We start from the raw sequence: 288,358 nt of genomic DNA, 5'->3' as shown, positions 1-288,358 counted from the left end.
AAATTAAAAAGGGATGCGAATAGCACGATAGAGGAGGATTTGTGGGTCAAAATACATGCCGATGTTAAACATAAGAACAGCACTAGATTCTGGGGTACCATAAACCAATTCATTTACCACAATCATGACGGCGTATCCACAAACATCTCAGAGGAAGCCTGGGCATAATATCTCAGGTCTCACTTTCAACAAGGCACCGAATATAGTAAGAAGCGCAAAGCCTACCAAAACGAACTCGATCTTCAATCGAATCTCAATGCCTGTATTGAAACTGATCCTGACGATTTTGGAAAAAGAGAACAAGATCGACCAAATAAAGAGCATCAAATGGCTCAAATTGATGCCATTAAAAGACAGATAAGAAAAGGGAGGAAAGAAGGTGCTCCCGGACCAAATGGAATCCCGCCAGCACTTTATAAGCAGGAGGCAACATTCTGGGCAGAAGCACTGGACCCACTCTTCAGAGAAATCAGATTGCTGAATATCATGCCCAGCTCATGGAAAGGCTCAATTATTTCCCCAATCCATAAATCAGACGACGAGATGAAACCTCAAAATTATCGTTTAGTGGCTCTTCTGGACATCGAAGTAAAATGTTTTGCAGGCTTGATATTGGAGGCCCTGCAGGCCTGGGTGAAAGAAAAATCAGAAATTCCTCTCCAACATACAGGTTTCACAAAATCAGTAGGGACAACAACCAATATATTAAGCATGGCAATGCTCATGGACAAGGCAGCAGCGACAAGATCATCATTATGCCTCTGCTTTATTGACTACAAGGCTGCATTTGGTTCATGTCAATCGCACAAGACTGTGGTCCAAATTACATCATTGGGGACTTCCTCCGCCCCTACTCAACTTGATCATAAACCTGCATGCGGACACTTGGTTACAGGTAAAGTTGGGAAACTGGACTTTCCTGTCAAAATGCATCCCCACGGAAAATGGTCTAAAACAGGGCTGTGTTTTGTCACCCACTCTCTTCAATCTGTATACAGCCGATCTAATTAAGCTACTAACCACTTGCAACTCACACGCCCCGAAATTAGGAGACACAGCCCTTCCCTGTCTTCTTTATGCTGAAGACATTGTCCTGATTAGCAAAACTAAAGTAGGGCTGCAACATCTTCTAAATACAACGCGGGATTTCTCACAAGCAAATGATCTCACGATCAATGTGGATAAAACGAGAACGATGGTAATCGGTAAGAAAAGGCGACAAACTGCAACCTGGTTTTGGGGGAAGACCAGAATAGAAGGAACAACAGAATACAAATACCTTGGTGTGAAGCTGGACTCCAGGGGACAATTCCTGGCACAGAGGATTAGTATAAGGCAAAAAGGCTTAATAATAGCAACGTCCCTAAAAATCCTAAACTCCAAATTATCTGGCCCTTCTATCCTGCCACTCGTAGAGGTGGTTCGTTCAAAACTTTTATCATAAATCACCTATGGCAGCGAGGCACAGAAAGGCAAGGACGCGGAAATACTTGATGCCACTGTAACTACTGCATACAGGGTTATCGTTGGGCTCCCGAAATACACCTCACCTGCTCAAATCAGACTCGAGTTTTGCGTCTCGAAGCAAACAATTGCCAAACAAGGGGCCTTTGTCATCGCATTGGATAAAGCACGAAACACTCTGCGGGGAACGTTAAAAGGTCAGCTGTGGAAAGAGCTACAAACGCACAGCACATCTCCAGCTGCGAAATATCTGCATAGCAGCCTATCTAAATTAGGGCTAAAACAAGTTTGGGAAACATCGACAACCACCGTAATTTTAAAAAAAACAGTGTGGAAGACGGAGAACCTACTGTCATGGTTGGAGGACAAGGCCGCACTTTCACAGAGAGCTCACTGAGGGATGACTCTGAATACATACTCGATGATAGGATTGCAAACCTACTTTGATCTGGGATGCGACAAAAATTAAAAGATTGCATTTATGAAATACAGATTTGGCCTGCTTCCTTGTATCCAGCACCTTCCACCATGGCTACGGAAAAAAGCAGGTTGAAGTAAGTAGGAATGACTCACTGACACATCATAGGTAGGCTTCTGAGTAGGTTTATTGCAGCACAGAAGAATACAGGTCCATCACTCATCTGGCCATAGCTCTAACTGCCACAGCCTAGAACACAGTGAGAGATCAGGGGTAGAACTCACAGGAAATCTAGAAGGTTAGCATAGGGAAAGACTAAGCACTGTACAACACAGGTCTTGTGCACCGACTATGCGGAACCGCTCAGGAAGATCTGTTGCATCTACTATGCACTTGTACAGAACTTCTCAAAGAAAGAAAGAACTTGTGGAAACAACTATTTAATCAACGAGGAATTCGAACAAAGAGGCAAGCCCTGATTGCATGCTTTGCACCTAGCGATCCGCAACTGAACTGCAGAGCAGTAAAATTTTTGAGACTGTGCGAAAGCAAAATGGCAGAAATAGAAACATCAGGAACCCTGTCAGAAAGTACAAGCTAACATTAAGACGGCCCTGTTTTGACATTTTTAATTTTTATTTCTGACGACAAAAGAAACCGAAAAAATGTTATGCTGCTGAAACCCAAAACCAGCAAATTTATTAAACATGGTTTTAATATTTTAAAGTATTGTGAAGGAAAAAGTTTCATGCATGTATGTGACAGTTTTATTTATATATGTTTGTATTGCAACGGTTTTAATTAACTATGCAAATAAAGATTTACTTACTTACTTACTGCTTTCATTGTGATTGTACACTTCATTGTGTCATGACTGTGTCTTATATTGCACTAAGAATCACAGGCATCACAATAACCGAGGCAGAATTCTTTTAGTTAAATATTCATGAGTTTTGATACCATCTTCTCGATATGTTAATTGAATATATTTATGAATGACTAACAAATAGCATTGCCTTTCTAGTAACATAAGCATGACCAATGTCTGGTTATGCAAGACTCAAGGTTGCATTTAAAGGTCTTTGAAGTAGGTATGAGGGTTTGCACAGTGATATTTACCAGCATGTTTGTGTAGTGTGTCATAGTAGATCATTTGAAATGGTTTACATGAAAGTGCAGTTTATATGTGTGAATTTTACAGGCCTTTAGTCATGCCCCGGATGTAACTATTTCTAAAAATCCAGCACTGGGGTGATATACCCATTAAAGTTTGATTGTTTCAGAAAACTCCCCAGACGAAGCGCAAGGAAACAATGAAAAATTGCAGGTAAATAAAAGAAAGGAGTTAAATATGGATATATATGTTTCGAGCTCAATATTGGATGAATAATTCGGAAGATCTTCACTAATGATTGGTTTGCCTTTGGGGTGCACCTTTCACGAATGGACACAAATTTTAGAATATAAGATTAAAACAGAAACTGAAATAACATTTTTGAATCAAGGGGTTGAATTATAGTGGCAAGGGAGGGTAACAACCTGTCTGCTATACATATCCTATAGCTGGACTGAGTCTACATACCTTCTCAAAGGGGACAATTAAATGCATTTAGAAAAAACACTCTTTGGGCTGGGGGAGAGAGTTTGAAGCTCCCAATCCCCAGGGCCAAACTAGGAACCCAAAGCAGCCCTGGCAATTTTTTTCAGATTAGTCCTGTACGTACATTAATCACCAGAGTTATCTGGACACTTATTGTTGCCTGGAAACTACTGGATTTACAAGGAATTCTGCAGTGGGTGCTTTCAAAACAGCTTCATGGCCGCTCACCATTCCAGCCTCCCGGGGAAACGCCCAATGTCCAGTACAGCCTGTCCGGCAATGCCAATCCCTGGCAGGTGAAAGGAATGGCAGTTGTGCAATTCAGCTGGGTGCTCTGTGATGGTAAGAGAGCCAATTGGGGAAGGGAAGACAGTGGAGGCAGGTTTTATTAGCCTGCAGGACACTCACACTTGTTAAACGGTGCCCGGCGGGAGAAATAACAGCAGAGGCTTAATGCAGCTAAGTGGCAGTTAAATAGAGGCAGAAAGCTGGGACTGAGGAGCATCAGGGACAATATGACGGAAGTCGAGCTGGGGGTGGAGACAGTGTCTTTGGTTGTGAGAAAGTGGACACTATTTTAAATAAATTCCGATCTGTACAATGCCCTGGGCCAGGGCTTTAAGTGGGATGAAAAACCTGGGGGATGTCTAAAAGGGCTGTGGCAGACATGTTAAAGAGGTGTTGCTTATACCATTAGGTGCGTGGCCTAACTCAGAATGTGCATCTGTACAAAAACTTTGTTTCTGTTTGCTTTAAAAGCCTATAATGTTGCTCCTTGTGTAATAAGTGATGCCAAAAATAGGGAACACTAGCATGTCTCTTAGTTCACTATTAGCATTGTTATCAGGGCCGGCAGGAATATTTGTCCAGTGCATCTTTAAAAACTTTCACTTTTAATAAATGTCTTTTAATGCAGTGTTATAATGTGATGCACTAAGGTAAAACACTACTCTGTATTAAAGAAATACACTTTTTTAAATTATGGAGACAGCCTACCAAATTCAAACATGATGTTTGTTGCACAATTTACATGTACATTCTCATCCTGACCAAGCAGGAACCGAGTATGCATCGTCCTTAGAGAATGCAAATACATGCATTAAGATGACAGGGGGCAGGGCAAGCTTAGCCAGCTCTAGCGCTTTAAATCCTGATATTTTCTTAACATCTTGTGTAATTGATTAAAAAGCACGCGTATGGAAATGTGCTAAAGACAAGACTCCATCTCATTATTGAGTGTGTAGTGGGGCACATGAAACACTCCGTGCTTTCCTGCCCACCTTTGAGCAACAGCAGTACCAGTCAATAAATGAATGAACAGACCACATTGACAATGAATGCCCGCAGACAAGTCTCACCTCTATGCCACATAAGTTTATATATGACATAAGTGACATTTGTCGAGCCCCTGCCCATGCCTTGCATAACTTGTTTTCTTTCACCTAAAATTAGCACCGTTTAAAATTCATGTAGTCACGGCTCTCGTTGAGCTCCGCATTATCCTGGAAGCTAAACTGGTACTTCATTTGTCTACTGAATTGTTTGACCCCGGAAGTAGGGCCGACCTGACATGGGCGAGCTGGGCCCAGGCCTGGGGTGCAAATATAGCGAGGGGCACAGCAGGGAGCTACCTGTCTTAAAGTCATGCAAACACTAGCTTGTCTGTCCCACTTGGTCTCAATCGATCCAGTTAAGAACTTTGTAAGTAACCCTTAATGTACCTCGTAGTTACAAAAAGGGGAAACCCAAACAAGCCACTGGGACTTTGGTAGAAGACGGTACAAAATAGAATAGGTCCCAGTCATACAATTTCAGACAAGACACATTTAATTGAATGCCAGCAGGCATAGGTTCAATTATACATCAAGATAATCGTTTCAATATTATTTAATCATATTGAGCAATAAAATTGATGTTCAACATCCAGCAATATGTCTGGGATAACGTATCAATCCAAGTGCCCCTAAAGATGGGGGGAAAGGGGATAAGGTAATGTGCACTTAGTGAGGATAGGAGAGAAAGATAATGACAATGGATGCATCAAAACATTATTTACAGTCACAGCCGGCTTCGCTCTGCTACATATTTATAAGATACAAGTATCCCCACATTTACATTTACATGTACATATTTATAAGATGACAAGTGGAAGCCCATTGTTTGAAACACACTGTCACAGTCAATAATACACTGTTGACCAAACTGGCAAAGGGCACTGATGTAGTAAACGTTTCGACCCCAAAGGAGAAGTAGGTGGTTTGTGTCCTTACAAAAGGACACAAACCACCTACTTCCCCTTTGGGGTCGAAACGTCACTGTGACAGCCAATTGCTGAAGAGCTGTCCAAAAGCCCTTTATGTATCTGTACGTATGGGTATCTTCTGTAGGGTATGTTTTGTGTTTTCAGTAGTGTGTGTTGGTGGCGGCAGTAAGCTCTTTCCACAGCTAAAGCTCTCTATAGTTGAGGCCTAAAAATCGATATCAACAACACTGGCAAGAGGGGAAGACTCTAAATATTCCCATATAATTAATTACGTAATAGACGCTGACACCTCTGACCTGAGAAACTGGAATGTCTGCTGGATGTTTGCTCTTGCAATTTGCATGAAGTCACGGGTCATTTTACGGCGAGGAGTGCAGTGAATTAAACTGCTTTAGTCCCCGTTAAATTACAATGTTTTGCAGGTCTGAGACAGTAATGGGGGCTGCGGCTTTTCAGCTCCTCGTCTATAACTGACCTGCTGGGGTTAATTGATTTAACCGGTCATGACCTCTCTGCTAGTCAGCGGAAGTAATTGGTGAGATAATGTTTCAACCTCCCACATTCATGCAGGTGTGAAGCCAGATGTTACTCCTCTCTTCGCCCGTGTCTCAACCCTGCGAAATGGGATTGTTGATAAAAAGCTCGAAGCTGGTGCCTGTGAGCATAAAGTGGCGCATTTCCAAATACTGTTGGGAAGACTCCCGCATTTTTTTCCTTTCATTTGTTGACATAGAGGCCCAGTCCCGGCATCTAAGTCTACGTCCCATTTTATAACGTAAATGGAAATAATGCCCGCTGGCAAAAAAAAGGGTTTCACATAAAACTGTTATGAGCTGCATTTTTTTTTTTTTTACAGAAACACTTACTATTGTTTGCAGACTGAAAGAGCTCGGCCGACGGTACCACTTGAAGTGTTCGAGGGTTTTGTCCGTAAATGACAGGGTTATGAAGAGGGTCGTGCTGTTCACATTTTTGAATCAGCATTCATTGTTTTTAATCTTCATGTTGCTTTAATAGGAGCACGCAGCTCACCCGGAGAGTCTGAATATCCTTCCATTAAACTATGGAAAAGCAGTATTATAGTTCAGCGGTGCGTTTGTGAACAGTACTCAATCATGGTGCCTCGCGCTCTAGCAAGTCGTGCAGGAGACGTGTTAAGCATAACTCAAGACGCAAAAAAGGAAGAGCGGGGAGAAAAGTTATTCTTGGGAGCTCGCCACCAAGTGCTATCCAATGCCAAGGTGGAAGAGCACCCAGGCTTCAAACCTCGATTCCACCTCATGCACGGGACTTGGAACGAAAATCAGTCCTGGCAATGAAGTCGATCTTGGAGGGGAGGGATTGCTGCTGCTGGTAAAGTTTATTTTGTTACAGGGGGACGATATTGCAGCAACGCTGCAAAACCGGCTCCCAGTAACAAACAATGCTACCCACTGCTCCAAAACAGCCCCTCCGCCTTCCAGCCCACCGGGAAAACACCCGGTGCCCACTATGGCCAGTCCGGTCCTGACCTCATTGCTCTCTTACAACCTTCTCTAATTGTTACGGAGTTCTTTTCACCCCTATTTCTCCCTCCGTTGTTGTGTCCTATCTGTCTCTTCTTCTTTAATGTATCCCCTTTCTGCTTTTCTCTATCTCTGGGTCAAAGCTCGAAAATGAAAAATAAGCCCGGGACAGCAGAATGAGTGGTGGTGCCTACTACTGGCAACCACTGGCACCCAGTGCCTGACATGGAAAGATAGAAGTGCAGGTACTCTGTACCAGAGTACCTGCTTGTTTCTGAGAAGTGTCAAAACTCTCCAATTAAAAGTATTACGTTTCCCTTAAAAAGTGCAGATACTCTCCCTCTCAAAATAAACAAGCATTTACAATGCAACGGTTTCGCCTTTGGAAAAGTTTGAGCTATTGGCATTGTGAATGACAAACTTTTTATTTATGTGTTGGTTTTGAAAACAGATAAATAAATGGCATTGTCATTTACAATGGCAATAGCTTAATCTCTCGCAAATTCGATTTGTATTGTATGTACGCAAGTTTGTGCTATTGACATTGCAAATAATTTGTTTTATTTATGTTTCAAAAACCAAAACATAAATAAAAGGTCTCACACTGCTGTCCCTCTCACACTGCTGACTCTGCCTTGAACACACCCACTGCTGTCTCTCTCACACACACTGCTGTCTTTCTTACAGACACTGCTGTCTCTCATACACACTGTCTCTCACACTGCAGGTGTGGGTTGTTTCCAGCTCATCCCGGCTCTCACAGGCACCTCCTCCGGGGATTGATAAACATGCAGGGACGCGCCTGCTTCGTGGGAGAGCAGACCAGCGAGATGTGCTAGCGCTGAGAAGCCATGTGACGAAGGATGCGCTTACCATGTAATCAAAGGTCAGTGCCAAAGAACGGAAGCATGGCAGCACTCTTGGGGTGTGGTTATGTGGTAACTGACTCCTGGACGGGTAGAACAGATTAGGCGCATGTCCGATGAGTGGGCAGGCCCCAAGTGAAAGTAGATCAAAGAATAGTATTACAAAGAAACAAGCAGGTAAGGGGAAAGGTCACAAAACAAAACTGGTTTTATTTAGAGTAGATGCTCAGGCTAAGTAACATGCAGCTCGATGAGTCCACCTCCTATTAAAAAAAAAAAAAAACATAGGCAAAATAAACTCGTTGTGCCATGGACAATTAAAAAAACACTGATCCAATGTATTCACAACTCATCATGCTCCTGTGTACACGACCTGGGTCTAAAACAACCTCCCACAATGTATCCATGTATTTCTTAGGCTAACTACTATGATCGTCAACTTAATTCCACTGATGTGGGGACAGGCGGGAGACCCCTAGAACAAGAACTACTTTGTCCATTGTCCATACCACATATTATGGAAGAAGCAGTATTCCTATTGGTTCTGTATCACTGTGTTTTAGTACACCGTCTGCACGTCATAAGTTAACATATGGACTGCTTGTGTCTGAAATCTCATCCAACAGTGGGTCTTCCGCGTTTCATGCTCAGAGATTGGAAAGATGGATTTTATATATTTTCGGGATCACTGAAATAATATCGAGGGACAGAATATCGACCATCAAAAATATCGTTGACAAAATATCGACAGTCAAAATATCGAGTTTCTATCTACAAACAGGTAAGTACAAAAATATCGAGTTAAAAATATCGTTTACAAAAATATAGTTGTAAAAAATATCGTATTTACTAAAAACAGTGTTAAATTAAATTAATATTAATAATTAATTACTAAAATATACTTAAAATTACTTACATTAACTTATAATAAATAAATAATTAATGAAAGTTAAATAAATATTTTTTTATTTCATATTTATTAAAACATATATATATAGTAACAAAATATAATAAAATAATAGCGTACTTTTACAATGCATACCTTTACAACGAAACTTTTACAACGCTAATACCATTACAACGCATGTATTTACAACAAATGTATTTACAACGCAAATACCTTTACAACGCATACCATTACAACATAAGTATTGGAAAGTATATAATATTTTTATTAATGTAAATTAATTGAAAATAATTTAATTTAAATTAATTTAATTTAAGTAATTTAATGTAAATTTAAATTTACGTTATTTTTACCCTGTACCCCTGTACCCCAAAACCCAAAACTGACCCTGAACCTTAAAAATACCCCTTTACCCAAAAACCCAAAACTGACCCTGAACCCTAAAAATACCCCTTTACCCAAAAACTGAAAACTGACCCAGAACCCTAAAAATACCCCTTTACCCAAAAACTGAAAACTGACCCTGAACCCTAAAAATACCCCTTTACCCAAAAACTGAAAACTGACCCTGAACCCTAAAAATACCCCTTTACCCAAAAACTGAAAACTGACCCAGAACCCTAAAAATACCCCTTTACCCAAAAACTGAAAACTGACCCTGAACCCTAAAAATACCGCTTTACCCAAAAACTGAAAACTGACCCTGAACCCAAAAAATACCCCTTTACCCAAAAACTGAAAACTGACCCTGAACCCTAAAAATACCCCTTTACCCAAAAACTGAAAACTGACCCTGAACCCTAAAAATACCCCTTTACCCAAAAACTGAAAACTGACCCTGAACCCTAAAAATACCCTTTTACCCAAAAACCAAAACCAATAACATTTTAAATATAATTATATACTTACCAATACTTACGTTGTAATGGTATGCGTTGTAAAAGTACCTGCGTTGTAAAAACATTTATTGTAAATACATGCGTTGTAATGGTATTTGCGTTGTAAAAATTTCGTCATAATGGTAGTGCATTGTTAAAGTTGCGTGGTAAACGTTGTATACCTAAAATAAATATTATTATTTCATTATTTATTATTAAATTACTTCCCACTCTATTCCCCTATAAACCCACAACCCGCTACAGTAAATATATAATTTTATTTAACATAATTAGCAATTAATCAATTAAATTAAATTAATTACCAATTAAATTTTAAATAATCAACAAATATTTTTCAATAACAATTAATTAAATTTTACTACCAATTAATAAATTTACATATTTAATTAATTATAATTAAATTACTTCCCACCCTATTCCCCTATAAACCCACAACCCGCTACATGACAAACATTATTTAAAGTAACATAATTAGCAATTAATCAATTAAATTAAATTAATTACCAATTAAATTTTATATAATTAACAAATATTATTTAATTAACAATTAATTAAATATTACTACCAATTAATAAATTTACATATTTAATTAATTATAATTAAATTACTTCCCACCCTATTCCCCTATAAACCCACAACCCGCTACAGAATTAAATTACACAATAATTTAAAAAAAAAATCATTAATTAAACTTAATTATAACATAAAATGACACTTTTCACACATATTATAACATGAAAAAACACTATAAATAATTAAATATTATTTAAAAAACGAATTTTTTTACTATCTATATTATATACTTACATATTTTCACTTTCTATATTATTTACAGTCGATATTACTTCACTTACCTTAAAAACGATATTTTGGCTGTCTATATTCTGTCCTGTCGATATTTTGTCCAAACGATATTTTTGACTCGATATTCTGTCCAAACGATATTTTGGAGTCGATATTATGTCTGTGCACCATATTTTCGATGGGAGGGGTAACCTTGCAGTATGAAGAAAACTGCAAATTTTAAAGGAAACACGCAGACCATTGGTTGAGGCTGCAAGCCAACTACCTACTGAAAATTCATGGCCACTCTGGTGCTGAGTGAGACATAAAAATACAGTGACAAAAAAAATGAAATTCGGCGCATCGTTTGATGACTGCGAGCTAAAATAAAATCAAGACATCCCATTTCAGCCTGCCCTTCCTGAGCCTTCCTACTCGATTGCCTCATAATTACCCCATCCGCAGTCCAGGCACATCCAAAGAGCAGGGATTACTCATTAGACAAGGAATTAGCAGGACTGCGGGCTTCACTGGTCAGAACAGAATCCTGGCCGAGTCTGGCAGCGGCCGAGCCTGGTTCCTCGCCCGCGGTGTCACAAACACAGCGCAGTCCAGACTTAGAGTGAGGCAGAGCACCTGCTTTCTAATCTTCTGGGAAAGAAAAGCGCTGATTCAGCAGACAGCACCAACAACCCATGCCAGGCACATCGGGCTGACGTCAGCTGGGCCCCGGAGTCAAAGGACACCGTCTGGGTTAATAAGCAGCACGGCCGAGTCCATGGCAACACTCACTTAGGCGCCGAACAATATCCGACATGTCTGCAAGGCTGAAGGCGGAACGGTTCGCCAGTGTGTCCGCCTGATGGGGTTACACCCCGAAATAATTTGAAGGCGCTTGTGTGGGAGGGGCGGTGGGTGGACTTGTCCAACAGCAAGGAACCCGCACACACTGGTCTATGAAATTTATGAACTACACATTTAAAATAAACAAATAAAAAAGGAAGTGACAAAGGAAATAAGTCTAATTATGCCTTTATACATTTTAACTTAAAGCAGACAAACTCAAGTGATTTACAAGTGGGGCCGGAGACACGGACAGCGGGAGGGGGGGCAGGAACAGGCACACAGACAGCGGGAGGGGGGGCGGGAACGGGCACAATCAAAAGGCAGAAGGCAAGAAAAAACAAGGTGGACTGACTGTAAACTGAAGCTGCTTAGGGACGGGGAAGAATACAGCAAGTCCAGCTGGTTTTCGTCGCTTGTTTCCCCTCCACCACCGGCACCGGCTGAAGGCAGAGAGCAGCTGTCCCGCGTCCCCTCTTCAACACAACAAAACCTCGGCTCCTTCGTCTCCGTTTAAAACCAACATAAATCGTGCAGGGCACTCCTTAAAACCAACATAAATCACGCAGCCCACTCCTGCAAAAGGCACGACGAAAATAACAACAAAAACATGGCGTAAAAAAAAAAAAACACCCGCCCACCGCCGCATGACGTACAAAAAGGGGTGGGGTGAGTAAAAATCGCGGGAACGCCCACGAATCTGCTCCGGTAATGACGGACAGATCTCTCTTCCAATGGCTAGCCTCCATTTATGGAGCTAGCCAATGGAAGAGCAGGCGGGACAAAGCCCCCGTACTGTTCTAACATAAGATTTCGCCTGCGCGAACGCTGCGGCGCAGCGGACGTCAGGCGAAACCTAAAAAGCGCAGGCACTCAATACTGGACAGTAACAGGCCATTTAAAGCACTGCGAACACCAAATAAGCACTGCGGTCATGATAGATGGCAGAAAGGAGGTGAAACATGGTCCGCAAGGAGCATGGTGGCTCTGTGCGAAGCAAAGCCCCTGTTCTTTCGCAACTGAGGAGCTGCATAAAGGGAAAGATGCAGAGTAGCTGTTTGCGCAGCTGCACAAATTTAACTAACTAACTCAATTAACTGGGTAAAATCAGGGACATGGACTGCGCTTTCACCACTACATTGTTTTTGTTTGGAATCGTTTTTTTTTTGGGGGGGGGGGGGGATGTCTAGTCTGGCTATGGCAGTTAATTTCTTCCCAGTATAAGTATGTCTCTTAATGTAGTGGTTCTCACAATTTTGATTTCCGGGGACCCCAATTTAATCATTACTGGAACCCATGGGAACCCAACAGAATCATTATTGGAATCTGGGGACCCCTTACTGAGTCATTACTGGAAGCCGGGGACCCAGATCTAAGCTTTGTCGATGATTTGAACCGCAAAACAATACACAAAAAATGCTGAAAAAAGTATGCATCAAACAAATACACAAATGATGACACATAGAGTACATAGAACTTTCTTGTTTGATTAATAGAAATCATTACAATGGTAAACATTTATCAATGATAATAAAAACATGTATCGATATTGCTAAAATATTTACACATAGTGCAAGAGACATGCATTTTATCTCGGTGCTGTGTCTTAGCTTAAAACATTTATTTAGTTTGTTTTTTTCTCTGAGAATCTTCTTGGGGGGTCCATTTAGTCCATTTGTATCATCACAGTGGGTTAAAAAGTAAGATTCGTCCATAAATAGTTTTAAAAGACCTAGTCGTCTATCTTTGTTAGTAAGATTTTAACTTCATCTGGACAATGCAGCTTCATAACGGGCAATTACCCACCAACCCGCCCAACATGGAAACCAACTTCCTCAGATGTATCCTGCTCAACACTCGCTCCGCCTTCAAACAAGCCGTCGAATTCTGGGACCAACTCAACACCAACGCCCCAGACGTCGCCTTCCTGACGGAGACCTGGCTGACCCCCTCCTCGGCACCTGACATCGCCATAGCCATCCCGGAAGGCTACAAGATCACCCGCTAGGACCGCACCAACGGAATAGGGGGAGGAATTGCCATTGTCCATAGAAACACTCTCAAAATCTCGACACACGCCGATGACAGCCTCTGCACCGCCGAACACCTGCACTTCCAGATCCACACTAACCCCAACACCACCCTCAGAGGCACCCTCATCTACAGACCCCACGGACCCCGACCGCAGTTCAGTGACTCCATCACCGACCTCATCAGCACACACGCCCTCGCCTCCATGGACTACATCCTCCTCGGAGACCTGAACTTCCACCTCGAGAACAACAACAACGCTAACTCCTCCACCCTGATCGACAACCTCGGCAAGTTCGGACTCAGACAACTCATCACAGCACCCACACACTCCGCTGGCCACACGCTTGACCCCATCTTCTCAGCGAGCACCCACGTCTTCTTCAACCGCACCACCGAACTCCACTAGACCGACCACTACTGCATCAACTTCACCTTCCGGAAACCCACCTCACACCACCATACCCAGCAGATGCCTCGCTGCAGCTGGGGCTAGATCACCGAGGACCAGCTAACTGCTGCCCTAGCCCAGGCACTGCGGATGGCTGGCTCCTAAGACAGCTCCGCCGGACTGGAGACTGCCGTGCCGGTTAACGCTGTGGAAATGACCCTAAATTGAACAGATTTTGCTGGGCAGGCTACAAGAACGTGTGCGGACCCCCGCGCGGGTGTATCTAAGGACTGACTGAGCCTGGTTGGGAGGACACACGGGGAAGAACGGAGCGACCATCGGCCGGACAACCAAAATGGCGGTGGCCGCACTTTGAAGTAGCGGACCTGAGGATCACCCCCCAAGACACAGTATGTGCCCTACGAACACTGTCGGGTACCGAGACATGTCCAAAAATGCCGTAGCACTGATGAATGACGGGCAGATCGTATAGGAGAGCGACCGTGAGTACAATGCGCTATGCGTTCCACGGAGCACAAGATGACGGCCCCCAGTGGAACGCACACGAACAATGCGCGTTATTGACATGTGAGGTACTGTATGTACTACACTCTGGTTCGACAGTAACGGTAATGAAGAGCGGCGCCCGCCTGAAGGCCAATCGAGCATGTCTGCACCCTGACTGGGACATTTGTGACTGAAGGCTGAGTCTCGTATGCGGAGAGCTGTGGTGAGGAGACAGTGGCCTGCTCGGACGAACGCATTGGGATAGGGGGGCCATTGGCAGTGAGCCCGTGTGATGTTGGCTACCACTGCTAAGGGTACCCAGAAGCAATCAGAGGAGTAAAAGGGAGCAGCTCTGTCCACTGGTGTGTGATAGCGACTATCAACTTTGAACACATTGCGCAATTAGCAAGCAGCGAACGCCGTGTGAAGAGAGAATACGCGGGTTGGCCACAGTCCGCTCAGAAGAGACGTTCAGCGGTAAAACACTGCCGAGTGTGGACGCCGGATTAGAGGTAAGACGGCAGATGCGGTGACTGTTAAGAAGCCTCCATACACAGACGCGGTCGTTGCTTCACATTGTTTCAGGGGTCAAACTATCCAGCTTATGAGTAACGCACACTGGCATTTGTGATCACGCGGCACCACCCTCAGTAATTGAGTGACCCACAGTCAGCGAATGACAGCGGTGACGAGGAAAGCACATGCAGCGCTAACCCATACGCGTGCTGCCCACGGGTCACCTGGCACACCTGGCGCAATGGGCAAACCAGAAAAACAACAAACGAAGCTGCAATTCGAGTCAAGAAAGCAAACCAAAGGAGCGACTGGTAGCTCAGAAACAGAGGCTGAACACGACGCCAATGAGACCGACGGAATGGAGGGAGTGCTGAGGGCAATACAACGGAGCCTGCAAGAAATGAATGGCAAATTGGACACACTCACGCAGAGAGTCGACCACATGGCTGCAAAAATGGACAAGCATGGTGAAAGGCTAGTGGAGGCGGAAACAAGGATTTCGACAGTGGAGGATGTCTCTAACACCAACGCCAAAACCTGTGCTGCCATGGAGAAAGCGATGGACACACTGCGCAACAAGACGGAGGATTTAGAAGCGAGGTCCCGACGCAACAATATTCGCATAGCGGGAATTCCGGAGACAACCAACACCGGCAAAATGGAACTGTACGTTGAAAAATTGCTTAAAGAACTTTTTGGACAGGAGGCCTTCTCAGCGGTGTTCTTGATAGAACGGGCGCATCGCTCCTTGGCGCCTCCACCGAAACCAGGGGCGACTCCACGCATTATCATAGCGCGTCTGTTGAACTACAGAGATAGAGACACTGTTCTGCGGAAGGCGCGAGAAAAGGGAGAAATTACCCACCAGGGGAATAAACTTGACTTTTATCCAGACCATACCATGGCGGTACAGTTAGCCCGTAAGGAGTTCCAATCGGCAAAAAAGAAGCTCAGAGATTTGGGATTGGAGTATTCCATGCTCTATCCTGTGAAACTCAAGGTCAATCAGGACGGAAGATCGACGATATTACCGACCCCCCAAGCAGCTCATGAATTCATCAAAAAACTGACCAAGCGTAGAAAGACGCCGGAACGGGAAGAACAGCAGGAAGATGAGAGCTGAGTGACTCTGCGAAGGTAGTGAAATCTCTGTGTTCATCTGAACAGTCACAGGCTCTGTACTCTACAAATTAGTGGGCCCAGCTGAGAAAGATGCGCTGAATCCATGGCTCCTTTGTGCCGCGAAGGTAAGCTGGGATACACTAGAGTGGGTGAGACTTTCCTGGCTCCCACTGACATTGCAGCGATTGGACGAACACTACAACGAAGGCATTCCGAACTGTATTGGATAGTTAATGCCACTGATTGTGAACATTGGTGACCAGCTTGGTCTGGGTGGCTCTATTTTTCACGTACATTACATTTACTACAAGGGCATGTGCTTGGACGCAGATAGAGGGCGGCATGTTACATGCAGGACACTGTTCTGAAATAGCCAAGCTGCAACATGGCGAACTGACACTGGTGTTTTGGAAGGGAAGGCAGGGGGACCTTAAGAGACGGGACATAGACCTTGGGGTCTGTGGCAAAACATGGCTCCTATACGTACTGAGATTAAGGGGTATTGTCACTATAATTTCGTTTGAATTGATGCGGCAGTCTACCGGTCCACATCCACAATGTGGATGGAGACGTGTGCACCCGGTGGACCCCCAACCCGGGTGTTCCCCGATGTATGTTGGTTTTGTAGTTTAATTGAATCGGGGTATTGGCTTTGGCAGGATTGGGTTGCTGAAGTGGGTGGGGGGAGAAGTGACACAGTTGGGGTTTTTCATTTTAATGCACTGTATCTGAGAAACATTGCGAACTCCGATATGCAAAATATGTATGAGATGGCGGATTTCTGGTTTAATGATATAGGGCCAAGCACCACGTTACATGTCCCACACAACGCCGAAAGAATGAGCAACACGCGTGATGCACATTGACACTGTTCGAGACACCAACTTGCAGCTTTTAACCTGGAATGTTAGAGGGATGAATCACCCCAAGAAAGTACGTCTAGTATTCGCTTACCTTACCAGACAAAAAATAGATATTGCTTTCCTCCAGGAAACCCACATCGCGGCACACACCCCGGACACAATGGGGAAGAGATGGGCAGAATCTATACATAGCTCCAATTACTCATCGTATGCCAGGGGCGTAAGCATTTTCATAAGAAAGGGGCTGAATTTTCGAATCGCTAAGGTGATCAAAGACCCAAAAGGCAGATTTGTCACAGTGATTGGTCTACTCAGACATCAATCTATAGCTTTAATAAACATCTATGGCCCAAACACGGATGACCCTGGTTTTTTCACCAAGCTATGGCACACTATTTCTGACCTGCATGTTCCGCATTTGGTATGGGGTGGCGATTTTAATATAGCCTTAAATGATGGGGTGGACAGATCACCGACCACTGTAGAAACACACAAGCAGGCACGAGCGGAGTTACTAGACGCTATAGAGGAGTTACACCTCCGTGACATTTGGCGAACTCGAAACCCTGGACACACAATAGCTACCCATGTATCGACAATACATAATAGTTGGTCAAGAATTGACTACTGGTTGGGTTCAGGAGATGTGTCATTATGAACAACGGATATCAAACACTTACCACGCACACTCTCGGACCACAACCCAGTATTAATGTCACTAGCGCTGCCAGAATACGCTCCACCGCCCTTCGCCTGGAGTATTAATGCGACAGCACTAACTGACACAGTATTCACGGAAACCATACATAATGCCATAACGGAATATTTCGACATTAACGCTCCAACGACTGACGACAAAGGAGTGTTATGGGAAGCATTTAAAGCCACGATAAGGGGGAAATGTATTAGTACAACAACGGGGATACTGAAGGACATTAGGGAACAAATAAGAGTTAGAGAGTCTAAACTGAGCGAACTGGAACTAAGGTACGAACGCACTCAAGACACTGCTATACTAGGGGAAATCAAACAGACCTTGACTCAGCACCAAGACTATGCAAACGCAGAGCTAAAATACATATTGAAACGAGGTATAGCCAGGGCATATGGAGAGGGAGGTAGGCCTGGAAGGGCACTGGCTCAAAGAATATGTACAGGACACGCACCCCAGCATGTACACACAATACGCGATGACATGGGGACCAATAAATATGACATAAAGGGGATATATGAAGAATTCCGAAAGACATATGGAAATCTATATAGATCGAATTTCTGTGTGCCACCGGACGCCATCTTAGACTACATGGCAGATGTCGAACTCGCGTGGCTATCAGATGGACACAGGTCATACCTGTCTAGCCCGATCACGGTGGAGAAGGTGACAGAGGTAATTAAAACCTTACCAAACGGCAAGGCACCGGGGCCTGACGGCTTCACGGGGGAATTCTACAAGGCATTTGTACACCAGTTGGCCCCGCATCTGGTGAGGATGTATGGAGAGGCACATGAGACGCAAATCCTCCCAGAGACATTACGTGAAGCAATGCTTATAGCATTACTCAAACCCGGAAAAGACCCTGACTACTGCGACTCGTATAGGCCGCTATCACTTATTAATGTAGACGCTAAAATACTCACATGTCTGTTGGCCAAGCGTCTAACACCTCTGATGCCATCATTGGTAAGACCTGATCAGGCTGGCTTCATACCTGACAGATCGACGACTCACAATACAAGAACATTGTTTGCTCTCTCTCACTACCTGACACCTGACACAAAAGCCGCAGCGATCCTCCTAGATGCCGCAAAAGCCTTCGACACTATAGAGTGGGAATATCTGCACGCTGTGTTGAGGCGCATGGGCTTTCCCATGATGTTTACACAATGGATATCAATGCTCTATGCAGGCCTGTCTGCAAGGATAAGAGTCAATGGCTATATATCAGACCCAATAGAGATAGGCAGAGGGACCAGGCAGGGGTGCCCCCTATCCCCTCTACTGTTCGCGCTAGTACTAGAGCCATTAGCATGCAAAATAAGACAACAGCACCACTACTCGGCCCTTCAGTTCCAAACGAGACCCCTGCACATATCGCTATATGCAGATGATATGGTACTATACGTGAAAGACCCCGCCCAAAATCTCAACCCCCTGATGAGAGAATACATTAAATTTGGTCAGCACTCTGGCCTACAAATTTACTGGGCCAAATCGCAAATACTGGCGTTATCAGACACCACAGTTCCATTCCCATTGGATTATCCATTAGAATGGCGAGATGAACCCACAAGATACTTAGGAATCTGGTATCACAGAGACCCTGAACTAGTCATTCGTACCAATTATGGGAGGGTCATATCGGAACTGGAGGAGAAAATAAACAGATGGAATAAACTGCCACTTTCCCTGGCTGACAGGACTGCCATAGTGAAAATGGTAATGCTCCCCAAATTTCTCTACTTATTTAATAACATCCCCATCAAACCACCGACTGCGGTTTTCCGAAATATCAATAGACTGGTGCTGAATCTTATTTGGGCGGGCAAACACGCTAGGTTGCAACTTCAAACGCTAACTCTACCATATGCTAGGGGTGGTTTCAAGGTGCCTGATTTCTATCTGTATTACCTCTGCGCGCAAGCGCAATTTGCGTTCTTCTGGTACCATGAAATACCGTTCATGTCACACATAGCCGTAGAAACGGGAGACGCACTCCCCATTCCATTAGCAGCAATACTGCCACATAAGGGTCCGCCATTGCATGCAAAGGACATAAACACGATTGACACCACCAACGCGGCATGGCTCCAAATGGGTAAAAAGGCAAACAAATTCCCATTATATGCACCGGACCTACCCCTAACACAACACCCGGAACTGTCAGTTACGCAAGAACAGGTGGGCATGACACTACTACTTCAAGCAGGTATAGCTAAAATGGGGGACCTCTATGAGGATGGGCAGTTCAAAAAACTAAAGACATTGACATATATTACTAATAAGACGGCCCTTTTCACCTTCACTTATTATAGACTACAGAGGGCAGTGAAGGAACTGTACACCATGTATCCTGCAGAACCTAATCAACTGATCTCCCTACAATATATGCTAACGAGGACTGGGCAAGGGCATGTATGCTTACTGATATGTTAACCCCAAATGGTAACTTGAGAATCATTCATTATAAATATTTGCATCAGGTATACTACACGCCAAGCAGATTACATCGCTATGGTTTACGGGAGGACTCTAGATGTAGGAGATGCAGAATGGAAGGTGCGGATTTTATCCATCTAGCGTGGAGCTGCCCTAAGGTAGCGGATTACTGGAAAGAAGTCACAGAGGCACTAGGTGCGATGTTGGGCACGCCCATAGATTGTACAATGAAAGTGTGCTTACTAGGCCTAGTTTCAAATGTACGTGCGACAAAGCGTAAATACTGTGTAATAGCATTACTAATGGCGAAGCGTAGAGTCTCACTTCATTGGGACAGCAAGAGGTACCCCAAGCTGAAAGAGTGGTTAACAGATCTCACGTATTGCAAAGACACGCTGAATACTTATGAGGAGGAACTACCTGCGGGTTCTAGACCCAAAGATTACTGGGGATATCTGATTGACTATTTACAAGGCAGATCGCAGTCACCTGCAGAGTCTAATGTGGAGAGCTAGGGCAACTGGCGGATGTGGGGAACTGCCATGTCAAAACCACATAACGAAAAATGGAACGCACAGGAGGAGTGAGAATGTTGTGATACAGTGATAGTTATAAAGTTCTAGGAAGTTAATTAAAGTTGTATGAGAGACACTAGAAAATGTTCTACTGTGCTGACACGTAAGGGTCAACGTGCTTACACTACAAGTAATGCTGCAAAGGACTATACTAAACGCCACCGGCCATCCGGGTTGTCGGTATGAAGGCTGTGTCAAATTGTTCAAAACCGAGAACTCGGGACGACTGATATGCTGCCGGCCTCAGGGTTGTAGGCGTGATAGCGGTGTAATGGAAAAACCTTGCAATAAAATCAGTTTGAACACAAAAAAAAAAAACTGCTGCCCTAGCCCAGGGCCCACCCACAGACCCAACCGACCCGATGCCACAGCCTCAAACAATGGACCAATGACTGTGCCAACACCCTTGCCCCACTCAAAAACACCCCCAACACTCACACCAGCAAGAGAGCAAGCTGGTTCACCAAAGACCTCCAGGGCTCCAAGCAAACCTGCAGAAAACAAAAAAAAACTGGACCCGCGAAAGAACACCAGAAAGCTACACAGCCCACAGGAACGCCACCCGCCGACACAACCAACTCATCCGATCTGCCAAAAGGACCACCTTCATAGACCGCCTAGACAACAATGCACATAACAGCAAAGAGCTCTTCAGCATCGTGAAGGAACTCTCCAACCCCAGCTCCAACACCAACAACATCCCACCATTACAAGACCTGTGCGACTCGCTGGCCACCTCTTCTATCGCAAGTTCGCAGACATCCACGACAACTTCGATGCCGTCACCACCCCAGCAACAGCCGACACCCCCGCTCCCACGACCACCGCCCGCACCAACCGCCTGCTCGCCTGGATCAACATCAATGACGACAACACCATCAAGATCATGAACACCGTCCAATCCGGATCCCCGGAAGACCCCTGCCCACACCACATTTTCAACAAAGCCAGCAGCACCATCGCACCCCACCTCTGGTACACCATCAACATCTCCTTTGAGACAGCGACCTTCCGGAGAGCTGGAAGCACGCAGAGATCAACGCTTTACTAAAGAAACCCAAGGCAGACCCCAAGGACCTCAAGAACTTCAGACCCAACTCCCTGCTCCCGTTCCCGGCAAAGGTCATAGAAAAGGCCGTCGACAAACAACTGACCAGCTTCCTCGAAGAGAACAACATCATGGATCCATCCCAGTCAGGGTTCTGCAGCAACCACAGCACCGAAACTGACCTCATTGCCGCCACCGACGACATCAGGATCATACTCGACAACGGAGAAACCGCGGCCCTCATCCTCCTGGACCTGTCAGCCGCTTTCGACACAGTCTGCCACCGCACATTAAGAGCACGCCTCCATGATGCCAGAATCCAAGAGAAGGCCCTGGACTGGACCACCTCCTTCCTCTCCGGGAGAACCCAAAGCGTCCCCCCCTTCTGCTCCGAAGCCACCGAGATCATCTGCGGCGTACCCCAAGGCTCATTTCTCAACCCAACGTTGTTCAACGTCTACATGGCACCACTCGCCCACGTCGCCCGACAACACGACCTAAACATCATGTCCTACGCCGACGACACCCAGCTGATCCTCTCGCTCCCCAAGGCCCCCCACACCGTCAAAACCAACCTCCACGAAGGAATGAAGGCCGTCGCCGACTGGATGAGGAACAGCCGACTGAAACTGAACTCGGACAAGATGGAGGTCCTCATCCTCAGCTCCACCCCCTCGGCCTGGGACGACTCTTGGTGGCCGATGGCACTAGGAGCACCCCCTACACCCGCCAACCACGCACAAAACCTAGGGGTCATCCTCGACTCCACACTCTCCATGACAAAGCAGGTCAACGTCGTCTCCTCCTCCTGCTTCAACACCCTCCGCATGCTTCGCAGGATCTTCAAGTCGATCCCCACCGAAACTAGAAGGACGGTCACCCAGGCCCCTGTCAGCAGCAGACTGGACTACGGCAACACACTCTACGCAGGAGCCCCGGCCAAACTCCTGAAACGACTCCAACGCATCCAGAACGCCTGCGCTCGCCTGATCCCGGGCATCTCCCACCGCAGCCACATCACACCCCACCTGAAAGACCTGCACTGGCTCCCCATTGAGGTTCCGTGAATTCTGAACCTGGATCATAAAGGTTGTGGTTCTGTTACGATTTTGGTAACAGCGAACCGTAACCAGTGAGCTCAGCAAGCATGAGTGTTTTCGTCATGTTACACCGATGGATTCACTGTGTATTTGAAGATTTCGTTCTGAGCCTTTGGGTTCCATTTTGTGCATTGCAGCCATTTTGTGGTTGCCTTCACATAGGCCGATGACTTTAGCTGACTCTTAGATGACCTGAGTGAACTGACCCTGTTGCCTGAAGCTGACCTTGCCAAACCAGTTTTTGCCCTTTAGCTGATCAAGATAGAGATCAAAGAGCAGGACATTGCTGAGTTTATGGTACATGCATACACCCTTCTATCTTGTTTCTCATCTGTTTCTGTTCCTTCCCTTTATGACCTGTTTACGATATGGGTTGTGGTCTTTTATTATGGGTTTGTTCAGCTTGTGTAAGAAGGAATGTTGGATTTTTTGCATGCTTGCAAAAGCTAGGACTGCCCCTTACTTTTGTGCTGAGTCATGTAACCCTAAAACATATAAAAGGCCTCTGTCCTCTGTATTCCTCAGACTGCCTCATTTAGTTGCTACGGCTTCTGTGTGAAGTGGCCTCACTTATTAAATTTAATAAAGATGTCTTTTCATATTTCAGCTTCTGTGCCACGTTCTTTGTTATATTAGTAAGTATTCCCTGAGAATGAAGATTTCAGTTTCTTCAAATGGCGCAGCAAACGCGGGGCTCATCAGAGAAGTGGCTTTCTGTGGGAGTGATCTTGTCAGGAGACTGAAATCTACTGAGAAGGACAGAACAGGATTCTACTAAGAAGGTACTCTGTGCACAGGGATTCTGGAGATTCTTTGATTCTGCAGCCCAGTATATTTCTGATCTTCCTGATTTTGATCCTCCACATGATGTCACTCCTGACTGAGAACTTTTTTTGGCGTGAGTATTCTAATAAGACCGTTAGGTCATGTAGAACTTGACAGTTAGAATTTGGATAACCTTTTGATTAGTAAAAGTAAGAGTTAAGTATAAGTGGGTCGCTCCCAGTCCTTTGTTCTTTGGTTCTTTGGTTCTTTGGTTTTGATTGGTTCTTAGTTTGTTTGGTCCTTAGTTTTATTTGAAGATTGCAATTTTCAAAAACCGAGGGTCTTGTATATTTACGAGTGTATCGATAGAGATAGCCCCTTGAAGTTTGAAGATAGATTAGTGAGCTATAAGATGCCTGATCTTAGCAAATTTGGAGCTTTGTGTTAGCCAACTTTGTATACGTTTGGATTAGCCGGCTTCCCCTAAAGGGAATATCTAAATAGGTTTAGATTTACAAACACATTTCTTCCTTGGTGATTTTGTATCCCCAGGGAATTAAAATATGACATAATACAAAACAAGGATCCTTTTTCTGCGCAGTTTTATGAATGAAGATATGCAGAACGATTTTGTTTGGTGTTCTGCTAACCAAAGCTAGTGAATTGAGTGTATTTTCGCTTCTTGGACATACATCAGTCTGTTGGGCTGTTTTTGCAGTCTTTTTGAAACACAATTGAGAAGCGTTTCTTGTAAATATCACTTACAACTAATATTTACAAATGGTTTGGTTTAAGTACAGTCTGTGGGCTGTCCTTTATTTCTGTTCTGAGTATTGGTTTGTGGGTTGAATGTGTGTTTAAATGTCTATGTGGGTTTCCCATTAGTGCAATTTCTGTAAGTGAATAGCGTTGGCGCTATTCATGAAATGCATGGCTAAAAGCGCGCCGTATTGTGTGTCCTGAGTGTTTCACCCCTTTCTGTTTATGTCTGAAATGAGCTCAATGTCTGTTCGTGGTTTTTCTTAATGTTTTCAGTCTATTAAGCAACATTTTGTAAGCATATTCTTGGGTCTGTTGCTAAATAAAATTGTCCTTTTTAGAAAGAAACAAATGGCGCAAACATTTTGTCATGTTTCAAGTTAGGTGTCTGTGCTTGGGCTTATAAATGAATGCGTCTAAAAATGATAGGCAAGGGATGCAGCTTGCTCTTATATGTAGAATTATCAAAAATAATTGGGTTTATAAAAAAATTATTAATTATGAAAAATAATTATTACAAATAAGTGCTACAAAATTTGTTTTTTACTATTCATAAAGCTTAATGCTCATACTATGACATCCTAGCATTAAAATTTAATTTAAGTTGTGCTATACCGCATGATGAGAACATTAGCATATAGAATTTCACTTAGCGCAGGCGTAAAAAACTCATTTTTCTAAAGATTTACATGGGATATGTCTGATTAAAAATCTCTGTCATTTGTAAAGAACATTCTGAGGATGATTAATATGTATCACAAGTATAGGATATTTCTTTTTAAGTGCCCCAAACATCAAAGTCGAATTTGGGTATTTTTGCCATTTAAAATAGCTTTAAAGTGCTTTAGGCTTCAGTAAATGCATACATTTAGGTATAATACAAATTTGCATGTTGTCCCCATTTGGGTTTACTTTTAAATGTCCCAGTGAGATCCAATTAAAGTTGCTGAAATGAGTACCAGTGCAACAAGCATTTGTTCTAAAAACTGGTATGTGTGTTATTAGGTTTTGTGAATCATTCACAGTAAATGTAGTAGGCCTTTTGCCTTTGTCAGCCTCAGAATGAGCAGAGAGTGGGGGCTAAAAGAAGCTGCAGCTGGCTCAAGTCGCGCTGAAATGCTATCTTTGGTTTCCCTGTAAACAATGGAAGGAGGCTGTCATGTTGACATTTGCGACCTTTTAAATTAGGGCTTGGTCTCTTTGAAATGCAGAATGACCTTGCTAAACAGGCCTCTAAAAGGAAGGGTTTCTGGTTTCTCCACAAAATTAAAGAACTTAATTACAAAGGGAAAAATATGAAAAAGGTTTCTTTGAAAGTCCCAACACATGCTAAATGCTCTGCAGAAATGATACATTTGTATTTCTGCTCTAAAAAATGATGTCCGCTAGTTGCTTTTATTTAACAGAAAATAAGAGGAAGCTCTTTATTCAAATGTTGAAGGCTACATGCCCAAGTGAGAACGAATTGTGGGGCAAGGCTAACATGGAGTGTCAGTGAAAGAATTGTACTTTTGGAAAGTTAAAAGGGCTTCATGTTGCAAGGTGACCGACAAGATGGTAACAGGTAAGTAATGGAAATTTATTTTTGTGTCTGTTCATATGTATTGTGTTTTGTCTTCTGATTAAAAGTTATAATTGATGTCTGTTTGTTAAGAGAAATGTCTCTCTTTTGTGTGTTGTGTATTTTTTTTTGCTTGCTTCTGCTCACAGATCATCCATGGATTGCTCTGGGGGATTTTAAGGCTGACAAGACACGTGAGTTTGGTTGGTTGAAATGAGATGTGTTTTTTGCGTAACTCCTTTGGAAAGAAATGTCCATGCGTTTTTCATATTTGTGTATTTGGTTCTATCATGAATTGTTCTTGCTGGTTCTGTGTGTCTGAAAGTTGTATTTGACAGCAGATATCCACTAATTGGTGATCTACTGTCAAAAAGGAGGATGAGGATTTTAAACCTGACACGGTATTATGCGTCACCGTTCATTTATATATGCTATTGGTTTACAGCGAGTATATCTGACGGCTTGACATGTCCGTTTTGTGCATTTTTTGGATGTTTTATGTTTTATGTTGCTGCTTATGATACCATTACAAGTTTACCTGTGTTGTGAAGGGATATACATGACGATGTGTAGCCTGCAAACAGTTGGGTAAGATTTGCTTTGACACTAAATTTCACAGAAAGACAGACAACACTTCATCAGTGTATGTCAAATTTGGATTTAATGGTATTTGAAGGAAAATAAAAAAGATATACAGGAAACAAGGTTTCACCTACAGTCACATTACTGCCCCCTTTCCTGTAAGGAACAGGCAGCCCTAAAATTATGTATCCTGATTAGACGTAAGGATAAATTATAGATTTGTGACTCTTGTACATGGTGACCTAATTTCTATATTACATTAGTCAGTTTTATTCTGCTTCCCAAGTAGTATATGGCTTTGTACCATAAAGGAAACCAGGTTTCATTTTTCCCTGAAGAAGGAACTGGAACATTAGCTGAGATTACTGTATATGGTGTAGCGGCCAGCGGTAGAGTTAAATTTGTAAACTATTGTGATTTTTTTTGTGTATCACCCATACTCTTGGTATTGTGTCACATGCCTGACTATCACCCAAGCGCATCGTGCCTAGTTATTGGGGATTTTAGCTGTGTCCTAGTCCCATTTCTCTTTTCCGTATTCCTTTCACCAGTCAGCTTTTATTATTATTAGTGTATTGTTCAGGTTCACACTTTCAGATTGCAGTAATGTACCATGGACCCCCATCTTATGTATAATTCCCTTTTGCATAACCAGACTGTTTTCCCTGATAATCTGCATTATGCGATTTTTCTTTTGAGATGTTCTAGATGAGGAATTTAGGAATCAATCAATCAATCAATCAAGGACATTTATAGAGCGCACTACTCACCCGGAGGGTCTCAAGGCGCTTGGGGGGGGGGGTGCTGCTACTGCTCGAACAGCCAGGTCTTGAGCATATATGTAATCATTGAGATAAAATGTGTTTGCCCCATTAGACGATGCCACTATGTGTGAGGACATCCATTCAGATAGAATTCCCATGTCGCTATCTACCCTTAGAAGGTGAAGGATATGCTCTCACACGGAAACCCAATTGAAGAGCCTAGAGGCACTGTTTTACCTACTGCCTTTGTTTTTGTATTGCCTTTGAGAATGACAGTGTATTTCAACGCAGAATTGTCCCATGGCGTGTGGGAACTCCTTTGAAGATCGCAGGCCATCTGTTTGCAGTCCCCTTATTATACAATGAACTGTTTAAAGCATCGCACTTGCTTCATCAGAAGGCGTTCAACATCAGAAAAGAAGGAGGAGCTGGTTTTGCCACAGAACCAGAATTTCAGTGCAAAAGAGCGCCTGTCATGTGCTGATTAACCTCTGACAGTGTGCAGTCCCTTGAGCCCCTTGGCCTGAATTTTGGCCACGCACCCCCCTTTTTCCTTTGCTTCAACGGAAGTGCAGTGCACCGGAGGATCCAAGATTGGCAAAAGGCACTCCATTCTGGTGCCCATGAAAGAGCAGCCTGAGCGTCCTCTGACACTGAATGATGAGTGTTGGAGTCTGAGAATGGTCCCGGGTCTGCACGAGATGATTTGTGCCCATGATCAATGAAGATCATGCTATCTGTAGTGTCTGCCGCAGAGGAGAGACACTGGTGCACTGCATTGAGACATTGAGACTTTTAAGTGAGCATTGAGTGTTTGCCAGGAGGGCACTCCAACGGATACTGAGAAGCACCATTTACATGAAAGGCTTGAATGAAGAGGCCCATGCGGAAGAAAGCAACAAAAGAAGATTTGATGAACAATAGAAGCCTGCCAGAGAGGCTTTTTGAACGAACTCTGGGCATAGTTGGTTTCACAAGTGGTTTCCGTGCGATTGCATATAATAGGTGTTAGGAGACTAATTTTTGCTGTTTTGCTGGCATTGTTTTAAAGTAGTATTCTGTTTAGTAAAAGCAGAATAAAGTCCATTCTCTGTGTAAGAGTATCCCTTTTCATCTGAGAGCATTAATAAGGATCACCACTGTTTTACCTGAACATACCATAAATTACTGAAATGCATAGGAGCCCTAAAAATGTTACTAGATGATTTTAGGATTTACTTTTTGCTTAGGGTTGTGAAAAATTATGATTTCGTTTGTAATAGTGGTCACTACTTTCTCCTGTTGTCTATATGTTCTTAACAACGTGTTTTCTAGTGTTTTTAAACATGACATTGTCTTTTATGGGTGGGATTGTTTTTGCTACCCAATTGACATCTGTACCCACCTCCCAACCTATGTCTCTTCCTACTACTACTTCTTTGCATTCTTTCCATACTTTACCTGAACATGAACTGGTTAGGAGGTCAGAGTGTATTAATAATTCCTTTGTACCGCTTCTGCATCAACACCAGTTAGTAGTGAACATCACCAATTGTTGGGTGTGTGGTCTTATGCCACATACTACAGATAGAGGTATTCCCTATTTTGTCCTGCCATATGCGGCCTTTGTGCTACTACGTGTGTAAGGAGACCTGTCCCGAAGAGAGTTGCTAAGTAATAGGATTATGCTCCAGCAACATCTTGATGATCTGATGAATATAGACCTGGATTCAGATTGACGTGAGTTTAGGTTATTGCCTATGTAAGGGCATAAGGAGGGTCTGAGGTTCCGTGAATTCTGAACCTGGATCATAAAGGTCGTGGTTCTGTTACGATTTTGGTAACAGCGAACCGTAAACAGTGAGCTCAGCAAGCATGAGTGTTTTCGTCATGTTACACCAATGGATTCACTGTGTATTTGAAGATTTCGTTCTGAACCTTTGGGTTCCATTTTGTGCATGGCAGCCATTTTGTGGTTGCCCTCACATAGGCAGATGACTTTAGCTGACTCTTAGATGACCTGAGTGAACTGACCCTGTTGCCTGAAGCTGACCTTGCCAAACCAGTTTTTGCCCTTTAGCTGATCAAGATAGAGATCAAAGAGCAGGACATTGCTGAGTTTATGGTACATGCATACACCCTTCTATCTTGTTTCTCATATGTTTCTGTTCCTTTCCTTTATGACCTGTTTACGATATGGGTTGTGGTCTTTTATTATGGGTTTGTTCAGCTTGTGTAAGAAGGAATGTTGAATTTTTTCATGCTTGCAAAAGCTAGGACTGCCCCTTACTTTTGTGCTGAGTCATGTAACCCTAAAACATATAAAAGGCCTATAGGCCTAAAGGGACAGCTTAGAGCCGCGCTGCTACTGTTTACCTGGCACTTGTTCACTCGTCATTCTACAGCCTCTTCCTGCTTCTAAGAATCCCTCAGCGCCTCGCCGGACCCGCTTCGCGGGTCCTGCAGCGCTTTCTGCTTGTTGAAGCTGCTGGACACTCTTCTAAGGACTGTGGGTTGGTGATAGTGTCGGTGGGGCTGCGAGCAGACAAGCAGGGACTCCAGTGTCCAGGAGTCCCTGCGCGCCCGATTTACAACACCTGGGCTGCTCTCCCCGCTGGCCACGCCCCCCCATCAACGGACTGAAAAACAGGCTCCTTCCTCAGCGCATTGGGACAGCTTAGAGCCGCGTTGCTACTATTTACCTGGCACTTGTTCACTCGTCATTCTACAGCCTCTTCCTGCTTCTAAGAATCCCTCAGCGCCTCGCCGGACCCGCTTCGCGGGTCCCGCAGCGCTTTCTGCTTGTTGAAGCTGCTGGACACTCTTCTAAGGACTGCGGGTTGGTGATAGTGTCGGTGGGGCTGCGAGCAGACAAGCAGGGACTCCAGTGTCCAGGAGTCCCTGCGCGCCCGATTTACAACACCTGGGCTGCTCTCCCCGCTGGCCACGCCCACCCGCCTATCAGCCTATGAGCGTGCAATAACTCTTTGTTTAAAGACGATTAGTGCTACCGCCTCGCGGGAGCGAGCGGGAGTGCGCCGGGAGAAGCCCGGGACAAGGGCGGGACCGTCTGTGGCCGTCCGGGGCCAGAGGAGGCCGGGCTGGGCCAGCCCTCTGACGTTTATATTTTCGGTATTTAGCTTTTAACAGAGTGTCTCGTAACTTGTATTGTAGTGTAAATTGCACCCTGGTTCTTGTTGGTGGTAAAAGCCCAGGTGATTTTACATCATGTCCTTATCACTTAATAGCACCACTTTGGTGCCTGAAGCAGGGCCTGCTATCATGGGTTCATTGGACAAATATTTTAATCGATGTACCATCGACATTGACAAGGATATTGTCATGGCGGAAAAACGCGCAGAACGTAGGTTATCCATTGAACTTTTGAAAATTCCAGTAGAAAAACGTACCTCACAAAGCTTTCCGGCATTGGTTACTCCTCTCTCTTCTACAACACTCCCAGTTGTATTGGAAACATCCTACCCATTCCCTCCAATTATAGAGCCACTGGTCGTATTGGCTTTGGAACCTGATACTTCTACTCTGCCCGAAATCCCTTTTAATATTTCTACTGATTCATCTATGGGCCAGCCAAATATGGCTCAACCCAGTGTACCATCTTATGCTGTCCAAACCAAACCCTGTCCCAAGAGGAAGAGGAGTATGGCTCCCAAGAAAAGTTATGTCCCAAAACCCCCGAGAAAAACTAGAAAGGTGGGGAATTCAGTTGGAAGTAGCCCTGCTAGGGCATTGACGGGAGTAGGGGAAGTCGCTCCAGTAAGTCTAGCCCCCATAGCGATAGTGCCATCTGAGGCAATATCGTCTATTCCGCTTTTGGTTTCTGAACTAGAGAGACTGTTAAAGTCTCTTCTCGCTCCTTTAGAGGATCGAGTAAAAAAACTAGCGGATCGTTTAGATCATTTTGAGCAGGCTAGTTTGGATAACTTCTTCTCCACAAAATTATTAATTAAGTCTCATCTAAGGACGGGAGAGAGTAGTTATACCCAGCATTCTGCAGGACAGGATGAAAGTACTCCCATGGTGGAATTGCACCCTCCTGTGGTTAGTACTGTAACAGGGCCTAAGGGAAATGGAAAAAGTAGTAAGATTAATATCGAACTGCCATTGCCTCTATGTAGTACCACTGGGGGGAAAGCAAAGCTTCCAAATGTTGTGGTAAAGGGTAGTAGGGAATGTCCCAAAAAAGCCACTCCCCTAAATAATGGTGCTCAAAACTTAGTTAGCATCCAGACACTTGCTTCTGGCTCGGTGGTTGATAGTAATAACGACCACGGAAGAAACAATGGTGCACTGAATAATTCCCGGGCTGTACAAAATGTAACAAAACCCCGTCCTGTGGTTCCAGACATTAACCGCCCTACATTCCCAGTGATGAAACCTTCCTCTAAGATACCCCCTATGAACCTTACCCCGGACTCGTACCCCTATGTGGCTGTCCTAACCAATGTTCCACCTTTATTGTCAGGACAAAGAGAAATCTACCAGATGTTGAAAAATAAGGTCATGCACTGGTTGAGGGTTAATAGGCCATTGCCTGGGGAAGTTGCTGGTTTGATCATCGGGGTAAGACGGATTAGTTGGATTGGTTGCACCCCTAAAAACCTGGGGGGGGAATGTATTGTAATAAATTTCCAAGATCCAAGGGTGGCAAGTTGGATCACAAAGCCAGGTTGGGGCACCATTAGCGGAGGGATCGGCATTGTGGATCTTACCTTCTTTTACCCAAGACCAACGGAGGTACAACATGTTGTGAATAGCGACCTGGGTAATTTTAGCTATTTTCCTCTGTTAGGGAGTGCTCCAAACCCTGTCCCAATGTTACGCCCAAATTTTTACAATGGTCCAACCTATAATTCCCATGATGAGATAAGAAATTTGGGCTGGGGCTGGTGACCGAAACCGGATTATTCCCTGAGAACTGGGGGATATATGATACAAAAGGGGGATTTGTGTGGGAACCTAATTGTGCCTAGTTTGGACATAAGAATGTCCGTAAATGAGGAGAACATCTGTGGGAAGATTGTGAATCTGAGGGCAAATTGTGGGGCCCGTATGCATAGTAGGGGGCGAGAGGAAGTACTTCCGGTAAATACTAGCAATTCCCAAGAATCTGTAAATAACTTTGTGGACCTCGGGTTAGTCCATGAAGGGAATACTGAAAGCCCAATTAATCTATCTCCTACATTAGTCCCCGAGGCCAGAGCCAGAATTGGCCCAATCCTGGGGAAGCTTTTATCATGGAACATCGCGGGATTGTCTAGCCGGTTATTATCCCAAAACTGGATAGATTTTATTAAGGAGTTCGAAGTATGCCTATTCCAGGAAACATGGGCGTGTGAGCCTATTTTTTTACCAGGGTATCTAAACTTTTCAATTCCAGCAAGTAGAGGTGCAAGGGGCCGACCTATGGGAGGTTTAACAGTTTGGGTAAAACAGGGAATACAGGCTAAAATAAAAGTCCTGGACTTGGGTTCCAAGGACATCCAATTGCTAAGAATGACATCGGACAAGAGGGGTGCGGTAGACATTTATAATATTTATGCCAGGGGTACCAACAATGGGAGCTCACCGACCCTAGAGGCCTTGTATATTTTCCTTGAATCGCAGTCTCTGGGAAATCAAGTGGTGGTGGCTGGTGACCTAAATAGGACATTTGAACCGTTGGACAATACTGAGAACCCATTGGGACAGGAGGAGGATAATTTATGGGGTGTTCCACCCGTAAACTTGGTTCCAGTGAAACGGTGGACGAAGGACATATTGTTATTAAATGCTATGTGTCTGGAATATGGGCTGAGGGCCTTAAATGGAAGAACTAGGGGCGACCAGGAAGGTGCCTGTACATTTGACAATGGCCATAGCAAAAGTAGAATAGACTACGTTATTTGTAGTCTTAATCTATGGCAGGGTGTACGTGATATGGAAGTTGAGGGTAGATTGGAAAGCGATCACAATCCCCTCTGTGTCACCCACAATTGGTGGACACCCATGACAGGTAGTTCCCAACCTTGTGGTGGAGTGCTGCCCGACATAGCCAACGATACACGCAGACTTAAATGGTCAAGTGTTTTGGCGAACGTGGAGTCTATGGACTTTATAATCTCAGAGGTGGATTCTGCAATTGGCGCCATTGAGGTAGTAAGTCCTATAACTCCAGGGTCTAGGCTAATTGCAGATATACACAATAAGTTCTTCTCTCTTTTAAAACCTCACTTTGTTAGACCTCTTAAAACAAATAGGAAAGTACCAAACTAGCTAGGTGGTTTAATAAGCAGTGTAGGGTGGCCAGACTAGCATTGGGTAGAGCAATTAGAACTAGGGACAAGGTCGCGATTTCTGCCGCCAGGAAGCAATATAATGGTAGTGTTCGCCTGGCTAAGAAAAAGTGGGCTGAAGATCATTGGGAAGAACTGCTTGAGGCCTCGGGGGCGAAAGACTCCAGGTTCTTTTGGAATATTGTAAAATGGGGTAGAGGCGGCACCCCTAACAAACCAGACAATAATGTCGATGAGTCTGCCTGGGTGGAGTATTTTAAACCCCACTATGCGGAGGTCAAGGAAGTTATGGTCGTGGAAGCAATTTCACCTGTATTTTGCATTGAAAGTCTGTTTACCCAGAAAGAAGCAGAACTTGTAATTAGTAGCTTGCAAGGGGGCAGGGCACCGGGTATAGATGGGATACCCTCCGATGTTTTTAAAAACGACAGAGTACGATGGGCCAGGTATGTGACCCTACTGGGAAATGCTATCTCAATGGGGGCTGCAATCCCAGAAACATGGAAGGGAGCAATTATTATACCCATCTTTAAGAAAGGAAATCGGTCACTCCCGGCGAATTACAGGCCAATAAGTTTGATTGCCACTGTCCAAAAAGTGATCGGGAAGATGGTGGTAAACAAACTGATGGACTGGGTCGAGGAGAATAATGCTTTGTCTCCCTACCAGGCTGGTTTCCGGCGGGCGACCAGCACGGTAGACCAGGTATTCTGTTTCACCATGTTGCGGTGGGGGACGGTCTTGCTTGGCGAGGGCAGCCTATATGTCGCGTTTGTCGACTTGCGGGCTGCCTTCGACCTGGTCCCAAGAAGTAAACTTTGGTCAGTCTTGAGCAGAATGGGGGTACCACCCGAGTTGCTCACCTTGATCATGAGGTTGCACGAGTGTAACTTCGCCAGGGTTCAGTGGGGTGTGAATGGGGAGTCCACTGCCAACTTCCCTGTCGAGCGGGGAGTACGACAGGGGTGTGCAATTGCACCCTTACTCTTCTCCCTATTTATTAATGGAATCCTGGGCAGGATGTTGGATGCAAGTGTGGATGCTCCATCGTTAGCGGGCCTCAGGGTTCCGATCCTGATGTTCGCTGACGATACTTTAATTTTGTCCAAAACTCCGGCTGGTTTGCAGCGGGCTCTCAACATATTTGATGTTTTCTGTCAGGAGCACGGCCTTGAAGTTAATGTTAGCAAGACCAAGCTGATGGCTTTTACCCCAAGGTGTAGACCTCGCCCAAGGATTTTCCTAAATAACAGTGAGCTTGAGGTAGTTAGTGTTTTTACCTATCTTGAGGTCGAGATATCAAGTAAGCCAGGTTGGTCTCAGCATATAGGCAAGGCGGTTTTGAGACACCAGCAGATTTCGGGGGCACTACGGGTGGAGCACTCAAAATCCAAAACTAAGCCTATAAAACCAGTTCTCCTGGTATATGATGCTAAAGCCATAGGGTCAGCCCTGTATGGGGCAGAAGTGTGGGGATTTGAACAGCTTCTCCCCATGCAAATATCTGAGAACAGGTTTTTAAAGGGAATTACGGGGCTCCCACAGAGTGGGCCATTAATCCCGCTTGGTCTTGACCTAGGGAGGAGATCGGTCAGCGACCGTGCTCGATTACGGCCTATTCTTTACTGGAGACGCCTTTGGACCACCCCTGAGATTCGGCATTATGCTGACGGGTTTCTAGCTCTAATAAAAGCAGATACCTTCCATAAAATACCTTGGTTAAAGAAACTCAGGGTTGCTCTGGGTGAACTTGGCCTCCCTAAACTCTGGGGTAATCCATCTGAGGAATTATTTCCAAGTAAAAACAATATTAAGTCCCTGTACTGGGACTACATAGATGGTAGACTCTGGAGAAATACAAAACCTGACACAATGGGGGTAGATTTCTGGAATTTAAAATGACTCCTGTGTTAGAACAATATTGGGACAGTATTACCATCCCCATGGACAGGAAGTTATTTTTTCAGTTAAGGTCCGGATCCCTTCCCCTGAGATCCCTGATGGGCAGATGGCGGAGTTCTAATATTTCATCCTGCCCAATGTGCGGTGCAAGCAATGAAAGTATAGTCCACTTTTTATTCTTGTGCACGGCATATGTGAATCCAAGGAGAGTATGGTTGGCCCCAGTCTGTCGAAATCTCGGGGTATCCAGTGGTGTTGAAGGGTTAAGAATTATCTGTACATCTACCCACATGCCGATTGTCCTGGGAACAGCAAAATATCTAGGGTGGGCGTGGTCCATTAGGCGGAGGGTTATATCTTCTCATGCAACTTGACATTGTTTTAAAAATTTTATTAATTTGCCTATCTGATGAAGCTGCACAACAGTTTAAAAAAAAAAAAAAAACATTTATATTTATATGTATGAAATAATGTTTTTAATGTTTTAAATATTTGTTTGTGCTTTTATGAGTATATATATCTCGAATAAAGCTTTATTAATCAATCAATCTATAAAAGGCCTCTGTCCTCTGTATTCCTCAGACTGCCTCCTTCAGTTGCTACGGCTTCTGTGTGACGTGGCCTCACTTATTAAATTTAATAAAGATGTCTTTTCATATTTCAGCTTCTGTGCCAAGTTCTTTGTTATATTAGTAAGTATTCCTTGAGAATGAAGATTTCAGTTTCTTCACCATCAACAGGAGGATAACCTTCAAGCTCCTCACCCACACACACAAGGCACTCCACGACACCAGACCAGCGTACCTCAACAGGCGACTCAGCCACTACACCCCCACCCGCTAGCTCCGCTCCGGAGACCACGCCCTCGCCACCATCCCCCGCATCCGAAGAGTGACCACCTAAGGCAGACCGAAGACCTTCTAACCTCCAGGAGACTCCTCAAGACCTGGCTCTAGCAGCATCCCCCCCCCCCCTTAGCGCCTTGAGACCCTCACAGGTATGTAGTGTGCTTTACAAATGCTATGATTGAATTAGAAAACAGTTGGGGGCCATGATTGGCCCTTCTGATTTAACATCTGCTAAGGCCACAGAGCGAGACCCTAGTAGCTGAGAATGAGTAAATAATACCACTGGTTGCGCGGGTCCATTAATATGGTGACGTTCCTGCGTATGATGGTTTACATGTTCCTGAGGGGCATGAAATGGTCCGTGTGAAAAAAGGCCATGGTCAACTGCTATTTAGCGGAGCAGGGGGCTTAATCCTCCCTGTTATGGTTGACTATTGTTTGCTTGCTGGCTCTCTCTGATTATAAGTATTCTTGCTGCTCTTGTCATAAACTTGGTGAACCGGATATTGAGCAGTGAATTGAAGCAACGATGGCTTGTCGGCACATGCGAATACCCAGTTTATTCCATTTGCTCTTTAACAAGACTTTTCGGTCACCAAGTAACGTAGGACAAAGACATGCCACATGCTCAATTGTTTCCTTGCTACTCCCGCACCCCCTGCACATTACGTTGGTGTTTAGGCGTTGCCAGCTTGGCAAGTGGTACAAGAATGGCCATTCACCCATTCTGAGGGCCATGAATCTTTTTTTCCACAGCGCAGAGTAAGTACATGACAAATATAGGGCCATAATCCCTAGCTTAAACCGTGATACACTTGTCCTGGCGTGCTTACGTTGGGCCAATTGGGCTCCGTCTGAATGAAAGGACCAAAGGCTTACGTTACTTTTGATGTCGATTTTGAGTGCCTGCTGCGGTGGGTTCGAGCTCCAGATTTCTTCTGAGTCCAGGAGTTTGATGACACATATTATTTAATTTGCAAACACATATAAATAAAAACAATTTTTTTTACTTTTATTAGAAATTTTGAAGCTTTTCTAAATTCAATTGAGGCCACTCATCATCCATATTATATTTTGTTCAATCTGAGGATTCCAATTTTTAGCCTCCAATTTCAAATTCCTTCAAATTTACAGTATGTTTTACATTTCTCAATTGTACATATAGCTTCTTTATTAATATACACTTTATTAATCCGTTAATATTATTTAATGTTCTAATGAGTCACCGACCATCTGAGGATGCTTTGAGGACCCCAAGGGGTCCCAGGACCACAGGTTGGGAACCACTGCCTTAGTGCATCCCAATCTATCCAACATTGAAATACTAGGATGTCTGTAGTCCAAATAGTAATAAGGACCCTACAGTTCTGTGGCTGCTTCAGAGTTTAGTGCTGCTGTGCTTTTGCTCAGCAGTCACAGGCGGATGTCCATTTAGCTTCTTTTTCAAGAATATGTTTAGAGCTTGAGGTGAGAGGAGACATAAAGAATGCAATTTATGTTTTCATCCTCTGGAATCCCTAGCAGAGGTGCTCCATTAACAAGTATGCAACTTGGTATTGCGCACAGTGTAATCCAGGCCATTTGTCAGACTCCTCACTATATTTTCCCAATTAGCCCTATGAATGGTATGAAACTCCATACTACCTCTTTAACAGTGATGTGTACACTGTTGCTGCCTTCATGGTCCTCAGGTACCACTTCCTGTAAGTCCTCTGTTCTTTCTCTTTCGGGCCTCCAACACCTTCTCGGCTGCCCTCTTCTTGGCCTGGAGCAGCTGCTGGATACCCAGGGTCTGACTGGCCATGGCTGGAGATGGGAGCCGCTACTATCCGTACAAGCAGAAGATCACTTAGCCTTACAGCAAACTGCCGCTTCCTGTCACCAAACAGCACTCCTTGCGCGTCAGCTGACCACACTTCCGCCTTCTCGCCCAGTCCTTAGTGTTATCCTCTACAGTAAGGTGGCCAGTCTTTGATCTGCTAGCAAGAATCGGGAAGAGCACCCTCACCGCAAGACACTCCTCCAATTTTATCTGACAACCTACAGTATATCTCAATACAAATCCTCATACCTGCACTCTCCACACTTCACATCTGCGCTCTCCATGCAGCCTGAATCCAACCACTGTGCTGCCTCCAATTGCCTTGATTTACCCCCATGTCCTCAAACTTAGACACCAGGCCCCTCCGTCACTGTGATATTTAAAGTACGTAAAATCCCAATCATGTGCCAGTTCATGAATTGAATGACCCATGGTACATGATCGTATATCACACAGAGTGTAGACGTGCCACCCACTCAACACCCCAGTCATGCACTGGCCATTTAAACGTATAAACAGAAAGTAACTGCGGTCCATATAGAGTTGATAAGGTGCTAGGTGACAACCATTTTATATGGTGTACAATAATAAAGGGTCTTCTTTATGGATGAATTGATCAAAGGGGGGCGTGGCTAGCTACCGATGCAGATGGTCGCAGCCTAGCGAGGCTCCCGACCCTCCGCCCAAAGATCCGTTTCTTCATTCTGTCCTTGCCCCGGGATCCCCGTGGACATCGGGTAGATCCCGAGTATTTCACCCATGCCTGCTCCGATTTGAAAGGCAAGCCGCTGTGACCCCTATGACGGGCAAACCAAGCTGAGCAGTTCCTGTGACGCCGGAGCTTGGGATGACGGCTCTCAGGCAGGCGACCACCGAGGCATAGCGGCGGCTTCATCCCCCGCGCCCAGCTGGGCTGACGCCGCGGTACAGCGTGGGTCGGCGGTGACGGCGGGAGCCCCCGGGTGCGCTGACGGCCCCTGGCTCCGTGGCGACTGGTAAGGAGCGCTGACCGCGAGTGTCCCCAGCGGAGCTCCGCCCCGCCCGGGAGTCGAGCACTCTGCTCCCCGGCTCTGGGGCCTGCTGGCCCTGCGGGCGCGACTACGGCCCTGACACCTGGCCGGGGGCGTGCGGAGGGCCCGGGGTGACCCGGCTGCCGGCCCACCGGCTCTGGCTGCGGTACGCTGTGGGCGGAGGGCAGTGGAGTGGCCCTGCATCGCCCGGGAGGCTGTAATCTATGCCCCGGCTCCGGGGCCCACATCCTCGGCGAGTTCAGCCCTACCGCCGACCTGGACTTTGGAGGCAGCGCCGCGGGGTACCGGGAAGAGGGCTGGGATCGTCCGATGAGCCGCCTGCCCCCCCCGACATCGGAGTGCTCTGCGCAGCGCCCTATGCATGGCTGAGCCCTTGAAGCCCCACCCTGCCTGAGGACTGCAAATTGTCGCCCCGGCTTTGGGGCCCAGGGTGCCTACGCGCCTCGAGTGGCGGCCTCACCTACCAGTCTGGGTGGTATGACCCTGCTGAGATTAGCCGCTGGGAGGAGGAAGTTCTCACAAGCGATCCCGGTGCCTAAGCAGCCCACTCCTGCTGCGAGGTGACCCTTGACTGCAGCTGGATCTGCGCCGTGGCTGGACTAGTGACCATCTGGAGGGGCCCAGCGATTCCCGCAGGAAAGACCGGTGACCAACATGGTTCGATCAGCAGTGCGAGCATTCCGAGGCTAGTGGCCCAAGCAGAGATCCATTTCAGGGGTGCGCTTCGCCCATCCACCCAAGAACTACTCCTGGCAGGGGACCACGATTGGACTCTTCGCTGCTGTCTCGGATGGAAGTTGGGGCCCGTGAAACAAGTTCGTGACTCCTGACCGGCTGCACGCAGTGGCCCAGGCGCCGCGCGCAGACAGCCCTTGTTTGACGAACACCGCCGGAAGAGAGGGTGGACCGGACAGTGCAGCGTGCAGCTGACCACTCCAACGGCGGACCCCCGAGCAGGCGTACCTGACGACGTGGCCCCCCCGATTGGGCTGGAAGAGGCCCCATAACCGGTGCACCCCTCGGACCCCATTGTCGCACTATCGGAGAACCGCAGCACCATCGTGACGCCAGTGAGCCTTTGGCAGGCCAGTAAGCGAAAGCAACGCCAATTGACCGCCCTGTGTGAGGCGTAGCACCACAGCGGCGGGGAGAGCTGAGTGACCCCGGGGTGGTGAGGGCCAAGCCGGAGAACCCGAATTGTCCCCCTCCTAGCTGGAGCTCAACGATCTACCCACACCGAGGGACGTCGACGCCCCCTGACCATCCTTGGGAGCCCAGATCTGCGAAAGGGAAGCAAGATGGGGAAGCCCAGAGGCCCCAAGGGGGACAGGAGCCAGGCCACAGAGACGCCCGACGACACTATACAATCCACAACTGAACTGCAACAAATGCAGGACCGGATCCTGGAAGCTATCGCTGCCACGAGGGATGCATTACACCGCGACATTGAGCAGGTATCGACTGGTCTGGGGCTCCTGCGGGCTGACCACGCAAAATTAACGGATAGAGTCAAAGAAACAGAAGATACCTTGAAGGACATAGTGCCAGCGCAGAAATCGATGGATGGGAAGCGTGCAGAGGCACTGGACCGCATCCAAGCCCTGGAGCGACGGGCAGAGGACGCTGAAAACCGCGGCCGGCGGAACAACGTGCGCCTCGTGGGCCTTCCCGAAAAAAAGAGGGAACGGACATGGTGGGCTACTTGCAAGAATGGCTAAAGACTGTGGTGGCCCCGGAGGGCCTTTCTCCCTTCTTCACACTGGAAAGGGCGCACCGAGTCCCGTCAAGACCCCCGAAACCGGGTCTCCCGCCTCGCCCAGTAATCATCAAACTGCTCCACTACAAGGGCAGAGACTGGCTATTACAACGAGCCAGGGATGCTGGTCCCTTCGAGGTGGATAACAGCAGGGTCACGTTGTTCCCGGACTATACGTTCGAGACCCAAAAAATGCGCGCCTCGTTTCTCTCAATCAAAAAAGAGCTGCGCACAGAAGGCATACAGTACTCGCTGCTATTCCCGGCCAGACTCCGCGTGGTGGTAGACGAGAAGGCCCTGTTCTTCCCAACGGCAGCGGAGGCGTGGACCTGGTGGGACACCTATAAGGCAGGCACGGATGGAGCTTTATACCGAGCTGAGGAGGCGCGCCGGGACCAATCAGTCAGGCGATCAAGGAGACACCGAGGGCGCGGCCAGGGATCCGGAAGGCTGACGACCTCCCAAACAGCGGACGAACGAAAAGCAGCACTGCAGGCAGTCAAGGAGGTCTAAGGATCGACGCTGACCCAATCAGAGAAAGGGTCGGGCTCAGAGGGCCAAGGAACGGGCTCGGACACTGAGTTATCGGTACTGGGAGGAGCAAGGAGCCCTAAGGTCACTCCACAGATGTTAGGAGAAATCATCGGGAGCTGAATCCTGAACATGGTGCCCAGCTGAAGTGACTGTGGCTAGTGCGGCTCCTACGAACTCTTGAGCAGGCCGCCGTAAGACTGGAATTTTGTGAGTTGAACTGCGTATTGCGGGGCGGGGGGATGGGGAATGCACTTGAAAGTTCCGGCGGTTAGCTCACACACCCCAGGGCCCATAAGGCCTTCGTAGTATCAACTACGGATTAGGAGGCTCGAGAGCACGTTTGCTCGTAAGTTTGGATGGGAGCGACTCTTCTGCAGTTAGGTCCTGTTCTGGGGGAGGGGAGGCCTAGAGTAGTTGGGGTAACTCAAGGCGCGGTTTGGGGAGGAGGGGAGGGGGGGGGTGTTGGAAATGGGCGGGGACGGTGTCTGGTGTAGGATCTGGTGGCAACTAGTTGATGATCTACCCCGAACACAGTGGGATAATGGCTAATGCGGGATCGATTAAATGTGTGTCCTGGAACGTGCGGGGTTTGACCACGATGATGAGGAGGCACAAAATTCACTCTCACCTAGTCCGTAGAGGAGTGCATATAGCATTCCTGCAAGAGACCCACTTGACAAAGAAGGAGGGAATAGCGCTACAGCGCAGATGGAGGGGCCAACTGTTTCATACCACGTACTCTGCGTTTGCTAGAGGGGGTGCTCGTTTGGGTGAGGGCGGGTGTCCCTTTCCAGGTAACTAGGCATACGGCAGACCCTGATGGGAGATACGTAGTGATTGAGGGGCTACTTAGAGGTCGACACATTGTGCTCTGTAGCATCTACGCGCCGAATGTGGATCAGGCAACATATTTCGCAAGGCTTTCCAGGACATTAGCCAGCTACTTCACAGGTCCAGTACTGATGGGGGGGGACTTCAACTCAGTAGAAGATACTACACTAGATAGATCCCACCCGCCGCTACACACATCCCCAATACACCGATTGGCAAGGTGCAGAGCGGAATGGCAGGGAAAATGGGACATGACGGACAGCTGGCGCACACAACATCCTACAGAGCGAGATTACTCCTTCTACTCTAGCCTACATGACCTCCATGTCCACCTTGACACCTTCCTTTGCTCTCAAACAGTACTCCCAGTGGTGGCCCAGACAGAATACTTAGCGCGTACGATCTCTGATCATAACCCTATACTCTTGACATTAGCTTGGATGAATGAACCCCCTAAGGTTCCAACGTGGCGGCTGCGGCCGGACACGCTGGATGACCCTCCCTTCCGCGCGGAGCTGGAGGAGCGGATTACTCAATACTTTGCGGAGAACGAGGGTTCCGCCTCCTCCAGGGCAGTGGAGTGGGACACGTTTAAAGTAGTAGTAAGAGGGCACTGCATAGGGAAATTTGCAGGGGCGCGCAGGTCGTTGGTGGAAGACTTAGATAAGGCTGAAAGTAACTTAAGGGAGGCGGAACTGGCACGCCCTAACCACCCAGAGTTACAGAGGGGAGTGAGTGAGGCGCGGGAGGCAGTGGCCACAGAGGTTGAGCGCCTTCGGAGCTTCGATTACAAAACATACTTAACGAAGACTCTGGCTGAAGGGGACAAAACTGGTGCGCTCTTGGCTTGGCTAGCGAACCCCAGTAGGAGTAGTCAGCCGATTATGAGTCTACGGGGAAGTGGCGGCGATACCCATGTAACACAATCAGAAATACTGGACTGTTTTAGGTCATATTACGAGAGGTTATATAGCACTGAGTTATGGGATCAGTCTGAGGCTATAGATACCTTCCTGGTTGATTTGCAACTACCGGGCCTGGAACGGGAACAGGCTGACGCCCTGGGGGGCCCGATAGACCCGGCGGAAATAAGAGGAGCTATTAAGCGTATGGCGCATAACAAGACTCCGGGCATAGATGGGTTGCCTATTGAATTCTACGGGAGATACCTAGACCAACTAGCCCGAGACTGCGGGTGGTCTATAATGAGGCCAGGGAAGGGGGCGAACTTCCCCGATCAATGCGTGAAGCCATTATGATCCCTCTATTGAAACCACGGAGAGAAAGCATGGACCCTGCATCTTATAGGCCGTTATCTATGTTAACTACAGATTACAAAATTTTGAGCACTATACTGGCCGCCAGACTGCTATCCCATATGCAAGACCTGGTCCACAAAGACCAATCGGGCTTTATACCCACAAGGAACACGACACACAACATCCGTAGGCTGCTCAGACTGGTGGATGATCCGCCGCAGGACGCGAGGGCCCCCATGGTATTGGCGGTAGACATAGAGAAGGCCTTTGACAGCCTGGAGTGGGACTACCTCTATGGGGTAATGCAGACCTTCGGCCTGGGTGATGGATATATAGGTTGGACGAAGGTGCTATACTCATCGGCGAAAGCTAGAGTGAAGGTTGGGCCCTTGGTATCAGACCAATATGGGGTGCATAGAGGAACCAGACAGGGATGCGCACTTTCTCCCCTGCTATTTGCGCTTGCGGTGGAACCCCTCGCAGCAATGGCAAGGCGGGGTGAATACTACAACGGGCTGGTCTTTAGAGGGGCCCACCACTACATTTCTTTGTATGCAGACGACCTCCTCCTCTTCTTAGACAATGCGCAGGAAGCTGTGGTAGGCGCTGAGAGACTACTAGCGCGTTTTGGTAATATGTCAGGACTGCGAGTGAATTGGACTAAAACCTGCCTCTTCCCTTTGAGGAAAGGGGAGACGTGCCCCCCACTCCACCCGAGGATTAGATGGGAGCCCAGCTGCCTGAGCTACCTAGGGGTGCACGTCTACCACGCACCTGCGGACCTCTTAGACGGTAATGTGGGTCGCTGCCTCCGCGTGTTGCAGGGTTGTATGTCCTTCTGGGCTACGCTGCCCCTTTCAGTGGCGGGCAGGGTTGCACTTCTAAAGATGATAGCCCTACCGCGCTTACTATATTTCTTTCGGACCCTCCCCGTGTGGATACCTGGAGCAACCTTCAGTCGATTACGATCGATGATAGTATCCTTTTTATGGGGTACGGGCAGACGTAGAATTGCACTGGCGACGCTGACCCGCCCGAGAGATGAGGGTGGCCTAGCGGTCCCAGATTTCGAGCTCTACTATTTGGCGGCTCAATTACAATTCTTCACGCAAGAAATTGCGAAGGTGTATCGCGGCCCGGAACAGGAGAGGGAGTCTGGCACCCCCCGCCACGTCTTAGCATACATAACCTTGCAACAAAAGCTAATATTAAGAGGACTGACCCAGGAGGAACGGACGCTCCGATTGTGTTGGAACCGTTCGCAAAAGAGAGTTGGGACCGGTCACCCGTATGCGCCCGAAATTCCACTGGGCATGGTGACAGCGCTTCCACATGGCGGAGACTGGTCGAGGCTGCGACTGTGGGAAGAAGCAGGGTTGCAGATGGTAGGGGATCTGTATGACGACGGAGCTTTAACCCCATACCAGACTTTACAGGAGCGGTACGACCTCCCGAGGGGAGACTACCTGCTGCATGCAGCGATAGTGAGAGCCATACAAGCGCATTGGGGGGAAGGGATGGCGGAGCCCACGACATCACTGGCGTGCCAATACACGATGATGGCGGCAGGAACCTTTAGGGCAGTCACGTGTCTCTATTCCAGAATGCAGACAGACACCCTACAACCACTTACACTATTGAAGAATAAATGGGAGGCAGACTTACAGTTAGAACTCCCAGACACAACATGGACCCAGCTGGTGCGCAGAGCTAGAAAAAGCACCAGATACGCGCGTTTCCAACTGATACACCTCTACATCCTTCATAGGGCTTACCTCACCCCGGGCAAGATTGCGGCATACTTTGGCGCAGAAGACGCGGCGTGCCCCAGATGTGGCCAACTGAGTGCGGACTTAGTGCACATGCTGAGGAGCTGCCCAGGCTTACACGAATTTTTGTGGGACGTAGGGGACACATTGAATGCAGTGGCGGATAGAGAACTGCAGTACGACTGCACGGTCACCATCTTACATTGGTTCCCACACACACGCAAGAACAAACTGTCAAGCAAATTCATAGACATGGGCCTACTTATAGCGAAGAGAGAACTGACCAAGGGGTGGAAATCGAAACTAGGGCCCACACACCGGAGGTGGAAGAATGAATTCCTGAAGTGGGCGACAGCGGAGAGTATGCTTCGCTTCCAACTGGCCCGCCGTAGCTCAGACGAGAAAGCCCAGGACGCAGCTGTGGCATGGGAAATATTAGTGCAGGCCCTAAAAGATAGCGCAGTAGAGGAGGAAGAGGAGGATGAGTCGGTGAACCTGATACCCCATGCAGTACGGACCACGACCCCGGCACCTACGCCGGACACACACTTATGAGAAAAATACAAAAGATCCGAAATCCCACAATATAGGCACACATCCTTACACCAGGACTAGTCACAGACACCGGGGGGGAGGGGGGTGGGCACACAGCACACCAGGTTGCTACAGTGTAACATGTATGTACCTTCTAGAGTAGCAATGGGGAACGGGGCAGAAAGTAAAAGCAGAGAGCAGGGAGCTCTATACGACGACTACAGCTAGCAGCCCAGCCACATGAGCGAAATTTGGAAGTATAACGCCGCCCGACCTCCGGGATGTGGGCTGAATGGCTGTGTATATAGAGTCTAAATTGTATCAGAAGACCAACGACTCTGCACTGTTAGATGCTGAAAACTGCACTGCATACTGTACTTACCTCTGCAATAAAAATTGTTTAACAAAAAAAAAATGGATGAATTGATCAAATAAAAATAGTAAAAAGAGCAGACTATAATTTAAGTTCATCATGGAGGTATTGCGCTCCTTCAAAGGGCATTATAATGGTGGTGGTCAGACGAGCGTCTGACCCCCATCTCAGTGGGATTGGGACAACCCAACAAGTAGTCGGCAGGCTCACCCACTAGATTACGATGCGACCGCCGTGTAGGCAGTTGAAAACATACATTTTTCTATTGTGGCTTGTGCTGTGGCCCAGAAAAGGACTGCAGCACAAGCTGCAATAGTGCAATGTGGTGCCTGGCACACCGTGCACGAATGTTTGGGTGGGAGCCACATGTGACCCCAGGGCCACATAGCAGAGGTCCATGAGGGACAGAGGTCACACTAGGGCCCCCCAAAGTCCCTTTCCAACAGCCTTACCATGGCATGGGATCACGGTGGAAAGGTTGTGGGAAATAGAAATCGTAATCCCTGCAGCGGTGCCTGCGCAGGCACCGCCCCCATTGTATGGATTATGATCCGACCACCGCCCGACGAGCTTCTTGAGTCTGCCAGAGGCGGCTGTCTTTCACGCTGCCCTCTGTGCTCCGACCGCTGGCTTCGTAATCCGGCAGTCGGACTGCTGCCCTAGACCACCCACCGACGGTTTGTCGGTGGAGGTCCGCTTGACATCACAATGAGGGACAAAGTGTGGTTCTCACCTTATCAAGGAAGAAGCTATGCATCGGAACATGGAAGCTGGGAGTCCTGAGCTGGCCTTGGTTTTGGCAACATGGTACATGTATTCAACCTGTGCTGATACCCTAGATCTAGGTTCTATTTATCCTTCTTCTACTTCCTTCATCATTCTTCTCCACGATAGCTGGTCTCCTATGATTTTCATACTGCTCCCGCTCTATATCCTAAAGGATTGTCTGTCAAGTCAATCATCACTAATACAAATATCGTATGCAAATAGCTGCCTAATGCAAAACTCTCCACAAAACACAAACAGAAACAAGGTTCTTATTGTGGATGCTGAATTGTGAAGAAACTAACAGAGAATAAGTAAGGATTGGTATTCTTCCTGACCTTTTCCCTTCTCAACTGCTAAGAACCAAACTATGCCCAAGTTACCTGTGGAGTAAACAAATTGGTGGAAAACATAAGGAATCAAGGAGTTCAACCTGATGTTTTTCATTGTGCAAAGTATAAGGGCAATGTAGCTGTCCAGACAAGATGGCTCCAGACCCTTATTCTCAGTAGACAAACTCAGCAGCAGAAACAGCAAGATCAACTTTCGTGCAGGCATAATACTCTAGTTGTGAAAAACCCATGGATATGCCTGTTGTCAAGTTTCCCTCAAGTAGCCACAAGCAGAGCCATGATCTCTACCACACATGCATTTCACAACAGTGTATTAGGTGCTTTCAAATTCCATTTATAATTAGTCATGTGTGTCTCAGAAGGACTGCTGTGACCTTTTGTGCAATGTTTCACTACTGTCTGTGTGCGGTAACAAGATACAACATAAATTAACATGTGTATTTGTAATGCGCACGTTCACCCCCAAAGGGGCATCTTGGCACTGAATTGTTACCCTACTCAATGATACTCATTTTATCGACCTAGGAACGGATGAGAGGCTGAGTGGACCCACTGAGATTTGAACCTGTGACCACGAGGTCGAACACAGGACCCTGCAGTGGATGCATTAGTCCACTAAGGCCTCCAGTTCCGGCCAAATAGGCCTCCAAAGCCTCTTTATTTATTTATTTACTTATTTATTTTTTTGTCCTCATTTACTACCCTGGTCATACCGCAAAAGTCTATCGGGGAGCGTCACACTACCTCAGAGATCTGGGTGACAACGCCTTAAATCAAAATGGGCTGTGCCAATAGCAGTGTCAAAACCCAACAAGACCTTCGTACAGAGACCAAGAGTAAGCTGCAAAGCAAAATTTCAAGCCCACAATCAGGGCACCACCTGATAAGTCATGGGTGAAGGCGAGGGCAGCTTAATCATTGGACCAGGGGGGGGGGGGGGGGGGGGGGGGGGTTTGGGGACTCGATGTTACCCCCGATTCAAAAGATGCCAAAAGACTCTCTTATTCCGATTACCCGGCCTTGTTAGATCTAGCTTGGAAACTTGCAGTATTGATGACTGCCAGTCCTGTAAGGAAGGTGGTAAAGAGTCTTTCCACTTTTTGCATATTTCTCTTCTGGCCAAAATAATGGAATAAAACAAAAGATTCTTGGCTGGACCCGAGACTCCGTTTACCAATCCGAAAAATTGCATCTGTCGGATTTATGATGATTTGCCGATCGAGAGAAGTTGATAAAAAGCTGTTTACAGAATCCCAAAAAGAAGACAAGATTGGGCAATCAAAAATCATATGCAAGTCCGAGGCCGCAATTTCTCCACACCTCAAACAGGATACAGACGAACCTTGTGAAAATTTGGAGAGCCTCTGTGGTGAATAATAGGCGCTATGCAATGTAAAGAGATGATTACGTCGTAGCCAAGCCGGTTTAACGATATCCCACAGTGTTTTAAAAGAATCCAGCCAAAGGCTAGTCACATCCTGAGCTAAGAAGGAGCTTCCCCAGAGTTTATCGGCCAGTTGAAATTCGCCGTCAATCTCCTCTAAAATTGTGTGGTACCAAAAGGAGACCTCCTTTTTAGCAGGGGTTTTATCTAACCGTTGGAGCTCAAGCTGGTTACCTCCACCGACTAGGAATCTACTCTTGGATACGGACTGTGCCTGACCCAAACTAGCTAAGTCGATTATAAAATCTTTGCCTCCATCTTGGCCAATAGACTGGGGTCGGTTGCAGGTGACATCTTGCACCAGGTCCAGAGGGGGCTTGTCAAGGGTCGACAACTGTTTGAATTAACATAAGACCTGATAGGGGCTATTGATGTGGCATCCACCTGCTCCATACCATTGGCTGTTCTCACGCTCGAGGCTACTAAGGCCTTCGACAGGGTGAATTGGTCATACCTGTCGGGGGTCTTAGGTAAATTCAACATCGGAGACAGATTTTGTCGTGCTGTGAGACTGCTTTATCAAAATCCTTCAGCGTGCCTTTTGGTGAACGGAGTAATGTCTGACCCGTTTAATATCACAAGGGGAGCCCGTCAGGGATGCCTACTTTCCCCTCTCCTTTTTGATTTATATATTTAACCTTTCGCCCAAAAATTAAGGGATGATATTAACATCAAGTCTTTCAAGTATGGAGAGTGGGAAAAGAAAGTAGCCCTGTACACGGATGATATTTTGATTTTCTCTTCAGAGCTGGCTACAGCCCTTCCATCGGTGATTAAACTTGCTCACGATTTCGGAGAAATTTCGGGGTATGAGATCAATGCTTCCAAAACGGAGATCATGGCCTGAAATTGTGAGGAGCTGGTGGGGGGAATGCAGGTCAGCTCCAAAATGCGATACCTAGGTATTACTATTGTTCAGGATATTAGCAAAATTGCAGAATCAAATTTTTGGGCAGTAGCAAAAGACTGCAGGAAACTCATGAGAACATGGTCTACATTACCTTTGTCCATTCTGGGTAAAGTTAACCTCAGCAAAATGTCCATCTTACCTGAAGTCACCTTTTTGTTTAACACTATTCCTTTATATTTTGAACCCTCACTCTTATTAAAGCTGCAGAGCTGAGGTTCTGTAATTCTCGAGTCTGACTCCATTTTGTTCTGTGCCACCATTTTGTGTTGCCCTCACGTAGGCCTATAAAGGTAACCTGGCGAACAAAGTGGTCTGGCCTTCTTAGTTCATGTATACATTAACCAGGTTTCTTTTTGACTCTGAAATTAACTGTAAGAAACTGACCTCTTCACCTGTAACTGACCTCGCAAAGCCAATTTCCCTGATCGATCTTTATCTGAGATTGCCAATCAATGTTCAGGACATCGTTAACTTTTTAGTTTCCTTGCACGTGCTTATCTTGTTCAGTATCTGTTACTGTTTCTTTTTTTATGTTTCTTCATTACATGGGTTATGCTTTCAATTATAGGTTTGTCCGGTTTGTGGAGATTGAATTTGGGACATTCCTAATAATTAACTTTTGGGTTGGGAAACTGTAATTTGAGTTTTTGCTATGTGATACTTTGTTTGAAAATGTATCTTATTGGCTAGAATTTTGTGCAGTGGGTATACATTTATAATGTGAATATTGGGTATAAAAGGAGACGTCTCGCCTTAGTAAAATGAGCAGTCTCCTGAGAATTTACACCGTGATGTATTTCTAGGATCACTGTTACTAGCTGCAGCTAATAAACTTGGTTTCTGACGCCATCCAGAAGTATTCCGTGTCTTTGAATACCAAGACAGGTGAACTCGAAGATCTTAGGCGTGTTCCTGACGCCGCTGGGTTAAACCCCGGTTCTTCAACTGGCGCCCAAAGTAGGCGACTTCAGCGGTACTGGTCCAAGCCCGAAGATTGTGAGGAGCCCCGTGAGAAAAATCTGGAGGACCGCCGCCACTTCATTGAACCCTGCATGTCGACGTGGACCGAAGGTTTTTTTCTGCGAGGCTTCCCCTTTCCGACGGCTGCGAAGGACTGCTGCCCTGACTGTCGCCCTGCCCTGTCTTGGACCCTCTTGTGATGATTTGTAAGGCGAGACGTTAGACGTCTTCTGGTGGCGTGACAGACATTTTGGTTAAGTATAAGTGGGTCGCTCCCACGACTTTGTTTTGTTTCTTGGTTTTGATTCGGCCATTGCAATAGTCGAAGCCGTATATTTATGAGTGTATCATTTTTGATAACCCCTTGAAGTTTGAAGCAAGACTAGCGAGCTCAAGATGCCTGGTTTTGGCAAAATTAGGAAATGGTTTTGTTGTAGTTGTAATAAGGATTCCCGATTGGAGGACTCGTGTCCGATACCTCCGGTTGGAACTCCAACCTATGAGCTCTATTCAAAGCATGGTGTGGGTCCCATTACCTTTAATGAAGTATGGGTCCGTTATACAAGGAAAGATGGTGTTTTACGATGGCCCCAACATGGTAGTTTTGAATCAGATGTTTTAGATAACCTATAAGTTGCGCTATTTAAGAAGAAAGCCCGGCCGGCGATGTTTGACTCTTTCCGCCTTTGGCATAAGGAAGCCAAACAGCGAGAAATTAAGCAAGCTCAGAGAGATAGGAAGAAAAGGAATATGTCGGTAATGCAAGCTGCTAGGCAGTTTAAGGAAGATGAAGAAGATCGTGCGATTGAAGTGTCAGATAGACAACATTGCATGGCCATTGACAAATGTTACCCGGCTTTGCCACCTCCCCTTTCAAATATGACTGAAGACCCTGAAAAGGATCCTTTGATGTCACATTTACTGAGATTACCACCCCCTTATGTGCAGGGTGCTACTGCACCTCCGTTACCTCCAGTTGTTGCACCCCTTGTTGTCGTTCAACCCCCTGTTGTTGTTCCGCCACCTGTTGCTCTACAGGTGGTTCTTCTTTCCGCGGCGCAGCTCCCTCCAGGGCCGCCAGCTTTGTCACCAGCCTTGCCTCAAACTCTTTTGCCTTACACTCCTTTATCTTCGACTTCTCTTATTTCTGTTCCTACGTCTCTCTTGCCTCAAAACACTTTGTCTCCTGTCCTCATGTCAACTTCTTCTCCTTCTGCTAGGCAACGAATGACTGAGCTTTTGTCTCCTTTCTTTGGGTCACTAAATATGACCCCTGTTTCTGAACGTAAGCAGAGACGTAGTCAGCTTCCTGGTCCCGAAGAGTGGGCAGTGTTAGATCTCCCTGCTCGTAGATGGGTTTTGAATGCCTCCAAGTACGGTCCACAAGTGGTTATGGATATCTTCCTACAGTGGGAGGCACCAAAACAAAGGTATGTTTTTGATGTCATGTGTACCTTCCTTCGTCAGGAGTGGGAAGATAATGAGTTGGGTTCAATTCCATTGGAATTGATTGATGTTCACTCTGAATTTGCTAAAAGAACGATAGTGGGCTCCGATGTTGAGGAAGCGTTAGAGACACTACTCACTTTTAGGTCTAGACTTCCACCTCAGTCATTGTTCGAACCTGACCCTTCTGTTAGGAGAAACGTGAAGCAGTATCCTATGAGAGAGGTTTCCCCTGTATGGAGAGAAGAGTTTTGGCTGATGCCGCTCATGGTATTGCTGCTGCACCGGCTCATTTTCAGCGAGTGTGGGTGCATGTCCCTTGGAAGAGAGCTGAGGTCCTGGCTCTTAAGCAGACCTTGCCTGACCCCCGTAAAAATTCTGCTGGCTATTACAAGGAGTTGTCTCAGACAGTTGATGCATGTGTTATGAATTTAGCTGACATAGATATGTTGATGGGTAATGTAGTTCCTCAACCCTTGTGGGCGAAGATCCGTCATGAGGATCACGCGCCAGAGTTAGGAGATACATGGGTTAATATTACTGCTGCAGATGGTCGGCAGGTAGGAGGTGCCAAACCTGAACCCTTAGTTGCTGAACTACCTGGTAGGATTATTAATTTAATGAAAACTATGATGCCTCCTTTGCGGGTGAATTGGGAAAAGTTAGCAGCATGCAAACAAAAGAAAGATGAGAGTGTGTCTGATTTCTTTACTAGGTTTGAGGAAACATTCATTGATCATAGTGGTCAGGACATGAGTACAGAAGGTGGTCAGAGGTTGTTTGTAGATAAGTTTGTTTTTAATTTACTTCCTGAACTTTCTATTAAGTTAAAGGACTCTGAGAGTTCATGGGCTGTTTCTTTTTCAGCCCAGATATTGGCTACTGCACAATACTATGAGAATAGAGATAAAGATGAGAAGGATAAAGTAGAGAAGAAGACTAGAGAATTAAAAATGAAAGTTCTTCTGCAGCAGGCTTATCCGCCTCGCCCTAATCAGCGTCAGTTTCAGCAACCCCCACAGTTTCAGAAACTGTTGCAGAAGCCTGAGTCTTTTGCTTCGCGACTCCCGCTAGGGCCTAATCAGTGTGCTTATTGTAAAGAGGAAGGTCACTTCAGGAATAGTTGCCCGATCTTGCTACACGTGCGCATGGTATGTCTGGTTTGAGAGGTCGTGGTGGTTTCCAACAAGTACCTTGGGGTAGGGGACGTGGTACGTTTCCCCAGAATGAACGTTCCTTTTCCCCTCAGAATTCTAAAAAAAAATTTTGACCAACAGAATGTTCCGATCGTTCAGTCCACTCAGTACTACACTGATGATTATTATGTTGGAAGTGGGAGTGCTGATTTTAATGATAGTTAGGACAGCCATGGACAAAGGGAGGGAGTAGTGTCAGTTCCAGTAGACCAGAGTGGACCTTATGTTGAAGTGATTATATCAGGTATGGCAGAACCTTTTCTTTTGGATACTGGTGCAGCAAAGAGTTCTATCATACACTCTAAACTCCCTGGCGCACCCTTGTCTGGCTTGACTAATGTTTCAGTAGGATTTTCTGGCGCCCCAGTTCGTAACCCGGTTTCTTGTCCTTTGCCCCTTTCTATTGGTCCTTGTGAATTGGAGGCTCCCCTTATTCTAACGGCTGGCTGTGGCGAGAATTTGTTGGGTTTGGACTTGTTGAAAAGATTGCATGCGACATTATATTGTTCTCCTTTGGTAGTACATCTTACGGTGGGTAAGAAATTGATTTCCCCGATGTATCTGTCTAAGGATCGCCTTCCACTGGAACTGTGTTCTCTCCCTGATACACTTTGGGCTACAGGTCCTAATGATGTTGGTCTTTTGCAGATTCCACCCTACGTTGTTACCCTTAAGTCGAATGCTAAATTATTTCACATTCCTCAATACAAAATTTCCAGAGATGGCGAAAGAGCTCTTTTAGCGATTATCTATGATTTGGTTGAGAAAGTTGTGGTTGAAGAAACGAGAGGCAATGTGTGTAATAGTCCTGTTCTGCCTGTCCTTAAGCATACTGACTCTTCTCATCCACCTGTGTATCAGTTTGTGATCGACCTTCGAGAGGTCAATAAGATTGATGTGTCACAGTTTCCTGTTGTCCCAGACATTACTGCTTTATTGACTATGATCCCTGCCTCAGCTGCTTGGTTTTCTGTTATTGATCTGAAGAACGCTTTCTTCAGTATTCCTATTGCTGAGGAAAGTAGGGATATTTTTGGCTTCTCTTTAGGAGGTCGCAGTTTCCGGTTTAAACGCGCTCCTCAAGGTTATTGTGAGAGTCCCTCCATTTATAGTCAGGCTTTGAAAACTCAGCTTGATACTTTTGCATTGCCTTCTGGTGCTATTCTTATCCAGTATGTTGATGATCTGTTGGTTGCTTCTGATGATGAAGAGATTTGTAAAGAGGTTGCTCTTTCTTTGTTGCAACACCTGTCTGACCTTCATCATAAAGTGTCACCTTCGAAGTTGCAGTATTGCCGACAAGAAGTGACTTACTTAGGTCATCTCTTGTCGAAGGAGGGAAGACGATTGACCCCAGAACGTATTCAAGCGATTGTCCAAATGACTGTGCCATGCACACAGAGAGAGGTGCGTGCCTTCTTAGGTATCACCTCGTATTGTAGACAGTGGATTCCGAATTTTTCTTTGCTAGCGAAACCTTTGTTGGCACTTACACTTAAGGACACACCACACCCTCTTCCTTGGTCTGACGAATGTCAGAAGAGTTTTTCTGAATTGCGTGATGCATTGTGTTCTGCTCCGGTGTTGGGTACCCCCAACTATAGTAAACCTTTTACACTTTATGTACACGAGAGAGAAGGTTGTGCATTGTCAGTATTGACCCAACAATTTGGAGACAAGCAGCGCCCATGTGCGTATTTTTCAGCCACTTTAGATCCGGTAGCTAGGGCATTGCCTAGTTGTCTAAGAGCAACAGCGGCAGCGGCTGTTTCTATCCGACAGTCTGCTGGTTTGGTATTGGATAATACATTGATTGTGATGGTTCCACACGCAGTGGATACCCTATTGAACAGAACAAAGACTCAACATCTTACCAGTGCACGTTTGTCAGGTTATGAGTTGACGCTTTTGACTAGTCATGTGCACATCAAGCGGTGCAACAAATTGAATCGAGCAACATTGTTGCCAATTTTTGAAGAGACAGATGCTCAGGAACAGCATGACTGTTGTCTCCGGACAGAGGAGGAAACAAAGGGTAGAGTTGATCTGAAAGATACTCCTCTTTTGAATCCTGATGGTACCCTATGGGTGGATGGTTCGTGCTTTAAGCTTCCGAATGGAGAGACGACTGCAGCATATGCTGTCACAACTTTGCACACGATTGTTGAAACAGCACGTATTGCACAGAATTCAGCACAGGCAGCGGAGTTGATAGCATTGACTAGAGCGTGTGTGTTGTCAAAAGGAAAGAGAGTGAATGTTTTTACTGATAGCCAATATGCATTTGGCGTGGCTCACAGTTTTGGTCGTTTGTGGAAAGAGAGAGGGTTTCTTACTTCCCGTGGTACAAAAATTCAGCATTGACAATTAGTGAGTGAACTTCTTGAATCACTTACTTTGCCGACCCAAATTGCGATAGTAAAGTGTAGTGCGCATAAGAAGGTGACGGATGATGTGGGTCAAGGGAATGCGTTTGCAGATGAAGTAGCGAGAGAAACAGCGAAAGATGTGACGAGCCGGATGTATGTTGCAGGTTCTGCCAGATGGGTTGTGGAAGGAGGAATGTGTGAAGATACAACAGAAAGTGTGAAGATGATTCAGGCAGAAGCTACTGAGAAAGAATTGAGTATGTGGAGAGAGAGTACGGGAATGTTGGATTCAACAGGCTGTTGGGTTGAGTTGTCAGAGCACCGGCGATGGTTGTTGCTGGATGCATATGTGCTCCCGGTGGTTACTATGGCTCATGGGCTGGCTCACATTAGTTCAAAAGGGATATGTAAGTTGTTGGCTCCGGTGTGGCAGAATGGTGGAATTCCTAAGTGTGCCGAGAATTTGGTTAAACACTGCATGATTTGCTTGATGCATAATCCTGGAAAGGGAACCCCAACTCCAGCGGGTCATTTTGCTCCTCCAACGTACCTGTTCGAGGTGCTGCAGATAGACTACATCCATATGGAAAGATGCAATAACTTGAAGTATGTCCTTGTGGTTGTTTGTGCCTTTTCCAGATGGATAGAGGCCTATCCCCTAAAGGATAACACTGCCTTGTCTACAGCCAAGGTTTTGCTCAAATAATTTTTTCCCAGATATGGCTTGCCGAGGATGGTATGGAGTGATAATGGAAGTGAATTTGTGGGTCAGATTATGAAGAAAGTATGTGCCGGTCTGGGTATTAAACAGAAATTTCACGCTGCAAATCACCCCCAGTCAGCAGGCCTGGTTGAGTGCTATAATGGCACTCTGAAGCTGAAGTTGGCCAAGGTGCAAGCGAGCTCTGGTCTTACATGGCCCGATGCCTTACCATTGGCACTTTTGTCCACGAGAACGACAGTACATTCTCGCGTGGGACTTAGCCCATATGAGATTGTTTTTGGACGCCTGGCGAATGTCTGGGGTGTGCCGAGGCCTAAGAAGTAGAGTGATATCGAGTACCCTATGTTGGTTGACTACTTACATGATTTGACTGCTAAATTGTGTGTTCTTCACCAACAGGTCCATGACACTTTGCCTTCAGTTTCTGTATACGCAGGCCACACGATTCAACCTGGCGACTGGATTCTTACCAGGAATTTCCAGAGGTCAAAAAACTTAGAACCAAGATGGACCTGTCCATACCAAGTCCTGTTATCAACTCGGACTGCTATTAAGGTGTTCGGCAAGAAAAACTGGGTACATGGTACCCATTGCAAGAAGATACCTTTGCCCTTACCGTACGATAAGTGGGTCCGGGAAGGTGTTGCCGATTCCGAGAGTGAAAGGGTTCCAAGATTTGTACCTTTTAGCGATGCACATCTGGAATGGATTCAGTCAGAACGTGCGGATAATGAAGTCTTGCAAGAAGCTGTGCCACCGTGTTTGAGATTTGATACTACGTATCCAGAGACACTCTTTCAGGATCAAACTGTGCCTGGTAAAGAACAATACAACTTAAGGTCTAAAAAGGACAAATAAAATTTGAATTTGTTTGTGAATTACACTCTTTCAGACAAGAGACTATTTTTCTTTTTCTTTTTTGAGCCACCATCCGGGTTCAGCTGCAGGGTCGTGGTATAAGACTTAAGGGGTGGCCCGCGTATTGACAAAAGGTCTACGGTTCTAGGGACGTCTAGGACGCCTGGACGCACACTTGAGTGAAGAAGGGAAATTGCCGCGAGCAGCACGTTAGAGGATGGAGTCTGTTGTAACTGAAAGAGATGTTGAGAGAATAGATCTTAAGACAAGATGTTGTACATGGGGAACAACCATTACAACGCGGGTTTTACCACGCGTTGCTTTTATATCGCATGTATTACAACGCATGTGATGTTACAACGCGTGGTAAAACCACGCATACCATTACATCGCATATACCATTACATCGCATGCGCTTTTACAACGCATGCGATGTAATGTGTAATGGCGGCGGGGGCAGCTATTCACAACGACGTGAACTCAGCAAGAAGGAGGAAGCAGGATCCGTAGGCGACGTTGTAGAGGTGACAGGTAAGGGGTTTTGCGCATGGGGTGGGGGTTACTTATGTAGGGTTTAGGGCAGTTTTAAAGTAGTGTGGTAATGTTTGTTTGTGTTTTTTTAAAACGTTTTAGTGTGTGTTGTGGTGTTGTGTTTATTTAGTGTAGTGTATTAGGGAGGGTAGTGTAGTGTTTATGTAGTGTAGTGATTTAGGTTTTAGGGTAGTGTAGTGTTGTAGTGTATGTTTATTGTAGTGTACTAGGGTTTAGGGTAGTGTAGGGGTGGGAGTAGTGTGGGTAGCGTAGTAGTGTTTTAGGGTTTAGGCTAGTGTAGGGGTGGGAGTAGTGTGGGTAGCGTAGTAGTGTTTTAGGGTTTAGAGTAGTGTAGGGGTGGGAGTAGTGTGGGTAGCGTAGTAGTGTTTTAGGGTTTAGGGTAATGTAAGGGTGGGAGTAGTGTGGGTAGCGTAGTAGTGTTTTAGGGTTTAGGGTAGTGTAAGGGTGAGAGTAGTGTGGGTAGCGTAGTAGTGTTTTAGGGTTTAGGGTAGTGTAGGGGTGGGAGTAGTGTGGGTAGCGTAGTAGTGTTTTAGGGTTTAGGGTAGTGTAGGGGTGGGAGTAGTGTGGGTAGCGTAGTAGTGTTTTAGGGTTTAGGGTAGTGTAGGGGTGGGAGTAGTGTGGGTAGCGTAGTAGTGTTTTAGGGTTTAGGGTAGTGTAAGGGTGGGAGTAGTGTGGGTAGCGTAGTAGTGTTTTAGGGTTTAGGGTAGTGTAAGGATGGGAGTAGTGTGGGCAGCGTAGTAGTGTTTTAGGGTTTAGGGTAGTGTAAGGGTGGGAGTAGTGTGGGTAGCGTAGTAGTGTTTTAGGGTTTAGGGTAGTGTAGGGGTGGGAGTAGTGTGGGTAGCGTAGTAGTGTTTTAGGGTTTAGGGTAGTGTAAGGGTGGGAGTAGTGTGGGTAGCGTAGTAGTGTTTTAGGGTTTAGGGTAGTGTAGGGGTGGGATTAGTGTGGGTAGCGTAGTAGTGTTTTAGGGTTTAGGGTAGTGTAAGGGTGGGAGTAGTGTGGGTAGCGTAGTAGGGGTTTAGGGTAGTGTAGGGTTGGGAGTAGTGTGGGTAGCGTAGTAGTGTTTTAGGGTTTAGGGTAGTGTAAGGGTGGGAGTAGTGTGGGTAGTGTGGTTAGTGTAGTAGTGTGGTAGTGTTTTGGGGTTGGGTAGTGTAAGGGTGGGAGTAGTTTGTTGTGTAGGTGTAGGGATAACTTACCATGCATACTTTTACCATAAGTATAGCTTTACCACGCATGCCTTTGCGTTGTAATGGCATGCGTGGTAAAAGCATACTCGTGGTAAAAGTATGCGATGTAATGGCATGCGATGTCATTGTCATCACGTTGTAATACCCGCGTTGTAATGGTATGCGTGGTATTAGAATGCGATGTAATGACATACATCCGTTGTACATTGATAAGTAGCAAATGTTTTATAATATTGTGCTTTTTGATGTTTTTAAGTATCACATTAGCTTGTGTGGGTTGGATTGTCTATGTTACACAACAGACCTCTGCACCCACCTCCCAACCTATGCCTTCTTTCACTACTGTTTCTTTGCATCAGTTTTATACGTTGCCTGAACATGAGCAAACAAGGAGAACAGAATTGTTCAACAACTCGTTCATACAGTTGTTGCATCAGCATCAGTTAGTAGTAAATACCACTAATTGTTGGGTTTGTGGTCTTATGCCTCATACGACAGATAAAGGTATGCCATATTTGGTTTTGCCTTTTTCTTTTAATGGGTCTGTGTGGGCTTTACAGACCATGTTTATCTATGCAAATGAGATACGCCCCTTACGTTCCCGTAAAGATAACTTCAGCAATAATGCCTTGATAAGGGGAATAGTAGCTATGATCCGAGATATTGATGCATATAATGCTATCCCTAAGGATGAGGTGCAGGCTTATGTTGGTTGGAACGTGACTGGATATAGTACCAGCTTGACAGAGAAGGAGAGACGAAAAAGGTCTCCCCCTATTTGGATTGTACCCCACCGAGGCCATTTTTGTTTGCAAGGTACTGGTCGGAATCCGAAAGCTCAGCTAGGTAAGAGTGTGTGTGCTCAAACCTATGTCTATTCATCCCGGACTTCTCCACCGTTTGTGCCAGCTAAAGGCACATATTTTGTTTGTCATGACAGAGCCTACACATGGTTGCCACCTGATTTTTCAGGAACATGTTATGTGGCGTTTTTGCTTCCCCCTACATACACTACTGCTTCAGACTATCATAGAACGAGATATGGTAGAGGTGTCTTCAATCAGGAAGATACTGCAGCACATGAAGTAGGAGATTTCTTCAAGGGCTTCCTGTCCTTTTGGGGTCCTATGATCAATAGTAGGCATATTCGACAGCGTGTCCACGTTGTTGAAGCTACTATTAATGAGACAGCAGGTGCTCTTAGTAATGTTACAGCTGAGCTTCAAGCGGACCGCCTTATGACTTTGTAGAATCGTATGGTGTTGGACAGGCCCCACGAAGGGCTCGCTCCCTCCCCGCATGACAGGGCCCAGACATCGGCTCTCCGGGGGCTACCCGCAGAAGCAACCCGCAACCCGTCCCCCTCCGGGACGCCTGCCCCCGGACATCTCTGTGCCACGGGCCCAGGCCCCCGTCAACCCCATTGCCCGGCCCAGCCGCCATCTTGGACACTGCACCACGCGGCCGCGTGGCCTCGGCTCGACCCCAACCCTGGGCCTGGCCGGGCCCCGACATCCCGGCACCACCATCCACCCAGGAGGTGAACGGACCACTTGGCAGGTTAATGGGAGAAAGAAGTGTCGATGGCTCTCCCCCCACCAGGGGCCGATCGCCCCCAGCCTCCCCGGGTGCTGGCTCCACCCCCCTGCTGGGTGTCTGGACTCCCTCATCCCGGACCTCCCGACCTCCCAGTGCGAGGGTCCGAACATCAAAGGGCGCCAGACCTATAACTGAGGCAGCTCCAGAGCAGGAAGGCAGTTGTATCCTGGAGTCGAGAGACACCGAGAAGAACTCATCCTTGACGGACTGCTGGCGCTGCCGCAGCCCTGCCTTGTGAACTATTGTCCGGCCTGCTGGCGCTGCCGCGGCCTTCTGCAACCTTCATCCTCGTGGGACCTGCTGGCGCTGCCGCGGCCCGTTGTAACCGTCATCCTCGTTGGGACCTGCTGCCGCTGCCGCGGCCCGTTGCCACCTACGACCTCTTCGGGACCTGCTGGCGCTGCCGCGGTCTGACCCGTCCGAACGCCGAGCTCGAGGATTGTGAGCTACCACCGTTTCACCTCAGTACCTGTAGGTACCAAGACTGTCCCGCTACCCCCTTTCCCTAATAGAGACTAGAATTGAGAGGATCATCGTGTCCTAATCTCCTTGTATCGTACCACCTTACTCAAAGAATTGCCTATAAAAGGTGTTAAGCTGATCTTCGTGTGGCGTCCATCTGTGGGGGGGAAGTTACTCGTCTGTACGATCGCTGGAGACGGCCCTCACCGGAGGCCTCTCCCCTTGTGCTCGGCCGACCCTCCAGGTCCCCGTCTAACATTGGTGGCAGCGGCGGGATCCGAACCAACGCGTAACCGTACAGAGAGTAACTCACCCTACGACTAATCCACAATGACGACCAGAGAGAGCGGATCTGCAGAGAAATTCCAGATGGAAAAACTGGAAGAGTACAACCACCGAGAGCTAAAACAATTTTGCATAGAACTAGGCATTGCTACCACCGGTCTGAGCACGAAAGAGGACTTCAAACACGCCCTAGAATCCTGGGCAGAGACGAATACCGCCGAAGCCCCGGAACCAAACACCACTCTGACAGAAGAAAGGAGAACGGATCTCTCCCGGGAAGAGATCCGAGAACGAGAGAAAAATAGACTTCACGAGTTAGAGCTGGCACGGCTCAAATTAGACGGAGAATTGAAACTGGCAGAACAAAAAATGAACTTAGAACACTTACGGCTCCAAGAAGAGCGAGAGGAGAAGCAGAGACAGAGAGAACTCGAAGAAAAAAGACTGGCATACGAACACGAGTGCAAGCTAGCGGAGATAGAGATGCGCAAACAGAACAAAGACCTAGGGGTGCCCGAACAACCGCGCCCCCCAGGTACTACCGAACAGAAGGTCCACATCCCCAAAGATGTGGTCCGGGAATATTTTCGGAACGACGACATACAGCAGTGGTTCAAGGCCTACGAGATCGCCATGACTGCCCACCGGATCGCTCGAAGTGACTGGGGAGCCGGTCTATGGGGGAGATTCGTCAATGAAGGCCGTGATGCCCTGCTACAGCTTCCGGACCATCAAATGACGTCCTATGACCACATGAAGGCCGCCCTCCTCAGTCGATATGGGCTGACGTCCGAGATGTACCGCCAGAGGTTCCGCAACTGCACCCGCATCCCGGGTACAACCTGGATAGAATATGTGAACTATTTCAGCCGAGCCTTCGAGGGATGGATCAAGGGTAGCAACGTAACAACCTACGAACAGCTCTTCAACCTCATTGTGTGGGAGCACCTCTCCAACAACTGCTTCGTCGAGCTCAGGCAGCACCTCCTCGACAGTAAATTGACTGACCCCCGGCAGCTCGCCGCCGAGGCTGACCGATGGGAGAGCACCCGAGTGGCCCGAAGTGGGCCCAACGAGCAGAACAGAACCAACCAAGGTCATCATCGTCCCCGAGGAGGAGGAGGAGGCCCGGGCCGGGGGAGAGACGCCGTCCCAGCCGCTCCCGCAAACTACACCCCGCCCCCGGCCGGCCGGGGCAACCCCCCGATGCGCCCGGGGTTCCGAGCCAACGTTACGTGTCATCGATGCCAGCGAGTCGGCCACTATGCCAGTGACCCGACCTGCCCAAAGAACCAGACCCCCGGGCCCCGCCAGGTGGCTGCCGCCGCCCTAGGAGAAGATCAAGTCTCCGAAGGACCTGCAGAGTACGAGCAGGAGCAGCCCGAGTGGGAACCTGCCGCCATGACCCTGGCCTGCCTAGGGGGGAGAGACCTGATCCCGCGGGCTCCCCTACCAGCCAACACCAGGAAGTACAGCCAGTGGGTGAACATAAATGGGCGTAAGGCCGAAGCCCTGCGTGACACAGGGGCCAGTGTGACGGCCGTCCGTTGTCACCTGGTGACCCCAGAACAAATCCTGCCAAATGTTCTTTGCCCCGTCCGATCGGCCGACAATTCGGAGAGCCTGTGTCGGATGGCCTGCGTCCCCTTCGAATGGGGAGGAGTGTCCGGGATGCTAAAAGTGACTGTCCGCGACGATGCCCCCGTGGACTGCCTCCTGGGGAACGATCTCGAGAGTTCCCCGTGGGCAGCCGTTGAAAGAGGAGAGCACCTGGGGATGTTAGGCCTCCCGGGCTGGGCGTGCGTAACAACCCGGTCCATGGCCGCCGACACCATCCCTAGATCTGAAGAACCCGCAGGGCCAGCACCTCCTCCCCCGATCGCTCCGGAGGGAGACTCCATCCCTACCGACAACCCGGAACAATCCCAAGAAGAGCCCGCTCAGCCCCAAGACCTTCCGGACCTGGCTCAGTGGCGTCAGGAAGGGGGGCCCACCCAAGAACAATTCCGGCAAGAGCAAAAGACATGTCCCTCCCTCGAGGGACTGCGACAGCAAGCGCTCGCCCAGAGCGCAGGAGACACCGCAGCGGCCCACTGGATCTATTGGGACAATGACCTACTGTACAGCGAACAAAGAGTAGCGGACCTGGGGACCAGTCGAGTGCTGGTGGTGCCCCTCCGCTTCAGAGACTTCCTTTTGAACCTGGCCCATGATGTCCCCCTGGCTGGACACTTGGGGCAAGACAAAACATACAACCGCCTGGTGACTCACTTTTACTGGCCGAGAATGAGAAATGACGTCTCCAACCACTGCCGGTCCTGCCCGACCTGCCAGGCCAGCGGGAAGAGCGGCCGCAAACTCAAGGCACCCCTGCAACCATTCCCCGTTGTGACCACCCCGTTCGAAAGGGTGGGAATAGACATTGTGGGGCCCCTAGACCCCCGAACAGCACAAGGGCATCGCTTCATCCTGGTCCTGGTGGACCACGCCACCCGCTATCCTGAGGCGGTTCCCCTTCGAACTGTAACAGCCCCCGTGGTAGGGCGAGCCTTAATGGGGATCTTCTCTCGAGTGGGCTTCCCCAGGGAGGTCGTCAGTGACAGGGGCACGAACTTTATTTCAAAATATATGAAATCCCTATGGCAACAGTGCGGAGTCACCTACCGATTCACAACCCCCTATCACCCGCAAGGAAACGGACTGGTCGAGCGATTCAACCGCACTCTCAAGGGGATGATCATGGGGCTGGAAGAACCCCTACGCCGCCAGTGGGACGTGCTACTACCGTGCCTCCTCTTCGCCTACCGAGAAGTCCCCCAGAAGTCCCTCGGCTTCAGCCCCTTCGAACTCCTGTACGGACACCCTGTTCGCGGGCCTCTCAGCCTAGTTAAGGAGGAGTGGGAAATGGCCCCCCTGAACACCCCTCCAGACGTCTACAAGTACCTCCTGACCCTCCGCAATCAGACCCGGCGATTCAGAGAGCTCGCCAAAGCCAATCTTGAGGCCAGTCAGGAGGACATGAAGAAGTGGTACGATCAACATGCCTCCTCCATCGAATTCGAGCCTGGCCAGCAGGTGTGGGTGATGTCCCCCATCGAACCCTGTGCCTTACAGGACAGGTGGACGGGGCCCTTCAAGGTGATCGAGCGTAAGAGCCCCGTCACCTACCTCATCGACATGGAATCTCCCCGGAACCCCCTCCGGGTCCTCCACACCAACAGACTCAAACCCCACTTCGTGCGCTCGGAGCTCAGCCTGCTGATGGCCACAGACAGTGGAGCTGAAGAGGACTCCGAGCCCCTCCCTGACCTGCTGAGGACCGGGGAAAAAGATGGTTCAGTGGACGGGGTCCAACTCTCCGAGGCCCTGACCCCGGAGCAGCGCCAAGACTGTCGGGCCCTCCTGCTGCAATTTGCACGCCTATTCTCCCTCACACCCGGGGTCACCCCCTGGTGCCTGCACGACGTGGACACTGGCGACAGTCCTCCTATCCGACACCGGCCGTACCGAGTACCAGATCGGGTACGCACCTGCATCCAAGAAGAAGTCTCCAAGATGCTCGCCCTCGGAGTCATCGAACCCTCGGACAGCCCCTGGGCCACCCCGGTTGTACTGGTCCCCAAAGCTGCGGCCCCGGGCACCACACCCGAGCTCCGGTTCTGCGTCGACTATCGGGGTCTGAATGCTGTCACCCGAACCGACGCTCACCCCATCCCCCGAGCCGACGAACTAGTTGACCGCATGGGGGCGGCCCGCTACCTCAGCATCTTCGACCTGACGGCGGGCTACTGGCAGATCGGCCTCACCCCCAGGGCACAAGAACGATCCGCTTTCTCCACCCCGGATGGACACTACCAATTCAGAGTGATGCCCTTCGGCATGAAAAACGCTCCAGCCACGTTTCAACGACTTGTGAACCAGGTATTGGCGGGCCTCGAAGAGTTCAGCGCCGCATACCTGGACGACATCGCGGTGTATAGCCGCCACTGGTCTGACCACCTCCGCCACCTCCGAGGGGTCCTGCAGGCCCTCCAACAGGCCGGCCTCACAATCAAGGCCAGCAAGTGCCAAATAGGCCAGGGGTCCGTGACCTACCTCGGACACCAAGTGGGGAGCGGTCTGGTGGCCCCCCTCCAGCTCAAGATCGCTGCCATCCAGTCCTGGCGGCCCCCCGTAACTCAAACCGAGGTCCGAGCCTTCCTGGGGCTCACCGGATACTATTGGCGGTTCATGAAGGACTATGGCAGCATTGTTCGGCCCCTCACGGATCTCACATCCAAGACCAACCCAAAAACCGTCAACTGGACCCCCGACTGTCAAGCGGCCTTCGAGAGGCTGAAAGCCGCCATGTGCACCGCCCCTGTGCTCCAGGCCCCCGACTACCGCCGTGAGTTCATTGTCCAGACTGATGCCTCAGACCATGGCATCGGGGCCGTCCTCTCCCAACTGAACCCCGAGGGAGTCGACCAACCAGTGGCCTTCCTCAGCAGACGCCTCCTGCCCCGAGAACAGCGCTGGAGTACCATTGAGCGAGAGGCCTTCGCAGTAGTATGGGCCCTCAAGAAGCTACGGCCTTACCTCTTCGGAACCCACTTCCGGGTACAAACAGATCATCGGCCCCTGCAATGGCTAATGCAAATGCGGGGAGAGAACCCCAAACTATTGCGATGGTCCATCTCCCTGCAGGGGATGGACTTCACTGTGGAGCATCGCCCTGGCCAAGACCACGCCAACGCGGATGGCCTGTCCCGCTTTTTCCGCCTTGACGAGGAGAGTCCCCAAGATGATGGGTGACTCTCCCCGCCTTCAGGTGGGGGGGACGCATGTTGGACAGGCCCCACGAAGGGTTCGCTCCCTCCCCGCATGACAGGGCCCAGACATCGGCTCTCCGGGGGCTACCCGCAGAAGCAACCCGCAACCCGTCCCCCTCCGGGACGCCTGCCCCCGGACATCTCTGTGCCACGGGCCCAGGCCCCCGTCAACCCCATTGCCCGGCCCAGCCGCCATCTTGGACACTGCACCACGCGGCCGCGTGGCCTCGGCTCGACCCCAACCCTGGGCCTGGCCGGGCCCCGACATCCCGGCACCACCATCCACCCAGGAGGTGAACGGACCTTTTGGCAGGTTAATGGGAGAAAGAAGTGTCGATGGCCCCCCCCCCACCAGGGGCCGATCGCCCCCAGCCTCCCCGGGTGCTGGCTCCACCCCCCTGCTGGGTGTCTGGACTCCCTCATCCCGGACTTCCCGACCTCCCAGTGCGAGGGTCCGGACATCAAAGGGCGCCAGACCTATAACTGAGGCAGCTCCAGAGCAGGAAGGCAGTTGTATCCTGGAGTCGAGAGACACCGAGAAGAACTCATCCTTGACGGACTGCTGGCGCTGCCGCAGCCCTGCCTTGTGAACTATTGTCCTGCCTGCTGGCGCTGCCGCGGCCTTCTGCAACCTTCATCCTCGTGGGACCTGTTCGCGCTGCCGCGGCCCGTTGTAACCGTCATCCTCGTTGGGACCTGCTGGCGCTGCCGCGGCCCGTTGCCACCTACGACCTCTTCGGGACCTGCTGGCGCTGCCGCGGTCTGACCCGTCCGAACGCCGAGCTCGAGGATTGTGAGCTACCACCGTTTCACCTCAGTACCTGTAGGTACCAAGACTGTCCCGCTACCCCCTTTCCCTAATAGAGACTAGAATTGAGAGGATCATCGTGTCCTAATCTCCTTGTATCGTACCACCTTACTCAAAGAATTGCCTATAAAAGATGTTAAGCTGATCTTCGTGTGGCGTCCATCTGTGGGGGGGAAGTTACTCGTCTGTACGATCGCTGGAGACGGCCCTCACCGGAGGCCTCTCCCCTTGTGCTCGGCCGACCCTCCAGGTCCCCGTCTAACATATGGTATTAGACATCATACTTGCAGATCGAGGAGGAGTATGTAAATTGATTGGATCCAGTTGTTGTGTTTACATACCAGATAATGCCCCTACAGTATACCAAGCCATCTCTAGGTTGTATAAGATCTCTGAGTCTATCCATGTAGACGAAGGAGACTGGTCATTGACGGGATGGTTTTGGGGACTGCTGTCTAAGTGGGGATGGAAGATTCTGACATTCCTTGGTATGGTTTTAGCCATCCTTTTCTCTTGTTGTCTTTGCATCCAGTGTGGTCCCGCCATTTGTAGTCTTTGTGCTACTATGTGTGTTCGGAGATCTGTCCTGAGAGAAGTAGAGAATAATAAAATGATGCTACAGCAACACTTTGAGGAGCTAATGAATATTGATATAGACCTAGATTCAGATTAACATGAGTCTTAGGTTATTGCCTACATAATGGCAAAAGGAGGGCCTGAGGTTCTGTAATTTTCGAGTTTGACTCCATTTTGTTCTGTGCCACCATTTTGTGTTGCCCTCACGTAGGCCTGTAAAGGTAACCTGGCAAACAAAGTGGTCTGGCCTTCTTAGTTCATGTATACATTAACTAGGTTTCTTTTTGACTCTGAAATGAACTGTAAGAAACTGACCTCTTCACCTGAAACTGACCTCGAAAGCCAATTTCCCTGATCGATCTTTATCTGAGATTGCCAATCAATTTTCAGGACATCGTTAACTTTTTAGTTTCCTTGCACATGCTTATCTTGTTCAGTATCTGTTACTGTTTCTTTTTTTATGTTTCTTCATTGCATGGGTTATGCTTTCAATTATAGGTTTGTCCGGTTTGTGGAGATTTAATTTGGGACATTCCTAATAATTAACTTTTGGGTTGGGAAACTGTAAATTGAGTTTTTGCTATGTGATACTTTGTTTGAAAATGTTTCTTATTGGCTAGAATTTTGTGCAGTGGGTGTACATTTATAATGTAAATATTGGGTATAAAAGGAGACGTCTCGCCTTAGTAAAATGAGCAGTCTCCTGAGAATTTACACCGTGATGTATTTCTAGGATCACTGTTTCTAGCAGCAGCTAATAAACTTGGTCTCTGACGCCATCCAGAAGTATTCCGTGTCTTTGAATACCAAGACAGGTGAACTCGAAGATCTTAGGCGTGTCCCTGATGCCGCTGGGTTAAGCCCCGGTTCTTCAGAGCGACATCAACTCATTTATGTGGGCACAACACATACCCAGGATTGCCTGGAAAAAACTGAGGCTTCGTAAGGAAAAGGGAGGCTTAGCAGCTCCTGATCTTCAATTGTATGCATGGGCATTTCAATTTACCCACTCTCACATGCTATTGAAGATGCCCACTAACATCGGGATTGGCTGCATGTTTAGAGCTATGCTTAGTGGGGCGAGCCTCTCACTGGAGGGTTTTCTGTTTAAATTCGGGGACTCTACATTTTTCAATAAAATAAAACTAAAAGTCCTACAAGGTATGGCTAAAACTTGGTTTAAACTCCGCAGTTCTGTTTCGTTGGGTTACTTCTCTAGTAAAGCACCTCTTTGGGACTCACCGGGGGGCCCGTGTTGGCTTAAGGATAGTCTTGCTTTACCCTTGAGGGAGGAAGGAGTAAAAGTATGGGGCGAACTGTTTGTAGAAGGGGTTCTTTTACCATGGGAGTCTCTCAAAGACAGGACTGGATCAGATCTTTCAAGGTTCAAATACCTGCAAATACCTCCAAAGCCTCTGTTGTATGCCCCACAGAAACCCAGCAACCTCAATCATGGAATGCAAGCAGCCCCAGGAGAAGGAGGTTACTTCAGCTTGATGGAGTCAATGATGAGTACCAGTCAAGATGTCTGATTCATTCCTTGGAGGTCTTGGCTGTTCTCATCTACTCAGAGAGTCAAGAAGGCTTAGGTGAAAGCCATTTTCTTTTGTAGTCTTTGGGCCATATTTAGAGACTGAAGAGTGGCCCTCCAGCCTTCCGGATCCTCATTGCCTCTGTTTGGAGATTTCTGCATGCCGGTGCCATTTTGCTGAATGAGTGAAGTAGAGGCACTACCTGCAAAGCTCTGTGCCAAGCAGCCAGTCATATTTTGCTGCTTGCCATTGTTTTTCAGAAATAAACCCATAAAGCAATGACTTCTTATTGAAACAGAGGCATGCAAGGACGTCCTACTTGGTGGGCCATTTTTCTATCTTCCCGCCCTGTGTTGGTATAATCCTTTTACTATTAGCAGTCATGGGCAGGAGTAAATCATTGGGTCATACTTTGCCCTAAATTGGTTGATGTGTCTGGCACTGTGTCCCCGGCTGACCTGTAGATGTGGGCCACCATGTCAAGTCTTCCCAGTGGATCACCTTGCTGAGGCGCTACCACAGGATCGCGGGCGTTACCCTAAATGCGGTGTGGGAGCTGCGGGTTAGATGGAGGGTGGTCCTCGCTAATTTGTGGAGGACCTTGTACTCTAACAGACCCTAAATGATCCTCACCATCACTTGAGAGCTACTTACAAGGGACCTCCAGTTACCTCCATCTCAGAGAGTTCTGTGGCCCCTGTGACTGCATGCTCTTGAGAATCCAGTCTGACAGGTTTCATTTGGCTATTGAGTGTGAACATCGCTTTGTCGCTGGAGACTGAGGAGATTCAGAATAAGAAGCAGCATTCAATGGTTGTATGTCAGAATATTGTGTAGGAAATATTATTGCAGCAAAATAGCCATAGCCTAAATATCGAGTTCCAACATATTGTGAAGTTAGATATGCATAAATAAATCTATATGTACATATACATATAAGTACATAAGGTACATATAAGTGAAGCTAAATATAGTAAATCTAAACTTTTCTATATTCAAGGGTATGCTATGATTGTGCATCTGCTGAGGGACATCTTGAAAAAAAGAGTTATGTTTGAGTGGCCCCCAGTTCAAGTGGAAGCATTTGAAAATTCCTAAGGTTTAAATAACATCCTCCTGCTTTAAAACCGAATATGACTCGTTAGTTCGCATGCATTTAGTTCGCACCCCATTACTACGCGTTTTTTTCTTAGTAAAAACCGTTACTGCGCAAGTTTTTAGTTCGCATACCATTACATTGAAACTGTTAATGTATGCGAACTAAAAACTTGCCTAGTAATAATAAAACCCAACACTACATACAAATACACTACACTACACATCCCAAAGTTAAAAACACTACCAAAACCTTCAAAAGTGCCCTACCCTACACTACTAAAACACCACTACACTACTCTAAACACTAAATCACTACCCCCTGCATGACACTGCCCCTAGCCCCAGTCCTGTCCCTACTCCCTAACACTACCCTGCACGACCTCCCTGACACTACCCTAAACCCTACAACAGTACCCTACACTACACAAAGACTACAACACTACCCTAAACCCTAAAACACCACCCCAGCACAACCCTACTCCCAGTCCGTCCCCTTCACTTAAACACTACCCTGCATGACCCCATGACACTACCCTAAACCCTAACACACTACCCTACAGTACACAAACACTACTACACTACCCTAAACCCTAAAACACTAACCCAGCAAGACCCTACCCCTACTCCCAATGCGTCTCCTTCACTTAAACACTACCCTGCACAACCCCCTGACACTATCCTAAACCTTAAAACACTACCCTACACTACACAAACACTACTACACTACCCTAAACCCTAAAACACTACTCCCAGCACGACCCTACCCCTACTCCCAGCCCGCCCCTTCACTTAAACACTACCCTGCAGGACCCCCTGACACTACCCTAAAACAGGACCCTACACTACCCAAACATTACTACACTACCCTTAATCCTAAAATACAACCCTAGCACGGCCATGCCCCTACCCCCAGTCCATCGCTTACACAGAAGCACTACCCTGTATAACCCGACACTACCCTAAAACACTACCCTACACTACACAAACACTACATTAACTACTCTAAACCCAAAAACACTACCCTAAGCACAACCCTGCCCCTACTCCCAGTCCTGCCCCTACACGCAAACACTTCCCCACACGATCCCCTAACACTACCCTACAACACACAAACACTACTACAGTATCCCAAACCCTAAAACAAAATCCCAAAGCACGACCCTGCCCCTACCCCAATCCGCTCCCTACACTTAAACACAACCCTGCATGACCCCCCTGACAGTACCCTACACTACACAAACTCCACAACACTACACTAATCCCTAAAACACTACCCCCTGCACGACCCTACCCCATCCCCCACTCATGTACCTGCACACAAACACTACCCTACACCACCCACAACACTACCCTTAAACTAAAAACACTACTCCTCAGACACAAACCCTACAAAATTAAACAATCCCTCTTACCTGTATATCCTCGGTAGGTGCCCAGAGCCGTCATCCCTGCCTGCTCGGAGCCGTCATCGCTGCCTCCTCGACTCCCATATTACTAGACATGCGTTGTAACAGCGTAAGCGAAGTAATAACATGCGTACTAAAGGCTACACGTTATTACAGCGCATGTAATGGTATGCGGTGTATTGCCCGCATACAAAAGGATGTTTCCCTTTAAAACCTATTGTGTCTCGTGAGAAATTCATTGTTATGATTGACACTAGCTCAGTGGGGTTGGGATCCATTTTAAGTTAATGTGTTGGCAAAAAGGAGCATAGCGTGCATTTATTTCTCACTCTCTCTGGCCATCTGAGGCTCATTAGAGTGCTACTGAACTGAAAGTGTGGCATGCTCATGGGCTGTGGAGAAACTTAAGACCTTTCTGTGGGATTTACACCTTGAACTATTTTCTGACCATAAGCTATTTGTTTATCTTATAAATGATGATGGCACAGGGAATGCTTTGTCTAGGCCTTTCAATTTGATCTCAACATTACAGGGAAATCACTTTGAGTTTAAGCATGTTTGTGGTGGGAGAAACTTTAGAGCAGACTGCATAGCAAGGCTATCTTTGTCCGCTACAGCGATGTCTGGAGAAGCGGACGGAGACCGTGGGTGTATGGGTGCTGTTGTGGAGGCAGTGCTGAATAGTGTGGGTGTTTTGTCAGAAGATGATTGGAGAAAACTTGATAGAGTGATACTGTGCTGTGCCAGGTGAAGTTGCATATTGCTACTAGCTGGCCGCATGTTAGCCAAGATCTATTTGGGTTTGCGTAGGTAGTCTCAGCACTCGCCGTTTGCTTAGGGTTAGGGTGACCAGAATTTTGAAGCCAAAAACCAGGACATTTCACAAAAATAGAAGAAGGACTACAATTTTACTTCAAGCGATGAGAGCGCTCCTCAGCAGAGAATTACGGAACAGGCAGTAAGAACATACATAAAATGCAATTTTTAAACCCGTAGCTTGCCTGTTAATTACATTGTTTTCTTGAAACAACTGCTAACTATTCCTGCTTTGTAAAATATTAAAAACACCTCCCACCGTTTTTAGTCGACCCTCTTTAAAAACCGGGACATGAGCCACATTTCTTGAAATTTGCTGGGACAGCTGGTTAAAAACTGGGACCGTCCTGGCAAAACGGGGACGCCTGTTCACCCTATATAGGGTGGAAAACCTAGCCGTAATGCAATAAAAAATTGTGAAAACAGCACAGTTGTCACACAGTATGTTTCAACACGTGTTACTGGGTTACATAAGTGTCCACTTAGTTTTGAAAGTTTGAGGGCCTTCTCGTCGGCCCCCAAACTTTCAAAACTAAGTGGAAAGCTTCCTGCCCCTTTTTGTGCAGTGTCAGGTAGTCTTTCCACTAGTTCGATAATTGTTCGCTTTTGGACGTAGGAGTTTGTTTTTGCTACCTAGATTTATTTGGTAAGCAGGGACTTTTTCTTTACTTTTATGTTTGTAACTCGACTTTAAATGGATCAAGCAATTTTACTTGAAATGTTAAAGTTAATCAGTAGAACATACTGTTTCCATTCTAGTTTGAATATTGATACAAACCTCAATATCTATCTACCTTTAATGAATATTTTTTTTAAAACAATAAGATATTACGGGAAAGATGCTAAACACAAAAATTTGAAAAACATATAGGTGCAGATTTATACCCCCTTTTCTGAATCGATTTATGATGACTGGCGCATCCCCAGGGATGCGCCAGTCATCCTGCGCCGCTGCTCCGCCACCCATGGTGCGCCGCATTTATAATGCGGCGCACCATGGGGCAAAAACGGCACAGATGCGTGACGCATCTGTGCCGTAAAAGTGGCGCATTGCTGGAGCTGCGTCGCAAGCGCGACGCAGCTCCAGCAAGGCTCGAGGGTGCCCCATCTCCACAATGCTGTGTCAAGACCTACGCCTGCTTCAAGCAGGCGCAGGGTTTTGACGCAGCATTGTCCTGAAAGTGACTGAGTGAAATGTCAAAGATTTCACTCAGCCACTTTTAGGAGGCGTTTCTGCGCAGGAACGCCCCCCCCTGCGCAGGAACGCCCCCCCCCCTGCGCAGGAACGCCTCCTTATGGCGCAGGGCTTTACAACGTTACGCATCTCCTAGATGCGTCACGTTGTAAATAGGGTGCATTGTTTGCACCGCCGTTGCGTCAAATAAAGTGACGCACCGTCGGCGCAAGGCCTTCATAAATCTGCCCCTTAATTTCCCCACTTGCAACACTGTCTTTTCATACTGAAAGTGTCTCTCTCTCTCTCTCTCTCTCTCTCTCTCCCCCCCCCCCCCCCCTAAAAGCACGCTAGGTCAGGACTCATCTCATAAACAGTAACGGGAAGAAATCGGGCCAATATAGGAGGCGAACAAATATGATGCTACTTTTTGAGGTATTTTGAAATGACCATCAAGTTTAGTGGCTCAGTTGGCTTAATTGTCACACAACTAAGATACTAAGGGGCGGCATTGCCATCTAGTGGCCAACTTTCTAAATTACCACTAAAGCATTAAAGAGCGAGAGGAAGAGAAGAAAGAATCTTCTTCATTTCACTATACAGATCGTGGTGACCTACATAATAATTCAATTGCAGGAAAACAACTGTGGGTGAAATTGCGATTCATCAATAGAGTTGGGCGAGCCACCGGAAGCTCGAGCCTGAGGCTATGGATCTAGCTCAGCTGGAGGTTACAAGTACGAGCTGAGCTTTCAAGTGGCTTCTGCTTGCCACCCTCGCTCTGCCCTCATGCACAGAGGTCTAAACAAATCGTTAACATTTGGGGTAAAAAGGACAGACACATAGCCAATTAGTGGATGATTTGTACAAGGTAAAACCAGAAAGCCATGATTAATCGTAGCCTCCCGACTTAACCAAATTGTGTGATCTTAGGCACATTCAAATATGTAAGTTCAGAATACCAGCTGTACAAAAACCTATTGTGTTTAATTTAATAGACTGTAATGTTGCTCTGTATATAAGAATCTTGGACATATACAAGGTTCACATGATAACTGTTGTGCCTCTTTGTTCACTAATGGCACTGTCACCGGGATTAAGGTGGGGGCAGAACTATTCTAAGTTCATGTTTAAAATGTGTCACTTTTAATAGGTACCTCTCATTGCAGTGCTATTATGTGACACATTAACGTCAAAGCTTCTACATGTTAAAGAAATGCACTTTTTAAAATTTTGAAGTTGCTTTATTATATGTTACGTGATATTTGTGTATGATTTACTTAGCAAACATTTTCAGGCCTCGGCTCATGCACAGGCTGGCTCTGGTTCGACTCGCCATTTATATTTATTGAGTCGCTCACCTTTATTTATGAAAAGATCTTCTTTGTTATTTTATTTTATTTTATAGTGGCAAAAATGAGCTCCCTTTTCAGTCCAGGGTATTTACTCCTAAACACAGGCTGGAAAAAACTGGACACAGGAGAAAGAAATTTTGGGGCAAAACAGAACTAATATTGCACATAACAGGAGTAAATATCCGAACGGTTTATTGGTAGTAAATTACAGGCAATTTATTTAGTAATAGCCACAAACATGCACATTTGCAGGTAGACCATCCATGGCACAGCCTTAAACCATCACAGTGAGCAGGGTATTCTTAGCTTTTTGAGTGCTGCACTCTAGGCAGCACTTTGGCCTATCCAAAATTACCACGTTTTAACCCTTTCTTAAAATACTTGGGTAATTTATAACATTCACCGAAATATTCGAAAATTAAATAAGACTACTTAGTGTGTGGACTACTGTGTGGAAAGTAAAAAAACAAAAACAGATATTCCAGGACTGGAGTTAGAATAGTAAATGTGACTTCTCTGTGTCTGCCATGCCTACAGATTTCTTGGGGGTGCCGCTTAAAAGAAAGCAGATATGCACACATGCAAATTCCACCATACTCGCAGAATTTTTTTCCATGAAAATACCATTTATAAATGCAGATTCGCACCATTAGTGATCAACAAATCTGCATTTGACATTATTTCCTCTCCTAAAATTTGGTTGGATGCATAAATACATGAATGATGCCTTTGTGTCGGCTTCTGTTTACTTTTTGTTTTGTTTACATCCTGGTATCAGGTTCAGTGCTCCTTAAGTGCCATTTAAATCATATTTTGTCTATATAGTTTTCCCTCATGCCTGCTTTTTTTGGCAACAGTTGCATGAAAAATAAATATTACAGGGTGTTCAAATTCTCAAAACCATGATCTCACCTTTGATGTAGCAGCCAAGTTATGTTATACGCGGTGTCAGTAATTGACATGTTGAAAATTAGCATTACATATTGATTCAGGTGGCCTCTGCCTCCTTTGTGGAGAGGTCTTTTTCTTCACCAATATCTTCTCACCTGTAGTCCTAGTTTACTTGCAACTTCATCAATCCAACCTTCTGGGTCAGCAAAATCTGCTGTTGAGTGACCCAAGGCTAGATGCTGCTTCTCAGTGACATTATACGAGGTAAGGGAACTACTCCTTTCAGATTTTCAAGCACAATAACTCATCAACTACTGTGTTAAAGCATATAGGTACAGAATGTAAGAGCTCACTGCTACCAAATACATGGAATTGAGCAATTACGTATCTAACTGAGACATTTGGGCGAGTCCGCTGGTTTCTCAGAGTGATCAATTTGATAAGTTTGACTCTACTGGTCTAAGTGAAGTGGGAGGTAGAATCCCTTCCTTCAGCAGGAATGGCCACATAACTTATTACAGTCCAATTCACTAACTGCAGCTTGTAATACACACAGTGGTACTACTCACATACAACAAAATGCAATTCGCAAACATACAACTGGAGGACTCCACCTCTCCTGTCTTCTCTGTGCAGAGATCTCCACAATGGTGGCAAAGTTCTCAGCACGCGTAGGTATACAAATCAGAAATTTGGGAGGGACCGGGATGGGGTGGAGTGGGGAAACAGACAATAGTTACTACTAAATAGGAAATTTAAAGGGGGGTCTGGGAGGGGCAAGCTAATAGAAAAAAACGCATACCCACAACAAGTAAGACAATTGCAACTTACAAAAGATACTTCTAAAGTTTCTACAATCCTAAAGGTGTAAAATCAGGCTCAAATGTACTCCAGCCCAGCCCTGGAGTATTCAAGCACTACACACAGGCAAACATTGGTATCCAATAGACTCCCATAGAAAACAGCGGAGTCAGGGAATTAAAATAAGACCCCCCCTCAATCCCCCCAGGGAATAACTTAAATTGTTTAAAATTAGTTTGGCACACTCAAAAATAGCTACATTTATGGTTGCCAGTTATTTATGAAAAGATACAGAGCAGGTGTTAAGTGCTTTATTTATGTGTGATGGTACACCACAACTAGAGACAACTCAGAAGTAGTCATTGTTTTTCACAGAGAGAAAAAAATGTGCATTTGCACAGTTGAGTTCCCTTTTCCCGAGTGCAGAGTAGAAATGTACATGCAATCCACAATGGGGGAAAGCAACTCTGGAAATGCCGGATGACAGTCCCTCTAAAACGCTTGGAACCCTGAAACAGGCATAGGTTTACTGGTGTACTACTGGCAATGTTTGTAAAATCACAAAAATAATAAATGAACACGTTTAGTAGCACTTTCCCGCCTTCATTACCTGTCCACTTCCCCAGCTCCTTCCCCCTCCCCTGAATCTTTCCCCTTGCCTGCTTTACCCCTTACATATTTGTGCTTATTGTTTATCCTGACCTTACAAGTCACTATGTTGCCATGCTCTAATAACTGTGTAACCTTTGTAACGATGTAACCTGTAACTATGATCTGATGCTCATGTAAAGCGCTCTGATACCTCCGGGTCTAGCCAGCGCTATATAAAACCTTTAAAATAAATAAATAAATATGTATATGTGCTAGTTATCTTTGTCACTCGGTTGCTAAATATATATCGAGAAAGCATGTGCTCTCTAAATTGTGCTCTTGTTATGTTATGCTATGTTATGATATCAACATGTGATATACCACAAACAGCTAATTCCAACAGGAGTTTCTGGCCCGTTAACCTAATACAGAGAAAGGCAAGTAGCAGGCAATCAGAAAAGAGGATGTTGCTCAAATCAAATTTCTTTAAAAACAGAAGACAAGAGGCTTTTGGCAAAACAGCAACAGTTTGTTTAATTAAACATTTCAGCAGAGGGAACATTTACAGGTACTAGGTCTGAGGAGTGTCTCACTTTACATCGAGTTTGACGTTTCTTTATATATAATATTACAACAACAATAAAAGTTTTCCGCCGTACCATATATGGTGAGGAATGTTGGTTTCTGACTTTAGGGTCATAAATTAATAGCCAATGGTTACTAAAGGTGGGTCTTGACCGGCGTGGACCCTGTGAGGTCAGTGGTAAATGTGTTCAGATTTCTGGCATGGGGAGCACATGATCACTAGCTGCGCTAGGCCCTCATAGGCTATGTGTTCCCAACTCATGTGGCATCTGCCTTTATGGTGTTTTAGGAGCGCATATACCCACCTGCCATGTGTGCTTTACTGGGGCAATCTCCCCTGACCATTGTAATGGCGCTGAGCATATCTGTGGAATTGATCAAGAATTTCCTGCCTGAGTGTTAGCCTGCCAGCTATGCACTCTCCCGCCTGTGACCCTTCAATCAGAATTCCTGGGTCTCGGTAGCAGGGCCTACCTGACTACATACTTGTGTGTCATGTTAGATGTGGAGTTCAGAACGGGTGATTCTATTAAAGGACGATAGTTAATTATTGTCAACAAACACATCACTATTCATATTAACAGGGATAAATGGCTAAAATAGCCATGTTTTTGACAACTTTTTGAAAACCGTAAACCTGTGACAAGAAAGGGCAAATTATTCCAGTGGAAAGCGCAAGGTAAGAAAAACAGCATTCCCCATTTTGAGTAGTCCGTATGTGATGGGGGGTGGCGAGTACAGTGCCAGATAATCTAAGTTTCCTGATTGGGTAGTAAAACCTGCTTCTTGTCTGAAAATAGACTGGACCCTCACCATACAAGGCTTTATGGGTGTGGTAAAGAAGCTTAAAAATACAATGATTCCTGACAAGAAGCCAGTGAAGGGATTTAAGGATCAGACCTATTGATGTTCCAGCTGTGGGATAGCAGACCAAATGGGTAGCTGTTTGCTGGACCACTTGCAGGCGCAACATAAGGGACTCATTTCTCGCAACCAAAAGAGCGTTACCATAGTCAAGGTGGCTGGTTATAAGAGTCTGAATAATGGTCTTTCTACAGTTCAGAGAGAGCCAGGAGAAAACCTTTGTAAGCAAGCAAAAGATTCCGAAAAAAGTACTAAAAGTGGCAGTAACATGAATTGCCATGTTAAGCTTGTCATCCAGCAGAATTCTAAGATTCTTTGCAACTTTAAATCAACAAATAAGATATCGTTTTTCCTCTCATTAAGTTGAAAACAGTTCTGCTTCATCCAAAATGCCACAGCACGCAGGTAGTCACAGAACCTGGCTCTTGTTGCTTCCAGGTTTTGTCCAATCTGTATCACCAACTGGGTGTCATCAGTGTATGACAATTTCACCAGTCTGCAAGACCTGATAACCTTTGCCTGAGGGTCTACATGGATATTAAAGAGGGTGGGAGACAGAGCGGATCCCTGTGGCACTCCACGTGTTGCTGACAAACCTAGATTTAAAAGGGGGGATGAAAACCACTTGAGATCAGTCCCCTAGGAAGTCTGTCAAATGGGTCGGGCCTGTGCGTGAACCCCGATGTTGAAAAGCTTTTCAGTCAGAACCATGTGTGAGACTGTACCAAAAGCTGCAGAAAGATCTAATAATATAAGTGCAGCAACATTTCCTTCATCCAGGCTGGTGCTGATAACAGCAGTGACTGCCAAAAGAGTGTTTTCTGTGCCTTGGACTGCACTAAACTCTGACTGCAAAGAGTTCAATATGTGGTTGGTCTTTAGGTGTTTATACAATTGCTTGTGATAATTTTCTCCAATATTTAGATGGAGAATTGCAGCAGTGAGATCAGGCGATAGTTGGAGAGGTTGGCAGAGTCAGCTGTGGGGGGGGGTTTTAATAGGGAAAAAATAGGCGTGTTTCAAGGCTCTTGGCACCATTGGCCCCATTTTTAGTGAAAGGTTATCTGTTTGAAAATCCTCTCATACAATCGTCTCCTCAAAAAGAAAATATTTCTTAACCGAAATGGCTAGTGTGGGTGTAGCACCACACGCAGATCCACTGATTGATGATGGGGCCGATAAATTGAGTCCTCTTGATCATTTTGAGCCCCTCTTGGAGGAGGAATTTGGTAGGCTCGTTATGGGTGTCTCCTCTGGCTCCCCATTGGACCCCCTTCCACATAAAATCTGGAAGGAATTTGCTTCAGAACTCTTCCCTAAGCTCCGAAAGATCTGTAATCAATCACTTTCTAGTGGAGTAGTACCACCTGGTTGGAAACGGGTGATAGTTACACCACTCTTGAAGAAGGCTACTCTTGACCCCACCTGCCCGGGTTATTATCGGCCCATCTCTCTCCTCCCATATCCAGTGAAGATTCTGGAACGTATGGTCAGCAAGTCTCTGTCGGCCTTTCTAGAATGTTCTGGCTGCCTGGCAGATGTACAATTTGGCTTTTGTCCAGCACATGGAACTGAATCTGCCTTGGTGACCGTGATGGACGATCTGCGTCAGATGGCAGACAGGAGACAATCAGCAATACTTGTGCTGCTTGACCTGTCTGCCAAGTTCGACACAGTCAGCCATGACATTCTGCTGATACGTCTAGAGGAGGCGGGAGTGGTGGGCACTGCCCTGGTCTGGTTTCAATCCTATCTATCTGGCAGATGTCAAGCAGTGACTGTTTCTCCATTTCAGTCAGCCTTCACAAACATTTGTCATGGGGTTCCACAAGGGTCGGCTATTAGCCCAATTTTATTCAACATTTACTTGAGCCCCCTGATTAATATCATTCGAGCCCACAACGTGAAGGTGGTTAACTATGCCGATGATACTCAAATTATTCTCTCTCTGGATGGAATCCAACCTAACGCTCTTGATGATTTTCATGCATGTATGCATAATACTGCGCAGTGGCTACGTGACAACTCGTTACAATTTAATTCGGGTAAGACCGAAATTCTGCACTGCGCAGTTGAGAAGCTTCCCCGACCTCTTCCTGATAACTTCTGGCCCCTTGATACTCCAACTCCTCTGGTGCCATTTACGATGGTGCGCAACTTGGGTGTCCTGTTCAATACTAACTTGTCACTGGAGACTCAGGTGAATAAGACGGTGGGGTGTTGTTTCGGCCTTATAAGAGCTCTAAGGAAGATTCTTCCATTGCTTCCAGCTATGGCTAGAGCCTTGATTATTCAAGGCGTTATATTGAGTAGACTTGACTACTGTAACGCCTTACTGCTGGAATCTCCCAAATATCTAATCCAGAGACTGCAGCGTGTTCAGAACTCAGCAGCAAAACTAGCCCTGTCTAGACCAAGGGACTCCTCTGCCTCACTGTGTCTAGCCAATTTACATTGGCTCCCTGTGCAGCAGAGAATACTTTTTAAATCTCTCTGTATTGGGTTCAGGGCGCTGCATGAACTTGGTCCTAGGACACTGCAGAGGAAACTGGCTTGGTATGCACCTACCCGGAGTCTTCGCTCCTCTTCTGCTTACTTGGCCAGGATACCCAGGTTTCACGGGGCCAGATTGGGAGGAAGATCCTATAGTTTCGCTGTTGCGAAACTCTGGAATGAGCTTCCGCTCGAAATCAGACAATGTAGTACTCTGTCCCTGTTTAGGAAAAAGATTAAAACTTGGTTGTTCCCTAGAAACTAATCCCGTTGGGCTTCAGTAATGCTCATCTTTAGTCATCTTTCTTGCTCCTGCTGGTCTGTGCTTCACGTATCTTCTTTAGCGCCAGGGTACCCGTGTGGTGCTTGTTGCGCTCTATAAATATCATATACAATACAATACAATACAACACTTGGATAATGCTATAATTTTAATGCGGATGTGCAAACCCTTCAGTCATATATATTTTTTAAACTGGTCCAATTTAACTACTTCTCTAAATGTATTTGACTCTTGTTAAATTGTGCAACATTTGCCCAGAGCGCCTATCAAGTTGTTCAACTGATCAGAAAGCAGTGCTGAATTTTCACTTGGCATGGTCTTGCCCATTTATACAAAGGTTTTTGGACAACGATGCTGTCCAAATTGTACCTTATAATGAATAGGATCCTATTCATTATAAGGTACAATTTGTGTTTTTGGGTGATTAGTTCTATGCCGAGGTGGGATAAACTGGGGCACAAGTTTCCAATGCTGTAAACAACGTTACCAAAAGACCTACAGTAATACAATGGGTTAGAGCTAAGGAACCTCTATTGTGCAGTTGGGTGAGGGACATGATTTAATAGGCGGTGGCAAGTCACCAGAAGGGATGGCAGACTAACCACAACCTAGCTAAGTGAGCCATGGGACACAGAGGTGCAGCAGAAGCCAGATATCCTAGGCATCAGCTAGCTGGGAAGGAGTAGAAGTTGGGGTAGCAAAAGAAAATGGAGGCAAATGAAGAGGGCAGGTTCCAAAATACTACAAAAAAAGATCTCGAGTGGAATTGATTGTAGATAACTAGAGCATGGCAGAGGCAGGAGAAAAATGGGAACGGGGAGAGGGAGCATTGTTAGAGCTTTTGAGCATTTAAATCAAAATGTGCATTAACGATAGGGTGCAGAGCAATTCATTTACACTTGAATTCACATGTGTGTATTGACATAGAGCTATAATAATTAAACAAATTTATTACAACATGTTAAAGTATGTTTTTCTGGCTTAGGCTAACTAGGCCTCAGTTAGGCCTCGACACCATGTTGCCCAAAATGTATGCTGTATTATGTTTATTCTCTTTTTACATTTCTGCCCGACAGTACGTGCAGCAAGATGTGGATTTGTTTATTTCAGAATAACTCTGTTCTCGAATACAGCCTGCTAGAGGAATCTTTCTATAACTTTGTCAAGGACCTTCCTTTTGCACACTGTATTGCATTAGTTCACGATGATTAACTGTTGTTTTTGTAACAAGTTTGTTCTGACACCTTCGGGTGACTTTAAGTCACAAGTACTTTATGAATATTCATGTAGTGGGTTAGTGCTAACGTGATAGGGTTATATGATGATTCATGACACTGAAATAAGATGTGCTGAAATGTAATTATGTGCTTACATCTTGCTGACTTAGCAGTGTCAATACTTTCCTATAGAGAAAATGCCTATATAAATCCTTGGATTTTGTGGGGGTATGAGAGGCACTTTGCCTTCTAGTAGGGATGCTGCCCAATTTTCTTACTGATTTTGCCGCACATTTGAAAATTAGTTTCTGATTTTGCCTATTATTCTGCATTGTTCCTATTACTGAGAGCATTTATGGCAATGACTCCATGCATTTAAATAAAAGTATAGTTGCATCTGCACTTCACTGATTCTGCATTGTACTCTTGAATTTTTTGTAATAAACATCATAGTCTTTCTAAAATTCTGCTCCAGAACCCATTTTTTGACTCAGTCCTTTATTGGCTGTATTTTGAAATTCTGTTTTAAATCTTGGTTCTAGGACATATTGCCTCACGATTTGAGTTTAACACCGTCCCTGTTTCACCCAATGATACCCTGAAACCAGTCCCAGGATGCTTGTTTTTGGTCCAAGGAGGACCTGGCCTGGAGGTTCGGGCTGGACTGTACCCATGGGGAGCATGGTCAAGACTGATTTGCATATGGCTGGGTCTGAACTAGGGTGGCATGGTGAGCAAAAAAACGATGGATTTAACCCAGATCTGTGACTGGGGGTGAATGTTTGATTTGTTCAGCATTCTGTCCAACATTTGTTCTTTTTGCTTTTGCCACCCAATAGTTGGGCAGGCTTTTAAGATGTAGAATTTTAAGGATACAGCGCACCTACAACATGTTGCGTAATGGAGAAACTACAACTCACAATCATGAAGACGCAGCTGTATTTGAGGGTGCAAGAAGAGTTCATTCAGTAGACTAAAATGATGAACTTATGACAGGGAGCGGGGACCAGATGGTAAGCGAATATTCTATGCTTGTCAAATATTTTTTTTTATCTCTTTTTCAGTCTAAGGCATGTGCCTTCCTATCCAGTTGTTCATAGTACTGTGCAGTGCAAAGAGGAAAAAATAATATAGCTGTCTAAAAAAGATTAATTCTGTAGAAGATCGCATCAATATTTCAGGCAGCGCTAAATCTAAAACACAATTTGTAACTTTTTTCAAGAGGATAAAATGATTCTGTGACTTACCGTCTATAAAATGTATACTCTGTTTCACTGTGGAAGTAGGGGGTGGTTGCAGCTTTTATGAAATGTAGAAACAATTGTTGCCAGCTGAATATGAAGCAAAATATACACACACCTCAAGAAGAAGAGAATATTTCCCACCTCTTGAAGTTTTTTTAATTGAGTAAACGTAGAGAAACCAATGTAAGAAACAAAACTTTCAACTAAAAGAAAAGCAACATTGCCATCTATTGATAAAATGTATGTACTACAATGAAAGCAGGCAAAAATAAACAGGAGCTGCAAAATAGGTAGAAAAGGCTTGGAGCAATATTACATAAAATGCCCTGAAGGTGCAATGCACATGTTACCCTGCTTTCTGCACCCCTTGGTATTACAGAAAAGATTATAGAAACTTGTGATGACCCCTTCCATAATACAAATAGCACTGGTCCTATCCTAAGGGAGAAGTATTCCCATGTAAAAGAGGGAAGCACTTAGCCTCTGCACCATACAATGGACACAGGTGCAGAACGGATGAACGCCTCATCAGCCCCCGACATCGCCATAGCCATCCCGGACACCTACAAGATCATCCGAAAGGACCGCATCAACCAAACAGGAGGAGGCATCGCCATCGTCCATAAGAACACCATCCGCATCACGACCAGCTCCGACGATAACCTCGCTACCGCCGAACACCTTCACTTCCAGATTCACACCGACCCCAAAACCACACTCAGAGGTACCCTTATCTACAGACCCCCAGGACCCCGCTCTCAATTCAGTGAAGACATCGCTGACTTCATCAGCCCACATGCCATCCCATCCGAGAACTACATTCTACTGGGAGACCTCAACTTCCACCTGGACAAGAAAAACGACAACAACACCACCACCCTTCTGGACAACATGGCCAATCTCGGACTCAAACAACTCGTTGACACCCCCACCCACTCCGCCGGACACACGCTCGACCCTATCTTCACCTCCAGCAAGCACATCTCCTTCGATCACACCACAGCTCTCCACTGGACGGACCACAGCTGCGTTCACTTCCACTACAAAAAATCCACGTCCCATAACCCCCCACAATCTATTCCCCGAAGAAACTGGAACAAAATCACCACCGACCAGCTCTTCTCGTCGCTTCAACAAAACACTCCTGCCAATTCATCGGACCCAAACCAAGCAGCCACCAACCTCACACAATGGATCACCCACAGAGCAGACGAACTAGCACCCTTGAAAAACCATCTAATCAAGCAAGGGAACAAAAAAGCCTCCTGGTTCAACGATGACCTTAAGAAATCCAAGAAGCTCTGTCGGACTCTCGAGAAAACTTGGAGAAAAAACCCTACCACTGACAACCTGGCCTCCTTCAAAAGCGCCACCCGCAAACACCACCAACTCATCCGATCCACCAAGAAATCAGCATTTAAGGATCGACTTGACAACAATGCCCAAAACAGCAAGGAACTATTCAACATCGTCAAAGAATTCACTAACCCCTCCGCAGGCACTAACGACTTCACCCCCTCCCAAGACCTCTGCGACTCTCTATCATCATTCTTCCACAACAAAATCGCCGAAATACACAACAGCTTTCAAAACCAATCCGAAGACCGGCCCACTATCCCCACCTCCGAACCAAAACCCCCCTCTAACAACCTTTGCGCCTGGAACCCAATCACCACTGAAGACACCATCCGCCTGATGAATTCCATCCACTCAGGATCGCCAACCGACCGTTGTCCCCACCACATCTTCAACAAAGCAGACTCCATCATCGCACCCCATCTCCGAGACGTAATCAACTGCTCCCTCAACTCTGCCACCTTCCCAGAAAGCTGGAAACATGCCGAACTCAGCGCCCTTCTGAAGAAACCCACGGCTGACCCACCCGAACTTAAGAACTACCGCCCCATCTCGCTCCTCCCATTCCCCGCCAAAGTCATCGCGAAAGCCGTCAACAGTCAGCTCTCAGCCTTCCTAGAATCCAACAAATCCCTCGACTCCTCTCAATCAGGCTTCCGAGCCAAACACAGCACCGAAACCGCCCTCATCGCAGCAACAGATGACATCCGAACACTACTGGACAACGGAGAAACGGTTGCTCTCATCTTACTCGACCTCTCCGCAGCCTTCGACACAGTCTGTCATAGCACCCCCATACAACGCCTCAGCAACATCGGAGTACAAGGAAAGGCATTGGACTGGATAATATCGTTCCTCACCGGAAGAACCCAGAGAGTCCGCCTCCCCCCTTTCAAATCAGAGGCCACCGAAGTCATCTGCGGCGTACCACAAGGATCGTCACTCAGCCCCACCCTCTTCAATGTATACATGAGTCCCCTCGCATCCATCACGCGCCAACACAACCTCAACATCATCTCCTACGCAGACGACACCCAGCTGATCCTCTCCCTCACAAAAGACCCAAACACCGCCAAAACCAACCTACACGAAGGAATGAAAGAAGTAGCCGAATGGATGAAGAACAGCCGTTTAAAACTAAACTCGGACAAAACAGAAGTCCTCATCTTAGGACCATCCCCCTCTGCCTGGGACAACTCATTGTGGCCACCGGCCCTCGGAACCGCACCCATACCTACGGACCACGCACGTAACCTGGGCTTCATCCTAGACTCCTCCCTCTCGATGACCAGACAAGTCAACGCCGTCTCATCATCTTGCTTCAACATCCTACGAATGCTCAAAAAAATCTTCCGTTGGATCCCCACCGAAACAAGAAAGACAGTCACCCACACACTGGTCACAAGCCGATTGGATTACGGCAACACCCTTTACGCCGGATCCACAGCCAAACTACAGAAAAAACTCCAAAACGCCTCAGCCAGGCTCATTTTGGACATCCCTCGGCAAGCTCACATTTCTGACCACCTGAAATACCTCCATTGGCTCCCTGTCAACAAGAGAATAACGTTCCGTCTCCTCACCCACGCACACAAAGCCCTCTACCACCTAGGACCCGAATGCCTCAACACGCGTCTATCCTTCTACACCCCCTCCCGCCAACTACGATCGTCCAATCAAGCCCTCGCCGCAATCCCGCGCATCCACAGATCCACCATGGGGGGAAGATCCTTCTCCTACTTAGCGGCTATAACCTGGAATTCTCTCCCCACCCACCTCCGCCTCACTCAGAACCACCTCTCTTTCAGAAAGCAACTAAAAACCTGGATATTCGATAAGTAAATTCACCTCCCTTCCTCAAGCGCCTTGAGACCCTCCGGGTGAGTAGTGCGCTATACAAATTTCTGAACTTGAACTTGAACTTGAACTAGAAGCCATCAGATGGTGCACTGCGTGTCACTCACCATTGAGGAGATTGAGGCTCCCACTGCCAGGCTTTAAACAAGGCAGTAAACAACAACGGGCATGCCAGTGTAGGAGGCCTCAAATTTGCCCCGAATACAAATTAACTGTGTTCATTTATGGGGCAGTGGTGAGGGCGGAAGGAACTGCGCCTGAACCATTATGTGTCCTGTTCCCAGACTTCTAGATCACAATTCTAATTGGCTTATCTTTAAGACAGTAAGCCAGTGAGAGAAGGTGGCAGGAACTTGTCAAGAAAATGTGCAAAGCATGCTCTCTCCATTACGTGTTTCGTTATTTTCTTTCTTTCTTTATTTAAACAACGTATACAGCGCGCAAATACCCTTAGCAGTCTTGCCACTATGTGCTGCAGAAGGTAGGCTTAAGGCAGGAAAGAAACCTAGTACTTGAAAAGCCAAGTTTGTATTTGTTTCCTGAATGATAGCAGAGTAGGACTAACCCTAATCTGTGGGGGAAGAGAGTTCCACAATTTAGCAGTGGCAACTACGAAACTTCTGTCACCACAGTTGGTTCTCTTGGTTCTAGGAACGACAAGCAGATTAGCACCTGCAGAACGAAGAGATCTGATGGGAGTGTATGCCTGAAATGACTTCTTCAGGAATTCCTGTCCTGTATTGTTAATGTCCTCATATAGTGAGCTTTGAATTTAGTTCTGCTCTTATGGGCAGCCAATGGAACTGTCTCACCACATTAGAAATGGACTTAAATTTGGGAGTGCCAACAGTATCCCAGCGTACGCATTCTGTACCAACTGCAACTTACTAACTTACTTTCCTGTGCATTAATTAGAAGGCTATTACAATAGTCAACTTTGGACATCACCAGGGGGGAAATAAGCTTTCTCCTGGCACCAGCCGGGATGAACAGCAGCAATTTCTTTATCATTCTTAGGACATAAAAGGATGTGAAGACCATTGCGTTAGTATGATGATTAAAAGATAGCTTACCATCAATCATAACACCTAAGTTCCTGGCTTTAGTGACCGGGATTGGGTGTGTTCCCAATATATTTGGCCACCAGCCTGCAGACCACTCCGAGAATACATTTCCAAAGACCATACCGTCTGTCTTGGATGAGTTCAATTTAAGGCAATGCCTTGACATCCAGGTACTAATGGCCAGCATGTTATCGTGAAAGCTAGCCGAAACTGCGTCCTCGTTTTTAGGTCTCGCTAAGATAACGCGCATGCGTTCTCAGCGAGACTTAAGTAAGGGCTCTAAAAAATGCACCCAAAGGCGGATTGCCTACAGTGCATGTGTGCGGGTGCAGGCACATCATTTGGCAGCCTGTGAGCATCGGCATCAGACTTTAAAGGAATCCGCTGCCCCGCCCCCGCCATGCAATGCCGAGAGCTTGTTAAAGGAGCCGCTCCTCCTGCAAACTCTTAAACGCAAGGAATCCACTCCCCCGCCCCCCGCCATGCAATGCAGAGAGCTTATCTTCTACTGGTGTCTGGCTCACCCTCTCGCGACTTTGTTCCTCTGTCTCTTCTTTTTTTGTCCTCTCTCCCCTTTTCACACCGTCTCCCTCCCGCCTTTCTTCTCCCTCCCCTTTCTTCCCCTTCTCCTACCTCCCCCCTTGCATGCTCTGTCCCCATTTTTATTTTTATGTCTTTTCATTCCCTTTTATGATTTCTCTCCAGCCCCTTCGTGCTCCATTTTTATTCCTCTTTCCTTCTTTCTGCCTTGCTGTCCCCTCCCTTCTTCTCCCACTAACACCTCATATTTCTCTATTTTCTCTCCTCCTCTCAACATTCTGCCTTCCACTCACTTCTGTTGTTCTCTGTCTCTCTTACTAACGTCCCTTTAGACCCGTTTACATGCTCCCCTCTCTCCTCCGTTCTCCGTGTCATTGCATTTTCTTCTTTATCCCGTCGTCTCATTCTGTCACTTCTCTGCTCTTCTGTTCCTCCCCCTCTTCTCGCCCTAGATCTTTGTTCTGTGCCCCTGTTTCTCATGTCCCTTCTCTCCCACACTTTTGGTTCAGTTTAATAATGCTTTATTGTCACCACTGAAAGGGTTTCAAGTGTAACCAAAACTTTACTGCTCACGGACTAACTTACACTCTGCAATGCCCACTTTTGCTGTGCTTTCTATGCTTCTCTGTCTGCCCCTTACAATCTCCAGTAAGTACTTTCTGACCTACCACTTAGTCATTAATCTGTGTTAAGATTTTTTCTCACTGTTGACAGCTATTCTTTTAGGGTGTTGATCTTGATAACAGCCTGTTCTGGCCATTGTGTTATTCAGACTACTGACCTGCACGTCATACACAGATGTTATACTCAGGGCCATGTTTACACCGTCTCCCTCCTCCCTTTCTTCTCCCTCCCCTTTCTTCCCCTCCTCCTATCTCTCGCCTCTTTCATGCTCTGTCCCCATTTCTATTTTTATGTCTTTTCATTCCCTTTTATGATTTCTCTCCAGCCCCCTTGTGCTCCATTTTTGTTCCTCTTTCCTTCTTTCTGCCTTGCTGTCCCCTCCCTTCTTCTCCCACTAACACCTCATATTTCTCTATTTTCTCTCCTCCTCTAAAAAACCTGCCTTCCACTCACTTCTGTTGTTCTCAGTCTCTCTTACTAACGTCCCTTTAGACCCGTTTACATGCTCCCCTCTCTCCTTCGTTCGCTGTGTCATTGCATTTTCTTCATTATCCCTCCGTCTCATTCTGTCACTTCTCTGCTCTTCTGTTTCTCCTCCTCTTCTCGCCCTAGATCTTTGTTCTGTGCCCTTGCTTCTCACATCCCTTCTCTCCCACACTTTCGGTTCAGTTTAATAATGCTTTATTGTCGGCGCTGATGGGGTTTCAAGTGTAACCAAAACTTTACTGCTCATGGTCTAATTTACACTGTGCAAGGCCCACTTTTGCTGTGCTTTCTATGCTACCCCACACACACAACCTGACACACACACAACCCCACACACACACACACAACCCCACACACACACACATAACCCCCCACACACACACAACCCCACACACACAACCCCACACACACACAACCCCACACACACACACAACCCCACACACACCCACCCCCACACACAATCATACACCCCCATACACAACCCCACACCACACATCCCCCCACACACACAACCACAACCCCACACACACGCACAACCACAACCCCACATACACAACCCCACACACACACCCCACACACACAACCCCACACACACAACCACACAACCACACAACCCCACACACAACCCCCCCCACACACACACAACCCCCCCCACACACACACAGCCACACACCAGGATAGCAAAACATAGCATAGCAAAACAAAACATAGTATAGCATACCAAAATACAGTATAGCATAACACAACACAACAAAACATAGCATAACAAGACACAACACAGCATAGCTTAACAAAACACACATGCCCACACACGCACAACCCCACACACAACCCCCCCACACACACAACCCTACACACACAACTCCACACACACACACAACCCCCCACACACACAACCCCCCCACACACACCCCCCCACACACAACCCCATACACACAACCACCCACACACCGACCCCCTACATACCCACACACCCCTGCACCCCCCACACCCACCCCCACACACACCCCCACAGCCTCACTCCACACACACAACCCCACACACAGAGCCCCCCACACACACAAAACCCCACACACAACCCCACACATACACAACCCCCCACACACACACAACCACCTACACACACAAAACCCCACACACAACCCCACACAAACACACACACAACCTCACACACAACCCCACATAACCACACACACAACCCCACACACAACCCACACACAACCCCACACACATTCCCACACACACAACCCCACACACAACCCCACAAAAAAACCACACACATAACCCCCCCACACACACACACACCCACACACCCCACACCCCCACACACAACCCCACACACAACCCCACCCCCACACACAACCCCCCCACACCTCCACACACACCACACACAACCCCACACACACAACCCCACACACAAAACCCCACACATAACCTCACACACAACCCCACACACACACACAACCCCACACACACATAACCCCATACACACACAACCCCACACACACAACTCCACACACACAACCCCACTCACACAACCCCCAAACACACAATCCCCACACCCACACACACACACACCCCACACACAACCCCACACACAACCCCACACACACAACTCCACACACACAACCCCACACACACACAACCCCCCACACAAACCCCCCACACACACAACCCCATACACACAACTCCACACACACAACTCCACACACACACACACAACCCCCCACACACAACCCCCACACACAACCCCCACACACACACCCCACACACAGAAACCCCCCACACACACCCACACCCACACACACCCCCACACAAACAACCCCCCACACACAACCCCACACACAACCCCCCACACACACAACCCCCCACAACCACACACACAACCCCACACACAACCCCACACACAACCCCAAACACAACCCCACACACACAACTCCACACGCACACACAACCCCACACACACAACCTCACAGACAAACAACCCACACAACCCTCCCCCACACACACCACACACACACAACCCCTCACACCCTCCACACACACAAGCCCACACACAACTCCACACACAACCCCACACAACCACACACACAACCCCACATAACCACACACACAACCCCACACACCCCCACAAACCCCCACACACACAACCCTACACACACACACCCCCACACACACAACCCCACACACAACCCCACACACACACAACTCCACATGCAGACACAACCCCACAAACACACAACCCCCCACACACACAACCCCCCACACACCCCCACACACACACTCCACACACACAACCCCCCCACACACACACACATCCCACACACACAAACCCACACACAAACCCACACACAACCACACACACAACCCCACACACAACCCCACACAACCACACTCACAACCCCACAAACACCCAGACCACCACACACACAACCCTACACACACACACACACACAACCCCACACACACACCCAGACCCCCCCACACAACCCCACACACACAACTCCATGCACACACACACAACCCCCCCACACACAACCCCCCACACACAACCCAACACACACACAACCCCCCACACACAATCCCCCCACACACACACCACACACACACAACCCCACACACAACCCCACACACAACCCCACAAACAACCCCACATACACAACCCCTCCACACACAACCCCCCACACAAACCCCCCACACACACACAACTCCACACACACCTCCACACACACACAACCCCAAACACACACAACCCACACACACCCCACACACAGAACCCCCCCCACACAAACACCCCACACACACCCAAACACACACCCACACACACAACCCCCACACACACAACCCCCACACACACACAACCCCCCACACAACCCCACACAACCACACACACAACCCCACACACAACCCCAAACACACACAACCCCACACACACAACCCCCCCACAAACACACCACACACACACAACCCCCCACACCCCACCACACACACACCACACACACAACTCCACACACAACCCCACACAACCACACACACACAACCCCACATAACCACACACAAACCCACACAACCCCCCCTACACACACCCAGACCCCAACACACACAACCCTACACACACACACCCCCACACACACCCAGACCCCCCACACACACACACACAACCTCCTACACACACAACCCCCCACACAAACACACAACCCCACACACAAAACTCCACACACACAATCCCACACACACAACTACACACATACACAACCTCCCACACACCCCACCACACACAACCCCCTCACACACACAACCACACACACACACAACCCCCCACACACACAACCCCCCCACACACAACCCCACACACACTACTCCACACGCACACACAACCTCACAAAACACACAACCCCACACACACACAACCCCCCACACACACACAACCCCCCAGACACACAACCCCAAACACACACCCAGACCCCCCGCACACAACCCCCACACACAACCCCTACACACACAACTCCACACACACACACAACCCCCCACACACACAACCCCCCACACACACAACCCCCCCCCCCACACACACACTCCACACACCCCTCACACACAACCCCACACACACAACCCCCACACAACCCCACACACAACCCCACACACACACACCCCATACACATAACGCCCACACAACCCCACACAACCACACACACAACCCCACACACACAACCACACACACAACACCACATAACCACACAGACAACCCCACACAACCCCACACACACAGACCCCCACATACAACCCTACACACACACCCCCACACACACAACCCCACACACACCCAGACCCTCCCCACACACAACCTCCCATACACACAACCCCACACACACAACTCCCCACACACACACAATCCCACACACACAAAAAACCCCACACACACAACTACACACACACACAACCCCACACACACAACCCCACACACACACCCCACACACACACCACACACACACCACACACACAACCCCCCACACACCCCACCGCACACAACCCCCCACACACACAACCACACACACACAACCCCACACACACAACCCCCACGCACACAACCCCACACACACAACCCCACACACAACTCCACACACACAACCCCACAAACACACAAACCCACACACACATCCCCCCACACACACACACACCCCACACACACAACCCCCCACACACACAACCCCCCACACACACCCCACACACAAACCCCCACACAACCCCACACACAACCCCACACAACCACACACACAACCACACACACAACCCCACACAACCCCACATACACCCATACCCCCACACACACAACCCTACACACACACACACACACATAACCCTACACACACACCCATACACACACAACCCCCACACACACACAACACCCACACACACAACTCCACACACACACAACCTCCCCCACACACAACCCCCCACACACACAACCCCCCACATACACACACCACACACCACACACCCCCCCACACACACACCCCACACACAACCCCCCACAAACACAACCCCCACACACACACACAACCCCACACACACAACCCCCACACACACAACCCCACACACACACAACCCCACACACAACCCCACACACAACCCTCTATCTATCTATCGCCCTCACTCTATCTATCTATCGCCCTCACTCTATCTACCTATCGCCCCCTCACTCTATCAATCTATCTATTTCCCTCACTCTATCTATCGCCCTCACTCTATCACCCTCACTCTATCTATCGCCCCTCACTCTATAAATCTATCTATCTATCGCCCTCACTCTATGTATCGCCCTCACTCTATCTATCTATCTATCGCCATGACTCTATCTATCGCCCTCTCTCTATCTATCGCCCTCACTCTGTCTATTGCCCTCACTCTATCCATTGCCCTCACTCTATCTATCTATCTATCTATCTATCTATCTATCGACCTCACTCTATCTATCTATTGCCCTCTATCTATCTATCTATCTATTGCCCTCACTCTTTCTATCTATCTATCGCCCTCACTCTATCGATCTATCGCCCTCACGCTATCTATATGTCTATCTATCGCCCTCACGCTGTCTATCTATTGCAATCACTCTATTGCCATCACTCTATCTATCTATCTATATATCTATCTATCTATCTATCTATCTATCTACTGATCGCCCTCACTCTACCTATCTGTCTATCGCCCTCACTCTATCTATTTATCTATCGCCCTCACTCTATCTATCTATCGCCCTCCCTCTATCTATCTATCACCCTCCCTCTATCTATCTATCGCCCTCACTCTATCTATCTAACGCACTCACTTGATCTATCTATCACATCACCACAGCATCACTCAGCATCACTCAGGGGCACCACAACATCAGTATGCGCTACCATAGCATCACTAAACGCCATAGCATCACTCGTTGCCACCACAACATCACTCAGCGTCACCACAGCATCAATCTGTGCAACCATTCAACAACAACTGGTTCAAATATGTTCTCTCAATGTTTCATGCTTATTACAAATGTCACAAAAAGATGTTAATATTTCACTTCTGTTCTTGGATTTTCATCACAAAAAAAGACAATGAACATAATCTTCACAAAAGTTATTTGCAAAAGTTTAAGCTATTACCATTATAAAATACAATAACTTTTATTTAAGTATTAATTATTTAAAAAAATTAAATACCATTGTTATTTGTAATATCAATACATCTAAGTCACGTAAATACAACACATATTGCATTACAAATGCTATAGGTGTTACATTTGCAAAAGTTATAACTATTGGCATTGTAAATGACAAAGCTATTAATTTCACTATTTTCAAAACCAACACATAAATAAAATATTTGTCATTTACAATACCAATAGCTCAAACTTTCCTAATGCGAGACCTATTACATTGCAAATGCTTGTTATGAATGGTGAGCACCAAATGGGTGTCATCTGCATAAGACATGAGACCCAATCCAAATGATTTGATTACTCGTGCTAGGTCAGTGACATAAATATTGAACAGAGTCGGACTTAGCGAGGTTCCTTGCAGAACTCCACATGGAAGTGAAAAGACTGGGGAATTAAAGTCACCCAGAATAACAAGCTGGATACACTTGGATAGAAATGAAGACAGAAGGGCTTTTGCCTTGTTCCCAATGCCTAGTGTGAAGACACGATTGATCAGCATAGCATGATCAACCATGTCAAACGCCGCAAATAGATCTAACAGCACAAGTACCGCTGCACCTTCTTTATCTAACACATACCTCATTTTGTCAGTTGCTAGTGAGAGCAGGTGGCAGGAACTTGTCAAGAAAATGTGCGAAGCATGCTCTCTGCATGACTTGTTTGTTTAAGTCCATCTGCAGGACTGGTCCCCTGTCCAGTCAGCCCTCTGCCTCTTTTTCTTTCACGGACCACTCCTTGGCAGGAGCCTAGCTAGCAGTGGTGAAGACAGCACAGAGGCACCAGTGCTCAGAGGTGTGGAGGACTCATTAGCTGTAGTTTTTATTTTAATTTTATTGTCTGCTCAATTGCTTTTGCTTGCTGGTTTTTTTTGCTGGTCGGTGTCTCTGGTTCTGTGTTTACACTTTACTGTAGGAATGGTGAAGGTCGTGGAAAGTAAGACAGGTTCCAGGCATTAGCTAGTGCACCTACCCATATCAGAGCAAGTGCAGTGTAGGAGCTGGCACCGAGAAGCCCCTGCGCTTTATGAGCTGCTGTGTAATTGGAGGAATCCAGTACCACTCATCCAATTGCAAAGCAGCTCAGTTCAACTAAAGATGCAGAGTACTGTCTGTTCACATACCACTCTTGCTCAGAATTGGTTTTACTGACTAGGCCCACCATGAAGAGCAGCGAGTTGTGCAGTACTGGAAGGGGGATGGAGTGGGTCAGGAACAGTGGTGGCTCCTCCGTTGAGGCGAAGGAGCGTCAACTCACTTTGCTTTGAGACAGTGAAAGAAAGGAAAAATAAAAAGATAATAACTTGATGGTATTATCATTGTATTTGTTCCTTCTGCGCCAGCTTTGCAAGACTTGGCTGCTCTGCTCGCAAGGCAGGAAAGGAGTGGTGCATACACTGAAGTGCGCATGATGGTTTGGCCGGCCCCAGCGTCATGCACACTTAACATGTTCTCCACACCGGCTGCATTACAGCCTGGGTGAAGTACATGCCCAGCCTCCCATTCCCTGGGTGAGCACCGAACCACGGCACTCAGACCAATCACAACACTGCATTGCAGCATTGTGATTGGCTCAGGAAAGCCTGGGTGCTTAGCAATCACAACGCTGCATTTCAGCGTTGTGGTTGGCTCAGGGGAGCCTGGCTGCTTCCTGTTGAGCCTGAACCGATGAGAAACACAGCTGGAAGTAAGTGATTTTTTCTTTTTCAGACCCCTCTTACCCATCACCCCAGGTCCGTGCTGGCCGCCACTGGTCAGGGATGGACTACGAAGCATTAACAGCCCTGTGTACTCATAACCGAAATGCACCTGTCCTGATCCTCTCCAATGCTTCGCAATCCTTGACAGTTACATACCTACTTCTGTGCCCCAGTGAGTGAGGCCACCTAAGGCAAGGAATATTCCTCACCCCGAAGTGTCATTCTCCAAGCATCCGTAAAAACATGGCACTCCTATTTGCCGGAGTTTCAAATGCTCCGGCCACATTCACCACTCTGCTGTACTTAACTCAGCCAACACCACGCCGTTGTAAAGTAACACAGAGATTCCTGGAGATTGTTAAAATTATCATTAGTTTCGCCTCTGCGATCATATATATTATGATTGGCATATCATAGTTGTCACCGACTATTGAAATCGAATCAATGCATATTCTCTATAATGTGAATAACTAATGTTCAAATGTTCTATATTTCTGAGCGCGGACGTAAGATCATGGTGAATGCTACAAGAGCATTGTTTATGATTGCATGTAGCAGTGCTTAATTTGTAAAAAAACAAAAAAGAAGTGCCAGGGCTCTAGTCAGTCTACACCACCTATTGCCCCCCTACCTGCGAAGGCAATAACAACTACTCTCCTTGACACTTCTGCAAGGGGAACATTTTGGCCCATTCCAGGCTGCCCAACGTTTTAAAAATGGCTTGAGCAACCGGTATTAGTCAAATATCAAAAGGTACTTTATTCAGCAACTAAAAGCCATACAAGCAAACATGTTAAAAAGAGATACATTTCATCAATATAGATTCGATTTTAGTCATTATTAATGTATAAATAATTATTAATCAATTGTTGTGCTCATTTAGAAATTAGACAGACAGCGCCACCATGTGGTGGACTGTCATAAATAACGGAGCCGACTATTAAGTACCGGTGCCGACAATTAAGTGCAGAGCACCAAAAATCACCGGCTCAAATTAAGCGACTGAGACTCTGTTCTGCTTTCATGGAGAAGGTTGCATTCCTCCAGATGAATAGGTCTCAGGAAGGCATCATTAGTAGGCCCTAGATTTCTATCGTTGCTGTGTGTTTTTCTGTCTAAAGAATATTATGACTTTTGATTTGTGCCACAAAACACTGATAAAAAAAAATCTAGTTATCAGGACACTTTAATTTTGAAACTCATCTTCCTGGAACAGTTTTGCACTAACGAAAGTAAACACAGAAAAAATGCATACAAAAATCTGAACTACACATAGAAAATAAAACGTCTCTTTGTATTTTACCAGCAATAAAAATGATTGTTTTAAATGTCAATCTCTGTTCATTGATGTGCTGTCATATGTGATGAAAAGTATTTATACACACAGCAAAACGACCAAAACAGGACCAGCAATGCAGCAAGACCATTGCATTGGAGAAGTATGGCTCAATGGTTAGAGCGGCAGACCCTGATGCAGAGGTCTCGCCCGGGACCAGGGTTCAATTCCCCGCCTCGGTGGGTCTTGGGCCCAAAATTCCACGGCCCTGATGATTCTCGCTTAGGTGCCTATTCCAATCATGGAGTCCCACTCTGCAACCCTGGGCAATAGCTTGCTTAATCTCCACAACGGCCCCCACAACGCTAAGGATGCCTGGCCTCCACCTTGGGGGTGCCCAGGAGTGGACACCTCACAGGGAAAGCCAGGATGGGTTCCACAACGGTATTCGTACAAGCGCCTTGACACCCTTGCGGGTGAGTAGTGCGCTATACAAGTATCAATTTACATTACATTTACATTACGTTTACATTTAGTCCTTGTAGACTCCTACTGGATCTCACACTTACTCTAGTGCATTGGTCTTCAAACTGTGGGGCGCGCCCCCCTGAGGGGGCGCACATCCCACCACTTCACCTTCGATTGTGCTTCCAGGCACACAAGGCCCATCAGGCTGAAAGGGCTTCAGCCCCCACTGTCGTGTGTCTCAGCCCGGGCTGCGGTGCAGCTCGATCTGCTGTGGACTCTGCTGGGCAGTGTCTGGAGACTTATCTCCAGCACGCCCGAGTTTTTCACAGGTCATTAAAGACCATGTGCATTTTCACATACCTTTGTAAACTGGTTACAGAGGCCGTTTGTTTTCCTGGTTCCAGTACCCCCTGGGCCCCGACCCTGCCTATTCATTTCACTTGGATTTAACTTTTTACTGGGTTAGTGTGAGAATGCATTTCATGAAACAGATTATGAAGTAGTGGTTACCAAAAGAAAAGTGACAGCCATGTGTTGTTTAAAGAGCCTGCAAAGGCCTTGTCTTTACACTAAATAGGGTTATAAATAAAATAGTCTGTATTCATTTGTAATGTGTCTTTTCAATTTTACTTTTAATTATCAGTCATGGATTGTTCAGGCAGCCCTAGAACACAATTAAAAAATGTTTCTATTTATTTTTGCTGTTTTAAGTATGCACAGATAAGTGCTGAAAATAGGCTTTAGGGGTCTTCTTATTTTTGTATCGTTGGGGACATCAATATAATTAGCTGGCGAACCAAATCACAAGACTGGAAGTTTGTTGCAGGGTGAGCACAATATTTATTTCTTCCACCTGTAATACCTGGACCCTGAATAATAATGCCATAAAAGCAATAGTTTAACTTATATCTGAAACCCTACTTTACGTGGTTCCGAGGCAAGATGGCGGCCGTGGCGTGGGCTGTGTAAGCAGCTCTGTCCTCTCGCTCCGAACTCCTTGGGGGGATGACCCGCTGTTTGCTAGTTTGGTGGACTCGTTGGATTTGAAGCTGTGAAGCTGTGAAAACCAATGGCTTGTACTGCCTATTCTTCAACCTATTTTCCTATTTCAAGCGCGAGACCGGAGAATACTTCTGGATAAACGGACCGCCTGATGCGGGCGACAGAGCGTGCTGGTCTGTTTCAGCTAGCCGGTTAACTTCAGTGTTCCCAGCCAAACAACAACAAACAACAAGCGGTAATGGTGCGGCCCGAGTGAAAGGGTTATAAGGACTGCTAGAAGGACTGCGGTGGAGTTTGCTTACCCGTGTTGCTTTCAGGAGCTGCGGTCCCGCTTTGTTCTACGAATGCTGGTGAACTTGTTTCGTATACAGCGGCGTGCCCCGCTCTGGCGTTTTTCAGCATTTCATTTTCCTTTTCGGAGCTCAGGGGTTCGGGGCCTCGGCGGATCTCGTAAAAAGAAGATGCCGCCGAAAAACCCGACACAGACTACAGTAGCTGTTACTCGAAGTAATAAATCTAAAGGCGATCAGGATACAGAAGGTGAGAGTCTCCTTAAAAGCGCTGTCTCCACTAAAGCTGCTAAAACCGCTAGCGTTGCTCAGAAGGAGAGCTCTCTCTTGGCGCCAGCACCCGCATCAGCACTCACTGTACTAGCATCAGGCGGCAGCAGTAAACAACCCCTGGATTCTTTAACGGTCCCGGTAATGTTTAAAAAACAACTCCAGAAAAAAGGAGATGAAATGCAGCATTCCAGTGTGTCTAAAAATACAATATCGGCCCCAGCAGGTAGCGAACAGTGCATTGTGGGAAATGGAGTTTCTGAGGTCCCTGAGGTGTTACAGGGAAGCTTGTCTATCAATGCTGATTTGGATCGTTCTACCCAAGAGTTAAGTGTGTTGGGAGCATCGGGTATCACCACTGAAGCAGCACCGTCAGGGCCACAGGAAGTGGTGGAAAACTTCTTTTCCTTGTCCGACCCTTCTTCTGATGAAAGTACGAATGTCAGTAAAGACTGGGACGAATTTACTGACGAAAGCAGCCCTGCTGAAGTTATACAAGAGCGAAGCCCCAACCTAGTCTCCTCAAATGTAAGTGTTTCTACCATTAGAAGGCGTAAGAAAAGGGGCTCTAAGCGCTCTACTGCTAGGGACTCTGTTCCCAGCGCAGATAGTCTTCAGCCAGAGGGATACATCATGCCGAGATCTCAGGGAAGGGATATACTGACAGATGGTGCCGAGTCTACAACCCACATGCACGATATATCCAATACGAACGAGATCACATTAACTACTATTTATAACACCATGATGGCGCACCGTGCTGAAATAAAAGCGGAGAATTTACGCACCCAGGCTACCTGCTCGAAGGTTAAGAACGCTGTTCGGCGAGCTATCAAACTTTGTGCTGAAACAGCCGATAGAGTGACTGAAACCGAGGCAAGGATCTCGGCCTTAGAAGATGATAATATTATTCAGAAGCAAGAACTTGACAATATTAAATCTCATAAAGACGACCTCACGTATAAACTGACGGGCCTGGAGAATCAGGCCCGCAGGAGTAATTTACGTTTTCTTGGTATACCAGAGAAAAAGGAAGGGGGGGATGCTAGGAGATTTATTATTGAGCTACTTAAAGAAGCCTTCCCTGATTTAACTGCCTGGGATTGGTCTAAAGAAGTGCAAAGGGCTCATCAATTTCCATTTACAATAAGGAAACCACGCCAGGGAGCCGAAGAATATCCCAGGGCAATACTAGTATCTTTTAATAATTTTCTTGCAAGGGAAGAAATCTTTATGTTAGCCAGGCCTGATAAGAAAGCAGTGGCTAGGGACGGCGAGTTTTTTGTAAGGCCAGATTTTTGCCAGGCGACAGTTACCCAGCGCTGGCATCTTCGTCAGCTTATACCCGATTTTCAAAGGAAGGGTGCCATTGTATTTTTGCAAAACCCAGCTAAGCTGATAATAGTCATGAATAGACAAACTAAATATTTTCTGTCAGAAATCAGACCAAAAGAATATTTAGAGTCCCTATGAACTTGTCTGTAAATATCTAAATGAAGATATAGAATATTTCTGTGTAAATATCCTTCTTTTCACACTTAGAAGTTGGTTATCCCTCCAGGATGTTTTGGGGCAGGAGGACACGGCACTCCATATTTATCAGGAACTGAGTGTTCCTGGGCCTCATATGTTGGGGAGGGGGGTGGGGTTTCTTCTCTGGGGGTGGGGGTTGGGGTGGTGGTGGGGGTGTAAGGCAGTGGTAATTGCTAGAGCACACACAATAAACTTGGCTAATGTACTATTATTTGTACTATGTTTTTGGATATGTTCATTGAGAAGGCTGACCCTGACATTTCCAGATTTAAAACTATATAACAATGGATAGAAAGCTCAAAATATGTTCTTTGAATATTAATGGCCTTAATGACTTCAAAAAGATAGGGGTTCTACGTAAATTAATTCAGTCTTTAAGTATTGATATTCTTTGTCTACAGGAGACTCATATTTCCTGGGATAAACGCAATATGCTGAGGAATCTGGGTCTCGAACTCTTAATTAGTTCAAAACAAACCGGGGTCAAGAGGGGAGTTGCAATCTGTATGAAAAAAGATGTTGGAAAATGCCTCAGAACTGCATCAGACAAATGGGGCCGTTGGGTGTTGGTCGAACTTAGTGTTAATGGGAATAGATTTACGGTCTGCTGTCTATATGGTCCCAACCTAGATGATAGTGAGTTGTTTAATACAGTCAATACAGAATTAGCGGCCTGGTGTCAGCCTTTAATCGTATGTGGAGATATGAATGTTCACGTTGAAGCTAGCTGCAATATTCGAATCCTAGGGAATTACAATGGTCGTAAGATAAGGACCTATAAAGCTTTAAGGGAATTAGTTGTTGGCAATGGGCTGTACGACGTCTGGAATAAATATAAACCTACTGACCCTGGTTTCACCTTTTTTTCAATTCCGCATAAAAAGTTTGTTCGTTTAGACTATTTCTTTACTTCTTCTTTTTTTTTGGATAATATAGAAATAGAAATCCTACCACAACTTGTCTCAGATCACAATCCTATAATACTAGAAATATCATTACCTTTCAAAAACCACAATTTCAACCGCCATTGGTCATTTCAAAGGAGTTTTCTCCTTGATGATAATTATCTCAGACACATGGCTGAAACTATTAAGGATTTCTTTGTTCGTAATAGTGATACCGCCTCAGTTCAAGTTGTCTGGGATACTTTTAAATCGATTGTCAGAGGGGAAACAATTTGTTACTCTAATTACCATCGCAGGAAGGTGAAGATAAAGTTTAGGAACAAACTTGATAAAGTTAGGGAGGCAGAATTAAAATTAGTGGCCCATATCAAGAATGGTAATGATTTTGATATTGACGAAGCTCAACGACTTTTAACTATTGAACAAGCCGTTTTATATTCCTTCTTAGCTGACCAAGTTGCAGTACAATATAAGCAACACAAAGCAGAGTGCTACGAGTTGAATGAACAAACAGGGAGAATTTTAGCTCAGAGGATCAGACAAAAAGTTATGCTAAATGATATAACTAAAGTCACTGATTTAGATGGAGTATCCCAAGAGTCCAAGGTTGGAATCCTGAAGGCTTTCAGTGGCTTCTACAAATTATTATATAATAAATTTGGGGATGAGACCGATGAAGATAAGGATCCATCCGAGTATCTGAGAGAAATCGGTAATGTACCTATTACTGGGGGGATTCGGTGCTCCTTGCTGCCCCTATTACTTGGGAGGAGATTGAAACAGCTATCCTTAGCTTAGCTCCTGGGAAAGCTATGGGGCCAGATCAAATCCCCCTCGAATTCTACCAGACTTTTAGAAACATATTAAAACCTGAGCTACTTAAGATTTTCCAGCAAGCATTCCAAGGGCACCCACCTGCCTCGTGGTCTCTTGCCACAATTGTAGTATTTAAAAAGAAAGGCAAGGATGGTAGTGAACTAGGGTGGTATAGGCCTATATCCCTTATCACATCTGACAGCAAAATCTTTTCCAAAATACTTGCCAACAGACTTTATGATATGATGCCCATGCTGGTTTCCAAGATTCAACACGGATTTATTAAAAAGAGGGACACTACCGATCATGTAAGACGCATTATTACCCTATTAGATTGGGCGCAGGCCACGGGATCCCCAGTCGGTGTTATCCTGTTGGACGCGGAAAAAGCCTTAGACAGGGTCGACTGGGGGTTCCTGTGGTCTGTCTTAGCATGGAAGGGATTTCCTAATGAGTATATTTTGGCTATTCAGGTGTTATATCATGATTCGAAGGCAGTAATCCGTATAGGTACTGAAATGTCCTGTCCGTTTACGATCACCAGGGGGACAAGGCAGGGTTGTCCCTGCTCCCCCCTGCTGTTCGCTCTATATATCGAACCTTACCTGAACAAGATCGCAATGGAAGTGGGAATTCCTCCGGTGATACTACATCAAGTGGAACATAACATTTTTGCATACGCTGATGACGTTGCAGTTGTAACTCCCGACGTATGCTTATCCCTCCCTAAGATCATAGAACTTGCTCAGGAATTTGGCGAGCTATCGGGATATAAGCTCAACATATCTAAAACCCAGTTAATTCATTCATCTACAGGCAGACCAGAGGGTGTTGTATTTACACCTACCGCCTCATATCTTGGTGTTACAATCTCTTCAACTGTCGATGATATCGTAGGGCTCAATACAGATTCTTTATTATTATCTACTAACAGGAACCTAGAGAGACTAAATAATCTGCACTTATCCCTTTGTGGCCGTACTAACGTAGTCAAAATGCTTATATTACCGAAATTTCTTTATTTATTTCGTACTATTCCTCTTTTGTTTTCTACATTCTTTTTCAATAAACTAGATCGAAGTATTTCTAGGTTCCTATGGGGTTATCGGAGAGCCAGAAGATCCCTCAAATGGTGTATCCTTCCAAAACTAAGGGGCGGCCTGGGGATTCCAAGCTTCCGATTATATTATTGGGCAGTTACATTAAGACTAATGGGTACTTTAATGTTCCAAGACTTTAGCCTAGAAGACGCTATAATACCATCAATTTACGAAATGTTACTTGGAGCAGAAGCTCGACAATGCTTGTTCAGGATAATAGAACCTAGCTATTATAAAAAAACTAAATTTAAAATTATGATGGCTGCATTTCAGACCTGGAAACAATTTAATAAAAAATTCAATTTTTTGTCTAAATTGAATTATTATACACCTTTCCCGAAGAATCCCCTACTGCCCGAGATTTTTAATGACCTGTTATGCATAGATGGATTGACTCAAAAATAAGTTCACTTGGTATATTTTACCGTGATGGGCAACTTATTTCATATTATGATCTGCAGAGGGAATTCGGCCTTAATTGAGGTGATTTCTTCAAATATTTACAGATCCGCAGCTTATTAGAGTCAAAGAATCTAATTGATACCGAAGCTATGAATAAAATAGATTTATTGGAAAGCTGCCGGAAAAAAAATGGAATTGGTGTAATTTATCAAATGCTGTTAGAAAGAATCCAAGATAATTTAGATATATATGCAGACAAATGGCAAAGATGTTTTGGTATTGAAAAAGTCGACCTACTTAGATCTCTAGAAGTTTGCAGCAATGTTATTTTCAATGGATCATTCAAAAGTCAGCATTTCATGTCCACATTTGACTTGTATTACACCCCATCTAAATTAATGAAATGGAATGCACAGAAGGGTACCAATTGTAGTCGTTGTGGACATCCTGCTGCTGATTCAAGTCATATGTTTTTCTGTTGTCCGAAATTAATTCAATTTGTAACACAAGTGCAAGGTTTTCTAAATAATATTTTGGATTCAACCGTTGTTTTAACGTCCGAACTTGTGATACTTGGAATCCAATCTGACCAAATCGGTAATAAGACGGCTGCAGAAGAAGGATTTTTATTTATTGCCATGTCATCTTACCGATACTGCATAACTTCTCGCTGGCTTGATGCTGATCCATCGGTATTCCATCAGTGGCTATCTAAATTGTTAAATATATATCAGTTGGAAAATGCTGTGTACAAACTTAAGGGTCAGAAAAAAAAGGCATTGGGCCAAAAATTATGGCTACCAATCACTAATTGGATATAATAGTCTTTCATTTTTTTTTCTTTTATTATTATATCTGTCTTCTGCTTTTTCGATGTATCATGGCAATGTATTATCTGCAGCTATTTTTGATATTTTATGTGTTACTGTGCAATTTTCCACTGCCAATAAATCAATAAAAACATTTAAAAAAAAAAAATATATATATATATATATCTGAAACCCTATGTCGGCCCTCAATACCAAGTGTGTATGGGAATGCACCCTGCATTCAGACAACTCACTCCTCATTCTCGCCCCTCACTTTCACACTCACAGGGATTACAATGCACTCACACCGATCACCATGCACTTACAGCATCCGCACTCACAGCATCCGCTCACCCTGCACTCACAGTGACCACACTGCACTTATGCCACTCGCCATGAACTCACATCATTCTCCCTCCACTTACCCTGCGGTCACATGAGCACACCGCTCACTCTGGGATGTATGACATTACAACGCATGCTTTTACATTGCATGCCTTTACAACGTGGTATTTACAACGAATACCTTTACAACGCATAATGCTTTTGGGCGCTGGATAGTGAATAGTTTAATTTACTATTCCAACTCCAGTTCCCGTGGATAGTAGGGAAGGTGTTGGATAGTACATTAAACCTATTCCCTATCCTAGAGCGCCCCCCAGAGCAATGCGTTGTAATGGTTTGCGTTGTAAAAGTTGCGTCATAAAGGCACTGCGTGGTAAAAGTTGCGTTGTAAAGGTTGTTCACCCTCACTCTGCACTCACAGTGTTCACTCTGCACTCACAATGCTCTTGCGCTGTTCACCCAGTACCTCACCCTGCAGTCACACAAGCACACTACTCACCCTGCTCATGTGACACTTCAATCACCTGACCTCCTCACTGCTCACTCTGCAAACTCACTCAAACAAGCCATCACTAACCATACATTAATTCGTCCCACTCTGCACTGACATCCGCACCAAAATTTATATGATCACGTCACTCACCCTGCACTCACTCCTCTCACCCTACTCTCACACTGTTGCATTGCTCACCGTGCACTCACATGGGCACTCCTGTCACCACACAGCGCAGAGGTCTAAATGTTTGCCCTCTATAAAACCTCAAATAAATGTACCTGCTACAAAGAACGTGTACCATCCAGATCACAGAACTGAGTGTGAGTAAACTACAGGTAGCCCTATAAAAAAAATGTATGTTTGTCAGAAAAGATCTATAGAGAGATGAAGTGCATTGTTGGCGAGTGGTAGTGAGGGAATTCATGGAGAAGGAGGAAATGGGGAGGGGGCGCACAAAAAGACTGTTACACTGTGCGCGACCAGTGTTAGGGCCAGCCCTAGCTGGGAGTCTTAGCCCCCCCGAAGTTCGGGTCTATTTGCGCCCCAGGTTGCGTCCTACATTGTTAGTATGTTTCCTGCCTGTTTTTCATATCCCCATCTCAAGTTAGGGCTCTCTGATTGGAGTAGTCATTCAGAACCGCCAATCAGCATCTAGTTCCTTCAGCAGAGCACTGCTTTGACGTCAGCTCTGACTTTCCTCCAATGAACGGGACAGCACGAAAGATGCCAGGGAGTGCCACAAATTTTGTATACATAAAGCTGCAAAATACTTCAGCTTTGCTGATGAAACAGCACTTCTTCACTGTTGCCTTTTGCCTCGTGGTTGCTGAATTTAACATCTGGTTGCTGCCATTCGCCTCGCTCTTGAACCCTTCCCCCTCAAAGTTATCCTGGAGCTGATGACTGTGTGGAGATGGGGAACCAGGTTCAATTCTTGGTGCCTGCTCAACATCCTGTGATTCTGGACAAATCACTTAATCTCCCTGTGCTTACAAATGAATGGGTGCTTGTGTAATGTAAAAGCTGCTCATGTAAAACGCTTCAATACCTTTGGGTCAGGTTTGTGCTATATAAAACTGCAAGAAATATATTACATAATTTTGTGAGCACTCACGTTTCCAGGTACTGCTCAAGACTGGAAGGGGAGCACAACCTAAGGATGGCTGAATCAAGAATCCATCCACCCTTGGCTGTCCCTGTGGAGAAAAACGGGCACAACCCTCACCTGTGTTTTGGGAGTGTTTTTACTAATCTACCCTAAATTTTGTGTTTTATGTGAAAAATAAAGCACTAATGTAATTTTTGTGCTAATTGTTTCTTGGAGGTTGGCTTGGCCACCGGCGAAAATGGACGTGTGAGCTCCGTGCTCCGTACCTGCCTTCCCCGATTATCCTGCTTTACTTTCTCCTGCTGGCCCTAATGGACTGGGATTGACCACATCCCTAGCCGCGGACATTGAAGTTCGGCCCGGAGCGGTGAGACCGGCCCAGCGGCAGTGCAAAGACGCGCCGCGTCCGAGATCTTGCGGGCGGCGCCGGCCATCTTCTGCGGCCTGTACGCCCTGCTTCATCCCCGGCCTCAATTAATCAGGTGGCCGCCTTGCGGTGAGGGCCGGCCGCTCGCCGGCTGTGACGAGAGTCGGGACCCCGGCTTCACGACCGATCGACAGCGGCGGCGGATGGGCCGACCTAGTGTGGAGCTGATGCGGTGCCCAGTCGAGTGTGCCCACAGGTGAGGGGACTGAGTGCCTCCTGTGGCTGCGGAGGCCTGGCGGACGCGGCACCAGAGGGACTCCCTGCTCGAGCTCTGAGGACTGTGGGCGGCCCTGGTCCTGCCTGGCGCTGCGGTGACTCAGCGGAGGTGCTCTGCTCGCACTAGGCGATTGAACTGTGGCGCTGGTGTGCCCTGCCGACTGCGGAGGGCCTGTGGGGATGGCGCTGCTGGCCCCTGAAGCGGCCGCGACCTGCGGAGACTTGCCGGTTGCTGCTGGTGCGGGGCGCTGGGGCCCTGACGGAGTGCCCGAGAACCTGGCGGGGCCTGATCCCGAGAGCAGTTATTTACCGGCGTGCAGGGGCACTGACCCCCCTGGCTGGGACCAGAGCCGTCTACCACTGGCGTTGCCGCGCTGCGGCGGACTCACCTGCCACCACGCGCCTGATCGCCTGCTCATCGGTCCAAGGGGGCGGCTCGACATCGGGGCCTACTAGCGACGTCTGCCCTGGGCTGAGCGGCACGCCCGACCAGTGCTGGGAGGGGGGTGCTGGACCCGGGGACCCACAGCGGTGCTGCCACGTGCACGACCAGGGGAGCGGACCTTGGTTTGCTGGATTGTGTTCTGACCCGCCAGCTCAACGTAGACTCCTGGTGGATCTGACTGAAGGAGCGCCCAGCACCTGCTGACCGAGGGCTGGGACCGGCTGCCACCATGGGGAAGCGCCTGAAACCTCCTCCTGACCCTGCGGAGGACTCGGTGAGTGGTCAGGACTCTGCCCTGTCCGGTGGGTCGACGGCGGGCCTGCCGCAGAGCCAACTGGATCAGATCTTGAAAGCCATCACTGACACCAGAGAGGCCTTGCATCACGACATCGCTCAGGTATCCACGAATTTGGGGCTCCTGCGGGCAGACCACAGAAAACTGGCAGACCGGGTCAAACAAGCTGAAGTTCGGCTAGACACACTGGAACCCACTGTCACGCCGTCTGAGGCTTCTCTGGGTGAACTGCAGCAACGGGTGCACTTGCTTGAGCAGAGGGCAGAGGATGCGGAGGGACGCAATCGCCGCAATAATATAAGCGTGGTGGCCTACCTGAAAAAATTGAAGGTTCTGACATGTTGGGCTATCTTGAAACCTGGCTGCGTGACGTGGTTGTCCCGGAGGGTCTGACACCGTTTTACACCCTGGAGCGCGCTCATCGGGTGCCGGCCCGGCCTCTTGCTGCTGGTCGGCCGCCGGTGGCGCGCCTGTTACACTACAGGGACCGGGATATTATCCTACAGAAGGCGCGAGCACTGGGGCCCTACCAAGTGGACAATGCCCGTGTTTCCATCTACCCGGATTATACCCTTGAGGTTCAGAGGCTGCGCTCCACCTTCCTGGCGGTTAAGAAGGCTCTCCGTGAAGAGGGTATCCGTTACTCTCTCTTGTTCCCGGCCCGCCTGCGGATCATGATGGAGGGCAAATCCTCCTTCTACAATTCTCCTGATGAAGTGTGGGACTGGCTGGAACTGTACAGGGCCGGTGCGGATGCTCATCTGACATCTGTGGAGCCGCGGAGCGCCGCACCGAGACCTAGACGGAACAGGAGAACCAGGAGACGACCACCGACTGCTCGGACCCCCTCCGTATCACAGACTGAGCTGGAACACAAAGAGGCCCTCCGGGCGGTCTCTACCATTTCCAAGACAGTGGAGTCGACGTTGGCGATGGAGTCGGGCTCCCGTAGGGGCTCTGAGGATGGGACGTCGGAAGGTTCGGGCGGTGGCGGCCCCGCGCCACCTCATGTCACTCCTGGGACTGCAGATGGCTTGCTAGACGAATGACCCTTGTGCCCCCCCCCCGAAGTGGTATTGTATATGCTGATGTGTTCCTGTTATGTGCTAGGGGAGGAGGCATATACCCCGGGCTGGCAGGGAGTTGTTGGGCGGCTGCCTCGTACACTTCATGGCTTCTGCCACTGACGCGGTGGGGATGTGGGACGCCTAGGAAATACTGGGGGAGGCCGGACTAGCGGCATGTGTAGCTCAGGGTCTGTTGGAAGTGGTGCCGAACGCCCCGCCCCCGATCTCACACCTATTGTGGGACTCTGGTAGTTGCCAGAGACTGTTCTTATTGGTACTTTTGCATTTGGATGGGTTTCTACGGTTTGGGGCCTATTCTGGGGATGGGTGGGACACGGGTTTGTTGGGTGGTCTTGGGACTCAGGTTTTTGGGGTGTTGTCAGTGTGCCTGGAGTTTTTTCTTTACTCAGAACTGTACTTGCTATTGTGAATGGGGACCTTACCTGAGCTGAAGTGTGTAACCTGGAATGTGCGGGGACTGAATTCCATGCTGAAACGTCACAAGGTGCATGCCTATCTTGTTCGCAGGGGGATCCAAGTAGCTTTCCTGCAGGAAAAAAATATGTTGACCAGACTGAGGGGCGGGCTCTGCAGCGCAGGTGGCGGGGGCAGTTGTTTTACACCGTGTACTCGGCCTTTGCAAGGGGAGTTTTGATCTGGGTGAGAGCAGGGGTTCCCTTCCAGCCCTTGGTGACAGTGGTAGATCCTGAGGGGAGATTTGTGGCTGTGCAGGGCCGACTGGATGGGAGGGACGTAACGCTCTGCAGTGTTTACGCCCCGAATGTGGAGCAGCCTGCCTTTTTCACACGATTATCCGGGAAACTGGCGACAGTCCTGGCTAATACGGTCCTGCTAGGGGGGGATTTTAACTCTGTGTTAGATGTGGAATTAGACAGGTCTCACCCACCACTGGCACAATCAGCAGCTCACAGGCTGGCGAAGAGTAGGCGAGAGTGGCAAAGTAGCTGGGGCCTGGTCGATGCATGGCGTACTCAACACCCTGCTGAGAGGGATTTTTCCTTTTACTCCCCCCCGCATGCTCTGCATGTTCGCCTTGACAGCATTCTTTGCTCACCGGACGCTCAGTGTTTGGTCCACCACAGCGAATACCTGGCTAAAACGATATCCGACCATAACCCTTGCTTGGTAGTGGTCCAGTGGACACGGCAACGCCAAGCTATCCCAACGTGGCGGTTGAACCCGTTGGCGCTGGAGGACGCGGCGTTTAAGGCTGATATACGAACCGGGGTGGAAGGCTATTTCGCTGCTAATGAGGGCACGGCATCGAGTGGGGCGCTGGAGTGGGACGCCTTTAAGGCGGTAATTCGGGGAGTCTGTATTTCGGCTACCGCGGGAGTCCGTAAGACCCTCCTGCAGGACGTCGCACTGAGCGAGGATCGCTTGCGCGCGGAGGAGCGACGTAGTCACACGACTCCTGAGGCTCACGGAGCTGTTTCGGCTGCGCGAGAAGAAGTTGCGTCAAAGATGGAGAAGCTCAGCTGCTTTGACTATAAGGAGTTTCTTGTTAGGGCTCATGCTGAACGCGACAAGGTGGGCTCCCTGCTGGCCTGGCTGGCTAATCCTGGGACTCGCAGTACTCTGATTGTGGCTTTGGCTACCCCGGAGGGGCACCTGGTTTACACTCAATCGGAGATCAACGCCCAATTCTTGGCATACTATGCACACCTTTATAGGAGCGCGATGTCAAGTGCGCCTGCGGAGCTTGACGACTTCTTGCTTGCGGCGCGGCTTCCCCGGCTCGATGCAGATCAAGTGGACCGCTCAGGCGGGGAAATCACCGAAGGGGAGATACGCGTAGCTATTAAGCACATGGCTCGCCGCAAGACCCCTGGTGCGGATGGTCTACCGATTGAATTTTATGCAGCCTACGCGGATGTGCTGACCCCGCGGTTGCAGACGGTTTACCGGGAAGCCTGGGACGCCGGGGCTTTACCTGCGACCACTCGCGAGGCCTTAGCGATACCCTTACTGAAGCGTGGCGGCGATGCCAGCTCTCGCTCGGCCTACCCCCCGCTCTCCATGCTCACGACGGACTACAAGATCCTGAGCAAAGTTCTCGCGACGCGGCTTCTTGCTCAGATGCGCACTTTGGTGCACCCCGATCAGGCGGGCTTTATTCCCCAGCGCACCACCGCCACCTGTGTGCGTCGGCTGCTTCGGGTCATGGGGAGCAATGTTGACGGCCTCCCAGATGCCGCTGTCCTTTCGATTGACATCGAGAAGGCCTTTGACAGCGTAGAGTGGTCGTACCTGCTCCGGGTACTGGGGGCCTTTGGACTGGGTGAGCGGTTTGTGAAGTGAACTGCTTTGCTTTATGCCGCAGCCACCGCTCGAGTCAAGACGGGTGCTACCATCTCCGCCGCGTACAGGGTTGGTCGGGGGACGCGACAGGGATGCTCCTTGTCCCCTCTACTATTTGCGCTCGCTATCGAGCCGCTTGCGGCTCACGCCCGTATGGGCCGAGCTTATGAAGGTCTCTCACTGAGAGGTGATACCCATTACATCTCCCTCTATGCGGACGACTATTTGATGTTTTTGGCGGACACCAGCGACTCCCTACGTGGTGCCGAGCACTTGCTCTTAGATTTTGGCCACCTTTCGGTACTACGAGTCAACTGGGGAAAATCTTGTCTTTTCCCGATGGCGCTGAGGACGGATGCCTCCCAACCGGAGGGCGAACTGCGCTGGGAGTACCATTGCCTCCCTTACCTGGGTACACATGTCTATCACTCTTCGCTGGCCCTCCTAGAGGGTAACATTGACAGAGCGATCAGGAATCTGCAAGGCCCCATGAGATTCTGGCAGACACTGCCTCTGTCGGTCGCGTGGCGAGTGGCGTTACTGAAAATGGTAGCACTTCCTCGCTTATTATATCTGTTCCGCACTCTACCAATATGGATCCCGGCGTCGGTTTTTAGCAGACTCCGCTCCCTAACTTCCGGGTTCATCTGGGGATCAGGTAGGCGGCGCGGTGCGCTGGCCACTTTGATGCGCCCCAGGGCAGATGGGGGGCTTGCGGTCCCGGATTTTGAATGGTATTACCTGGCGGCGCAGCTGCAGTGACTTACCCAGGCGGTGGCTTTGGAGTACCAGGGCCCAGAGGGGATGCAGGGCAGACTGTTTCCCAGACATGTCATCTCTTTTATAATCCTGGGCCAGAAGCTGGACCTTACCCAGCTCACTCTGGAGGAACGTACTCTTCGTAGCTGTTGGCTTCGTTGCCATAGGCGCTCGGGTACCGCTCGCCCGTATAACCCAGAGGTTCCTCTGGGGATGTGCACGGCCTTCCCGCATGGGGGTGACTGGTCTGCGCTAGCAACCTGGGAGGAACTCGGTTTGCAAGTGCTCGGTGATCTTTACAAAGATGGTGCGCTGCTCACATTCCAAGAGCTGCGAGACTCTTACGACCTCCCGAGAGGTGACTACCTGCTGCACGCCGCGCTGGTGGCCAGTATTCGGAGACACTGGAGGGGGGGGCTCACCGAGCCACCGACATCCATGAGATGCCAATATGTGATCATGGCGGCTGGTACTTACAAGGCTGTCACCTGCCTCTATCGGAGGCTCTCGACTGAAGCCCTACTGCCCATGGATGGGCTGAGAGCCAAATGGGAATGTGATGTTGGGCGACCGATCCCTGTGTCGACATGGCCGCAGCTGGTGCGCCGCGCGTGGAAGGGCACTGGGAATGCCAGGTTCCAATTGGTCCAGTTCTTTACGCTGCACCGTGCGTACCTGACACCAGTTAAGATTTCGCACTATTTTGAGGGCGCATCGTCGCTCTGTCCTCGTTGTAGGACGGCAGGAGCGGATTTCGCACACATGTTTTGGTCCTGTGGTGAGCTGACTGGTTACTGGGAAGCGGTGCTGTCCTGCCTGAATGCTGTCACGGACCGGCAGATAGAAGCGGATATGGGCGCTTGCTTATTGTTATGGTTCCCTCACACCCCCCGTACTCGCGTCACTATTAAGTTTTATGATTTGGGCCTGATTTTAGCCAAAGGAGAGATCACCATGAACTGGAAATCCAACCAGGGTCCTAGCTACTTGCGTTGGAGGGCCACTCTGATGCGATGGGCGAGGGCTGAGAGCGCATTGCGATTGCAACAGGCCAGGCGCCTAGACAACGACAAGGCCTTGGAGGTAGCTAGAGCGTGGGAGGCCTTGGTGATAGCACTCCAGCTGCCTGAGAGCGAACTGAGTGAGGATGAGGAAGGGGCGGCACCATAGGAGTGATACTTTAGTGGGTACCCTACTTCCAACGAAACACACAATTATTACATGCACGACAGGGGTTCTGAGAGGTCGGTTCCCCCATTGAAACAGACTACTTATTTGACTGGAGGGAGAATTTCTGTTGGTTATAAGCTCACTGAGGAAGGACGTAAGGCACAATGACAGGGGTGGGTGGGACACAGGGCGGAAACTGTTTCGGGGATTGTTATATAAATGGCTTCATGTATGAGAAGTGATATCATCCTGGAATGTCATTCATCACGGCACTATCTTGCTGATTGTACTAATCTCTTGTTAAACCTGATTGCCAATAAAAATTGTTTTTACAAAAAAAAATGTGACACCATCCAAATATAATCCCTTTAATGTCAGACATATTACAATAAAGGGGATCAATGAATGGTCTCAATTTGTTTGTGTACATGACCATCCAAACACTATAGTTATGACTGAGTCCATCTGTTTTGCTGCTGCCTCTACTTAGAACACTAAATATAAAACTGTTCCTGTTAAGACAATCAATGAAGGCATATTGATACATTTCACGACGATTAAACATCAATCTATCTACATTTTTTAATTAAAGAACTATTCAAAATCTTTAAAAAAAATGAAAAAAAAATAATAATTGTTTCTTGGAGATTTTTCATTGGGATTCTATAATAAGCACAAGCACAAAAAAAACATCAGTTTACTAAACACTCTTACTTTATTTAATATTATTTGCCCCATACGACCTGGCCTCAGCAGGAGGAAATGGCCATCAATGATGCAGAGTACCAGCTTCCAGAACTTTTTCGTCAGGTGGTGGGAGGTGGGGGGGGGGGGGGGTCAACGTGTAAAAAGGTTTAGATGGGGGGGCTCAGCCGACAAAAGTTTGAAGACCTCTGCTCTAGTGGCTCATGGTTTCCTAACAGGCAGTTAATTCTCTGTGAATCTTCACTTAATGTCCACATTGTAAAATTAATCATGCATAAACTCTCCCAATAATGTATTTCATTGGAAAAGCAGGGATTCACAGGCAGGTCTCTGGATGCTGAAGCTTTAAACCAAGTCATCTAGTTTTTAGAGCAATGACAGCTGCACAGGATAATGGAGTTGGAGAGAGGGCAGCGTGGGTTTTTGGCATGGGAGAGCTGGGCCCAGGGCACCGATCTTCGGAGGGGTGCGCAGAGTGGTGTGAATTAGGGGTGTGCAAACATCCTGCTCGAGATTTGTCTGTGCCCCCGCGTGCTCGATTCTCTCTCAGGTTTGCCAGTTTTAAAGTGGTTTTAATTCTTCGTTCTCATACCATAAGTGATGCTTTTAACACCTCATTAGCCCCCTTCATTCACCCTCTCCTCCTGAGGCAGTTAAGCTGGGGGTCATTTAAGTGAGCTGGAGGAGGCCTGGAGATATTTGGGCCCAGAGGCCATTCACAGATCAGCCAGGGACTGATCAGTGAACACAAAAGCCCGCCCCCCTGCTGCCTCATTTTATTTTAATTCACAGGCATCAGCGAGGGTGCCACATGTCTTTTCGCCATTGCGCTATCTTGGCAAAGGCTGGTTCTGCCTGCAGGACCCCGGTTGAGTGCAGTAGTGCACTGATAAATCTAACAATGGATAAGGGGAGGAGGAGCTTCGCGCGCAACCAAGATGGTCGCGTGAGCACAGGGCTCCCGGACCTTCGCCACCTCCGTCGTTTATCCTGTACCCTATCCTGACTTAGAGGACGGGTCATTTGTGGCACAGCCCTGCTGATCATTTATCTGTTTCCAGATTTCGATTTGGACTCCGGGAACCGAAGTTACGGACTTCTGAATCTTGTTGGCCTGCTCCCTGGTGCCACCCCGGGCTCTGCTTCTCTGCCAGCCGGACGGTAATCGAACAACAACGGATCGCCTGAGTCACCTCGGCTCGGTCGTCTACTCTCGGTTTCGTTTCTCACCCTGCGACCTCCCTGACTCTGTCCGGATCGGCCTCCCTCGGTTGCCCTCCACCCTACCATATCTCGACATTTGCGGACCTGCTTAGGGTGGCTCACTAAATGGTGTGGAGTGCCCACTTTCTGCTTTTAAACTGTTGCGGGCGCACCGAGTGTAGCCATTTTCACCAGGTCTCAGGCAATCCTCCGGGGCACGATATCCAAGATGGCCACCAGACCTGAGGGCGAAAAACGCAAGACCAAGACGGCCCTCCGGGGGGGTGCCGTGCAGTCTAACGTCATGGACAGATACACCCTCGCCAAAGGCTCCCCGGGAGGACCGACCAAATCCCCGATTAATGTCGGAGAGGATTCCTCGACGGGTGAGGACTTGTCGCTAAAAGACGTCATGGGCGCCATTGCTGGCATGAAGGCCACATTGGGTCAACAGTATGAGGCCTTGTCTCACAAGCTGGACACGGTTGCCATCGATGTTACCCTGATCAGGGCTGATCTTGCGAAAACCAACGAGAAGGTCAAATCTCTCGACCTGAAGACTTCCAGCCTCGTTACTGACGTCTCCGATATACAGACAGAAGTCGGCAACTTGCGAGCCTCCAACGACTATTTCTCTCGGCGCTTGGAGGACTTTGAAGGCCGTGCATGGCGGAACAATATCCGTCTGGTTGGTGTCCCGGAGAAATCGGAAGCCTCTTCGGTGGACCTGCTTGTGGAGGACCTTGTTTTGAACCCCCTGGCGCCTAAAGGCCTCAGTGAGTTCGTTGACGTGGAACGTGCACATAGGATACCGGGAGGCCCGCCTAAGCAGGGAGCCACTCCACGTCCCATCATTGCTCGAATCTTCCATTTTCGAGACAGGGATGCGATCCTCCAAGCATCGCGTCAATCTGGTCCTGTGGCTTTTGAAAACTCTACGGTCAGTTTCTACCCAGACTTCACCCAGCAGGTGCAGAAACAAAGACTCGGATTCCAAGGGGTGAAGAGGAGGCTGAGAGACAGAGACAAGAAGTACGCTATGCTCTTCCCGGCCCGACTACGTGTGGTGTACAGAGATCGAACATTCTTCTTCGACCATCCTGGGGCCGCAAGTGACTGGCTTGACACGCTGCCCCCTGGGCAGGAACATTCTGAACAATTTGGACATTCCGGAGGGGCAGAGGGCGGTCCGGTGGAGTAGGAATAGGGAGCGACGCTGGCTCCCGGGCCACCGCATTGACTTTCAGCTGTGGTTTGATGCTATGCAACTACTGCCTGCTAATGTTTGATCTTTTCGGGGTGTGGGCGGGGGATGGGTGAGTCTTCCTCCTCAGGGGTTCTTTTCGTAGACTAGTTGTATGATGGGGCGACAGGCACACTGCAAGTTGGGGTGGCTTTTGAGTCTTACGCAGGGGTGCAGGGTGGGGGGCGAGGTGTTCAGGGTTTTTTTGGGGGCTGGGGGTTACAGTTTGTGTTTCTTTGTTTTCTTCAAGGCATAGTGTTGATGTGCTCCTGCTACATAGTGTTGCGTCTGGTGTGGGGTGGGATCGGGGTTGGTTTCTGGGATGGGGCTAGGGGACTTAAATTGTTGTGTTGGAACGTCAACGGGTTGGGGGACAGGATAAAACGGGGAGTGGTATTGCAACTGTTGCGGCGTTTATCCCCTGATGTGGTGTTGCTTCAGGAGACGCACTTTATTGGTAATATATGCCACGCAATGAATAGGCGTGGGTACCGTCTCCTGGCCCACTCCGGTTTCACCTCTGGCTCTAGGGGGGCGGGCATTCTGGTACGGAGCTCCCTCCCTCTCGCTATTGACGACATTATCCTTGATGATAGGGGTCGCTACGCCGCCATTGTGGGACGCTGGGAGGGGAAAGTCATCACCCTGCTCTCTGTTTACGTCCCGCCTGGTCTGCAGGCCACTACCTTTGCCGATCTGGGAAGAGTACTCCTGGGGGTCCCTGAGGGTCAGCTTATAGTGGGAGGGGATTTCAATTCTGTAGTGTCGGGGATGTGTGACCGTTACCCTCCCCGGGAAAATGCACGGTCTCAATCTTGGCTGGGGGACTTCTTGGACACTCTGGGGCTCACTGATTGTTGGCGCCTGCTCCACCCAGGGCAGTCGCAGTACACTTTCCACTCTGGGGCTCACGGCAGTCTTTCGAGACTAGACTATGTGTTGATGCCCTCCTCACAGGCCTCCTCTATCAGGGAGATAAAACACCTTGCTAGGGGTATATCGGACCACTCCCCATTATGGTTAGTCCTAGATACACAGCTAGGGACTGAGGGCAGAGTGGCTCAGATTAACCCCTGGTATCTCCGTGATCCAAAGGTGACAGCTGAACTGATTGAAGCGCTTGACCATTATTTTGCTGATAATGTGGGCACCGTCTCCTCCTCTGTTACACTGTGGGAAGCGTACAAAACTGTGATTCGGGGCCACGCCCTTTCCTTGATTAGCAATGTTAGGAAGGTTAAACAGGAGGGGGTTGTCCGGATCGAGAACGAAATCACTGTCCTCGAGGGGGAGTTGGAATCCGAGGTCACCCCGGATACACTGCACCTACTGAGTCTTAAACAACTTGACTACAGAGCACTAGTTACGGATGCTGCAAAAGAAATGGGCAGGGAACAGCAGGGGCGTCTGTATGATGTGGGAGACAAGGCTGGGAAGTTGCTTGCTTGGCTGGATAGGAGGGAGCGCGCGAGTCGGGTGGTCCCTGTGGTTGTGAATGTGCAAGGAGTGAGTCTCACTGACCCCGCCGACATTGTGGACTGTTTTGCGGACTATTTCCGGGGTGTGTATTCCCCCGTGTCCGATCGACCCGAGTATGACTCCCAGCTACTTCTGCGAGACCTCTCGCTGCCTTGTTTGTCAGACCCTGAGAGGGGGCTCCTCGAGGCACCGCCCACAGTGGAGGAAGTAGTTACTGCCATCTGCTCGGTCCGCTCGGGGAAGGCCTCTGGCCCCAATGGGCTCCCCATTGAGCTCTACAAGCTCCGTCCGGATACGATAGCTCCGTATCTACGGTCGATGTTCCTGGAATCGTTGGAGTCGGGTTCCCTTCCCCCTGACCAAAGATTGGCCACCATAGTTGTGATTCACAAGGATGGTAAGCCACGCGACCGCTGCACCTCCTTTAGGCCCATATCTCTGATCAATGCCGAACTGAAGATCCTGGCTAAATTGCTGGCTAACCGCTTAGTGACTGTCATTAGCGATCTGGTTCACCCGGATCAATCCGGGTTTATACCGCACCGCAACACGGCATTGAACCTCCGGCGCCTGCATGGTGTCCTCGCGCGGGCGGGGACGTTGCGCTAACCGGCCATTTTGGCGTCTCTGGACACCACTATGGCGTTTGATACGCTGGAGTAACCATATCTTTGGGCGGTCCTCTCTAAATTTGGCTTCGGCCCAAACTTTATTATTTGGGTGAAACTGCTTTATACCGATCCCTTAGCACAAGTGGTCGGCAACGGCCATGTCTCTGCCCCATTTGCCCTCGGCAGAGGGACGCGCCAGGGCTGCCCTTTGTCTCCTCTTTTATTTGCCCTCGCTCTGGAACCACTGGCGGCCTGGTTGCGATGGGAGCCATCTTTGAAGGGCATTAGATGGAACTCGGACTTTGAGGACCGGGTGTCCTTATATGCAGACGATATCCTGCTGTATCTCACGTCACCTCGGAAATCGTTGATCGTTCTTTTCGACGTCTTGACCTCCTTCCGTAAAAACTCTGGTCTCGTCATCAACTGGTCTAAGTCGTGCGTCTATGTTCTTTCGGGCGAGGCTCCTCTCTTGCCCCGCGGCTGCCCTATTTCAGTGGTGCGGGAAGGCTTTAAGGAATCTGGGGATCTTTATTTCCTTGGACCCGGTACTTCGTTATGCCCCCGCTCCAGCGCCTTCGCGCTGATGTTATTGCGTGGGGTAAGCTCCCCCTCTCCCCCCTGGGACGAGCTGCACTGTTCAAGATGATGTCGCTGCCCCGGTTCCTTTATGCGCTTCAAAACACGCTCGACGCGGTGCCTGCTAGCTACTTTCGGGAGGTCGAGAGTCTACAAAGGCGATTAATATGGGGGGGTGGATCCCATATTGCCCTGGCGAAGATGACGCTGCCGTGGTACGACGGGGGCATCGCGCTTCCCGATATTCGCCGATACTATTGGGCCTCTCAGCTGGGGGCGATTAACCATGGTACTTATGGTCCTTCGCCGAACCCAGCGTTTGAAATGGACAAGTGGCTGTTGCCCGGCGGAGATTATAACAGGGTGCTGTACGCGAGGTCTGTTTGCAAGACCCTCACGGGCCCCACCATGACAGCCGTGCAGGTGTGGTATCGTGCGACGGCGGCTCTGGGCTGGACAGATAAACTGACTCGTGCGACTCCGCTTTACGCGTCTGATAGGTTTGGGTCCCTCTGGAAATCGAAGGGCTTTGACAGGTGGGATGTGATTGGTATCAGCAGGGTGAATGATGTGTGGACCAAGGGTAGGGTCAAGACGTTTGAGGAGTTGAAAGCTAAGTACGATTTGAATGATAGGGAGTTTTTTCGTTATGCGCAAATTCGACATGCCATATTATCTGTTTTCCCCTCTGGCACGGATATCCCGGAGGCGTCCCCGCTGGAGGATCGGATTCTGGACGGGCACGTCCCGGACAGTACGATTTCGCTCATATACAAAAAATTGATCAACAACAGGATTGACCTCCTCTGTCATCTTCGAGAGGTCTGGACCAGTGACGGTCTGGAACTTGATGATGAGGACTGGCAGGCGGCGATCTCTTCCCCGAAGGAAGTGGCGATCCCGGCGCGCCTTCGGTTTGTGCAGCTCAAAATTCTTCATAGGGTGTATGTGACTGGTCCCCGTTTGGTGTGTATGGGATTCTCTGTGGATGGTCTGTGCAGGCGTGGCTGTGGTCTCGTGGGTACATTTCTCCATATTATTTGGGAATGTCCTGCCGTGATGCGCTACTGGACTCGGGTGCATGAGGTTATGAGTGAGGTCACGGGTGTGTGGTCAATGCCTGAGGCGAGGAGATGCCTGTTGAATGTCTGGGAGCCGAATGATTACAGGGGTGCTTCGCTGGGTGACCCTGGGTAATATGATTGCTAAAAGGGACATTGCCCAATTGTGGGGTGCTCAGAGGCCGCCGTCGGTTCTGCTGTGGCAACAAAACATGGATTGGTGCATGTTTCGAGAGACGACAGTTTATGTTGCCCGTGGCACGCCCCGTAAATGGGGTACGATCTGGAGTCAGTGGAACACATACCGTGGTGATATATGTACCCCCCCTCCCACAGACTTTGAAACTGACCTATCTTCCTCCCAACCCATTGTTTCCTCCACTATTGATTAGGTGTTCTTGCTTGCTCCTGGTCTCCCTCCCCCCCTTTCACAATGTATGGCCCTGCCGATTAAACTGCTAGTGTACTCCCTCCCCCGACGCCGCAGCGACACATCTATAATGTACTGCCTTGTGTTTTGTTTTCTTTATTCGTTTATGTATGTCTTGAATTTAATAAAAAAAATTCAACAAAATAAAAAAAAAAAAACAATGGATAAGGGAAGAGGGATTAAAACTAGATGGCGTTTACCCTTTGACGGACCAGAAGCTGTATAAATGGGAACGTGGTAGGGGTGGAGGGGGGACACCACACTGACCTGTATTTGTGATGTATGGCTATGCATTGATATAGCTAAAAAAATTAAAAGATTTTAAAAAAAATACCTAGATGGTGCTGGAGTCCCTCTGCATCTGCTTATAAGTCTTTCAAATAAAAATGCCTCGACCTCTTGTAAAGTACCGTTGCAATTCCGGGGAAAGCCCACCCGTTGGAGAGTAGCTCATTAAATAAACATTGGAGGCCATATCACGTTGCGGTTTTCTGTACTACACCGTCGCACAAGTGGTAGGTGCGCCTTGCATATATGACCTCACAGGACCTCTGAGTTAATGCATATTTTGCTGAGTCTGGAAACACAAATTGTTTATTACACAAAAACACACTGCCGAAATGCCACTTTCTGAATGCACATCTATCAAATTCGTCTGTCGGAAAATCGTTTTCTCCAAAAACCAGTATGCTGTAGTGCTCTCCAAGCAACAAGCCTCCCTCCGCCTTTGGGAGACTAAATGAACTCTCCTGGGAGAAACAAGTCCCACTAGAGGTTTATAGATAGACTGCACAATTGCCGCGGCACATAAAAAGTAGTTCAAACCAGTAAACTAGGCTTTAGCCACCATAATGTAAGAGAGGAAGTCTATAAGTCGATCTTTGATTTTCTCCGTGTATCCTTTATTGCATATCAAAAAGAGTTTTCATAACATCCGAAACAGGCAGCCGACACGTGTTTCGTCCGAAAGTACTTTCTCATGGTTAGACAAATCGTAAGAAAAATTTGTACTCCAAGAATCGTTTTTGAACAAGAACCCAATTGTCATTACAATCCAACACCTGTAGCATGGGGAATAGGTAATCCTCACTCCTGCTATCTTCGTTTAGTCCGCCCGGCCTTGATAAGCCTGTTGCGATGAAACGGACGGATCATATGTGCAATCCTGATTGCACATGAAGAGCTCCCATAACCAATCAAAATGCTGCTCTCATGCTGTTAACCAGCATGAAAGAAGCACCAGGATTGGATGGAATGGGTTGGCTGAATGCTTCTTCAGGCACTGGAGGCCTGTGCTTGCTCTCCACCCAGACAGCTGGGCGGAGAGCTTGAAATTGCACAGGTCACTTTGGGTGGCGCAAATGAGCCAGCGTACAGTCCAGCCACTGCTGACAATCAACCGTATTTCTCCCAGCTCGGGGGAAGGTAGACTGCTGCAGCGCGCCTTGGTGTAAAATTAATGGCAATCAAATAATTTCATTGCCATTTTATTTTTACCACTCAGTGCAGCCCGCAGCAGGCGGGGGCAGCGCTCCCTGCCTTCATGAAGAAACAACTGCTGCTTATGAGGGTAATAATTTGAGATCTGCGAAGTCAATTACTTGTTGCCTCTATTTGTCTGTATGATATAGTTTATTGGAGTTGTGTTTTTAACTGTTATGCAACTGCGGAGTATCTATTATTTATGAAGCAGGTACAATTGCACAAAGGCTCAGGGGTAAAACGGACACACTGTAACCCATTAATGGCTGACTTTTCTTACCCAACCCAAGAGCAGAGAAGTCCATTGTCTTTATTTGCACTGGGGATCAGAGCACACTAGCTACGCCACTGCTCATTGTGGGGTCTGCTATCCCTCCTGAGGCCAGGGAGGCCTTCCTCCACATTGCCGCTTGGTGCGCAGGTTTTTCCCTCTCACTGTCTACGTCAGTCTAGAGAGTAAATAAAAAGATGGTGGAGCCACTGATCTTTGTAGAGGTCAGGGAGTTGCTGGCCAGGGTGGATTATGCCGTAGCCATAGTGAGGGCTGAGGGACTCAGAGATTGGATTCTGAAATCTGTGTATGCAAGATGCGTTATTTTGTTTGTATCTATGTGCTGCTGGTTCTAGTGTGGTGTTTGCCAGGGGGTGGGCCATTGCAGGCGACCCGGACAGGAGACTGCAGCTTCAGGTGGCAGCAGCCATGTCAAAGCCCTGTTCTCCTCGAGCAGAAAAGTGAAATTATTACACAGAGTGTGAAGAAGCACGGCCATGGCGGTCCGGATGGTGGCATCCAAAGGATGTCCACCCTCAAGGTTCTTCGGGCAGGTGGCGCGTTCCAGGCCTCCTAGGTGCCCCATTGGTTAGATTAGGCCTGGGTGGAGTTTAGTGACAGTTAGGGTCCCTTGTCATCTTGGGAGCGCCCCCAGTTAGTCCATGAGTTCCCTGAGGTAGGCTGTTTCGATTTTGTCAATATAGTTAGGCAAGTGCCAGTTGGTAGGATAGCATTTGTAATAGAGAGAGGATATGGCTGATAAGGCAAAGGCAGTCAAGGAGGCTTTGAAAGTTTTGTGTGATGCAGGGCTTAAGGATCATATTCATCATGGGGTTCTCTCTAAGTCTTGGGTGGAACTCGTGCAGCCTAAAAGGTCAGTTGCAAGCGGTGTCGCTGAAGCTGTATTGACTGGCTCCCACCTAAAGCCAAAATTTATGTGCGGGATGAGATGGTGAATTTGTCAGGTAATGAAGGGGGTGAGAGTATTGTAAAGAGCATTCAATCAAGTGAGCTTACTGTTAAGCGCAGCATGGCGGTTTCCAGGGTCGGGAGAGGCGCATGAGGGGCCTGCAAGGTTCTCGAGCCGCCAGTGCCAGGAGGTTGTCGGAAGAACCTTGTCCTGTGAAGGGGAGGGTGCGTGCAGCATCAGTACCTCCGGTGCACAGTTTGGTGGCAGCGGGTGCACAGCAGGGGGCAGCAGAGTGTACTCGCATTTTGAGCAGCGTAAGCACTCGTATAACAACTGATATGGAAACTGTAGAAAGACTTCTACAGTTGGAGAAGCGGGCGCAGCCATCAGCTGAAACGCTGAAATAGGGTGCATCAGAAATTAGCACAGAGACGGGCAATTTTCAGGCAATTTTAAGAATTTACAGCGGGAGGAAAAGGCAGACCAGCTGCAGAGAAAGTGGACACCAGTTTGACTGTATTTATACATGTGAAGAGGGTCGCTGGTACACAAGAACATGGACTGATCAGTAAGCAGGAGGATTTACAAGCGAGACAGTTTACTCCTGTTAAAACAGATAGTGAACAGTGGGAGAACATCGGAGAGAAGCAGCAGCTGTGGGGAATGTGATACAGCCAGATTACAGATGACCTGGGTCGACCGGCCGAAGGGAGGGAGAGGTTACAGGCAACCATCCCAACAGCAAGGGATGGAATGAACCACAGCGTCCGAAGATATCAGGGTGTCTGACATTGATTGGAAAGGTTTTGATGGGGACGGTGAGAGGCCTGATGTCACTGGCTATGAAGAGGCGATAAAGTGTGAGCGGGATTATGATCACAAGGGTGAGGAATTAGAGGAGGGGAGATTCCTCATTGCAGGACAGGAAAAAAGGGGCATATTGTTGAGAATAAACTGGGAGTGACCTTCAGTGAGACCTTAACCTGGGAGTGACCTTCAGTGAGACCTTATCCTGGGAGTGACCTTCAGTGAGACCTTAAACTGGTCTCATCAGGTTGATATTATGGCCCTTAAGCATAGGCAGCTAGGTGGAGCACTGATCAAAGAGCACAAAGGCTCACACACCCGGCCAATTTCCCCGTTAGTGAAAATATATGGATCTAAGATACTTCCCTCTGTTCTTTATGGGGCTGAACTTTGGGGATTTAGCAAACTGGACCCATTGAGAACTGCCCAAAATAAATTTCTCAGGGTAGTAACGGGATTACCGCAATCAACATCAATGATCCCCCTCCTGTATGACCTTGGGCTTCAGCCTGTGGAGGACCAGGCAAGGTTTCGTCCTTTAGCATTCTGGCGTCGACTATGGACAACGCCTGAACTCCATCTTTATGCTAGCGCTTGTTTAGATGTTATAGAGCGTCCGGATGCACATGATATAGGCTGGTTTAGGGATCTAAGAACCACTTTGAACTCCATGGGGTATGGCGAATTATGGTCAGACCCTGTAAATGTAACATTCCCACCTAAGAGGGTTTTTAAACATCGCTATTGGGAATAGGTGGTTCAAACAAGACATTCAAGATTGAGCTCCGGCTCTCTTGCTAGTCAGTTTGTGGTCATTAAGGATGTCTCTATTTTGGAGAAATACTGGGACTCCATAACTAAGCCATTGGACCGTAAACTATTCCATCAATTAAGATGCGGTTCCTTGCCTTTGAAGGTATTCACTAAGAAGTGGGGCTCAGGTGGGACCGGGTACTGTCCCAGGTGTCCGGGTCATAGTGAAAGTGTAAGCCACTTTTTGTTTGTTTGCCCTTTGTATGATGCCCCCAGAGCAAGATGGTTGAAACCGGTTTGTAGAACCCTGGGAACGACGTCGGCGGGTACGGCTAGCAGAATACTAAAATCAAATGTGTCACCATTAATTGTAACCGGCGTAGCAAAATTCCTTGGTTGGGCCTGGATTCTTAGAACCAGGTTCATTAAGGCTCCCTAGGTGGTTATTATACACATTAATAAATTGCTGCTTGATTTTCCTTGGGTAGCTGTATTATGTATGATATGTGTTTATACTTATTTTATATTTTTGTATGAAGTCTGTATAATGCAATTTAATATGGTTTTAGAGGTTTTATTCTATTATCTGTTTTTTTTTCGTTTTATCTAATTGTATGTTATGCAATATACGTCTTTTATGATGAACTAATCGAATAAAGACTTCATGAATTGAATTGTTGAGAATAAAGGTGCAGGGTGTTTACTAAAATTTCTCGCACCAGTGCTGTGTTACAGGGGGGATTGGGGACTGCGCCAGACGCAGTAAGGGAAAGAACGTGAAAGCAATCTAAGGGGAGAGGCGAACGCAGAAGGTCGGCGCTGGAGCAATCCAGATTAAGACCAGGTGAGAAACGGTGGATGAGTAGCTGGAATTGGGGGAAGAGAAGGTTACGGCATCCATAGATAAAGGAGTGGGGACATTAACTGAGGACAAAGAGGTTGGTATAGATATCAGTGGAGTAATGGTAGGACCATGGTTCTAAGTGATACTAAAAAGACAGAGGTGAGCAAAGAGAAGAGAAAGCCAAACAATGATAAGGGGGAAGCTATGAAAGACGGGGAATAAAGTTTTGGGGAAAATAGGGAGAAAAGCAAAGTCTAAGGATTTTAAAGACTACGTTCTATAGGGGTTTCCATGCCTCTGGGGGCATATTTATCTAGTGTGATAAAGGAGAAAAATTTGAGAAAGTGAGTTTGTGGATGTTTATAAGCTGCTCCACAGAGGACTGCAGTCAAAAGAGGGTTCCAGGGAAGAAGCGTGGGAGCTAGCAATGAGACCCAGGGTGCTATGACAATGGCACACGGACATCAGCCTTTTTCATTTGTGCGAGAGTCTATTATAAGAAATTTCCTGAAAGATCAATTTTCATTTTTAAGTACATAGACACCATTCGGAAAGCCCATATGCAATTTGGGGTTTTTGCTTTGTTGCATTACAATGAGGAATTCAGGGCATGGATAGTCTTAAAGCCAGAAAAACCCTGGGGAGAGATTGATAATGTATTAAGGGTTCAGTAGATGTATCCCCAAAGGCCCCCACCGGCCATGCATACTGCCAGTGGTTGGCAGTGCAGGATCGCCCCTTTCAGGGGTGTGGGAAAGCTGGGGCAGAGGTCAAAGCGCAAACCCGGGGGCATGTTGGAGTTTCATTAGATAATTTTGTCCCAGGAGCCCTTGTAAGTATAAACATGAGAGTGCAAAAATGTGGGGAGAGGCATACCATATTACAATGTTTTGGGAAGCAGGCCATGTTCAGCGGAAGTGGTCAATGTAGAGGAAGGGGTGCATACATGCCTGGAAACCAGCGCTTTTACTTCAATCAAGGTGGCTGTTTTGACAAAAGCATCCTATCCCAATACAGAAGGAGCATTGATTTTAAAATGGGGTTTTGGGGGGGCGTGGCCAAGATGGCGGCATGAGCAGACGTGTTGCTCCCGAGCTCCCGCCGACGGCCTAATATAGCACCGGCTTAGAGCCTGTTTCAGCTTTCTGTCAGCTTGTATTCGGGGTCGGAGAGGTCCCGGTAACGTCTGGGCTTGATCCGGATGGTGATCGTGCTCACTGGAGCCAGAACTCAGTGACGGCAGTGAGGCCGACGAAGCCGAGCAGTGACGCCCGGGAGCTGCGGAGGTTGTGGGGCGGACCCTGGACGAGACCCCGAGCTCCCGGAGGGCACAGTGAGTCTCCAACAGGCCCCGACACGCTGGCCTGGGCGAGAAGGAAAAGAAAAGTAGAGGCCGCTGCGGCTGGGGACCGGGGGGGTCACCCCCATCACGTTGCTTACGCGGAGCCTCTGACATTGGGCCTGCGCGGCAGCGGCTTGTGGGCCCGCTGGCTGGAGTTGCCGCTCTCCCGCTGGGCAGCCGAGGGAGGAGCGCGGCAGCCCTGTGGTCCCTCCAAGAGGCGAGCGAGGGAGAGGAACCCCGCCATAAGGCGTCGAGGAGCAGCGGCGGCGTGACATCAGAGGAGAGCGGTGTGCGAGTCCTGGCCCGTTGGAGCTTGTGGGTCTGGCCCCACGTGGAGGCAGTTACGGCGGTTCTCTGACTTTCTTTCACTGAACGGCTGTCGGGGGAGCATGCGACGGGCCCAGTAGCAGAAGCGGACGAGGCCTGGTGAGGCCTAATCTGGGCACGATGCCCCCCTCCCTCCTCGACCAAGCTCTGCACGACCGCGAGGGCCCGGAGCGGACCGGGCCCGACACTACGCCGGAGAGTCGGGAGTGTCGGGGGCCCCCACGGAGACAGCTCGCTGAGGTGCTGCCACCTGAAAAGACTGAAGCCAGGATCCTACGAGGCGACAGGCGGTCAGGTAGGCCGGCTTTCTGGCTGGTACGGGGAACACTGGTGGACTTGTCTGGAGCCACAGGGGAGACGGCCGGCTGGTGTGGGCACCAGGCGCCTCACATTGCAGGGAGCCATCGCGCCCGCAGGGCCCTGAGGACCGCCAAGGAGGGGAGGGGCTCGACCGCCATTTTGGGACAGAGGACCAGCAGCTTTGGGGCTTGGAGGCTCGTGGTGGTCGTAGTGACCCCCTATGGTTGAACGCAGACAGAAGTTTGGCCCGGAGGGTCGAGAGTGAGAACGGATTGTGTCAAAGCAGCTGGGGGTGTGACGGTGCGGTGGTGGTTGCTACAGCTTGCTTGGGGCCACAGACGGAACGAAAGAGCTTAGTGAACAGGTGCTAGGGAACGGCCTCCCTGGTGAAACAGCCTACTGGGCAAAAGGAGTAAACCTCAGTTAGGACCTATATTTCTTTTTTATAGAATAAATCCAAACTATTTAAGACAAAGATGCCAAAAAAGAAACAAAATTTAGATTATTTTTCAAACATGTAAGTTTATTTAAATATTTTTATCGTTTTTTCTAAGAGTTTTTTAAGATACATTTGTACAATTATACATAGCATTGTCCATGTTTCAAGGAGTGCCCTCTATTGGCAGTGGGTAACAGTTAGTCTTGCTAGTCAAGCATACTACCTTTCATACTTCCTTTCATACTCATCTTACTAATTTTTTAAAAAAGGGGAAGAAAACATACTAAACAATGTAAACACAACAACAAAATTTTTCACAAAAAACAATCTAGTGCAAGTGGCAACTCAGAGGTGTACTTATTGGGATACTTATAATAGTGTAGATGGTAACATTCAGCTAGTTAAGGTGGAGATAACCAGTTCGTATCCAAGACTGTGGATGTTAGGCCGACGTACGTTTCGGTGAGTGTCACCTTCCTCAGTATGCAGTATGGCATTGTTTTACTTTGTTTCCTTGTTCTTTTTAGTTGTCAACTGGAACCCCTGACGAAGGGACAAGAATGTCCCGAAATGCATTGGGTGGTGGTTCATGAAATAATTCAAAAAAAGCAACATTGAAAGTTCAACATGAATTGATGTATTGAATATTTAATTTCATTGATGGCCTAAGCATATGAACATGTATTAAATACATAGTTGATCAAATTGAAAAGTTTTGTTTGAATGCTTATAATTCAGAGTTAGTAGTGCGCACTGTAGCCCTAGCAGCCCTTGTGGGGTTAGGCCTTATTTCAAAATTTATAGTTAAATGCTTGGCAGGCATTAATACAGAGCAGCACACATATCGTAGTATTAATAAGTAATCTGTATAAAACGTGTGCGACATTCACCCACATTCATACATATTGTTTCTGCTAAAACATTGAGTGTCAGCACCAAGTTAAAATGTCGTTTGAGAGTATCGCTTCGATAACAGAGAACAGGGCACCAACTAAATCATATACTTCAGAAGAGGCAGATAAAATATATAACCTGATCAAGGAAGCAAAAAAATTCGATGCCCAAAGTGGAACAGTGACGCAACAGTTACGTCAACTTGAATATCTCACTCGTCGTGAGTTAAACCAAAGACTTCATGCTTCTACTCTAATTCAATATCATCGGGTAAAAAGGATTCCACGAGGCTTGAGACTGGCCATCAGGCCAATGTTGTTCAGACTCAATAGCAATGTCAATTTCATGGAAAAATGGTACAGTATTTTAAATAAGTGCTCTTTAGACCTCATTTTATTACTGATTGAAGAACTATCTACTACCATTAAAGATCTTGAGGAGGAAATTTACAATATTAAGGAAGAATTGTCAACAAGAATGGAAGCAGAACCGTGGGAAACATTTTTGGCTGAAATGGAAAGTAGGTTGGACAAATACGAGAAAGAGCTCCAAGAAACTAAACTCAGGAAGTTTAAAAGAGATACTATCGATTACAAGCTCAATGGAGCCTACACATGGGCAGAGGTTTACGCCCAAAGAAGATACACACAGAGGAAACCCTATTCACAAACTCAATCATCTGAGGAAAGTGGTGTGTCTGACCAGGATACTGACACATCAAGACCATCTGCAAGTTCCTTGCTTAAACAAAAATTGAGTAAAACTAAACAAGGGGCATCAGCAAATATTGAAGATACACTCACTGACTTCCTTGATGTTAGAGTCATCAAGACCATAGATGGATTTGAAACACAACTATACACAAAACCTACAGACCGAAACAGTGCCCTCAGTTACTCAAGTTTCCACCCGAGGAGTCTAATCAAAAACTTACCATTATCTCAATTCATCCGCATAAAACGAATATGTTCCAACACTCAAACATGCGAGGAAACCTTGAATAGACAAATGAAGAAATATGAGGACAGAGGATATCCCAACACCATACTTCAAGAACAGATTGAAAAGGTAACCGCTATGGACAGATCGAAACTATTACAAACACGACCCAAATCACAAAAGGACAGAATGGTATTCGTAACAAAATACACTACTCAATCAAACAAAATTAAGAGTATCATCAACAAAAGGTGGGAGTTATTAACTCAGGAACCAGATTTTCACGGATTATTCAAAGAATTACCATTACATGCCTACACCAGAGGGCTAAATTTGAAAGAAAAATTGAAACTTAAACATCAACCAGAGACAGGTCACACTGATAAAGGAATGATCCGGTGTCATAATTGTATCAATTGTAACAACGCAATTACAGGAGATATCTGCACCCATCCTACGACTGGCAAACAGATACGATTAAGACACACAAGTGACTGCAACACGCAAAACGTGGTGTACGGAATCAAGTGCCCCTGTGGTAGAATGTACATCGGCAAGACCGAGCGTAAGATAAAAGTGCGAATATCAGAACACAAAAGTCGAATTCGTAATAACTCTCTAACTTCGCCACTGGTACTACATTGGATTCAAGAGAAACACAGCATTTCGCAACTAAGATTTCAAATTCTGGAACAAGTCCCATTGAAACAAGGTGTAAATAATCACCAGAAATTACTGCAACGTGAACTTTTTTGGATTAAATATCTACAGACCATGACGCCAACTGGGCTTAACGACAAATATGATTTAGCGTGTTTTTTATAGAGATAATTGTGAATGATAACAACAAAAACACAGTAGGTTGTATTTCTTTATTGTAATGTCATTAAGCGCAAAAGCAAAAAATGTGTACAGATGTTGAAGATGTAGTCCAAAAATTAAGTACCCAGAATCATGAGTAATGATCCGAATGACTACGTAATATGAGACCCGAAATAATTCGTTGAAAGTCCAGCACACAAATTGTATAATTATTGAAGAGGTGTCCGAGTACATACAAAATCTGATACTAGGTCCCCAATACATGTAACTTAAACATTGGATCACGACACAGTATTTCAGTACACAACCAACAAACCACGAAAACACTATCGAATTAGTTCTAGGAATCTCTAATATTAGACAACATTTCCTTAGTTGAATATAGGAAGAAGTCATAGCATTTGTCAACACGAGGGGCAGATAGTCTCGTGCAATACACGAAAGTTTCATCGTAGCAAATAGGGTTTCAAAATACATACAAGATACACACTCATAGTGGGGCACTCAAATTATAGGTAATGTGTAGATAAAGCAGCGACACGTAGCACTAGATAATGTTTATGACACAGTTGGGCAGGGTAGTAAGGCTGATCAACATAGTGTTAAGATGGCGCCCACGAGGACTTTTGAAGACGAGGACTGTCGTGTCAGTCCGTCGTCGATTGCTAACACCGTGCAGTTGTTTTGGGCATAAGCGGCGTCTTCAACAAAGCGGGACAGACAAGCAAGGTAGCGGTCAGTCGGAACTTGTAGATCACGATACAAGCAGTTGGCACAGGTATGTAGGCAGCGTGGCTAATCAGGGGAGTACAAGGTAGTAAACGGGCACTGCGGGCCATTTATAACGTTGCCTTTCGGTCTTTTAGATAAAGAAGATAAAGAGCAAGACAAGGTAAAAATACGGAGAGCTACTGCGACCCGTTTTTCCTTTTTCAGTGTCATTCAAAGTGGTGACTAAGGCAGAGTTGTGATTTGTGTATTACAGAGAACCAAGGCATTTTCATTTGAGGTATGTTTTCAATATATAAGCTATGAATATGGAAGCAGTGTATTGAATATAGCAGTTAAGACAAAGGTTGTTCTTTTATATTTTTTCAACAGCAACACGTGAGAGTACTGGAGGTATGTTGGATATTCAGTGGAATTTAATTATCAATCATATCAGTTCAAGTGGTTTAGTTACAGATGGGTCTGTATTTTTATTTGTGTTTCTCAACAGAAGTGTAAAGGTTATCACGAAACACAGCATAATAAAAGGGACACAGCCAGTACAACCAGGTAGGCGAATATTCAGGTCACATATTAAGGAAACCCCCCTCTCAAACAAAAGACACTTACACCATGTTTCTCATCTTTTTTCATAGAGATTGCCCCTGACGAAGGCACACACAAGTGCCGAAATGCATTGGGCTCATTCAAGAAAAGTTGATTAAATGCAATGTAATATATGTGCCAAACAAAAACGAATAATTATAATGTAAATATGTACTGTGAATCTTTGTTTGCAACTAAACAGTCATATGAATGTTGAAAAATGAATTGACAATTTATCAACAAAAGAGTATACTAAAGAAATAAAAGGTAAATTCATGAAAATAAACATAAGAGTGGTTTAAACTGGATTAAAAAGGAATAAATTACAGAAAGCGCAGTAGCGCCAAGTGAACAGTGCGTGATTGGGTGGAAACTCAATTTTCACCATAACTACTGACCAGGATACTGACACATCAAGACCATCTGCAAGTTCCTTGCTTAAACAAAAATTGAGTAAAACTAAACAAGGGGCCTCAGCAAATATTGAAGATACACTCACTGAAAGTATCCCAACCGTGGCTTTTTTAGAGGAAGGCTTGGATCTGACCAAACCACCAGATCCCACCACGTCAAAACATTCAGACAAAAAACAAGACGCGGGAAAAGAGAAAGAAATAGAAAAAAAGACCGGATTGAGGAGCCAAGGGAAACTCTCCTAATTAACATTTCAATGAAAACGCTCACTGCATTTGAAGAGAAAGTCTTAAATAAAGGTACTTCGTTTGTGAGCACATACCATACAACGGAATTAGAGACTGAAGTTTCTTTTTTCAAATTTATGAGAACCTTGCGTTTGAGACATTTTTTTACAAATGTTTGTCAAAATGTTGCAACACAAGAACCCGTCACAATCTTCAAACCCAAAAGTAAATTTCAAGCACCTGTGTCCCACAAAACTCTGGACAATTTCGAGACATTGGTGAAAACAGATCTGGGTAAATTGAAATACAAAAGACAATTGAGAAACTTGACACGTGCTGAATATAGCACTTTACAGAAACTATCACAGGACAAATCAATCACCTTCCAGAAGGCTGAAAAAGGAGGGGGCCTTGTCATGATGGATATAGACTTTTATCTAAAGAAAGGTGCAGAACATGTCACGGATGAAAACACCTATCTAAAATTAGATCAAGACCCAACTACAGAAATTTCAAAAACTCTTGATAAAATACTTGAACAAGCTGAAAAGCTCAGCTGGATCGATGACAAGACAAGAAAATATTTATACCAAGCATATCCCAGACGCCCCAGGATTTACTTCCTGCCTAAGATACATAAGGATTTGAACAACCCTCCGTTTCGACCGATTGTATCAGGTTGTGGATCAATTTTTGAAGCTCCAGGCAGATTCATTGACCATTTCTTACAATCCTTTGTTTGTAAGTGGCCAACCTACATTGAAGACACTTCTGATTTCCTGAGGAGTCTATCCGCCATCCCACTAAACAACAAAGAGGATTGGATACTATGTACAATAGACGTTGTGGCGTTATATACGTCAATCCCACACCAATCTGGATTGGAAGCAGTTGAATGGGCGCTACTTCAGGATGAAGGGTTAGAAAGTCAGAAATGTATGGTGTTACAATTATTGGAGTTCTGCCTAATGAACAGTTACTTCGAGTGGCAAGATGTATTTTACAACCAAATGAATGGTACATCCATGGGTTTTCCAGGAGCACCCATGTATGCAAATACATTCATGGCGAAATTTGAACATGATAATATACTGACTGACCCAATTTGGAAAGAAGGCCTCGTGTTTTTTCGACGCTACATAGACGACATCTTTGTCATTTGGCGACAATCCGAAGGTTCTTTGTTGAATAATATCAAGCGTCTGAATCAAAAGAATCCAAGGATACAGTTCACATTTTCGATCAGTCATGATGAAATTTCCTTTTTGGATGTCATGGTACAATTGAAAAACCAGGTCATTGAAACTAGGCTATTCAAAAAAGCAACAGATAGAAACAATGCACTACTATACAGTAGTTTTCATCCCAAAAATCTCATTGATAATTTGCCAACATCCCAATTCATGAGAATCAAACGCATCTCTTCCAATGCAATTGACTGCACAGAAGCATTGTCTGAACAAAAGTCTAGATATATGCAAAGGGGATATCCTGAATCTATACTTAATAGACAAATCACCAAGGTCAATAATATGGAAAGAAGTATTTTGCTGACAAAAAAAGAAAAAACCAACACCAACAGAATGATATGTGTATCCAAATACTCTTCCGCATCTAGAGATATCAAAAAAATTATCTTACGCAGATGGGAATTATTGGAAGTGGAACCTGATTTTGGGAACTTGTTCATAGACAAACCACTATGTGCGTATACAAGAGCTCAAAATCTAAAAGAATTTCTATCAAAGCCCTCAAGGGTAAAACTAAAAGGAGGATCTTTTCGTGGCACTACTAAATGTTGGAATTGCAATAATTGCAATAACATGATATTGGGGAATACATTATCACATCCTAGGACAGGAGAAAAAATACCACTATATCATACGTCAGATTGCAATACTGAGTTTATTGTTTACTCAATCAAATGTCCGTGTGGACTTTTGTATGTAGGTAAAACTACAAGAAAATTCAAAACAAGACTATCTGAACATAAAAGTCGCATACGAAATCAAAATTGTACATCACCATTGGCAGTACATTGGAGTGACAAAAAACATACGGTGGCGCAAATGAAATGTCAGATCATTGAAGTAGTACCCCGGTATGAAGGCAGAGATAACGATCAGACCCTTCTCCGTAGAGAGGCTTTCTGGATCAAAAAACTACAGACTTTGACCCCATCAGGGTTACATGATAAATTTGAAATTAGTCGTTTCTTATAAACACATTTCAGCTGGCTCTGATGACAGTGTCAATAAACCTCTATGAATCCTTTTTAATACACTAGTACATACTAGTTGTTCATACCACAATAAATAGGGTTTTTAGTAATACCTGTGAAAGTTTATTTCTGTACATACAGAAGGTGTAAACAGCAGGCAGGCAATTCACAATTATTTTGATGTTTTCACAATGAATGATAAGGTGTAAATAGCAGGCAGGCAGTTTAGAATTATGATTTATTGAGTTTAAACACAGTCTAATAGTATGTTCACGGTTCCTGTATTTACTAATACCTCTGGTTATATAACTGTGAGAATCACAGTGTCCCTTTAGGATGTTGTTCGTTGCATAAAGTTATTTTTTGTTGATTCACGACGCTCGGTTTCTTGTGTAGTACCGGCTTTTCCCTATCAAGAAAATAGTTATACATGTGGGAGTTGAAACATCATCCGCGTAATAGTGAGACGTGATTATATTTGCGTGTAAATACACTGATATTTAGAGGCGATATTTTTTGATTCAGATGTAGTCTGTTGTCGATTGCGAGGAATCACCCGGAAACATTGTATATAGCCTTAGTACGATGACACGGAAGTGCATCGTTGAAACAGCAAGGCGGGTCAATTCAGAGCTGCTTGGATTGAGAATAGGTAAACGTGTGTGGGAGTTGGTTCGCGTTTATTCGCTAGGTATATCGCTTTTAAAGGTACTGATGTTACCGTTATTCCCGCAGGCACAGATGAATATTTAATCTCATACAGACGGGTTACATATGTTCGTCTAGAGAGAGGTGAGCTTTTAAAGTATTGGCCACATGCTATGTCTCTATTGTAATCGCATTGGTATTTACGATAGGTACTTGTTTCTCTAACAGAGTCGTCTACATACTATATTTTCATGGTTGCTGAACCACGACGCTCGTTCTTTTTCTTGATTAAGGTGAGCACGTGTTGAGCTAATGTGTAGTAGTAGGTTTGTTTTCTCTACATCTATTAATGATTGAGATTGTTTATTTTTGGTACGTCCTTCTTTCAGATAGCGTTCCTCACATCTTGACGAGGTATGTTCTGTTGTTATCAGTCTAATAGTGATTCCAGCCATATGATTATGTATTTGTTACATACTATTGTTTTTTCTAATGATTGTGATGACGCCTGTATTTATTGTGAATCATCACGAAGTTCTGAAGTTTGAATGGCAATAACACACTGCCTACTATTTAAAAACGTTGTATAACTGTTGATTCTTTGTAAATATGCAGTATGGCATTGTTTTACTTTGTTTCCTTGTTCTTTTTAGTTGTCAACTGGAACCCCTGACGAAGGGACAAGAATGTCCCGAAATGCATTGGGTGGTGGTTCATGAAATAATTCAAAAAAAGCAACATTGAAAGTTCAACATGAATTGATGTATTGAATATTTAATTTCATTGATGGCCTAAGCATATGAACATGTATTAAATACATAGTTGATCAAATTGAAAAGTTTTGTTTGAATGCTTATAATTCAGAGTTAGTAGTGCGCACTGTAGCCCTAGCAGCCCTTGTGGGGTTAGGCCTTATTTAAAAAAAAATGCACTATATATAAAGCAAACCCAGTGGTACCTTGAGTGATAAGATACATATTTAATTCTTCTCCATTCACACAAAATGGATTTGGTAACCTTAATTTAACAGTAGGTCAAGGACAGCTAGCTCTGAGGTGTTTGAATTCAAATAGGGTTAAGGCTTCAAGCCTCAGGAGCTGCATTGATAAAGACTCGAGTAATGCTTGGTTTGAAAATGTAATTATTAGTCATTTCGATATTTTTCCAAAACATGCGTGTACATCTGCATTTAAAGCAGATGTTTTCTGCATCCCGGTTTGCTTTATAAGAGTTCAAAAAGAACAGTTGATGGACAGAATGCAGAACAATGTCATGCATTCACACCCACTACAGAGATATGGGCCTAAATCCATCCTATTCTTTGCTCCCCATGCAATTCCAGTTTGAACCCAGGCACATGCAAATCAGTCTTGACCCTGCACCCAATGGCAACAGTACAGCCCAAACTGCCAGGCCAGATCCTCCCTGGACTGGAAACAAGCATCCTAGGACCGGTTTTGGAGTTTCACCCCTCATCAGCCAGGATAGCTTTACTCCAGTGGCATGGAGAGTACGGGACCCATGTCTGGGCATACCCATCCTACTCAGGGTGGAGCAATTATCCTTAATAAGCAATCAGATTTAAAAGAAATGTACTCTGAGTCCAAAACGCGTTCTGCTTAAGCCGATATTTACACTGGTATAGGAAAAGGCAAACCTTAGCAATGGTTGTTGATTTCCATATATTTATCCAGGAGTCCTGTGAAAAGGTCTTGTAGTTTAGTTTTGCCTCAATATCGTTCCATTTTATTTCCCATTTTGTAATGATTTTGGATTTAGTATTTGTGATTAGTTTGTACAATTTGGCTGACGTATTGCTCTTTACACACAGTTTGTGCAAAAAAGGAAAAAATGCCCAGTGAGCTTAATACATTCACTTTGCTAAGTGTTGATCTAAGTAACTTATAAAAATCGAAATTTGGTAAGCCAAATTTCTGTTGCAGCACTGTGAAAGACATTGGTGTTTTGGTGGTCCCTAAGTGGTTTATGTACACAATACATCTTTCCGCTCAGTCTTCCCTAAGAAGCATCTAACCATCTTTTTTAAAGTTTTGATTGTGACATTTTGACATCAACTTGGAGTTACGGATTTATTTTTTTGTCAAGATATTTTAACGCATATTGCTTGTCATATTATAGAAGTGGGGTACTTTGGCGCTTTGCATCATGAGGACAGCCATAGTTTATTTATTTATTTGTAGCATTTGTAAAGTGCACTGTGACCAGACTGGTATCCTGGTGCTGAAGCGTAAAGTTGTTTAGAGAGGCGGACGGAGAATAACATTCTGCTGTGGTCCTCTACTGCTTTGGGAATAACCAAGTCTTCAAAGCTTTGCTGGATCTCAACAGGTGTGTGCTCCTAAATTGGGCAGAAGCTTGTTCCTCATCGAAGCTGCTTTTATTGAAATGGCTCGTCCACCTTGCAGGACCTTTCGGAAGCTGTGTACCTGAATAAGATTTGCGGTGGCAGAGCGTAAGGACCACTTAGGGGCATATCTTTTCTGCAACAACACAGACCCCTTGTTCTGATGGGTTCTGAAAATAATGCACATAGATTTGAAGAAGATGCTCTGTTCCACGGGAAGCCAGTGGAGTGCTCTAGGGGCAGCCGATGCAGAGGATCTTAGGTGTCCATATAATGTTCATTTAGCAGCAGCTGTCAGAACTCTTTGCCATCTCCTAACCAGATACACAGGGCATCCAAGGAGAACAACATTACAACAGTCAAGTCTACTCAGTATAACGCGCAGTGCAATTAGAGATTTAGCCGGCACAGTTAGCAACAGGAACAGCTTTCTGAGGGCACAGGGCAGTGCAAAACAGACCCCAGTCACTTTAGTAGCGTGTCTCTCAAGGGAGAGATGCTCGTCAAAAGTGACTCCCAAATTACAAACAGCCTTAGAGGAGCGCCACCCTGTCTCTGAGGGCACTGGACAAAAGTTAGAGGGTAGTGGCAATGGAACCTTATTTGTTGAACAGCAGGGGAATTCTGTTACATTTCCATTGAATTTAAGGCAATTAACATTCATCCACTTTACGATGTCTGCTAGACAGGTCTGAAATTAATTTGCCACATCCTGCTGACTATTAAGAGACAGGATCAACTGTGTATCATGAGGATAGCTAATCAGGGTAACGTTATGATTTTTTTAAAGGAAATTAGAGGCGTCATATAAATGTTTAAAAATACCGGACGGAGTGCCGATCCTTGTGGCACTCCGTGTTGAACACCTCTAAAGTCTGATCGGTAAGGTGGTAATGCAACTGCTTGACAGCAGTCCTGCAAGGAGGATTTTTATCCACTCTAACACGATACTACCAACATCCAAAGATGTTAGCCTTGCTAGCAGGGTGTGGTGGTTCTCTGTGTCAAAGGCTGCTGACAAATAAAGCAGAATTAACATTGTGATTGCTCACTACCTACCCTCAGATATATCTTATCCACGGCACACAGCAAAGCGGTTTCTGTGCCGTGGCCAGACCTGAAGCCAAATTGTCCTTCTTCCAACAATGAATATGTTTCTAGGTATAGAGAGAGTGCTACTCACATGGCATTTCATTATCTTGACTGGGAATGGAAGAAGGGAGATAGGCTTAGTAATTACCCAAAACTGCTGGATCTACTGATGGCTTTTTCAATAAATGCACGATTATAGTTTTTTCCAACTACGAGGTACCACCCCAGAATCTAGGGATTGGGTACAGAGTAATCTCATTGAAGGCATAAGCTCATCTGCCATGTTTTTTACCGTCTAGGAGGTGGAGGGTCTAAAGGGGGACCGGACATAGTGGTCATAGCTAAATTGAGTAAGTTTTCCTCAGAAATAGGATCAAAACATTACATCTGACAATTGATGCTCAAAGACAGATCTTGTCTTACACCATTCTTGAGACCTAGTGTCTGTGTCATCATTATTAAGTTCAGAAACAACAACCACACTGATCCTTTCAGAGGGGAGAAATTGGTCCCCATCGGAAGAATCATCAATGTCCTCTAGGATCAACCTAATCTTCTCAAAGATCGCTAAATCATCAACAATTTCTGTGATCGAGTTATTTCTTATTTTAGACAATTGGAAGTGTGACAGGTCATGAAAAATATCAAAAACCTTTCTTGAAATATTAGAGGCAGGGAAAATAGAATTTGTATAAAAGTCAGCTTTTACTTTTCGAACCTCTTTTTTATAGTTATTCAAGGCAGTCTTCAAGAATTGTTTATCTTCTTCTGAATATTGCAGACGCCATTTCTGTTCCAAGTGCCTACATATCAACTTTGTTGCTTTTAGTGACTCGCTATACCATGGGGTGGATGGTCGGTGATGGGGTTTATGAATATTGAGGAATCGTTTTATTAAACCTTGCAATATTTTTTTCGTCAAAGGTAACACAGTTTATAACCAGCATAACTACGATGTAAGTGTACTGTACCAATGATACAATGTCATTTAGAAAACTAATAAAACTATAATTTTTTTTAAAAAAGGTAGCAGTTTTTTTCTATGGGATTCATAGCGTTAAAGGATTTGGAAAGATCAAAAACAGATCCATAAGCAGGCGTAGCGAGTTTATGCCATGCATCCAGGGGTCATAACCTTCTTCAAGGGGAGCAATTCCTGGATATGCAAGTAAAAAGAAATCAATGCATAGTTCATCCAACAAAAGGGGGTAATCTCATGTACAGATATTAGACCCGCTGGGGAGAAAATAAGGTCTAATGTATGTCCTCCTTGATGAGTGGGGCCAAGCACCAACTGTTGTAATCCGACAATGTCGCAAGAACTCAGGTCTTTACATGAAGAAGGCAGGTCACTTTCTGACCATTGATTAAAGTCTCCAAGAATGAAAAAGGGTGGAGTGGGCAAGAGTCATATTAAATAGAGTATCTATAAAGGAATGCTAGTGTGAGCCCCAGAAGAGAGGGATTTTAAAATGTCATGTTCTACTTGTATCCAAGATGAAACAATTTTGTTTTCTGCAAGCCACTGTATAACCTGTTTCGCTAGAAATTAGATTAGGTATATGTGGTAGTAGGTTATACTGACCACACCTAGTGATGTGTGTGGTTTGAGTTTTTCAAGAGAGATCCCAGTTTTTTGCTTTTCCAAAGGAAGTAGAAATAAGTATCAATCGATTTAAAACAAAACCATTGACAGCTAATTAACTTTATTACACACATAAAACATGCTTGTAAAAAAGGTGATTGGTGGGCGACTATCATTTTCATGGTCTCCAGAACCATGTCATAAATTTAGGAGTGCATACTTCAGTCAGTGATTTTAGGTTTGTGTAGTGTTTTTTCAATATGGGTCCCAAAAAAAGCCAGTTTCTAATAAATCCTACCAAATCGCTGTCCTCCTTCGATGGGAGGCATTCCTGTTCTACCAATTGTTGGTGTAAGCCTTTAATCACCTTTGTATGTTTCAAGCTCTCTATCCGCAAATGGCTAACTTTATCTTCAAGCATATGTCCTGATTCATTTATTTTACACAAATTTACTTCACTTTCTTTCAAATCCTTGCAATATGGCATCATTTCACATCAGGTTGGAGAGAGAGCCTTAGGAGAGCCTTCAAATGAAGGGTCTGAATTTGCCATGTACTGCCTTTGGATAAAATTTTTATTTTTGTTTTCTGTGGAATTGTTCGGCTAGGGAAGCATGTCTTTCACCAGTCAGTGTCATCACTGATCCTGCTGCCTATTCTGCAGTGTCACCTCCATTTCCCCTTTCACAGGGAAACCATCCAAAAGCCAGGCCTCCTTTTTGTTGCCAAGGCATGATAACAGCTTACCAGTGCTCTCCTGTCAGGGCCCTCTTTGCTTAGTTGACTGACTTTTCCCCTAGCAGTGCCTGCTTACAAATACTCTATCAGAGGTTTAGAAAGCCCATGGCCCATTCGCACTACAAGAATGCCTCTGGATCATTGCACTGCTTACTGTAAAGATGCACAGATGCAGCGAAAGTTCCAAATGGTAAGAGCCAACCTACTACAGACGAAGCAGTCTGAGTGGGAAGTAGACTCCGGTGGACCTTAACACCCTAGTCTACAGTACAGCAAGTCTGTCAGACATTATGCTGATATGTTGATATAGTGTGTCGTAAAAAATAACTTGTTAGATATTCATAGATAGAGGTGTTTATCAGGTTACAAATGTTAACCATAAGCCAGATAGAAAGCTAGTAAAAATGGCCATGTACCTTCATGAACAGCCATTTGTGTCAGTTAGATCTTATAGTTTTGGTGCACATGCATGTCCGCCCCTTTGAACTGGAACTTCTGTATACTCATATGGGCACGCCCTCTCTTAAGGCTTACAGTAGTCTCATAACAGTACCCATGGTATTGGGTCATTGATGCCCACGGTGTCAGCTTGTCTTCTCTACATTACCAGTACACTTTTCAAACTACAATCTAGAAGCTGATGACGTCATTTTGTAGTTTGTCGCAGAAATCGAGACAAACACCCTGTACACAACCAAGTTTTATAGAGGGATTAGGCACCATCGGTACCTTAGGCAAATACAACTGAGCCCAGATAAGCCAAGACTTTAGTGACTTGTTTTGTTCATATCATCACGGACACCATTTAAACTACAATTGTGACGCGGATGACGTCATTTCGTAGTTTCATGTAGAGTCACACTAGACAGACGTACCTAATTGCGGTTTCCGGGTGCCTCGGGACCTCCCATGATCTCAGGGAAAGCCCGAGGCACCGACGAAGAGGTAAGGCGTTTCGTCGTCCATGCGAGGAACTTCGATTATAGACACCTGGCTAACTGTTTTTAGTCGCTAGATACAATCGACTAGCAAACTATATGACCGTTGTTAGTTGTACCTTTTCGTTTTGAGCATTTTGAGCGAAGTTAGTCTCCTGAGAGCACTGAGGGAAACCCTCCATTAATAACGAGTAGAAGCCTGACGATAAATTATTTTAAGCAACAACATACAGTGGTGCGTTTTACTGTTCGGCTAACAAACTACCTCCGAGCATATGCTAGGGACCGACAATAATAAATAAGAATTTGCAATTGTGGGTAGTTCAGGCAAATCGCATCATACATTACACCCTAACAGGTGGAAGCTAAGCGCAAAATACACTATACCCTGAAGGGGGCTACCTCTCCTGAGATTTAAGATTGACCTTTTACTTTCCATTGTGATTTTGGAGGCAACATACATGCTGACTAAGGTTTAACGATATTGGTCATATTATTGTCTATATGCTAAACAATACTGAATATATTAATATCAGTGTGAGGAGTTACTTGTCAGGTCTCGTCGGGGCGCCTGCAGTGTAGCGCACCGCGAGACGGATGCCTCTTCAGACCCAATACGAGGTAAGAACTACATTACCCAGAAGCCCTAGCTGAGGCTACATCAGTCAGGGCGACACGCATCCTGTTGCGTGTTATTCCGTTTCCTGGTATCCGGTTTTGGAGGAAGGAGGTCGCGTCTTGCTGCTGGCGGAGGGGCTCGTCCTGGACGATTGCTGTGGTTTCAGCTTGTCAGGTAGGAGCGGCCCCTCGCCGGTGTCTTCTCCGTCATTAAGCGGAGCGCTGTGGGGATCCACGCGTTGCCGTTTGTTTCTAGGAGCGCGCAGTGAAGGAACTGCTGCGTTTGTTGCATATTGTTATGGGACTAATCTGAGGAGCGGAGCGGAGTGGTAGGAAGCCACACGTTGCCGTGTCTTCTTTCTTGTGTTTACTTTCGACCTGGGTGATACTCCTGAAGGAGGCGGTGCGCTGAGGCGGTCGCAGCTTCAGGCAACCAGTGCAAGCGCTTGTGTGTTTACTTATGGTTTATGGAACAATCAGTATGCTCAGTACTCAAGGAGCGCTGTAGTGGTCGCAACTGCGCGTTGCCATAGGAGCAGTCCTCCTGGGATTGTGTGTGGTGTCATACTGGAACATTTCCGCTTTCTTCTCAAGCCCCTTGCTTATTTACTTTGCTCTCTTTTCCTTGGTATCTGGGAACTGCCTGGTGTTCAGAGGGTGCTTTTCTCGAGGGAGCGGAGTGCAGTGGTTTTTGCTTCCCACGCATTACCGTGTCCTGGATTGAGACGTGTACACAGCTGCCTAGTGCACTATCATTTCTTTGGTTTTCTTTTATGGTGGCGAACCTTCCACGGAATCCCTTATTCTACAGGCATAGGCTGTGTTCAAGGTATAGAGGAGGGTTCTGTTTGGGTGACAAGCGTGTTAGTGTATGGGAAATGCAATGTGTCTAATCTATGTGTGTTCCTTATAGGTTTCACGTTCATATATATCTAGAAAGAGAACAGCCAAAACAACCAGTAGGAAAGACCTGCCTTTTCCTCACAGGTATTCAGACTACATATCAATACCTTAGATGTTACGGTGTTGCACGACAGGTGGCCTTACCCTTGTATGTTCTGTCGTTACAGGTACCTCCCTTCCCAGCTGTCCCCTTCCTTCCCTTCCCTGTTTGTTATTTTACTTTTCCCCTCACCTAATGGCTCAAATCCTCTGTTAACACAAAGTCAGAGTGTTTGTGACGTTTGGAGGTGGGCTTTATATTCATCACTCGGATCCTGTGGAGCGGACCTGACATTACTGGTCAAGTCATGCGTCTTTTTGAAGGAGATATAACAAGTAGATTTATATTTGCTATATATTATTATTTTATAAAAATACTTACCATTGTTAGCTAATAGATCGCCCTGTGATCAGTGACTTTGTTTCTTACAGGGCTGGGTCTCCTGTTCCTGAGTAGTAACCAGGTGAGGTGAGGCCTAGACCTCATACATAGCAGGTGAGTGCAACTGTTATGTCATACTAGAACCCAACTTTAGATTAAGTTGGTGTCTAATAAGAGAGCGAAGAGACGATTATTTATGATTATCTGTGTTTGTTGTTATTCTCTCCTACAGGTGTGAAGATCACCCTAATGGTAATGAGGTATTTCTGTACTTGAATGAGTGTATGCTCACTCACCCTACATTAAGATTATGCAGTAGCTATGTATTTTTAGGTCCTGAAGAAAGCCTGGGTGAAAGGCTCTAGAGGCTGAAACTAGTTGACCACCATTTGTTAAGTGGCCTATTTGTTAAAAGCCACTTTCACATGTTTTTAATGGGATTGTAAGAGATGTTATAATAAAAGGAGTTTTCTCTTACAAATTCCTTTTTAATGCTCACTCACTTTGCACTGCACATATATTTTCCATCAATGAACCATACTCTCATGCTACCTGTTGCATCTAGTGACCATATGGGTCATTTTTTGTAACTTCTCTTTCTACACCTCTTTCTTGTTTGCGATCAACAAGGGAGTCGGTGTTAGGATACCCAAATGATGACACTGGTCTCACTTGGCAGTTGAAGGAAATCCGACTGCTTCTGATTGGGGTCGCCTGTTGATCTTCTATATAAGACTAATTTTGTAAATATTGCTGTCCTTTCTCGCTCTCATTCTTTTATTTTTGACCACCAGATTCTTTAATGATTAGATAATCTTTGAACTACACAAAAGGCTAAATTCTGGAACTTCTTACAACTTCACAGACAGAAGATACATTTTCTGCATGCCTACTTACAAACAGTGGTGACATTCCAAAGAGAATTCAGGCGGCGCTTACGATATAGAAGTTAGGAGGCTTGGAAATTTTCAGAAAAGGGAAGAAAAGCTATACACTCATTTGAACACTGGTACGGATTGAAAAAAATGTCTTGGAGTCTTTACATGGCATGGTTCAGCCTTTAAACCTATGAAGCAGATTATTACTATAGCAACACAGAATTACAGTTCCTGGATTCCATGTACCTAGGAAGCTTCCTAGCCATGAAAATGCCCACACCTTTTAAGAGAGACTAAGTAACAATTTCTATTCTTCACAATTTACTTTTCTTAACACAACACGCAGCATGCAACAGGGGGACAAACATGACACGCATCAGCAGTGTTTATCAAAATAATATGTGGGTTTCGATCCCACTATCCTACCAGTTGTAGTAAGCTCTGCACAACATATCATGGATACAGAGCATGTTGTTTAGCGATTAGAATAAACACTTTCGCTAATCATACACGAATATACATGTTTTCAGAAAAAAACAATATTACAAAGTACCATTACTGAGAAAGTATTTCACCTAAACTATTTAACAGACATTTTCCAGATGAATTGCATTAGTCTTGAAACTGTGCTGTGCTCGCTCTGTTGGAGTTTCTGCAGGTTTTGCCCAAATCCTTTATCTCCTATATGTGTTTTTGTTTTCTTTTCTGGGGGACTATCCCGCATACACGTTTTTCAATTGAGCCGTGCTGTTAACCCTAATCTAACACCCTCGACGATACTCTTAAACTGTTTTGACATAATGGCGTTCTAGCACGGACAGGCTGTGCCAGCCATCAGGTGTCTTCTCGAAAGGCCGGAAGGGTGGATGTTGGTTTGTTCCTGGTCGCCAGTATTGCTCCTGAGGCTAGTTCATTGCTAAGCTTGGGGGGGGGGGCTGTGTTTTGCAAATTGCTATGGATTTAAAAGCACACTTAAAAGTTACTTTAATATTCAGCAGTTTTCAGGCAACAATAAAAACTCCAAGATAACTCTGGTGATTAATGTTCCTGCTGTAGAGGTGTCTAATGGCAGCTTTGACTCAACAAAAGTAAAGCACAGGGTTAACATGACTGCTGTGAAAAAAAAAAGTGTGCCATGCCTATTAAACTGTATTTTATGTGGATAGGTCAGCGGGTTACTGCTTTTGTCACAGACCTCCTTTTGTTACTTGCAGTACATAAGTTACAATAATATTATGGCACTGGGAGTATTGAACTGCCATCAATGAGCTGCATGCAAACTGCATGATACAGGTTAGAAAGTTTTGGTTTTCCCAAGTCTTTCTTTGTCCTAATGTTGTGAAAAAGGGATTGTTTGGGTAGAAATAAATTATTATTATTAGAAAACCCAACCCTAAACACTGTGTTACGTTTTGATTCCTGAGTTTGTGCTTCTCCAGACCAAGCCCTCTTAAAAATGCCTACCAGTATCAATGACTTTATCTTATGTAACGTTTGCTATACAATGATTTACACATTGTATGATTCGCGGTCTCTGTATATGTGTCTGATGTAAAGTGCTCAGACACCCTACAGTGTTAGGAGAGGCATTATTAAACAAATTAAATACATGTGAGACGGGCTATGGAGAAATGAGCGACACTGGTACAGTAAGATAGGAAAGGAATCTGTGGAGGAGAATGTCATAGGGGTTAGGGGGGCAAATATATTGTTGCACCGGGTGCTATCAGTGCTAAAGCCTGCCCTGCCATGCTGCTTATTAGGGTTTAGGAGTTAACATCCCTTGAAATGGTATTTCGTTGTGTTTTCAGCTTCTTGGCTGCGCTTAACAGTGAATGAGTGCAATTATGTTATATTTAAATTCATCTTTCATGCGTGACATTTTATTTATTGTGTTCTCTGTAAGAATGTCTGTAGGTATGAATGAGTATCCTGGTGAACTGTATGGTTATCATTAATAATGTTTTAAAAGAATACACAGAGGGGCGTGGCCAATATGGCAGGGTAAACGGACGCACCTTCCCGGAGCTCCCGCCGACGGTGATCTTTAGCACAGGCCGGCGGCCGTCACAGCAGCGGTCGGTCCCCGGTGTCGTTGGGCTGTGCTCCTGAAAGGCGGGGGAGCTGAATTCTGCCGGTGAATACTGGCGTGGCGGAGTTTGGTGCCCAGTGACGGTGGCTGAGCTGGAGCGGAGGCCGGGGAGAGCCGAGTGACGGGCGGGAGGCGCGCAGACTGGCGCCCGAACGAGCACCGGCCAGGAGAGCAGCGGGCGCAGGAGGAGACCGCGGGCGCCCCGCCGGAGTAGCGGAGTGAGGTACCCCTTGTTGGCCCCACTGCAAAGGGGAAGCGTCCGGCGGTGACGGCGATCCAACCGGTCCGCCATCTTGTGGAGTTCAGCGGCCGCGGTGGCAGGGGCCGGAGGCCTGCGGCTCCTGGGGGCATAAACCTGCGGCTGCAGCGGAGCGACACCGGGCGAGGCGGCCTGGAGAAGAGCCGGCGGCGGCAGTTGACTGAGTGGCTTGCGGGCATCGGCAGCCGTCCCAGATCACCCATGGGGCACGAGAGGTGAGCCGCCATCTTAGGACAGGGCCTGGGCCTCGGGATTGCGGCTGTATAGACTGTGGTGTGCGACGGCCTGTGGGGCTGAAGAAGCGGGCGAGGTTGGCAGATCGGCCCGGATCCACCCTGGTGCGAGGCCCCCTCCTGGCATTTCTTGGAGCACCTCGGGAGGACATGCCGTCTGGTGGAAGCAGGGGACAGTAGAAGGTCCCGAAGGTTTGCGGGGGTGCGGCCCCGGAGTTGGTACCGGCGTCTGACGCACCCCACAGTCGGACCTTGCCTCGAGGACCCGGCGAAGGAGAGCCCTTGGGAGGAGCGAGGGGAGACTGCCTTACCCCCACAGACACTAGGTTGGTGGCGCGAGGGCTGGGAGCTGAGGCGAAGGAGCAGTGCGGTCACTCCGGAGTGGAGGCTGCGAGAGGCGCCGGAGGCCCGGGTGTGGGATGCGGGGTCCGGAGAGCGCCAAAGGCTGGTGAGGGGGTGCTGGGTGCCCAGAGAGGGTTGACCCAGGAGAGTGGAGTACGGCCACTTCCCATTTAACGGCAGGGCAGTGCGGACTAGGGCTTGGGGACTCTGTGCCATACAGCGACTGGTGAGAGGGCAGTTTTGAGGAGCAGACTGGCGGTGAGGCGGAACGCTTTTGAGACTCCTAGCGCAACCCTGGAATCTGCCCGGTGACTTTCTGGTGGGGTCCTTACGGTGGAGTAGCGGTTGGCCGAGTGGAGGGTGCGGCCGGAGTGGTGAGTGGGCCTGAGCTGGGACAGTTCTGCCCGACGCGCCTTGTCCTGCTAGAGATGTCCACCACGAGGGTTCGGAAGGACAAGACTGTTAAGGACCTCTTTGCTAAGGCTCAGGCAAATCAGCAATCTAAGGACATGGCGGCCAGTATATCACACACGGCGACGGAGCAGGCAGAAGGCACAGAGCCGATCACTAAAGCATTTCTGGAATCGCTTTTTACCTCCCTGCGGGAAGACATTCACTCCTTGCAGAAGGAGTTTGCTGAGGAGATCAAAGAGGTACGCAGGGATGTTGATGGTATAGGGGAGCGGGTGGCAGATTTGGAGACCAAGGGTGACAGTCGAGACTCCGAAATGGAAGTGTTGCACCAGGAGATAGTTCGGATTCATGACCAGCAGGTGGACTTACAGACACATGTGGAAGATCTGGAAAACCGCTCCCGTCGTCATAACGTCCGCATCCGGGGAGTGACAATGTCCGAGGACACCAGCGACTTATTTGGTTTCACCGTAGCTTTGTTCAATCACATCTTAGGGCGACCGGCGGAGGCGGAGATTCGGATAGACCGCGTTCACAGAGTAGGTCCCCCGCGTTCTCCCTCGGCTCCCCCTCTGGACATCCTGGCATGTGTGCAGGACTTCCGCACTAAGGAGGAGATTTTGCAGAAGGCGCAACAGAGGTATCCTTTGTCCTTCAGAGGGCAAGCTCCAGTTCTGTTTCAGGATCTGTCCGCTCTCACCCTGCAGAAGAGTAGGTTCTCCAGGCCTGTCACAATCTTTCTCCAGCAGAACATCTCCCACAGTTGGGGTCACCCCTCCAGTTTGATCTTTAAAAAGGATAATAAACTCCACCAACTCCGATCCTTAAAACAGGCGTGTCAATTGTTGGGGCTGGAGCCGCCAGCTGAGGTGGATGAGACAGAGGGGCCCACTGCGGAGTATGATGATGGCAGACCTCGGTGGCGTCAACAGAGCAGAAGGCGCTGTGCCCGGAGGCCCCCAGTGGCTGAAATCAGAGATGGGCAGCGGTGGAGGCAGTCTCCTCCGGCCTGGAGGTGTCTCACCCCAGCTGAACTTCGAGCTGATTCAACTCAAGGCCGTACTGCAACCTTTGCTGTGGCGTTCACTGTCGGCGGGAGGGAGGGCTTCCCTGCATTGACTAGTGTACCCCATTAGTGTATTTTACCAATCACCTCAGGATGATGGTCTACGTCTGTAGGAACTGGGGTCACCAGTTCCCCTGGGAGTAGCTTGGCTCGAGCAGGTAGGCACCCGAAGCTTAGGTGTAAAGTGACTACACAGCACACACATCCACTGAGACAATGAAACGCACACAATGACTGACACCACACCAGTTAGGTTGATTAAAACAATGTGCTTTTATCTAGAATAAAATTCAGGTTTGGCAAGTCAAATCAGGGTAATCAATAAATCCAGGTACCATTAACTCATTGGTACGTTTCACCAGAGGAGCAAAGGGAGCAATTCAATAATCAATGCAGCATGTCTCCATAAACATTTCATTACAGGAGCAATCTAAGAGTTAACTGGGGCATTTCAATCAACATCTCATAAAGCCAGAAAGACCATCTCATTGTCTTCTTTAGCAAGAACAACCCTTTAATTAATCACAGGTAACATCTCCTGAGGTAACTGGTAGGCAATTCCCCTCCCTTAGTGTTTCCTGCAGCACTCCCTCAGGCATAAGTAAGTCTTGGGTAGGCAGGCTCAAACAACCTTACACTAAAACAGAATAACATTTTATAGACCCCAAGTCTCAAGGGTATTTATTAGTCTCCTTTTCCAAATCAGAGGGGGTAACTCCACTAACCCACAGTTGCGGGGGCCTTCTGCATGCTCTGGCCCCAGTTCTGATTCCTTCGTGGACTAATTGGGGGCCAACGGGGCCCAGTCATAAGTCTTCCCCAGGGGAGGGGCGAACTCGGAGCCTCCTTCGGCCTTCCGCCCTCCTCCCCGGAGGTTTACCTGGTCTCTTCGGCCACTCGGGCCCTTGCGGCGGACTCAGCAGGCCTCGGGGAGGAGTAGGCACTCTGGAAGGCCTCACGTGGCCTCCCAATCAATTTCAGGCCCTCCGGGGGCCTGCGCTGGCAGGTGGGGGCTTTTGGGCTTCTCCTGGTCCCGGGCCTCCAGAGGCTTCCCTGGGCCCAGGACCAATCAGACGGCGGAAGGGAGGAGGTGCGCCCGTAGCCGCCAGTAGCAGTGTGGCCTGCGGGGCGTGTCACCCACGGGCCAATGAGTGCGCGGCGGGGCGGAATCCAAGGCGCGCCCCCGTCACATGAGGGAGGATTCAGGCTTCGTCCTTCGTCGGGCCTACTGGGGCCGAGTGCAGCCTACTTAAAGTTTGCGATGCGGCGGCCCTCTCCTGGCTCCGAGGGGGGTGAGGATGACAGGGCAGTTTCCGCCGAAGGGGTGGCGCGTCGCAAAGGTGACGTGGCGGCCCCACGGACTCCCGGGCCACAGAGGTGCGATTCTCGGCAGCGCCTCAGCAGGGGGCCCATCGGGGACAGCAGCGCTTCCAGGCCCAGCGTGGAAGGGCTTCACAGCGCTACTGGGATAATGTCAGCGCTCCTTAGGGGGAACCCAGCAGGTCCGCAGAGTATAGAGCTTGAGGGGCAACACAGCGCTTGGGTGAAACACGATATGGGGGCACACCCAGCAGTTCGGGCAGGACAGGCAGTCTAAGTAATAGCGCTTCTCAGGCACAGCGCTTCAGGCAAAATAGTCTCCAGAACCTCAGCGCTTCTCATGAGGGCACAGTAGGGGTGCGCTCGGTAGGCAGGGAAGGCAGTTTAGCCATCCAGGCAGTCATAACAAAGGAGATGAGCAAGACAGCGCAGGAGCCACAGGTGCAGACAGAATGGGCAGGGATGGCACAGCCCAGTACCTGGTTGATTCCCAGTAGTCCCGTGGCAGTTAGGTTTCTTCTTGGCGCTTGATGGTTCCTACGCCCTTAGTAGACAGTTACTTGCAGAGGGGGGGGGGGTTGAGTTGAAGGCTGCTGACAAGTTTCCTCAGCAGGTCACTGCAGGTGGTCCCTGGATTACCCTCCGCCGGCCAGATCAGTGGGCTAGTTCAGTGTTCCTCACACAGCTTGGTGGGCAGCGCCTAAACCCGGTCACCCCCAGTGGTATAGGTTTCTGACTAGACCCTACCGCCTAAGTCTCCTGCGTGGGTCCCCCAGGTCAGTGAGGCAGGCTGGAATGGCAACAATGTTTAGGGGTTCCAGCCAGCTCCTGGCAACTAGAGTGCACCTAAAAAGACCACGCTGCAGTAGGAGGGGCCAGTGGCAGCCATGTTGGGGGAAGAGAGCACCTGCACCTTAGCATTGATTAGCAATGGGAAGGTGCTCGGAGACCTAAGGCCAACAAACAAGAAGGTGAGAAAAATGAGGCAAGGGCAAAAAAAATAGGGAAAGAGCACCCTAGGGCTGACAGGTCTAACAACGTGTATTGCTTAAATGTTGGGGGGGGTTGTTCCTTTTTCTTTGTTGGGATTTGGCAGGGGTGGAACTGTTCAGGTGGGGGGGGGGGGTTCGAGGTCCATGAGTGCCCATGAGTGAGTGGTGGAACGGGGTTCCTATTGATTTGCAGGAGACGCAGCTTGGTTTGCTTCTGGCAGAGTGGTCAGAGTCTTAGGGTTGGGTATGTCACGGGTGAGGCGTGGATCTGGGATGCTGAGCGTGTAGAGCTGGACGTATGTCATGCCTGCTGCTCAATTGCGTATCCTCACCTTGAATGTACGGGGACTTAACAAGCCCGTGAAGCAGAGGGGAGTCCTCTCGTTCTTGGAACATTCAAAGGCTATTTGTCTTCTCCAGGAGACGCATTTATTGTCAAAGAACTATCATAGGTTGGAGTCACGCTGCTTTCCATTCCAATTTTTCTCCTCGGCTTCCACTAAAACGGCAGGGGTTGCGATATTAGTGGCCCAGCATTTTAGGGGGAGGGTTCTGCAGAAGGGAGCGGAGATGCGGGGGAGGTTGCTTTCCTATAGATTTTCCCTGGGGAAAGCCACCGTTACAGTATGTTCCGTTTATGCGCCTAAAGAGGGTCAGGAAAAGTTCTTCCATCAAGTGCTTAGCGAGGCGGCAGCAGCGCCCGACAGACATGTCTTAGTGGGTGGGGACCTCAACTTAGTATTTGATAATCTCCTGGATAGATCGGGGCAGCGCTCCTCACAGGCTGGAACTCTATCGGAGGGGGGGGTTGGCCAGGCTGGATGAGCTGGGAATGGTTGATCTCTGGCGCAGCTTTCACCCGGGAGTCAGGGGCTATTCATATTATTCTAATGCCCATAAAACCTATGCATGGCTGGACTACAGTAATCTCGGCGATCTTGCGCCTTAAGTTAGCCAAAGCTCCAGGGCCGGACGGCTTTACGGCAATTTTTTATAAAACATTCTGCCCTCAAGTTGCGCCATTACTGACCACCCTCTTTAACTCGTTTGCAGATCCAGGCGCGATCCCGAGGGATCTATTGGAAGCTACCATATCAGTTATCCCTTAACCAGGGAAGGATCGCGCAGTGTGAGGCATATCGCCCCATATCTCTTCTTAATGTCGATCTAAAAATCTATACTAGCATTTTAGTGGCGCGGCTGGCACTGCTCATGCAAGGGCTGATAGAGCCGGATCAGGCAGGGTTCATTCCGGAGCGACAAACCGCTAACAAAACCAAGAGGGCATTGCACCTGATCGAAAAGGCCATGCGGACGTCTGGTGAATACATGATGCTTGCGATCGACGCGGAAAAAGCGTTTGATCGGGTCCACTGGCTATACTTGGAACAGGTGTTGGTGAAGGCGGGGAGGGAGGCAAAATTTCGAACCTGGGTCTTGAATTGTTACACCTTTCCTACGGCTACAGTGCGAGTTAACGGGTGCTCCTCGCTCCGTTTTCACATTGAACAGGGGACGCGGCAGGGGTGCCCACTGTCGCCCCTGCTCTATGCGCTCTATATGGAGCCGTTGGCGCAGGCAATGAGATTAAACCAGAGAGTGAAAGGGATTAAGTTTGGCGCATATGTGCACACAATCAGCTTGTACGCAGACGATGTCCTTCTCTCCCTAGCCTCCACTAGTGATTCTTTACCGGCCTGTGTTGACATCCTAGACACGTTTGCTGGCGCGGCGGGCTTTAAAGTTAACATGACGAAGTCAGTGGCGCTAAATCTCTCGCTAAAGGGGAGTACCTGGGCTCATTTGCAGGAGCACTTCCCCTTCCGCTGGACGTCCAAGGCCTTCCCATACCTAGGGATTCAGTTAGCGGCCCCTCTGCAGGACACGGTGCGTATCAATTACGCTAAGCTCCGTCAGACAATCCGTCAGGAACTGGGTAGATGGCGACAACTTCCGCTCGCTTGGCTGGGCAGAGTGGCTGCCATAAAAATGACCATTCTTCTGCAAATCTTGTATATATTTCGCGCCATACCGCTCCGTCCCCCCGATGGCTGGATCCGCCAGACCCAGTCTGAGCTCGCTCAGTTCACCTGGAACGGTAGGCGGCCTAGAATGAAGCTTCGGCTGGCAATGTTACCCCCAGAGAAGGGAGGTCTGGGCCTTCCAGACTTGAAGATGGACTATAAGGCGGCCCAGTTATGGACCCTTGTGGAGTGGAGTAAGTGGGAGTCAGAAAAACACTGGCTCTTTCAGGATCAGGTGGTGGCGGGCCGCCCGTTGCAAGAGGTCCCTTTCTTCCGTAGGCAGCACCGACCGCCCAACTTGTACACCTCGTACATCACAAGGGTTCCGTTGGAAGTGTGGGATCAGACCAGTACGAAGCATGACTTGACGACTTTCCCTTCTCCTCTTACGCCGCTGCTTGATAACCCTGACTTCGGGCCTGGGCGGGACACTCAGGCCTTTGCTAGATGGCGCCCAGCGGGATGTAGATGTCTGTTCCACATATTTGCAGGGGAGGGTGTAGTTCTTTTTGAGGTTTTTAGACTGGAGTATGGCCTGCCGGAATCGGAACGGCTTAGATACGTTCAGGTTCGTCATTGGGCGCTCAATGGTCAGGTCAGGGAGGGGGCAGATCGGAGACTCAGACCTTATGAGTACTGGCTGATCACGTGGAAGGCCGACAAACCGCTCATATCTGATCTGTATCGCATGCTCGTAGATCGGTACTCACGCGTGGGAGGGCCCGCTGGGAGAGGGAGTTGAGGCGGGTATTGAGCAATAAGGAATGGGAGGGCATCTACTATCGAGCACGACACTCCGCCTACCACATGGGGCTGACGGACACTTTCACCAAGCTTGTGTCGTACTGGTATTACACTTCGGAGAGGTTGCACGAGATGGATCATTCAACAGAGGTATCCTGCTGGCGTGGGTGTGGGGAGAGGGGCACGTTGGTCCATATACTGTGGGACTGTGTGCAGCTTCAGGGGTATTGGAAGACGGTCCTTGATGAGATAGACGCTCACTTTGAGACGGAAATCCCGAGATTACCCGTCTTGCTGGGCTTGCCTAATCCTATCACATATCCATTGAGAGCACGCAGGCACAGATTAATTGCCATTGCGCTGGGTTCGACAATACAGAATGTGTTGGCTTTTTGGCGCACCCCACATGTCCCTACGTTCCAAGGTTGGTTACACCGCCTTTGGTCAGTTTTGGGTATGGAAAAGTTGTCCTTAATTAAGGCGGGAGATGGTGCCAAGTATGTAGAATTGTGGCAGCCATTGTTGTCCATGTTGGCTACAGAATTTAGGGAAGTAACATGCCCCCGGTATCTAAGTTTGCTGCGCTTGTCACAGGACGAATGTTGAGGCACTATGAAGCGGATGATTGCGTTGACGTGGAGGGGTATTGGACCTGGAATGTGGGAGGCGGGAGGGTAGGCGGCGGTGGGGGGGATGGGGGAATGGTTCTTGTTTTTGCTTTTTCTTTTGGACATTGGTTCGCTTATACAGAACTGCCAGCTTGAAAGAGGGCCTCCCATGTCAACGGGGCTCTACGCCTGTTTGTGTCAAGGTTTTCCCATGCCAATTCCTCATGCATTGAATGTCTTTCGACTTATGGGAAGTTGTACTGTCTGTGTATGCGCTTCTTTGTCAATAAAAAGATTTAATACTAAAAGATTACACAATTGAATGATAAAATTGTTTCAGAAAACACCATATTTCCCATTTGTACCCAAATTTTCCTTTGGGGAAAATTCCCCCAAACCGCCCTTGTCAGGCTTGCTTGCTGTATTTGCTACACATCGTATGGGACTGGTCTGACAAAATCTGGCAGGAGTGCTTTGGATTCCCAGTTCGGCCTTGATGGTGGTTTTAATAATTCCCTTAAAATTTCCATTTAAATCTATTTTCTACCAATATTTTCTCCTCCAATTGGGTTTTCCAATTGGGTTCCTTAAATGTTGTTTTCTCGTGATTGTATTTCCTTATTACATCAATTACTACAGTTTCACATAAATGCAGGTGGTTAGATAAAGCAAAAAGAGTTTCCAGCTCACTCACGAAAGATAGGCTACTTACAGAACAGCTGAACATTGAATCTGCGATCACATGGCGTTCAAAAGGTGGTGGGGTTCTTACAATGGTCGATCAAAGCTTCTTGACAGATGGCTAAAAATCAAGCAGTTTCTATGCACAGTTCTACCAATAAAATCTGCATTATCCTATTGTATGCCTAAGTGTATCTGAAAATAGGTTTTGTATACTGTGAACATTTGAATCTTATCTGCATCAAGTATACCTGTTTTACTACTTACTGTTATTTATGTTCTAAAGCACCACTATACTCTGAGAACGAGTCTCAAAATGGATACTAACAATTTATATCTGCAACATATGTATTGTTTCAATCTAGAACACTACGACTGTCTCCATTGAAAGAGATGAATTTTGAAGACAACAGTATTTTTTTTCTTCAAGCAAGTGCTGCAAGAATGTTCATTTTTTGCCCAGGAGTTTAATGCATGTTAACGTTTCGGTCCAACTGAGAAACCTTCAAGGTAAAAATTAGATAAAAGGTAATGCTAGGATATATATACTCATGGGTCTGCAAACACAGCCACAGCCAGCACATATCTAGAATCTGAAACTTTTTAACACACTGCCAGACAGAAAGACTGCTGATGTATCCGACAGCAAGGGAAAGTTCCTAGTCGTATGGCAGCCATTGGTTACCAGCTTGGCTAGAATAGATGGAAAGGTCACAAATCTTCCTAGACTGATAGCGTTTAGGCTATCTGACGGAAAAACACCAGAAAGCCTTTAGGGAATAATGGAAGAGGATGGGATATCCCCTTCTGAGAAGCCTTATTGAGCTTAAGGGGGTAGAGTTTAAACATTGGGGTATGATAGTCTATTTTTAGGGAATAGCTGAGATAATGTGGAAAATTACAAAAGGAGGTTTACACATTTCAGGAAAAAAAGATCAGTGCAGAAGCTGTATAATGTGCTTCATATCAAGTAAGCTTATTTTTGCTTGCAGAAACATTGATAAAAAACAATGTGTGCACATTACTTTGGTCACCTTGACTTCACCTTCTGTTGTATTACATGTTCTTCAACAGAACCACAAAAACAGCGTAAATCCGCCAGACTATAAAAACCAGCAGAAATACCTCAGTTTTTACATTTCGCAGAGTATACAGTTGGAAAAAGTGTAGTGGATTTCATTCCAGCACCAATAAATTAGGCAGGACTGCTAAGGAAAAAGACACCTCACTGCAAAATGTACTTTATTGTCCAAGAAGATCATCGTATTCACAAACTAGAGCTTTTGTACATGAATAAGGAAATAAAAAAGTAACTTTTATAAAATTAAAAATAAACATATTACAATATTTACAGAGTGTTACATGAAAGGACAGTGAGTCCACCCAGTTACCCGTGGGAAACATTCGATTTATCACATGCAATAAAGTAAATATCACAACAATACAGTTCAAACTAACAAAAGTACACAAAATGAATACTGTTTTTAGTCACAAAGCAAAGTGCTATCTCAAACATGCTAGTTATAAGAGTGTTTCTACAAGTCATCTGTATTAGCATTTGATTTAACATTGGTAAATTGTGTGCAGAGTCGCACTTCACACACAAAACCCAAACCATGACCTAAATATTTTTCTAGCATTGAAATCATCAGAGTGCAAACATTTCTTCTACCCGGAAAGTTAAAACAAGAAAATTAGAGAACTAGAAATTCTTGTTTTCAAAGGTGAAACCAATGTAAAAAAGGTTGCACCTACACAATTCCCCACTTCCAATACGAGGCCAAAAATGACAAACTTTATTCGCTCATTAGGACATATTTTCATATTTTGCAACCTGCTTGGTTGCCACTACATACACAGATGATTCAAACTGTGTTTTTGCATGTACATATATCAGTTTTCACATTGGAAGCTATGTGAATGAAAAATTTGCCAAATGCCTTAGGTTTACATGTACAGTCAACATTTATTTTATTAAAACAATGTCTTCAATCTTTATCCATTTCTATATCCAGAAACATTAAGAAAGATTTGTAATTCTCTCTCGAAACCATATTTCCGCTTCTTGTAATTGTAAATGGAAATAAAAAGAAAAAATAAATAAGCTATATATGTAACACTTCCATGCTATGCTATTGTGGTCAGACTACTGCTTTTGTTCTCCATGCTTTAAATTTGATGATCTTTTTATTCCATGCTTTGAGATACCTTATGTTGATATTTCAAAGTGAACATTTGTGCATTAAGGTTGACCTCTTAAAGCCCAAATTCAGAAGAAAACATGAAAGTGTGACAAGCAAGGTAAAAAGTCTTCCTTATCTGCCATTTTAAATTACCCACTGTGATTTACTAATGCATTCCCGTGCTTTTGAAATATTTACTCATTTTGAAATGGAAAATTGATGCTTCTCCCTGTCCGTGTGCTTTACGGAATTCTAATTGTCTCTTGAATACTGTCCAACTTATGTTTTCTACCTTCTGTAACAATTGGGTAAAAGGTTTTATTATTGCTTCTTAGTCTGAATATGTACATGGAACAGAAAAATAACAAACAAATAATGTATATTCACTCAAGTTATGGATAGCAAAAAACCCCAATTAAAGCTAGATTTAGGGTTTGGGGATAAAATGTATTTGTTGGCAAGTGCACCAGGTATTTACCACGGTCATGCATCTTAAAATGAATTGTCATGGTGGGGCATAAAGAAGAGGATCACAGTAGAAAATTGGAAATCATGTGGTCTGAAAGAACTAGAACTAGTAAGTTAGTTCTAAATATATTTCTAAATTCTATGTTGAATTACAAATATCTGATAATTTACCAATTTTTTTTCACGAATGTGCCACCCTTCCTGAGCCAATGGTAACTCGTCTGACTGAAATAGCTTAACTGATAAATGTAGAGCCCTCTTCTCAGAGAGGGGCTCTTAAATATATAACTATGAACCGTCACAAAATAACATGGCAAAAACATGAATAAGACCACTTATAACTGCTGCCTAATCTGAAGTATTAATCCAATGTGAATTGGAGTTGCATTGTCTTGCAATCCAAAGTAGCAGATAGCACTAAATTACAACAAACCTAAAGATGTGCCTAGCACGCAAAGTGCTTAAAGTTCTGCTTCACAGAAGAAGCATTAAAATCTATTTGCAGTCATCAATCTCTTAATACCCGACTGACAGAACGTTTCTCAGGAACCTAATAATTCTTGTTTAAGCCTTTTACTAAATATGTGTAACAAAACACATCTTTATACTTTGCGCACCAAATCGTACTCACCTAAGAACGACCCTCATGTTGTCTACAAATGTTCACAAAGCTATCAAAGGAAACAAGAGCTGTTCAATAAAAATAAAAACACACAACAGGGGAATTCACCTCCGGCCAAATTGAAAAATATGTCTGAAAACAAAAAAGAGAGATGAATGAAACATTGTGAATAAGTACTTACTGAAATATTTATAGTTAATTTACACATAAGCAAATCATGGACGATCTAGGGCATAGTCTGTGAATATGGCAAAAGATGTTCAGGTATAAGTCTCCAGCAAACTCCTAATTTGCTCCATAACTAATATTTGTGAATTGGTTTCTCTGAGTCGAAACTAGATATTTCACTCATAAATCTTCAACCACATTCACATAACTCAATAATTTCAATAACTAAATTACAGATTCAAACTTGAGAATCTCAGTATTTAGGGCAGCAAGCATGTGAATCTAAGAGTTCAACACCAGAGTGCAACACCAAGACACCAGAAGACATACTTTGTGAACCAGGTCATTGCTCTAATGTTGCTTCCTTGGCAGTCTTTACTTCTGTATGGACAAAATTGCTGAATTATCAGGCTATTGATTTTAACCCCAAGGGGTTTGATACAAAACCTCTAAGAGGGTCTAAAACCTCTAAAATAGTGCAAATCATCAGAGGAAGACCTAGAAGAGGACCCTTTCAGTCTGCTAATGCAAGTCATAACGACAAACAACACTTTTACTCAGAGTTTGAATGCACCTCCGGATGTGGTAAAAACATTTTTAGTGTTGTGACATATAAACATTTAACAAGACTACAATGCTATCAACCCTTCTTTGTGACCCATCATTGATTATATGACATACAGTACTTTGAAAACAATCCATGACGTAATTCAGTGCACTAGTTTAATAAACTATGTCTTATTGGGGTATTGCTCCACTGCAGGGATCAGTCTTTGTTTGCCTAAATATCACGGGCTTGAATGACAGAGGTCCACTCAGATTTTTCTCATTCCAAGGTAGGTACAATTAACACTACTGGGTCGGTAACAAGTAACATCTGTATATCAGTGCCAGGAAATCCCTGCTATGTATGCACGTAAACGGCACTCAAGACAAATAAAACAAGGCATATTCCTCTTACATAGACATATTTCTAAATTCCTACAATGAAGGTAACATGTTAATCTTTAGCTAACAAGATTTGATCCAAGGCTCATGCTACAGTGAGTCACAGTTAAAAAACAATAATTAAAAATTTGCTCACGTCGATTGCCATCAAAGCAAATACCAATCAATAGCATTACAAAACTGAAGCATAATAAAAGAATCATGTGTTGAAACACTGGAGTGGGTAGTGTATATGTTTGACTGACACAATTGGAAATGAATGGGCTTTCTGGCCTTCCTTGAATTAAACAATTGTATATGTCCAGATTAAAATGGACACCATTGTGAAAAATGTTCTGGTTAAGAAGCAGTCACTTGGGTCCAATTGCAAATTATTAGTACAAAATTCTACATCTAGAATCTTTACTTCACTCAGACAATCTTGACACAGTAATTAATCGGAGGATTTTTTGCAAAGTAAAGTAGAAGGAGTGATATGGTACTACTATAAAACGTTTTTTGCATTATGTTCAGAACGTCTGTGTTAATATAAAGGTTCAGAAAACACTCACTAAACTTCAAAATGAAACATAACTTATGAACGTAACCAGTTTTGCACACATAGGGAAAGGTGCAATTTTGAGCCGGCAAGTAGATCTAGTCAACCTTGCATGAAAAAACCTCACAGATTTATGACATCTCAAGTATTATCTTCCTATTATCACAGTTTAATAGTTCGTGCTTTTTAAAGTTTTTGTTCCCATTCCCTGTAAACCGTTTGTGGCAAATATTAGCAATCTGTTTGCCATTGTAGTGGATATTGCAAATTGAGCCTGTATCCCTTTACAGTTTGCTCCTGGAGGTTTTAATAAGCATTGTTCAGTAATAGACAAAAAATAGAAAATTGAGTCTCAGGACTAATTCCAGATGCTCTAATCTCAGATCACTGGTACCTCCAACACCCCCATACCCTCCCACCCAGTGTAGCTAGATAAACATGAAATAATGCACGGAATGAGAGAAATTCCCCCTCTCCGACTAGCTGCTCCAAAACTCTTATTTTTCATACGCTATCAATCACAGTCTCAGCCAACACATGTTTTGAGGCACCGTCGATTGTTAAGGGCCCAAAATTTCCAGATCAATTTAACAGCAACTATTCATTATTTCTTTAAAGCATATCTTCTTCTGAAGCTAGTTTCTGAACAATAGATCCGCTTCTAAGAAATGACCATCACCCATGACAAGGAAACTCAAAATCGAGAACAAAGTTACAGCTATCTTCACTGGCTATGGCTTTGTTCTCAATTTCGGGTTCCCTTCTCATGGGCGATGGTCATTTCATAGGAGCGGATATATTGTTCAGAAACTAGCATGAGAAGGAGATCTGCCTTTTGAAAACTTCAAAGAAATAATTAAGTAATAATGGACAGTTACTGGTAAGATGATGTGAAAATTGCGGCCCTGCAAAAGCGACGGTGTCGCAAAATATGTGTTGGCTGAGACTGTGATTGATATCATGTGAAAAATAAATGATTTTTTGGAGCAGCTATTCGAAGAAGTGGAATTTCTCACATTGCAGACATTGATTCATATTGTTAAATAATTGTATTACTATATTCTATAGAAGTCTTCTTGTAGTATTAGTAGTATTAGTACTAGAACTTGAATTAGAGGTGCTGCTTATACATACTTTTCATTTATTTTAATAAAGATATAAAACTCCAGCCTATGCTGCCCATACTTGGGAGAAAGTGTCTCATAGTGCAGCAACAAATTTCTTTAGCGAGATATTCAAGAAAGATTGAGAATGTGGTTGAGCCTATTCTTGGAAAATATGTCTTTGCAGGCTATCTTACCACATGCTACCTTTATATAAATGGATGTATCATACAACCTGAAATTCATTTCACTGTAAGTAGCACTGCTCGTTTAAAGATACTACAGCAATGTTTTACTAACCCCTGAGCCCAAATACAATGTCTGAATTTAATACACACTTTAAACTAACATATCAAATATACTTGGCAAAAGAGAAGAAACACTGAGGATCAATTTAAAAATGTAATTGCATAGTATTGATGTCTAAAATGTTGTGTTGTGTATTGTGTTAACCAATTATATTTTCCAGCTGCAAACTCACAGGGCCAAATAATAGCCCCACTTTTCCAGGAGGATGCTTCATTCAAATTGACCAGCTCATTAACTAACGCTTTTCAGAAAGGGAAAAAAAAACTATGCATACTAGATTGCTCCTATGGTTGTAGATTTCTGGTTCTTCAGGGGATCACAAACATTCCTTAAATATATTTTAAAAAAACTCTGCAAGTTGTAGATTTCCATGCACAATCCTCATTCTAAATGCATACTGCCGGATTTTGCTCACAAAGCAGGCAGTATGTTGCAGTATACCTGACCGGTAGGGACAGATGCATTGTTTTGCTAACTTTTCATCCCAAGAAAAATATTTTCTACTAACCCCCATTCACCGTGGGGGTCCATCCTTCGCAATTCCACCCTGGCAAGTCACTTACTTCTTCCAATTAAGGAATTAGCTTTACGTGTTTCCGTGGTTAAAACAATACGCATATTTTATTTAGCATAGTACCAATTCCTCAAAAACACTCTTTCCCTACCTGTAAACCGAACACTGAGATGTATAGTACTTACTATCATCTGCCAAACAGGATTTGAGAATTTACACTGCCAATTCAGGTGAGAAAAACATTTGTGAATGAAGCCATATCTTGTGCACTATCATTGTATATAAGTGAGTGATGCTGTGGTTCAATTGATGGATATGCCAGTATTATAGCACCAGCAAAATAAATTAAGATACATATTATTTTAAGAAGTATGTTAAACACAACTGCTTAACATCACAAAGCAAAGTCTAATCCTAATAATTACCATAAAGAACACTTCTACCAGAATTTGTGCTGCCATACCTTGGTTTCTGCTCACCCAACTAACAATTATTTTTTGATTGAAGCTAGCACATCTAATGGACGGCTGACCTCAGATTTTTCAGCTTTTATTTCAGGCTTCACCCACTAAAGCTTTATAATTGAACTCTGTCGACCAATCAACTCAAGCTGAACCTTTTCAGAATTCTAACTAATAATGATTATTATAAAAAAATTCACAATTAAAAGTAGCCAAGTGAGCAATTAAAGACTTAAATACACATGCCCTAGGCATAAAATGCCTTATTTGAGAGTAAGCAATGGTATGTTAACCGAGACAAACCAGTGCAGAAATGGTAGAGGTGTCTAGCTGCTTGGGCTGAATTATAAATTTCTTCTTGAATTATATATTATGTAATTCTATACTGAGCAAGCCCAGCAGTGTGCATCTCTCTTACAAAAAACAAAACAACAATCAAGTGAAACACTCTGAAGGGATGTTTTGGCCACTCTATGTAGATGACCCTTCCGAAGAGCCCCACCTAAATCAGAATGGAATAGCCATAGTAACACTACCAAGTGTAATCCAAATACTACATTTATAAAATATGGCCCTTGTACAAAACACAAAACCCTTTTTAACGGTTAAAAAGACATATGGCCAATGTGCGAAGGGTGCATCAAATGTGCCTCTGCACATGCACACAGTGGGTTTATAGCATCTTCATGTTAAAATCATTCAATCAGGCTTCTTATAGAGCCCGGCTACCGATCCATAAGGGTCTCAAGGTGGGGTGTGGCGGGGTGGGGGTTCTGCAGTTCAGTCGAAGAGCCAGGGCTTGAGGCCCTTCCTGAATTGAGGCAGTTAAGGCGATTGCCTGAGATGTAGAGGTAGAGAGATCCAGGGAGGAGAAGGCTTATATATTTTCTATAATTACCTAAGTCAAAGAAGAACATGATCTACCTGAAACTTGCAAGTTTACAATTTTCTGAGCCTCTCACAGAAGCCCCTGGGTGCCATACATCTCTATCTATGGCCTATTATCATTACATAAGCTTTTCCGTATTGGAGAACAAAAGAAAACACTTATTTTTTTTCTCTAAACTAAGAAAGAAAGATTAAGACTGTTATTAAATTCTACAATATATAGTGCTGCTGATTTTAAAGAATGTGTTTTTGCACAATATTGGCTTTAGCTTTTCCAAAATCTATGCATCTCACATGTCCCAGCTATATGTTGGATGGCATTGCACTGTTATGGCATTGGTTTAGAATGATGTCCCTCTAGTCTGTTACGTTTCAACAATTTAAAACGTTCTGCAAACGTGACCTCAGGACTCATGTACAACAATAGGATGGAAAACGTGTACACACAGATACTAAAGCTTAGACTACCACATTTGATGTTCAGGAAACCCAACACTAAGATACAGGACACCTTCTGTACACACTAGATTCCATTTTACATACATAGACAGAACATACAACTTGGAAGCAGGCATAGTTACCACAAGGCTGTACATTACAGAAAGCTAGACAATGACCCTAATTCTCTTCTAATAACTGGATCCCGACAAGTACGAAACACTAGTATGCCAGGCGTGCCTCAATTGCCTGTGAACCAAACTCATGCAAGTGAGGTACGCTAGTTGATCTCAAATAATATTATAGGGCCAAACAATGAAGTACACACCCAGCATAAATGTTTACCAGCAGATCGCTGGTCTACTTTTGGGTGTTGCATGGGTGCAATGTCTGCCCCACCCGAGCAATCGGCATTGAAGAGCAGGTCTACTTTTGGGTGTTGCATGGGTGCAATGTCTGCCCCACTCAAGCCATCGTCATTAAAGAGCAGTATGCCCAAGAAAAGCAAGAATGTGAACACAAACTAACAACCAATAGCAAAGCAAAGTAATTGGCTATATGTTTGTAATTTATCTACACTCTGGCTCTTTCACTCAGCTAAAAAATGGACCACCCACTTCGACGGGATGTAACTTAGTGAACTAGAGGCCAGGTCTTAATCGATATTCTGAGTTTAAGGAGTCCTCTCTATCTTATGTGAAAGAGGAATGCCATAGTCCGAGATCGGTTTCCAAGAACAATTCAACAAATGTAAGTCTCCTGGAAAGATACATTACATGCATAACAATAGCAGCTGTAAACCTTGCTTTCCGATATCGCCATGTCATGATGGCTGACAACATGCAAACTAACCTAGGAAGTAAAATCTTCCTTCATTGATGGCTGTTTATTTACATGCAGATCTGTCAGTCTTGACAAGCAGTGATGCTTGAGGCATGAGGAAAACATGACAACTACCAGTGACAAAATCTACAGTGACGGCTCCAATAATGACAAAGTGAGCAATGGATAGATCTAGAAGGAGAGAAGGATCTGGAGGATCCATAGTATACATTATGAATCTTTCGAATCAGTTCTTACTCTTTCCTATTTTACCCGCTGTTTTCATCACACCCCACTTTTAAAAACATACGAAAAGGGACACCTAGAAGATTTACTAGAGGAAAGTCACTGTTCACCAGAAATCAAAACCCCCGAGACAGTGATAATTCAGGATAGGTTTTTAGTTCCTAACTTGAAAGAAATGTTCTACCCAGTGACAAATAAATGTTGCCCTTCATTCCACTCTCTGAGACATGACCTTGGAATTAACTGACAAACAACCTGTTCTGGATTAAAATCTATTAGGAGTTTGGCATGCATACTATTCATAGGATACATCATAATGGCTTGCACACCAATAACCATGCACCAAAGTTTAAATTCTGTGGATTGGTAGGGAAGCCACCTTATTTTACGCTATCAACATTTGTGTAGTATTTACCACCATTGGTATGGCACCAAAGTGCCTTCTTAATTCGGATGGCCTTTTTGCACTGTAATGGGATTTCCATTTGCCAGTTGTGAATTGTTGCTTGGTTGTGTAGAGAGGTTTGTGGTAGAGGTATGCATGAGAGTTTACACAGGCAAAGATATACTACATCAAATGGAGTGTGGGCTGAGGTATGCGTTTCAGTCAGCAGAATGTAGACAAATCGATCTTAAAAACGAGTCCAGTGGAAATGACTAAGCGGCCACATGAAATGGAGTGCAAAATAAATCATAAATAAAAGGTAGATAAACTCAAGTGCCCTTTTTAAGACATTCAACCCATTTAAATAAAGAGTATGGCATTTGTTGCATTGAGGGATAATATGTATTTCTGCATCCATCAACAGTGACATCACCATACTGTGCCACTAATAAAACTTTGCGTCAACATGGTTAAATCCATGACTGCCATTACCTTGACTTTGCCGAAGTTAATTTACTATTTTAGCAATAGTCATAGAAATTTGGGTGCTACAACCATACCAGTGTAAAAGGTTTAAGGATGTAAATATGTGTCAACATCATGGGGGTGCATCTTAGGACAGCATAAAAATGTGTCATGACAAAATGGCTTGATTCAGTGATGAAATTCATGTATGTCAACACATTTTAAAACAAATCTTCGTATTCCAGTGGCAGTGAAGATAATAATAATGATCCAAAGTCTGAAAGCTACCAGTGGTAGTTGCTGGAAACTTTGAAATTCTTGGTGGAAAGTGGCACAGATCTTGCGTTATTATTCTGCAATTTTGCGAATACCATTTGGGAAACAAATGACAAGGCTTGTGGGATGCCGATCGTCAACATTTTGCTTGCCTGGAATACCAGAATGCGAAACAAATGAACACCTTTATAAAATGGATATATTTATACCTTAATACAGAATAAGATCCCTTTAAAAACTGTTTTGTAATGTAGATACTCTTACATGGGAAGTCCCACAAAAATGAAACTCCTCCAGACCTCAACCTAAGTGCCTTTGATCCCTTTTGCACTTTGAGACCCCAGACTTCATGACGTCATGTTTCTCACAGACTATTCTCCTACACCTTCAGTGCCGTCCTCTTGGCTGGAGAAAGACCCTGATTATGGCAGAAGCAGCTGTGGGGAAAGACAGGTTCACAGGCCATACTCTGTAAAAGAGCATTCTCTTTGCTGCACTGTCTGATCGTTACTGAGAGGGAAGTCATGGGTGAGGATAGCTTGATTCTTTTAGCGAGCATTTCTCTTGCACAGAAACACAGAAAAAAAGGCATTCAAAGTATTTTTCAATAAAGGTTTTCTTTTTTCTATAGTGTAATGGTGCCTCAGAAAATCTGACTTGTACAACATTTAAAAAGCCTCAAAACTGGTTTACCTTTTGGAATACAAAAAGGGAATGAAAAATATAATTAAAAAAGAACTAACTTTGCAGGCTCCAATGGATTTCATGAAGAGAACGATTATTACTACAGCTGCGAGTAAATAAATGACTACCCTTTTTAGTGTAAAACCCTTCTACACCAGATAATACTCAATTACCACTGGGGGGATTCAAAGGAGTTGGGTCATTAGTACAGATTTTTAATACACACACAGCTAAACCTGGGAACTTGCAATAATTGAGATAATTTTTGAGGTAATGTTGCCTCTTACCAATAATATGAATTAAGATCATGAGTTAGGTGGACTTGACAGCTGATGTCCAGAGTATTGGAAAAGACAATCCAACAGAAGAGAAGATATCTTATTTTCAAGCAAGATTCAGATTACACAATATATCAAAAATTGTAATTTCAGTTGTTCGTTCTTGATGAGCTAGCTGCAAAAATCACAGATCGCTCAGAACAATAGTTTGAAAGTTTCTTTTCCATCTCTCCTGTCACTAAATGGAACGATTCTGTCAAAAAGGAGTGCAGTGTTCCAATAGCACCTTTGTTTTATGTCGCCTAGAGGATGAGCAGAGGGCATATAATACTCCTATGGTGTTGTCTGTAAAGCTACTGCATATCCCAAGAGGTGTGAATAGGACAACACATCATCGCTTAACTGCAAAGGTTTCTAAGAAGTTGGGTCTCTTGGCACCAAAAGAATCATAAACGGTTTTGGCAAATACTCATGCATTCTATGATCATGAATATTTAAAGCATGCTCGTTATATGTCATGGAAGGATGTGATCTTCTAAACGGACCATGAATTGTGCGTAACAATTTTTATGGTTGGGTTGTTTGTGCTTTGCTTAAGACACTTCCCAAAATCTACAGGAAACATTTGCAATTGCAGGGAATTGCTAAGGTTTATGCACAGTACAGTGATATTAATTTAGCAAGTATTATAGCTGTGGGAAGCAAATTATCAACTAAATATTCATGGGCAAGGAATAATTCTGATGTTGCATCAAATAAGGAGGGGTGCCTATAAACTTAGAGGCAAACACATATGTAACAATTTCCATACATGTTTAATCTCTGTATAGTAAGACTGCTAAAATGTCTCTAATATTGTGGCCAATAAGTATACGGCACCTCATTTTCATCACTACATGTTAAAATAATGTGTACAAACTAATTTAGGAACTATCGATCTGGAAAGGCTTTTCAACTCAGATTTTCTCAGAAACTTGTTTAGAAAGTTAGGGTTTTGTGAAAAAAGATGCATGCAAAAAGCAAGGTCCTATAAACTGTTACAAAAAATAAAGTCGTGTTTAATGCACCATCTTACTTGACTATAACAAAGTAACTGTGCTCATCTATGTTTTACAGTAAGAATAGAGTAAGAGTATGTCTCATTTTTGCAAGCTGTTGAATTAACTAATGTAATTCAAGTTCAATCACTGCTTTTCAAAATATAGAGATAGAATCACATACGGTTCAATGTTCCTAGTAGACTTCTTCAGCGTTGAGGACTACCAAAATAAATAAAAAATACACCTATTTCATCATATATGCAACGCAGGGCAGACAGCTGGGAAACCTCCATATATTTTCTCTTGGCGTAAAAATCCCTGCTTTGGTTAGCTTGAAACCTTACAAATAATTTATCTAACTAAATCCAGAACCTACAGGTCTGGTTTCCCTGCATTTAATTTCCATTGATAGAATTCTGGTGGCGTACCTTCTGTGAAATGCCGTTCACTCTCCTCTCCTGCCTCCATAGTAAGTTTATTCAACACTACTACAGAATAATACAAGTAAATTCAACTCACTAATTCACCTTAGGTACCTGCATGTGGTGTCATGGCGCTTACATAATACAGCAGTAGGTTAAATTAAAAAAAGTAAAAAGAAAAGAATACCCATCAAGTTTGGCACACATAATACTGACTCGATAATGTCCTTATAAATTCACACAGACGATTGAGAACTAGGGCTTAATACACTTGTAACCAAGGAGGACATGATATTGGTCACGTATGTGATCGAGTACCATACGCCATCCTCTAAATCAGGCCCTTTGTATCGTAACAGTAGATATTAATTGAATCAGCAGCTCTTTCAGGGTACTCCATCTTGCATCTCCAGCGGGAAGGATTACACCATGAATGCTTCTTTGGACAGATGAGGTGCAGACCAGTATCAGGAGGGAATTCTTTCTCTGCAAGGCGTAGTGTGTAAACATTGCACGCGGGTGCAACCCGCAGCTGGGCTCTTCTCGTTTGCAGAAGTCCATGTCCACAGGCCATTAAAAATCTGCTTCACAGTGGATCAGAGCAGACCCACCAAGTGAGTAAAAAGCTGTCCACGAAGAATACCTAGAGCGTGGCAAGGATCCTAGAGTATGAGATGATGATTGTCAACACTGTCTGTCCAACTCCAAACACCAGCGCCTCTAAGGGAGCCATGTTTTTTCCTGCCACTCTGTATATTCCTGCAACTGCTGCACCTACAATCACAAACATTGGAAAGTTAAAAAGAGAAAAGTATTCTAATTAAATAATTCAGATGAATAACTCACTCAAGGTATTACATCCTCAATTATAGTTTGCAAGAACGGTAGTAATTAAATTCTTAAGACATCTGTACTATCGACCTGAATTGGGCATTATCTGAGGGCAACTGCTATGTTGAAATTTGCCATTAACAAGTAGTACACTAAATGAAGGAAACCTCAGGCACCACACATATTTGACAGATTTCCTGGAAAAATCTTAGCATTGTGTAAATATTGGCGGTTCGAGAATATCTATTTTCTTCAATCAAATATTGATTTTCAAATGGATTTAAGATATGAAACATTGCAGAGATCAGGTCTAAACATATTATGAAGTCTGGGTATCACTAGGAGGAATAATCACTAATTACAGAAGTATTGCAAATGTGTAGGAATGTATTCCTGGAGGTTGTGCACCTTTTAATGTCTATGTTACCTTTACCAAGTGGTACCCTAACATGCAGCCTTTTCAACACAGCCAAGTACCATGCGGGCCCTTTTCGGGTACATTACAACGCAAAGTTTTACACCAAGGAAAAGTTATATATATATATTTTTTTATGACATACACACACACATATATATATATATACACACACACACACCTATATTCATATAGATATGTGAGTATACAGTGACACATCTATGATTATATATATATATATATATATTTATTTATTTTCCCACAAGACGTACAACGTCGGGGTTATCAAAGAAGAAGGACGGCGAGGAAAGAGAGCGGTCATCGCGAGGAAGAGGCAGCCACGGCAGGTAAGTGCCTTTTTTTTACATTACGATTAGTTTGGGAGGGAGCGGAGTTCCACAGAGTTTTTTTTCTAACTCCGTGGAACTCCGCGTAGAGGCACTACGCCTGCTCCACCCACCCTTACTAGAGACCGGGCTTGCCAAGTGTTAACATTAAAGTCACAGTACCATGTCTAGTGTTACGCGCCGTGCAAGCAAACCTTACCGAGTTGGCTCAGTTTACATTGATGAGAGACTGGAAAGCACAAAAAGGTTCACGGAGATGTATGCGTAGATGCATGTAGTACTTCGGAGCTCAGGTGCATCATTATGTCCCAGTTCACAAGAGTAAAATAGCACGTTAAATAGATTATACACATACCCTAATGAAAGCATTCAAATTAAGCCCATGTTTTCAAATGGAGGACTTGCAATAAATTGTGAAGAAGTTAAATCTGCCAAAATGTGCAGAATGTGTTTGTTTGAGAGTATGATTCATGCTACACTACCCACCTGTTTTTCTATTTTGAACCACACAGACACACCGTGCAGCAAAATGAGCAATGCTCCATATGGCACCGTTGGGCAACGGGTCTCACCCACAAGGGTTGCTCTTTTATTCAGGTACTTAGGAACACTTGCATATTTTTTCAAATTTGCTTCCTAGGCTTGGCAGAAATGTTAAGTCTTAACAAAAATGCCTTTGTAAAAACAGAAATTCATATATATTTTTTAGCTGTAACGTGACTGACTTGATGTCGAATTAATCAATGAAAAACAGCCTTGCAGCTCTGCTAACTGAATTAATCATTGCACCTTTTAGCTTGAAGTTATGGGTACATAGTTATTACAGAGAAGGTGGAATTTGAAGCTTTTTTCTTAAAAATAGATTAAGCTCTGTGAGGCATTTTACAGGCAGCACGTTTCCCGGAAAATCGTGGCCTTTTGAGCTGCAGAAATGCAAACTTTAAACTGAGTGTTTCTCCAAGGCCCTTAACCTTGCATGCTGCTATCTAGTCCCAACCACTTTGCAGGCGCCAGGTGAGCAGGGGCATTTTACACCATATATACGCAAAGCTGAGAGATGGGTCAAACGTGTTCAAATAGGTTTTGTCGTAATCTATTTCTGGCATAGAAAGTACACGTCACTGTGAAGCAAATGTCACATGTTGATGATGAATTAGGGTAAGTATTTGCTATGCCACAGGTGATCTCCACAGTAAACAATCGTGATAATGTAGAAATATGGCACAGGCAGCCACGGTATTTACAGTTCCTTTAATAGCCTACATCTGACGATAGAGGTTTTAGAAATAGAAAAAAAAATTGAAACTTTACCAAAGCTGTGATCACTTTAGTGTGCTGCTGAAAAGTTTTTGTCCGGCATTATAGCGCTGTTTGCTAAATCCGGAATCTCAATAACAATGTTTAAACAAGCATTTACAATGCAGTGGTCTCGCCTTTACAAAAGTTAGAGCTATTGGCATTGTAAAGGACAACATTTTTATTTATGTGTTGGTTTTGAAAACAGATAATTAAATGGCATTGCCATTTACAATGCCAATAGCTTAATCTGTCGCAAATGCGAGACCTATTGCATTTGCACCCTACACACACACAGAGCCACATACACACACACACACGCAGAGCCACACACACAGATCCACAAACTATTTTAACTTGTTTTTCTTATAAAAAGTCGCTTTTAAAAATATAATATAACATCTTTTTTATGTAATGGTATTAGTTGACCTCAGTTGGGGGTCTGAATCAAATAAAATTATTATTGATTGATGCCACTATATCCATGGAGGGATCAAGGAGATAATGGAGTGGTGGGGTGGGGGGGTTGAGGACCAAGGGCAGAAGTGTAAGGAGCACTGGGTGGGAGGGGCTGAGCATGGGCGGAGGATGGCTGTGAGAGGCAGAGGGTGGTCTGCTGTGAGAGGCAGAGGGTGGTCTGCTGTGAGAGGCAGAGGGTGGTCTGCTGTGAGAGGCAGAGAGTGGCCTGCTGTGAGAGGCAGAGAAAGGATGGCTGTGAGAGGCAGAGAAGGGACGACTGTGAGAGGCAGAGGGTGGCCTGCAGTGAGAGGCAGAGGGTGGCCTGCAGTGAGAGGCAGAGGGTGGCCTGCAGTGAGAGGCAGAGGGTGGCCTGCAGTGAGAGGCAGAGGGTGGCCTGCAGTGAGAGGCAGAGGGTGGCCTGCAGTGAGAGGCAGAGGATGGCTTGCTGTGATAGGCAGAGAACGGCCTGCTCTGAGAGGCAGAGAAGAGATGGCTGCGAGAGGCAGAGAAGGGACGGCTGCGGGAGGCAGAGGAGGGCCAGTTGTGAGAGTTAGTGCACGACCGTCTGTGAGAGGATAAGAGTGACGGCCGTGCGATGTAGGTCAAGGCAGGCTGTGAGAGGGAGAGCAGGGGCGTAGCCTCCATTGGTGCAGAAGCTGCAGTGACACCAGGGCCCAGAGGCTTCGGGGCCACTGAATCCAGATTATGCTGTTTTTATATTTCAAACAACGTACGTGGGAACCGGTACCAAGGCAATTAAGGAGTTGCTAAAGAACCTGTCTGTTGACTGTGTTCATATCCGGGTGTCAGTACCTTGACCTCTCTAAAGCTGATGCAGGACCTGTCTGCTGCCTGTATGTTCACTTCCGGGAGTCAATACTTTGACCTCTCTGGCGCTGATGCAGGACCTGTCTTCAGCCTCTAGTTGACTTCCGGGTGTCAGTACCTTTACCTCTCTGGAGCTGGTGCAGGCCTTGCCAGATGCCTGTACGTTCACTCCCGGGAGTCAGTACCCTCATCTCCCTGGAGCTGGTACAATACCTCACTGCTCCTGCCAGTACGTTCACTTCCGGGAAACCTCTCTGGAGCGGATACATGACCTCTCTCTGGTATGCACAGCCTGTGTGAGCTGCCTGTAGAGTTTGACTAGCACATATCCCGTGCCTATAAAGTGCCCAAAGGTTGGCACCCTTGGGCCCACTCTGGAACTGCTCCATGTCCGTTTTTGCTTTCTACAAATACACCAGACAATATTGTGGGTCTTGACATGCTCAAATATTTCACGGCTACGATACGATGTTCTCCGGAAGGAGTACGGGTTATTTTAAATGACAACTACCCCATGATTGAGAGATCCTGTATTATTAAAGAGGACATTGCACTAGCTTCACTCCCTAGTACTTTGTGGGCTACTTCAGACACCGATGTAGGACAAATGGTTATTCCACCAGTATATATATCAGTGTCAAGGAGGGTGCTATACTGCCGAGATTGCCTCAGTATACAATTTCTCGAGAAGGAGAAGAATCACTTACACGTATTGTACAGGATTTGATTAAGGTGGGGGTTGTGGAAGAAGTTCCTTATAATGTTTGCAATAGTCCGATTCTTCCCATTTTGAAAAAAGATACTGACACTAAGATTTATAGATTTATCATCGATTTGAGAGAAGTCAACAAAATTGTAGTACCACAGTACTCTGTAGTATCTGACATAACGACATTGCTTACCCTGGTCCCTCCAACAGCAACTACATTTTCAGTAGTGGATTTGAAGAACGCTTTCTTCTCCATTCCTATTCATCCTGATAGCCGATATTTGCTCAGTTTCACTTTGAATAACAGATCATACAGATTTTGTAGAATTCCTCAAGGGTACACTGAGAGTCCGAGTATTTATAGTCAAGCCTTAAAAAGACAACTCGATTCCTTTATTTTGCATGAAGGAGTGGCTCTCATACAATATGTCAATGACATCTTGTTGGCAGCTGATACACCCTGAGCAGTGTGAAAAATGTACTTTGCCCTTCCTTTCTTTTCTTGTGACACACAACCCTAAAGTATCACGGAAGAAATTGCAATATTGTAGACCGAAGGTAACCTATTTAAGGTCATCTGTCTAAGGAGGGACGTGCACTGACACCAGATCGCATTCAAGCAATTTTAGACACTCCAGTAACTTCCACCCAGAAAGATGTCCGTGCATTCATTGGTTTGACTTCTTTTTGTAAGCAATGAATATTGGGTTTTTCACACATTGTTAAACCTTTGCTAGCACTCTTGACTAAGAACACTCTGATTCCTCTTCCTTGGACAGATGAATGTCAAAATGCTTTTCGTCAGGTAAGACAAGCTCTTTGCTCTGCACCAGTGTTAGGCACACCAGATTACACGAAGGCCTTTACACTCTATGTACACGAGAAAGATGGATGTTCATTGTCAATTTTAGTACATCACACGGTGACAAGCAGCGTCCCTGTGCATATTTTTCTGCAGTTCTTGATCCTGTTGCTCGTGCGTTGCCTGGATGTTTTCGTTCAGTTGCAGCGACAGCTGTGTCCATACATCAGAGCGAAGGGATAGTTTTGTCACACAAACTGTTGGTGCTAGTACCCCATGCAGTAGATGCCCTTTTGAATCAGACTAAGACAGCATTTAACTAGTGCTCGCCTGACAGGATACAAATTGACAATGTTAGCACCTCATATTAAGTTGAAGAGGTGTGCAACACTAAACTCAGCCACTTTGTTGCCATATCCTGCGACTCAGTCTCAATCAAAGGAGCCTCACGATTGTATATTCCTTACTGAGGAACAGACAAAGGGTCGCATCGAGCTGGGGAGCTGTGGGTGGATGGGTCCTGTTTGAAGTTTACCAGATGGCACAACTTCAGCTGCATATGCAATCACCACACTTTGAGACAGTAGTGGAAACAGCTCACATACCACAGAAGTCGGCTCAAGCAGCTGAACTAATAGCTTTGACACGAGCGGTGGAGCTTAGTACTGACTTATGTGTGAACATTTACACGGATAGCCGATATGCTTTTGGAGTGGTTCATGATTTTGGCCTACTCTGGAAGGAAAGAGGCTTTCTTACATTCCCCGGGATGCAGATAATGCACGGAGAATTAGTACATAATCTCTTGACTGTACTTACATATCCAAAGAAAGTTGCCATTATGAAGTGTAGCGCACCCAAGAAGATCACTGACAAAATCGGACAAGGCAATGCCTTCGCAGATCGTGTAGCCCGCGAAACTGCAATACAGCGAAGTACTACATCTATGTACGTAGTAAAATCACAAGCTGAACGTTGGCCTTATGCTAGAGAGGAAGTATGGGATATACAGAGATCTGCCTCTGTGAACAATGGTCTAAAGAAGGAATGTTAGATGAGGGTTGTTCGCGTAACAAAGAAATGGGTAAATGGAAATTGCCTGCAGCCTATTTACAACCTATGGTTCAAATGGCACATGAGCTGGCACATGTTGGAGCTCTAGCAATAACTAAATTGCTTACACAAGTCTGGGAGCATCCTGAAATTGCCGGCACAGCTAAAAGAATAGCACAGTCCTGTTTGATCTGTTGGCAGTACAATCCTGGAAAAGGGACACAAACTCCTACAGGAGGGTTTGCTACACCAACCGCACCTTTTGACGTTTTGCAGATGGATTACATCCAACTTGAACGCTGCAATAATCTAAAATACGTCCTAGTGGTGGTATGTGCCTTCAGTAAATGGATAGAGGCATATCCTACAAAGGATAATACTGCTCTTACTACAGCAAAGGTGCTTCTGAAGGAATATTTTCCTAAGTATGGTGTTTGTAAAATTTTGTGGAGCAACAACGGACCTCATTTTATTGGGCAAGTTGTTGAGTATGTCCTGAAAGGGTTAGGGATCAAACAGAAATTCCATACAGTCTTCCACCCACAATCAGCAGGATTGGTGGAAAGGTATAATGCTACCTTAAAATTGAAGCTGGCAAAAATACTGGCTTCCACGTCCCTAAAGTGGCCAGATGCTCTGCCTTTGGCACTATTATCCATAAAATCAGTATCACACTCACAATCAGGTCTTACACCGTACAAGGTGGTATTTGGAAGACCGATGAACATTTGGGGAGTTCGTAAGCCACGCCTCATACATGATGTACCTTGTGTTCTGTTGAATGATTATTTGGCACAGTTAACTGACAGTTTGACCTCTATTCATCAACAGGTTTGTGAAGCTCTTCCTGATAGATCTACAGGTGAGGCCCATGATCTCCGTCCCGGTGACCATGTGATGGTCAAGGTCTTCGACAGATCGAACAGCTTGGAGCCGAGGTCCGGAGCAGGTGCTGTTGGCTACAAGGACAGCAATTCGAGTGACGAACAAAAAGAACTTGCTCCATACCACGCACTGCAAGCGTGTATCGCCCGCTTTGGTGGAACTTGCTGCGCTGACCGACCATCGAGAAATTCTGGAGACGGAGAAAGGTCAAGCTATCTCATCTGACGAGTCTACGGAAGTCTTCCCGGACCACACGATTTCTGGAGCATCGCGATACAATTTGAGACAGAGAAAAGAATCTGCAGTTTTGAACGAGACTGGTTGAGCTACCGCCCTGGGTTTGTGAAACGGAGAGCCAATGAGGCAAGGGGGGGGGGGAGGGGGTCAGCCTTGCATTAGTGTAGTGACACCCGTATTGGCCCGTGGTGAAGAAATCAACGGCTACCCAAGGGAGAAGAGCTCCAACGATTGTTTTCAATAGGTTCTTAGAAAGATTGATAATCGCTTTCATTGAAATGAATAATAAGAGAATCATTTGTGCTGTAGGGTTTGTTGTTGGCCTGGTGGTTTTGGCAATAACCACTTGGTTCATTGAGAAAGCAGTTCCTGCTCGACAGCTTTTTGTTGCTATTGCTCCAGCTCCACTGGAGCATCACTACTACACTCTTCCTTATCATGAGCAGAAACATCGACAATCCTATTTGAATAACACATTTATTCAGATGTTGCATCATACCCACAATGCTACGAATACTATCAATTGTTGGGTGTGTGGGATGATACCTGCACACCAAAAGAAAGGAGGAACGCCGAACGCCTTTTATTCCTCTACCGTTTTCCCATAATGGTTCATGTCAAGCTTGGTATGCTCTTTTGTTTGCTTATGGAAAGCCTTCAGTAGGTGGAATCATTTTTCAATTAAATAAAGAATGTTACCAAGATGAAAATGGTTATCCTCAAGCTAAAGGGATAAAATGGGAATGGGATGAATACCAACCGGACAATATTTCAACACCATATGTCTTTACAAATGTGAGGAATATGAAGAACATTGGACCCTTTGTGATTTTTGTAACCAGAGCAAAAGCAGATTTATGTATTGCAGTGTTGGGAGAATTCCCGTAGGACGAAGTGAATGTATTTCTGTACTGAACATTGAGGGCATGAATAACAGTAGTTTTACATCGTCGCACAACACCTACTTTATGTGTGGTAATAAAGGATATTATCAATTACCTGTTGGATGGTCAGGGGAATGCTACATATCATTTTTGTTACCCCCCTATGTTTTTAGCACCTGCATCATATCATCTTGACCTGAAGTTGTACAATGATATTTCTAAGAATAGATACAAACGAACAACAAGTACAGATGAGATTGACCATACAGATACCGCTTTGCAGCAATATGTCGATTTCAATTTGGGTTTGTTCTTCTTTGTGGGTGCTGCATTGAATAGCAGAAAGATCAGACCATTGACTTGTGTTGTGGAAGCTGTCACCAATCAGACAGCCATGGCACTTGGGAACATTACGGAAGAACTGCAAATTGCAAGAATTGTAGCACTCCAAAATAGGATGGTGTATGACGTGATTTTGGCTGATCGAGGTGGCGCATGCCGCATCATTGGTAGCAGTTGCTGCGTCTTCATATCTGACCACTCACCTTCAGTTCAGGACGCAATCTCTAAGCTGCATAAGATTGCTGCAGACATTCACTCAGACTGGTAAATGGACATTTTCAAACTGGATATGGACACTCTTTGTTACTTGGGGCTGGAAGCTACTGACTATTCTATGTATACTACTGGTGATACTATTTACATGTTGTACTTGTATACAATGTGGCCCTATGATTTGCTCTATGTGCATCACTGCTTGTACACCTGCCAAAAGAAATATTACAAAAGAACAACAAATGCTAAATTGTGAGATTACTAAGATGATGAACATCAATGTACAGGATGCAGATCTAGATTACCCTAGATAGACGAATGTCTTCAGCAAATGCTGAAAGGGTCGTCTGTGATAATTTAGCAATGATTAGGTTAAGCATTAGCAGAAGACATCTTGTATTTAGAGACTATCTTGTCCGTTTTACGGAATCCATTTTGTATTTCTGTCAGCCACTCTGTTTGCCATGTGCTCTGTCCTACCTTCCTGTTAACTGCTCTTCAAATCTGCCTAGAGACAAGATATATTTATCCTCTTCTGCTTTGCACATGCTCAGTTGAGCATGCAGCTGTCTCCAACTTGTAACTGTCAAGATGTGTTCACCAGAATTAGCTAACTGTCAGCCCTTCCCACTTGTTGCTTGCACACTCTCTGTATGATCTTGTATGTATTTGAAACCAACACTCTGTGCCTTGTACCGCCTTTATTTCAGCCCCTGTGTGGGTATAAAAGGACCAAGCTCCTTCCAGTCAGTGTGCTACCTCATACTCTACCGAAGGGTGTTGTGTGAATGTAGTTCCACCTCATGAGGTTTAATAAACTCTGTCTTTTTCTATTCCAGTTTCTGTGCCAACTTCTTCTTATTGGTCTAAGGACTCTAAGCAGAGAAGGGCGAATCCCTTGCACTAGTAGGCCTGGCTGAGGCTTGCTACCACACTCGGTTGCCAGTGACTGCCTACCTGGGCCCACACTACTTGCCATATACTGAGGCTGGCTGGTTTTACTTGGCTCTTTGGAACCTCCTGATGAGAGCGCTGGCCCGCAACATGCTGTCCAAGAGGATCTTCACAGCGGCCGCCAGGCCTTAAGGTGAGGGGACGGGGGTGGAAACACGTCACTCACGACGACTGGGACCCACTTCCTGCTCTCCTCCTTCGTTATTGCATGTGGGCTTGATTGATACCCTTTTCCATTCCTCACGAGACTGTTGTGCCCTGCCTAGGTTGGCGAGGGGCCCTGCGGCGACTCCTTCCCGTCGGGACCCCATTGCAGTGATCAATGGAGTGGCTGGGGTCCTACTACATTGCTACATCGAGGTATAGCGGCGGAGGATTACTACCACGGGAGTGGAGTGGTGGCCATAGTTATTGGGACACCAGCTGCTGGGGTATACCACTAGCAGTTACACCGTGGAGGAGAAGACGCAGCAGTGATACGCTGGAGCCATAAGTGAACTTGGAGTGGGTCGAAACAGTTGCATGCGAGCCCTGGGTAACAGTTAAAACCCTGTATGCGGTCCCTTCCAGGGGAGAGCGAACTGAATAGGCAGGAGCAGAAGCTTTGAGGCCGGACTCGAAGTGTTGGAAGAAGCCCGTGGATGAAACTGGTAGGGGGAGCTGCAAACGGCTAGGAGCAGGAGAGAGGTAACCCTGGTTGCCAGAGGGATAGGAGGAGTGACAAGAGCGGCAGAGGCCCGAGGAGAGCCCTCACTGGTAGTGGCCCTGGCCTGGCGCCTAAGATAAGTACGTGTAGAGGAAGAGATCGTAGGAGAGGCTACACTGGGGCTGGGACCTCCAACGCAATCAGTAATGGGGAAGCTGCTGGGGAAGCAAGGGGGAACACACCTGGAATTGGAGACAGAGTCAAGTGCGCAAGAAAGACAAGAAGTGGTAGCGTCACAGCAGGAGGGGCTGATGCAGCAAGAAGTAGACCAAATCCTTAAAGCTATCACTGATACTAGAGACGCTCTCTACCAGGACATTAAGCATGTGGCGCAGGGGCTGGGTCTTCTCCGTGCAGATCCTGCTAAGCTTGCTGACCAGGTGAAGCAGACAGAAGCAACCTTAGGGACCCTAGAACCCACCCACAAGGCGTTAGAAGCTCAGATGGCAGATTTCACGCACCGATTGCAAACCCTAGAGCGGAGGGCCGAAGACGCAGAAGGACGGAACCTATGAAATAACGTCTGCGTGGTGGGGCTGCCGGAAGGAGTGGAAGGGTCCAATATGGTGGAGAACTGGCTAAGAACTGAGGTTGCCCCTGAGGGCCTTACCTCCTTTTACACTCTGGAAAGAGTGCATAGAGTGCCAGCTAGACCGCCGGTGCCTGGCAGACCGCCCAGACCGGTGGTGGCGAGACTACTACATTATAGAGATGGGGACCTCCTGCTGCACAAGGCTCGCTCTTCGGGCCCCTACAAAGTGGACAAATGCAACGTGACACTATTCCCGGAGTACACCTTTGATGTACAGCACCGCCGTGCCTCGTTCTTAGAGGTCAAGAAAGCGCTCCGGGACCAAGGTCTCCAGTATCCCTTGATGTTTCTAGCACGTCCAAGGGTGGCAGTGGACAGAAAAAACATTTTCGCGACAGCCCTGATGATGCCTGGAACTGGCTGGAATCTTACAAAGCGGGCACTGGCGAAGCGGGGCGCAGCATGAGTACACTAGCAGAGGGGCCGCGCCCGCGCCGGTCGCAAAGCATCCGAAGACTCCGTACTATTGCTCAAAACCCTCAGAGACCCAAACAGAGAAGGAACAATCGGCTGCATTATTGGCTGTCACGACAATCTCTCAGGAGAAAAGAGCGGCGTCGCCGGTGGCGACAGAATCGGGAAAGGGCACCATGGAGTCTGACTCTGAGGAGTCAGAAACAGGAAGTGTCCGATTGCCTCAAGTGACACCTGGGACTGCAGACGAGATTGTAGATGCCTAATATAGTAGACTAAGGTTACGAGAACACTCGAGGGCGGGGGATTGTTTAATCATCGGCCGATTTCCCACCTTTTTGTGAGTGCGTTTGGAGGGGTCATCAGGGTTGGATGGGTGTTTGAAATATGTGGTTCCCTATCCCATACGGTCCCCAGAGCTGTTGGGGCTTAGGCATTATTGGGGGTGTGGTGCAGGATAGAGGAGATAAAACAGGTCAGACCTCAACGGCTCCAGGCCGCCCCCCTATCTTTGTGTGTTTGTTAGAGTGTTAGTTTGGATTGGTACTAGATTTGTAGAGCCTGTTCTAGGGTGGGGTCGTTGGGGGTATTCACTGCTTTGTTTTGGGGTAGTTAGAACCACTGGTGTGTTCGGATGTTGCGAGCGGTTACCTGTGAGAGTTGGATCTCGACATGGGGACATTACTTGATCTGAAATGTATAACCTGGAATGTGCTGGGGCTACACACTATGGTTAGACGCCATAAGGTACATGCTTATCTGGTAAGTAGAGGGGTTCATATAGTCTTCCTCCAGGAAACCCTTCTTAATCAAACTGAGGGGCTGGCGCTGAAGCATAGATAGAGAGGGCAACTTTTTTACACAACATATTCAGCTTTTGCAAGGGGAGCATTAATATGTGTTAAAGCGGGAGTCCCATTCCAACCGACAAACCATGTGGTGGATCCAGAAGGGAGGTTTGTGGCGGTAGTGGGTCGCCTTAACGGCAAGGATGTAACACTGTGTAGCATATATGCCCCCAACGTGGATCAGATTCTTTTTCTTAGTCGCCTGTCTGGGAGATTAGCACCCTACCTGACTGGGACCGTTTTGATGGGAGGGGACTTCAACTCCATAGCGGCTACCACGATGGATAGATCCCACCCCCTCTGCCCGAAGCCCCTATACATAGACTCTCCAATGTTGGGTGTGCATGACAGGAAGAATGGGGGTTGGTAGATATGTGGTGCACGCATCATTTAGAAGAGAGGGATTATTCCTATTTTTCCGCTCTGCATGAACTGCATGTGCGGCTCGATGCAATACTGTGTACCCCTGACATCCATGCTAAAGTGAGTCACAGTGAATACCTCAAGAGAACACTTTCTGACCACAATCCATTACTGGTAATTATACACTGGACCCGGGATAGACCCATGGTACCGACCTGGAGGTTACGACCGGAAGCCCTGGCGGACCCCGTCTTCCGTGAGGAAATTAGGACAAGCATCACCCAGTATTTTAGAGAGAACGAGGGCACAGCGACAACATTGGCACTTGATTGGGATCCTTTTAAAGTAGTAATACGGTGCCTATGTATCGCTAAAGTGGTGGGGGTGCGGAAGACACTCGTGAATGATGTCGAGACAGCAGAGCAACATTTGCGAACAGCCGAGAGGAATCACCCAGAGAATCCGGGTGCACAAGGGGAAGTTTTAGAAGCTAAGGAGGCGGTCGCCGCGCAGGTGGAACGATTACGCTGCTTTGACCATAGGTCTTATCTGGCATGGGTACATGCGGAGGGGGATAAGGCGGGCACCCTACTGACATGGCTAGCTAACCCGAATCCCCGAGGATCGCCTATATTGTGACTGACAGCTCCGACAGGAGGGTCGATATACACCCAACAAGGAATTAATGGGTTGTTTCTGGATTATGATACTGAATTATACCGAAGCAAATTGAGCGATGCTGGGACCTTCAGAGGGGAGATCTTGTCAGACTCGGTATTGCCATTGCTCGATGAGGAACAGGCAGACCTATTAGGGCAGGAGGTTACAATAGGAGAAATACTGGGCGCAATCAAGCACATGGCACTCAACAAAACACCGGAAGTAGATGGGTTGCCCATAGTTTTATTCAATATATGTTGACTGTTTAGCACCACGGCTGCTGGCAGTGTTCCAGGAGGCGCGTAAAACAGGAATGTTGACGACTTTTACCAGGGAAGCTATTATTATCCCCTTACTAAACCCAGGAGGGACCCCTCGGATAGAGCGGCTTATCCCCCACTCTCAATGTTAACCACGGACTATAAAATCTTAAGTAGGATCCTTGCGACTCAACTCCTCCTCTACATGGTGCAGCTGGTCCATCATGATAAAGCGGGATTCATCCACACCCGGAATACCTTCGCTAACGTGCCCCTTGTACACTGCATCTTGGGGGAAGATCACAGAGCTGTACCTTCCGAGACTGTCCTTTCGGAAGATATTGAAAAGGCTTTCGACAGTCTGGAGTGGCCATATTTGTTTCAGGTTCTGCGGGTACTGGGTCTGGGGGAGGTTTTTGTGAGATGGACAGAGATCCTCTATAGATCTGCCACAGCACGAGTGCGGACGGGAGCAACGGTTTCATCTTCCTGCTTAATTGGGCGGGGCACGTGGCAGGGGTGTCCGCTCTCTCCCCTGCTATTTGCATTGGCCATCTAACCACTGGCTGCACAGGCCAGGTCGGGGAGACACTACATTGGTCTAGAATTACGCAGAGATATGCAGTATATATTGCTTTATGCAGACGATTTACTCATGTTCCTGGCCAATAAGGAGGAAGCTCTAGATGGGGTGACGTCTCTACTGCATATATTTTACTCTGCCTCTGGCCTGCGGGTGAACTGGGCGAAGACCTGCCTGTTCCCTGTGGATAAATCGATGCCGAGCCTCACACAGGTGGAGGACATTCAGTGGGAACCCCGCTGCCTGCCCCTACCTTGGAACTAACATCTATCACTCACAGGCGGATCTGCTGGAAGGTAATATAGGCAGAGCTTTGAGAGCCATTAAGAGTAGTCTAACATTCTGGAGTACTCTGCCTCTTTCGGTACCAGGCCGGGTAGCACTCTTGAAAATGGTGGCACTTTCCCGGTTGCTGTACTATTTTAGGACTCTGCCGATATGGATACCGAACTCGTTCTTCAAAATGCTCTGCTCTATGGTAGGAGGGTTCTTGTGGGGAAACGGTAGGCGGCGGGTGGCATTGGACACAATGATACGACCGCGAGGTGAGGGGGGGGATGGGCAGTCCCAGACTTTGAGCTATACTACTTGGCAGCACAACTGCAATGGCTCACCCAAGCAGTGGCTAGGGACTTCAGGGGCCCGGATAACCTGGAGGGTCGGTGGATTCAACGTCATATATTGTCCTTTATTATACTTCAACAGCGACTGCACCTTGGGAAGTTATCTCATGAGGAGCGGACGATGCGATTGAGTTGGAACCAGACCCAGCGTAGAGGCGAGATTGCCCGCCCATATACCCCTGGGTATGTGTACTGCACTTCCACATGGGGGCAGGGGGGACCGCTTTGGCTGCATGGGAGGAGTTGGGGGTAGACGGGGTACATGTATTGGGAGACCTGTATGAGGATGGCGTACTCTTACCCTTCCAGACCCTGCAGGATAGATCCAACCTTCCCAGGGGAGATTTCTTATTGCACTTCGCCCTAGTATCAGCAATTCAACGGCATTGGGGAGGGGGGCTGTTGGAACCGCAAACATCTATGGCGTGTCAACACGTTGTGATGGCAGCGGGGACCTTCAAAGCTATCATGTGCAGCTTAGTGAGTGACTATAAAGACCAAGTAGAAATCCTAACTACAAACTTGATAGCACGCAAATATCCTCCACAAGTAGTCGGAACTGCCTGCAAGACAGCAACGAACAACAATAGGTGGGACTGTTATAACAACATGAAGAACCAAGTAGCGAGGTACTAACCTGTGTAATATCATTCACGCCGCACTCTTACCAAATACAGAAGATCATCAGAAAGCATTGGTTAATTTTAAATAACGGGATTTGACACTGGCCCAACCACACTTTGCCTTTAAACGCACCGGTAATCTGAAAAATACTATTGTGCACACAAGGCCAAAAAAAAAAAACAGACAGGGAACACAACAAACACCCTGTGGTCTCCCCCAGGTAACAGGTCACTACCCTTCTGGATCATGTAGGGTCTGCATACCCTCATAACCCTCAAAAGAAATCCACTTCAAAACCATGAACTCATGGATTCAGAGATCGCACACTAACTGCAATACTAGAAATTGCATTAATAGGATTATTTGTCCATTCACAAAACACTACATAGGCATGACGACAATGGAAGTAAAAATAAGAATCACGGAACACCGGAGCAACGCGAGATGCAAGAGACTCCCAACTAAAATGAACACCCATTACACTGAAAATGGACATATCCCTGGAGACCTATGCTGGACAGACATTGAGGCACATACACAGATACGTAGTGACAATCTATCCTGCAGGGAACAGCAATGGATTATCCGCCTTTCTACACACATCACTGGACTCAATGACGAAATGCCATGGGTTTAAGTAACACTGTAGGGAACATAGTCGCATAACCATATACTCTGTGATTTAAAATGATTGCGGAGCGTCAGCCGTCGCCAGGGATCAGCCAGCGCTTGTCCCCTCATCAGTGGACCAGGAAAGGTCTCAGACACCGTGACGACATATAACCCGACCCACAAATCAACTACTACCCAACACAACTCCTCCCCTAGATTGTCTTGCACCCTACATGGGACTCACCCATATGAGCTAATAACTACGGTCTAGACCACTGGCCAACCATCTAGTCACAGACGCAACGTACCTCAACCTGCGAGCTAGGCTGGCTCACCCCTTTGCCGTCATCCATTGTTCTGTGCCAACCATCTAGTCGCAGTCGGGACCGTACGTCACCCTGTGACCTAGCCTGGTTCACCCCCTAGCCGTCATCCATCTGCCGCGTCTGTTCCATCCTCCACCCCATTTTAGACCCCCGTTACCGTGATACTCCTAGAAATGGCAGTAACACCACCCACCTGGGTGACCAATGCCCTCAGACATGTACCATGGATATTGTTACACTCAATGCCCCTGACATCGAGACATGGATGGATCCCTGGGTTAACTGAAACAAGACAGCTACATCCATCAAAAGATTCGAACACTTATAATTTTCACAAAAAAAATTAATTCCATTAAATCCACAACCGGGGGCCTCCAACATTAAGCCTGGCACGATTGCTATACTCCCTATGGCCCTATACTCTCTATGGCCCCTTCCATTCCACTATCTAACTAGGACTAGTATCATACCCAAGATGGCACCGAGTATGTGCTGCACATGCACGATACTGACACTCCAGCCTTTAGGCGAAGAACAGGAAATAGTATAGTAGCCACACTAACGGCAACTCCATTTCCAAACCGGCAGAGCTAGGAGTAGGTTGGTAACCAGAATCACGCACTGAATACTGTGAGTATTACCCACCCTTTCTCACGCCTGCCCACCCCCCTCCAATCCACCCCTTCGGCAGAGAAGGAAGCTATGGGCAACCCGCAGTAGCCCTGTTCCACAGATAGGCACGCCACAGGAACACGTGAAATCTCAAGGCAACACTATAAAGTGCTGCAGATTGACCGGTCTCTTGTTCCCTCTCTATTTACCTGACTTTCGGGACGCACAATAGAGTCCGCCCTGACCGGTCCGATTGGGGCCCCATGTTTTACAATCTTTGGGTGAGTTTCTCAACACTTAATACCACCGGACCTGTGGCTGTGTCCAGCATCCCTGTGGGGCAGACTGCGCCTGTTTGATTTGCGGTGAGAGCCAAAACGCTCCTTTTAACAGACACATTAATAACAGTATTGTGCTGGCTATGTTGAAGGTGAACACACCAGACAAACTACGTGATTTACGATACACGTAACTGCATGCATTCACCATCTGCCTGTTCTATTGCCTGTGATGAATAGCAGGAGCATGCACTTACAAAAACTAAGAGTATTGTCACCAGGGCGCAGGAGGTTCTCCTCAACTTTTTGCAAAACTGTCGTCATGAATATATGTTTATAATGTTTTCTTTGTACCCTCTCCCCAACCTCGGTCTGTCCCCAGGCGATATACTGCATATTTATGTAATGTATACAGGGTATGGTTTGCACATACTTTACCTGTACATCCCTGTTTGAGTAGAAAAAAAGTTTTGTGGTCCTGACGAAATGCCATAACCCTCCTGGACAGTATCAGGCATGAAACATGTTGACCCTTGACCTACACTTATTGTAGCTAAAATAGACCATTACCTCTATTATATGTTCAATCCATGTTTTTAACCATTACAAAGGGACCAAATAATTAAATAGCTTTTGGATCCCCTTATTTATTTTTAAAACACAACTTTTTTTCCCCTTCTACTCACATCTAATCACTGAACCTCACACCCCACATTGTCAAAAAAGTAAAAGAACTTCGGCAAAGAGCCCTCTCGAGGGTCCCACTAAGCATTGCAGCGCTGGCCCAACGAGGAGCTGCCCGATGATGAAGCATGACACCCCTCGGAGTGTGTGAGGGCCCTTGCTCTTAAAAGGAGCACTCCAGTTGGATTACCATATCAGAAGACCTATATCCCCATATAGGAACTGCACACTCCTTGTTCTCAATCCTGTACAATGCACCACTGCCTTTTAGCTAGCTTTGGGATATACAAATAGCACATACATTCGTCCATACATACACACATACTATCTAACATGCGTATAGTGTTGATAAACACCTTGCCTATTTTGAAATTCAGACCTGTGTTTGTTGAAAAGGAGTTACACTCCTTCATTTTTAGTGGCAGTCAATCCAGGGTTGTATGTCTCTGATTTTATTATCAAATTGTTGTCTTAAGATGGAAAATGCACTGGCTTGCTAGGGGCCAACTGATGTTTGATGTACCAAGGCTTACATTTTTAGGCCACCATGTATTAAGTGTAAGGCCCACAATCGTGAAACAACAAACAACCTATTCATAACGTTTTTGAGGTTAGTCTTGGACTGGGTCAGTTATTGTTAATTAAAGCGGTCACATTTTTAATAATATTTTACCCAGCTGTGAGTGTATTTTCTTTTGATGTTTAGAAACAATATACGGTGCATTTTTAAAATCTGTATATTTAATTGTGTAATTTTAAGGACAATTACTCAAATAAATAAAATATCCATCAACAATAAAAAATAGGATGTTGTTGCTCACAAATAGAAAGCCTGGGTGATCGACTAGGAGTGAACAGCTTGTGTTATAAAAAACAGAAAGCAACAAAGAATGAAAAACCTAGCTGCTTGCATCAGCAGAGTCCCATTCGAGGTGTGTGGGTGGGATGGGAGGAGAAAGGGAGGGTTTTTGGAAGAGAAAAAGTTCATTCTTATCTTGACTTCTCTTTCACTTTTTGAAGACCATCATTTTGGACCCCTCAGGGGATACGTCAGTCTCATGGGGCTACAGTCTGTACCAACTGGGTGATGTGTTGTATTTACCTTCTTGTTCTTCACACTCTTTACTGAAAAACAGCTGCTATTCAGCCAGAGTGTCTTCGATTGCATAAACACTGATGCCGGCCCATATTGGATCAGCTTTATATCTGTGTGACAACTGAAAAGGCAAACACTTGACATTGGATTCAGAGTTTTTTCCGTTTCAGTGGAATTGATAGGACTCTGAATTGTTCAGCTGCCAAAATCTTGACAGTGGAGCTAATTTCAAGGAGGCTGGTAGATTTGGGGGTCTCTAGTTGGCACAGGTAGGTACTTATGACAAATAGGGACCCTCGCCTCTAGTCAGGATAAGGGGATTACACTCCTAAATACCCCCTGCTCAACCTCTTGGTAGCTTGGCACGAGCAGACAGGCTTGATCTCAGAGGCGTTGTGTGTTAAGCATTTGTGACCACATACAGTAAACCAGTGACAACACTACAAATGGACACCACACAGGTTTTATTACAAAAATAAGTATACTTTATATAGAGTTACCACAAGACCATAAACGACAAAAATACACAATACTGTTGCTTTAAGATGGTAGATTTTACCTTAGTTCAGTTTAGTTCTTAGATGCAACGCTTTGCGTCAATGTACCTTAGGTTGCGTTGCGCTTCCACGACAAGCAATGTCGCAGCGAGGGAAATGCGGCAAAGTTCAGATACAAAGAAATAAAGACGTGAAGATCTTCGAGATGCAGCACGCTTCTCGGGGATGTGAGAAGTTCCCGGTTCGATGCGTGGACTGCAGCGGCGACACCCTTGTGATGCGATGGCAGCAGCTCCAGCGGTGACACTTCTCCCATGATGCCTGAAGCTTCCGCACGATGCGACAACTATAGCGGCGACATCCACGATGCGACGGCAACAGCTCCGACGGCGGCGCGCTTCTCAGAGATGTGAGGTGCTCTTCTTCGATGCGGTGCAGTGCGAAAGTTCCAGCGGCGGCACCCTCCTCCGGAGTTGCGACGGCAGGCTTGGCGACGGCGACATGCTCCGACCTCGTTGCGAGATTCTTCTCTTGATGCGGTGCAATGCGACAGCTACAGCGGTTACAACCTCCTTCGGAGTTGCGACGGCAGCAGCAGCGACAGCGACACGCTTCCTCTTCTTTGCGGCACGCTTCTCTCCAATGGAGTGCAGTGAGACAGTTCCAGCGGCGACACCCTCCTTCGAAGTTGCAACGACAGGCACAGCGACACGCTTCTTCTCGTTGAGTCGCGCTTCCTGCTCCTTGCGACACGCAGTTCCTCAGAAGCCCCAAAAACAGCAGCAGGCACTTCTAAAGAACTCTGGGGAGCTGGGGGGTGAAGTCTGTTGTCCCTGAGACTTCAGCAGGAGACAAGCTCTTTTCCGAGCCCTTGGAGATCCTTCACAAGTTGAAAGCAAAGTACATAAAGTTCCTTTCTCCTTCCTTTGGCAGTAAGGCAACCACTACAGGACAATCCCCCAAGCAGCACTTCAGCTTGGGAATAGTCTCTTCTCAATTTCTTCAGGTTCCTCTCCTCAGTAAAGGTTTCTTCTTGTAGTCCAAACTGATCTAATTTCTTGGTCTCATGGTCCCAATATTCATACCACAAAATCCTTTATCCTCTGAGGGCAGAGTGGCCTTTGCCCATTCCAAACCAGTTCTGGAGTACTCTGTTTACATGACTCATTCTTTCCTTTCACAGTGCAGGGCAGAAACATCAGACGCACCACAGGAGGTGGAGCCAGCATTGTGGAGGGAAAGCACAGCCCTGGAGGACTTTGTTGACATGATTCCTTCTCTCCTTTCACAGTGCAGGGCAGAGACATCAGACGCACGACAGGGGGTGGAGCCAGCACTGTGGGGGGCAGGCACAGTCCTATTCAGGTTCCAGGTGCAACTCCTTCCTCCCATCTAGATGCAGATCTCTCTATCAGCCAATGGGCTGACTCATTCTGTCTCCTGGAATCCCCAGCCCTGTCACTCACAAATTCCAGACAAAGGAAATGGAGTGGTGTGGCTCACTGGTAATGGAGTGGTGTGGCTCACTGGTTAGAGGCGGCAGACCCGGGAGCAGAAGTCGGCCCGGGACCAGGGTTCAATTCCCGACGCGGCAGGGTCGTGGACCAGGGTCAGCGGACTCGACAATTCTCGCCTCGGTGCCTACTCTAACCTGGGGTCCCACTCGGCAACTCTGGGCATTAGCTTGCCTAATCTCCACAACGGCCCCAACAACGCCGGGGATGCCTGGCTCCACCTTGGGGATTCCCAGTAGGGACCATCCCACAGGGAAAGCCAGGACGGGTTCCCCAGCGGTATACAGCGCCGGGACGCCCCTTTGCTTGGGCAGCTGTGCGCTTTACAAGTATACGACATTTAACATTAACATTTAATACACAACCTAGCAGAGGCAGGCTTGAAAGGTTTAGACAAGCAAATACCTACTTTCTAAAAGTGGTATTTGCAAACACAGAATGTTAAAACCAACGTCACTAAAAGATGTATTTCATCATTCTGAGTCCAGGCATATTAAACTCAAATTTCTACCATGTCCTCAGAGTCAGTTAGGATTATAAGATGTAATAATTCTAACAGCCCATTCTGGCCTATGGAGAACAGGTAGCCTTGCAATAGTGAAAAACGAAAATTGCTGTAATTCACTATTATAACATGCCACACACATCAGGGCTTGTCCTACCTTATACTTACAATGCACCCTGCCCTTGGACCTACCATAGGGGTGTCTGACAAGAAGAAAAGGGAAGGTTTAGGGACTGGCAAGTGGGTGCACTTGCCAAGTCAGCATGACAGTACCCGACTGCACACAGGTTCTACAATGGCAGACCTTAGACACATTTTACAAGGCTGCTTCTGTGGGTGGCACAACCAGTGCTGCAAGCCCACTAGCAGCATTTGGATTTACAAGTCATGTGCACTCCTAGTGCACTGTACTAGGGTCTGACAAGTAAACCAAATAGTCAATCATGGAATCACCAATTAATACATTCATTTACAATAGGGAGAGCATATGCACTTTAGCACTGATCAGCAGCGGTAAAGTGCCCAGAATCATAAAACAGCCAACAACAGATCAGAACAAAGAGGAGGAAGGCAAAAAGTTCAGGGATGACCCTGCAAAAAGGGCCATGTCCCACAGAGGCAATTTCCACTATTCATTGCATCGTTGCCCAGCATTGTGGCTGTGGCTGTTTGTTTGGTGCATCACAAATCATCAGGGAGATTACTTATACTTCATCCGCTAACTTACTCGTGAGGTACTCCAAAGGATCTCCTGAAACGCTGATCTTCCTGACAGCAAGTATTCGTCACTGAATCATCACACCTTTACAAGATATTTTGTTTAATGCTTGCCAAAAACCTTCACTTTGGACAAGGCAGTATTTTTAGCATGTTATGTTGCCACCATAATTTCCACCGGTGGACATGTGTCTGTCATTCTTGTGTAGTATTATGTATCATGATCTTATGTTTCTCTTTGTAAATGGATTCTTCCTCCACCGTTACCACTAGAAAGACTTCTTCCAATTATAGTTTGTTGACTCTTGATGATTATATGGATCTAGCCTGTTTCCACTTGTTCTTCAAAGACATTTACTCTTCTCTCAGGCTGAGCTAATTCATTTTGAGGACTAATCAGGATAGAATTATCTCGGTCAATCCTTTCTCTTTGGCATTGACACTGCACAACTGTAACAATTTTCTACAGATGATCATTAAAGGTTCAATGGATCCTTGCAGGTCCACCATATTAGTAATTATTCTTTCTCAGTGTTTATCGGAGGAGCAAAAAAGACATGGAGCAGTCACAGCATTTGCTAAATCAACATGTGTTCCTATGCTTGGTTGCGACAGGAAGATTTTATGCCCTCTATCCAACTTTGTGAAGCAACATTTATATATGTGTGGCATCATCTTTCAATTTCCTTTGCCTTTATAAAGTTGTTGAAGAAGTCGTTCATATATTTCACTCTGGAAAGCAAGCGGACAGTGAAATGTGGTGCTGGAGATACACAGAAGAACATTTGCTGGTGGGCCCTATGTAAACCTGCAGCTGATTCTTCATTTGATATGTCTGTTAAAGGGAAAAGACGGGGACTTGTTTAGCTGTGCTGTTTGCACCGGGGTTGCAGTGATCCAGAAATCTGAGCTGTCACAAAAGTGGTAGAGTCTAAGACTACCTTATCGCCAGTTGTTGTAGTGCAGGATGCTACCATAGCAATGCTTTCGAAAGTCAAGGCGAGACTTCAGAAGTAGAAGCAGCAAAAGCCAGAGCCGCATCTGTCCCAGTACTGGCTGGTGGTATTTTTGTGACCATCTCTCTAACCTTGTAATGACATGTCTGGTTCCGTAGGTGCGTACTTCAGTTGAACCCGGAAGCTCGAAGACCCTTCTCATAGGGACAGAACAGCTTTAAGTATATAAAAACAACAGCTTTTAGAATGCTTTTTAACGTCAAACAGCAGTAGCCCGTGCAGATAAGAGCGGTGGGGCCGGGTTGGGTGGATTTGACAGACAACCACGAGGGAAAATTAAATAAAAAAATAACTTTCCCTCGTCGTCTGTCGAAATCCCCCCCTCCCCCCCCCCCTGCCCCACCGCTCTGACCTGAACGGGCCGCGGCTGACATTAATGACATTTTTAAAAATATGACAAAATGTCCGAAAAATGTAACTTAATAAGAACTACATTCTCTGATGGTTCTTGGCGCATCTGCAGCCAGGACACAGTCGAAATACAGACTAAGAAGTTGAAAAAAACTAAAAACAAGACAACATCTATACACCCAGGATCCGGACCAACATCCACGTATCCATTAAGACCCCCCCCCCCCCCCCCCCACACACACACACACACACACACACACACACACACACACACACACACAACACCGCTCCAATTTAGGAAAGTAAAGTAAAAGTAAAGTAAAGTCCACATTTGTAAAGCGCACAATCACCCGTAAGGGTCTCTAGGCGCTGGGGGGCCGTCGGGAAGATTAAGCGAGCTATTGCCCAGAGTCACATGGTGCTGGGCTAGCCTGCCGCCGGAGCCGGGGATCGAACCGTGGTCCCCAGATTCCAGCGTCAGTCGCCCTGGCCGCGGCGCCACACCTCTTCCACGAAAGAGGTGAAGACGTCACCTAATTAAAGAGCACTACATCCCAATGCATTAATCGTCCACAACCCAGTTTCCTCTCCTATTACTAGCCAACTTCATAACGGTCTTTCACCATGTACAGCTCACAGCCGATTTGTGGCTAGGTTGTGGTGTACAATTATCATATACATACCCAGTTAAAATATATAACAAAAAACGTACTTGTGATCATTGCGCCAGTCACTGATGCCAGAAATCCAACACTGACCAAAATGACAGATATTAATCTGCCGTGTTTATGCCGCTGTAGCATCACAAACATCAACACGCCTGCTGCTCCATGGACAAAAAGAGACGAGAACAGCGCCCACAGGAACACCCAGTACCACATCTCTGTAAAGGAAGCAGATAGGAAACAAAATATTAGATTGCGTATTTTCAGCCACTATACAAAAACATAACGTGACCTGTTACTTCAAATGAAAATGTGTTTAACTGTTCGACACGCTTTATTCAGTTTATATATGCCCCTGTCCTTCCCACTCTTTTCATAAACTGCAGTCTTTTTGCAATTTGTGGAAGTAGTGCTCCTGGAAATCCCAGCTGGTAAATTACAAATGGTTTCAACTGTGTTGAGTCGAGTCGGTGGCACCTCCGTCTTAATTCTGCCTTGTTACGCCATCCCTACCTCTGCGACCCCCTTGCTATTGCTACCACATTACAAATGGTTTTTATTGCATCAAACTAGTAGTAAATGGGCCTCTTTTCTACTTTCTAGGACACTCTGCGAACCCCCTTTCCTCGTAACCCTAATTTCTGCGCCCACTGATGCATCTCAGTCCCTTGTTTTTTTTTGCTTTATATCCTTCCCCCGCCTCTGTCTGTGGCCTATATCCTAAATCTGTTACTCCTTGTCTCTGCTATCCACTCCATCTGTTGCATCTCACTTCTGCTTTTGCCCTCCTTTGTGACCCCTCCTACTTCACCTGTGACAATTTATTTCGGATTTCCTCCTCCATTTACATAGCTGCCAAGGTTTCAGTTTGCTTATGTGTGGCATTCCCATGTGTGTAGTCCGTTTATGTGGAACATTTCAAGGCTTATGAGGGAAACTTTATTGTGAGTGAAATATGACAGTTGCATCCATGTCAAGAAAGTATTTTTAGAAATGATGCCCTTTTCTCGCATAGGATGGTCCTTAGTGCGTGAATTTACCCAGGGGCGCTTTACAGGAGAATCAGCTAAGTCTTTATTTAGCACGAGAAAGTTAGATGGTTTGCTCAGAATCACAGAATGTCGAGCCGAAGCCAGGATTCGAGTTCTCGTCTACAGTTCTAAAATAGACAGATCTAGTCGCTTGGAAATCTCATCCTGCCTCCTCCTTCATAGTTCCTTCTTTAACTGCAGTTTAGACTGACCCCATTTTTTGCATATTATTTAGAAGCATTGTTTTGTGGCTGGACATCCACATCTGCTTTCTACTATGGTTTGAGCAGGGGGTGCTTTCTTACATTAATTAGGTGGATGTGTGGTTTTATGTTTCGGTCTTCCAATCACTGAAGTTCTTTTGGCTTGGATATAAGTTTCTGAGATAAAAGAATATTCCACGTCATAATATATTGAGAATCCTATACCCCCCCCCCCCCCCTGTTGTACACTAGCGCCATCTTATTTGAAAAACAATACTCTGAGTTCAACTTATATGCATCTGTCCCAGCAAAGCGAGAAACTGAAACGACATGGTTTTATGGCACTACAGGACACGGTTCTTTTGCCTGACAATCTCTGTCAAACAATCAATCAATCAATCAATCTTTATTCGGATATGAAATATCCATAAAAGAACAGGTCAAAAATACCAGCGACATACAATTTTGTTAAAAGACCCAATATAAATAGATAAAAATTAGATCATCCAGTTACAAAGACTTCAGTTATAAATATGATGAAAAAGGCGATTTTTGAACAAAACAACAATGTTGTAGGAAAAGTTAAAACAATCTCAGTCATGCTGTAATGCGTATAAATGAACGAAAATGCATTATTGTACCGCGAGATGCGTGGCACTTGGCAGGACTGCATCTAACCCATATTTGTGCTGTTCAACTACCTGCTCTGGGAACTCTCACCTTTCATCTGTCTAGACTCGTTTGGAGGCTGTTTTGTGGAGGGGACTACGTATCCCAGGCTGCCCTACTGCTGAAACGGTTGGAGGAAACTGCCCACTCCCTGCTAGACCTCACCCCTTATAATTATTGGTTGACATTTAATATACGAAAAGCATGGGGAACTATACATAAGGATTATCAAAACCCTAACAATTTTGTTTGCCTGGGACTAATGATGTCAACTTTGTATGTTATTTACCCCATGCACTTATGTTGTTATTCTGGCTAATGTCCCTAAACTTACCCCCCAGGTGACTGAAATTATGGAACAATTATTAAATAAGGTCACACACTGGTTACATACCAAATACAAGCACAACAGTTTCAAGACCTTTTGTTTGTACAGAGTAGGTTGGGTGGGACCTATGAAATAGGAATTTGAGGGTGATTGTAGAATCAATAAGATTGCGCTACTCGGGGTAACGGAGAGGTTACGGCACGGTATCGATCGCGGGGAAACTTTTGCCCTCATCCTTCTGGATCTGAGTGCGGCGTTCGATACCGTGTCTCATCCCATCTTATTGAACTCTCTGCGGTCCCTGGGAGCAGATGGTCCTGCATTGGCCTGGATTGCCTCCTTTTTAAGTGAGCGCACGTTCCAGGTCTTCTCTACGAAAGCCGCATCTGATATTTGTCCTTCGGCGTATGGCGTCCCTCAGGGGTCTATTCTCAGCCCTTTATTATTTAATATTTACATCAAACCCCTAGCTTCCATCACTGAGGACGCTGGGCTGACTATTTTTTCATACGCCGATGACACGCAAATTGTCTTTTCCCTCTCCAGCACTGAAGGCAACAATGTGTCCAGTCTGAAAATCGGATTGTCACGAGTGGCTGAGTGGATGCAGAGGCATCTCCTCAAGCTAAACGGTGACAAGACCGAGATTGTCATCCTGGGGAAACATAAAGATCTCTGGGGCCCGCAACACTGGCCTTGTGCCATGGGTCCCCTTCCTCAACCGGTCTCCGTGGTTCGCAACCTTGGATTCCTCATAGATGACAAGCTCTCTATGAGGCAACAGGCTACCAAGGTGGCTGCCATCTGTTTTACCACCTTGAGATGGCTCCAGAAAATTCTCTGGATGTTGCCACATGCCACCAGTAGAACCGTTGTCCAGGCGTTAGTAACATCTCGCCTGGACTATTGTAACGTCCTTTACCTTGTGCCGATGTTGCGACCATAAATAAACTGCAGGTAGTACAGAATTCATCGGCCAGACTTTTATGTAACATCCCAAGGAGATCTTCGGCCACTCAGGCTCTTCGCGACTTACATTGGCTCAAGATCCCAAGCTGCATTAAATTTAAAGCCCTATGCTACCTTTTCAAAATCAAGCAGGGCTCAGCACCACTGCATCTTCAGAGTCTTGTTCAATCTTACAGGCCTAGCCGCACATTAAGATCTTCGGCTAACTGTGACTTTGTCATTCCAAGATTCAAACTTGTGAAGATGGGGGGGAAGATCTTTCTCCCATCTAGGCCCTAAATCCTGGAATGTGTTACCTACTGCTCTGAAATCCGAGACTAACATGTTTTGCTTCCGCAAAAAATTGAAAACTTTACTTTTTCAATAGATTCTCTGCCGCTCTAGCTGTCAATAATGCTGCTGTGATGTCCATTTTCTGCTCCAGTCTATCCCTTGTGCCGGGAAACCCACTGCGGGTAGCTGTTGCGCATTATAAGTTTTAAATAAATAAATAAATAAAAATAAATAAAGGTGCTATTTGTATAGGGATTAAAGTTTGGAGCACATGGTCCCCACTTGCCCTCTATCATCAGAGCTTTTTAACAACGTGTCCCCCCCCCACCCCAGTCTACTGCCAATTGTTTTTCTGCCTTACCTGATCAGTGATGGGGGGCAGTTATATCTAACATGCCCACCAGAATTATTGCCATCGATAACCCCTTACCTCAAGGTGAGTCTGATGTCTGTTTGACAAACAAAAGTCCAGCAGTGCCAGCCTCAAGTACCATTCCCAACTTTTGGATTTCACTACCTTGTACTTGAAGTGTGGTTAAATTGTTAAGTTGGAATATTGCTGGTCTGGCAGCCGAATTATGTCTGGAGTACTCAATCGAATTGATCAGTACCTTTGACACTGTTCTTTTGCAGAGGACATGGCAACCAGTGAGTTATCCTGTGATAGTTTTATTAGCTTCTCTGTTCCTGCCTCTCCCTCTGTGTTTGGGCATGCCCGAGCAGGTTTTTCAACTTGGTATAAGACTCCCTAAGACTGTATGATATTGCCCATTGTGACCAATAGCGGATTTATCTAAGCTTTCATCTCAACTAATAACTTCTCTTTTACGGACAATCCCAAATGGTCTCCTTTTTAGGTCTCGCTTGGTGTTGCAGCGCATGCGCTGCTCCCTTGGCGAGATTTATTGTTAACGAGGACTTTGAGAAGAGGGCTTCAAGATCCGACCCTCATTTCTATTGGCTTGCGTCACCGTTTATGCTAAACGGTGGCCTGCCATTGGAAATGAGGGGTTTTTGTTGACGCCCTTTTGCCTCCGATCCGGACTGGGTCGCCTGCTTTGCTGCTGTCGCAAAGCACTTTCTTATCTTCATGGGGGCCATGTGTTTCTAATTAGAAACACATGGCCCCATGAAGACAAGATTGATGATTGTTTTTGTCATGCTTCGCTGCAGGGCCGGTGTGGAGTGGAGAGATCACAAGTGAATGTGTCTTTCTCATCAAAATGAGAAAGGCCGCTTTTTTCCTCCAGTCCCAGGCCCTGTGTCATTTTAGCCTTAACCTCGCTTTTTGGGCAGTGTTTCTGCTCTGCTGAAATTCTTTAGTACTTTATCCCCACTGCAGCTCCGAAAGCGCCATTTATATAGCACTTATTACCTCACAGAAATAAACATGCAGCTTGTAAAGTGTTTTACTGCTTATGGTAGTCATTGTGCTGCTGCTGCTGGATTCCAGTTAGAAATGCTGAGTCAGACGATGAATTTGTGAGGAAGAGGATCCTACCACAGGCGTTCTGCGCGGTCTAGTCTCGGAGGCTGGACGCGCATTTAAGCGAGGCAAACCTTCGGCGGGCGCACTAACAAGCTGGCGCTACACTGAGAAGACCTTGTTTGGATTGTGCTGCATTTTTTGCAGCTTTTTAAAATTCCCGTCTTGTCTGCCTCATTGCATTTTGATTTAATACTTTTACCCTGTTTTTAAAACGTTAAAATCGGCCTACAACTTACTGCACTCTGCCCCGCTCACTGCATATAATTTGGATACCAAGCACCGCGCTTTGCGGGTCCCTGCCCACGTCTCGGATTAGTGGCCATCTTAGGTGGGGCTGACGACGCCAGGCGTTCTGCGCGGTCTAGTCTCGGAGGCTGGACGCGCATTTAAGCGAGGCAAACCTTCGGCGGGCGCACTAATAAGCTGGCGCTACACTAAGAAGACCTCGTTTGGATTGTGCTGCATTTCTGCAGCTTTTTAAAATTCCCGTTTTGTCTGCCTAATTGCATTTTGATTTAATACTTTTACCCTGTTTTTAAAACGTTAAAATTGGCCTACAACTTACTGCACTCTGCCACGCTCACTGCAAATAATTGGATACCAAGCACCGCGCTTTGCGGGTCCCTGCCCACGTCTCGGATTAGTGGCCATCTTAGGTGGGGCTGACGACGCCAGGCGTTCTGCGCGGTCTAGTCTCGGAGGCTGGACGTACATCTAAGCGAGCCATGCTGACGCGCAGCGTCATCGCGCAGCGGGATTGCTGGACTTCCGCCGGAGTTATGCCTGAGTTCAGCCCGTCTGCGCCCGTCCGCGCTGAGGACGGGCTGCAGGACAGGCTGCCCTCTGCCAACATGTCCTCAGGTATGCTAACTCGGGATGACCGCGTACATTATACCTCCATGGCACTACATTCATTGCGATCCCCCACCCTCACTACTTGCACCTTCTGCATTTTGCCCTCTCATTACTTTACATGTGCTGGTTGTGGTTTTTCCACCGGCAAAATGCAGCTTTCTAAGACGCAATTAAACAAAGCATTACCGGGGGAAAAGGAAGCCTACCAAGGGCCGTACCTCATCTTTTTCTCCTCTCCATTTTTGGAGCTTAAACTGTAGATCGCTTCCCAAGAATAAATTAAACATCTATGGTTTCATAAGTGATGAATCTCCTGATGCAGTGTTCCTGACCGAGACCTGGCTACATGCTAGCTCGGGTCCGGATATTGCTGCAGCCATCCCTCCCAACTATGTTGCGCTGCATCAGGACAGACCCTTCGGTAAAGGTGGTGGAGGAATCGCAATCATCTTTAAATCTATTTATCAATGCAAACTGGAACATTTACATCTTCCAGGTAGTGAGGCAGCATTATTTAAACTAATGATTAACTCCCAACTGACGCTTTCCGGTCTGCTAATTTATCGGCCGCCCGGGAATGCAGCTTCGTGGATTCCCTCACTTGTTGATTGCCTTTCAGCAACACTATTGAAATTGAACAATTTCACTATTCTTGGTGATTTAAATATCCACCTAGAAGATGTTAATAACCCCCTGAATAAATCTTTTTTATCTGATCTTGAGGTCTTTAATCTCAAACTTTGTAATTCAGGGGCTACCCATCTCGCAGGCCACCTCTTGGACCCTATCATTTCTACTCTTTCGTTCGATTGTACTCAATCAGCGCGTCCGCTACATTGGTCTGATCACTATGCGATACACTTTATGCTACCACCTGGTCTTTTTTCGGCCAGTGTTCATGTGGAGGAAACTAAATCGTCCTACCGATGGGACAGGCTCGACATGGTTGCTTTTAATCAGCGTTTGACTGAGTCAATTCCGGCTTCTATCAAGACTGAGCAGGACCTGAACATTCCCATTTCGTGTTGGCTGACAGACGCAGTGACTGCTCTTACCCCTCGCTCTAGTAGCAAATATAGATCCTTGCGCCCCCCCTGCGCCTTGGTTCTCTGACGAGTTGAAAATCCAACGTGCTAAATGCAAAGCCCTGGAGAGGAAGTGGAGGATTTCATATTCCGCTCCTTGCAAGGTGACTTACAAAGACGAGCTGAAAGTCTACCATGCAAATTGCAAACGTGCCAAGGCCACATACATTGCTTCTACCATTATCCAAGCGCAAAATTGTCCTCGGACTCTTTTCGCCACTGTAAAGAAACTCACAGGAGCAGATACCATCCCCTCCTTGCCGGCTTTGAATGGCACACAATGTAATGCCATTGCGGACTTCTTTATATCCAAGGTTGAGGGTATCTATCAATCTTTGGCCTCCCTTTCACTGCCAATTGATTCCCCTCAACCTGGCTCCTCTTGCAGTGTTTTTTTCTCTCCCACTGTATTCATCCATAACTGGTTACCATTTGATGACTCCTCCTTCCTGTCTTGTCTAAAAAGTATCAGGTCAGGTTCCCCTCGGGACAAAGTTCCTTTGAAGATACTAAAACAACTAGACCTTGAACCACGGAGATTCTTAATGAGGCTACTAAACATCTCTCTTATCGAATCTCGGGTGGCACAGGATTGGAAACATGCCATGGTTGTCCCTTTGCTCAAAAAATCTGGTGCGGACATTACAAACCTTGCCAACTTTAGGCCTATATCCCTGCTGCCAGCCTGCTCCAAAATACTGGAACGCCATGTTAACACCCAGCTCAATGAGTTTGTTGAAAACGTGGGATATCTCCATCCATCCCAATCAGGCTTTCGCGCTAATTACTCCACCGAATCCGCACTCCTTGGGGTGACTGAGCGACTCCGACACGGTATCGATAGCGGTGAGACCTTTGCGCTTATTCTTCTTGATTGAAGCGCTGCATTCGATACCGTGTCTCATTCCACTCTTTTGGAGTCCCTCCGCTCCCTTGGTGTTGATGGATCTGCGCTTGCCTGGGTGGCCTCATTTCTTAATGAGCGCACCTTTCAGGTTTTCTCAAACAAGGCTGAATCGGCGATTCATTCTTCAGCTTACGGCGTCCCTCAAGGGTCTATATTAAGCCCATTGTTGTTTAATATTTACATCAGACCTCTTGCCTCCATCGTAGAGGACGCCGGTCTGTCTATATATTCATATGCAGACGACACACAGATTGTGTTTTCTCTCTCTAGCAGCAGGGTTCAGGAAGTCTCTGCCCTTAAAGTTGGCCTATCTCGCGTTGCAGCTTGGATGCAAGATCATCTGCTGAAGCTCAACGGAGAGAAGACGGAGGTTATTATATTAGGCAAGCATAAAGATCTGTGGGGCTCTAGACACTGGCCATGTGACATGGGTCCTCTGCCTACCCCTGTGCCTGTTGTTCGTAACCTCGGATTCCTGATCGACGACACTTTCGATGAGGCAGCAGGTGACCAAGGTTGCTGCAGTCTGTTTTAACACCTTACGATGGCTGCAGAAGATCTTATGGATGCTGCCTGAGTCCACCCGAAGAACTGTCGTCCAGGCCCTTGTGATGTCTCGCATTGACTATGGCAATGTGCTTTATCTGGGAGCGGATAAAGCAACAATTAATAAACTCCAAGTGGTACAGAATTCAGCTGCTCGCCTCTTGCGTAATGTTCCACGGAGAACGTCCGCAATGCAAGCCTTGCGTGATCTGCACTGGCTGAGAATTTCAGATCGCGTGACTTTCAAAACACTGTGTTTTCTGTTTAAGATCCGTCAGGGTTCTGCCCCTACCTACCTGCATAACCTTGCCCAGCCTTATCTACCCGGCCGTTCTTTAAGGTCATCTAATAATGGCAATTTTTTTACTCCAAGAACCCGACTGGCAAAAATGGGAGGCCGTTCATTCGCATATCTTGGACCAAAGATGTGGAATGCTCTCCCGCTGGCGTTAAAAACTGAAACTAATCTTCTGGCTTTTCGTAAAAAGTTGAAGACTTTTCTGTTTTGATTTCCTCCTTTTTGTGATCTTTCTGCACCTGCTTGATCTCCTTCTTCAGTCTGTCCTTGGCGCCGGGAAACCCATTGCGGGTAGCTGTGCGCAATGCAAATTCAATAAAATAAATAAAAATAAGATGAAATAGAGTATGCAAACATTTGAACCGGAGCCGAGGCAAACCACACCGGGTGGCTGGCGATGACCCTGGCCAACACCATCGGGGAGGCCAGGCTTGCGGGGATCCCGCCAGGTAGTGATATCCGCTCATAGACCTCGAGGCAACAACCCGTCAACGCGCGCACCGGGGCTCTGGGGTGGATCCCCAGACGGCGCTCCTGGGGAGGGGGCGGTAGGGAGAGGCTCGGTAGCGCCGGGCCGGCTCAAATAGAGTGTAAATGAGAGCAATAGATCACGAGGAGTGGAGAAATCAATACCGGAGTTCTAGAGCCACGATTTCTTCCATATGCAGAGTAGAAATATAAAACAAGAGCCTGCCCTCAACTGTAATAAAGATACATATGTAACGAGGTCGGGCAGCCACGACGTGCTGCTTTCTCTTTAAGAACCCGACCTCCTGCTGGCGTAAAAGCTTTCTTATCTTCTTTATGGGGCCAACAGATGGCCCCATAAAGAAGATAAGAAAGCTTTTACGCCAGCAAGAAGTCAAGATAGCCAGTCTGAAAAGGACGGGGCTTAAAGAGAAAGAGATATGTCATGGCAACCTCTTCTCCAATGGCTGGCCACCGTTTAGGAGGCCAGCCAATGGAGAAGAGGGGCGGGGCTTAACCCTCGCTATTGAAACTCACTCTAAAACATAAAATCTTGCGAGCTCGACTGCCACGCGAGACCTAAAAAAGCCTGAGGGCAAGGCTCCCATGACACCTGACCCCTAACCTCCCATTCCCTCTCCATGACATCCATGGGCAGGTCATCCTATAGCAGGAAAGTTATTGTGACCAATGCCTGCTCAGATATTATCCTATAGCAAGAAAGTTATTATGACCAATGCCTGCTCAGATGTTATCCTCAAACAGAAAAGTTATGAGCAATGCCTGCTCAGATGTTATCCTATAGCAGGAGAGTTATTATGACCAATGCCTGCTCAGATGTTATCCTGTAGCAGGAACGTTATTATGACCAATGCCTGCTCAGATTATGTTGTTTTTTTAACCCTACTTGTACTAGGATGCTGCAACCAGCTTTATGAATAGGCAGATCAGCCCCAAGTACTGGGACAATACTAGCAGGGTGGCGGGAGTTGGGGAGGTGGTTAAGCAAGTGAACTTCGCTCGTGATAGCAGCAAGTCTTTACCTCACGCCAGTGCCAATGTAATTATGCGATTGTGCAGTTGCAAAGTTTCTCACAATTATAGATTTGACACACATAATCATAGCCTGCTGCATAATCTGCAGATTTTACCAAAAACATTGTTTCTAGATCAAACAGTCCAAGAGTTATTAAAAACAGTGATGTGTTGCTATGCAGTGGAAGGCCATTGCAAAGGTTGACTTTCTGTTGCTTATTGCTATATTTGGGTGTTACACTGGCACTAATGAGGTGCAACCAATGGCCAGACAGTGTTAAGTGTAAAAATGAAAAAATAATGAGGTAATACTATCACAAAATGAGCAGCATAAATTTGCCTTTTCTTGCTGCATAATTTACCCAACCATGCCGCATACTTAGTTTGGCCCTCCCCTGCATAATTGCAGTTGCCCTGCCTTAGGCCTTTTGGCACAGGCATGGGGTATCGGTTGGGGGGGTGAAGCATTAGTGAAACGTTGCACTGTGACACCAGAACAGGCTGCCCAGTTTTCTCAAAATGAATAGAAAGTTTGCAAACTTCACAAAGTTAAAGAAAACAATTTGGAAATTACCAAGGGTCCAGTCTCTACAATACAACTTTGCACGCCCAGATATGTGAACATAAACAACTCTACAACAAAAGGAAAATGCTACTTACCAGTATGCATCTGTTCTTGGCATGTAGAGCTGCAGAGTAGTACACTGTGCATTAGATCGCCACCTGGTGTTGGGCTCGGATAAATGCAGGTTGTTGTCTTCTTGAAAGAAGTCTTTGTTAGTCCCGATAGGCGACTCCTCCCTTGGACAATACTGCGCATGGGCATCGGCTCCATCCTCAGATTGTTTTTCGCCATGATGGGAAATGATGGAGTCAGTAGAAGTAAAGAAAGAAGGATGTCCATGCGTATGCATTTAAGTAAGACAAAAACTGGAACGGATACAAGTCCCGGGGAGGCGGGAGGGCGTGTACTACTCTGCAGCTCTACATGCCAAGAACTGATGCATACTCGTAAGTAGCATTTTCCGTTCAAGGCATATGAACTGCAGATAGTACACGGTGCATCGATTGTGCAGCAGTACCCCCTCTAGCGCTGGTCACCTGTATCCGTTGCAGTCGTTTGAAAGAGAGTTTTAAGGACAGCTTGGCCTACTGCAGCTTGCTGCTTGGCTTGCACATCAACACAGTAGTGTTAAGTGAAGGTGTGAGGTGTAGACCATGTTGCTGCCTTGCATATGTCCTCTAGTGGTATATTTCCTAAGAAAGCCATAGAGGCTCCTATTTTGCGAGTGGAGTGCGCTCTAGGAGGAACTGTTAGTGTACGCTTAGCCTTTATATAGCAAATTTGTATGCACTTTACAATCCACCGTGCAATCCCGCCTTTAGAGATGGGGTTGCCTTTGTGCGGAGGAGAGAAAGCGACAAACAGTTGTTTAGTTTTTCAAAATGATTTAGTTCTGTCGATATAGTAGAGTAGAGCTCTTTTAACATCTAGGGTGTGTAAAGCCCTCTCTGCTACAGAGTCTGGGTTTTGGAAAAACACAGGAAGCTCGACAGACTGATTGAGGTGAAAAGGAGTGACAACTTTTGGGATAAATTTTGGATTAGACCTAAGAACCACTTTGTTAGGATGTATTTGAAAAAATGGTTCTTGTATAGTGAAAGCTTGAATTTCACTTACTCTTCTGAGAGAGGTGATAGCAACAAGGAAAGCAGTTTTCCATGTTAGGAATTGCAGCTCGCATCTATGTAGGGGCTCGAAAGGGGGTCCCATAAGTCTGGTAAGGACAACATTTAGGTTCCACACAGAAGAAGGAGGCAACCTGGGTGGGATTATCATTTTCAGACCTTCCATGAACGCTTTAATTGCGGGAACTCTGAAGAGAGACAGATGTTGTCTGTTTTGTAAATAAGCTGCAATTGCTGCAAGGTGCAGGCGTATGGAAGAATATGCCAAATTAGACCTTTGTAAATGTAGAAGGTAACAAATGATATTCTGGATAGAAGCATCCTGGGGGTCAATTTGAGTATTTGTGCAATAAATTGCGAATCTTTTCCATTTAGCAGCGTAACACGCTCTGGTAGTGGGTTTTTTGGCTTCTTTAATAATGTCCATACAGTGTGGTGGTAGGTTTAAATAACCAAACCCTAAGACTTCAGGAGCCAGATCGCCAGATTCAGTTGGTGCGGGTCTGGGTGCCCGATTTCGGCATGGTTCTGTGTTAATAGAGATGGAGTGAGCCGCTACTTTTGGTGTGGAACTAGAGAGAGTTCCAGCAACGTGGTGAACCACGGTTGGCGTGCCCACGTGGGAGCTACAAGGATTAGTTTGAGAGACTGTTGTCTGAGCTTGCGCACCACTAATGGAATTATTGGGAGAGGCGGAAAAGCGTACGCAAATCTGCCTGACCAGTTCATCCACATCGCATTGCCTTCGGACAGTGGGAGTGGAAACCTGGCGGCGAAGGCTGGGCATTTTGCATTTTCGTGGGTGGCAAATAGGTCTATGTGTGGATGGCCCCACTGTTGGAAGAATGGCTGAAGAACTTGTGGATGCAATTCCCATTTGTGAATCTGTTGTGACTGCCGACTCAACAGATCTGCTATCTGATTGTGAACTCCTGGAAGGTGTTCCGCTAGCAGATGTATGTTTTGAGGAATGGCCCATCTCCAAATGTCTTGTGCAAGCTGGGACAGTTGCAGAGAGTGCATCCCCCCCCTGTTTTTGAATATAGTACATGGCTGTCATATTGTCCGTCCGGATGAAGACAGCCTTGCACGTGAAGTTGGAAGGACTTAAGTGCTAGGAATATTGCTAGCAGCTCGAGATGGTTGACATGGAGTAGCCGCTGTTAAGCGGTTCATTGACCCTGAGTGGTATGTTGTAGGAGATGGGCTCCCCATCCTGTGAGGGATGCGTCTGTTGTGAGCACTACTTGTGGAACTGGCTCTATGGACGGCCGCCCCTTTGTCAGGTTTTTGGTGTTCCACCACTGCAGAGAGCGATGTGTGCGGCTGTCCACCAACACCAGGTCTGTTAGTTGACCGTGAGCTTGGTTCCACTATCGTGCTAGACACTCTTGTAACGGACGCATTTGCAATCTTGCGTGTGGAACTATGAAGATGCAAGATGCCATCATGCCTATGAGGTTCATGAACACTCTGGCTGGGAGAGACTGTTGGTGTTGAAACACAGCAACTAAGTTTTGAATGCTCGGTATCCTGGCTGGACTGGGATAAACTAGAGCTGTAGTCGTGTCTATTGTAGCCCCTAGATACTGATGTACGTGTGAAGGCTCTAGGTGCGACTTGGTGTAGTTTATTGTAAACCCTAAGTTGTGCAACGTTTGGATCGTCTGATGTGTTTGTGTAACACACTGACTGGCCGATTTGGCTTTTATGAGTCAATCGTCTAGATAAGGAAAGACATGGATCTGTTGTCTTCGCAGATGTGCTGCCACTACTGCTAGGCACTTTGTGAAAACTCTTGGTGCCGTCGTCACCCCAAATGGAAGGACTGTGAACTGATAGTGTTGTCCTTCCAGTACAAACCTTAGATATTTCCTGTGAGCAGGATGTATAGGGATGTGAAAGTAGGCGTCTTTCAGATCTAGTGTAGCAAGGAAGTCTCCCTGTTGCAGCAGTGGAAGCACTTGTTGCAGAGTGATCATATGAAAGTGATCTGATTGTATGTAGGCAGGCAGTAGGCTGTACCCGAGAGGCGGCTGCATCTGTTGTTTACAGAGGGCACGGTTCACACGGGTGATGCCCTTTGAAGTCAATAAACATCGTGTGGATTACTGCACACTGCAAATCCCCCGGCCCGCGCCGGAGCCCTAATAGCCCATCAACATACCGGCGAAATAAATCCATAATTTTCCAGATGGTTACAGCAGGGTGACAATAGCTCCCGAAAGGCTAGCGCTGAGTACGAGCCTATGTTTCTTAATCCTCACAATACCGAATTAAATTGAACGGTGGCATATGCGCTCCCCCCAAAACAAGTCCTGTTGAAAAGACGTGCTGCTTTCTCTTTAAGAGCCCAACTTCCTGCTGGCGTAAAAGCTTTCTTATCTTCTTTATGGGGCCATCTGTTGGCCCCATAAAGAAGATAAAGCTTTTACGCCAGCAGGAAGTCAGGTCAGCCAGTCTGAAAAGGACAGGGCTTAAAGAGAAAGATACACGTCATGGCGACCTCTTCTCCAATGGCTGACCACCGTTTAGGAGGCCAGCCAATGGAGAAGAGGGGCGGGGCTTAACCCTCGCTATTGAAACTCACTCTGAGACATAAAATCTCGCGAGCTCGACTGTGCATGTGCGCAGTACGACACGCGAGGCCTAAAAATGTTGTTGTTGCTCGTCGGAGCCTGGACTATACTAACTGTCCGGCTGGCTTTACGTATCTGGGAATGACAGACGTACAGGCTTGCACACTGATTAAAGAACGGTCGTCTTATTACAGACATAAACGTACTTTAAAATGCATCCCATTGTTTTTTACAACAGTAAGATATCTCAGTGTGTTGAGCATCTGCGGTAGGAATTTGTGCGTTACCTGCGGATTTCAGACAAGGCCGGCCTTCATTCGCTCTAAATAAGCCCCAATAAGTTGTCCAACTGTCTGTAACACCCATGATTTCTATTTGTGGGCGACCGTGTTTGTGATCTACATCGTTACAAAACCTGAGGTTCCCCTTGTGTTTTCTCTGATGTACTAGTGACGTGACAGAGACTGACCGGTCAATCAGAACACAGCTTGAACCAAAATAATTTAAAATAATGCATGGCCCGTCTTGGAGGTAGCAATCGGCGTGCACGGGCAGGGTAATGTGTGTGTGCATGTTACCAGGTACTGAACTGTTCCATGTTTGGAGTTCTTTCTTGGTTTAAAATGACTAAAATGGACAGCTAATCTAAACAAGCATTTGAGAGATTTTTTAACTATTGGCATTGTAAATGACAATGCCTTTTATTTATGTGTTTAAAAAATCTGCAATAATAAAAGGCATTGTCTTGTACAATACCAATAGGTCAAAGTTTTGAAAATGCGAGACCTATTGCATTGCAAATGCTTGTTTGTTTTATTGGTGAAGTTGACTAATTTTGCTAACCAAGGTTCGGATTTAAATGTAGTCATTGGAAAGTGATTTTAACACCAAACTTGATAACCTGATAGCCACCCCAGTGGAACAACATGTTGATCCTTGCCCCTCTGCAGGTCCTACATTTGCTAGTAACCACATAGGTACATGGCAGTACTATTATTTGCTCAAGTCTGTTCTTTGCAACGCATAAAAGTTGGTTGTCTCCTCTTGTCTCTCTGCAGCCACTTATAATTTATTATATATTTGCTTCCATGAATTTCTTGAATCAAATCATGGATGGGACAGTTTGCCAGAATATATTTTGTCACCATAACCCACTAACCATCACCTTTGAGAGACCTGTGGTCAAACCCACGGAATTTGTATTAGGGGGCACCAAAATTAGTTGGAGAATTGCAAACATGAGCGATGTCCAATATTAGCTTCGCTCCAACTCCTGGCTTTTGAAGACTATCTATCTGCCTCACAACTGAACAAGGTATAGCACGAGTCTGCACACATGACCACATGTAACCAACCAAGTACACTTTACCCTAGGTGCGTCAAAGCAGATTTATCTTAAAAAGCGGACACAGATGGTAAACATGTGCAGTCCATTTACCATGTGATTACTGTGGGGAGACATAAGTAGTGAGACTCACCCACAGTAAAAAAAAATGGGTGAACAAAAAGGAAAAGAATCTGGGCACACTAAATGGGTAGAACCCAACTGCAATATGAACAAATAAAGACGACTTTGACTACCTTGAAATTACTTTTGATTCTCAGTGCTCTTGGATGCCTTGCTTGGCCCAGAGGAGGATGAAGTTTTCAAACTCTTGACTTTTTATTTATCTGACATCCAAATTCAGGAAGAAGCCAATTGCTTCACTTATTGAAGTGTATAAAAGAAAATGCTTACCGATTTAACCTATGGTTGTGGCGTGCGGGATTTACTGCTGTTAGTTGCCTACAGCTGAAGAAAACAGAGGGTGCATAGGTGTACTGGGTCTTCCTATAAGGTTCCCAACTTATGCATTTCATGAGGAGCTGGGCTATGCTATGTTGAAGATTTAATTATTTTGCCCTTTTAAGGTTCTGCTGTTCTATATGGTGTAACCCTGAGGCCATGTTTAATAACAGACTGCCTAACCCCAGATATGGATCCCCTCACTATGTTATATTAAGGGCAGTCTGTACTAATTAATTCCACTACTCTGCAGTGCTTTGATGTCTAGATGAAACCCTGCATTATTATATTTACAGACGCCAAGTTAGCTCCCTTGATATCTGTGTTAGCGTCTCAACCTTAGAGACGCTAACACATTGTTAGACATTGTTAGCGTCTCTTAAAATTGCCTTGGGTCAAAAGCAGTATTTTACGTTTTAAATGTCTGATATTTATCGTGTGAATATATTTTATCTCAGGTCTGTATGTTTTGTTTTTATGCTGTTGTGCATTTATGATTGAATAAAGCATATTGATCAATATAGATTCATTTGTTTTTATCTTGCCCAGCATGTTAACAAACTTTAACTCCCATCCAGCTAGGTCTAGTGGTACCTGTTGATGGAGTCTGGGATATTTTAAAGCCAACCCTAGCCCATAGTGGGTTCCCATCCTGTGGTTCTGTCATGTGACATAAGCTAAATATTACTTGTTTCCACTTAGAGCACCTGAGTTTCTATGAGGACGTATCAGGCTGGCATAGTTTGGATTGGAGCCACAACCTCGATCTTCCCATAACCCAGCAAACACTCCATGATGAAACTCCGGAATGTTATTAACCAAGTTTAGGACCATTTGACAACCTCTTAGCGATCCTTACCTCATGAGCTGGGGGCAATTTAGTCACCTATTCAGCCACCTGTTTTATATTGATGAAAAACATGAATCTAGTTCTGCAGATTGTGCTACTGAATATCGACATGAAGAATATCAACATACAAGAATATCGAAGAAAGAAGATCGCAGGACAAAATATCATAGGTATGTGCATATAGGGAAGTATAGAGTTACTATTCTTAACTCCACATCTAAGGACCTTGAAGATATATGTACTGCGTAGGTACACATATGTGGAGTTAGCTATAGAAAATCTAAACTTACTTAAGTCAATATTTTTTTCCAATGTTTTGTCCTTAATATTTAGTACCCCTTGATATTCTCACTTCTATATTTCGTATGCACACCATTCTATACAGGCAGAGAAGAAAATGATAAAACCAGCCAATAAAGGTGGCGCTATTATTATACAGAATAGAGCAGATTACAGAACAGAATGTCTCCGTCTCTCGAGTGACCTACAGACCTATCAAAAAGTCCAACCACATCCAACTGAGTCTTAGAAAAAGGAGGACCTATTGTGCCTGGTATTCATTTGACCCTGGAACCACTATCAATGTTTGAAACCATTCCTTACAGCCCATGGTTAAGAGAATTCCAATCTACATAAATAAGTCAATATTGGAGGTTACCTATCTTGTTGTTTCTTAATACATATGGCTTATGCCATGCTGTTTTTTAGATGCGTAGTAGTTAAAGCAAAGAATCATGATCATACCACAGGGTGGCAAATGTATTCATTGAGCTAGAATCAGAATAACAAGGGCTTCAGAGTATCACCCTTATTTGTTTCCTTTGGCATTAAGCAGTGTTTTGTCAAGTTAATAGAGCAGCACTATGACAACCTGGAATTTGGCCTTCGAGCTGTTGTAATAGAAGTGTGAATGTAAGTTTAATATCATACCTCTTGCATATAGTTCCACTGGCACGCCATAAGTGTATGTTTATATCATGAAAATGAAAATAAATATGGGCCAATAATTAGTTTAGATACAAATGTGTGAGTGTGCTATGCTATTTATAACCACTTACAGGGCCAAGACTCACAAGAGGAACAGCCACTAATTCTTCAATACACCTTGGTATTTATATATAGATTATATATATAGATTATATATATATATATATATATATATACACATATTTAAACTTTACAGAAACACACAGTCACTGGATGATGTCATTAGTGATGTCGTTTGAGATGTTATCAGTGATGTCACTGACCATGTCATGAATCATGTAGTATGTGACGGCATCAGCTCAGCAGTGCATTGCGGGCGGCGCGAGTGAACGGTGCGAGTGAACTCTACCTCAACAATGGCATTTCTCTATGCACATCTGCATAGCAGTTATAAACATGGGTGTTTAAGTAGAACCGGATGATCATAGAATTCCACAGGCCAATACAGTGAAGCACTGAAAGTGAAGGGTATGAAGAATCCGAGCCAGAAGTTCCAGGTCTATTATAGCTATAGGATTCAAAATTGACATTTTACTGTAATACGAATGCTTGTTCCAAATTAAGTGTATTATTGGGTCACATTTATATTCAGTGCCATGACACATAACGTTATGTGGATTATAGTAATAAACACAGATTAATACATTATTGATACAATGCAAAGGTCAAATCCCATGTCTTCTTTACAGTAGAACTAAGTCTTCTGCTGAATATTCCGGATCATTATGTTCTAGGACAGGCTTCTCCAACGAGTAGCTTGTGAGCCAGTAGTAGCTCTTCAGCAACCTGTAAGTAGCTCTCCCAAGTGCAGCCCAGCATACTATATTAGAAGCTTTTCCTTGGCCGCATTAATGTATGTATATCAAAACTGAAAAGTGTGTATTCAAGAGGAAAATGTGTATATTTTCAAATCCCACAAACTGATGTTGAAAGAAGAATGATTGAATTTCTAAAATATATTTAAAGCGGAGATTTGAGTAATATCTCATGCTGTGCTGTGAAGACCTTTTACTAATATTATTAACTTGGTGCCAGGGGCATAGCTTCTATGACCCATATAGAGGCATTACACATTAACAAAGCGTTTAATGCATTACTACTGGCAACGGTGCCTAATGCACTGAGATGGTCAGTGCTGGTAATCTTGCAAATGGTGGCAACTAATGTAAACTTTCCTGATACTTGTTTTGAAAAGGTCTATAACTAGTGAAAAAAGCTCAAAGATAAATAAACACTACTATTATGTACGCCCACATCAAGTTTATTATTATTCATCTATCAATTATTTATACAACCCCTCTTTTGTTGTTGTTTCAAATAAATATGTATAAAAAGCATATATATCTATGAAAAAATAAAATAAATCAGAATACCCCTACACTTTTGGTGATTCAAAATTAGTTTTAGTGGGCGTACATAATAGTAGTGTTTATTTATCTTTGAGCTTTTTTCACTAGTTATAGACCTTTTCAAAACATGTTTCTTCCCTATGTATAACTAGTGCATTAATATATAGGGGTCCCCTACTTTCTAAAATAAACTTTCCTGATACTGTCACAATATCAGTAGCTCAGGATGATTTTCATTGAACAGAAGTAGCTCTTATTATTCTAAAGGCTGGAGACCCTGTTCTAGGATCTTCACTGGTCTCATTATGTGTCTTTGGCATAAGATTATGCTCTGGTTCCACTGAAATTATTGTGTTTATACAGGGCTTTAAGTGGGATGAAAAAACTGGGGGTCTCTCAAATGGGCGTGGCCAATGTAATTAGGGCGTGGCTTAAAAACACGAACGATAAAAATATGTGCTTAGCATAATGTGCCTCCCAACTTGTATTTTGCGGTTTCTGTCATTGCATCCAGATACATGATACAACAAGTAACTTCATACCTACAAGAAGTCAGGACTATTGGCTTTGTCAATGGTTGTTAGTTGCAAAAGATAAATAAGCAGCAACTATGGCTTGTATATAATATTGAAAAAGCGTCCACTTAAAGCCGTGGTGACACCACAACAATGTTGCTGCTTCTGAGTCTCAAAAAGAGGAGGGAAATCCAGAGAGAAAATGACCCTCTTTTAAGGATTTCCCTTCCCTTAGAAGGCTCACCTGGCATGACGTCATACCGTAACTTCTCCACTAGTAAGAAGTGGGCAGTGTGAGCTCGCGCACATCGACGTGCCTGCCGTCACTACAGTCTGGGAAAAAACGGACCGCCTGTGCCAGGGCACAAAACAGAGCCCTATAGATACCTGTTTCAAGGCCCCCTTTAAAAAGCTGCCAGTGCTCAGACCCGGTGAGACCCGGCCCACTTAAAGCCCTGTGTTTATATCTAGCTCACTTGGGGGGGAAAAGAGCATTGCATAAACTATCCGCAGGCCTGAGCAGAGTCAAAGATTATATTTATTATCACAGTTGGGGAAGGGCAGCATGACCCATTGAGGGTTCACATCTTTTGAGTCATGGCCAGGCCCAGACTGGCTGTAGCGGGCACCGTGCAATCCCACGGTGCGCCGCACAGGTGGGGGCAGGGTTTGGGCCCCTGGGGGCCGTTTTTGTTACAGGGCCGTTTTTGCAGCATAGCTGCAAAATCGGCCCTGTAACAAAATCAGCCGAAAACCGGCCCTGGGGTAGGGGGAGGGGGGCCGGCCAAGCACTTTGTCAGGGCCAGTTTTGGTTCCCAGTCCGGCCCTGGTCATGGCCTCTCCCTACATTCAAGAAGGGTGATATATAGACTACACTCCACGAGGTGGGGAGGTTGGGCCGCATGGGGAGTATTTCGAGTGACGATGCAGAGGGGAAATTAAATAAGTAATTAATTAATTTCCCCTCTGCATCGTCACTCGAAATCCTCCCCATGCGGCCCAACTGCTCCACGGCTGTTATCTGCACGGACCGCGGCTGATACGCATGCGTGGAGTGTAATCTATTTATCACCCTTCTTGAATGTAGGGAGAGGAGAGGCCATGACTCAAAAGAAGCGCAGCCTCGATATTATGATGTGCGTTTAATGTACTGTTGTAATAACCCCAAAGTTGAGCTTTGTACTGTAGTAATACATGTGCAAATGTGTGTTTATTCGTACAGTTGTTCTAAATTCGTGTTATTGGACCATATTTACTGTCATTGAAAACACTCTATATATCACACACACACTTTAATGACAGCCACTGGGGTAGTAGTGAATATAATTGTTACAACATATGAGTAAATCCACAATGAAATCGACCGATAAAGTAAAGCATTATAAAACACCCCCAACTGAATAACATAGAACAGTCCCAAAATGTGAATAAAATTATTTCTCAAATGTTCGCCTTTTTCTGGGTTTATTTTCCACTCAAAAATCTTGGACATTCCCAAATAGAACCAGAAGGAGTAAAATTAGATTCTGAACAAACTCCAGTGCTTGCCTGTGCTCGAGTGAGGTGAATATCTCCAAAATGAAGAGAATCATTGGAACAATCAGGGAATTGTTGGCCACGCGCTATGTTGGCATGTTTCACCGAGAGCAGAAACCTAGGAAACCGGAGCGGGACGCGAAGCATCCGTTCTAGAAACTTCTTCTCACGGAATGCCCCAACAATGACAACAATTGTGGAAGTGTTAAGCAAGGGCACAATGGCCTGAATATACAGAGGGGCAACACACAAAACGCACACCGGGCTACAATGCCGAATGTTCTTTTGTGTTTCCATTGTGCAAGGGAATCTGTCTCACTTGCCTTTTATCAGAAAATAGCAAGCTGGAAAAAACAATATAAGGAACATCATAAAACACCGAAAGAAACATGCATCTACTGTCAAAATGTTAAATTTAGTTCTCCATAAGGTTAATGTTTCTTTTTATTTCTGATCCTATACTAATGCTCCGATTTCTTCCTTCTTTTTCTTCTCCATTTCATCTGTCTGCTCCTCTGTGTTAATTTATACCCTATTATTTACATCACTGAATGTTTTACTCTCATGGCTGCTGTCACAAACTGCATGTCCTAATTTTACTATCAGATCATATATTTAGTGTATTATTCAATTATTCATAATACCTCTTATATTGAAACTTGATGTTTAATTAGCCTCCATTACTTATAAATTCATGTAGGTTTCTATAATGCAGACAAGACTCCAGGGCTTCAGTGCACTTTCCGACTGAAAGAAGGTGAACAGAATAAGTTAGAAGATAAGTAAAGGTAATTCGTACATGCACTGGATTTAAGAATGGGGGAATTGCGATAAACAGTCTACCTCGAAATTCATAAAAGTCAGCTTCCCCTTTTTTGGGGAAGAGAGTGGTTTGATGCTTCACTGGGAATGGTGGCGTTCAAACACAAGGGATTTTAGTTTACTTATATATTTATCAGGAAAAATGGGATTCCGAAGCCTCGGGCATTTTCTCAGAAGGATTTTTTCGTCGATTTAGATTTTTTTAACTCTGAGTTTTAAGGAGGAGGGTATCTCTGCTCCTTTGACGGCTTTGCTCTCCTGAGATGTGTAGTTTCCCTGCAGGTAGGAGCGCCCTGCCCTAGTGCGCTTCCTCTGCTTGTGATGCAAGCCAGTTCCAGTTCCAAACTGTTCTTGCGGGGGCTGGAAGCCAATTCAGTGAGGTGTGTCCTCATTTCCTGGTGTCAAGACCAATGTCACGACAGGATGCAGACGACAATAGGGAAACATTTATTATTTATTTAATTTACCCTCGTGGTAGTCGGTCGAATCCACCCCTCCCCCAACCCGGCCCCACCACCACCACTGCTCTTACCTGCACGCGCCACGGTGGTAGGGGAGCTGCAGGCCCTCTTGAAATCAAGGATAATGGGCCCTTCTAGCAACAGTTTAGAAGCACAATATAGCCATAGTTGAGGTCCAGAGGGCCCTTAAAGCACCTAGGTCCTGGTGCCCCTGCACCTGCTCTACTATTAATAACTATGCCCAGAGGGACTACAGACAAAATGATTTGTTTAAAATCTTATTCTAGGATGTGTTGTTTAATTCCCCTTAGAAATTTGAGTTGAGCTCACATTACTGTGTTGATGATGTGATCTTGTAAATTCAGTTGTTTTTCAAGGTATAACCCCAGCAATTTTACTGACTCCACAATGTCTAGAGCGGTGTACAGAAACAATATATCTTTCAGTTAAGTGTTTTTAAATGATCGGGCATTTATTCTTTTTTTTACTGGGTTACGTTTTAAGTGTTGTGCATTGGTCCATGTGTGGATTATATTAAAAGTTTCTGAAAGGTTTCATACATCTCTGGGAGAGGCAATTTTTAAGTCCAAGTGTATATCATCTGCGTAAAAGACCTGGTTGAAGTTAAATAGGATCAGAATGTACGATAAAGTTTCCAAGCAAATGTTGAAAATAATGAGACAGTATTCAGCCTTTAGTAACTGCATGTTGCACGGTTGATTTGTCAGAGAAGCAGCTGCTGAACTTGATTTGCAGGGTCCGATTGCCCAGAAATTCTGTGCACCATTTGACAACTGTAATGTTGAGCCCCATCCTGTCCTCGAGGTTGGTCAGAAGGCAGTTATAATTTACTGTATCAGTGGCTGCTGACACATCAAATAGAATTAGAAGCTAGATCCTCCTTCATCCAAGATTTAGAGGATGGCGAACATTTTCAGAGTGGCTGTTTTTGTGCTGCACCCAGCTTGGAAGCCAGATTTACGTTAGTCTAGTAGCTCATTTTCCATTATGATGTGTTTAAGTGTCTAAGCTGTGATTCAAAACAGCATTAGAACACCTTCGCTAAAAAGCGTACGTTTCTTACAGGGAGGAAGGGGTTTATTTTTCAGGGTCAGATACTTTTTTTTAATATATCAGAGAGAATTTACCAACATTGAGTGAGTCAGGGATAATTCCTTGGGTACAAGGCCGTGCTTTTAGTTTTACGGCTGCCACTCTCTGGAACACCCTCCCGCTGGCGCTGAGGTGTAGACAAGATTTCATTCCTTTTAAGAAGGATCTTAAGACCTTTTTGTTCCCTAGAGCAATGTAATGGTAGTTTGCCTGCAGGATAGACGCAGTCTGAGCGCCAGGATACCCTTTGGGTGGCAGCCGCGCTTAACAAGCAAATAAATAAATAAATAAATAAATAAAACAAGTTGATGATGTTCAGCCAACAAAATGGAGTTATTGAGTCTTTCATTTCTTTTTGAAAGGATAAGTGAATGGGTTCCCAGGAGTGAGTTGACAGTCTGGTTTTGTTGATGTTTATAAGGTTTGAATGCCCATTTCTTGGAAGGTACTCCAAAGTTGTTCTTTTTTTTTGGGTTAGTATAAGATTGATTTAGCTGAGCTCTCCTTGGAGTGTTCTAGCTTTTCAATACTTTTCCTGAAAAAGTTAGAGTAATCTTATTTTTCTGTGAGGGTTATTGTTGAGTTGAGTCGTGGTAGTGTTTACCATCTCAAAAGGATTTCAGGGAGGCTTCCTTGCTCAGTCTAGCTTTTTAGGTCGAGCCTGTCCCATTCCGCAGGAATGGATAGGATCGAATTCATGTCGGCAAAATCCTCTTCAAACTAAGGGGTTTCAGCCCGGCGTTTTCTTGCAGTTCACGTGAACATGCACGAGCATTCACGGCCAGGGCTTCTCCTCCCCTAGCAGCACTCCTCCCACACCAGCAACTCCCCCCTCCCACACCAGCACCTCCCCTCTCTCTCCCCGCAAACACAGCCTTGCCGTAGCAGCACTCCTCCCACACCAGCACCTCCCCACTCCCACACCAGCACCTCCCCTCTCTCTCCCCGCAAACACAGCCTTCCTTTCATTTCTCCTCCCCCTCCCCAGCCAGCTTCCCCCAGGCCGTGTTCCCTCAGATATGCTATTGCATATCGTTTGCTACCTCTTGTATTTTGTTGCTCTTGATACTTGCACAACTGTCACTATTGTCTCATGTAACGTAACGTTTGCTTTTGTAACATGCTCACTTGTAATTTTGGCTTCATGTATCTAAAAACGCCTCCCTCGCGCTCCTTTCTCCCTCTCTCCCGCTGCCTAGTCCTCCCACCCCCTCCCTCTCCAGCGCGCGCTCCACTCGCATCTGCCTGCTGCTCCCCCGCCCACCCCCCCCCACTCCCCCAACCAGCAATTCACACACAGCAACGCCACTCACACACGCAACTCATCCACACAACCCCACTCACACACGCAACCCCACTCACACACGCAACCCCACTCACACAAGCAACGCCACTCACACAAGCAACGCCACTCACAAAAGCAACGCCACTCACAAAAGCAACGCCACTCACACACGCAACGCCACTCACACACGCAACGCCACTCACACACGCAACGCCACTCACACACGCAACGCCACTCACACACGCAACGCCACACACGCAACTCATCCACGCAACCCCACTCACACACGCAACGCCACTCACACACGCAACGCCACTCACACACGCAACGCCACACACGCGCCACACACACGCAACGCCACACACACGCAACGCCACTCACACACGCAACGCCACTCACCCACGCAACCCCACTCACCCACGCAACGCCACTCACGCAACGCCACTCACACACGCAACCCCACTAACACACGCAACCCCACTAACACACGCAACCCCACTCACACGCAACCCCACTCACACGCAACCCCACTCACACACGCAACCCCACTCACACACGCAACCCCACTCACACACGCAACCCCACTCACACACGCAACGCCACTCACACGCAACGCCACTCACACGCAACGCCACTCGCACACGCAACGCCACTCACACACGCAACGCCACTCACACACGCAACGCCACTCACACACGCAACGCCACTCACACACGCAACGCCACTCACACACGCAATGCCACTCACACACGCAATGCCACTCACACACGCAACGCCACTCATCATATTGTGCTGCAAAACTAAATACTTATAAGGTCCCACAAGCGAGACCTATTGGCAATGCCAATGCTTGTTTTCAGTTGAATTTGGATATGGCTGCAACTGTGTCTTGCTTATAGATTCTTCTCACTCATCTCAATGGGAGAGTCGTAGGTGATGGGTTTTGCTGCCATCTTTCTTCTTTTCAGTGTGGTGAAGTGCTTTCCTTTCTTCATTCAATCCTTTTGATAACCAGCCCTCTGAGGGTTTATCAATCCTTTTGATAACCAGCCCTCTGAGGGTTTGTTTTTTTCTGTTCTCTTGATTTTAGATGCTGGTCTCTCTGCCATCATTGTGATTTATTCTGAGTACTGACTGACAAGGTCATTGGTATCTGAAGAGAAGGGGAAGTCTTGAAATTCAAGTTCAAATACTAGGGGTAGTCAATCTTTTTCTAAGTTTCTAAATGCTCTCGACCACGTTTACGGTCTTGTGGGTTGGGGTTGGTAGCAGTTATAACTGAAATGATGATGAGAGAGTGGAATGATCAGTCAACTGCTAGGACTTCACTTTGTATTTTCTTTGCTATAGTCAGGTCAAGTGTAGCTCACTGATAGGTCACCCAGTGAAAATTAAAGTGAAGATTACTAAACTGATTTAGTACCTATTTTGTAATGTTCTACTTATTTCATTGTTACTTTCTTTTTATATGTTTTTAAAATGTAATAAAATGATTCACCATAAAAAAAGACACACTAGCCGAGGTTACCTGGGTAACTGTGCATACATTAGTAAAGCCAGATAATCACACTAACTCTGTGTAGCCAGTCGCAAATAATTGTGGCTATTTTGCTGAAGATTCCCTTCACTCTACTATAACAACCAGTGCAGACCCTAGGAGTGCCATATTTCCCAATTATCCAAAGTTGCTCTTTGTTTCCTGTGCCAGTCTCACCATGTGGCATGGGACCCAGCATATTGACATTAAGAAGCATAATTTGTAGGACAGACCACACATTTTATACAAGAGTCACCACAGCACTCAGGTGCCTAAAAGATTTCAAACCACATGTGGATTGTATGTGCGTATGTGGAGCTGGGGACTGTCATTGCCTATGAAGGCTGAATACTGACAGTCACTTAAAAAGGTAGGATTTGCACACGCATCACCTGTGTTTGGGCTTGCCAAAGTACTGGTTGGATTGGTGGCAAGACAACTTAATTGTTTGAAAATGTTTGTTTATTTTTTTCACCCAGAAGTAAGTTCAAACATTCATTAACTCTGAATGTGTAAAATTAATATATCAACCTCTGATAAACAGCCTCCTTGTGTTTTACTATCCAATGCAAGCGAGAAAAAACAAGTATTCAAAATAAATGGGTGTTTATAATACATTGGACTTATCACTCTTTTTACTCATCACTATACCAGAATTGCGTGGCTTTATCAAGCTCAAGGCATGACAAGTGCCTTGTACTACTGGGTAGAACGGTGTCGTGTTTGATTTGCATAGGGCCTACTTGTAAAGTCAGGGACATGTTCTTACTGGGTTGCTCCAAGGATTGGAACAAATGTCAGAATTTCTTTGAATTCTCAATAAATTCCAGGAGCACTCCTGAAAACAAATGTTGCAGATTGTCAGGAGCACCTATAGGCTGAAATATTCAAGTCTTTGCACCTTTTAACTTTTTCTTCTCTTTGTTTCTCCATTAAGATTTTTTTTGCTTGTGGTGAAACCACTTCCCCAACACCACCATAAATTTGAGGGTATTCGAGACACATTGCCACCTTGAAAAAAGATTTACTCTTGTCCATGACAGGAGGACATTTGTAACTGTTTCCAAGGTGGGAACTACTTGTGAAAGTTGTGTGAATATCCATCTTTATTGGACACCCATAACCTCTTCATGTGAGATTTCTTTTACACTTAAAATTACTCATCAAATACGACAAACTGGCTTAAAGTTAAGTGTATGTAAATCAATTTACAAGGGGTAAAATATAACCATTTTTTAGTCTATGAATGAGAAATAGACCTTACTCTCATAAATGATGCTTTTGGCACCCCATAATTATGCTTAAATGAACAAATATATTTGTATAATAGGCCCAAATTGTTTTCTTTAGTTGTTCCATTGCATTTTATAAAAAAAGAACACAAAACAGCAATGCGACTTGGAAAGACGTTAAATGCACCTTCTAATTAAATGTAAATCCCCCAACACATCACAATGCTGACTTTCCACTGTGTAAAAGTCGAAATTTCAAATCAAATACTAATTAATCAATCTGGTAATTTGTCCTAGACATTTACGTGAAAACATATTTCAGAAACCGCACGTAGGAAAATGTGCAAAACGCACCCAGGAGCTACATTAATGGTTGGCCACGGTTAGCTTTCCCTTTAACAAATATAGGCTTTAGAAAATGCTGAACCATACATGAATGTACTCGATAGCTTGTCCTCAATTTGACTAGCTTAAAATATTCATCATAACTGCAGAATGTTCAGACTTTGTAACATTTATTATTCTCTTTAAGCACCATGTTCTCATTTGCACTAGGCTTGAACTTCCAATCTATCTCATGTTCATATAATACCGAATAGATATTGTATATTTTAACTAACCCTCCCTTACATGGCACATGAAAAACATTACCTAACTAGCAATCTGCAAGTAAATGTTTCTGTCCTTAGTATAGCTCATTGTAATGCAGTGAAACATTGAACAAATTATAGAAAACTGTTCATTAAGCTTCCCTGGGAACCAAGGTTAAAGATGCCAAAAAGCACAAATGTTTAGTGATGTCTGTTACGTTTGGTAGTAAAGTGTAAACTTTGTGTGTTTTCCATGGGAAGGAAAGAATGAGGACTGCTCACCATCGAAAGAGGTCTTTTCACTGAATGAACGTGATCTGACTTACAACTTTGTAATAATACATATGCTTGTCATTTAGATCAATGCCTGTTCTAGTTAAAGAGGGATATGCTTTTTGTTTGATGCTTCTTGCGGATTACTATAGCTGACAGCTGTTGCTGATACCTGCCACTTTGGAGGTGATACTTCTGGATTCTCAATTTTCTTATTCCTAGCTTTTGATGGCTGTAGATACAGCTGCATCGACCTCCCCATATTTCCCAGTTAAGGCATTTTGTACAGATTGCTATTGAGACTGTGAACTTACTCTATGGATATTTGGGACTCGGCTGAGTTTCACAGAACTGCTCCTTGTAGTTCTGAAAATTCTGGACTCGTGAATAAAACTTCGTCGTAGCATGACGATTTTTATATCAAAAGACCGAAAATGGCTAGTACACTATGTACAAGCATTTTCGTCATATTCGAGTGACGATTTCACCTCGAAATCGTCATTATCGTCCTGAACCCTTGGCTTCCATTTTGTGTACGGCAGCCATTTTGTGGGTTGCCCTCACATAGGTTTATAATACAGCTAAATTCGATTCCAAAGGACACGTACACCTTAATTGACTTCTCTCTGACCTGGGCAAGCTGAAACCATTGCCCCAGGCTGAACCTGTCCGGCAAGTTCCTTTCCCAGTGGCCGAGCGAGATAGCATCAAGGCACAGCCTGCCATAAAACCTTTTCATCGCGCACACACCCTGCCTAATCTTGCTCCCACCTGTCCCTGTTCCTTTCTTCTTACTTGCTTTACGAGGAGGAGGTGCCCGTTTTTATTGGGGGTACAGCGACATCTGATTAAAATGTTGGGCCTTGCCGGGTAATTTATTGTGGGCTGAACAAATTGGAATGTGGGCTTGTCATTATGACTCTGCTTTTCCTTTGTAGTGAAAACATGTGAATGGTATACTAAAATGTGAAGAATGTTTGCCTAAAGCACAATATTTTGTATAAAAAGAGAAGTCTGGCTTTGTAAGATTGAGCAGTCTCCTGAGAATATACACACCGTGTTGTTGTACTTCTAGGACGCCTGTTACTTGGTTGCAGCCAATAAATTCGATCTTTGACTTCACCTAGAAGACTCTGAGTTTCTGTGTCTGAATCAGGAAAGTACTCGAGGTCTTAGGGTGTACCCTGACACCGCTGGGTTACCGGTTCGGTACCGGTTCTGAAAAACCCAGTACCTCAGCTGGCGCCCAACGTGGGGCGATACCAACTGTACCGGTCCAAGCCAGAGGTTCGTGAGGAGCTTTGTGTGAAAATTCTGGAGGAAGGCCGCCACTTCATCGACCCCTGCATGTCGACGTGGTCCGAAAGACTTTGCTGCGAGGTTCCCCGCTTCCCGACGGCTACAAAGGACTGCTGCCCTGGCTATCGCCCTGATTTGGACCCTTGATGTTTGGTAGAGCGAAACGATAGACGAGTCTTCTGGTGACGTCATTGATATCTCAGTTAAGTATAAGTGGAGCGTCTCCCAGTCCTTAGTTGGTCTTAGTTTAGGTATCCCTTCGGGATCTTTGATTTGGAACTTGCAAGTACCAAAACCGAAGGACTCGTGTATTCACGAGAATATCGTAATCGATAATCCTTTGAAGTTTGAAGCTAGACTAGTGGGCGAAGATGCCTGGTCTTAGCAGACTTGGAAATTTGTTTTGTCTTGGTTGTAATAATAGGGATTCCCGATTGGAGGACTCGTGTCCGGTTCCTCCGATTGGAACTCCAACTTATGAATTGTATGTGAAACATGGAGTAGGCCCCATCACATATAATGAAGTGTGGAACCGCTACACCAGAAAAGATGGTGTTTTAAAATGGCCCCAATATGGTAGATTTGACACGGAAATCTTAGATAACCTCGAAGTTAAACTTTTTAAGAAGAAAGCCCGGCCGGTGATGTTTGACTCTTTCCGCCTATGGCGTAAGGAAGCCAAACAGAAGGAAATTAAATTAGCGAAGAAAAATAAGAGAGAAAGGGGTATTTCGATAATGCAAGCTGCTATGCAGTTTAAAGATAACGAAGAAGAACAGATGAGTGAGCAGTTGCACAGGCAACGTAAAATGGTAATAGATAAATGTTATCCAGTTTTGCCGCCTCTTCAGTGAGATGCAGCAAAAGAGCTTGAAAAAGATCCCCTAATGGCGCATTTGTTAAGTTCGCCACCCCCTTATGCGCAAAATGCTACAGCACCTCCGCAACCTTTAGCTGCGTAACCCGTGGTTGCATTGCCTCCTGCTCCTCTACAGCACCCACCAGCTGTTCTTCAGTTGGCTCCTGCTCCTCGGGTGCAGCCTCCACAAGGGCCACCGGCTTTTACATCTGCTCCTCCTATACTTCCTACAACTTTAACTACTATAACGACTACCACTCGTGGTACTCCTCCTGATACTGCCTCTGCATCGCCTCACCCTGCTTTCCCGCTTGTCTTTTCATTGACTTCTCCTTCTGTTTGTCAGAGAGTGGCTAGTACTGTTACTAGTATTCTATATCCTTTCTTTGGAGCGGCAAGTCCGGCTCCTGTCTCTGAGCGCACACAGTTGCGTAGTCAACAGCCTGATTCTAGGGAGAAAGAAACCTTAAATCATTTGGCACATAGATGGGTGACTGACCCGATGAAATATGATCTAGAATCTGTTATGGATGTCTTCCATCAGTGGGAAGCATCAAAACAGAGATACGTTTTTGAGAAAATGTGTGCTTTTCTGTGTGAAGATTTAGAGGACAATGATTTGGACTCTAATCCGCCCGAGTTGAGCCATGTACGGTTTGAGTTTTCAAAAGGCGCAATCGTGGGTTCAGATGTTAAGAGAGCAGTTGCGACATTGTTGTCATTAAGGACTGAAGGTGTTTCTCGGTCGTTGTTTGAGTCTGATTCTTCTGTTAGGAAGAAAGGAAGACAATATCCCATGAGAGAAGTTCCCCCACAATGGAGGGAAGGTGACGTGAATGCTAACCCACCTATTCTGCCTCATTTTCAGCGTGTTTGGGTACATGTCCCATGGAAGCGAGGTGAAGTTTTGGCCCTTAAGCAGACATTGCCTGATCCCCGTAAAAATCCTGCAGCTTATTACAAAGAGTTGTCACAGACTACTGGGTCATGTATCATGAATTTAGCGGATATAGACATGTTGTTTGGGAATGTTGTTCCACAGCCTTTATGGGGAAAGATTCGTCATACAGATCATGATCAGGAGTTGGGTGACTCATGGGCTAATATTGCTGCTGCAGATTCCCTACCAATTGGTGGTGCTAAACCTGAGCCTTTAGTAGCAGAACTTCCTGGTAAGATCATTGATTACATGAAAACTATAATGCCTGCGATGCGTGTAAATTGGGATAAGTTGTCTGCGTGTAAGCAGAAGAAAGATGAAACGGTGTCTGATTTCTTCACCAGGTTTGAAGAGACTTTTGTCGACCACAGTGGTCAAGATATGAGCACAGAAGGTGGCCAGCGATTGTTCGTCGATAAATTTGTGCATAATCTGCTTCCCGAGTTGTGTAAAAAGTTAAAAGATTCAGAGAGTTCTTGGGCAGTTTCCTCTTCAGCACAGATATTGGCTACTGCACAATATTACGAAAATCAAGACGAAGATGAGAAAGATAGAGCAGAGTAGAAAACTAAAGAGTTAAAAACGAAGGTTCTGTTACAGCAAGCGTACCCGCCACGTGGTTGTCAAAATAGTGGTGCTCAGAGTAACTATCAGAATAACTATCAGCAACCTCAACAGTTTCAGAGGAACTCGCAAAGAGTCGAGTATACTCAACCACGTGTCCCTGTAGGTCCCAATCAGTGTTCCTATTGTAAGGAAGAGGGTCACTTCAAGTATAGCTGCCCTGTTTTGTTACAGCGCGCGAATGGTGTTTCTGGTGCAAGAGGTCGAGGTGTTCAGCAAGCTCCCAGAGGTAGAGGACGTGGAAATTTCCCCCAGAACGCTCATTCCCTTCCGCCTCAAAATTCTATGAATAGATTTGATCAGCAGAATAACGCGTCTGGTAGGACGGCTCAGTACTATGCTGATGATTACTATGCAGAAGATGAGAATATGGACGGTAATGATTGCTAGGACAGCCATAGACAAAGAGAGGGAGTTGTTTCAGTTCCAGTAGATCAGAGTGGACCTTACGTTGAGGTGATTACATCAGGTGTGTCAGAGCCTTTTCTGTTGGATACTGGTGCTACAAAGAGTTCTATTATGCACTCAAAACTCCCTGGCGCACCTTTGTCTGGCGAAACGAATGTATCAGTAGGTTTTTCTGGCGCCCCAGTTAGAAATCCGATTTCTGACCCTTTGTCCCTTTCTGTTGGACCTTGTGAATTCGAAGCACCCCTTATTCTGACAACAGGTTGTGGTGAAAACCTGCTAGGATTAGATTTGCTGAAAAGATTGTATGCGACTTTGTACTGTTCTCCTTCTGAAGTACAACTTACACTGGGTAAGAAAGTGGTTTCTCCAATGTATTTGTCAAGGGATAAACTTCCGACAGATTTGTCGTTTCTTCCTAAAATTCTTTGGGCTACTGGTCCTAATGATGTAGGTCTTTTGGAAATACCGCCATATGTTGTAACATTGAAAGCCAATGTTAAAATGCCACGCATTCCCCAATACAAAATTTCTAGTGAAGGTGAGAAAGCTTTGCTAGCGATCATTTATGATCTGATTGAAAAAGATGTGATTGAAGAGACAAGAGGCAACGTTTGCATTAGTCCTGTTCTGCCTGTTTTGAAGCGAACTGACCCTTCCCAGCCACCTGTCTACAGATTTGTGATCGATCTTAGAGAGGTCAATAAAATAGTTGTGCCACAATTTCCAGTTGTTCCTGACATTACTGCCCTATTGACTATGATTCCAGCTTCTGCCACCTAGTTTTCGGGGATTGAATTGAAGAATGCTTTCTTCAGCATCCCGATTGCAGAGGAGAGTAGGGATATTTTCGGCTTCAGTTTAGGAGGACGAAGCTTCCGCTTTAAACGCGCTCCCCAGGGCTACTGTGAAAGTCCATCAATATATAGTCAAGCTTTAAAAACACAGCTTGATACGATTGTTTTACCTGATGGTGCTACATTTGTTCAGTATGTTGATGATTTGCTTGTTGCTGCAGATACTGAGAAAATCTGTAAAGAAGCCACGTTGTCATTGTTGCGTCATTTGTGTGATTTGCATCACAAAGTGTCTCTCTCAAAATTGCAATATGGTCGACAAGAAGTGACCTACTTAGGTCATCTCTTATCGAAGGAGGGAAGGAAACTGACCCCAGAAAGAATTCAGGCAATAGCGAAATTGAGTGTGCCAAGGACACAGCGAGAAGTGCGTGCTTTCTTGGGTATTACATCATATTGCAGGCAATGGATACCAAATTTTTTCTTGCTGGCCAAACCTTTGGTGGCATTAACCTGTAAAGATACACCGAATCCCGTCCCATGGTCTGAAGAGTGTCAGAAAAGTTTTTCTGAATTGCGCACAGCATTATGTTCGGCTCCTGTGTTGGGTACCCCTGACTACAGTAAGCCCTTTACATTGTATGTCCATGAGAAACAAGGTTGTGCATTATCAGTGTTGACACAGTTGTTTGGAGACAAGCAGCGTCCATGTGCATATTTTTCGTCGACTTTGGATCCGGTAGCTAAAGCATTGCCGAGTTGTTTAAGAGCAACAGCAGCAGCAGCTGTTTCTATTCGACAGTCTGCTGGTTTAGTGATGAATAACACGTTAATTGTGATGGTTCCACATGCAGTGGACACGTTGTTAAACAGAACCAAGACACAGCACTTAACTAGTGCTCGATTGTCAGGTTACGAGTTAACATTGTTAGCGAGTCATGTGCACATAAAAAGATGCAACACACTTAACCCAGCTACGTTGTTGCCAATTGGAACAGAGTTTGATGATTCAGAACAGCATGACTGTTTTCTTAGAACAGAAGAAGAAACGAAAGGGAGAATAGATCTCCTAGATACTCCCCTTGCAAAGTGTGATGGTACCTTATGGGTGGATGGTTCATGCTTCAAGCTTCCGAATGGTGATACGACTGCAGCATATGCTGTCACGATTTTGCATACGATTGTTGAAGCTGCACGTATCCCACATAATTCAGCTCAAGCAGCAGAATTGATTGCACTTACGAGAGCATGTGTGTTGTCAAAAGGAATGAAAGTGACCATCTATACCGACAGCCAGTATGCATTTGGAGTGGCTCACAGTTTTGGACGATTGTGGAAAGAACGTGGGTTCCTGACTTCGCATGGAGCTAAGATTCAGCATGGTCAGTTGGTGAATGAGCTTCTTGAGTCACTGACTTTGCCGTTGCAAGATGCAATTGTAAAATGCAGTGCTCACAAGAAAGTGACTGATGATGTTGGTCGTGGAAATGCATTTGCTGACGAAATCGCAAAAGAAACAGCAAGGAATGTGATGAGCCGAATGTATGTTGCAGGCCCTGCAAGATGGGTTGGTGATGTTGGAATGTGTGAAGACACGATAGAGAGTGTGAAATCGATCCAAGCTGAAGCTACAGAGAAAGAGTTGAGTGTGTGGAGAGAAAGTACTGGTAAATTGGATGCCAATGGTTGTTGGGTTGAATTGTCAGAGCATCAGAGATGGTTGTTACCCGATGCGTATGTGCTTGCAGTGGTTACAATGGCCCATGGAATGGCTCACATCAGTGTGAAAGGGATTTGTAAGTTGTTGGCTCCAGTATGGCAAAATGCTGGAATTCCCAAGTGTGCAGAGAATGTGGTCAAGAATTGCATGCTGTGTCTGAAATACAACCCTGGTAGGGGAACCCCAACTCCAGCTGGTCATTTTGCACCTCCAACGTATCCGTTCGAGGTTTTGCAGCTAGATTTCATCCTAATGGAGAGGTGCAACAATTTAAAATACGTACTCGTTGTTGTTTGTGCCTTTTCAAGATGGGTGGAAGCCTACCCCCTAAAAGACAACACTGTCCTATCCACAGCTAAAGCCCTTGGGAAAGAGTTCTTCCCCAGATTTGGAATGCCTAGAATGGTCTGGAGTAACAATGGAAGTGAATTTGTGGGTCGAGTGATGAAGAAAGTATGCGAAGGGCTAGGCATTCATCAGAAATTTCACGCTGCAAATCACCCCCAATCAGCTGGACTAGTAGAATGTTACAATGGCACATTGAAACTTAAATTGGCCAAAATTCAAGCGAGCACTGGTCTTAAATGGCCTGACGCTCTGCCCTTAGCACTCCTATCCACCAGAATGACTGTGCATTCGCGAGTGGGAATTAGTCCTTATGAAATTGTTTTTGGCCGCCCGGCCAACATATGGGGAGTGCCAAGGCCCACAAAGTTCAGTGAAATCGAACACCCTGTTTTGCTTGATTATTTGTACGAATTGACGGCTAAATTGCGTGTTTTACACCAACAGGTCCATGACACCCTGCCTCCGGTCTCTGAAACTCCAGGTCATCAGATCGACCCTGGATCCTGGATTCTAGTAAAAAACTTCCAGCGAACAAAGAACGATCAGCCCAGGTGGACCGGACCGCATCTCGTTCTTCTCTCAACAAGATCAGCTGTTCGAGTGGAGGGGAAGAAAAACTGGATCCACGGGATCCACTGCAAACGGATCCCTCTGCCTCTGCCATACGACCGGTGGGTCCAGGAGGGTGTCGCCGACTCAGACTGAAACTGTGCCACGTTTTTGCCTTTCAGTGATGCACGTATAAAAGGAACACTTACTGAAAAAGAGAGCGCCAACATTTTGCAACCAGCTGTATCACCGTCAATTCGATTGGACACTACAGAACCCGAACTCCTTTTACAAGACCAAACAGTACCTGGGAGAATACGTTATAATTTGAGGCCGAGACCTATGGACAAATAAACAAAATTTTCCTTTTTGCTATTTTTGAAAGCGCAGCTCTCCCATCTGAGAAACGTGCTTATTTTTGTTTTTTCGAACCGCCATCCGGGTTCCGCTGCTAGGGCCGCGATTGCCCAAAGTCTTTGGGGTGCAGCTGACGACGTTAGGTCGACAGTTCTGGTTGGTCTAAGGGAGTTGCCCTAGACTGACAGAAGCATTCCTTAGCAGAAACAACCTCCCATCACGGGCAGCATTTTAGAGAGGATGGAGTTTTCCGAGATGGAGAGATCTGCCAAAACTGTGAACTTTAAAAACCAAATATGTAAAATGATGACAAAGAAAAGCTTTTTGATATTGTGCATTTTCATGTTACGTATAATCAAAAGGAGGGGGGAGTCAGAGTATGAATCCTTTCAGTCTCCGTTGTGATATCTCATAATCAAGAAGGGAAAAGGATCACTAGTCCTGCTTAGACCAAGGTTTTGCAGGTCGGTAGTCGGTATCTCCCAAAAATGACCCTCATACACGTGTATGTTGGAAGTATCTCATAGCGGTATATAATGAGTCCCCGCTTTAAATTACACATTATTTAAAGCACATGCTGCCGGGACGGAGTAGAAGGAACCCAGTGAGGCCTCTCTCGTCCTGCCTTATCCCCCGATGAAGCAATACCTCAATATAACAAAGGTACAATGATGCCTCTACCTCCTGAAGAATCAGGTTAAAACTCACTTATTCTTCACAATTTCTTTAACTTTTTCACGTTTTCACCCCTAATGGTCCTGACGAAAGCCTATTGACCTTTTGGCAACGTAAGGCTGAAACATGTTGACCTTTTTTAATTCACAAAAGAAGTGCGCTCGAATTCCTAACTCATTCTAAAGCTGCACGCATAATTTTAACTATTGTCCGAATCCAGAATTATTAAAATTCCCTCTCTGGCTGTCCGGACTTTTTTTAGAATCACCACCCATCTCACCACTGTTCTATGATCACTACTGCCTTAAACCGAAGGTAAAACCTCCTGGTGGAGGGTGCACACACAAGAAACGACCCAATGATTACGCATGCACGTGTAATTTAAAGCGGGGACACATTATATACCGCTATGAGATACTTCCAACATACACGTGTATGAGGGTCATTTTTGGGAGATACCGACCTGCAAAACCTTGGTCTAAGCAGGACTAGTGATCCTTTCCCCTTCTTGATTATGAGAGAGCATTTTCATGTTATTCCGTGTGATGATATTTTTTATAGGTTATGTTTTATTCTCTTTTAGAGTAACATTTGCACCCACTACATCGCCTGTACCTCCTCCTTCCACTGTTTCCTCACATTCTTTTCAACCCCTTCCTGAACACGAATCAGCTAGGAGATTAGAGTTTATTAATAACTCCTTTGTTCAGCTCTTGCACCAACACCAACTAGTAATGAACACGACTAACTGTTGGGTGTGTGGTCTTATGCCTCACACAACGGATAAAGGTATCCCTTATCTGGCCCTGCCTTTCAGCCACAATGGTTCTGTGTGGGCATACAGAACAATGTTCATATATGCACACGAAGTCTACCCCCTACGTTCTGTAACAGACAATCCTAAGAATAGTGCTCTAGTTAAGGGTATAGTGGATATGCTTAAGGAAGATATTTCTTATGAGACTATCCCGAGAGATGAGACACTAGTATACATAGGATGGAACGTAACCGGATATGGAGCTACTCTGAGTGAGAAACAGCAAGCTAAGAGATGTTCCCCGATTTGGATTGTACCCCATCAGGGTCACCTGTGTCTGCAAGGTAATGGCAAGAATCCCAGAGCTCAGTTAGGGAAGAGTATCTGCACTAAAACATATGTTTTTGCAGCCCAGACTTCCCCTTCGTTTTTAGCAGCTAAGGGTAACTATTTCATCTGCCATGATAGAGCCTATACATGGTTGCCCCCTGACTTTTCGGGCACATGTTTTGTTTCGTTCCGGTTGCCTCCCACCTACACAGCAGTGGCAGATTACCACAAGACAAGGATAGTTAGAGGTGCCTTGAGTAAAGAAGACACTGCAGGACAAGAATTTGGGGACTTCGTAAAGGGTTTTCTGCCGTTCTGGGGACCCATGGTTAACAGCAGGAACATAAGGCAATTGACAAGGGTGGTTGAATCCACCGTGGTTGAAACTGCCGGTGCCCTTAGTAACTTGACTGCTGAGCTCCAGTCGGATCGTCTTATGACCCTTCAGAACAGAGTCACATTAGATGTCATACTTGCAGACCGAGGTGGGGTATGTAAATCGATCCAATCGAGTTGCTGTGTTTTCATTCCAGATAACGCTCCAACAGTGTACCAGGCCATCTCCAACCTACATAAGATTTCCGAATCTATTCATGTAGATAAAGGAGATTGGTCGTTTATGGGATGGTTCTGGGAACTGATATCCGCCTGGGGATGGAAAATTCTGATGGTCATTGGGATGGTCTTAACCATTCTTTTCCTGCTCTGTCTGTGCGTGCAGTGTGCTCCTGCAATATGTGGCCTCTGTGCTACATCATGTGTAAGGAAACCTGTATCAAAAGACGAGCTAAGTACTAGGATGATGTTACAGCAACATCTCAATGACTTTAGGAATATAGACCTGGACTCAGACTAGCGTGAGGATAGGTTAATTGCCTATGTAAGGGCAAAAGGAGGGTTTGTAGTTCTGAAAATTCTGGACTCGTGAATAAAACTTCGTCGTAGCATGACGATTTTTATATCAAAAGACCGAAAATGGCTAGTACACTATGTACAAGCATTTTCGTCATATTCGAGTGACGATTTCACCTCGAAATCGTCATTATCGTCCTGAACCCTTGGCTTCCATTTTGTGTACGGCAGCCATTTTGTGGGTTGCCCTCACATAGGCTTATAATACAGCTAAATTCGATTCCAAAGGACACGTACACCTTAATTGACTTCTCTCTGACCTGGGCAAGCTGAAACCATTGCCCCAGGCTGAACCTGCCCGGCCAGTTCCTTTCCCAGTGGCCGAGCGAGATAGCATCAAGGCACAGCCTGCCATAAAACCTTTTCATCGCACACACACCCTGCCTAATCTTGCTCCCACCTGTCCCTGTTCCTTTCTTCTTACTTGCTTTACGAGGAGGAGGTGCCCGTTTTTATTGGGGGTACACCGATATCTGATGAAAATGTTGGGCCTTGCCGGGTAATTTATTGTGGGCTGAACAAATTGGAATGTGGGCTTGTCATCATGACTCTGCTTTTCCTTTGTAGTGAAAACATGTGAATGGTATACTAAAATGTGAAGAAAGTTTGCCTAAAGCACAATATTTTGTATAAAAAGAGAAGTCTGGCTTTGTAAGATTGAGCAGTCTCCTGAGAATATACACACCGTGTTGTTGTACTTCTAGGACGCCTGTTACCTGGTTGCAGCCAATAAATTCGATCTTTGACTTCACCTAGAAGACTCTGAGTTTCTGTGTCTGAATCAGGAAAGTACTCGAGGTCTTAGGGTGTACCCTGACACCGCTGGGTTACCGGTTCGGTACCGGTTCTGAAAAACTCAGTACCTCATCTTCATTAGAAGTTCGACTGCTAAATCTTATGCTCCATTGATTTCACTCTTTTCTACTATGAGTTTTAATAACTTTCGATACTGATCCTTTATTTAGAAGAGGGTCGAATTGCTTTATGGAACATGCTTGTTATTTTGTTTTATTACTGATCCTCTACCATATTCTTCTTGATACATTGCTGTAAACAAACGTATTGGACTTACTAACTGAATAAAAAGAACCAGAAGATTACTAATCTCTTAAGGACAATAAAGGTTTTGAAACCAATTTACAACTCTCATTATTGACTGAGCTTAAGAAACTGCCAAATTGTTTTGATGATTATTGACTTGCTTTGATTTAGCCTCCACTCAAAAATGGTGACAAAGATCTGTCGCCTAGAAGAAGATTTTGGCACTGAATTGGAGCCCATTCTTTTCAGTCACAGGTTGAAACGATACTGATAATTAAATTTGGACTTTTTCCGCACTACCATCTGCACAAACCCATTTCCATGATAAGCCCACTTGTACAAAAGTAATAAGATTGTCTAATTTACAGACACCAAACAAGTTCAAACAAATCAACCACAGTTTTGATAAGAGGGAAAGCAATTAAACGAAAGCAGGTCATTTGGGCTTGAAGAATATGTCACGCTGCACATTACACTAACTTTCGATTTGACCTGGTAACATTGTTCAAATCCCTCTACACTGGAAACAGTTTTGAGAGCTATTGCAGAAGAAAATGTTGGCATGTCATATATATAAAAAATTAAATGCTTAGAGTAAGATATGTACTCTGGGTGGATTCAGGAAGAAAAAGCATGATAAAAAGTACGTAACAAATGAAGGGTTTACATATTTAAGAAGGGTGGGACTCATGTTACTACAATACATCATTTTGTACAAGGAAGAAAGGGTACATCATTTTGTACAAGGAAGAAAGGGAACTATCAGCACAGAAATTTTTCAAACTGGATATACTACCACCTCCATGTGGCCTGCCTTGCAGTTACTGACAGATGAAGTATATCATAACTTTTGGCGCTTAACGATAGGAGTACCGAGACGGTCATACCAGACCTTCACTCCCATCAATGGAAAGATGAGTTTTACCCAGATGAACTAGGTAGCAGCTCTTATCTTGCAGAAACTAAGCAGAGTAAATAATTTGGGGGCTATTTCATCAAATTTAACTATCTTAATCCCTGTAGATCAGTGCTGTGAATGGACCTGCACTGAAAGGTGTGGAGTACCTGCACTTTTTTAGTTTTTAAAGAAGGGTACTTGCTTTTTTCAGCATGGTTGCAGTACTTGTAATGGGAGTGTCCCGACTCTCTGAGATGGTGTGAACCAGCACTTTTATACGACATTCATAGATTTCTGGTATCATCTCATTCATGATTTCCTGGTGCTAACCCTTAGAAACGCAGCTTTCACTCATTCCTGATTACGTAGGCTGCGAAACGTGATGTTTCAGACTTTTGTATTGATGTTGAATCCCGATCCTGAATCCAGCAGATGCTTCATTTTTTAATCCTTCAGCTCTAAGAAGTGTTTTTAGTAAACATTAAATATAAAGGCCATTATATTGGCTTTTTACAGGCTCTGTCTACTTCTTATAATGAGTTGTCTTTGCGATTTATCTTTTTTCCCCCAGAGTGTATAATTGGTCTTTGTGGCGTAAGTAAATTGACTTTGAATTGGATTATCTATTTTCCATGAATAAATAATTGATTTGATGATACCAATAAAACACGCCAACAGCAAATATGCATGCGTTTTCAATTAGTTTTTTTTTTTTTTATCGGATATTAATACAGACTGGTATCTTTGCAACATACAATGACCTTTAATTTCCTTACAGCGGATTGCATAAATGCACAATCCATTACCAAGAAACGAAATGAAAAAAGTAAACATGCTAAATAAATATCTTAATTATCAACCTAGTTATATATGTGGGTTCACTAGAGTTTTGCTTTCTAGTGGCCCTCCCAGGTTCCATATATTAATGCTTGCTGATTGTAGCAGTATGACCACAACACCTTCTCCTGCATCATGCCTTCATCTCTCCTGCACATCACACTCTGTTGGATCCCAGTGACGAGGAGAATCCCGTTCGAGTCATTATGGATTGCCTACAAGGTTTTGCATGGACAGTTGTGGTAAGGTGAGTAAATAGGTAGTCATTATTGTAGTTAGCCATTTAAAACGGCCATGTTAGAGCTATACCTGGGCACTTAGAAGTAGTTTTTTGAGGGTGCAATATCCATACACTGCTTCCCCTTTATATACAAATCGGGCAAGTGACTTAAGAATGGCATGTAGCATGCAAATTGAAATTCTGGACTCTGGTCTGAAGATGGCATGCTAAAGTAGATTCATCATCAGGAAAGGGGTATTATGACCAAAGCTCCTTTGTGACCTAAATCACTAATGTCTGCTCTGGGGGTTCATTTCCTAGAGAACTCCTGTTTTACTATACTCTGGGACTGCAGGAACGCTTCGAGGCACTGTATGCTCATCTTGTCTTGCCTGACATGAAAGCTGTATGAGCGGTCACGGCCAATTCATCCCAAATTCCAGCAGACTAGAAACCATTCAAAGATCTGCTGTATATGTGACATCGGGGGGGGGGGGGGTGTATTTGGAGCCTCGACTGACGTGCTAAGGGGCATATCTACAGCTTTCAATCCTTGGTGGTAACCAGATGTCACCTGGCTCTTCCGATGACCACGGAGAGGCCCGTAACCCCCCCCCCACTCAGAGCCTTGAAATCCTCACGGGTGAGTAGTGTGCTCTATAACTCCCTTGATTGCTTGATTGATTGCTGAATAGGACTTTGGTGGCTACACATGCTCAACTGTTGTGCATGCAATGAACAAAAACACATTCAGTTTATACAAGGGGTCATCCTCAGCACCAGTCTTGTGTTCCACGAGGGGGGAACAAGTCAGTTGCTGCATAACTTAGAGCCATTGGGGGTAATAGGGAACCAAATGTTTTTATTTCCACATCTATCTGAACATATATGCTCTTTTTACTATATATACACGTTTCACTCTTTTGCTAACTTTATCATGGCTTTAGTTCAAAATTGTAAATATGGAACACAGCTCTTCCCATTAACCTACTGCAACTTCAAATCAGCACCAAAATGGTAATAAGGAGATCATCAAGTGTTATTTTGGTTTATCAGGTCCAGTTTAGTGATTGTAGTCTCATTTCTCATATTCATTGCAGGCAATGGGCAATCCAGTAATCAGTGTACGTCAGACCTTAAATGAAAAAAAAAATTAGAGTGTATTCTGTTCTCATGTTTGTAAATTTTAATTTGTTTCTCGTGTTTATTGTGGGCAGAGATTTCCCCCACCAACCCCAGTCTGCTTAACAGAGTAGAATCTTTAGATGCTGGTCATGCTTTTTCCTCACGTTGAAGCAATCCATTAGCGCTGTGTGGGCCAAAGACCACTTAAAAATCATTCAGGAAGCCAATGGTCTCTGAGGAGCCCAAAATGATTGGGTAACTAGAGTTTAAGATTCATTTAGCAGAAGATACCACTGACAGCTGGTCAAATGACAGGTAGAAACTATTGGGTTCAAGGATGTTTATTTTCAAGAATGATGCATGATGGCTAATTCAACAGCAGTTTAGTTTTGAGAATGTTCAAAAGAAGAAAAGCAACTGAAGGCGAAAGTGTTTTAAAGACCCGAAGAGGGGAAGAGCGCACTTACAAATCCTGACAAACTTGAAAGTGGAAGAAAAAAAAACTTCCACATTGATAACAAAAAAATAGACTAGGCTTATCAGCAGAAGTAGTATATTCTCTCATATTCTGGCTCGAGAAACATAGATGGATAACCACAAAGAGCAGAAAGTGAGGAACTCCACAGACAATGATGGGGCTCAGGATAACTTTTATAATCTGTGCTGTTTGTTGGAAAGAGAGATCATGCTTTGCCCTACACAAGTGTTTCTAGTGCAACCAATTCTTGATCAGAGCAATGGGTTGGACTCGCACACACCAACATGTGCAATACTAGGACCTTTTCAATTATTCTGATAGAAAATTGCAGAATGTACTTTTTAATCCCATACATCCCTGCACTATATTCCCTCATAACCAAACACTCCACATACGTCATTATGTTTACAGATGAAACAGCAGTCACAAAATGAATATCAAGTGATTGAGAAAGCAAAACCATGGTAAATTGCTACAACACTCAGAGCTGGGATTCTGTGAAAGTCTACCAAACTAACCACCAACCAATCTCCATGTGGCAAAACCAAGACAACAACAGATCAGATTTATAATGTCTCCTCTGCCTGGAGGCAGTTTCTGAGGAGTCCTGCTGGGGCTGTATTACAAATAGGGCACATTGTCCCTGTTTTCCCCCCTGCAGACCTTCAGATTTGTGCGCCAGTCGCAAACAGGGTCAGTGTGCCCTATTACAGAGGCAAAAAGTTTCCCTCATTTGCATGGGGACACGTCCCATGCAAATGAGGGAATCCCATCTTAAAATAGCATCAGCGCTGTATGAATGCTGGTGCTATCTGTATTGCAGAAGGGGCGCACAAACATCTACAGCCCTTTCTGTAAAACTACAGTGCCCCTGGGCCGTAACAAAAATGGGCACAGGCTCGTTGTGCTCCTGGGGCCCATAATTAATATGGCCCCTGGTCTCCACTGGGAGCAGCGAATCCATGCTCCTGGCACTAGTGATGTCCTGCACTCTGGCCTTTACAGTGGTGTAGGGAAAGACACCAAAAGTTCTCAGCGATTGTGGAGATAGCAGAGCCAGTCTCTCCTGCTCCCGGCCCCTTACTTGGGTGAATAACAAAATGGGCTTGTCCATGCAGATGTGCCCCATACCTAAATGCTCAAAGTTGGGAAGAGGCTCACTGAACGTATATCCTTGGAGCTTCTTCAGTGAGGGCGAGATGCTGTACATTAGGCAAAAAGGGGAGGACATTACCGGACACCTCAAACCAGGCAGGTTCCTGGACTGTTCCCTGGAAGTTTGGAAAGGAAAGGCTTCAGAAGATCTTGGAAGCTAACATGTCGCTGCCAACACAAGACTATGAAACGCCTATTGTTCACAGAGGTGATCGATCACCAGGGTGCAGGACTTGGACTAATTGGAGCTGATAAAGGAGAGAGACCTTCCCTATCGTTGTTTATGGAACTATCAAGAGAATTACTTATCCAGCAAATGAATTTAGGAGAAAGAGAAAAAAATAAATTAAATTGACTGATCACACTGTCAGAAGTGTTTTGAAATGGGATCACTCCACTTTATCTGGAGATAAAAAGCTGTGCACTGAGGGAACGTCTCCCCTTGGGGGACGCTTTTCATAATATCCTAGGAATGCCACCAGGGATACAAGGGGCCAATCATAATCACAGTAACACACCTGAAAATCGAGTGCCAAGAGCCCTGATAAAACCAGCATTAGAAATGCACTCGTCTTGCATTTCTTGAGTTAGAGCGGTTAGCATTGTAAATAGCAATGTCTTCTACCTATGTGTTATGGAGTGTTTGTAGGTGTTAAGGAGTTTCTGTATGTGACATAGTGGAATTATATGGATTGGATTAGTTAGTTGGGTAATTGTGTGGCGTGCAATTGTGTGGTGTGAAATGATTGTGTTGTGGAATAATGTGGCCTGGTGTACTATGGAATTATGTGGATAGTAATTCTGTGGTATTGAGTGTACTGAAATTATGTGGAGTGGGAGTGTGTGTGTTGTGGAGTGTAATTATGTGGAATAGTATTTTGTGTTGTGGAGTGGTATGTAGTGGAGTATAATTATGTGGTGTGCTGTTGATGTTTGTGGCACAATGTGCAATTGTGTGGTGAATATTGGATGTATATGGTGTGTTGTGTAATTGCGTTGTTGAATTGTATTATGTGGTTTGGTGTTGAATAATGTGGGTGGATTGGAACTGGTTGTGTCCGGTTCAGCCAAAGAGAAATCATATTCAAATGACAGCATTTAGGTTAAAAAGCACTAACCATGCTCAACTGCGGTCATGATGAAGGCAGTAAATGTCAAAAAATAAAAGGCATACAGACTGTTATATTAAAATCAGCTAATTTTCCAACACGTACATTTTTTTTACGTTTATCCTGTGTACAGTCTGCCACTCCTTAGAAGGTTTATTATCCAGCCCATAGATAAGGTCTATAGCTAGAGGCATGATCAGAATCAGTTTGGGAATGTGAACTGAAAAATATCGCGCTGGGGGGGCGGGGCGAATTTTACACCTGCGCAATAAGTGCAACTGCGGAAATTTTGTCCTTCGCTTGTTAAAATAAATTCAAGAAATTAAGACAAGTAACCATGACGCTGTTACTTTTTACTTCCGATGACACGGTCTCAGTCACAATTTTGGGGCGTTTTACTTGAAACATGCACTTATAACTCTTCATGTCACCCTTTCAAGAAACAAACGCGGTTTCGTGTAAAAAAGGAAGTCTCTTGCAAGAGACACCAAATGTGCCAGCAAAACGTACTTTTTTGTAATCTGCACATTATTATATCTATAAATCGGATTGACAGTGATTTGGTCGTATGTCACTGCCAGGCTTCACATACATCATGGAAAGGTTTACCAATCTGAACACCAGCAAACTTGAAAACATAATAAAGAAACTAGAAAGTACTAAAACGAGTAAGTAACCCAAAATGAATATTTATATTTACCTTCTTTAAGAACTGAAAAGGGATTCTTGTTTCTACAGCGGTTAGCAAACAAAGTGATTGCATGCTGATGAAAAAGTAAAAAAAAAACTTTTGAACATAGAAAAAAACACTGTTGAGAAAGCCTCAAGCCTCTAGCAGGCAGGTCCCAACTAAATTCACCCTGCTGAGGTAGATGGGTGGAGGCGAAGTCTACTTTAAAGTTTGCTGCATACTAATTTAATGTTATGCAACCTATTCATGTGATTTCTTTCATTCGTTTCTGCAGTAAATGAACAATGGCTCCAGGGTAAAAACAGATATAGAACAGACGCAGTTTAAACAACTAGAAACCAGAAAAACAGGATAATAAATGATTTTGAGTCAGCCTCCTTGCTTCCATAACACCAAGACCAAAAAAAAAAATATATATATATATATATATATATATATATATATATATATATATATATATATATATATATATATATATAATTAGAGGCAGAGTAATTCTGTCCGAAAAACAACCGATGTAATTAAATAGAAAGAGGGCTAGATCTTGGAAAATAGGACCTAAAATAGGCCGACTAAGTCCACTGGAGGGCGTAAGCACATTAATATCTAAAGAATGCGGAGCACTGCTAGACCGCAATATAATCTGCAGATTATATATAAAAAATAAATGCAAAGAACCAGCTGCGGGCTTTTTGTGTAAACAGAAGGATTTTAGTGCACCGATTTGTAGAACTAAAATAAAGCCTAAAAACTTGGCTCATAAAATACCACAGCTACCCTTTTTTCAAAATAGGCCCATGATAACAACCAAGAGCATCAACTCACGCTGTAATCTAACAGGAATATCAATAAAGTTTCTGTCAGGAAGAGAAAGTAAAACACTCCATCCTTCCCAACATAATTTTTAAAGAACTCGATCGTAAATGAATAAATAGAACATCATATGCTGCAAAATAAAACATCATTACACATGAATAACGAACCATCATTGGTGACAACATATATGACCTTTTGTGATATGCCACTACCGTGATTAATTTCACACCGTGGATACTTTATAACTACGAATACCAGAATTCCATGTTGATTGACATTGCGTGACATCAGAAGTCACATGGCTGGGTTTTCACTTGTTATAGGGGGATTCAAATGTGTAATATTTACCGTGATCAAGTTATCTGAAGATAACGAAACGCGTTGGTATTTCCTTTGAAGACTGGAAGCTGCTGATTAATTAATTAAAAGAATCTTTGGGCAACACGGATTCCTGTGAGTGCGGACTATTATTTCCTCGTGAAGGAAACTTTTGGTGCATATATATATATATATATATATATATATATATATATATATATATAATTCGATTGCAGAGTAGCCCCATGAAGACAAGCCACAAGAAATTATTTTACTCGCATTTATTCTTTCCATCACTTGCCAGCAGACGAACTTGAAGGTACAGGTCACATCAGTTCATGATATTTGCCAGATGCATTTCAGGATACCAAAATCCTTTCTTCAGTGGCTCAGGCAGGGGAAATAAAAGCACTCTCGTAATTTGCACTTTTAACTTGTTACCTCAGTTGGTGTGGCTTCTGTGCAAAGCTCTCTGGTCGTTGTAGTGCTTTTATTAATTGTTCCTCTTGTGAGGGAGGCTTTCTGTCCCATATTCCGCCTATTTAAATTATTATCCAAGTGGAAAGGTGAAACTGTCTCTCCCTTTCATCTGCCCTGCTTTGCAATGATGAAAAACGAGTTTCAAGCAGCGTCGTTCTGCAGCGCGCTGCTCCCCTTCTTTCCAAGCTGCAGGCTGTACTCTGAAGCCTACATGGACCCATCAGGCGGTGAGCTTGTCCTCATGGCTGGGCAAAGCCATAAACATAGCCACTGAAGAAAGGATTTTGGTATCCTGAAATGCATCTGGCAAATATCATGAACTGATGTGACCTGTACCTTCAAGTTCGTTCAGAGGTGGATCTTCCGGATTTAGGCACGCTGTTATTGCCGCTCTGCATGACCTTATTCCTCTAGCATTAAAACTTGATTTTAAGAGCTTAACTCGCTCATTATATAGTTTGTTACATGTACAGATTATGTGAATGAAATCTTCCTTCTGGCAGTTACACAGCCGGCATTGTTTAGGACCTATATACGCCCAGGCTGGCTGGTCTGCCAAAGATGGTAGTTTACCAAAGCGTAATGTCATTAATTGTTTTTTAACAGACATTGAGAAAGGTATGCTCAAATAAGGTGCCGGAGTAAGAGACTTATAGCTATTTATCACCATCCAGGCGTGTGACCTTGTTCGGAAGATGTTTTTGTCCCACAGTGTTGAGTGAATTTTTTAAGCTTTATTTAATGCTTGTTTAAACGATTGGTATGGCAGGTTTTTATTCCATAACTCTGTTGTGCATGTAGTTGAGAGTGATTTGAACAGGTATTGATGAAAAGGGGAAGTTTTGTCCTCATTTACTTCCACCCAAAGTGCTTCGTTGATTTGCGAAGTAGCTACGTTTTGTTTCAAACGGTACCATGTTTTAACTGTCGCATACATTCTACCCAATTCTTCGTTTAGTATGCCGAATTCCAAGCGCACCTGGGCTGGGGAGGCTGACCTTTGTAGCTGAAATGTTTTTTTGTAGACAGAAGCTATCAATTGGTTTAAAACATCTCCGTCTTCTCCGTGAAAAGCGACACTCGCGTACGTTATTGTTGGTAAGACTTTTGCCTTCATTACGGCAAGCAAGGGTTTATATGAAGGGCCCTTCAGTTTCTTCGCCAATAGGCTGAAGGCAAATGTAAGGGCAGTTGTTCTCTGTGCCATATACCCTTTTTGCTCTGTGTGATTTCTTGTGTTATCGATGTAAAAACCCAGGTATTTGTATTTTTTTACCTCCTCAAGTTGGTTACCGTTAAGCCAGATTGTCTGTTTACCTCTCATTTGGTTCCCGATTACCATTGTTTTGGACTTCGATGTGTTTATTTCAAGTTTGTTCTCTGAAACGTATGCTGACATTTCATGCACGCTTCTTTGTAGACCAACTTTTGTGTTGCTCATTAGCACGACGTCGTCGGCATATGAGAGATGAGAAAGTCTCAGTTTTCCGAGTTTTGGTGGATGGGAGTTAATACGGTCCAACCTTTGTGAGCGGTCAGACAAAAACAAATTAAAAAGGTGAGGGGCCAGGACACACCCTTGTTTGAGTCCTCTGGTTGTTGTTAGTTTCCTTGATAGCCTGGATCCATCACCAATTTTAATTCTTAGCCACGTGTTGGAGTAGAATAACAATATCCCCTTTAGTAGCCTTTCGGGAATGGCCCATGCTCGAAGCTTTTTCCATAGGAGCTGGCGGTCGACGCTATCAAAGGCGGCTTTTAGGTCTATAAAGCAGAGGTGGAGATGTTGTTTCCTCTGCTTACATTTATTTGCCATAATTCATAAGCCTAAGATATTTGTTGTCGTCCCTATGCCTTGCCTGAAGCCTGTCTGGTTAGCTGGGATAAGGTTGAGATTATCAGACCAAGCCTTAAGCTCTTCTAAAACCCGAGAAGTGTAATATTTGGCCTCGACATCCAGGAGTGCTATTAACCTGTAATTTGCCAGGTTTGATCTGTCTCCTCCTTTAAATATTGGAGTCAGTATCGATCCTTGCCAATTTATCAGTATGTAGTTTGAGAGCTCTACCTCTTGATACAAGGCAAGTAGTTGTTTACTCCAAAATGGTGTATCATGTTTGAAAATTGCTTGGGGAATTCCGTTGGGGCCAGGAGCACCTTCGGTTCGGGCTTTCTTGATCGTGCGTATAACTCCTTCGCTTGTAGGGAACGTGTGAGTTCTTGCTAGTGTCAGTAGGCCTTTATCCTCTGTACCCTTCATCCTGTTAATCGATTTCATTTCTTTATGTGTGGTTTCATCTTCTTCTGAGCTGATGATTCCCTTAATCCCAATTGATTTATCATTTTCCTCCGCTGACGTCTGGCAGTTTCTTTCTGCGGTATCTTGAGTGTTTGTCTCAAAAAACCTCAAGGTAAGGAATTCTGCCCACTCGCGTTCTTGAATATTTGACGAAAGTGTATTCACTGGTCTCTGCAGTTTATTTATGGTCAGCCAAAACTGTTTTGAATTTGTTTTCTTGGAGATGCAGAGCAGTTCTGCCCAGAATTTGTCATTCGTTTTTCTTTTTTCTTCCCAGAGTTCTTTTTTGTATCGTTTCCTTAGCTGCCGTACACTGTCCCAGGCTATAGTATCAGGTGCTGTTCTTTTTAGCCTCCTTAATTTTTTTTTTAGATTGCGTTTCAAGGCTCGTAGACCTGCAGATATTGTATTTATTGGGTGCTTTTTTTGGCCATTATGTCTTGTCTGCCTTTCTCCAATTGTCATTTGAGAAGAGATTTCTGATGTGAATTTTTCCCAGGCTTGGGTGATGGACTGCGCTTCTGCTTTGTGGATACTTATCTTGTTTTTTAATTGTTGCTGAAGTGTTTCCATTGTTTCGTTTGACCATTTGAGTCGTTTTAGGTCAACTGTTTGTATGTCTCCTTCAACTATTGTATTTGCCTGATGTTTTGCGACTTTTAATGTAAAGTGTATAAGTTGAATTGAGTGATCACTCTTGGTTGTGTACTCAATAGAAAAGTGGGAGAGGAATGGCATCAATGATGCTGAAATGATTGTATAGTCTAGTCTTGATCTTGTCTTTCCCCCATGAAATGTATGTTTAGGTGGGAAGTCATCTGGAGTTCTGCCATTTATTACTCTTAATCCAAGATACTCAGGAGCATTTACCAAGTCTTTTCCTGCATGATCCTTTTTAAGCATGGTTAGCTGATATTGTTGCGGCACGTTCCAGCATATGTTATCCGATGTTAATAGATCATCCTCATCCGGAGTATGAATTAAGTTTGAGTTAAAATCTCCTGTAAGTATCAGGTCCCATGAGGGAAAAGTACTCCTGATGTTTGTAATGGTCGTGATTAGCTGCATATTGTGCTCTGCTTTTTGCTTGGCTGACGGATGAGCATATGTATTTATCAGCAGAACAGTTTTTAGTCTATGCACAGACCCTAAGGTTAATTTAATCAGTTCGATATTAGGTCCCACTGACTCCATCTGTACTGAGTCAATTTGTAATTCTGTGGATATATAGACCGCCAGACCCCCTTTGGGTCGACCATAAGATTTAGTTTTGGTTGCAGGTACCGTATAGTGTATGTAATTTATTAGGGGTAAGTCTTCTAGTGCCCAGGTTTCTTGTAATGCGATTATATCGTACTTTTCCCACTTGTCTAGTCGGGATCCGCTTTCTAACCATTTTTTAGCTCCCGCGATGTTCCATGAGAGTATTTGGATGTTTCCTAAGTCTTGAGTGGCTAGTTCATTTTCAATCGGTCACTTACAAGTGATCGTATTTAGTGCTCCTGGTAGCCAGCCCCAGTTATCCTTATACCCCTCCATTCTAGGTGCCCGGTCGTTCTCTCGGGCTCTATTCAGTGTTGTTGGAAGACAGCTGCCAATTGCTCCTCTGAGCAGTGTTTGATTATTTGAGGAAGTTCCATTTTGCCTATGGTCCTTGTATTTGATGATTCAGCAAGTAAAGCGATCAAAGTTATATAAATTTGCAGTTTCCGTGCTGAAAGAGGACTTCAAGGCAGACTGAAAGGTTCCCAGAAGAGAATTTAACGTGGTATCGCTGGCGGAACAAATAGCTACGCACTACTCAAGTACTTTTTACAACAAAGAAAAAGAAAAAATTGGCTCTTACTCAAGGACAATTTTGTGAATCAGCTTAATTTAGCACACTTACAACTGCACGGCAGAATCCAGGGACTAGGATGCACAGACCATGGCCCCCCTTGATGTGGTCTGCTGCTGTGTGACCTTGGGGTGTATCAATATTACATCTCTCATACTTGCCAACTATAAGCCGGAATGGAAGGACAGATATGGAAATTCAGCCTCTTAACAGTATCTGTGGACCTTAGTTCATCTGCACACGAACCCCATCCCAACTACCCAGCCTTAAGTCCCTTGCGCCACAATCCACCACTACCTGTTATTTTTCCAAAACTTACTGTGTGTCCCGATCTGCCCTTGCTGAAGGAGATCAGTATTTTCAATCAAGTCTACCGCCAACTTACTGTTCATCTTGCAATGGAAGAAGAAACCCAGCTAGGATGGGTGACTTATCAAAGGATAACAAGCTGGCCTTAAATAGTTTAACATAGTTTAGGACAATCATTAAGGGCAATTTCTGCAACGTGAATAAGACTGATTAAACACACTCTAGGGAATCACACTAAGCACAGAGTATTAAGTATTGAAGGCAAAGATACACCACTGTCTAACACACAAACACACTCTCTCTCTTTCTTCCCCACCCCCACCTCCTCGGGTGTCCTATTTGATACAAAAATCAACAATATTGCTAAAGAATCGACGGACATCCCATTGAGCAAGCAATGTAATGCAATTGTTTGTGTAAAGGAAGTGTTCCTAATAGCAAATACAATTCTACTAACCACAGTACTTGCACCACTTCCAGCCCATGGTACACAAGAAGAATTACAACTTTTCAGACTTGAGGAGCAATGCACAGAGATGCACACTACCTCTACCCATATAAATATATATATATATATATATATATATATATATATATATATATATATATATATATATATATTTTAGTTTTATATAGAGTGAACTTGTCAGGTACAAGAGCGCTTTACATGAACACCAGTTGCATTACATTAGGACACATTCATTTTTGCTAGGCAGGGTGAGATTAAGTGATTTGCCCAGAATCACAAGATGTTGAGAGTTGTTGACGAAACTCGAACCCGGTTCCCAACCGCCCTAGCCATTGGGCCACAATTTGCTTGCTAGTTATTGTGACAACATAAGGAAAAATGTGTTCAACTACATACATTTTACGACGGTTCGGGTGAAGAGAACATGAAGCTATGGCCTGGAAGTCTACCACTGTCCCATCAAAGAAAGGGACGTCAACACCACTGTTCAGTCAATTGGAAATCAAAGAGGATGCGATGGAAAAAGTAAAAAAACACGGGCCTAGGATATTAACCAAGCAATACTGAACTGGGGATTTTTTTGCATACACTGATGTACCTTCCGCATAAATTACTTTCTTGAAAAATTATGCAAAAATTCACGTAGGTTACTGGCAGTATGTGAAACGAAAAATAAGTTGCTAGGACACCCAAACCTAGAAGTGGTAAAAAGTTAAGTTATACTTATTCCTGCTGAATGAAGTATTTGCTTTTTGGAACAAATGCAATGGGTTTCTAATGATAAAATATGCATCTCTATTAGTAACAGCTATTACTCTATCTATGTGCGCTACATCTATGCTTTGCACCAGAGGAGCAACTAGAGGTAGCCTCTCGGGGGAGGGAGGGGCAGGGGGGGTACTAAGAAAATTTTTCGGGGGGGGGTATTTCTCCTGGCCATAGGCAGAGTGGAGATGCAGGGGCTCTAAGAGGGGGGTGAAAAACAACAAAGCCTCATTAACAAGCAAATGGTCTTTTAAAGACCTGTGAAGTACTGGGTGCGGCTGTGTGTGCGCCCGGGAAGCTGTGTCAGCCGGGCTGACACACAACGAAGGGGAGCTGAAGCCCTTTGAGCCCAATGGGCGTTGCGCGCCTGCTTTGCACTATAAGTCATTCGTCAACATATTTTACATGTTGCTTTCTGCAATTAAGTGCAGCGGAAATGGTCAATAAAGAGAATATCATTGGGAGCATATTTTGGATTAGTTCTACAGATCGTTCACAAAAAATGTGTTACTGACTGTAATAGTTTGACATGTACGCAAAATGAATATTTCCAGAAGCCAATATCCTTTGATGCCTGATAGCATAAGCAAAAGAGACAGCAAGTCATAATGGCCGCTTTGTTGACTGGTAGGAAAAGGGTATGAAGTGGGCACAAATTAATTTTATTGCCAAGTCATCGTAGTAGAATCAGATATTTGGATGGAAAATGGTATCAAGACGCAACACTGAAAAGTAGAAATTAAGAAATTAAGAAAAAATAATCTTCAGAACGAGCAGTGATTCGAGAGGAAATGCACACAGCCAGAAAATCACTTCTTGGGACTCTGTTGACCCCCCTTGCAACACGAAAACAAGATATGCCTTCAGACCAGGTCGGTGGTTGAGAGGATTAATGAATCAACTCCCGGGATCTAAATTTGACCTCTTGGTCACAGATTTAAATCCGGGTGGGTCCACTCAGCCTTTTGCAGTTGGTGAAATAAGTACCACTGGGTTGGGTAGAAATCAACCTCTGTTATATTAGTACCAATAGACCCAAGACTTGGGTGAACGTGCACTTTACAAAAACACATTATGTTTTTCCGTGGCCAACGCCAGAACTCAAATAACGGTCAGGAGTGGTAAAACAGCAGAGTAAAGACACAGTGAAGCCCAGAAACCCACTGTGGTAATTTAAGCTTTTATAAAAGGAAAACGAACAGCAGTGTCTACTAAAGACTTTACTACCCTGAAAGACTCGAATAACCAGAAGGCACAGGGCGGCCACGCCCACCGAGGCGGAACATTTAAACACCCTGAAAGTGCAGAATCACTTTAACTGCTGCTTTCCACGAAGCCATTCCGGAGATCAAGAGCGGAAGGACGCTCGAAACGCGTATGGAACATTGGCTGCATTTCCTCTGTGTGAACGGAGCTCTTTATTATCTGCTGCCATGCAAATAAAGAAAAGAATACACAACGTGAGAGGCTCTTCAATTTCGAGGTCTTGCATTTGTAATATATACATATATATATATATATATATATATATACACATACATATACATATATACCCTTTCAATACATTAACAATCCTGAAAGAAGAGCAAACAAACGATAGCAGCAGGAACTATGCTTCCCTCGGCTAAAAAGTAGTCATCCAGATGCCATACAAGTGTCAGTCGGAAACTAGGAGTAAAATAAAACCAGGATTGGCAAAGCCAATAGGTCTGTGCTAGCTGCTAGCCTTTTTGGCTTTGTCAAGTCTTGTTTTGTCGGGTTTTTTGTAAAAAAAATGTATTGCAGGTAAAGTTGCCAGTTCCAATCAAATATAAAAAAGAATTAGCTAATATCAAAAATAGTTGTTGGTCTCAAAAAGCATGTGTTGCCATAATAGTCCCTGGCAGTAAAGGCGACTGGCTTGTGTGGGGTTGTGCTCCTAGTGAAAGAGCAGATCGCCGTCACTCAGCCTAATGACCCTTGTTGCATGCTGTAGCGGGCGGAAGAAAAATTTGAATGACAGAACAAAAACCAATGGATGAAGTGAGTTGTCTCAAACCTCCTATGAGTAAGTATATTACAATGTATATCATTTTAGTAAAATAAAAAGTGATTGGCTAATTCAAGACATAAAAAAATAACGCGGTGTTGAAGGTTACAGTTCCACATAGGCAAGATAACTGTGATTATTTTGTATTTTTACTCGGGGAGTTTCCATGTCAGTAATGTCACTTATTTTATTGTAACAACAGCTGAAATGCAGAGCTGACAACAGCTGAAATGCAGAGCTGACAACAGCTGAAATGCAGAGCTGACAACAGCTGAAATGCAGAGCTGTTAGCTGCTTGCATTTTCTCGGTATAAGGGCAGTCATGCGACTAAAAGTCATAGGAATATATATCTACCACTACAGGATTTTTGATTTAAAAAAAAACAACACAATTTCTTCAGGTGTGATAACCCAATGGACTAAACTGGATTAAATAGAGACTACCACGCTCACAGTGCAGTGATGTGGTAAATGCAAGCCTAGGACTGAAAAAGAGGTTGACATGATGTCATATAGTTAGTTATACTAATTAATTAACTGATCTACTGGCTGACGGAAGTGCACAGAAGTGGTTTGCCACACCTCGGCAGCCAACTACTGCGTGCAGTTTTGACTCAATGGGGCCTACACAGGACAGCGGATAGCGTGGGGTGCGGTTACACACCTGAGCTCATTAACAGTAAAGGCGGCTGCTGAGGGGGAGCCGCAGCCCAGGCTAATGACAAGGTTATCTACAGTGGACGAAGTAGGGGGCACGGAGTGCCCTTACTTTTTCAATTTTAGGAGAACAGTTCCCTTACTTCTTGTCAAAAGTCAGCTGTCCTTGGACGGTTAATTCCAGGAGCTGAAAAGCTTCAGCTAAAGTGTCATTCAGGTAGCCTTCCGAGCTGTGAAATCGAGGGAGGGGAAGACACACAAAAAGTCTTCTTGGCAGGGTGCCTGAGCACCTGAAAGAAGAGTAAATGTGCCAAATGCTGAATCTGTAAATGTAAAGGGCGCCTGGAAGTCGGTATTGGCTTTAACTGATGGAATCCCTTGAAACTTCCTGGTGATACACATTTACTCATTTGGAGCTGTACTGTAAGGGAGCTCCCTGCTAAGATGTGAAGTGTGTTTTCTTGAAAGACAGTAACCATGAAAAATTGCTTCCTGATGACACACATTTATTCTTTTTGAGGGTCATGGTAAGGGGGTTGCTTTCTAAGCTGTGAATTGAGTGCTTTTAATAGACCGTTATAAAAAAATAACAAAAATGCACTATGTACACCCTGCAAAATATCTAGATTTTGGAAACACTTGCTATCTTAAACCTTTATGCACATTCTGTAGCAGCCTCTCTTATACTGTGCGTAATGCAAGTTTGAAATAATGTCTTGCATGTTTCCCAGTGCTTCCAGTCACAGACTGGGACCCTGGAGCACTAAACATACACAAGTCATTGCATCAACCAGGATTTGGTGAAGTGCATTAACTAATAGAGGTTTCATATTGTAAGATAGTTATTTCCCACTGATTAACATATTAATTGTCATGTAAGCTGTGTGTTATTTTATATGTAGTTACCAGAAGGTGAAAGACTGAAAAAAGGTAGAGAATAGTTTTTGTTTTTTTAGCCACGCCCACAAGCACTCACCCCACCCCTTACACGCAGCATCACAGTTCCCATACTTTTTTCCTGCACTTCAACCACTGGTTATCTAACACTTCTTTTCAGCCAGCCTGTGAACTCTGAACTGTATGCAACGCCTGTTGGAAACTGTACTCCTGCTAAATGCCAATATAGCAAGGTCTGGTATTTTTTCTAATGAGCAATTAGTTCTCTAATTTAAGTTTTGGACCTCTGAATGGGGGATAATAGGACATGGTAAAGCGCTAAAAGGACGTGTATCCGCTGTCACGAAGAGTGCAAACGTTTAATGTGTGCAGATTGCCTATATGATTGCGCAAGATTATTATACCTAGTGAAAATCGTGCAAATACCACAGGCTGTGCCGAACTGTGCAGCCAACACAATACCAATTATGATGTAAACTCCATTTCGAGCATAAATCGAGGTTTGGGCAGGGATTAACAAGGATTTAAGAGGGCAGGTAGTAGTAAGATGTAAACCCTGTTATTCCCTCACCGCCTTCTACCTGGGATATAAGTAGGGATGTTGAGGATGCGACTGCGCTTCACTTCTCGTCCCAGGCGAGACCTTTCTGACCTAAACAACGGCTGGAGGGAGGCACTCTAATGGGTCCATTCAAAGGTCTACAAATACCTCAGACCGTACTCAAACTGCACAGTAATTTACTGAACAGGACACGCCACAGCCAATACAATGCATTGCACAAATCAACTAAAGTCCTCCAGTTTACGATCCTCCAAAAAAGGCAGAGCAGGTTCAAATGTTTCATGTTTCAAATGCTGGTCTTGAATATTGCTGCTACGTTTCCAGAAAATAGCTATCTGGAGAGAGTTTTCGGCCCTATAGGACCAGGAATGGGGAAAAAAGCTACAAAAACAGATTAACTGCTAAAAGCTATGGAAAGCCGATGGAAAGAAGATGAAAAGAGGCAGTAGATGGAAATATGAGCACAGTAAAGATTGTTTGGAATGCTTGTCTCCAAAGGCCTGAGTTAGATTTCGGCGGGTGGTAACTCCATCACACCAGTTCAGCCGAAATATAAATACCATACTCTGCCACAACAGTGACAGATATCCGGTCAGCCGAAATATAAACCTATACTCTGCCACAACGGTGACAGATATCCTGTCAGCCGAAATATAAACCCCATACTCTGCCACAATGGTGACAGATATCTTGTCAGCCGAAATTTAACCCCTTTCCCGCGGGGCTAATTCCCCTGCGGTGCGATGGGGGCCACTCGCGGCGCCGCGGTGCTCGTGACGAGCTCGGGTCGTCATGCAGCACGGTGGTGCGGTGCTCATGACGAGCTGAGCTCGTCATGACCACGCCCGTTTAACATAATGCCCAGCACAGCAGGGGAATTATCCCTGCGTGTGCCGTCCGCTGCAGTCATGACGAGCTCGGTTTGTCATGAGCACAGCGCGTCATGAGCGCCCAAGGGGATAAATCCCATACCCCATCACAACGGTGAGGATTATCCCACCCGCCGAAATATGAATCCCATAAACAGACTAATCCATCCGCAAAAACCTAAAATCAGGCCCTTTGTCAAACCTGCATGAGACAGCTTCATACGAATTATTGATTCAACTTTGATTGACTTGGTAATTGTATGGAGGGGTGTTGAGGCTTTTGATATTTTTCTGGACCAATTACATTTATTACGGAGGTGGTTGAAAATTTTGTGTATGCAGCGAATACATTTGAGGCGTTTTTATGTCCACCTACCTGGATCAGTATAATAAACAGAACCAAATCCGTGTGAAACACAACTAAAGTTCCTTACCTAACACGGCAAACATTTATTTCACTTAATTCAAACAATACTAGATGAGTTGAGATGCAGTAACCCAGGAGCCCCAAGTAGGCAAATAGCTCTTTAGATAGATTATCAAAGTACATCTCCCAACATTTCTTTTTTTTTTCCAACCAAGACCTTATGAAAGAGGGCTGTGACAGTAGTAGTCAAAACTTCAAGATAACTTATTCTTTGCTATATGCCACGTTTTCGGGATGCCCCCTAACAATGCAAATGGATTCGCATTCAAATTACCTGCCTTTAAATATATCTCACCTGCACAGCGTGAAATTCTCACATGGCTCTTGCCCTCACTGATCCAACACCAAGGGCACATTCCGAGTACCTTTTAGAAGTTCACAAGACACCAACAGCACTACTGATTTGCTTTGCAAGTCCAACTGAAGGTAAGAAATCCCTCCTTGCGAATATGCTCATTTTCCTACCTTTCTTCTGCTGCCACTCCCCGTTTTTCCCCAAATGCATAAAGGTCTCAATATCCTATCAAAATTGCCATAGTTGTTCCAACACTGTCGTTCCATTGTTAAACAGTATCCCACTCCCCCCACTATTCCGTTCCGTGGGTAAATATTCTATTTTCTGAATTCCCTCACTGCTTCTAAATAAGCTCTTGAAAATTGAGTCTCCTCATGCAATCCCCTAACTTCATTCCAAATTATTTCTTTTCAAAATTCCCTATATAGTAGTTGTTCTTAGCATTGCCAACAGCGTAGTGCTGTGCCTATGGCAAAGAAGGTAACCATCTTCCGACAGTCATAGCAAGACATGTCACTTAGGAGCCTGAGCTATCTCCAAGCCAGTGGCAGCTAGGGTAGAATGACTATCACCTCGCTGCCACACGCATTTCGCGATTAGCACAGGGGATTGTAAGGTAACCAGAAGCCTCTAAAAATGTATTACAGAAGAGAGGAAACATGTTCTTATTAAAAGGTCCATATATAAATAATAATAGACCTGTATAGGGAAATGAGACTCACATACACAACGACAAACGTATGCAAAAGAATCACAGGTGCTACACCTGGACAAATACCAAAAGAATAGTATGCTTCTTAGGCAGGCAGACAGGTGAGTTAGTCACCATGCTAATTTGTTCAAGAAACAGAAATCGAAAGCTCAAAAATGAGAGGGTGGCTGGCACAGAGAAATGGTTTCTGTAGAAAAGGAAGGTGAGCTCATAACTAAAATGAAGTCTGAGAAATTAACCTGAGAAACAGAAAGCAACCAATATTGCCTCAAACACTAGTCTAGGGGCCTGATCAGGAGTGTGACCTATGCGTAAAACGTGCGTAAACCCCTGTTTTAGCATAGACTGGAATTACGATTTCCTAAGTGTAGTGAAGCCCGGACTAAGGGCGGACCCTCTGAGACCCTCCGAGACACGAGGAGACCGGACTGGGCACACCTTTTAGTTTTCAGGTACTGATTGTTTTTTATCAAATTGTTTTCTCACCACCGTCATCTGCCTCACCAACCGACCCCTTTTTATTTAGATATGGCATCTGTCAATGTTGAGCTGCATGCGCAGGTCAAACAGGGGTTGCCGCTTAATAGGACCTTGGACAGTTATTTCACCAAATCATCGCCTGATGTTGCTAGGGAGATTGTGCTAGCGGAGCGGCGGGCAGACCGCCGCCGCTCAGTGGAAAGCATGAAGAATGGATCAGCTTTACCATCTTTATCTCCCATGATTGGTCCCTCTGCTAATGCTGCTGGGGTACTAGTAAACGAGTCGTTCCCTCTATTAGACAATTTACTCCCGGAGGTAAATACGGTTGTTCTTTTACCCGAAACCGTATCTCAAGCTGATATGATTGACTTGTCCGCAACATCTATTGGAAGTGGCCTGTCGACTCTAAAGGGAGATGCCTTGTCACAACAGCATGCAGCCCGTGTTAAGGCCAAAAAATTACCATCTACGGGGAAAATTTATGGCCCCCCGCCGAACAAAAAGCGACGGAAAAGGAGGGACCCGTTGCAACCCAAACTGAGTTGTTCTGACTTTGGCAGAAAATTGTCCACAGTTGTTAAGAATCCCTGTGTTATCCAATCTGATTCTGAGGGGATGGACATCATTTCCGCATCCCCAGTTTTACTGAATACCTCTATAGACAAAGAGGTTAATATGGAGTCAAGTGCGACAGACGATGTTCATTCTGAGATTAAGGGCCCCGTGTCCCTTCAGGATATTGAGAACTTGATCAGACTATACTCTGTATCTATCTTGGAGAGGTTAACGGAGGTGGAGTGTAGGTTGTCAAAAATTGAGACTGCATTGCCTAAAATAGATCTTGTAGGCCATAAAGGTGTTAATTATGCAGACAGTCAAGCATTTCATGGTGTATCACAAGCTTTGTCATCTGTTGTGCAACCTCCTCCCCCTATTGCCGCTCATGTTGTTCCTACCCCTCCCTCAATTCTATCTGTACCAAAATCTTTGGGGAACACAGTATCAGCTATTGCTCTCCATCATGTTGATTCTAGACCATCTCAAGAAAAAACAGGTGAACAAATGCTGGGGTCTGTTGTTGTTAGTAAGACCAGTGTTAATACATCTAAAAACTCTGGTAATATAACCAATCTAGCTTTAACAGACTCAACAAGGGAAGTGAGGGAAACCAGACGCACCTGGGGGAAACCTAAAAGGGTTCCATTGCCTGAACTTCCACCAGAGGCAGTACCCTATGTGGTAGTCCTAACAGGTGTGCCGGCCCTTGAACAAAATAAGAGGGAGGGCTTTTTTCAACTAAAAAACAAGATAACGCACTGGTTGAGAACACACAGGCCTATTGCAAATTATATTAACGGGGATATAGTTCACGTTCGACGTCTCGAATGGTTGGGGGGCAGAACCAAAGATATCGAAGGAGATGTAGTGGTTGTTAACTTTAGGGACCCAAACGCTGTCCACTACATATTGAATTGGCAGATGGGTAGTTCTAATAGTACTATAATCCCAAGACCTCTAATGTATTTTTATCCAAGGTCAGTGGTGTTTCCATCTCAGCTTCCCCTTTTACAGGGACCAATTCAAACCCAGCCACTTAACTATTCAATTGTACAGAATGTTGGGAACAGTCAATACGCTCAGTACCCCCTGATCTATCAGGGTATGAGAAACATGCCTGGTGCCCCTTACCCCCCAATAGTCCCAGACCCCTTGGGATGGAACTCTGTCCCAGCTAGACATCATAACTTTCACAACTTTCAAGACAGAAGGATGGACCATCTGAAACCCTTCACGCCACTTGAGACGTCTAATCGTTTTGATGTTTTCAGTGGCCTTGATAGTTGTGATTGAAGTTTGTTGAGTGGGGGGGATGAGGGAGGGGACACAAGGAACCATACTGAAATGGGGGTTGGAACAGAGTGTAACCTATTGCCAACTGTTGTATTTCGACCTCTGGAAAAAAATGTAACATGTTACGACAATATTCCTGAAGAACAGGTAGAATTAACCTCTACTATAAGAAACTTACCTTCTGAGGGAATATCTTCGGGAATCCAACAAGTAACATATACTGGTGACGAGATGCCAAGGGTTAGCAGTGTTATGTCTTCTGCATTGGGGATTTCGGTCAAGCTTGTTAGCTGGAATGTAGCTGGGGTTGCCAGCAATTTGAGGGATCCGGACTGGGCTGCATTTATGGAATCCTTTGATTTTTGTCTACTCCAGGAGACCTGGGCAATCGACATTCCCCACAGGGTGGGCTACAAGACTTTTGGTATTGGAGCAATCCCATCCAAAAGTGGTAGACCGTCTGGGGGCCTCCTGATTTGGGCAAGGATCAATCTAAGGGTTAATATTGAGGTGATAGACACAAATTCTGTAGATATCCTAGCATTAAAAATAACTACCTCCATGGGAATAAATTACTCCTAATAAATATCTATAATAGGCCAACGCCGTCAACAAAGGAATCCTTGACTGTTTTTAAGTTGGACTGCTTTTTGAGGGCGTTGAATGTTGGGGAGGATCTTATCATCTTGGCTGGGGATCTCAATTGTGACTATGAACCTGTGTTGGGCATAAGTGAGATTTTCGAGGAGGAAGATCAGGCAAATAAAATCCCCCTCCTCGGGGGCAGCAAATCTGTGAAATGTTCTATTCTGGCTCTCCAACTGATCAAATTATGTACAGAGCATCACCTCAAAAATCTGTAATGGCCGGTTACCGTCCGACACCACAAAAAAATCAACCTTTAGGAGGAATACATATAGGAGCATCTTGGATTTTGCTATAGTTTCTATCCCTCTTTGGTCGTATCTCATAGATCTTGAAGTAATGGAGAGGGCAGAAAGTGATCACTTTCCATTAAATTTGTCACTAAACGCTGCATTATTTAGCGACCCTTCCCCTCCACCCTCCTTCGAGGGGGGTGCTGGCGATGGCAATGATATTCATATCAGTAACAACAGGAGATCGCTAAAATGGCCATTTATTCTGGATCATGGTGATATCTTGAGCGAAATATACTCACTTTTTGCAGGTACCTTTGCTGCATATCTAAGTTTAACTCCCGAGGAGGAAGCAAGAACTTCCTTTCTGACCTTACATCAGGAGTTTTTCAAAAAAATAAAACTATTGGTAACCAAAATGCCCAAAAAACCCCAGCAGAAGACTCAGAATTTGTCTCACAGCAAGCCCTGGTACGACAGATTGTGTAGAGAGTCTAAGAGGGAAATGTTAATTGCTATTAAATCCAAGTCGCAACTGGATGTTAAAAAAGCTAGAAGTAACTATAAAACTACCCAAAGGACTTCGAAAATTGCGTGGGAGGAAGAAAAGTGGGCGGAATTGCTGTCAGCTGCAAGATCACGAGACACTGTAGTATTTTGGAAGTTGATAGCTAATGGGAACAAGGTGGGAAGGGTGGTTAGAGACACATTCCTAGACGAGCAAACCTGGGTAACCCACTTTACCAATTTGTACACGAAATATGATGACCCTTACACAGCATCTACCGCAGCAAGTCATGAACTTCCAGTAGATCCGCTGGTCTTTACCTTGGGGGAAACAGAGCTGGCCATAAGCCAAGTTAAAAATGGGAAAGCCCCAGGTTTGGATAAAATCCCCGGGGATCTTTACAAGCACGACTTGAAAATTTGGGCACCATACATCAATTATCTATGCAACAAACTATCTCAAAGTTTAGAATTTCCTGAAAGTTGGAAAGGAGCTGAAATTGTTTTAATATTTAAAAAAGGAGACAGGAAGGATCCCTGTAATTATCGTCCAATAAGCTTAATGGACATCCTTCAGAAAATTTACTTACGCCATATCCTATTACGTGTGAGTAATTGGTTGGACGAAAAATCATTTTTGACTAAATTTCAAGCCGGGTTCAGAACTAAAGTCAGCACTATAGATCAGTGCTTTAGATTCTGCTGCCTCTATTGGAAGTACGTAATGATAAAGAAGGCCCACTTGTATGTTGCCTTTGTTGATTTAAGGGCAGCATTCGACTTGGTGCCACGTGATCTTCTGTGGAAGACGTTGAGTGCAGCGGGAATGCCAAACAATATAGTAGCTCAAATTATAAAATTACACGATGGGAACTTTGCGAGAATTAGATGGGGACAAAATGGCGAACTTTCACGGAAAATTCCAATCGAACGTGGAGTTCGCCAGGGATGCGTTCTGGCCCCTACTCTATTTTCTATTTTCGTGAATGATATTCCCTCTTATTTAGACAAATGTAAAAATGACGCACCTAAATTGAATGGCGAAAGGGTAGCATCTCTATTGTTTGCTGACGATACTATTCTGATATCCCAAACAAAAAATGGCCTGCAGATTTTATTGAATACTTTTAACGATTACTGTTGCCAAAAGGGGCTAGAGATCAACGTAAAAAAAACGAAATACATGGCCCTTAATCCGACCAAACCAGACAAGGGTTGTCTAACTTTAAAAGGGATAAAGTTGGAATCTGTGCCTCACTTCTCTTATTTAGGGGTGACGCTTGATTGCAACTTCACCTGGAAAGCACAATTGGAAAAAAGCAAATTGTTATTTGCTCAGAACGTTAAACCAATACTCAGAGAGCAAAGCTTGAGCACCAGCAAAGCGGTACGTCCCGTCATGGAACTTTTTAAATTTAAGGTTCAATCATCAGTGCTATATGGTGCTGAACTGTGGGGGCCAGGCTCCAAGGAGACGTTTAGTATCCACGACAACAACTTTATGCGTAGCTTGGTTAGGGCTCCGAGAGGAACCCCATTAGTTCCCCTGCAATTGGACCTTGATTTCAAAAGAACTGACCATCATGTTCTTATTAGACCGCTTATGCTCTGGGTAAGATTGTGGCACGTTCCTGAGCTTCAGGTATATAGAGAAGGGCTGATAGAGATCATGGGGTTGGATAGTAACAAAAAAATCCCCTGGTTAACACATGTTAGGACTTGGCTTAATTTTATAGGCCTGAAACATTTTTGGGAGTATCCTGAGCATTTACCGTCTAATCCCAAATTAGTCCTGAAAAAAGCTTTTTGGTCCTATGTAGTAAATATGGCTGTAAACCTCAGTACTAGTGGTTCATTAGTATCAAAATTTTTAAGTTTCAAGGGCGAACCCTTTTATGAGTCCTTTATGGACGAAATAGAGCCCCCACTTGCCAAGACACTTTTCCTAAAGTTCAGATATGGAAATCTCCTATTAAAATCTACTTTGTCATGTTGGGCAAGGAACCGCGATCAATCGGCTGAGGTACTGGACAAAGTTTGTTCACTTTGTGAAAACAACCAAATTGAGAATGTGCAGCACATTCTCTTTTTTTGTCCTATCTACGCCCATGAAAGGAAAAGATGGATCAAACCGATATGCCTTTTATTAGGCTTGAGGTCCTGTGACCAGGCTCTGAGAATTTTGACTACTAATACTTCACAACAGATCATATTTAGTGTCAGCAGATTTTTACTCTCCATTTGCTACCGTAGGAAAAAAATGGGCCTTCAGCTGTGAATTTAATCTCTAAATATCTATTATTTTGGTCCAACCTATGGAACCGATTTTGTTTATATTAGCATTAAGTGCAGCATACAATTGAATTTGCTTATAGAACTATTGAGGTGTCCTCCGTGCTCACATGATTTTTATTGTTATGCTCCATGTATATTCCACTTTTGTTGCATAGTAATATAGAATGTATTTTATTTTCTTTTTAAGTGATTGTTTTATTTTTATTGAAATGTAATTTTTATTGACATGTAATGTTTAAATTGTTCTTTTATGGCGTAATGCCGAAATAAAGATTTTGAATTGAATTGAATAATTTGTTCAAGAAACAGAAATCGAAAGCTCAAAAATGAGAGGGTGGCTGGCACAGAGAAATGGTTTCTGTAGAAAAGGAAGGTGAGCTCATAACTAAAATGAAGTCTGAGAAATTAACCTGAGAAACAGAAAGCAACCAATATTGCCTCAAACACTAGTCTAGGGGCCTGATCAGGAGTGTGACCTATGCGTAAAACGTGCGTAAACCCCTGTTTTAGCATAGACTGGAATTACGATTTCCTAAGTGTAGTTATCGGATGCATTAATTACCTCAACCTCCGTTAAATTTCGGCAGGTCAAACCATACATCTAATGGGGGGGAAGCAGACGGTAAATACCGTATCATACGGACTTTGGTGCGTTAAACACCAAAATCAGCATGTTATTCCCTACCAACTTGTAACAGGTGTTATTTAAAGCACTGATAAATAACATACCATCTGGTCGTTATTTATTAGGAGGGATAAGCAGCACCTAAACTCGCAATAGGGCCTAAGTTGGCTAACTCACACATATGCCACCTCTGACAGTAACTGAATACGACAACTGAACATTGTTCCTAAAATGCTGGCAAACTAATCATGCAGTTTTGTTCTCTGCATTTAATAATAAATATCACAAACTTTAAATTCCATTCAAAATTCACCGCAACATATCGTAGCTAAGCAATTATCTTTGCAGACAGCAGATTTACAACAAGCCTTGGCAAAGTCAATAGGTCTTGCCTAGGAGGCGAGAGCTATTGGCTTTGTCAATGTTTTTTAGCCATGTTGTACACCAACATGGCTGCCGTGTAGTATGGCTGAAAGCTAAAAAAAATAAAAAATAATAATAATTAAAAAAAAAAAAAAAGAAAAGGAGAGAGGGTGTTTTAAGGGGATAAGTTTTATGCCACGACCAGCATTGTCCACGTCATAGTGGATGGGAGGAACAAATAACACAGACAACAGAGAAAGCGGAGCCAGCAACACAGGTGACAGAGGGTGGTTGGGGCCAAACAACAAAGGGGAGGGAGGGCATTGGCACAGCCAATAGGTCTTCCCTACAAGACGAGATTGATTGGTTATGCCAGGGTTTAGCTATGTTGTACAACAGTACAGCTACCATGCAGCATGGCTCAAAGATAATAAAAATAAGCGCTGTGATGAGGTATGTGATGACTGCGTCATAGAACTGTTTTTTTTTTTTACCTGCTGGCAGGTGAGAAGACGGATGGGAGGCAACACAGATGGCGGGAGAGAGGCAACATGGACAACGGAAGGTGTTGGGGGGAAAAACCCCAACATGATGCGTCCAGAGGAGGTTTGCATCATAGCCCTTAATTTTGTTATGGTGAGTGGTTGAATGAGGCAAGCAACACAAAGAAGGAGGGCGGAAGGGAGGGATAAAGAACAAATACAGACAATAGGGTCAAGCACCAACACGGACTACAGGGTCAAGCACCAAAACAGACATGGGTCAAAGCACCAACACGAACAATGGGGTCATGCAGCAACATTGACAAGAGAGGGAGGGTGGGGCCAAGCAGCAGCCCGGAAGGAGGATAGGGCCAAGCAGCAGTCCAGATGATGGAGGGTGGTGTCAAGCAGCAGCCCGGACGAAGGCGGGTGGGGGAGTTTCAAGCAGCAGATCAGACAATTTTCAAGTATCAGCCCAGACAATTAGGTTTCAAGCATCAGCCATGACAAGGGCAGTCGGGTGCAAGGGTTTTCAAGCATTAGCCTGGATAATTTGGGGATAAAATGGGGTCTAGTAGCAGCACGGACAATGTCAAGCAGCAGCACTGACAAGAGCAGGTGGGTGTGGTCCAGCAGCAGCATGGACAAGGGCGGGTTTGTGCTGTCAAGCAGCAGCACGGACAAGGGCAGGTGGGTGGGTGGTGTCAAGCAGCAGCTCAGACAAGGGCAGGTGGGTGGGTGGTGTCAAGCAGCAGCACAGACAAGGGCAGGTGGGTGGGTGGTGTCAAGCAGCAGCACAGGCAAGGGCGGGTGGGTGGTGTCAAGCAGCAGCACAGGCAAGGGCGGGTGGGTGGGGTCAAGCAGCAGCACAGGCAAGGGCGGGTGGGTGGGGTCAAGCAGCAGCACAGGCAAGGGCGGGTGGGTGGGGTCAAGCAGCAGCACAGGCAAGGGCGGGTGGGTGGGGTCAAGCAGCAGCACAGGCAAGGGCGGGTGGGTGGGGTCAAGCAGCAGCACAGGCAAGGGCGGGTGGGTGGGGTCAAGCAGCAGCACAGACAAGGGCGGGTGGGTGGGGTCAAGCAGCAGCACAGACAAGGGCGGGTGGGTGGGGTCAAGCAGCAGCACAGACAAGGGCGGGTGGGTGGGGTCAAGCAGCAGCACAGACAAGGGCGGGTGGGTGGGGTCAAGCAGCAGCACAGACAAGGGCGGGTGGGTGGGGTCAAGCAGCAGCACAGACAAGGGCGGGTGGGTGGGGTCAAGCAGCAGCACAGACAAGGGCGGGTGGGTGGGGTCAAGCAGCAGCACAGACAAGGGCGGGTGGGTGGGGTCAAGCAGCAGCACAGACAAGGGCGGGTGGGTGGGGTCAAGCAGCAGCACAGACAAGGGCGGGTGGGTGGGGTCAAGCAGCAGCACAGACAAGGGCGGGTGGGGTCAAGCACTAGCTCAGACAAGGGCGGGTGGGTGACACATCAAGCAGGAGCCTGGACAATCTGCATCAAGCAGCAGCCGGATAAGGGCAGGTTGGTGGGCCATCAAGCATCAGCCCACCAGACAATGGGTCATCAAGCAGCTGCCTGGACTCGGGTGGGTGGGGCCAAGCAGCTGCCTGAACTAGGGCGGTTGAGTGGGGCCAAGCAGCTGCTTGGACGAGGGCGGGTTGGTGGGGCCAAGCAGCTGCCCGGACATGTCAAGCAGCAGCACAGACAAGGGCGGGTGGGTGGGGCCAAGCAGCAGCACAGACAAGGGCGGGTGGGTGGGGTCAAGCAGCAGCACAGACAAGGGCGGGTGGGTGGGTTCAAGCAGCCGCACAGACAAGGGCGGGTGGGTGGGGTCAAGCAGCAGCACAGACAAGGGCGGGTGGGTGGGGTCAAGCAGCAGCACAGACAAGGGCGGGTGGGTGGGGTCAAGTAGCAGCACAGACAAGGGCGGGTGGGTGGGGTCAAGTAGCAGCACAGACAAGGGCGGGTGGGTGGGGTCAAGTAGCAGCACAGACAAGGGCGGGTGGGTGGGGTCAAGTAGCAGCACAGACAAGGGCGGGTGGGTGGGGTCAAGTAGCAGCACAGACAAGGGCGGGTGGGTGGGGTTAAGCATCAGCACAGACAAGGGCTGGTGGGTAGGGTCAAGCAGCAGAACAGACAATGGCGGATGGGTGGTGCCTCAGGCAGGAGCCTGGACAATCTGCTTCAAGCAGCAGTCGGACAAGGGCAGGTGGGTGGGCCATCAAGCAGCAGCCTGGACAATGGATCAAGCAGATGCCAGGACTCGGGCGGGTGGGTGGGGCCAAGCAGCTGCTAGGACTAGGGTGGGTGGGTGAGGCCAAGCAGCTGCCAGGACTAGGGTGGGTGGGGCCAAGCAGCTGCCAGGACTAGGGCGGGTGGGTGGGGCCAAGCAGCTGCCTGGACAAATGCCAAGCAGCTGCTCGGACATTCCAAGCAGCTGCTAGGACTAGGGTGGGTGGGTGGGGCCAAGCAGCTGCCACTACTAGGGCGGGTGGGTGGGGCCAAGCAGCTGCCCTGATAAGGGCGGGTGGGTGGGACCAAGCAGCTGCCTGGACAAATGCCAAGCAGCTGCCCGGACAAGGGCGGGTCCAAGCAGCAGCCCAGACAAGGGCGGTGTGTGGGGCCAAGCAGCAGCCCGGACAAGGGCGGATGTGTGGGGGCCACGCAGCAGCCCGGACATGGGCAGGAAGGTGGGGTCAAGCAGTAGCCCAGAGAAGGGCGAAAGGGTGGGGTCAAGCAGCAGCTTTGCCAAGGCCAGGGTGTCAGCCCGGACAAGGGCGGGATGGTGGTGTCAAGCATCAGCCTTGGCAAGGACGGGATGCTGGGGTCAAGCAGCAGCACAGACAAGAGCGGGTGGGTGGGGTCAAGCAGCAGCACGGACATGGGTGGGTGGCTGCAGTCAAGCAGCAAGAGGGACAATGTCAAGCAGCAGCCTGGACCTGGGTGGGTGGGGTCAAGCAGCAGCCTGGATTAGGGCGCATGGGTGGGGTCTAATAGCAGCACGGACAAATATCAAGCTGCTGCACGGACAAGGGCGATTGGAGGAGTGTCAAGCAGCACAGACAAGGGCAGATGGGTGACACATCAAGCAGCAGCCCGGACAAGGACGGGTGGGTGGGGGTCAAGCAGCAGCCCGGAGAAGGGTAGGTGGGTGGTGCATGAAGCAGGAGCCTGGACAATCTGCAGCAGCCGGACAAGGGCAGGTGGGTGGGCCATCATACAGCAGCCCGGACAATGGGTCATCAAGCTCTGCCTGGACTAGGGCAGGTGAGTGGGGCCTAGCAGTTGCCTGGACTAGGGTGGGTGGGTGGGTGGGGCCAAGCAGTTGCCTGGACTAGGGTGGGTGGGGCTAAGCAGCTGCCTGGACTAGGGTGGGTGGGGCCAAGCAGCTGCCTGGACTCGGGTGGGGCCAAGCAGCTGCCTGGACTAGGGCGGGTGGGTGGGGCCAAGCAGCTGCCTGGACTGGGGTGGGGCCAAGCAGCTGCCTGGACTGGGGCGGGTGGGTGGGGCCAAGCAGCTGCCTGGACTGGGGCGGGTGGGTGGGGCCAAGCAGCTGACTGGGGCGGGTGGGTGGGGCCAAGCAGCTGCCTGGACTGGGGCGGGTGGGTGGGGCCAAGCAGCTGCCTGGACTGGGGCGGGTGGGTGGGGCCAAGCAGCTGCCTGGACTAGGGCTGGTGGGTGGGGCCAAGCAGCTGCCTGGACTAGGGCGGGTGGGTGGGGCCAAGCAGCTGCATGGACTAGGGCGGGTGGGTGGGGCCAAGCAGCTGCATGGACTAGGGCGGGTGGGTGGGGCCAAGCAGCTGCATGGACTAGGGCGGGATGGTGGTGTCAAGCATCAGCCTTGGCAAGGACGGGATGCTGGGGTCAAGCAGCAGCACAGACAAGAGCGGGTGGGTGGGGTCAAGCAGCAGCACGGACATGGGTGGGTGGCTGCAGTCAAGCAGCAGGAGGGACAATGTCAAGCAGCAGCCTGGACCTGGGTGGGTGGGGTCAAGCAGCAGCCTGGATTAGGGCGCATGGGTGGGGTCTAATAGCAGCACGGACAAATATCAAGCTGCTGCACGGACAAGGGCGATTGGAGGAGTGTCAAGCAGCACAGACAAGGGCAGATGGGTGACACATCAAGCAGCAGCCCGGACAAGAACGGGTGGGTGGGGGTCAAGCAGCAGCCCGGAGAAGGGTAGGTGGGTAGTGCATGAAGCAGGAGCCTGGACAATCTGCAGCAGCCGGACAAGGGCAGGTGGGTGGGCCATCATACAGCAGCCCGGACAATGGGTCATCAAGCTCTGCCTGGACTAGGGCAGGTGAGTGGGGCCTAGCAGTTGCCTGGACTAGGGTGGGTGGGTGGGGCCAAGCAGTTGCCTGGACTAGGGTGGGTGGGTGGGGCCAAGCAGCTGCCTGGACTAGGGTGGGTGGGGCTAAGCAGCTGCCTGGACTAGGGTGGGTGGGGCCAAGCAGCTGCCTGGACTCGGGTGGGGCCAAGCAGCTGCCTGGACTAGGGCGGGTGGGTGGGGCCAAGCAGCTGCCTGGACTGGGGTGGGGCCAAGCAGCTGCCTGGACTGGGGTGGGGCCAAGCAGCTGCCTGGACTGGGGCGGGTGGGTGGGGCCAAGCAGCTGCCTGGACTGGGGCGGGTGGGTGGGGCCAAGCAGCTGCCTGGACTGGGGCTGGTGGGTGGGGCCAAGCAGCTGCCTGGACTAGGGCTGGTGGGTGGGGCCAAGCAGCTGCCTGGACTAGGGCGGGTGGGTGGGGCCAAGCAGCTGCATGGACTAGGGCGGGTGGGTGGGGCCAAGCAGCTGCATGGACTAGGGCGGGTGGGTGGGGCCAAGCAGCTGCATGGACTAGGGCGGGTGGGTGGGGCCAAGCAGCTGCCTGGACTAGGGCAGGTGATTGGCACCAAGCAACTGCCTGGACATACCAAGCAGCTGCTTTGACTAGGGGTTGCCTTGCAGCTGCCTGGACTAGGGGCGGGTGGGTGCTGCCAAGCAGCTGCCTGGACATGGGGTGGGTGGGTGGGGCCAAGCAGCTGCCTGGACTAGGGGTGGGGTCAAGCAGCTTCCCAGACAAGGGCAGGTGGGTGGGGCCAAACAGCTGCTCGGACAAGGGCGGGTGGGTGGTGCCAAGCAGTAGCCCAGACAAGGCCGTGTGTGGGGCCAAGCAGCAGCCCAGACAAAGGCGGATGTGTGGGGCAGATCGCAACCCGGACACGGGCAGGAGGGTGGGGTCAAGCAGTAGCCTGGACAAGGGCGAGAGGACGAGGTCAAGAAGAAGCTTGGACAAGGGCGGGAGGGTGGTGCCAAGCATCAGAATGGACAAGGCCGGGGGGTGGGGGTCAGCCCGGACAAGGCTGGGAGGGTGGTGTCAAGCATTAGCCCTGAGAAGTGCAGGAGGGTGGGTTCAAGCATCAGCACATACAAGGGCGGGTGGTGTGGGTCAAGCAGCAGCACGGTGCAGTCAAGCAGTAGCAGGGCCAATGTCAAGCAGCAGCCTGGACCAGGGTGGGAGGGGTCAAGCAGCAGCCTGGATAAGGGCGGGTGGGGTCAAGCAGCAGCACGGACAATGGCGGGTCGGTGGGCTCAAGCAGAGCCCGGACATTCTCAAGCTGCAGCCCAGACAAGGGCGGATGGGTGATGTCAAGCAGCAGCCCGGACAAGGGCAAGTGGGTTGCCTCAAGCAGCAGCCCAGACGAGGGCGGGTGGGATGCCTCGTGCAGCAGATTGGACAATTCTCAAGCAGTATCCCGGACATTTGTCAAGCAGCAGCCCGGACAAGGGAAGGTGGGTGGGGTCAAGCAGCAGCCTGGACAAGGAAGGGTGGGTGGGTGCAAGCAGCAGCCTGGACAAGGGCGGTGGGTGGGTGCAAGCAGCAGCCTGGACAAGGGCGGGTGGGTGGATGCAAGCAGCAGCCTGGACAAGGGCGGGTGGGTGGGTGCAAGCAGCAGCCTGGACAAGGGCGGGTGGGTGGGTGCAAGCAGCAGCCTGGACAAGGGCGGGTGGGTGGGTGCAAGCAGCAGCCTGGACAAGGGCCGGTGGGTGGGTGCAAGCAGCAGCCTGGACAAGGGCCGGTGGGTGGGTGCAAGCAGCAGCCTGGACAAGGGCGGGTGGGTGGGTGCAAGCAGCAGCCTGGACAAGGGTGGGTGGGTGGGTGCAAGCAGCAGCCTGGACAAGGGTGGGTGGGTGGGTGCAAGCAGCAGCCTGGACAAGGGTGGGTGGGTGGGTGCAAGCAGCAGCCTGGACAAGGGTGGGTGGGTGGGTGGGTGCAAGCAGCAGCCTGGACAAGGGCGGGTGCAAGCAGCAGCCTGAACAAGGGCGGGTGGGCGGGTGCAAGCAGCAGCCTGGACAAGGGCGGGCGGGTGGGTGGGTGCAAGCAGCAGCCTGGACAAGGGCGGGCGGGTGGGTGGGTGCAAGCAGCAGCCTGGACAAGGGCGGGCGGGTGGGTGCAAGCAGCAGCCTGGGCAAGGGCGGGCGGGTGGGTGCAAGCAGCAGCCTGGGCAAGGGCGGGCGGGTGGGTGCAAGCAGCAGCCTGGGCAAGGGCGGGCGGGTGGGTGCAAGCAGCAGCCTGGGCAAGGGCGGGCGGGTGGGTGCAAGCAGCAGCCTGGACAAGGGCGGGCGGGTGGGTGCAAGCAGCAGCCTGGACAAGGGCGGGCGGGTGGGTGCAAGCAGCAGCCTGGACAAGGGCGGGTGGGTGGGTGCAAGCAGCAGCCTGGACAAGGGCGGGTGGGTGGGTGCAAGCAGCAGCCTGGACAAGGGCCGGTGGGTGCAAGCAGCAGCCTGGGCAAGGGCGGGCGGGTGGGTGCAAGCAGCATCCTGGGCAAGGGCGGGCGGGCGGGTGGGTGCAAGCAGCAGCCTGGGCAAGGGCGGGCGGGTGGGTGCAAGCAGCAGCCTGGACAAGGGCGGGCGGGTGGGTGCAAGCAGCAGCCTGGACAAGGGCGGGCGGGTGGGTGCAAGCAGCAGCCTGGACAAGGGCGGGCGGGTTCAAGCATCAGAATGAACAAGGCCGGGGGGTGGGGGTCAGCCCGGACAATGTCAAGCAGCAGCCTGGACCTGGGTGGGTGGGGTCAAGCAGCAGCCTGGATTAGGGCGCATGGGTGGGGTCTAATAGCAGCACGGACAAATATCAAGCTTTGCATAGGCTATTAGTCCTCTGGTGATCTTAGAGGCCACACAGCAGCAGGACGAGACAGTTCACCTCGTTAAAAATGTATTTTATTTATTCATTTTGAATAAAACTCAATACAGGTGTGCATTTCAAAGGTTCACATGCAGTACAGGCAGATAGTCATATAAAATAAGTATATTCCCGACCTTTGGACGCTTCAGAGCAATCTCAGGTAAGTCCCGCCCGCTATTACCGATGGTCGATTCTTAAAGCAGAAGGCAGGGGTTTGTGCCAAAACTCAGCGGCAGGCACTCCCTTCTCGGGTTTAGCAGCTCATCTTTATCCTCGTCGTCTTTAGGTCAGTCGAATCTAAAGTTCAGGGTCAAGTGTTGCCACCTAAATACTCAATTTAGGGGCATTATGAAGAGTACCGGGTGGTGGCCAAGAGGCAGCATACCTGTAGGGCGACTACGCCCCCTATATGATCACTTCCTTAACTCTGACCCAAATAGGCTAATTCTCACCAACACAAGATGGAGGATTATGAAAAGTGGGGTCTACATCAGCTGGCCCGTTCCAGGGGTGGTGCTAGCTGAATGTGGGCACAACTCCTAATCTAACTAATTTTCCACCCTGTTTTGCAGCCAAAAAGTGGGGTCAGGACAGTGGGTGGGCGCCTCCACTATGTGGAGATGCATAGGGTCACATATCAAAGGCAGCCATGCCTTTTAAAGCTTTCCACCCTGGAATGTCCATCCTGCTTGGAGGAGGTGTGAACCCCTCTGCCCAAAGCAAGCTTTGGTCTAGTCTCGGAGAACGAAGGCTCTCAACCTCACGAGGTCAGAAACATTCCTATGGTCGAGACCAGTCAGTCAACACACTAGTAGTCAGTAGGTTTTCAGGGGGCACCTCTAAGGTGCCCTCTGTGTGCATTTCTTAATTAATCCAGCACTGGCATCAGTGTGGGTTTATTAAGACGCAGGTGTTTGGTACAGTGAAGCAATGATGTAGCTGGAGAACTCGTAATGACAAGTGCCCAGACCATGTATTCGGTATGGCTTCCCTGTGCACTGGTAATATCTACAGGTAAACTTAGATATCACCAGGGCATATCCACTATCTACTCTCGCAGATATGCTGTCACATGTGTATAATACACCCTGCCTTAGGGCTGTAAGGCCTGATATAGGGGTGACCTACCTATACCACATGTAGTGCTCGCAGGCATGGCACACAGGGATATGTGCCATGTCTACACTTCAGTTTTCTCTGCACTAAGACACGCAGGCTGCAATTGCAGTTTGCATGAGCTTAGTGAGGGGTCCCTTAGGGTGGCACAATTTGTGCTGCAGCCCTTAGGGACCCTCTTCAGGTCCAATGATCAAGGTAAAAGGGGTCCAAATCACTAGTGTCTTACAGTGGATCCTAAAGGGTTTGCAAATTGTAGAACAATCATACAGTTTAGGGAAAGAACACTGGACTGGGGACCTGGTTGGCAGGAACCCAGCACACTTTCAGTAAGAATTGCACCAGATACATGGCAAAAAGGGGAGGGGTACTACACCAAAAACCTAGGTTCCTACAACAACACCCACAACTGAGTCCAATGACAACACTCCAACATCAAATGGACAAGACGGAAAAGACTACTAGAACCTCATTCTCAAACACAAACCCAACCAAGGTTCAAACAATTGAAAAACTTCTAAGCACAAAACTATATGCACAAATTAATAACAAAGGGAGTGCACACGAATTTGATTCCAATAAAAATGTCTTACTGGCATCTGGGAAATAATACTTGCTGCATAATTTTACAACTTGCACAAACCTGCCAATCAGTGGTAAATGTGGTCATGCTAGAACACTGATACTCAAAGCAAAGTACGGCCCTGGTGCCACATGTGGATCGATCCCCTGACATTTACATGCGCACCCATGCCAAACAGCAGCACTGGGCTGCTGTTTACTGGACTCAGCACTTTTTTCAAAAAATGCTAAATAAACACGCAAGAATGTGTATAAAGGTTACATTAATATATAGAAAGGAAGTATCTAGGGTGTCATGCACCGCTAAACTTTAGAAACACCTTAATTCTTAAAGACATCTTACAGCAAAAGTGTAAAAGTATGATAAAGTATTTTAAAAATTCAAAACGTGTATTTCATTAACATGCAGAAGCATTTCACCTTAGTACATCAGAATATATCAGGGCACAGAGAAGTATTTAGGCAAAAGTGAGAACATTCAAACATGAATTCAGAAACATACCCCCCACCCCCCCCCCCCACAACAATGCCAATAGTGAACAAAGAGGCAAGTCAGTTGTTACGTGAACTCTTTGGGTCTCCTGGGTTTTTATTATAAATGAACATTATAGTTTATTAAATCAAACACAGAAAGTTTTGTAACACATCCGGAAGTCATATATGTGACAATGAAGAAAAGGGAGGCAAGTAAAATATAATAATTGCCTAGGATCACACAGTTTGGTTAAGTGGGGAAGCTGGGATTAATCTCAAGCTTTTGGTTTCACAATTCAATCTTCAGAATCTTTGTATATGCTTTGCTTCTCCTACACCCACCTTGCCACAAACCCCCTTTTGCCCCCAATCCCGACTGCCACTCTACTAGCATCACTGCGCCCTCAGTCACATCACATACCAAACTTTGTGGCCTCTGGGAAAATGTTTGCGAGAACACCTGTGCTACAATAAGCTGGAACCTCAAAACATCATGAATGTTTTCTCCCTAAATCTAGTTTTTTGCTGTCCATTCAAACAACTCTATACTACAACTTTAAAGGTTCTTACTCATCCGATTAAATGGCTCCTGTATTACTCTCCATAATTATTATTATTATTATTAAATCGGTTTTGTACAGCGCACGGTTACCCTGGAGCATCCCAGCGCTTTGCCAAACAGAGTATTATTACGAACAGAGAGGGGCATAGAAGATTAGCAGAAAAGGAAAGTTTTCAACTGTTTTCGAAAACGCAAAATGCAAGGTTCCGCGCGTAGACCTAAGGGAAGGAAATTCCAAAGGGCAGCGACATTAACGGAGAATCTCCTTCCTCCTGATCGGGCCTTTTTTACTCTGGGGACAACAATCAGGTGTAAGCTTCTGCCGGCTTTATATGGGACCACCAACTTTTGAAGGACTGGGGGACCTTTGCCTTGCAAGATTTTGTGCGCAAGGCAGAGGGATTTGAATTTCACCCTTTCCCGTATGGGCAACCAGTGTAGCGCCCTCAGAGCTGGTTTGGCTGAGCGAGACATGGGGATGTTATATAGCATTCGTGCGGCCGCGTTCTGAACTTGTTGGAGTTTATTCAGAGTAGTCTCAGGGGCACCAAGGTAAATCGCGTTACTAAAGTCTAACCTGGACATGATCAGACCCTGGATTAGGAGTTTCCGAGATAGAGGAGGAATGAGGGGCAGTATTTTACGTACCGATCGGAGGAGGCCAAAACAGACACCAGCTAGTTTAGAGGCCTGGGTCCTAAAAGAAAGGTCTTGTTCCAACCAAATGCCCAGGCTCTTGATCTCAGCCTTGGGTTCGGGAGGAGATCCTAGGCAACTAGGCCAGGCCGAGCAGGGAAGAGAGGGAGTTTTAAGTCCCATCAGCATTATCTCCGTTTTAGACCCATTCAGTTGTAGTGCTGAGTCCCCCATCCAAGAATGAACTTTTGAAAGGCACGCATGAAGTGTCTGAGAGTTATCCGTGGATTGGGAGAGGGCGAACACCAGTTGGGTGTCGTCGGCGTAGCTCACGATCTTGATGTTAAAAGGAGCCACCACATCCTCCAGAGGGGCCAAGTACACGTTAAATAGTGTTGGACTCAGGGATGAGCCCTGAGGCACACCACAGTGGAGATGGGTGGATGCCGATCGTGCGCCCCCTTCCCAGACCTGGAAGGATCTTTCGCTGAGGAATGACCTGAGCCAGCTCAGCGCAGTCCCCCTCACTCCGGCGTCTGACAGTCGCTGGAGTAACACTCGATGGTTGACAGTGTCAAATGCTGCACTAAGGTCCAGGAGGATCACTGCCACTGATCCTCCTGAATCCAAAATGCAGCGTACCTCCTCAGTGACGGCCAGCAAGGCGGTGTCAGTGCCTTGGCCCGGGCGAAAACCTGTTTGGGAGCTTCTTAGCACACCGTTGGACTCGAGGAAATTGGACAACTGAGAGTTAACCAATTTTTCCGTGATTTTACTGAGTCCCGGGAGGAGTGAGATGGGTCTGTAGTTAGCCATATCTAAGGGGTCTAGGCTAGGTTTTTTTAGGAGAGCTTTTACTATTGCACTCTTCCAATTGGGAGGAACAATACCCGTGCCTAGTGAGGCGTTGATGACTTCGGTGACGGGCTCCACAATGGAAGGGGCGATCATTTTAAGAATTCTCATGGGGACGACATCCCGAGGGGAGCCACTCTTAATGGAAAGGAGGACTTTAAGGGATTCGTCATGAGTGATTGGGCCAAAGGATTCCAAGATCTTCTGGGGCAAGCTCTCATCCTCCAGAGGCTCAAGTCCTGTCTTGGGTTGAGGTAGGGAGCTCAAAATTTTTCCAATTTTTGAGTGGAAGAACTCTGCCAAATTGTTGCATTTGTTTTCCAAGTTCTCTGAGGGGGCAGAAGGTGTGGGAACCCTCAAGAGTTCTTTGACCACCAAGAAAGTTTCTCTTGAGGAGTTGGAGGCATTACTAATTTTCTCCTCAAAGAACTGAGTTTTAGCTAGCCGGATAGAGAGCTTATAGCTCCTTATCGCTGTTCGGTATTCCGTCTTACTAGCTACTTCCCAGTTTTTTCTCCAGGCACGCTCTAGTTTTTTACATGCCCTCCGCATAACCCTCAATTCGGGTGTATACCAAGGGGCAGTATGTAGTCTTTTCTCCTTTTTTCCTGCCGATCTCCTAGGAAGGACGGCATCTAGTGTGTTCGACATCCACCTACAGAGATCTGCTTCTGCTAGGACGGGGTCCTGTGGAAGCAGTGGGCGTGAGGCTTCCAGGCTTTGCGAAAATTTTTCCACTGATAGCCTGGCCCAAGGTCTTTCTGGTGCATCAACACTGGAGGGAGAGAAGTTCTCAATTTTAATTTCCCAGGTGAAAGGGATCAGAGAGTGATCCGTCCATGGCAAGGGGATAGGGGGGGCTGCTTTCATGGTGGGGATATTTGCAAAGATGGAATCTAACAAATGGCCCTTGTTGTGAGTGGGTTCCAAGTTTATACGGTCAACCCCGCAGGTTCTAAGGTCATGCAGGAGGGCAGTCGCCGACCGGTCTTCCTGGTCGTCGAAATGGAGATTGAGGTCTCCCAGAGTAATGAAATTAGTGGCAGAGGCGGCACAGACCATTACCGTTTCCATAAGTGAGCTGGCAAAGTTCCAATATTTCCTGGGGGGCGATAAACTAACAGCCCCGACATTGCGACAGTGTGAGAGATTTGAAAGGAGAACTTGCAGCTCTCACAGTCTTCCACCTCCCCTTTCTGGGTTCTGCATGTCAGTGAATTCTTATACAGAATGGCGATGCCTCCTCCTCGACCCAGTGGTCTATCCTGGGTAAGGATTAAAAAAACAGGGGGAAGGGCGTTCACCATATCCGCTTCTGAACCTTGCGTAAGCCACGTTTCAGTCAGAAACAAAATGTCCAACTCCTGTTCAGAGATGAGGAGGTTAACCTCAAGCGAGTGCCTGGGGAGAGATCTACAATTCAAAAGACCCAGGCGTATTGTATGTTTTACCGCTACTTGGTTGGGGGGGTGGCAAAGTGTACAGTCAGTAAAAGGTGGAGGGTTCGTTTGAAACAAAGTACAATATGAAGGTGGCACAGAGCGAGCACGAAGTAATGCAGCTCGGGAATAAGTGCGAAAGGTACTTGCTGAATTTGGCATAGTGACTGGCCCTAGGCACGTATGGGCTCGGACGGGCGCAGACGGGCTTGCCTTTGGCGCGCCGAAGGCGCGCCCGCTGCGCCCGCCCGCTGCGCGGACGGGCAGCTCGGTTGTTTATATGCATCTGAAGGGGTGGGAGGAGGGCGGGAGGGGCGGAGATCTCGGTCGCGAGCCTTCCCCAGGCCAAGATGGCGGCTGGAGATTCTCTGGAAGTGCCTAGCGCCTGGCAACAGTGGCGCTGTGTGATGCGAGAGAGAGACCTGGGGCGAAGTGACTCTCGCTCCAGGTAGGGGCTGAAATAAAAAAGCTCCCTCTAAAATATTTACAAGTTTTAAAAAGCAGATGTTATTAGTAGTCAATAACACCGACAGTAAGTAAAATAATGACAGCGCGCAAGGAAGCGCAAAGAACCCCCGGCTTCCGCCTCAAGGGTGAGTTATGGCAAATTATGTATAACAAATGTCTATGAGAGTGAAAAAACTGTACACAAATGGCATGACAATCTATTATCCATATGCTTGACTACAAACAACTTGACAATCTACTATCCATATACAAGACCATTCTTACTAACAGTGTGAAACGTACATGAAATAAGTATCACATATGGAACCTCCACAGTCTTGCACCAATCTGCATGAGCAAATATTTTCAAATGCCAAGCACCAGAACTAAAACCCCATAACTAGCTACAACATTTATACTTGCTTAATCTCTAAAATTGGTATGATATCCTTCCGTAAAGCAGTTCAGGCATATCAGGTGTAGTAAGTGCTATATAAATACCCATACCATTGTTAGAGAGGAAATCACTTTTACATTTAATGACAAGAGAAACAGAATACAACACTTTCTGTGAGGAAAATAATAAACGTGCACCGACTACAAGTTCACAAAAAGATTATCAGAAAAGAGAATTCTTTAGGTACTGCATCGTAAAAGCATGCAGTAAAAGATTTAGACTAGGTGATATAATGTAATGACTAATATAGATTGTGATTTATAAATTGACAAAGTATTACCTATTATTAACTTGTGTTAGAAAAACGTGAAAATGGTGAACGCTCACGTTATAAAGTTTACCTCCAATCATTTCTAAATGTCATTTATATATAAGGAGTAACCGTCTGCACCGAATATGACAAAAGAAGAGTAGGTGCAACACATTTCTATTTCATGATGCTTCTGTGAAACTTATAGAGAATGTACTTCACACATATATCAATCTTATTTGTTTGAAACGAAATCTTAAATGAATAATCTGAAATGTTTTACAAGTTGGTACTTACAGAATTAAGACATACCCCATACTGACAGTATTATTTGTAATTATATTAAATGGTCCTAAATGCATCTGAAGTTATACTAAAATCATGACCTCTTCATGTTCTCTTATGAATGTATGCTTATAATTCTACATATTCTGCATTATATTAGCCTAAATTAATATGGGCCTGAAAGCACACATGCAGTTTCTGCCTCCCCGTTTGTGAGAGAATTCCTGAGTATAACAAATCATGAGCAATAGTGTTTTTCTTTCTGACATTTCATGTACTGTTTGCAAGATTTGCTACATCTTTGTTACCATTTCAGGACATCTGCCTGGGAAACTGTCCTCTTGAATCCACTCAAATGCTCTAGCTAAAGAAGCATTGTTCTAAACATTTCGCAAACTGGAATGCTAAAGGATTGCGTAATTGTCCCACCTATTGTTCTCCATTTTGTGTCTTATTTATGTTGCCTACACACACTGAATACAAACGTACCAATGGACTGAGTGGTCTGATCAGATAAGGTGCTTCCACGAGGTGTCACCCCCGAAAACGCTAAGAATATAATATTGCCTGATTTAACAGATTTGGAGCAGTTAGCGGATTGTGATTGTAATGGTGACGGTCGATTGCTGTTCTGCATGCAGACTACGAACTACTTAAGGAGATTTGCAGACCTTTCCTGGTGGTCTCATCTGGCTTCTTTCCTGAACTGACGTATATGCTATATGCGCTTAGAGGTCTCTTTCTTCCCTGACTCTAACTGGCAAATCCATGTCCCATTCTGAATTCTTAAGCCCTTTGCTACTTATTTGACATTTGTTAATTTGTCTTATTACCTAATGGCATCTATTGATGCACTTACCTTTCTAAATTTTGATGAACTAAATTTAGTAAATTTGATTCAGCTGTCATGCTTTATCCTTATATAAGTGTGTATTCTGCATTTAGGTTAACTAATGACTGGAGGAGATCATATTAAAGAGATCTCAGCGCGCACAATTCTAATCTTATTATTCTGTATAGCCTTCTTAACTGAACCCTGGGTGTGTATTATTTTAGTTGCCTACATTTCTTTTGGAGATTTGGGCTTGCAGTGATAATCCTTTACCTTTATAGTATTATCCTGAGAGTAATTTACATGAGCTTGACATCAAATTTGTAGTTAAGTTGTCCAATTCCTGGTCCTCATTGGATGACTGTTGAAACTCTTTATATCCGGCCCCTTTCAGCACACAAGGTCCATGGGAGGTCCAAGAGAGTGGTATGAACATTCAGTGAGTAAAAAATGTAGGTTAATTATTGAAATTCCCATCCGTAGTTTTGGGCCCAGTAAACGCTACAGAACCATACTATCCCACATGTCGATATAATGCCCACTGTCTGTACTTTTTCCAATTTCTATTGCACCAAATTTCTCTATCACACCCCACGCCATAATGATGGCCCAGGCCTCCATCATGCCAACGGTCTATATAAACCTATGTCTCTGTTATGCGATCTGTTTCTAGCATGCTCATATCTTCTCATACGTGGTCACTGCCACTGATATTATACAATGTGTTTGCATTATGTAGAATTCCCCGACGTCTGTTTCACAAAACGACTCGAAGCTCGGTTTTACTTGGTCACGTCTCACCCCATGGTTCTTCTATGTGGTCTGAATTGAGCAAACTATGCCAAATTCCATTGTGCAAAAAGTTAGTACCTTGCCCAGTTCGGTTATGCTCACTGTCAATAGAACATTCGAGGGTCTAGCGCGTACAGTGTGCCTATTATGTTTTTTGTTTTTTTTAACCAGGTGCTGGTGGTTTAAATTGTCAGGGACTGTTAAGTAATGTGCCCCTGCAAATCTTTAATTTAAAATGGAGAATATTAACAATTATCAGTATGGGTGCAAGTGCAATGTTTTTAATGGGAGAGTATGGGCACTATACCATTTCAAGTCCTGTGTGGTGCACCTTGTAGGCCTGTGCCTCCTCTACGCTCGCCACCCCATACAACCACTTTCCAATGTCTCTCCTTAGTTACCGCACAACGCATATTGCCATGTGCCTTGTTTCTAAGGGTGTTTGGACCACATTATTTATATTCTGAAGGCGCAGTTACGCCTTCCCACACCAGAAGGTTCTCTCCGTGACCCAAAGCTGCTCTGTGCCTACTGGCCGCGTTAACCCTTCCAGCACTTACCGGTCAGGCTCCTCAGCACGGTGCCGTGGGCCCAGAGGCTCAACACTTGCTGCACAGACAGGTTGATCATGGAGCTGCCGTCCTCCTGCCCCGCTTTCATGTTCTCTCGGCGGCCGGGCTGCCGGCTCGGGACTCTGCGGTAGAGGCGGACCTCGGGGCCGGTGCTGCTGCGGCCGTGGAGCAGGCCTTGGGGGCTCAGGCTCGGCCGGGCGGCGACGTAGAAGCGGCCGAGGCAGAAGGGATACATTGAGGATGGGGAGCCGCCGGGCTGCTGTGCCGCCTCCGGGTCTCGCCCACCTGCGCTTCCCGCAGGTCAGACCCCCGCTCCAGAGCGGGCTAGGGTCGACGTCTCCCGAGGGGGCTGCGGCTGCTTCCGGCGAGGGAGGTACAGCTGCCACGGTGGGACAGCTGTCCGGCAACCTCCATGATCGCCCCGGATCCTGCTGCCCCTCCTTCTCCTCATCATCACCCGAGTCACCATCGTCTGTGGAGGAGGAGACTGGCTCAGCCGGGGAGGGGGAGGGCGGGATGAGTGGCAGTTTATCCTCATTCAATTCACCCGTTTGGCGGCCTCTTGGCCCTGAGGGATTTTCCTTCGACAGGTTAAGGTTGCATTATTTAGTTCGAAAAATGTTGACACCCGGAACCCCTAAAAACGTGTTATGTCTTCAATTTCTATTATTTTATACAACGGGTGTAGTGATCTAGTTGTATTATATTTTTTCTTTTGTGTGATTTCTGATGATTCAACTTTTTGGGTCTGGGTTTTGACAGAGCCCATGTCAAACTCACTGTTGGGACGGAAAAGTCCTCTGCATGGTGAAAGAAATGTATCCCTGCCCTGAGAGCCCAACGGTACTGTTGTCTGTAATCCTGATGCTGATGTTTGTTATTTATTTATAAAGTTTTATATAGTGCGAACAAGATCCCGAAGGATAACAGAGCGCTTTACAAGAAGGAGGGTAATCCATACAATATCGACATGAAGTAGGAATAAAAGCGATAATAATCAAATAATTACAAGACGCATGGGTCAAAGGAGAGTGATACAATAAGCAGGTACATCGTGGACTTATAGTCAAACACAGTTCATGCATGTGTGTCATGAGATAGTCCTGTCTCACGGATTGCAGTCTTGTTGGACTAGGATGGTTGCCAAAATCACTATTCTCATAGTGGTAGAAGGCTACCGCCTTCACCAAGAGTTAAGCAGCAGGAGTGCGCTGGTGATAGCAGACCATGTAGTGAATGGTAGGAGTGACCAGGTCCTTTTTAGGTCTCACCTAACCGCGCCCATGCGATGTTGCTGCAAGGGGTATTGTATGCAGTAAGAGGCTTGTAGCCCGCCATCGCTTACTATTTTCAGGCTTGATTGTCACTCTTAATAGCTGCCTCCTAATTGGCTACCATATGCCTGGCATTACTTGCTTTTATTTTTCCGGCACATGGACACAGCACAAGCAGAAGGACACAAACCTTAGTTTAATTTGTGTCCTTGTGCTATTTGCACTACGCTTCCGAGGACTTTTAAAAAATTTTTTTACAAGATTTATTTCAGATCGCTATGTTTATTTTACCTACATATCGCTTTTTAGGTCAATTTTTTTTCCTGATTAGCATTTTTTCAGATCAGCAGTTTTTTTCTTCAAACTTTCACTTTGGTGTATGTGACTTTTTTCAATGGCACAGATTATTAAGTCAATCCATGTGACTGCAGTGTTTGTTTTTGTTTTTCTACGTTTTTTCAGATCAACAATTTTTTCTGATCGATTTTTTTGTTCAACCTTTCACTTTGCTGGATGTCACTTTTTTAAATGGCAGCAACTATTAAAGAAGTCTTTGTGACTGCATGTCAATAAGTCTTGCCTTCAAGTTTGCTTGTGCTTTTTTTAGATTGTGCTCTTTTTATTTTTGTTTGTGTGTGAGAGTGCATGTGCTTTAGGGCTTCAGTGCAACCTGCACCCATATTGCTTTTTCTCTTACCGCTTTACGTATTACTCCTCCTCCTCTTATCCCTACCTTTTTTTGTTTCTTTTTGTTTACAATCTTGTATAGCATCAACTCGACAATGAAGGTATTGGAGCGCTCTGCATTAGCACCAGTTATATTACACAAGGTCAAATTCCTCATTTAGGTACAGGGAGATTAAGAGATTTTACCAGAATCACAGGATGTTGAGTCAAAGCTGGGACTCAAACCTGGTCCCCCAGTTCCAAAGTTTTCAACTCTGGCCATTACGCCATAACCTCTCTCATTTATTATGCGGTGTGATATTAGGATTGTATTTAGAGTAGCTGTAAGTGTGATGTTTTATTTGAAATGTTGGATGTGCATCCATCGAACAAGGTGGGTGCATGAACTTATTTTTTTTCTTTTTACTACATGATATTGATATTTGAATCAGGTCTTTTTCCTCACCCATCTGCTTCCTGTTGTCCTTTCTTCTGTGACGCAGAGTCTGGGAGCAAACAGCTGCTCTTTTGATGATTTCTAGTGCAAACTGAAATTGCTAGCAGATGTGCTCTCTGGACTTCTCTTTTTGATGTTGTTAAATTTGAGAATGTGCACGGGTGAGTGTAACTGGAAGCTTATCTGTGGTGCCAACGCGCCGCAGTTATGTCATGTGCACAGGGCTGCTGGCACAGTTATGACACTTGACAGAGCCACCATTTGTGGGGCATAGTAATTCTCAAGGTTTATTGATCAGCTGGCACATCCCTAGCACATTTGTCTTTTCTTTAGTTTAACCACTTATTTTCTCTGTATATGCTTTAATTCATTTGGATTGTCGTCTTATCTTTTGCACAGTGGCTGCTTTGGTTGTGCTTTATTTCGGAGCATCTTGTTTCAAATCAAATTGACTTTTCTTTTCCTTAAAACATGCACAGTATTCTTTTTTTCACACACTCTGCAATCCCAATCTACATGAACCGTGGTTACTGGTGGGTGGGTTGCGTAGTATTAATTTAAACAAAACCTGTTATTTGGTCTCAAGGTTCATCTATGTGCGGTGAGGAAGTGCCTGGCATTTTACACACTTTTACGGATTGTGCCACATTTATTATTGAAAATGTATTTGCTTTGATACCGTAGATCATGATGTGCCACTGGCTGGATGGATGGTTGTATTGACATATGAGACTCAATCGTCCCAGCCATATCTTGTCCAGCATATAACTCCATCAATCCAACATCAGCTACTCTTGGTCAGACATGGAGCATTTACATCAAAAGACCACGTTCCCACGAGGAAATAATCATGGCCAACCATGCTTTGCAGACTTTGTGGCAGGCAGAAGAATCTCTTTTACACCTAGTGTGCATCTGCCCAGCTGTGAACCATTTGAGAAGGCATTACCTACTTCACGTACTCCGCTCCTCCCAAGTAAGATCTTGTCGACTGGCCTTAATGCTACTACTAAACAGCCGCTCATTGCAGATCTCATGCAGGGCATCCAGATTTCTGCAGAAAGTCAAACAACTTTTATTAAAACCATATACATAGTGCTCCCAGGTACATCGCAGTAGCATAACGTCAAGTAACTACAAGTTTACATGTCACTCGTATACGACTATTAACTACACCAGCTTTTTGCACAAAATCTTCAAACCCTGTAACCGATGACCAATAACAGGAGGTTGTAAGATTCAGGTTTCATTTGTGCATGTGCTTTGCACATAATTTCAGTTGAATATTCAATGACTTAGGCACACTTAGCACCTATGATAAATATATGATTCGAGCAACGCTATAGAGGATCCGAGCACATTGGCACTTTTTGCACACCGTCTTCACAAGGAAAGTGGATGATAACCAAAAAACGAGCGACAGCACCGCATTGTGACGTCACAATACTTCCTACGATTTTAGCACACGATTTAAGACATATGTAAAAAGATGGACTAAACAGAGAACTAACTTATACAAAGAGTATTGCTGAATGACGTTGAATTTTGTAAAAAGGGCTTTTACCAATTATTTTAATTACTCATTGTGTTTGACAAATCAATGCTTTTTAACACAATTTGTAACGGTTTTAACTAACTATATGCAATAAATAAATTTAAAAAAAGACGTGCCACTGAACCCTTTCTCACCATCAATGATGTGGATGGGGCTGTTCTGTCAGATCATAATTTACAAAATTGCAATCCTGCATATGGACTTTTTTAAGTTCTCTCCAGTTTTCTGTGCCAAACAGTTGGGCCACAAAGTACATATACCATTTGATAATGACTGTATAACTGTTCATGGCAATGTTCTTTCATTCATCCACTATAGAAACAAGCATTGGCAAAATAGGTCTTGCTTTCCACTCTGCCAGTGCTTTTTGTCAATGCTGATCAACAGTGTCAAAAGGAAAAGAAAATAGTTACTTCCGATGTTGAACATCATCAGCAAAAAATAAAAAAAACTGATAAAGCCAATAGGTCTTGCCAATGTAAGATCTATTGGATATGTCAGTGTTTTTTTAGCCATGCTGCAGAGCTGCTGTACAGCATGGCTAAAAGAAAAAAATACTATGACATGGTCAACGCTGACTGCATCGTAGGGGTCTTTTCTTTACTTTCAATCACACTGCACAGCAGCCACACTACATAACATAATGTACATTTGTAAAGTGCACATTCACCCAGAAGGGTAACTTGGTGCTGAACAACAGGTGTTTATTTTTACCCAACGTACTGGTACTCATTTTATTGACTCAGAAGGATAAAAACCCTGAGTGAGCCTGTCAAGATTTGAACCTGTGACCAGGAGGTCTAACACAGCCCCCTACAGTGGATGCATTAGTCCACTAAGCCACCGGGCCTTCCTAACAACATGGCTTAAAAACATTGACAAAGCCATAAAATACAGCTATTTGGCTTTGCCTTTTTTGCCATGCTGCTGTGCAGCTTGGTTCAAAGTAAAAAAAAAAAATCATAGCTCTTTTTTTTTACTTTCAGCTGCGACTGTACTACATGACATGCTGACAAAGCCAAAAGGTCTTGCATAGGAGTGACCTATTGGCTTTGCATATGCTTATTAACCTGTGTCATTAGGAATGAAGCCTACAGGGTCACTTACCATTTTTTAAGTTCTACTGCTGTGTGCTTAAATGACTCTTGGCCTACATCAGTTGTATGTGGAGTGCTGCACAGTGCAGTAGTAGTGACTAGGGACTGGGTGTGTGTGCCTGGGAAGGGTACAGTACAAGGGTAGAGCTGTACTATGCAGTTAGTGCATGTACTGATTGTAGGTATGCTGTGAGGAATACATTACATGAGAGATGTAGGGCTGTGCAGTGCGTACACAATGAAAGCATGTGCTGGGTTTGTGTGTGCTTGCGAGAAGTACAATACATGAAGGATGAAGTGTTGTGCAGCGCGTACATGGCGAGTGTGTCTGTTTGTAGTGTGTGTCTTTACAAATAGCACACCACAGTGCAATTCAGAAAAGCTACAGTACTGAACAATGCACACAGATTGAATGTGTGTTCTGAACGTATGTGTGTCTGTAGTGACACAATGCCTGGAGGTAACACAGCTGGACAGTATATGTGCTGTGAAAGCACACTGAGTTTAAGTGTGCCTGCAATGGTACATTACATGGAGGGCCCCACGTTCATTTTGACAAGACCAGGCCTGCCTGGTGACGACATGAGGAGTAGAGGAATTCATCCAGACAGATTTGAGTATTGTTGCATCCCCGTGAGCTGCGTGGGACACACACTTGAGAAAGGAAGGAAAAGACTCCCCTTTTACACTTCAAAAGGGTGTTTTTTGATTCAGCGATAGATTACAAGGAAGGGGCCTGGACACATCTCAGGAAGGAGATGGGATTTATAAGGGAATCATAAAGAGTAGGGTTGGGAGCTCAGGATTAACCTTTTGATATATATATCACTGTGGCTGTCATCCAGGTGTGAACTCTGATCAATCCCATGAACTGTGTTGCAGATCTATCAACTTCAGATCGATTTCTTCTGTGACAGACAGCCTTTCAAGAAGAAAGAAGAGAAGGAAAAATGCAGACTTCAAAAGAAGCAGAACCTCAACATAAATTTCCAAAGACTCAGGCCCTAAATCACATTTGGTGTCTGGAAAAGGACTATAAGAAAAGGAGGTTAAGACTCCAAAATGTGTCATCTGCCAAGTAGTCAGACAGACTGTGTGAGAACGTGAGAAGGGCAAGCTCTGCAAGACTTTTTCCTGTGACCAGAACTGGGTGAGGAGGGGAGGAGGCCTGCTAGTCTCCCTGCAGGGTGAGAAGACATCACCCAGAGAAACCAAAACCACCTGCCCTGGAGCACCAACGCCTGCCTGCTTGCCAAGGCCAGTGTGCCTTGTGAGGAAGAGACAAGTGTTGGAGGGAGTGAGGTCCAGTGGAGAGCCTACTGAGAGGATTTCCTGAGTGAGGTGTGAGGGAACAGCGGTACACAGGTTGTTGCACATGTATATTGTTGACTCTGTGACCCCTGAGTGCCAGGAGAAGGCCGCTGTGAACGGAGCCTTGTAATAAGTGCTGTGCAGCACTTCCAAGTCCGTACTTCCGCATTGCAGTGACTCAGTTTCACATAGGGGGCCCCAGTTGAAATTACTGCTGCAAGAGTGTTTAGACACGTAACCACTGCGGTGGAGGCAATTTCAGCACAGGAGTCTGTGCATGATTTGTGAATTACCTCGACAACCCCATATGCCAGGAGTGACTGCGGATCTTGACATTGCCAAGAAGTTTGGGTTTTTGCCCTTGGAAAGACAAGGTTGCTTTCAGCGGGTTGAGCCCACACAGCGAGACAACTGACCCTGACTGAACCCCTACAACTGTGGAGGATGCCGCAGATAACAATACACCCTTGCTACGCTCCAGTCGGGAGCTGAAGGACTGTCCCAGATTGAGGAAAATTGACTTACCACGTTGTTGCATCCTGCTTTTCCTTTCTTTCTGTCCTTCTTTAGTGTTGATTATAATTAGCTCAGCATAGATCTATGATGTCACATAGAGTGCTGGGTGTGTATGTTTGAAATGACAGTTGATTATATCTGAGGCTGAGCAGCTGCCTGCTGCTCCCGGTGGGGATTCATCTTAGATTCTACTTAATTATATTCTTGCTTATATCCTATACATCAATTCCTGATTACTAAGAATAAATCTGGATAAAGCAACACAAGGACTCATCATCATTTATTTATTATAAATATTACACTGGCGACGATTACGGAAGAAACTACGCGTGATGACACTGCAAAAGAAATTGAAATGAACTACCTGAACTTCATACCAACCATTTAATTTCCCCACCGGTGTCAACAACATCTGACAGCCAAAAGTAAGTAGAGGGTTGGTATGAGCGTGAGACAAGCTGAAGTATTCCTAATGTTTGGATGTTTAAAATGCCACCTGCAATGTTAATTCAGTCTTGAACAAACTAACTTGACACTGCTTGGATCGGTTTTACTATTTCTAACACTTCGAGGAAAGGGCTAAGAAACACTCCTCAACCGGGGACAAGTATCGAGTTCCGGTGTGAAGTGAACTTGAAATATGAAAAAGTGTGCCTTCGAGTGATGTTCGTTATTATAACATAAGGCAGTTACTGTTTATCTATCATCTTCCAAGTGGAACTATTTAATTTATCATATTCAAAGTGGCATATTTCAGAAACTTCCCAAGGCACAAAATATGACATCGGCAAAGGTCGTACAGTTTTATTTTGGGAAAAAGACATTTGCGGTGTTTCGAAATTCGATGTTTCTAGCGCATTTTGGATGCCTGGCGATGATTTTTCACATATTTCTTGGATTTTTACTCATGAAGTATTTTTCAAAAAAAAAAATAATAATAATAACGACTTACGAATACAAGGCTCGTGCACCTGCATCGTCTTCTGGACACTATGTGACGGGGTTTCAGTGGCGTGATCATCACCTTGACAACGGATTGCTCTCCGTGTTCACTCCGTCTAAGCTGACAGCGGATGTCATCACCGTTACTTACGCAGCACAACGCACGCGACACAACAAAGCGTCAATACGTCACTGGCAGCCATTTTCGATTTCACTTTGCCGATATCATCGTCAAAAATGCAGAAGAAAACTTTCTACATCGATCGGAAACAGAATTTGACAACTTTAGTGAAAACCAAAATCCAAAAGTACTTTGAAATATTTGGTTACCTATTATGACTCTCTACTACGCTGATGTGCACAGCTCAAGAACGAGTTATAACGTGCACGATTCAGATCTTCAGTGTGCTCATATGTTTTATGTATGACAGTTTAGAGATAGCTCCAGTATTTCTTTATGTTACATGCAAAATTTAAAAAATTATACTTTCTCATCTACAGTTTGCATGGATAATTTATTTTGTGTGAATTACAGTTATTAGTGATTTAGTTTATTTTATGAAGTGAGCCAATTTATGATCAACTTAGGTTGATGTACTC

At 45.7% G+C, this 288,358-nt stretch overlaps 1 protein-coding gene across 1 annotated transcript; it reads right to left on the bottom strand.

The window, feature by feature from the left end:
* Positions 1-158,529: 158,529 nt before the first annotated feature.
* On the bottom strand, positions 158,530-280,424 carry TMEM170B (transmembrane protein 170B). Its single transcript, XM_078687876.1, has 3 exons — positions 279,929-280,424; positions 195,411-195,581; positions 158,530-171,336 (listed from the first exon to the last, which is right to left on the bottom strand). The coding sequence occupies exons 1-3, from the start codon at positions 280,173-280,175 to the stop codon at positions 171,206-171,208; spliced, it is 549 nt and encodes a 182-aa protein (XP_078544002.1). The 5' UTR covers positions 280,176-280,424; the 3' UTR covers positions 158,530-171,205.
* Between the last annotated feature and the right edge of the window lie 7,934 nt (positions 280,425-288,358).

The sequence above is a fragment of the Lissotriton helveticus genome, chromosome 4_1 (genome assembly GCF_964261635.1).
Source record: "Lissotriton helveticus chromosome 4_1, aLisHel1.1, whole genome shotgun sequence".
NCBI classification, from domain to species: domain Eukaryota; kingdom Metazoa; phylum Chordata; class Amphibia; order Caudata; family Salamandridae; genus Lissotriton; species Lissotriton helveticus.
The sequence above is the reverse complement of the archived record's forward strand: the minus strand, read 5'-3'. Positions and strand labels throughout refer to the sequence as shown.

Excerpts from the sequence above, each read along its gene's own strand:
- TMEM170B (XM_078687876.1), bottom strand. The coding sequence starts at position 280,175 with ATGTATCCCTTCTGCCTCGGCCGCTTCTACGTCGCCGCCCGGCCGAGC. Across the intron at positions 195,582-279,928 it reads CGTGCTGAGGAGCCTGACCG|AGATGTGGTACTGGGTGTTC; the intron begins GTAAGTGCTGGA and ends CTTCCTTTACAG. Across the intron at positions 171,337-195,410 it reads GACTGGCGCAATGATCACAA|GTGCAGCAGTTGCAGGAATA; the intron begins GTACGTTTTTTG and ends TTGTGATTGTAG.